We start from the raw sequence: 288358 nt of genomic DNA on the forward strand, positions 1-288358 counted from the left end.
AAGATTTTTTTCTCCATAGTATGTAGAAGACCTCTTCTCCATACTGTGGAGTAGACCTCTCGTGCATATGGTGAAGAAGACCTCTTCTCCATATTGTGAAGAACACCTCATCTCCCTATAGCGGAGAAAACATCTTCTCCATATCGGGCATTTTTCTCCAATAGAAAATTCTCCTTTCCATTTCCCGTTAAACTTTTCCCCCTAACTGTTAGTGCCATTAAGACATCAGTTAGGAAAATTGTAAGTCCTTTCATTGTTATACTTATGAATATTCACTGAAGGTGAAATTATAAAAAAAAAATAATGCAATGCAACAGACATCTAAATGTACATACACACATATATTGTGGGCATTAATATTTCAAGAAGTCGTTTTTATTATCCCCAACATTTTCTTCGTCGTTTTGGCTTTTCCTCCATGGCTCGGTGTAAAGAAAATCCCCATTCTCAAAAATGTAAAAGATTTACGCTTGAGGTGTTCGCTTGCATTAAATTATGAAACTCCTTAACTCCTTGCGCTTACACACGTCATACAATAATACAATTGGTGTATACTTATGTATGGGTGCATATGTGTGTGTGTGTGCGTGGAGAAAAACTGCATTTTAACACAATTCACTTACAGATACAATAATGCATTCAAATGACAGACTGTATGTCAGACGGCTTAACACAATATATGGATATGGGTATATGGTTATGTTGTCTGCCCAAGTAGTCGAGCTGAATGTCGTCGTTGGTCGGAAGGTACTGGGGTTTTAAACGTGGCTGCAACTGCTGCAGCTCCTTGGTGGCTCGTTTTCTTCTAAAGTTATAATTTATTTAAAATATTACAATTACTACAATGATAATGGTGATGGCTATATGTGGAGAGGATTGCAATGATTATGGTGAGAGGGGGAGGGAGAGAGAGAGGGGGTCTGGGAATATAATCACATTTTAGATGATGTAAAGTGAGCATTTCAAATTATAAATGCCGTTTTAACTTAACTGTTTCCTTGCAAATGTCTTAAGAGTTACATCCTTGGGAGTGTGACAGTGATTGGGGAGAGGATTTTTTAAATATATTTTTTTCAAGGACCAACAGACCAATAAGCGTGGATTTTTTAAAGAATATTTTTTCCAGGACCCAAAAGACCAACAAACGTTGATTTTTTAAAGAATATTTTTTGAATAAACAATTTCAAGGACCTAATGACCAATAAACGTCGATTTTTTAAATAAACATTTTCAAGGACCTTTCAAACCATAAACGTGGATTTTTTTAATAAACATTTTCAAGGACCTTTCAAACAATAAACGTGGATTTAAAAAAAAAAAACACTTTCAAGGACCTTTCAAACAATAAACGTGGATTTAAAAAAAAAACACTTTCAAGGACCTTTCAAACAATAAACGTGGATTTTTTAAATTAATATTCAAGGACCTTTTAAACAATAAACGTGGATTTAAAAAAAAAACATTTTCAAGGACCTTTCAAACCATAAACGTGGATTTTTTAAATAAACTTTTTCAAGGACCTTTCAAACCATAAACGTGGATTTTTTAAATAAACTTTTTCAAGGACCTTTCAAACAATAAACGTGGAGTTTTTAAATATTATCTTCAAGGACCTTTCGAGCAATAAACGTGGATTATTTTAAATATTATCTTCAAGGACCTATCGAGCAATAAACGTGGATTTTTTAAATATTATCTTCAAGGACGTTTCGAGCAATAAACGTGGATTTTTTAAATAAACATTTTCCAGGACCTTTCAAAAAATAAACGTGGATTTTTTAAATAAACATTTTCAAGGACATTTCGAGCACTAAACGTGGATTTTTTAAATATTATCTTCAAGGACCTTTCGAGCAATAAACGTGGATTTTTTTAAATATTATCTTCAAGGACCTTTCGAGCAATAAACGTGGATTTATTAAATATTATCTTCAAGGACCTCTCGAGCAATTAACGTGGATTTTTTAAATATTATCTTCAAGGACCTTTCGAGCAATAAACGCGGATTTATTAAATATTATCTTCAAGGACCTCTCGAGCAATTAACGTGGATTTTTTAAATATTATCTTCAAGGACCTTTCGAGCAATAAACGTGGATTTTTTAAATATTATCTTCAAGGACCTTTCGAGCAATAAACGTGGATTTTTTAAATATTATCTTCAAGGACCTTTCGAGCAATAAACGTGGATTTTTTAAATATTTTTTTTCAAAGACCTAAAGACCAATAAACTTGGATTTTTTTAAATAAAAATTTTCGAGGACCAAAAGAAAAATAAACGTGGATTTTTAAATAAGCATTTTCAAGGACCAAAAGAAAAATAAACGTGGATTTTTAAATAAGCATTTTCAAGGACCAAAAGAAAAATAAACGTGGATTTTTAAATAAGCATTTTCAAGGACCAAAAGACCAATAAACGTGGATTTTTAAATAAGCATTTTCAAGGACCAAAAGACCAATAAACGTGGATTTTTAAATAAGCATTTTCAAAAACCCAAATACCAATAAACGTGGATTTTTTAAATAATTTTTTTCAAAGACCTAAAGACCAATAAACGTGGATTTTTTAATACATTTTTTCAAAAACCTAAAGGCCAATAAACGTGGATTTTTTAATACATTTTTTCAAAAACCTAAAGGCCAATAAACGTGGATTTTTTAATAAATTTTTTTAAGGACCTCCAGACCAAATTACGAGGATTTTTTAAATAATATTTTTTCAAGGACCTCCAGACCAATTAACGTGGATTTTATAAAGAATATATTTTCAAGGACCAAAAGGCCAATAAACGTGGATTTTATAAAGAATATTTTTTCAATGACTTCCAGACCAATTAACGTGGATTTTATAAAGAATATTTTTTCAATGACCTCCAGACTAATTAACGTGGATTTTATAAAGAATATTTTTTCAATGACCTCCAGACCAATTAACGTGGATTTTATAAAGAATATATTTTCAAGGACCAAAAGGCCAATAAACGTGGATTTTATAAAGAATATTTTTTCAATGACCTCCAGACCAATTAACGTGGATTTTATAAAGAATATTTTTTCAATGACCTCCAGACTAATTAACGTGGATTTTTTAAAATAAAAATTTTCAAGTATCAGAAGACAAATAAATGTGGATTTTTTAAATAAAATTTTTCAAGGACCAAAAGACCAATAAACGTGGATTTTTTAAAGAATACTTTTTCAAGGACCTCCAGACCAATTAACATGAATTTTTTAAAGAATATTTTTTCAAGGACCTCCCGACCAATTAACGTGGATTTTTTAAATAAAGAACCAAAAGGCCAATAAACGTTGATTTTTTAAAGAAAAATTTTTCAAGGACCTCCAGACCAATTAACGTGGATTTTTTAAATAAAGAACCAAAAGGCCAATAAACGTTGATTTTTTAAAGAAAAATTTTTCAAGGACCTCCAGACCAATTAACGTGGATTTTTTAAAGAATATTTTTTCAAGGACCATAGGACCAATTAACGTGGATTTTTTAAAGAATATTTTTTCAAGGACCATAGGACCAATTAACGTGGATTTTTTAAAGAATATTTTTTCAAGGACCATAGGACCAATTAACGTGGATTTTTTAAAGAATAATTTTTTCAAGGACCTCCAGACCAATTAACGTGGATTTTTTAAAGAATAATTTTTTCAAGGACCTCCAGACCAATTAACGTGGATTTTTTAAAGAATAATTTTTTCAAGGACCTCCAGACCAATTAACGTGGATTTTTTAAAGAATAATTTTTTCAAGGACCTCCAGACCAATTAACGTGGATTTTGTAAAGAATAATTTTTTCAAGGACCTCCAGACCAATTAACGTGGATTTTTTAAAGAATAATTTTTTCAAGGACCTCCAGACCAATTAACGTGGATTTTTTAAAGAATAATTTTTTCAAGGACCTGAATACCAATTAACGTGGATTTTTTAAAGAATAATTTTTCCAAGGACCTGAAGACCAATTAACGTGGATTTTTTAAAGAATAATTTTTCCAAGGACCTGAAGACCAATTAACGTGGATTTTTTAAAGAATTTAGTTTCAAAGGACCTCCAGACCAATTAACGTGAATATTTTAAAGAATATTTTTCAAGGACCTCCAGCCCAATTAACGTGGATATTTTAAAGAATATTTTTCAAGGACAAAAGGACCATTAAACTTATACTTTTCATATTCATATTTCGCTTTCCCTGATATCTAGTCACTGTGCTACCCACTCAAATATTCATGGCGAGCTAATGGCAATAAATTAAACAAGTGTAACTGACAATGGCAAAGTCTCACACACATCGATCCTAGCTCACACACATACTCACACACACCCACACACGGACACTTGAAATGTGTTTTAATATTCGATTTAATGGTCTCTGGGTGATGTCTTTATAATCAAATTTGAAATTATTAATTCTCATGAAATGTGGTTGCATGCCTCATCAATTAAGACTGCTTCGGCTGGCTATGTGTGAGATCTATTTAACACATACAATGTGACACATCCAACTGTATGTATGTGTGTGTGTGTTTTTGAGTCTCTCCAACCCCCAGATAATGGTGTTAATCATTTTTGAGACCAACAGTTGTTGGCACGATTCCCCATTGGTATATCAACACATTGGCTGTCATAATTTTTTGGGGGGGGGCTAATATGAGAGCTTGCCAAGAATAGGTTTTTTTCTCTCTGCCTCTCTCACTCCGCTGAGAAGTTTGAAAAACTTAGAACAATGGCTGTGTTCAGAGCCACATATTAGCCAAAGTTACACACACATAGATATGTATATGTCTATGTATGTGTGTGTTGTTGTGCATCATCTTCCACTTTTTGGTTTTACAACAATTTGTCATAATTCATTTTAATTAAGTTCCCATCCATTTAAGTATGTGTAGATATATGTATGTGTTTATGTGCTCATGTATCTGTGTGTGTGTGTCTTTTTGTCTGATTAAGACCAATTTAGTGGCAAATTTCTGTAGAGAATTGGCAGTGGCCTGCATAACTCATAAGACCATATTTTAATGAATTTCAAAGTAAGGCATTAAAATTTTTCCTTGGCATGCCATCATTCAAAAGTTATTGTTGCCTTTGTTGTCGTTGCTGCTGCTGTTGTTGGCGAATCATATAACGTTATTGTCAATTACATAACTCATTGATCATTGTATTTCTGTGTCTCTTTGCAAATTATGGATTTTAATTGAATTGTTAATAAATTTTCGAAGACCAATTCAATAGATAGAGATTCGAATATTTCAATATGGTTTCTGGTTAAGATTTTAAGTTATCTCCTTTCCCAAATAATATTGTAATTTATTTGCTATGAAATTGAGAATTTCCATTTTTGACAATGTCATATAGCATAATTTAATTTGGAAATAAAATTAATGGGCGAGGTTGTATTGGAAAACCAAAATGTTATGGGATTAAGAATAAAGGTTGACAATATATCATATTAATGGTCATAAAGGCAATATTTTCCACAGCAATTAATTGATCTAAATATAGTTAATAAAAATTCAGTCTTTTGATCGGCTACCGAGAATTAATTACATCTGCGAAAAATAACACATATTTATAGGAGCCCTTCTTCAATAAATATTGGGAATATTTCTCATGCATATGTTCTAATCATTAAAAACAAAATTAAACCAGTAAAGAAAGTCTTAATGTCGGGCGGGACAGACTTTATGATACCATACACCACTTTGCTAATTTAATGGAGCTCTACATAACAATTAAAAGTTTTTAGAGAGGGAGAATTCAATCATACAAGCTATGATTATAATTATACCCTACAACACTATGTGTTGGGGGTATTATAAGTTTGATTGGGCCAGAATTTATGTAACACCTCGAAATATTGATTTCCCATATAGGAAAGTATATATGGATCTTCCTAGCTCGCCGAGCTGAGTCGATCTAGCTATGTATGTCCGTCCGTCCGTCTGTCCGTCTGTCCGTCTGTCCATGTTAATTTGTAATCACTCTACAGGTCGCAATTATGGTCCGATCTTCATGAAATTTAAAATGGAGGTGGGGCTAGGGTCAGAATAGAACCCTATTTCTTTTGGAGATGATCGCATAATATTTAGGGGTCGAAATGGACCAAATACTGAAAAAATATCGGATTTTGCAGTAGCTATACAGGTCGCAATTATAGACCAATCGACGCGGAATTTCGTATGTAGCTAGAGTTTAGGGCGGGGAAGAAGCCTACCAATTTGGGTGGTCATCGGATAATATTTAGCGGGTAAAATAGACTATATATTTTGTGTTGAAAAATTCAACATTTTTCATTAAACCGCAAATATTTTAAATCCCGGCAAAATCACCAAGCCATGACAAGGTTACTTCTGACCTTTACATTGATGTTAACATCCAACAAATCTGATATATAGCAAAATATGTGCGATATATATGTCTATCGAAGAAGATCTCTTATATGTCGAGAACGGCTGAACTGATTTCGACAGTTCTCATTAATTCAGAATGGCCTCTTGGCAGGAAACAAAAAAAGTCTAAAAAAATCGCATAAAAATATCTCTCTAAAGATGAAAATATTGATTTTGTAACATTTTCTCATATTTTTTCAATTTTGTCATATTTTTGGCATATTTTCATTTTGAATTAAACATTTGGTAATATTTCTAAAGCTAACAAAACTAAGTAGTTAGGATATCAGGATATCATATACAGATCGCATTTATGGCCCGATCTTTACGAAATTTTGCATGGGTATAAGATGAGGGTCAGAATAGAAGCCTACTCTTTTTGGAGATGATCGCAATATATTTAGGGGTTGAAATGGACCAAAAACTACAAAATTGTCAGCAGGTCGTAATTATCGCCCGATCCTCACGCACATTTGAATGGGGGTTACCGGACATTGCAAAAGCCAAGCAGTTTTGGATGGCCATCCAAAAATATTCAATGTGTGAAGGAGTTTGCCAACTTTTGTAGACAAATACGAAAATGTCCATTCCAGTGACTTTTTGGAGGATTCACAAATACAGGAAAGACGCACTTCTAACTATTTCGTTAACGCTGATTTCGTTGAAGAATATAGTCAAATGTCTGTATCTTATATAGATGCGTTTCAGTCAAAAACAAATAATAAATGTTAATCTTTTGCCACTTCTGAGAGATTATAGGTCTTTGGGAAATATTGGTTCCAGATCTAGGAAGACCATTTAAGTGCAACATCTACCAATAAATTGGAAATGAGCAAATTAGTTTAAGTTGCTATTATTCGAAAATTAGAGAACGAAACCTGATGGTTTTCTTTTATTATTTGTCATAATATCTTGTGGAATTCTTTCGAGTATCTCGCCTATATAAACAGTATCGTTTATTATAGTGTTGTAGGGTATTCAACGGTCGGCCCTGCTCGACTGTAGCCTTTGCTTACTTGTTTTAATTTAAAGTTCAAAGGACTAAATATGCCGAAGCATTTGTATCTTTTAAATTCGGACTTGTATTGCTCATTTAATATATATGGGAGCTATATCCAAATCTGAATTGACTCAATTCGGTCGTAAGTGCCAAATTCCACCCATTTGGACAAATATTAAACGTTTGGTGCGCAAAAAAAGGTAAATCGGACGAAGTTATATATGGGAGCTATAGTCAAATCTGAACCGATCTCGATAAAATTTGGCAAAGATATTTCTGAGCTGTAGTTCATATATATTTCCCTGAATATCGTCGTTACGGAGTGCATATTACGGCTGTGGGTAACAAATACTACAAATCGGATGAACAGTATAAATGGGGGCTGTAGCTGTATTTGAACCGATCTTCACCAAATTTGACATACTAGCTTCTAGACTCAAATCGGTCGGTAAGTGCCAAATTTCATCCTATTTTGACAAATATTAGACGTTTGGTGCATAATAAAAGGTAAATCGGACGAAGTTTTATATTAGGGGGCTATACCCAAATCTGAACCGATCCCGATTAAATTTAACAAATGTATTTCTAAACTGTATTTAATATATTTCCCCAAATATTGTTGTTACAGAGTGCATATTACGGCTGTGGAGGACAAAAATAACAAATCGGATGAACAAAATATATGGGAGCTATAGCTATATCTGAACCGATTTCGATCAAATTTGGCGTACTTATTTTCAGGCCTAATTTGTTGTATGTGCAACATTCCATACTATTCGGGTTGATATTACACGTTTGGTGCACAATAAAAGGCAAATCGGACGAAGATATATATGGGAGCTATATCTAATTTTTTACCGATTATCTTCAATTTCAATAGGGTTCGTCCTTGGGCAAAACAAATGATTTGTGCAAAATTTCATCTGGATGGGGCAATAAATGCGAACTGTACTTTGTTTACAAAAAAACATGGACAGACGGACATGCATAAATCGACTCAGAATGTGATTCTATGCAGATCATAAAAAGGAACCATGGGGCAATCTCGTTTCCTTTTGCCCCTTACAAACAAATGCACAAAGACATAATACCCTGACCACCTTGTGGTGTAGGGTATAACAAGTAAACAAGTTGTAAGTTCGGCCGGGCCGAACTTTGAATACCCTCCACCATTTGGTACATATTTGACAATTTTCAAAAAAATAAAATCCGTAAAAAATTCTATTAAAATCTTAAAAATACTAAATGTAGCCGTATGTTACAGTCAATACGACAGCGTGGACCTGCATAGGCACCTTTTGTCATAAGCTATTAAAATATTCAAATGCGAAACTTGAAAAAAATCTGTTCATAATGGAGCTAAAATCCTCAAAATACCGAATATAGGGTGGTACCATATGGGTTATAAAACGTGGCCCTGCACAGACAATTTTCTGTCATAGGTTGTAGTATTCATTACAAACTTCAAATACTAAATTTGAAACAATTCCGGGGAATATCGTCGCTAAAATCATCAAAATACCGAATATAGGGAGGTACCGTTATATGGGAGCTATACGAAGACGTGGACTTGCACAGACAATTTTCTGTCTTAGGCTGTAGTATCCATTTCGAACTTCAAATGCCAAATTTGAAACAATTCCGGTGAATATCGTCGCTAAAATCATCAAAATACCGAATATCGGGAGGTACCGTTGTATGAAAACGTGGACCTATATGGCCCATTTACGAACTTAACCTGCCTACTGGTAAAATAAACATGTGTGGAAAATTTTAGCCTTATATCTCAATTCGTTCGAAAGATAGCGTGATTACAACAGACAGACTGACAGACACGAAATATGGCCTTTAAACGGCCAATGAAACCATCACACGCTGACCGAATGTTGCTCTGCGGTATTTTGGCCCATTCCCTTTTGGCCCAACCTTGCTATCAGAATACTCCAGACACAAGAGTCTAACGGATTGGTGCCCAAAGACTTTGGTGGCCATTGTGCGCTGCGAAATGAAGAGAGGTACCTCATTTTGTAACCATTCCTAGGTGGCGCGTGCTGAGTGCGATGATGCTGAGTTTTGTTTGAATGTCCAAGGTCTGTGCCAAATTGTTTGCATACCTAAGGCTTTGATACACCCTCAAGAATATTTTCGCGATAATATTCAGCATTTATTCTTATTCCACGATCTATTAATACGAGCGGAGAGTGAGCATCGGCTGTTATGGTGGCCCACACGATCACCATGGCCGGCGCTTGAGTTCTTGTGGCCAACCGAAGGTGCACATGGAATTTGGCAGATACGACGAAACTGATGCTTCAATGTTAAACCAATTTTTGGTTTTTTGTGCACCAAATGCTTAATATCAGCCTAAGTGTAGTGTATTTTGGCACATACGGCCTAATTCATGGTAGAAGCAAGAATCGAAACGAAAATGGTTTAAAATATGGCTATAGCTCTCATATATATATTTCATCCGATTTGGTGTTAAATTCCCTCATACTCGTAATATGCACTCACAACAATGAGTTCAGATACAAGATACCACCTTAGAAATACCTCTGCCAAATTTTGTATAAATTGGAAGGATTGAAGATAATGGAGAAATGTAGGAGATTTTATTCCTAATTTCAAATTTAACATCCTTTGACCCACGAAGACAACAGAAATATCCTTCAAGGACCAATAGTATTACAATTTTTAAGATATATATTTTAAAGGTTTAGATATATCTTTTAAAGAATTATGTGTTTTTTTTAAATATTTTCTCAAGGATCAATTTATTTATTCAAATATGTTAAGTAAGTAGATTGTTTAAAAATTATTTTTTCAAGAACCGATAACAATAGTTTTTTTTTTAATATTTCGAGGACCATCAATTTTGGATTGCTTAAACATTTTTCAAGGACTAATAACGTTGAAACACAATTAAAAAAATTAAAAAATAAGTAAGTAATAATAAGAATAGGTAATCGTGAATTATATTTTTAATATTTCAAGATCAATTCTTTAGTCAATTTTTTTCAATATTTTAAGGACCATTATCGTAGGTTTTTAAAATATTTGACGGATTAATAATTGTGTTTTTTTTTTAATATTTAAGGGTGCAAAAAGCATGGATTTTTTAAAAATATTTCTAAGAGTCAATAATTGTTACCTTCTTATACCCTCCACCATAGTATGGAGGGTATATTAAGTATGACATTGCGTATGTATCACTTCGAAATATACGTTTTAGACAAAGTCTATGTCTATTTAGCGATGTCCGCCCGTCTGTGAAAATTACTCTAGCTTGCGAACGAAATAAATTGGTTGATAAAATTTGAAATTTTTTATATTATATCTGCTGGAATTTTGGTATTGAAAATAGGTCATGTAGGTCCACGTTTTAGTATAGCCCCCTCCTTATTTTCGGTATTTTGGTGATTTAAACGACTTTATTCACCGAAATGTTTCAAATTTGGTATTTAAAGTTCGTAATGGGACATCAGCCTGTAACAGAAAATTGTCTGTGCAGGTCCACGTCTTCGTATAGCCCCCATATAACTGTACCTCCCGATATTCGGTATTTTGGTGATTTAAGCGACATTGTTCACCGGAATTGTTTCGAATTTGGTATTTGAAGTTCGTAATGGATTCATCAGCCTAAGACAGAAAATTGCCTGTGCAGGTCCACGTCTTCGTATTACCCCCATATAGCGGTACCTCCCTATATTCGGTACTTTGATGATTTTAGTGATATTACTCACCGGAATTGTTTCATATTCGGTATTAGAAGTTCGTAATGGACGCTACAGCTTAAGAAAGAAAATTACCTGTGCAGGTTCACGTCTTCGTATATGCCCTAGATAACGGTACCTTCCGATATTTGGAATTTTGATGATTTTAGCTACATTATTCACCGGTTTTTTTTTCTAAGTTTCGGATTTGAAATTAATGGCTTATGACAAAATTTGCCTATGCAGGTCCATATCGTCGTATTGACCCTAATATAACAGCTACATTCGGTATTTCTAAGATTATTTCAGAATTTTTAACGTATTTTATTTTTTGAAAATTGTCAAAATCGAAGGGGTGAAGGGGTCCAAGAATATTTTAAGCCCCAATAATTCTGAATTAAGAAAACCCATTTCAATGTCAAATATTTGTGGTCTTTTTGAAATGTATTTTTAATTTCAAAATACAAATAATCGTGGATTTTTATTCAAAGACCAATAAATGGGAATTTTTTTCAAAACAAATATTCCAATGAAGAATAATCGGGAATTTTTTAAAAGTAAAATTTTTAGAAATTTTACAGGTCGTGGAAGGCCGTAGAAAATCCAAACTTCTGGAAATTTTTCTTTTCTAACCAAGTACCTTCTTTTAATTTTGAATTTTACACCCCCTACCTAACCAAGACACCGAAAATACTCTCCAGAATAATTGAATGGTAGTGGTAGTGACATTAACCACATTTCAAACCACAACCCCTTCCACTGATTCCCCTGAAGTCATTGCACTTTGAATAATTTTTACCACAATTAGTTATCACTGATTTTTCTCGTTGCTGTTGTTGTTGTTGTTATTCTTTCAGTTGCTGATTAAATCTAAAGAATGCTTTCTTTCATTAGCTTTAATTTGATAATAACTGATTGCCACCAGTATGCGTTTGTGTGCGTGCGTAAGTGAGTTTTTGTGTGTTAGTGCCTTGTTTTGCATCGTCGTTCTTAATGAAATTCTTTGTCATTGCCATTTTAGCACAAGATTGAATCTGTGGTTTCTCTTAGCCGCATCAAAGCAGCTTACGTCAGGACTCCTTGGTCCTTAAACAAGACATCGTCAAATAGCTGCAAATAAAATACCAACGGCTAAAATAATATTTACTGGATGTTTTGTGGTGATAGTTTGTGTCATCGATTGTCCGTCCGTCTGTTCGTCCATCTGTCCGTCTGTCTTTTCTGATTGAAAATTGTGAAGATGCAAAATTGAGAATTTGTGGGTAAAATCTATTCGAACGGAGGATTTGTTGCGAAATGGTAATTGGGTAATGGGGAGGAACGTTTGGAATTTTTTTCAAAAATAAAATGAAAAATTATTTTAAATTATTTTAGGATACAATAAAATTTAGGAAATTTAAAGGCAAATCGAATTCGGTTGAGGTCAATATCTCGATTGAATCCAAAACAAGTGAGAAAGCTGTCAGTTCGGCCTGGTCGATTTTTGAATACCCTCCACCATTTGTTAAAAATTTGGCAATTTCTAAAAAAAAACGTTACTAATTCTGTTAAAATCTTAAAAATACCGAATGCAGCCGTATATTAAGGTCTATACGACGACATGGACCTGAATAGGCACTGTTTGTCATAAGCTTTAATAGCTTCATATTCTTAATATTCAAATGCGAAACTTTAAAAAAAAATCTTTTTATAATGTAACTAAAATCATGAAAATACAGAATATAGGGAGGTACCGTGTGGGTTATAAAACTTGAACCTGCAAAAAAAATTTTTCGGCATAGGCTGTGGTATCCAATACGAACTTCAAATACCAAATTTGAAACAATTCCGGTAAATAATGTCTTAGCGACATCAAAATACCGAATATCGGGAGGTGCTGTTATATGAGGGCTATACGAAGACGTAGATCTCCATAGAAAATTTTCTGTCTTAGGCTGTAGTATCCAATACGAACTGCAAATACAAAATTTGAAACAATTCCAGTAAATAATGTCACTAAAATCATCAAAATTCCGAATATAGGGAAGTACCGTTATATGGGGGCTATACGAAGACGTGGACCTACATGGCTCATTTTCTGTCTTAGACTGTAGTATCTATTTCGAACTTCCAATACCCAATTTGATACAATTCCGGTAAATAATGTCGCGAAAATCATCAAAATACCGAAAATCGGGAGGTACCGTTATATGGGAGCTATACGAAGACGTGGACCTGCACAGACAATTTTCTGTCTTAGGCTGTAGTATATATTACGAACTTCAAATACCAAATTCGAAACAATTTTGGTAAAAAATGTCGCTAAAAATCATCAAAATTCGGAATATCAGGGGGTACATTTATATGGGGGATATACGAAGACGTGGACCCGCACAGACAATTTTCTGTATTTGGCTCTGGTATCCATTACGAACTTCAAATGCCAATTTTGAAACAATTCCCGTAAATAATGTCGCTAAAATCATCCAAATACCGAATATCGGGGGGTACCGCTGTATGGGGGCTATACGAAGACATGGACCTGCACAGACAATTTTCTGTCTTTGGCTGTAGTATCCGTTGCGAACTTCAAATACCAAATTCGAAACAATTCCGGTAAAAAAAATGTCGGTAAAATCTCGAAAATACCGCATATCGGGAGGTACCGTTACATGGGGGTTATACGAAAACGTGGACCTGCAGAGACAATTTTGTGTCTTAGGCTGTAGTATCCATTACGAACTTCAAATACCAAATTTGAAACAATTCCGGTAAATAATGTCGCTGAAATCATCAAAATACCGCATATCGGGAGGTACCGTTATGTGAGGGCTATACGAAGACGTGAACCTAGATGGCCCACTTTCAATACCAAAAGTCCTGCAGACATAATACATATTTGAGTACATTTTTATCAACTAATTTCATTTCATTCGAAAGCTAGAGTGATTTCCACAGACGGATAGACGGACACACGGACGGACATTGTTAAATCGACATAGAATTTTATGCTGATAAAGAATATGTTTACTTTGTGGGGTCTAAAATGTATATTTCGAGGTGTTACAAACGGAATGACAAACTTAATATACCCTCCATACTATGGTGGAGGATATAAAAAGGGAATTCTGTGTATATTCAATATTTCCTAAGTATTTTGTGGAAACTTTCAAGATCGTCCTTAAGTTTTTTTTCCTCTTTTTTTTTTCATTCCACCCCAATGTCTGCCGCAACATCTAAATCGACTTAACAAAAATGTGATATCATTTAATACTAAATATTGCTATCGAAATGCAAATGCTAAACACATACTTAGTTGAGGGTGGATGTGTTTAAATATCTCCAGGATTCCAATGTAGTTAACATATTGAATATTTTGTCGACATATTAATGTATGCATTTTCACTCACTCACTCACACACACCCACACACATGAGAGTACACACATATACACGTGTGTATGATAAACACACAAACGCATACATGTATCGAAATTATCAATATTTGATATTGATGATGTGTGTAGGTGTGTATGTGTGTATGTGTGTGTGTATGTGTGCAGCAAGTTGCCTCGCTTAGATTTAACTAGCAGATGTCTATGCAAATGCAGATACACTAATTTATGCACACACACACAGAGGTATACATATGCATGCAAAGAGAACTTGCAACCATGTATCCAGATACTTTGGTTGCAGTGACTCCTCTATCTGCTATCTCTTCTTCTTCTTCTTACCGAAAATAGATTGCATTTAAACGAAGATATTTTAAGAATTTAATATTAATTAAAAAGTCTTACTTAACGACAAGATTTTCAATTGATTGTGGACCGGAATTATCATCACATTTGGATTTTAAGCTCAGAGGAAAATCCGATATGAAATTTATGGAATATAAATGCAGACAGGGCATTATTAATTCTCTTAGAAGGAATGAAGGAAATAAATAATTAATTGTCAAATGGAAATAATTAATTTTAAGAAGAGAATTTTTTAAAGGATTGTAAATTTTCTACGTAATATTTTTTCAAAGACCTAAGGTCAAAAAAGCAGGATCTTTTAAAAACATTTTTCCAAGGAACCAAGAAACAATAAACGTGGATTTTTTAAATAAATTTTTTCAAGGACCATATCAACAATAAACGTGGATTTTTTAAATAAATTTTTTCAAGGACCTCTTCAACATTAAACGTGGATTTTTTAAATAAATTTTTTCAAGGACCTCTTCAACATTAAACGTGGATTTTTTAAATAAATTTTTTCAAGGACCTCTTCAACATTAAACGTGGATTTTTTAAATAAATTTTTTCAAGGACCTCTTCAACATTAAACGTGGATTTTTTAAATAAATTTTTTCAAGGACCTCTTCAACATTAAACGTGGATTTTTTAAATAAATTTTTTCAAGGACCTCTTCAACATTAAACGTGGATTTTTTAAATAAATTTTTTCAAGGACCTCTTCAACATTAAACGTGGATTTTTTAAATAAATTTTTTCGAGGACCTCTTCAACATTAAACGTGGATTTTTTAAATAAATTGTTTCAAGGACCTCTTCAACAATAAACGTGGATTTTTTAAATAAATTTTTTCAAGGACCTCTTCAACAATAAACGTGGATTTTTTAAATAAATTTTTTCGAGGACCTCTTCAACATTAAACGTGGATTTTTTAAATAAATTTTTTCAAGGACCTCTTCAACAATAAACGTGGATTTTTTAAATAAATTTTTTCAAGGACCTCTTCAACATTAAATGTGGGTTTTTTAAATAAATTTTTTCAAGGACCACATCAACAATAAACGTGGATTTTTTAAATAAATTTTTTCAAGGACCATATCAAAAATAAACGTGGATTTTTTAAATAAATTTTTTCAAGGACCATATCAACAATAAACGTGGATTTTTTAAATAAATTTTTTCAAGGACCATATCAACAATAAACGTGGATTTTTTAAATAAATTTTTTCAAGGACCATATCAAAAATAAACGTGGATTTTTTAAATAAATTTTTTCAAGGACCATATCAAAAATAAACGTGGATTTTTTAAATAAATTTTTTCAAGGACCATATCAACAATAAACGTGGATTTTTTAAATAAATTTTTTCAAGGACCTCTTCAACATTAAACGTGGATTTTTTAAATAAATTTTTTCAAGGACCATATCAACAATAAACGTGGATTTTTTAAATAAATTTTTTCAAGGACCATATCAACAATAAACGTGGATTTTTTAAATAAATTTTTTCAAGGACCTCTTCAATATTAAACGTGGATTTTTTAAATAAATTTTTTCAAGGACCTCTTCAACATTAAACGTGGATTTTTTAAATAAATTTTTTCAAGGACCTCTTCAACATTAAACGTGGATTTTTTAAATAAATTTTTTCAAGGACCTCTTCAACATTAAACGTGGATTTTTTAAATAAATTTTTTCAAGGACCTCTTCAACATTAAACGTGGATTTTTTAAATAAATTTTTTCAAGGACCTCTTCAACATTAAACGTGGATTTTTTAAATAAATTTTTTCAAGGACCTCTTCAACATTAAACGTGGATTTTTTAAATAAATTTTTTCAAGGACCTCTTCAACATTAAACGTGGATTTTTTAAATAAATTTTTTTAAGGACCATATCAAAAATAAACGTGGATTTTTTAAATAAATTTTTTCAAGGACCATATCAACAATAAACGTGGATTTTTTAAATACATTTTTTTAAGGACCATATCAAAAATAAACGTGGATTTTTTAAATACATTTTTTCAAGGACCATATCAACAATAAACGTGGATTTTTTAAATAAATTCTTCCAAGGACCCAAGGACCAAAAAACGTGGATTTTTTAAATAAATAAATTCTTCCAAAGACCAAAAAACGAAGATTTTTTAAATAAATTCTTCCAAGGACCCAAGGAACAATAAACGTGGATTTTTTAAATAATTTTTTACAAGGACCCAAGGAACAATAAACGTGGATTTTTTAAAGAATATTTTTTTCAAGGATCAAAAGGGCAATAAACGTTGATTTTTTAAAGAATATTTTTTTCAAGAACCCAGGGAACAATAAACGTGGATTTTTTAAATAATTTTTTACAAGGACCCAAGGAACAATAAACGTGGATTTTTTAAAAAATATTTTTTTCAAGGATCAAAAGGCCAATAAACGTGGATTTTTTAAAAAATATTTTTTTCAAGGATCAAAAGGCCAATAAACGTGGATTTTTTAAATAATTTTTTACAAGGACCCAAGGAACAATAAACGTGGATTTTTTAAAAAATATTTTTTTCAAGGATCAAAAGGCCAATAAACGTGGATTTTTTAAAGAATATTTTTTAAGAATCAAAAGGCCAATAAACGTAGATTTTTTAAATAATTTTTTCCAAGGACCAATAAACGTGGATTTTTTAAAGAATATTTTTTCCAAGAACCAAAAACCCAATAAACGTAGATTTTTTAAATAATTTTTTCCAAGGACCAATAAACGTGGATTTTTTAAATAATTTTTTCCAAAGACCAATAAACATGGATTTTTTAAATAATTTTTTTCCAAGGACCAAAAACCTAGTAAACGTGGATTTTTTAAAGAATATTTTTTCCAAGGACCCAATAAACGTGGATTTTTAAATAAATTTTTCTAAGGACCAAAAAACGTGAATTTGTTAAGTAAATTCTTCCAAGGACCAAAAAACGTGAATTTCTTAAGTAAATTCTTCATAGGACCAAAAAACGTGAATTTTTTAAATAAATTCTTCCAAGGACCAAAAAACGTGAATTTTTTAAATAAATTCTTCATAGGACCAAAAAACGTGAATTTTTTAAATAAATACTTCCAAGAACCAAAAAACGTGAATTTTTTAAATAATTTCTTCCAAGGACCAATAAACGTGGATTTTTTAAATAAATTTTTCCAAGTACCAATAAACGTGGATTTTTTAAATAAATTTTTCCAAGGACCAATAAACGTGGATTTTTTAAATAAATTTTTCCAAGGACCAATAAACGTGGATTTTTTAAATAAATTTTTCCAAGGACCAATAAACGTGGATTTTTTAAATAAATTTTTCCAAGGACCAATAAATGTGGATTTTTTAAATAAATTTTTCCAACGACCAATAAACGTGGATTTTTTAAATTAATTTTTCCAAGGACCAATAAACGTGGATTTTTTAAATTAATTTTTCCAACGACCAATAAACGTGGATTTTTTAAATAAATTTTTCCAAGGACCAATAAACGTGGATTTTTTAAATTAATTTTTCCAAGGACCAATAAACGTGGATTTTTTAAATAAATTTTTCCAAGGACCAATAAACGTGGATTTTTTAAATAAATTTTTCCAAGGACCAATAAACGTGGATTTTTTAAATAAATTTTTCCAAGGACCAATAAACGTGGATTTTTTAAATAAATTTTTCCAAGGACCAATAAACGTGGATTTTTTAAATAAATTTTTCCAAGGACCAATAAACGTGGATTTTTTAAATAAATTTTTCCAAGGACCAATAAACGTGGATTTTTAAAATAAATTTTTTTCAAGGACCAATAAACGTGGATTTTTTAAATAAATTTTTCCAAGGACCAATAAACGTGGATTTTTTAAATAAATTTTTCCAAGGACCAATAAACGTGGATTTTTTAAATAAATTTTTCCAAGGACCAATAAACGTGGATTTTTTAAATAAATTTTTCCAAGGACCAATAAACGTGGATTTTTTAAATAAATTTTTCCAAGGACCAATAAACGTGGATTTTTTAAATAAATTTTTCCAAGGACCAATAAAAGTGGATTTTTTAAATAAATTTTTCCAAGGACCAATAAACGTGGATTTTTAAAATAAATTTTTTTCAAGGACCAATAAACGTGGATTTTTTAAATAAATTTTTCCAAGGACCAATAAACGTGGATTTTTTAAATAAATTTTTCCAAGGACCAATAAACGTGGATTTTTTAAATAAATTTTTCCAAGGACCAATAAACGTGGATTTTTTAAATAAATTTTTCCAAGGACCAATAAACGTGGATTTTTTAAATAAATTTTTCTAAGGACCCAAGGACCAAAAAACCTGAATTTTTTAAATAAATTCTTCCAAGGACCAAAAAAACTTGAAATTTTTAAATAATTTCTTCCAAAGACCAAAAAATGTGGATTTTTTAAATAAATTTTTCCAAGGACCAAAAAACGTGAATTTTTTAAATAAATTTTTCCAAGGACCAAAAAACGTAGATTTTCTATATATACAGTTTTTTAAGGACAGGTAGATATTTAAATACTTTTTTTCAAGGACACGTGGATTTTTTAAATACATTTTTTCAAGGACACGTGGATTTTTTTAATACATTATTTCATTTGTATTTTTTGAATACAATTTTTCAAGGACGCGTGGATTTTTTGAATACATTTTTTCAAGGACACGTGGATTTTTTAAATACATTTTTCCAAGGACCTAAGGACCAATAAACGTGGATTTTTAAAATAAATTTTTTTCAAGGACCAATAAACGTGGATTTTTTAAATAAATTTTTCCAAGGACCAATAAACGTGGATTTTTTAAATAAATTTTTCCAAGGACCAATAAACGTGGATTTTTTAAATAAATTTTTCCAAGGACCAATAAACGTGGATTTTTTAAATAAATTTTTCCAAGGACCAATAAACGTGGATTTTTTAAATAAATTTTTCCAAGGACCAATAAACGTGGATTTTTAAATAAATTTTTCCAAGGACCAATAAACGTGGATTTTTTAAATAAATTTTTCCAAGGACCAATAAACGTGGATTTTTTAAATAAATTTTTCCAAGGGCCAATTAACGTGGATTTTTTAAATAAATTTTTCCAAGGACCAATAAACGTGGATTTTTTAAATAAATTTTTCCAAGGACCAATAAACGTGGATTTTTTAAATAAATTTTTCCAAGGACCAATAAACGTGGATTTTTTAAATAAATTTTTCTAAGGACCCAAGGACCAAAAAACCTGAATTTTTTAAATAAATTCTTCCAAGGACCAAAAAAACTTGAAATTTTTAAATAATTTCTTCCAAAGACCAAAAAATGTGGATTTTTTAAATAAATTTTTCCAAGGACCAAAAAACGTGAATTTTTTAAATAAATTTTTCCAAGGACCAAAAAACGTAGATTTTCTATATATACAGTTTTTTAAGGACAGGTTGATATTTAAATACTTTTTTTCAAGGACACGTGGATTTTTTTAATACATTATTTCATTTGTATTTTTTGAATACAATTTTTCAAGGACGCGTGGATTTTTTGAATACATTTTTTCAAGGACACGTGGATTTTTTAAATACATTTTTCCAAGGACCAATAAACGTGGATTTTTTAAATAAATTTTTCCAAGGACCAATTAACGTGGATTTTTTAAATAAATTTTTCCAAGGACCAATAAACGTGGATTTTTTAAATAAATTTTTCCAAGGACCAATAAACGTGGATTTTTTAAATAAATTTTTCCAAGGACCAATAAACGTGGATTTTTTAAATAAATTTTTCCAAGGACCAATTAACGTGGATTTTTTAAATAAATTTTTCCAAGGACCAATAAACGTGGATTTTTTAAATAAATTTTTCTAAGGACCCAAGGACCAAAAAACCTGAATTTTTTAAATAAATTCTTCCAAGGACCAAAATACTTGAAATTTTTAAATAATTTCTTCCAAAGACCAAAAAATGTGGATTTTTTAAATAAATTCTTCCAAGGACCAAAAATCTTATAAGGACTAAAAAACGTGAATTTTTAAATAAATTCTTCCAAGGCCCAAAAACGTGAATTTTTTACATAAACTCTTCCAAGGACCTAAAGACCAAACAACGTGGATTTAAAAAAAAATCTTCCAAGGACCAAAATACGTGGATTTTTTAAATAAATTCTTCCAAGGACCCAAAAAACGTGAATTTCTTATGTAAATTCTTCCAAGGGCCGAAGAGCATAAAACGTGGATTTTTAAAAACAGATTCTTCCAAGGACCAAAAGACGTGAATTTTTTAAATAATTTCTTCCAAAGACCAAAAAATGTGGATTTTTTATATAAATTCTTCCAAGGACACAAGGCCCAAAAGCGTGGTTTTTTAAAATAAATTCTTTAAAGGACAAAACAACGTTGACTCTTTAAATAAACTCTTCAAAGGACCAAAAAAAAACGTGGATTCTTTAAATAAATTCTTCCCAGGACCCAAGGACCAAAAAACGTGGATTTTTTAAATAAGCCCTTCCAAGGACTAATAAATGTAGATTTTTTAATTAATTTTTTTCAAAGACCAATAAAAGTAGATTTTTTAAATATTTCTTTAAAGGACCAGAAACCAATAAACGGGTATTTTTCGAATAATTTTTTTTTCAGGACCAATTAACATTTTTTTGTTTTGGAGGCTTTTTTACCTCAGAAGACCAGAAAGTCGCCTACATAGATGAGCAGAATGTTCCAAAGAAGAGCGCAAGGTGGTCTTCCATAGAAGACCAGGACGGCTTTCTACACCGAAGTATAAAAAGTTTTCCTCCACAGAAGTCCACAGGGGGGGTTCTTTTTTCATAGAAGACCAAAAGGTCTTCTTCAACAGTAGACTAGAAGGTCTTTTCCCATAGAAGACCAGAAGGTATTTTTTTCCGTAGAAGACTAGTGGGCATGTTTCCCTAGAAGACCAGAAGACCTTTTTCTATAGAATACCACAAGGTCTTTTTCCATAGCAGACCACAAGGTCTTCTTCCATAGAAAGCCAGAAGATCTACTTCCATGGCAGACAGGAAGATCTTCTTCCAAAGAAGACTAGTAGGTCTTCTTCCAAAGAAGACCAGAAGCTCTTCTGTCAAAGTAGACCTGAAAGTCTTTTGCCATAGTAGAGCTGAAGACTTCTACCACAAAAGACAAAAAACCGTTATTATATTGCATTATTCTTGTCCTGGTCCTTGCCCTGTCCCCATGGCCTTCAGCTAAATTATATTTTAAATATAATCCTTTAACTGCTGAATTTTTCTTCGAGTGTAATGCCATTTTCATGTAAATCCATACATTGTTTCAAATGCATGTGTAATTTACACTTAAGCACATTTTTACTGCATATGAAACTAGGAAAATTTATTCGTTAGTATGTGTATAGGTTTGTATGGGTGTTGCTAGCCTGTGTCCTCAGTATTTATGGAAGAAATTTAATTATTTTGTCAAAGAGTTTTTTGTTTTTTGTGTTTTTCCAAGTACTTGTTTTTCTTTGTGCTACAGAGGATTCTTTTAAAATAATGATTCACTGGAAACGTTTATTAGTTCAGATCTTAATTGACAATATCAAATACTCACACACACACAAACACAAAAATGGACAAGGATTTAAGTTTAGAATCTAATATTGGAATCGTTGCATGTGTTAGTGTGTGCGTGTGTGAGTGTTTAAGAATGTCCTTAAATAATTGCATGTTGTAGGACATGTTGTAATGAGTAAGTAATACGACGACCAACAATCATATTGCCACTGCACAACAGCAGAGTTGGTCCTCCGTCCATACACACTCCAGCTTCAGCTGCAAGAACTAATACATAGCACCATGACAACCGGGGTCTGGAGTCGGAGCCACAGAGGTGGAGAGCTTCAAATTACTAAGTATTCTTTGTTCGGTGTCCAATGTCCTATCAACGAGACAGTTGTCCGTTTCGTACCATTCTATAACTATCAATAACAGTTATTAGTTTTCTACTTTTGCAGATACCGTGTCCAGTAGTTGGACATCATAACCATACACACAGACACACGTATGCCACGTCACGGCACACCAATGTACACACACGCCGACGAAAAGTTATTGTGTCATTGGCCTAGGAGTGAAATAGTGAAGGAGCAAAGAGTTGGCGATAGTTTTATCATTGCAGGATCATACACATACATCCGTGCACATGTGTGTTTACATGTAGGTATATGGAAAACTCTACACCACATTGACAATGGCAAACAAATAAATGTGATTGTGATATTCGCCATCCAGGCATAGCCATACATAGATTTCATATAATGACCCACATGGCACAGTGGGTTTTTAAGCCTTGGAAAATTTTATTTTAAAAATTGGGAACTTGGAAAAATTTATTTAAAAAATCCAAGGTCCTTGGAAAAATTTATTTAAAAAATCCAAGGTCCTTGGAAAAATATATTTAAAAAATCCAAGGTCCTTCGGTCCTTGGAAAAATTTATTTAAAAAATCCAAGGTCCTTGGGTCCTTGGAAAAATGTATTTAAAAAATCCAAGGTCCTTGGGTCCTTGGAAAAATGTATTTAAAAAATCCAAGGTCCTTGGGTCCTTGGAAAAATGTAATTAAAAAATCCAAGGTCCTTGGGTCCTTGGAAAAATGTATTTAAAAAATCCAAGGTCCTTGGGTCCTTGGAAAAATTTATTTAATAAATCCACTATTATTGGTCCTTGGAAAATTTTTTTTAAAAAAATCCACGTTTATTGGTCCTTGGAAAAATTTATTTAAGAAAATCCACGTTTATTGGTCCTTGGAAAAATTTATTTAAGAAAATCCACGTTTATTGGTCCTTGGAAAAATTTATTTAAGAAAATCCACGTTTATTGGTCCTTGGAAAAATTTATTTAAGAAAATCCACGTTTATTGGTCCTTGGAAAAATTTATTTAAGAAAATCCACGTTTATTGGTCCTTGGAAAAATTTATTTAAGAAAATCCACGTTTATTGGTCCTTGGAAAAATTTATTTAAGAAAATCCACGTTTATTGGTCCTTGGAAAAATTTATTTAAGAAAATCCACGTTTATTGGTCCTTGGAAAAATTTATTTAAGAAATCCACGTTTATTGGTCCTTGGAAAATTTTTTTTAAAAAAATCCACGTTTATTGGTCCTTGGAAAATTTATTTAAGAAAATCCACGTTTATTGGTCCTTGGAAAAATGTATTTAAAAAATCCAAGGTCCTTGGGTCCTTGGAAAAATTTATTTAATAAAATCCACTAGGTATTGGTCCTTGGAAAATTTTTTAAAAAAATCCACGTTTATTGGTCCTTGGAAAAATTTATTTAAGAAAATCCACGTTTATTGGTCCTTGGAAAAATTTATTTAAGAAAATCCACGTTTATTGGTCCTTGGAAAAATTTATTTAAGAAAATCCACGTTTATTGGTCCTTGGAAAAATTTATTTAAGAAAATCCACGTTTATTGGTCCTTGGAAAATTTATTTAAGAAAATCCACGTTTATTGGTCCTTGGAAAAATTTATTAAGAAAATCCACGTTTATTGGTCCTTGGAAAAATTTATTTAAGAAAATCCACGTTTATTGGTCCTTGGAAAAATTTATTTAAGAAAATCCACGTTTATTGGTCCTTGGAAAAATTTATTTAAGAAAATCCACGTTTATTGGTCCTTGGAAAAATTTATTTAAGAAAATCCACGTTTATTGGTCCTTGGAAAAATTTATTTAAGAAAATCCACGTTTATTGGTCCTTGGAAAATTTATTTAAGAAAATCCACGTTTATTGGTCCTTGGAAAAATTTATTTAAAAAATCCACGTTTATTGGTCCTTGGAAAAATTTATTTAAAAAATCTACGTTTATTGTCCTTGGAAAAATTTATTTAAAAAATCCACGTTTATTGGTCCTTGGAAAAATTTATTTAAAAAATCCACGTTTATTGGTCCTTGGAAAAATTTATTTAAAAAATCCACGTTTATTGGTCCTTGGAAAAATTTATTTAAAAAATCCACGTTTATTGGTCCTTGGAAAAATTTATTTAAAAAATCCACGTTTATTGGTCCTTGGAAAAATTTATTTAAAAAATCCACGTTTATTGGTCCTTGGAAAAATTTATTTAAAAAATCCACGTTTATTGGTCCTTGGAAAAATTTATTTAAAAAATCCACGTTTATTGGTCCTTGGAAAAATTTATTTAAAAAATCCACGTTTATTGGTCCTTGGAAAAATTTATTTAAAAAATCCACGTTTATTGGTCCTTGGAAAAATTTATTTAAAAAATCCACGTTTATTGGTCCTTGGAAAAATTATTTAAAAAATCCACGTTTATTGGTCCTTGGAAAAATTTATTTAAAAAATCCACGTTTATTGGTCCTTGGAAAAATTTATTTAAAAAATCCACGTTTATTGGTCCTTGGAAAAATTTATTTAAAAAATCCACGTTTATTGGTCCTTGGAAAAATTTATTTAAAAAATCCACGTTTATTGGTCCTTGGAAAAATTTATTTAAAAAATCCACGTTTATTGGTCCTTGGAAAAATTTATTTAAAAAATCCACGTTTATTGGTCCTTGGAAAAATTATTTAAAAAATCCACGTTTATTGGTCCTTGGAAAAATTTATTTAAAAAATCCACGTTTATTGGTCCTTGGAAAAATTTATTTAAAAAATCCACGTTTATTGGTCCTTGGAAAAATTTATTTAAAAAATCCACGTTTATTGGTCCTTGGAAAAATTTATTTAAAAAATCCACGTTTATTGGTCCTTGGAAAAATTTATTTAAAAAATCCACGTTTATTGGTCCTTGGAAAAATTTATTTAAAAAATCCACGTTTATTGGTCCTTGGAAAAATTTATTTAAAAAATCCACGTTTATTGGTCCTTGGAAAAATTTATTTAAAAAATCCACGTTTATTGGTCCTTGGAAAAATTTATTTAAAAAATCCACGTTTATTGGTCCTTGGAAAAATTTATTTAAAAAATCCACGTTTATTGGTCCTTGGAAAAATTTATTTAAAAAATCCACGTTTATTGGTCCTTGGAAAAATTTATTTAAAAAATCCACGTTTATTGGTCCTTGGAAAAATTTATTTAAAAAATCCACGTTTATTGGTCCTTGGAAAATTTATTTAAAAAAATCCACGTTTATTGGTCCTTGGAAAAATTTATTTAAAAAATCCACGTTTATTGGTCCTTGGAAAAATTTATTTAAAAAATCCACGTTTATTGGTCCTTGGAAAAATTTATTTAAAAAATCCACGTTTATTGGTCCTTGGAAAAATTTATTTAAAAAATCCACGTTTATTGGTCCTTGGAAAAATTTATTTAAAAAATCCACGTTTATTGGTCCTTGGAAAAATTTATTTAAAAAATCCACGTTTATTGGTCCTTGGAAAAATTATTTAAAAAATCCACGTTTATTGGTCCTTGGAAAAATTTATTTAAAAAATCCACGTTTATTGGTCCTTGGAAAAATTTATTTAAAAATCCACGTTTATTGGTCCTTGGAAAAATTTATTTAAAAAATCCACGTTTATTGGTCCTTGGAAAATTTATTTAAAAAATCCACGTTTATTGGTCCTTGGAAAAATTTATTTAAAAAATCCACGTTTATTGGTCCTTGGAAAAATTTATTTAAAAAATCCACGTTTATTGGTCCTTGGAAAAATTTATTTAAAAAATCCACGTTTATTGGTCCTTGGAAAAATTTATTTAAAAAATCCACGTTTATTGGTCCTTGGAAAAATTTATTTAAAAAATCCACGTTTATTGGTCCTTGGAAAAATTTATTTAAAAAATCCACATTTATTGGTCCTTGAAAAAAATATTCTTTAAAAAATCCACATTTATTGGTCCTTGAAAAAAATATTCTTTAAAAAATCCACGTTTATTGGTACTTGAAAAATATTCTTTAAAAAATCCACGTTTATTGGTCCTTGGAAAAAAATAATTTAAAAAATCCACGTTTATTGGTCCTTGGAAAAAATAATTTAAAAAATCCACGTTTATTGGTCCTTGAAAAAATATTCTTTAAAAATCCACGTTTATTGGTCTTTGGAAAAAATAATTTAAAAAATCCACGTTTATTGGTCCTTGGAAAAAATATTCTTTAAAAAATCCACGTTTATTGGTCTTTGGAAAAAATAATTTAAAAAATCCACGTTAATTGGTCCTTGAAAAAAATATTCTTTAAAAAATCCACGTTTATTGGTCCTTGAAAAAATATTCTTTAAAAAATCCACGTTTATTGGTCCTTGAAAAAATATGCTTTAAAAAATCCACGTTTATTGGTCTTTGGAAAAAATAATTTAAAAAATCCACGTTTATTGGTCCTTGGAAAAAATATTCTTTAAAAAATCCATGTTTATTGGTCCTTGAAAAAATATTCTTTAAAAAATCCACGTTTATTGGTCCTTGAAAAAATATTCTTTAAAAAATCCACGTTTATTGGTCTTTGGAAAAAATAATTTAAAAAATCCACGTTTATTGGTCCTTGGAAAAAATATTCTTTAAAAAATCCACGTTTATTGGTCCTTGGAAAAAATATTCTTTAAAAAATCCACGTTTATTGGTCCTTGAAAAAATATTCTTTAAAAAATCCACGTTTATTGGTCCTTGAAAAAATATTCTTTAAAAAATCCACGTTTATTGGTCTTTGGAAAAAATAATTTAAAAAATCCACGTTTATTGGTCCTTGGAAAAAATATTCTTTAAAAAATCCATGTTTATTGGTCCTTGGAAAAAATATTCTTTAAAAAATCCACGTTTATTGGTCCTTGAAAAAATATTCTTTAAAAGTCCACGTTTATTGGTCTTTGGAAAAAATAATTTAAAAAATCCACGTTTATTGGTCCTTGGAAAAAATATTCTTTAAAAAATCCACGTTTATTGGTCTTTGGAAAAAATATTCTTTAAAAAATCCACGTTTATTGGTCTTTGGAAAAAATAATTTAAAAAATCCACGTTTATTGGTCCTTGGAAAAAATATTCTTTAAAAAAATCCACGTTTATTGGTCCTTGAAAAAATATTCTTTAAAAAATCCACGTTTATTGGTCCTTGAAAAAATATTCTTTAAAAAAACCCCGTTTATTGATCCTTGAAAAAATTTATTTAAAAAATCCACGTTTATTGGCCCTTGAAAAAATTTATTTAAAAAATCCACGTTTATTGGTCCTTGGAAAAATTTATTTAAAAAATCCACGATTATTGATCGTTGGAAAAATTAATTTAAAAAATCCACGTTTATTGGTCGTTGGAAAAATTAATTAAAAAAATCCACGTTTATTGGTCGTTGGAAAAATTAATTTAAAAAATCCACGTTTATTGGTCGTTGGAAAAATTAATTTAAAAAATCCACGTTTATTGGTCGTTGGAAAAATTAATTTAAAAAATCCACGTTTATTGGTCGTTGGAAAAATTAATTTAATAAATCCACGTTTATTGGTCCTTGAAAAAAATATTCTTTAAAAAATCCACGTTTTTTAGTCCTTGGAAAAATTAATTTAAAAAATCCACGTTTATTGGTCCTTGAAAAAATATTCTTTAAAAAATCCACGTTTATTGTTCCCTGAGTCCTTGAAAAAATTTATTTAAAAAATCCACGTTTATTGGTCCTTGGGTCCTTGGGTCCTTGGAAAAATTAATTTAAAAAATCCACAATTATTGGTCCTTGGGTCCTTTGAAAAATTAATTTAAAAAATCCACTTTTATTGGTCCTTGGGTCCTTTGAAAAATTAATTTAAAAAATCCACTTTTATTGGTCCTTGAAAAATTTTATTTAAAAAATCCACGTTTATTGGTCCTTGAAAAAATATTCTTAAAAAAATCCACGTTTATTGGTCCTTGAAAAAATATTCCTTAAAAAATCCACGTTTATTGGTCTTTTGGTCCTTGAAAAAATATTTTTTAAAAAAATCCACGTTTATTGGTCCTTGAAAAAATATTCTTTAAAAAATCCACGTTTATTGGTCTTTTGGTCCTTGAAAAAATATTTTTTAAAAAAATCCACGTTTATTGGTCCTTGAAAAAATATTCTTTAAAAAATCCACGTTTATTGGTCTTTTGGTCCTTGAAAAATATTCTTTAAAAAATCAACGTTTACTTGTCCTTAAAAAAATATTCTTTAAAAAATCCACGTTTATTGGTCCTTGAAAAAATATTATTTAAATAAAATCCACATTTATTAGTTCTTGAAAAAATATTCTTTAAAAAATCCACGTTTATTGGTCCTTGAAAAAATATTATTTAAATAAAATCCACATTTATTAGTTCTTGAAAAAATATTCTTTAAAAAATCCACGTTTATTGGTCCTTAAAAAAATATTCTTTAAAAAATCCACATTTATTGGTCCTTGAAAAAATTTTCTTTAAAAAATCCACGTTTATTGGTCCTTGAAAAAATATTCTTTAAAAAATCAACGTTTATTGGTCCTTGGAAAAATTAATTAAAAAAAAACCACGTTTATTGGTCCTTGAGCCCATGGAAAAAAATGTTTAAAAAAATCCACGTTTATTGGTCCTTGCGCCCATGGAAAAAATTGTTTAAAAAAACCACGTTTATTGGTCCTTGGGTCCTTGGAAAAATTTATTTAAAAAATCCAGGTTTTTTAGTTCTTGGGTCCTTGGTAAAATTTATTTAAGAAATCCACGTTTTTAGTCCTTGGGTCCTTGGAAATATTTATTTAAAAAATTCACGTTTTTTAGTCCTTGGGTCCTTGGAAAAATTTATTTAAAAAATCCAGGTTTTTTAGTCCTTGGGTCCTTGGAAAAATTTATTTAAGAAATCCACGTTTTTAGTCCTTGGGTCCTTGGAAAAATTTATTTAAAAAATTCACGTTTTTTAGTCCTTGGGTCCTTGGAAAAATTTATTTAAAAAATCCTAGTTTTTTAGTCCTTGGGTCCTTGGAAAAATTTATTTAAGAAATCCACGTTTTTTAGTCCTTGCAAAAATTTATTTAAAAATCCTGGTTTTTTAGTCCTTGGGTCCTTGGACAAATTTATTAAGAAATCCACGTTTTTTAGTCCTTGGAAAAATTTGTTTAAGAAATCCACGTTTTTTAGTCCTTGGAAAAATTTGTTTAAGAAATCCACGTTTTTTAGTCCTTGGAAAAATTTATTTAAAAAATCCTGGTTTTTTAGTCCTTGGGTCCTTGGAAAATTTATTTAAAAAATCCTGGTTTTTTAGTCCTTGGGTCCTTGGAAAATTTATTTAAAAAATCCACGTTTATTGGTCCTTGGAAAAATTTATTTAAAAAATCCACGTTTATTGGTCCTTGGAAAAATTTATTTAAAAAATCCACGTTTATTGGTCCTTGGAAAAATTATTTAAAAAATCCACGTTTATTGGTCCTTGGAAAAATTTATTTAAAAATCCACGTTTATTGGTCCTTGGAAAAATTTATTTAAAAAATCCACGTTTATTGGTCCTTGGAAAAATTTATTTAAAAAATCCACGTTTATTGGTCCTTGGAAAAATTTATTTAAAAAATCCACGTTTATTGGTCCTTGGAAAAATTTATTTAAAAAATCCACGTTTATTGGTCCTTGGAAAAATTTATTTAAAAAATCCACGTTTATTGGTCCTTGGAAAAATTTATTTAAAAAATCCACGTTTATTGGTCCTTGGAAAAATTTATTTAAAAAATCCACGTTTATTGGTCCTAGGAAAAATTTATTTAAAAAATCCACGTTTATTGGTCCTTGGAAAAATTTATTTAAAAAATCCACGTTTATTGGTCCTTGGAAAAATTTATTTAAAAAATCCACGTTTATTGGTCCTTGGAAAAATTTATTTAAAAATCCACGTTTATTGGTCCTTGGAAAAATTTATTTAAAAAATCTACGTTTATTGGTCCTTGGAAAAATTTATTTAAAAAATCCACGTTTATTGGTCCTTGGAAAAATTTATTTAAAAAATCCACATTTATTGGTCCTTGGAAAAATTTATTTAAAAAATCCACATTTATTGGTCCTTCAAAAAAATATTCTTTAAAAAATCCACATTTATTGGTCCTTGAAAAAAATATTCTTTAAAAAATCCACGTTTATTGGTACTTGAAAAATATTCTTTAAAAAATCCACGTTTATTGGTCCTTGGAAAAAAATAATTTAAAAAATCCACGTTTATTGGTCCTTGGAAAAAATAATTTAAAAAATCCACGTTTATTGGTCCTTGAAAAAATATTCTTTAAAAAATCCACGTTTATTGGTCTTTGGAAAAAATAATTTAAAAAATCCACGTTTATTGGTCCTTGGAAAAAATATTCTTTAAAAAATCCACGTTTATTGGTCTTTGGAAAAAATAATTTAAAAAATCCACGTTTATTGGTCCTTGAAAAAAAAAATTCTTTAAAAAATCCACGTTTATTGGTCCTTGAAAAAATATTCTTTAAAAAATCCACGTTTATTGGTCCTTGAAAAAATATGCTTTAAAAAATCCACGTTTATTGGTCTTTGGAAAAAATAATTTAAAAAATCCACGTTTATTGGTCCTTGGAAAAAATATTCTTTAAAAAATCCACGTTTATTGGTCCTTGAAAAAATATTCTTTAAAAAATCCACGTTTATTGGTCCTTGAAAAAATATTCTTTAAAAAATCCACGTTTATTGGTCCTTGAAAAAATATTCTTTAAAAAAACCCCGTTTATTGATCCTTGAAAAAATTTATTTAAAAAATCCACGTTTATTGGCCCTTGAAAAAATTTATTTAAAAAATCCACGTTTATTGGTCCTTGGAAAAATTTATTTAAAAAATCCACGATTATTGATCGTTGGAAAAATTAATTTAAAAAATCCACGTTTATTGGTCGTTGGAAAAATTAATTTAAAAAATCCACGTTTATTGGTCCTTGAAAAAATATGCTTTAAAAAATCCACGTTTATTGGTCTTTGGAAAAAATAATTTAAAAAATCCACGTTTATTGGTCCTTGGAAAAAATATTCTTTAAAAAAATCCACGTTTATTGGTCCTTGAAAAAATATTCTTTAAAAAATCCACGTTTATTGGTCCTTGAAAAAATATTCTTTAAAAAATCCACGTTTGTTGGTCCTTGAAAAAATATTCTTTAAAAAAACCCCGTTTATTGATCCTTGAAAAAATTTATTTAAAAAATCCACGTTTATTGGCCCTTGAAAAAATTTATTTAAAAAATCCACGTTTATTGGTCCTTGGAAAAATTTATTTAAAAAATCCACGATTATTGATCGTTGGAAAAATTAATTTAAAAAATCCACGTTTATTGGTCGTTGGAAAAATTAATTAAAAAAATCCACGTTTATTGGTCGTTGGAAAAATTAATTTAAAAAATCCACGTTTATTGGTCGTTGGAAAAATTAATTTAAAAAATCCACGTTTATTGGTCGTTGGAAAAATTAATTTAAAAAATCCACGTTTATTGGTCGTTGGAAAAATTAATTTAATAAATCCACGTTTATTGGTCCTTGAAAAAATATTCTTTAAAAAATCCACGTTTTTTAGTCCTTGGAAAAATTAATTTAAAAAATCCACGTTTATTGGTCCTTGAAAAAATATTCTTTAAAAAATCCACGTTTATTGGTCCTTGAAAAAATATTCTTTAAAAAATCCACGTTTATTGTTCCCTGAGTCCTTGAAAAAATTTATTTAAAAAATCCACGTTTATTGGTCCTTGGGTCCTTGGGTCCTTGGGTCCTTGGAAAAATTAATTTAAAAAATCCACAATTATTGGTCCTTGGGTCCTTTGAAAAATTAATTTAAAAAATCCACTTTTATTGGTCCTTGAAAAAATTTATTTAAAAAATCCACGTTTATTGGTCCTTGAAAAAATATTCTTTAAAAAATCCACGTTTATTGGTCCTTGAAAAAATATTCCTTAAAAAATCCACGTTTATTGGTCTTTTGGTCCTTGAAAAAATATTTTTTAAAAAAATCCACGTTTATTGGTCCTTGAAAAAATATTCTTTAAAAAATCCACGTTTATTGGTCTTTTGGTCCTTGAAAAAATATTCTTTGAAAAATCCACGTTTATTGGTCCTTGAAAAAATATTCTTTAAAAAATCCACGTTTATTGGTCTTTTGGTCCTTGAAAAATATTCTTTAAAAAATCAACGTTTACTTGTCCTTAAAAAAATATTCTTTAAAAAATCCACGTTTATTGGTCCTTGAAAAAATATTATTTAAATAAAATCCACATTTATTAGTTCTTGAAAAAATATTCTTTAAAAAATCCACGTTTATTGGTCCTTGAAAAAATATTATTTAAATAAAATCCACATTTATTAGTTCTTGAAAAAATATTCTTTAAAAAATCCACGTTTATTGGTCCTTGAAAAAATATTATTTAAATAAAATCACATTTATTAGTTCTTGAAAAAATATTCTTTAAAAAATCCACGTTTATTGGTCCTTAAAAAAATATTCTTTAAAAAATCCACATTTATTGGTCCTTGGAAAAATTAATTAAAAAAAAACTAACGTTTATTGGTCTTTGGTTTAATCCTAGCATGACCTTTGGAAAAATATTCCGGAAATCCTTATTGGGTTATTATTACCATAACGGTCATCACTGTCATTGCAGCAACATGACATTGTGTGTCATCCTCGTTGTCCTGTGCCACTCTTAATTAACTTTTTCTCCACAGCACTGAAATAGACCCACACATGCAAGTACCTGCAAGTGTGTGTGTGTGTGTGTGAGAGAGAGAGAATTCCATCCTTGAATTTTCAATGTATCTGAGCTAGGATGAGTTGTTTGTCTTGAAAATTGTTGAAATTAACTTTAAAGTGTCTCCTTTTTGTTAGAACGCAAAAGAAATCAGAAAATGGAATGAAGAACCGAAAACACAAAAACAAAGCAGAAGAAAGAAAATAATTAATGTTGAGATTGTAATGATAAAATATTGACAATAACGTTCGTAATTGTTATGACCTTATCGAGTAGCTTTCATATTTTTGTCCCCCTATCTCTCTCTCTCCCTTTCTTTCTGCACTTCTCCTTTTCTCTTGTTTCAAATCTTAGATAATATTCCGTCGAAAGCAAATGGAAAACTCCTTGTTGTAGTGACAGCAACATTGTTTTTCTTCTTCTTGTATTTTTTGGTTAGTTTTCCAAAGGTAATGAAAGGGAGGGTGAGCAGAGGCAGGTGCTATTTAATTATAGTCTGAAATTGGACGCTACCAAGAAACTCATTTCGTTTCATTAGCTTAAATTATGTGAACAATTATGTTCTAATGTTGTGTAAAATTATAACGTTGAGTAGAAAAATTAAATGTTATTACCGGGGAAAAATTGAATAATTAGAATGTGGCTGGCTGCTATTTGGATGATTAAAGAATATTAATTTTTGATGGCTAAAAATAATTAAAAATGAAGAACAAAAAATGTGACTTTTTGAAGATTGTATTGAAGACAATTACATTTTTCGAGAATATAAATTATTAAAAAAAGTGGATTTTATAAGAATATCTCTCAAGGACTATTTGACCAACAATTGTAGACCCTAAAAAATATTTCAGAAGGAGTGTGAAACCACTATTCTATTTTAAAAAAATATAAATAAAAAAAATATAAATAATTTTATAGAAAACCTTTTTTTTCCGAAAGGCATTTTCGCAAAAAAAAAAAACAATAGAGAAAGTCGGGCGGGGCCGACTTTATGATACCCTACACCACTTTGCTAATTTAGTAGAGCAATTAAAAGTTTTTTATGGGAGAATTCAATCATACAGGCCATGAATATAATTATAATTTAAAGTTCAAAGGACTAAATAAGCCGAAGCATTTTTATCTTATAAAATCGGAATTGTATTGCCCATTTGGTGCAAAATTAATATGAAATCGGATAAAGATATATATGGGAGCTATATCCAAAGCGGAACCGATCTCCATAACATTTGGCAAAGATATTTCTGAGCTGTACTCCATATATATCCCTGAATATTGTTGTTACAGAGTGCATATTACGGCTGTGGGTAACAAATATAACAAATCGGATGAAGAGTATATATGGGAGCTATAGCTATATCTGAACCGATCTTCACCACCACCTTCTAGACTCAATTCAGTCGTAAGTGCCAAATTGCATCCCATTTGGACAAATATTAGAACTTTGGTGCACAAAAAAAAGTAAATCGGACGTAGTTATATATGGGAGATATATCCAAATCCGAACCGATATCGATAAAATTTAGCTAATGTAGTTCTGAGCTGTATTTGATATATTTCCAAAAATATTGTTGTTACAGAGTGTATATTATGGCTGCAGAGGACAAAAATAACAAATCGGAAGAACAATATATAAGGGTGCTATAGCTATATCTGCACCGATTTCGATCAAATTTGGTATACTTATTTTCAGGCCTAATTTGTTTGTACGTGCAAAATTCCATACTATTCGGACTGATATTACACGTTGGTGCACAATAAAGGGCAAATCGGACGAAGATATATTTGGGAGCTATATCTAAATTTTGACCGATTATCTCCAATTTCAATAGGGTTCGTCCTTGGGCCAAACAAATGATTTGTGCAAAACTTAATCTGGATCGGGTAATAAATGTGAACTGTTCTTTATTCACAAAAATACATGGACAGTCGGACGGACGGACGGACATGCATAAATCGACTCAGAATGTGATTCTATGCAGATCATCAAAAGGAACTATGGGTCTATCTCGTTTCCTTTTGCCTGTTACAAACAAATGCACAAAAACATAATACCCTGACCATCTTGTGGTGTAGGGTATAAAATATAAATAATCGGGGACAAATAATGGTATTTTCGCAAAAAATATACAAACTGACAAAATTATTTTCTAAGAAAATTAAGGATTGTAGGTCTGGGGTATATGTCGACTTAAGAGCATTCTAAAAAATCCAAGGTGAGATGAAAAAACTGCAACCAACTTCAGACTGCTGTCATTTCTAAGTTACTCGTCCGACAGCTGTTAAAATTATTCCAGCGACAGCTCATGATATTGTTTACAAGCGTACAAAAGCATTTTGGTGAGAATTTTCCGGGAAAAAAAATTATTCGTGATGGAATTCAAGCGTGATGAGTGATTTCTTTACATTTAGTTGGAAAACCACAAGTCGCTGTCGTTAGAGCACTCCAGCATTTAAATGTGAATAAATCTTTTGTGTCTCGCAACATTGCTCTTTACCGGGATTCTGGTAGCGTAGCCCGACGTCAAGGAAGTGGACGGAAGAAAACAGCAACATCAGCAAAAATGGTTCGAAAAGTAAAGAAGCGACTTGATCGAAACCCGCGTCGCAGTGGCCGAAAAAATGGCTCGTGAGCTGACAATATCGCAATTTTCAATTCGCAAATATAAAAAAATGAGCTCGGGGTAAAGCTATGAAAGAAAATAGACTCAAAATAGCTAAAGAGTTGCTTCGCCTGGCCGAAAGTGGTGAACTACCGAGTTTGGTGTTCTCCGATGAGACAACAATCGATGTCCAGCAGTTTGTAAACAAACAAAATGATCGAGGTTGGCCACCAGAACTCAAGCGCCGGCCATGGTAATGGTGTGAGGTGCCATAACAACCGATGGTCGCTCTCCACTCGTATTAATCGACCGTGACATCAGAAAAAATGCCGAATATTATAGCGAAAATATTCTGGAGGTGTATTAAAGCCTTGGGCACACAAACATTTTGGCCGCAGACCTTGGACATTCCAACCATCGCACTCAGCACGCCACCGCCACCCAATAATGGTTACAAAACGAGATACCTCGCTTCATTTCCAGCGCCACCAATGGCCACCAAAATCTCCGGCTACCAATCCGTTAGACTATTGTGTCTGGAGTGTTTTGGAAAGCAAGGTGGGCACTAAAAAAAAGCCAAGGTGTCGATCACCTCAAGAAAGCGCTTCCCCAGGAATGGCCAAAATATCGCAGAGCAATATTCCGGCAGCGTGTGAGGGTTTCATTGACGGTTTGAAGGCCATAATTCGTGCCAAAGGTGACCAATTCGAACAAATCTAAACTTATTCTAAAATTTGATGCAATTTCCGACATTTTTTGCTTTAATTCAATAAAATTAAAAAAAATGTAAAAATTATGGAGTTTGACTTTGTTACAGTTTTTTATATTTCACCCTGTATTGGTCGACTCCATCAAGTACTCCCCCACAAAGGGTCAAAATTTTTAATGATTATAACTCTTACAAAATATGATGTAAGAATCCGATTGTCGTCAAATTTCACACATCACAATATTTTTATTAACACACTCCTTCTGGTACCTCCCCCCACAAAGGGTCAACATTTTGAATATCCATGAATATAAAATTTTTTATATTTTGAATTTTAAATATAAAATTGGATTCCATTCAGATTTGACACAACTCAGTATATCTCACAACACAAGATCTGTTAAAAAGATCGCACCATTTAACCTGGTATATCTCCCACAAAGGGTCAAAGTTTTGAATAACAAAGACTATTATAAAATCTGAAATAAGCATCCGGTTTTCTTCATATTTCAAACGTCCCATTATTTCTTCCTTCCTTCTAGTACCTCCCCCGCAATGGGTCATGATGCTCATAAAACGCGAAATTAACATTCGATTCCATTGAGACGCAATATTTCCATCAATACAGAATCTGTTATAAAAACGGTAATGATCGGACCATTCCTACCTCACCCTCCAAGGTATCAATGTTTTGAATAATCAAAACGATTATAAAATCTGAAATAAGCATATACGATAAACTGATTCTCTTTGTGAGTTAGGTACCAGAAGGGGTTCGCAAATATATATTATATATTATATATATAATATATATTTGCGAACCCCTTCTGGTACCTAACTCATAAAGAGAATCAGTTTTCAATACTTTTATCTGTCATAACTTGCAAAACATGACTGCGATTCCTAACAACTTGCTATATCAAAATATTTCTCTGAACCTGAAGACCTAAAATGAATATGGAATTGATGATTTCGCAAAAAATTTCAAATGTTTGATTTTTCTGTAATTTTACTATACCAATATTTTTATCTGTATTGGGTGAAATATAAAAAAAATTGAATTCTTCGGTCGACCCTCACGCATATATTAACATTTTCTAAGAATTATCACATATCTAATATAAAGATAACGATATAGTCCAAACCTGGTATATCACAATATTTATGTCATATTTATTTAGGTCCGATGCGAAATGCACAATTTTAGCCCATTCCTTTGGAACCAACACCATAGAGGGTTAATAATTTAAATAATCTAACAGAATTCCAAAAATATATTTAAATAATTAAGTATTGCCTGAGGGTATATATCTGTCGGCAAAACCTACAGATATTTTTTTACTTTTTAAGTAATTTGATATATTTCGACAGACAAACTATCTGTATCTGTATATTGTTAACACAAATCCCAGATTTGCAATCAATAATTCCTCAATGGAACCCTAAAATTCCATGACGATATGGAGTTTGTCCGCTAATCTCCGAATGTTGTCCAACATGAACACCTTGTTGGGTGACACAAACACACGGTGGACACTCGACTCTTCGCTTTGCCACAGCCACGGCAACAAAAGCCAAGACGAATATCAGCATCTAATGAATTGAAATACAAGACGACAATCACTTTTCTTAAACATTTAATTCAAATTACATAATTAATTTAACTTACCAAGAATTTCATCATCTTCGACTAAGGCCTTTGGTATCTTCTTCTTCGATAATGTCTCCCAGAAGACTGAGTACTTTTGTTGTTAAACTAACAAATAGCTGATGCAATGATAATGTCTGTGGCTTTTATGTAATATTTCCAAAATCATAGCTAACTATTTCGAGCTAAACAAAAAAAAAACAAAACTAATTATTTAAATATTTCTCTGTTCATATGTTTAATTATTTCATCACAACTCTGACCTCAAAAACCGCAACAATGATTATTTTAAGACATCCATGATTTTTGTTTCTTTGGAAATGTTTTACGGATGAAAGATGTTTGATAAATTAAGTAATAGATAATGTTTTGTCATAAACATTAAACAATTCGCAGAAATTTTAAATATTTATGAAATGCTATGTGACTAATACATTTGAAATCTTTAGTGATTCGAATTCATAGAAATTGAAAATGAATACTCATACAAATGTGATAGCTATGCGTTTGATACACACAAAAAGAATAGGAGAAATTATTTCTGGAAAAAGGCCTGAAATTTGTCTTCCAAAAGACTAGAAACAATTTCCTGAATTTCAAGATTCTTGAAAAAAAAATTCTTTAAAAATCCTCCTTTCTTGATCTTTTTGTCCTTGTGAAAAATGTCGTTTATTAATCTAGAGCTCAAAACATACAATTTTGGTCCTTTCGAAAAATTCTTTAAAAACTCGACGTTTGTTGATCTTTTGGTCCTTTCGAAAAATTCTTTAAAAACTCGACGTTTGTTGATCTCTTGGTCCTTTCGAAATTTTTTTTTTAAAAATCGACGTTTGTTAATCTTCTGGTCCTTTCAAAAAATTCTTTAAAAAATCCACGATTATTGACCTTTTTTGTTTTTGGAATATTTTTTTTAAAAAATTTCCGTTTATTGGCCTTTTTTGTCTTTGGAAAAATTCTTTAAAAAATCAACGTTTATTGGGCATTTGGTCCTTATTACAAATTCTTGAAATCCATGTATATTTTTTTTAATACACATCAAAAAAATACTTTAAAAAATTAATTAATTAAAAAAATTAAAAGGGATTTATTTACCTTTTATAATTGGCCCTTTGGTCCTTGTTAAAAATTCTTTAAAAACTTAATATTCATTGGCGTTTGGTTTTTGGAAAAATGTCTTTAACCAATCCACTTTCACTGACATTTTGGTTCTAGGAAAAAAAAAATCTAGAAAAAATTAAAGTTTGGTTCTTGTACAAATTCTTCAAAAATATAGGTTTATTTTTCTAGAGGTCCTTGTAAAAAATTCTTTGAAAATACAGGTTTATTCTTTTAGAGGCCTTTGTAAATAATACTTAAAAAATAACGTTTATGGTGTAGAAGTCCTTGTAAAAAATTCTTAAAAAAGTTCATGTTTATGGTTTAGATAATCTTTAAAAAATGCACTTTATTGGTCTAGAGGTCTTTGTAAATAATTCTTAACAATATCCAAGTTTATTGTTCTAGAGGACCTGTACAAATTCGTTAGAAAATACGTCTGGATCGTTGTTAAAGAAAAATTGAAAAAAATCCACGTTTATTTGTCTAAAGGTCGCTGTAACATATCCTTGGGAAAAATATTTAAAAAATTAAACTTTATTGGCCTTTTGGACCTTGAAAAAAATTCTTTAAAAAATTCACGTTTATTGGCCTTTTGTTCCTTGGAAAGATATTATTTGAAAACTCCACGTTTATTTAGAAAAAATCTTTAAATAATTAATATTTATTGTCCTTTTAGTTCTTGTTATAAATTCTTAAAAAAATCATGTTTATTTGCCTTTTGATCTTGGTTATCAATTTAAATATTCTTCACAAAATCTACGTTTACTGTCCTTTGGGTCCTAGTTACAAATTCTTTTAAAAAAATCAATGTGTATTGGCCGTTTGGTCCTTGGAAAAAAATTCTTTAAAAATCCACGTTTATTGACCTTTTGGTCCTTGTTACAAATTCTTTAAAGACTCCACATTTATTGGTCTTTTAGTCCTTGGAATAAATTCTTCAATAATAAATTGGCGCTTTGGTTCTTGGAAAAAATTCTTTTAGAAATCCACGTTTATTTGCCTTTTGATCCTTGGAAAAAGTTCCTTAAAAATCCAAGTTAATGGTGTAGAGGAGCTTTTAAATTCCTTCTTTAAAATCCACGTTTATGATGTAAAAGGACCTCTACATCCTTCTTTAAAAAAATCACGTTTATTGGCCTTTTGGTCCTTAGGAAAAAATTCTTTAAAAAGTTTATGGTGTAGAGGAGCTTTTAAAATCCTTCTTTAAAATCCACGTTTATGGTGAAGAAGGACCTCTACATGCTTCTTTAAAAAATTCAAGCTCATTGGCCTTTTGATCCTTTGGAAAAAATTCTTTAAAAATCCAAGTTTATGGTGTAGATGTGCTTTTAAAATCCTTCTTTAAAATCCTCGTTTATGGTGCAGAAGGACCTCTACATCCTTCTTTAAAAATACATGTCTATGGTGTAGAGGTTTGGAAAAAATATTTTTAAAAATCCACGTTTATGAAACCAAAAGTCCTTATAAAATCCTTCTTTAAAAAATCCACGTTTATAGGTCTAGAGGTCCTTTTTAAAAATCCACGTTTTTGAAATCAAAAGTCCTTATAAAATCCTTCTTTTAAAAATAAACGTTTATTCGTTTAGAGGTCTATTTAAAAATTCGTAAAAAAATTATGGAAAAAAATTGTTTATTGGCCTTTTGTCCTTGGAAAAAATTCTTTAAAAAATCCATTTTTATTGGAATTTTGGTCCTTGAAAAAGAATTTTCTAAAAAATCCACATATATTTTTCTTTTGGTCCTTGTTATAAATTCTTAAAAAAATTCACGTTTATTGGTCTTTTTGTCCTTGGAATAAATCCTTAAAAAAACACGGCTATTTGGTCCTTGGAAAAAATTCTTTAAAAAATTCACGTTTATTGGCCTTTTGGTCCTTAGGAAAAAATTCTTTAAAAAGTTTATGGTGTAGAGGTGCTTTTAAAATCCTTCTTTAAAATCCTCGTTTATGGTGTAGAAGAACCTCTACATCCTTCTTTAAAAATCCATGTCTATGGGGTAGATGTCTGGAAAAAAATATTTTAAAAATCCACGCTTACGAAACCAAAAGGGCTTATAAAATCCTTCTTAAATACATCCACATTTTTGAAACCAAAAGTCCTTACAAAATCCTTCTTAAAAACATCCACATTTTTGAAAACAAAAGTTCTTACGAAATCCTTCTTTAAAAAATAAAGGTCCATGTAGAAAATTCTTAAAAAAAAATTATGGAAAAAATTTCTTTAAAAAAACATATTTGTTGGTCTAGAGGTCCTTGTCAAAAATTCTTTAAAAATTTCACGTTTATGAAACCAAAGGTCCTTATAAAATACTTCTTTAATGAATCCACGTTTATTGGTCTAGTGGTCCTTGTAAAAAACTCGTGAAAAAATCAACGTTAGGTCCTGAAAAAATATTCTTAAAAAAATCACTTTTATTAGCCCTTGTAAAAATCTTTAAAAAAAACAATGTTTATTAGTCCTTGAAAAAAAATCTTTACAAAATCCATTTTTATTGGAATTTTGGTCCTTGGAAAAAAATTCTCTAAAAAATCCACATTTATTTTTCTTTTGTTCCTTGTTATAAATTCTTTTAAAAAATCACGTTTTTTGGTCTCTTAAAAAAAAATCCATTTTTATTGGAATTTTGGTCCTTGGAAAAATATCTCGAAAAATTCCACATTTATTTTTCTTTTGGTCCTTGTTATAAACTCTTAAAAAAATTCACGTTTATTGGTCTTTTGATCCTGGTGTTTAATAAATAATAAACAATTCCACAGTTATTGGTCCTTGTAACAAATTCTTAAAAATTACACGTTTCTTAGCCTTTTGGTCCTTGGAAAAAAAATCATAAAAAAAATCCACTTTTATTGGCCCTTTTTACAAATTCCTAAAAATTACAATTTCTTAGTCTTTTGGTCCTTGGAAAAAAATCTTAAAAAAATCCACTTTTATTGGTCCTTTTTACAAATTCTTAAAAATTACAAGTTTCTTAGCCTTTTGGTCCATGGAAAAAAATCTTTAAAAAAATCCACGTTTATTTGGTCATTAGGAAAAAATTCTTTAAAAAATCCCCGTTTAAAATCCACGATTATTTAAAAAAGATCCAAGTTTTCTGGTCCGTGGAAACCAAGATCGTAGCTTTTGGATTTTCGTACACAGAATTTTAAAATGTATATCTCTAATACTATGGGTGCCATATTTAGTGCCTTTAAAAACTTCATGTAGCCTTCACACCAAGATTGACCCTCACCCAGAAACTCAAATTCCAGTTTCAGTCAGTCGGTCATTCAGTTGATCAGTCAGTGAATCAGTCCATCACTCGACTCTTGTGTTAATATCATTTTTCAATTTTGAAAACGAAACGAGTAATTTCTTCAAAATCCAAAAAAAAAAAAAAAAAATAATCCTCATTCCCTAACTAATCATAATTGAATTTCGTTCACACAAACTCTTCGCTAGCACGTCATGTAAGCGCCATTGTTTGCCTACGACTACACACATGTAAGGCATTGTTAGGCGTATTACAGACATGGCCATAATTACAAGTGTTCGCCAACACCAATGGACCGGAGAGAGATATTCGAGAGTGCATCCTCGGAATGGTCGGTCGGTCGGTTGGAGGGTCGGATACACCGACAGAAGTGGAGCGCCATGCAATCAAATTTAACAAGTTATTGCATAATAATTACAACATCAACATCAGTTACATGCAGCTACTAACAATGGATGCAACAGCAGCAACAACAACAACGGCTGTAACTCCCCAACAACGGCAAAGGCAACGCCAACGACGACGATAACAAACTTGACAATTACAATAACATCTATGGCAACAACAAAACAGCCAACAACATCATGTAAAATCATTGCCTCAAATAATATACAATTAAGTAAATATTTGGTGTTGTTGTTGTTGTTGCTACTGCCGTTGTAGTTTGTTTGCTATTCCAGTTACACGTCCATTTTTGTTGTGTTTAGTAAATGCTCCAAGCGTCTGTGTGTGTGTGTGTGTGTGTATGTGATTGTGGCATGGACAACAATTGTGTTGGAGTTGCTGTTATTGTTCTTGTTTTTCGTTGTGCTGTTAGTGTTACAGCAGTACTTAGAAATTCCAAAACACACACACACACACTACCATACATGTTTGTGCATGTGTATGCATATATATGTGTGTATGTATGTCGATAGATGCACACACTTCATATTCATGCATATATGCATGTATTTGTTTTGTTGTTGTTGTTGCTGCTACCATTTTATATAATCAAATAATGGACATCATTTATAATGGACCTACATCCACCCCCCTCGCTGCCTTGCCGAACGACTTAAACACATTCAAAACTACTAAAACTAATGGCTTGAAAATATGGAGGTTATGTGGTATTTCAATTGAATGGCCAGTGAAATGCAAAATGGCTTAACTCCTGGCCATTGTTCCACATCGAACTATTGTTAATTCGAAAACCTATCCAAACTTTAATTACCCAAAAGTAAGCAAAGGATATAGTAGTGCGGGACCTGCCATGTGATACCCTACAACACCATAATACATTGGAAAACCTCCTCAGGTTAAAACTCATTTTAGTCGATTTTATAAAGTCCTAGGCAAATGTTACTTTTGATTTTTGACCGAGGCCCGATATTTACGCCCTCAGGTAAGCATTTGAAACAATTTCATACAAAAGTTGTGTTTCATTTTACCCGCTAAAAAATGCAATGTTTGTCCAAAATGCTAGACATCTGCCCTGCCATAAACCCCAAACTCATGCAAAATTCCGTGTCGATTGTTTTTTAATTGTGAGCTCTAGAGCGACTGTAAAATCAGGAAAATTGTTGGTCCATTTGAACACCTAAAAACATACATCTTTAATAACAATAGGCTTTTATTCCGACTCTACCCCCATCAAAATCTCGTGAGGATCGGACGATAATTGCGATCTGAAAATAATATCCCCAACATTTGGGTAAAGAAAACATTTTTTTGCCCTACACCACAAGGTGATCAGGGTATTATGTCTTTGTGCATTTATTTGTAACAGGCAAAAGGAAACGAGATAGAACCATAGTTATTTTTGATGATCTGCATATAATCACATTCTGAGTCGATTTATGCATGTCCGACCGTCCTTCCGTCCATGTATTTTTGTGAACAAAGTACAGTTCGCATTTATTGTCCCATCTATAAGAAATTTTGCACAAGGACGAACCCTATTGAAATTGGAGATAATCGGTAAAAAAATAGATATAGCTCCCATATATATCTTCGTCCGATTTGCTTTTTATTGTGCACCAAACCTGTAATATTAGTCCGAATAGTATGGAATTTTGCACATTCAACCAACTTAGGACTGAAAATAAGTATGCCAAAATTGATCGAAATTGGTTCAGATATAGCTATAGCTCCCATATATATTGTTCATACGATTTGTTATTTTAGTCCTCCACAGCCGTAATATGCACTCTGTAACAACAATATTTGGGGAAATGTATCGAATACAGCTCAGAAATACCTTTGCTAAATTTTATCGAGATCGGCTCAGATTTCGATATAGCTCCCATATATAACTTCGTCCGATTTACCTTTTATTGTGCACCAGACGTCTAATATTTGCTCAAATGGGATGGAATTTGGCACTTACAACCGAATTGAGTCTAGAAGCTAGTATGTCAAATTTGGTAAAGATCGGTTCAGATATAGCTATAGCTCCTATATATATTGTTCATCCGATTTGATATATTTGTTACCGACAGCCGTAATATTCACTCCGTAACAACGATATTCAGGGAAATATTTGAAATACTTATTCTTAAATTTCCGACTATTTAAAAAATTTTTTGCTTTCATTCAATAACATTTAAAAAAAATGTAAAAATTATGGCGTTTGACTTTGTTGCAGTTTTTTTATCTCACCCTGTGTATAATTTTCAAAACAGATTTTTTGTCAGCAGAAATATTTGTATGTGTGAAATTTGAAGAAAGGTGGATGCCTATTTCGTTTTCTTTGAATGTTTTTTTGAAAATCTTGAACTCTATGTGGGGGAGGTGCCAGAAGAAATGGTCCGATCTCTACTATCTTTATAAAAGATTTTGTGTTGATGGAAATATCGAGATGTACCAAGTGTCAATGGAATCGGATGTTAATTTAGCGTTTTATGAGCTTCATGGTATTCAATTGGGAAAGTGTCAGAAGGAGAGGAGTGGATATCTTCGAAGCAAATCTTGTGTTAGTAGAAATAATGGGATGTGTGAAATATGAAGAGAATGTGAAATATTTGATCCTTTGTGGAGAAGGTACAAAAAGAATGGTCCGATCTCTACAATCTTTAAAACAGATCGAGTGTTGATAGAATATTGGGTGTACTAAGTCTGAATGGAATCAGATGTTAATATCGCGTTTTATGAGCTACATGGGTATTCAAAATGTGGACCCTTTGTGGGGGAGGTACCAGAAGGAATGGACCGATATGGCATAACATAAAAACAGACTTTGGGTTAAGTAAGGTGTTGTGATGTGTATAATATGAAGACAATCCGACACTTATTTCACATTTTATATAAGTTATAATTATTCAAAATTTTGACCCTTTGTGGGGGAGGTACTTGATTGATTGAACCGATATTGTCCATTTCCACACCTGATATGCAAACATTAGGATTTGCAAAGTTGGATCATAACCGGATTATCATTGCTCTTTTTGTGCAGTAAAATGTTTGTTTTGAAAATGTCGACATTTTGTAGGAGAGGTAGCAAAAGGAGTGGATCGATATTGCTCATCTTCGATCTCGATCTAAGTTTGACAATAATATTACTATGTACCAAATCTGAAGCAAATCGGGTACTCCCTTCGAGAGTTATCGTGCGCACCAACCTGACAGACAGACAGACAGACGGATGGACTGACATCGCTAGGTCGACTCCAAATATCCTGAAACGGATTTGGTCCACAAAGACATTGGATCTAAAGCTGTTATTTCGATGAGGCATGTTTTGGCCGTATCAAATGATATACACCCTCTCTAGCCATATGGCTGAGGGTATAAAAAAGAATCATTTTATTCCTATATCTCTGAAAAGTCGTTATAAAGTAAGGGATAACAATCACTGAGTCATTAAGTGGTGGCGGACGGTCAGCAGAGCTAGGAGCGGATTACGAACAAAATGATCGAATATTAGTGACCTACGGATTGATAAGGCGAATAATTGGCTACCCTTGTTTTAGATTCTTGGCATTCTACCTTAACTGGAAGCCTAAAACAACGGGTTGTTTGACGATCGTATTAGTTTTTTAAAGGTGCAGCGCAGATATCGACCTCATTATTATTGCACAGCACCTCAGTACCGTGTTCTTGTCTTTGGCATCAAGTTATATTGGGACTCGAAATTTAATAAGGGTAAGAAGGCAAACTCAACATTGTCCTCATTGGCTTCACCGTTTTGATTTCCATAAGAAGTTCTCTTCGCAATTTCTTTCGACAATTATTCTGCCTTTCCCATCTGTCATTCTACGCTATAGTCAATCCTGTCGCACGATCAAACCCCAGCCAAGCCATGGATGGAAAAAAAATTGTCCACGAGGAACATACCCCGGAGAGAGAAAAATAAGTTTAAGTCTGAATTCATAAGAAGCGCTAAATGAGATGTTGACACATGGATCGATTTTGCCTTCAAACTAGCAACCATATCCCAATGATTCGATTAGGCTTCCCCATACCGTTTCAATACGGAATGTATTTTTTATGACACATTCTAATACTAGGGAGAGGAGCAGCCGTTATTTTCAAAATGCACCCAAATATAAATTTTAGCTCTTTCGACTTCCCATAATCTCGAGTGCGTTTCTAGCCTATACTTAATATACACTACAGAGCTTAGGAGACTCCACAATATATTTTGGAATTGGCTGATAAAACCTTGGTACCTTCCTCTTCCCCCACAGAAGTTAATTGCTCCATCCTGATCTTTTCTAATAATTGATATAAAATGTGGATTACCCTCCCATACTAAAATAGCATTTAAGTTGTTTTGCATTTTTCCTATTGAAATTTTGAAAATTTAATTATCTGAATTAACACACACAGTCTAACTCTCGAATTTCTTCCAACAGTCCTACACACTTGTGAATACAATTAAAATTCATGGAAATACCCATATCCTTAAGTAAATGAATATCTTTGATTATCTTTATATGCATAAATCCTAATTTTAGTTCATGTAAATAAAATATGTATGCGTGTATGTATGTATGTGTGTGTGTATTGTAGGTGTAAGTATGTCAGTTGCCCATTTAACTCTGCAAATGAATCGCGTGCAGGAGTAACATTTGTACTTTTCAGAGAAAATTTTAAAAAGCCAACACACTTGTAAACTTTTTAGTTTATATCAAAGAGTGTGCGTGTGTGTGTGCATGTGTGTGTGAGAGAGTATGTTTACGTCAAGATTTGTCCAAAAGATAAGACCTAATGTATGCACAACACTTTGTTGCAGTTATAAATTCCATTAATAGTCATGTTCAATGTGTTGTATGTGTCTGTGTGGATGTGTGAGTGTGTCTGTGTGGTTGCAACAACTGACAATCTTAAATACAAATTGATATTCAAACTGGACATGAACAGTAAACTATAGTTTTAATTATGAAGACATGTTGGGGAGGTAAACATGCTGATGTATGGCTGTTGGAGGGTGTGTGTGTGTAATAGAGTGGGTAGAAAAAATATCAAGGAATGTAAGTTAACTGATTAAAAGCAATTTTCGAGGACCAAAAGCCCCATAAATGAGGATCTTTAAAGAATATTTTTCTAAACATGGATTTTTTAAAGAATATTTTTTAAGGACCAATAAACGTGGATTTTTTAAAGAATATTTTTTCAAAAACCAATAAACGTGGATTTTTTAAAGAATATTTTTTCAAGGACCAATAAACGTGGATTTTTTAAAGAATATTTTTTCAAGGACCAATAAACGTGGATTTTTTAAAGAATATTTTTTCAAGGACCAATAAACGTGGATTTTTTAAAGAATATTTTTCAAGGACCAATAAACGTGGATTTTTTAAAGAATATTTTTCAAGGACCAATAAACGTGGATTTTTTAAAGAATATTTTTCAAGGACCAATAAACGTGGATTTTTTAAAGAATATTTTTCAAGGACCAATAAACGTGGATTTTTTAAAGAATATTTTTCAAGGACCAATAAACGTGGATTTTTTAAAGAATATTTTTCAAGGACCAATAAACGTGGATTTTTTAAAGAATATTTTTCAAGGACCAATAGACGTGGATTTTTTAAAGAATATTTTTCAAGGACCAATAAACGTGGATTTTTTAAAGAATATTTTCAAGGACCAATAAACGTGGATTTTTTAAAGAATATTTTTCAAGGACCAATAAACGTGGATTTTTTAAAGAATATTTTTCAAGGACCAATAAACGTGGATTTTTTAAAGAATATTTTTCAAGGACCAATAAACGTGGATTTTTTAAAGAATATTTTTCAAGGACCAATAAACGTGGATTTTTTAAAGAATATTTTTCAAGGACCAATAAACGTGGATTTTTTAAAGAATATTTTTCAAGGACCAATAAACGTGGATTTTTTAAAGAATATTTTTCAAGGACCAATAAACGTGGATTTTTTAAAGAATATTTTTCAAGGACCAATAAACGTGGATTTTTTAAAGAATATTTTTCAAGGACCAATAAACGTGGATTTTTTAAAGAATATTTTTCAAGGACCAATAAACGTGGATTTTTTAAAGAATATTTTTCAAGGACCAATAAACGTGGATTTTTTAAAGAATATTTTTCAAGGACCAATAAACGTGGATTTTTTAAAGAATATTTTTTCAAGGACCAATAAACGTGGATTTTTTAAAGAATATTTTTTCAAGGACCAATAAACGTGGATTTTTTAAAGAATATTTTTTCAAGGACCAATAAACGTGGATTTTTTAAAGAATATTTTTTCAAGGACCAATAAACGTGGATTTTTTAAAGAATATTTTTTCAAGGACCAATAAACGTGGATTTTTTAAAGAATATTTTTTCAAGGACCAATAAACGTGGATTTTTTAAAGAATATTTTTTCAAGGACCAATAAACGTGGATTTTTTAAAGAATATTTTTTCAAGGACCAATAAACGTGGATTTTTTAAAGAATATTTTTTCAAGGACCAATAAACGTGGATTTTTTAAAGAATATTTTTTCAAGGACCAATAAACGTGGATTTTTTAAAGAATATTTTTTCAAGGACCAATAAACGTGGATTTTTTAAAGAATATTTTTTCAAGGACCAATAAACGTGGATTTTTTAAAGAATATTTTTTCAAGGATGTAATAAACGTGGATTTTTTAAAGAATATTTTTTCAAGGATGTAATAAACGTGGATTTTTTAAAGAATATTTTTTCAAGGATGTAATAAACGTGGATTTTTTAAAGAATATTTTTTCAAGGACCAACAAACGTGGATTTTTTAAAGAATATTTTTTCAAGGATGTAAAAAACGTGGATTTTTTAAAGAATATTTTTTCAAGGATGTAATAAACGTGGATTTTTTAAAGAATATTTTTGCAAGGATCAATAAACGTGGATTTTTTAAAGAATATTTTTTCAAGGACCAATACAAACGTGGATTTTTTAAAGAATATTTTTTCAAGGACCAATAAACGTGGATTTTTTAAAGAATATTTTTCAAGGACCAATAAACGTGGATTTTTTAAAGAATATTTTTTCAAGGACCAATAAACGTGGATTTTTTAAAGAATATTTTTTCAAGGACCAATAAACGTGGATTTTTTAAAGAATATTTTTTCAAGGACCAATAAACGTGGATTTTTTAAAGAATATTTTTTCAAGGACCAATAAACGTGGATTTTTAAAGAATATTTTTTCAAGGACCAATAAACGTGGATTTTTTAAAGAATATTTTTTCAAGGACCAATAAACGTGGATTTTTTAAAGAATATTTTTTCAAGGACCAATAAACGTGGATTTTTTAAAGAATATTTTTCAAGGACCAATAAACGTGGATTTTTAAAGAATATTTTTTCAAGGACCAATAAACGTGGATTTTTAAAGAATATTTTTTCAAGGACCAATAAACGTGGATTTTTAAAGAATATTTTTTCAAGGACCAATAAACGTGGATTTTTAAAGAATATTTTTTCAAGGACCAATAAACGTGGATTTTTAAAGAATATTTTTTCAAGGACCAATAAACGTGGATTTTTAAAGAATATTTTTTCAAGGACCAATAAACGTGGATTTTTAAAGAATATTTTTTCAAGGACCAATAACGTGGATTTTTAAAGAATATTTTTTCAAGGACCAATAAACGTGGATTTTTAAAGAATATTTTTTCAAGGACCAATAAACGTGGATTTTTAAAGAATATTTTTTCAAGGACCAATAAACGTGGATTTTTAAAGAATATTTTTTCAAGGACCAATAAACGTGGATTTTTAAAGAATATTTTTTCAAGGACCAATAAACGTGGATTTTTAAAGAATATTTTTTCAAGGACCAATAAACGTGGATTTTTAAAGAATATTTTTTCAAGGACCAATAAACGTGGATTTTTAAAGAATATTTTTTCAAGGACCAATAAACGTGGATTTTTAAAGAATATTTTTTCAAGGACCAATAAACGTGGATTTTTAAAGAATATTTTTTCAAGGACCAATAAACGTGGATTTTTAAAGAATATTTTTTCAAGGACCAATAAACGTGGATTTTTAAAGAATATTTTTTCAAGGACCAATAAACGTGGATTTTTAAAGAATATTTTTTCAAGGACCAATAAACGTGGATTTTTAAAGAATATTTTTTCAAGGACCAATAAACGTGGATTTTTAAAGAATATTTTTTCAAGGACCAATAAACGTGGATTTTTAAAGAATATTTTTTCAAGGACCAATAAACGTGGATTTTTAAAGAATATTTTTTCAAGGACCAATAAACGTGGATTTTTAAAGAATATTTTTTCAAGGACCAATAAACGTGGATTTTTAAAGAATATTTTTTCAAGGACCAATAAACGTGGATTTTTAAAGAATATTTTTTCAAGGATCAAAGGACCAATAAACGTGGATTTTTAAAGAATGATTTTTTAAGGATCAAAGGACCAATAAACGATGTTTTTAAATATATTTTTTTACGGATCGAAGAGGCTTCTAAACTTGAAAATTTTAGGTAAATTTCTTTAAGGACCCTCTAAACATGGATTTGCAATTAACGATGTTTGTTAATTTTTTGACCTTCCAGGACCCACACGTATGTCCATCCTACGATTGTTTATTTTCCAAAAGACCAAAACAACACATTGTTACATAATTCAAAATGCTGAGTCCGCAATTGGAATTTTAAAGTGAACTCTGTTCTCTATAATTGATTAATGATATGCAGAAAATGAATCTCCGACTCAGCTTTAATAAAAACATAATTGTCATCCTTGACATGAACAGATCCCTTTGAAGGACCACTTGTAAACACAAATCTTGTCCTAGTTTAGAAACATTCTCAAAGGACACATTCGTAGAGCCTTACCGAACGGCAGCATCGTTAATAGCATATTTCAAATGAAAACGTCAATTGCATTTGAGAGGCTATCTCTCAAAAAGACCAACAGCAACAGCAAAAAAAGAGCAAACTTTGTCAAAAAAAAATACATTTTCAAATGCTCGTTAGTTATGCATTTTCCAATTTTCTCCAAACAACAGCAAAACATTTTTGAATTTTGGCCAGAAAACTGGCCAACAAAGTACTTGGTGAGGATACATTTTACGAGAGCAGTTTTGGTACGTGGCCTGAGTGGGAAATGGTGATGACGATGGTGATGCGATGGGTTTCAATTATTAAAATTTGAAAAAGAAGGCAATTCTTGGAATTTGTAACTCAAAATTTATTGGTATAGTAGCATGGATATGATTGCGTTAGTAAGGGATTGATTGATCTATTGGTCCTTATTTTCGGAGTATGGAATTTTGGGGTTTAGAAATTGACTGAGGTTGAGACGTTGACGTTGACTTTTCGAAAGGATCAAGAAATATTTTAAAGTATATTTAATGGACATCCTTAAGGTATTATGAGTGCTTTCTCCAAGGATATAAGCATATAAGCTAGGATTTTTGAAGAAACTTACTTCAATGGTAAAAAAAAAAACTTTTCTTTTTAAACTTTCTTTAGGGGCCAACAACTCTATGGAAAATTCTATCAAGACTAATTAAGCCTGACTTCCCAAGGATCATAAATGCAATCAACAGGGAATATCTAATTAAAACGTGTATTTTCTTATAAACTTTTCTCAAGGACCTATAGACCAATAAAAGAATATTTTTGCAAGGACCAATAAACGTGGATTTCTTAAAGAATTTCCTTTCAAGGTCATATAAACGTGGATTTCTTCAAGAATATTTTTGCAAGGATCAATAAACGTGGATTTCTTAAAGAATAGTTTTTTCAAGGACCAATAAACGTGGATTTCTTAAAGAATATTTTTTCACGTGTATTTTCTTAGAAACTTTTCTCAAGGACCTATAGACCAATAAAACTCGATTTTTTTATGAATATTCGGATCTTTGGACCTTTTAAGGATGTGTTTTCAGAAATAAAAATTTATTAATTTAGGATCCATTACGATTTTTTATTAGGCTGTTTTGTTTAAAATTTTTTAACTGACTTACGATTTTTTCAAGGACCTTTAGTCAAATAAAAGTGAAATTTTACCTTTTTCCAAGAACTATTTGAGAAAACATCTCAAACACATTCAGTGGATTTTTATGAACTATTTTTAAAGGTTCTAAGTGTGGATTTCTGAAAAACAATTTGTAAAGGACCAAAAATACAATTTAGAAACATTCTTTAAGGACCAAAAGTTTTCAGAAATAACAAGTAAAAGCGCTGTATGTTCAGCCGAGCCGAACTTTGAATACCCTCCACCTTTTGGGACGAATTTAGAAATTTTCAAAAACTAAAATCCTTAAAAAATTCCGTTAAAATTAAAAAAACGAATACAGCCGTTATATTGGGGTCTATACGACGTGTACCTACATAGGCATTGCTTGTCATAAGTGATTATCATATTCAAATTCGAAACTTGAAATAAACGGTGAATAATGTAGCTAAAATCATCAAAATATCGTATATAGGGAGGTTCCGTTATATCGAGCTGTACAAAAGACCTGCACCAGCATAGACAATAATCTGTCATAGGCTGAGGCATCCATTACGAACTTCAAATACGACATCTCACACAATTTCGGTGGGTATTTTACCTAAACTCGTCAAAATACCGAATATAAGGAGGTAGTGGTATATGGGGCCTATACGAAGACCTGGACCTGCATAGACAATTTTCTGTCTTAGGCTGTAGTATCCATTACGAACTTCCAATACCACATTTTCAAACAATTTCGATGAATAATGTAGCTAAAATCATCAAAATACCGAATATGGGGAGGTACTATTATATGGGGGCTACACGAAGACGTGGACCTGTACAGACAATTTCTTTGCATAGGCTGTAGTATTCATTACGAACTTCAAATGCGGAATTTAAAACAATTCCGGCAGATAATATCGCTAAAATTATCAAAAAATCGAATATCTGGGGTTACCGTTATATGGGGGCTATACGAAGAGGTGGACCTGCATGGCCCATTTTCTGTTTTTTGCTGCAGTATCTATTACGAACTTCAAATACCAAATTTGAAAGAATTCCGATAAATAATGTCGCTTAAATCATAAAAATACCGAATATCGGAGGTACCGTTATATGGGGGCTATACGAGGGGGCTTGGACCTGCACAGACAATTTTCTGTCATATACTGTAGTATTCATTACGAACTTCAAGTTCCAAATTTTGAATAGTTCCGGTGAATAATGTAGCTTTATTGGGGCTATACGAAGACACAGACAATTTTCTGTCATAGGCTGTAGTATTCAATACGAACTTCAAATACAAAATTTGAAACAATTCCGGTGAATATTGTACCTTAAATTATCAAAGTACCAAATATCGGAGGATATATGCGGGCTATACGAAGACGTGGACATTCACAGACAATGTAGCAAAATCATCAAAATACCAAATATCGGGAGGTACCGTTGTACCAAAACGTGACCCTACATGACCCATTTTCAATACCAAAAGTCCTGCAGACATAATATACATTGGAGTAAATTTTTTTCAATTTACTTCATTTCGTTCGGAAGCTACAGTGATTTCCACAGACGGACGGACATCGCTTAATCGACATAGAATTTCATGCTTTGTTGGGTTTAAAATGGATATTTCGAGGTGTTACAAACGAAATGGCAAACTTAATATACCCTCCGTACTATGGTAGAAGGTATTAAAACAGTTTAATTGTATTAGTCGGCCTTGATTTATGATTACTCTAACTGTTGACCCTTTACGGAGGAGTTTCCGAAGCAGTTGACCAATTTTGTCTAATTCGTATTTGACCTAAGTCTGATATAAATATTACAACGTGCCATATTTCGCTCACTACGGTCTCCTCCAAGAGAGTTGTAGAGGAGATGCCAGTATACTAACTAGCATCCGTGATTAACGGGGATTGGAAGTTGTGGCGGAACGTATCCAACTTAAAAATTTATAGGAAATCGAATATTAATGTCCAAATTTTTTACGAAATTATAAATTCTGAAAGAAATGTTTAGGTATAGCAAGGTACCAGAGGTATCAGAAGGGGTTGGCAGATGTCTATCATCCTCTCAACAGATTTTGCGTTTGCAAAAATGTTTGGATGTGTGAAATTTGAAGAGATATGGATGCTTATTTCGGGTTTTGTTTTTCAAAATGTTGAACCCCTTGTGGAGGAAGTACCAATAGGAGTGGGCCGATATATCCCACACAGTAGATCGTGTGTTACTAAAAAATGGCATGTGGGAAATTTGAAGAGCACCGGATACTTACTTCGTATGTTATGATCGTTTTTGTTACTCAAAATGTTGACCCTTTGTGGGGGAGGTACCAGAAGAAATGGTCCGATCTCTACCATCTTATGGGTTTTTCTGGTTCCTGCCCCACAAAGGGTCAAAGTTTTGAATATACATGAAGCCCCTAAAATGCGAAATTAACATCCCAATCCATTCATACTTGGCACATCTCAATATTTCTATCAACACAAGATCTTTTATAAATAAGGTTGAGATCGGACTATTCCTTCTTGTACCTCTCCCACAAAGTGTCAAAGTTTTGAATAATGGAATCTGAAATAAGCATAATGTCTTCTTCATATTTTACACATCCCATTATTTCTACGAACACAAGATCTGCTGTGACGATGGAATATATCCACCCCTTCTTGTACCTCGCCCCCCAAAAGGGTAAACATTTTGAATATCCATGTAGCTCATAAAACGCCAAATTAACATTAGATTCCATTCAGACATGATAAATCTCAATATTCCCATCAACCCAAGATCTGTTATAAAGATGAGAGAGATCGGACCATTTCTTCCCCCACGTAGGGTTCAAGATTTTGAAAAACAAAATGCTTGAAAAAAGCGAAATAAGCATCAACGGTCTTCAAACCGAATTCTTTCTAACACAAGATCTGCTGTATCTCTCCCACAAAGAGTCACAATTTTCAATACTTTTATCGGTCATAGCTTTCCAAGCAAGTCAGTGATTCTTTACAACTTGCTATATCTAAATATTTCTCTCAACCAGAAACCTGAGATGAATATGAAATTTAAAAAAAAAAATAAAATTGATTCGATTTTTTTGTAATTTTGGGCGTACCAATACTTTTATCTGAAATATGAAAGTGGAATACTTCGGTCGACTATATCTGGTACCTTACGCACATTTTAACATTTTCTAAAAATTATCACGTAGCTCATATATAGTTAAGGAAATGACCAATATAGTCCAAACCTGGTACGTCGCAATATTTATATCATACTTATTTGGGTTCTACACGAAATGGAGAATATTGGAACAATCGTTAGGAACCTACTCCATAGAGCGTCAACAATTTCAATAATCGTAACAGAAGTCAAAATATATTTTAATGATCTAACATTGGCTGGGTATACATCTGTAGGCAAAACCGACTGAAATTTTTTAACTTTTTAAGAAAAATGTGAAGCAACTAAAAGACCACAAAGCGTATGCGACTTAAGACTGGAAAGTAAGTTTGTTAAGTAAGTAAGAGATTATTTTAGAAATGTATACAAAGTGTGCGAACTGCACTAAATGCTAATAAATTTGAAACAGTTTGGTTTAGGTTAAACGAGTGTAGGTGGAATTTTGAAATTTTGTATTGAGGTCTTTGTTTGGTAATAGGGTGGATCGCTGTTCATGTGTAGCCTGGGCATATGGAGGTACTTTCGGAAATTTATTATATAATTTTGCGAAAAGTACTGAATTGTACCAAATTTGGCCTTGGTTGAACGGATGGATATAAAATTCTAAAATTTGATATTTAGATACCAGTTGGCATCTGATGTTGAGATTTGGATGTGGGTTTTAAAATGTCTTCTATAGCTCTTCGAATAGTACTAAATTTGGTATTGGGTAAAGAGATCCTCAAATATGATATTGAGGTTTCCGTTGGTATTTGGAATTGATATATGGAGGTGATTATACCCTACAACACTATGTGTTGGGGGTATTATAAGTTTGATTGGGCCAGAATTTATGTAACACCTCGAAATATTGGTTTCCCATATAGGAAAGTATATATGGATCTTCCTATCTCGCCGAGCTGAGTCGATCTAGCTATGTATGTCCGTCCGTCCGTCTGTCCATGTTAATTTGTAATCACTCTACAGGTCGCAATTATGGCCCGATCTTCACGAAATTTAAAATGTAGGTGGGATTAATGTCAGAATAGAACCCTATTTCTTTTGGAGATGATCGCCAAATGTTTAGGGGTTGAAATGGACCAAATACTGAAAAAATGTCTGATTTTGCAGTAGCTATACAGGTCGCAATTATAGACCAATCGACGCGGAATTTCGCATGTAGCTAGGGTTTAGGGCGGGGAAGAAGCCTACCAATTTGGGTGGTCATCGGATAATATTTAGCGGGTAAAATAGACCATATCTTTTATGTTGAAAAAATTCAAAAATTTTCATTAAACCGCAAATATTTTAAACCCCGGCGAAATCACAAAGCCATGACAAGGTTACTTCTGACCTTCACATTGATGTTAACATCCAACAAATCGGATATATAGCAAAATATGTACAATATATAAGTTTATCAAGAAGATATGCTTGAAAGATCTCTTATATGTCGAGAACGGCTGAACTGATTTCGACAGTTCTCATTAATTCAGAATGGCCTCTTGGCAGGAAAGAAAAAACGTCTAAAAAAATCGCATAAAAATGTCTCTCTAAAGATGAAAATATTGATTTTCTAAAATTTTCTCATATTTTTTTAATTTTGTCATTTTTTTTTGGCATATTTTCATTTTGAATTAAACATTTGGTAATATTTTTACAGCTAACAAAACTAAGTAGTTAGGATATCATATACAGATCGCATTTATGGCCCGATCCTTACGAAATTTTGCATGGGGATAAGATGAGGGTAAGAATAGAAGCCTACTCTGTTTGGAGATGATCGCCATATATTTCTTTCGAGTATCTTGCCTATATAAACTGTATCGTTTATTATAGTGTTGTAGGGTATTCAACGGTCGGCCCCGCTCGACTGTAGCCTTTGCTTACTTGTTTTTGAAATGTTATTGGTATTGGTACTAAATTTAATATTGGATGAAAGTATTGGGCTGGAATCTCCAAATTTTATATTGATATTTCTTTTGGTATGTGGAATTGAGATATGGATGTGGTCTTAGAAATGTGTGCTATAATTATACGAAAAGTACTAAATTTAGTATTGGGAGAAGTAGTAGAGCTAAAATCCTGAAATGTTGGTGTCTGTGGTTAAGATATGGAGGTGGGTTTGGAAATGTGTACTATAATTGTTTGAAAAGTCGTAAGTGGTTCTAAATTGGGTAATGGACTGGAATCCCCAAACTTGATACTGAGGTCGCTGTTGGTTACTGGGGATTACATATGGAGACGTCGGAAAAGTTGTGGACAGAAAAATTGGATGTAAGTCCATTGTGCAATGGTTTTACCAATAATATCGTTGATTAACCTCGAATTGAAAGATTTTTAAGACTTTTTTGGTTTAAAATAAATATTTTCCTATTAATGTGGGCCAGCAAAACTTGTTACTTTCCGATTGCAAATTTGGGTTTACAAAATCAGCCAAGTTCAAGGGGAATGAAAGGAGCTGTGAATTAAATTGAGTGCTAACATAAAAGAGTAATTAGAGCAGCGCTCGCCAACACACCGCCCATAGGAAATTCACCACAACTCGTACACAATTATAGTTTTGGGTATAAAACTCACCAACGATAAGTGAACTGACCACCAGATCTGTTGGCTTGTTTACTTAAATTAAACTTAAATTAGCCTTGGAGAGAGACAGTATCTTTTTCAGCTTTCAATGAAGTAGGAGATCAAGTCGCTAGATTTCATGATTTTCCACGTCGATAGGAATTAGCACCCACAATGTTTACCGGGGTAGGGAGAGTTACTCTCTCGATATTAACGTCTTTGAAACATACACAATTAATGCTTGTGTGTTGATAGTGGTTGGCTAGCCTTGATTTAGAGATCATCAAAAGGAAGAGCTTTAGTGGTGAATTGGCTTTTTTCAGACAAACTATGTCTCTCTCAACATTTTATCCCTCTTCAGCGACCTTCGAGATATAATCAAAGGTTTCGTTACAAATTGCATCTCCGCGGTGTAACAAAAAACGGGTAAACTAGTAAATTCTCTCTACTCGATATTAGTTGATGCGGAAGAAAACGAGTTTCACTACTTCGATATGAGTGATTTGACATTTTGAGTTCCCTTCCCTTATAAATATACCCTTTACTCGTTTTTGGATGTCTCAGCTTATTATCCTTTAGCATTCAGACACGGCTCATTATGCCCTTACAAGGATGGCTCTTTTTGGTTTCCAAACTTGATTTCTGAAACAGACATTCTGCGTTTTCTCTACAAATCAGGGAGTCAAAAATGCATCCAATGCATATCTAGCTCAATATAATATTCCGACACCCTACAACCAACAAAAATTGTCCACAATTTGCACAAAACTCCTCACCACATCGTCTCGAAATTGCTCAAAAAATCCCCCCTTCAAAATACATTTTTTTTCACACAACTAAATATGCCAAGGGTATTCCCAGCAAAGGCTACTAATCCACGAAAAGCTTTTGTCATGTCGTTCGTTCGTTTTTTATGGATTTTATCATTGCGAATAAATAAAGTTTTTGGAAACCGCGTTAACACAATAAAGTTATAAAAAAAAAACAACAGCAGCAACAACAACAACACCAAAAAATAAAAACTAAAACTCAAAACACTCGTAAATGTTTTATATATAATTTATGTATGCACAAAACAACAAAATGTGTAACGGGGAGCAGGGGCAGAGCAACAAATTTACATGCCACAAATGCAACAATAAAAATGGAATAAAAAAAGGAAAAACGACTATTCCCAGGCAAGAAGAGGAAAACAACACAACAATGGCAACGTCAATCGAGAGAAATTGCAGTGGCAGTAGCAATAGCTCCAAATCTCATAACACAGGACTACAAAAGGTAGTTGGTAGGATTACAGTCGACGTCCAGACGAAACGGAAGAGTCTAGAATATTGAAATTTTGAATGAGGGTCACTCTTGGTACGAAGGTATCAGACTAGGCTGGGTTTTTGGAAATTCGTACTAGATCGGTACGAAAAGTACTAAATGTTACTAAATATTGTACCCTTCGTATTTGATGAACCAGTAGAGCTCTTAAATTTCCAATGTGGGTAACTGATGGATGTACCAAAGGGTTTTTGGAAATTTGTACGATAAGTGTACGAAAAGTACTAAAATGTACTATATTTGGTACCATTTCGTATAATGTGAACAGTAAGAACTAAAAAATTGAAATTTGGAATTGAAACCAAGGTTGAGGAGTACTATCGGTGAAAGGTGTTAGTTTTGGAGTGTTGACTCATATATACGAAAAGTGCTAAACGGTACTAAATTTTGTACAGTATGCATTTGGAGGAACGGATGGAACTGGAATCCTGAAAATAGAAATTAACACTACTGACGGAGAGAAGGATTGCGATATAGAGATAGTTTTCGAAATGTGTACTTATGTGCACGAAAAGTACTAAATGGTACCAAATTCGGTACAATATAAATTTTGGGAGAACCGATAGAGTTGGAATACTTAAATTTGGAAAAAAGATTACTATTGCATTGTGGGATTGGGGTATGTAGGAAGTTTTGGAATTTTGTAGCTATGTGTACTAAATGGTACTAAATTCGGTATATTTGGTACAATTTGTGTTTGGGCGAACTGTGGGAGTGTAAAATTGTGGTATTTATGAAGCTTTGAAAATTTGTATTTATGTGTGCAAAATTTGGTACAATATGCAATTGTGTGCACCGATAGAGCTGCAATTCCGAAATTTGGTGTTAAGGTCACTCTTGTTGTCTGTGGTGAAGATATAGAGGTGGTTTTGTAAATGAAAAGTCTAAGTGCTACTAAATTAAGTATTGGGTGAAGAGATAGAGCTGAAATCTTGAAATTTGATATAGATTTCATTGTTGGTGTCTGTGGTCAACGGTACGGTACGAAAAGTAGTAAAAGTTACTAAATATGATATCCTTTGTATTTGACGAACTAATGGAGCTCTCAAATTTGCAATGAGGAGTATATTGTGGATATACCAAAGGGTTTTTGTAAATTCCATTTCCATTTCGTATCATGTAAGAACTAAAAACTTGAAATTCGGAATGGGAATCAAGGTTGAGGAGTACGGTCGATGAAAGAATGTAATTTTTTCATGCAAACGAAAAGTGCTAAATGATACTAAATTTGGTACAATTCGAATTTGAATGAACGGATGGAGTTAAAATCCTATAATTGATAACTGGAGTAGAATACGGAGGAGAATTGGATTGGGGTAAGAAGTTAGTTTTTTAAAATTTGTACCTGTGTGGAGGAAAATTACTAGAATGTATCAAATTTGGTACAATTTAAGTTGTGGGAGAACCGATAGTGCTGGAATCCTGAATTTAGGATATAAGATTACTATTGCATTGTTGGACTGAAGTAGGTACTTTTGGAGATTTGTACTTATGTGTACTAATTGGTACAACATTTAGTACAATTTTAATTTTGAGAGAACCCGTCGATTTTCAATCCTTAATCCTGGAAAAAAATTCTTTTGGACTGCATGATGTAGGATATTAGTACTCATGTGTACTAAATGGTACAAAATTTGGAACAGTTCGGTTTATGGCGAATGGATGAAACTGGAATTTGGAAATTTTGCATTGGAACCACAGCTGGTGGTAGGTTTGAGATAACGCGGACGTTTTGGAAATGTATACTACAAGTGCACGAAAAGTACTAAATAGTACTATATTTGGTACAATTTGGTATTGGGTAAACATATAGTGTTTTAAATATTAAATTTGATATTAGAGTCGATGTTCATTAGCAGCCAAGACATATGAAGGTGCTTTCGGTAATGTGTACTGTAATTGTACGAAAAAAGTACTGAAAGGTACTATAATTGTTATTGGGCGAAGAGATAGGGATATAATTCTGAAATTTAGTATTTGGGTAACTGTTTGTGTCTGAGATTGAGATTTAGCGGTGATTTCGAAATGTGTCTTATATTTGTACGAAAAGTACTAAAAGGTAAATTGTACTAAATATGGTATAGAGAGAAGGAGTAGAGCTGAAATCCTGAAATTTAGAGATAATATTCTGAAAATTTGGGTTTTAAAATGCGTACTATAGTTGTTCAGATTGAGATATGAAGGTGGTTTCGGAAATAAGTACTAAAATTATACAAAAAGTGTTAAATGTTATTGAATTTGGGATTGAGTGAATTTATGGAGGGTGAGATGAAAAAACTGCAACCAACTTCAGACTGCTGTCATTTTTAAACCACTCGTCCGACAGCTGTTAAAATAATTCCAGTGACAGCTCATTATATTGTTTAAAAGCGTACAAAAGCATTTTGGTGAGAATTTGTCAGAAAAAAGTCATTCGTGATGGAATTTAAGCGCGATAGTGTGATTTCCTTATATTTGACAGGAAAACCACAAGTGGCCATCGTTAGGGAACTCCAGCATTTAAATGTGAATAAATCTTTTGTGTCTCGTACCACCGCTTGTTACTCGGTTGGTGATACTGGTAGCGTAGCCCGACGTCAAGGAAGTGGACGGAAGAAAAGAGCTACATCAGCAGAAATGGTTCGAAAAGTAAAGAAGCGATTTGATCGAAGCTTGCGTCGCAGTGGCTAAAAAATGGCTCGTATATCGCAATATTCCATTCGGCGAATATTTAAAAATGAGCTCAGGGTAAAGCCATTAAAATTCCAAAAAGTGCAAGAACTTACACCGCAACAGCAAGAAAATAGGCTCAAAAGAGCTAAAGAGATGCTTCGCTTGGCCGAAAGTAGTAAAATGCCAAATTTGGTTTTCTCCGATGAGAAAGCATTCGTTGTCCAGCAAACAAAATGATAGTTTCTACTTGCCAAAGAGGTCAGCTGAAAATGTGCACCTTCGGTTGGCCACCAGAACTCAAGCGCCAGCCATGGTTTCCTTGGCCGGGAATGGGCCAAAATAACGCAGAGGAACATTCGGGCAGCGTTTGTCGGTTTCATTGGTCGTTTGAAGGCCATAATTCGTGCCAAAGGTGACCAATTCGAACAAATCTAAACATATTCTAAAATTTGATGCTATTTCCGATATTTATTGCTTTCATTTATAAAAATTTAAAGAAAAACAAGTAAAAATGCTGTAAGTTTGGCCGGGCCGAACTTTTAATACCCTCCACCATTTGGTACAAATTTGGCAATTAAAAAAAAAAAATAATAATAATAAAATTCGTTAAAAATTCTTTTAAAATATTAAAAATACCGAAGACATATACGACGACTTGGACCTGCATAGGCAACTTTTGTCATAAGTTATCACAATATTTAAATGCGAAACTTGAAGAAAAATCTCTTTTACAATTTAGCTAAAATCAAAAAAAAAGAATATAGGGGGTACCTTTCTATGGGGGCTATACGAAGACGTGGACCTGCACAGACAATTTTCTGGCATGGGCTGAAAAATCACTTACGAACTTCACATGCGAAATTTGAAACAATCCCGGTTAATAATGTCGCTAAAATCATCAAAATACCGATTATGGGGTGGGGGGTACGGTATATGGGGGCTATACGAAGACGTGGACCTACATGGCCCATTTTCTGTTTTATGCTGCAGAATCTATTACAAACTTCAAATACCAAATTTAGAACGATTCCGTTAAATAATGTCGCTAAAATCATCAAAATACCGAATATCGGGGGTACCGTTATATGGGGGCTATATGAAGACGTGGACCTGCACAGATAATTTTCTGTCTTAGGCGGTAGTATCCATTACGAACTTCAAATGCCAAATTTTAAACAATGCCGTTAAATAATGTCGCTAAAATCATCAAAATACCGAATATCGGGAGGTACCGTTATATGGGGGCTATATGATAACATGGCCCATTGACGAACTTAACCTGCCTACTGGCAAAATATACACGTCTGCAAAAATTTAGCCTTCTATCTCAATTTGTTCGAAAGATAGCGTGATTACAACAGACAGACAGACATACGGACAGACAGACAGAAACACAGACAGACAGACAGACGGGAATGGCTAAATCGTCTTAGAATTTCAGACATGAGTATTTCGAGGAGTTACAAACGGAATGACTAAATTAATATACCCTCCATAGTATGGTGGAGGGTATAAAAATAAAAATTATGGCGTTTGACTTTGTTGCAGTTTTTTTTATATCTCACCCTGTAGAGATGGAATCGCGAAATTTGATATTGAGGTCTCTGTTGGTATCTGGATTTGGTATTACTCGACAAGTACTAAATGGTTCAAATTTGAATCACTGCTGTGGTCGAGCATAGGGAGATTTGGAAATTTGGTAGTGGTTAAAGACGTAGAGCTGAAATTCTCAAATTTGATGTTGAGGTCGCTGTTGGTTTCTAGGGATCACAAATGACGATGTTGAAATAGTTGTTTGGCAACTATTTTGCTTATATCCTCCTTGTTATACTTCAAAATGAAATATTTCGAAGACTTTGAAGGATAAAATATTCTCACTATTTTTCCGAAAAAAAGGAGAAACTAAAATACTTTATAAAAGTTTTGATTTAACAAAAAAAAAAAATTGTCAAACTCAACAAATTGTGCATTTTGAGTACTTAAATGGCCTAACTTATTACTAACTGCTGGTTTTTGCTAGTTTTGCTGTAAAATGGTCAGTACCCAGGAATTTTGAAATTTGACTCACCTTATTATTTCCTCCGAACACCTTGTCATTTGCTAATTTGACTTTTCTTACTGTTTCCCACCTGTCATCTATGTTCCACCAACTCTCAAAATCTTTGCCGACCTGTGTTATCGAACCACAACAATAGTTGCCGCACTTGTATTGCCACTTCATTCTATAGAATCGACATTACCAACCAACCAAGCAAACAAGCGACCGACCAACCAACACCACCGAAAACGTGAAATATGATGTTGTCCGGAAAAAGTTTACTGCTACGTGTTGTTTTCTTCTTCTTCTTCTGCATCTGATTCTTCTTCTTCTTATCCTTCTACTCGTTATTGTGTTTAAGTGTTGTTCGTTCAGTCATTCATTCATTTCGTTTCGTTTTGTACGTTCGAACCTTTGGCAACGCTATAATATATGATACTAACGTGTTTAGATGTTGCTAACTTAGTTTTTTCGTTGTTGGTGCTGTTCGTTGCAAACTTACTTGCACACACACACACATGGATAACTCCAACACTAACAACTGTAGTGGTATATTCAAATGTTACCCAGAGTGACTAAATATTGGTAGTTGCTGTTCAGTCAGAGATAAACTTTTTAAATGAACCAAATGAAAATAAACAACGTTCATTTGTTTATAGACATGTGGGTAGAGAGAGTGTTTGGAACTATATTTTGGTTAACAGGTAGGTGTCGGGGAATGCGGAGAATTATAAATTGGTTATAAAGTTGGACATGTCAATGACAAATAGTGAAAACGAAATATTCATTTGAAGTTTAATGGGAGAATATTTTCTTTAGAAAATAAGGCCTTCATGTAAACATTCCACTGTGCGACAATATTAAATTTTTACAATAATTACAGGAAAATGTCATAGATTATGAAAGTTTGAACATGAGCAAGGATATTACTGAGGAGGATATTCGTAGAACCATTACACAATGGACCCAAACCCTTTTTTTCTGTCACAGACTATTTTAATGTCTCCATATGTAAACACCAAGAGTGACCTTAATATCAAACATTGAAATTCCTTTGTCCAATACCCAAAAAAAACAAGTAAGCAAAGGCTATAGTCGTGCGGGGCCGACCATGTGATACCCTACAACACAACAATATGTTACAAGCCCCTTATGTCCAAAACCATTTTGGAAGATTTCGCGGTGCACAGCCCAGATATTACCCTCAGCATTCTGACCAGGGATATTTGCCCAATATTTACGCACTCCGTCGTGCTGTTAGTTTTTGTGGTCCATTTTATAGCTAAATATAATTCATGGTCATCCAAAATGCTAGAATTCTTCCCTGTCCTTAACGCTCTTCTTAGGCGTGTCGAATGGCTGCAATTGTGTGATCAGGAATTTTTTTCTGCTTTTGGTTCATGTGAACCACTAATATTTTGCGATCATCTCCAAAAGCAGGAAGCCAATCTGTATCTCCAAAGACTCATCCATATGATTTTCTTGTCTACGATATTTGGGTATATTCGTCAACGAAATCGGCATAAAAAGCCAGAAGTTCGCCCTTTGTGTATTTCGGATATCGCCTGTATGTAATGTTGGTATTTTTCAGACAGAAATAGTGGTCCATTCTACCCACTGTCCTAAACTCTAACTTCATGCGAGGTATCGTGTCCTTTAGTTTCTATTTATGACCTTTATAACGGCTGGAAAATTTTTATTTGTTCGTCCATCTTTGAATCAATAGGCCTAGCCCTTCTGAGCCTAACCCTACCCTTTTCGTTCGGATCGAACGATAATTGCAATATACATTTAATATCCCCAACCTGTGTTGTAAGGTGAAAAAATATTACAAAATATTATAAGTCAAATTGAAAGAATCGGATGCGATAAAAAATATGAAAAAATAAAAAAATGTCACAAAATACTACAAAATCTATATTAACATCTTTATTGGCATATTTTTCTGCGATTTTTTTAGATTTTATACTTTTATGCCAAGAGGGCATTCAGAATTGACAAAATTTGTCAAAATCGGTCCAGCTATTCTGGAGAAATAAGCATTGTAACTAACATCCCCTTCCTCTGTATATACACATTGTATATATTTCGCTATATATAACCGATATAGAACAGTGTTTGGCTTGCTTCTTTGGGATACCATAGTATTTTGTTGTTGCAAAATTGTCAGGCAAAATCCCATTATTGTTGTTTTTATAAAAACAACGTTTGTTTATGAGTGGAGAACGATGGTAATGTTTACCAGGGGGTAAGGCAGGGAATATCTAGGTTTCGGAAAGAGCCACCAATCCTCATCAGTTCCCTTGTTTCTTGTCTGGGATATTCTCCCCAGAAGTTATTTTAAAAAATAACTTCTATGACAAAAAACATTTTTTTACCCAAGTGACGAGATCGTAAGCTCAATAGAAGAGGAACAAAAGAATTACATAAAACTAAAATTCTTTTGGAAAATCTTCTAAATCTTACAACCGCACTTATAAACATTTACATCTTTCTCCACTTGTTATGCTTTCGTTCAACCTGAACGAAGTAACATAACCATGTAAGTTTGTTTTGTCTGTTACAACAAAAACCGTGCCTGTGTCTATTAATAGTTTACTATCGGCATCTACGTAACGGTCAGAATTGACCTGTTCGTCTATTTGTGTTTTTCCGGGATTGAAAATATTCGCGTTTTAATGGAAAATTTGACCTTTATTTAACACAAATGTTATGGTCTATTACACCCACTAAATATTACCCGATGAACATCAAAATTGGAAGACTTCTAGCCACCCTAAGCTCTAGCCCCATGCTAACTTCCGCTTGGATTGGTCCATAATTGCGACCTGTAGAGCAACTGCAAAATTAGGAAATTTTTCAGCTTTTGGTCCATTTCAACCCCTAAATATCGTGCGATCATCTCCAAAAACAATCGGGTCCTATTCTGACCCTAACCCCACCTCCATTTTCAATTTCGTGAGAATCGGTTCATAATTGCGACCTGTAGATTACTAATTAACATGGACAGACGGACGGACGGGCATACATAGCTAGATCGACTCATCTCGGCGAGATAGGAAGATCCATATATACTTTCCTGTGTGGAAAACCAATATTTCGAGGTGTTACATAATTCTTGGCCCAATCAAACTTATAATAACCCCAACAAATAGTGTTGTAGAATATAAATAGCGTTTTAGTATATGTGAACTTCTTGTGTTTGGTTTGGTTGGTTGAATCGCTCGACGTTTAAAAGACCAATTTTTCGACTTGTTTGAGGGTTAAGCACTTTAACCAAAAAAAAAAAAAAAAAAAAAAAACTGCCGAAAGACCCATATATATTTTTTTCTCCAAAACTAATTAACTAACCATCAACCATGACCTCAATATCAAATTTGAAAATTTCAGCTCCATACTTTCGTCCGATATCAAATTTTTAACATTTAGAACGCTTATCCAAAACAATCTACTCCTAGACATCAACAGTGATCCAAAATTAGTACCACTTAGTAATTTTCGTACAATTATAGTACACATTTCCAAAACCACTAAATCACAGATATCAACGGAGAGCTCAGTATTAAATATGAGGACTCCAGCTCTATTCCATCATCTTCAGTATTAGATGTACCATTAGTGCTGTTCCTACAATTATAGATCACATTTCCAAAACCGCTAAATAACAGAGATATCAACAGAGAGCTCAATATTAAGTAAAAGGATTCCAGCACTATCCCCTCACCAAGTGCCATATTTGGTACCATTTAGATACCAGCAATAAGCTCAATATAGTACCACTTGGTACTTTTCAAACAGTTCTAGTAAAATATTTTCAAAACCATCGCAATATCTTAACCACAGACATCAATATAAAATTTCAGAATTGTATCTCTATATCGTCGTGGAACACCAAATTTGTTACTATGTTATACACGTTTCGTACAATTATTGTGCATATTTCTAAAACCACTTTCATATCTAAATTTCAGATACCAACAGAGGCATCAATATCCAATTTCAGTATTCCAGCTCTATCCTGTACAACGATACCTCCCGATATTCGGTATTTTGATTTTTTTTTTTTGCGACAATATTCATCGGAATTGTTTCAAATTTGGTATTTGATGTTCGTAATGGACACTACAGCCTAAATCAAAAAATTGTCTGTCCACGTCTGCGTATAACCCCCATATAACGGTACCTCTCGATATTCGGTATTTTGATGATTTTAACTACATAATTTACTGATTTTTTTAAGTTTCGTTTAAGTTTTTTTCGTTTAAGTTAATGGTAACGGCTTATGACAATGCCTATGTAGGTCCTCGTCGTATAGACCCGGTATTTTTAAGATTTTAACAGAATTTTTAACGGATTTTATTTTTTGAAAATTTTCAAATTCGTTCCAAATGGTGGAGGGTATTCAAAGTTGGATTAGGCCGAACTTACAGCTTTTTTACTTGTATTATTATCTGCAATATTGCTGAATATTTTGAAAAATGTCAAAGAGGGGGAAATTGCCCCCTCTATTTAGGTTACATTGCGATGAAAACTTCAAAACGCCGATACGAGTGTCATTTTTGGATCTACTTCTACTGGATTTCCCCCTAATTATGGAAAAAAAATGAATTTTGTCTAATATCGTAGACAAACGATCAAATATCGTCGATTTTTTAAGAGAAGTGTATGTCTCCTACTCCCAAAATCGTGAATCTTTTTAAATATTTTTCAAGATATTCCATTCCTGAATCGTGGGTTTTATAAATCGTGTTCCAAGAATCGTGGATTAATTAAAAATATTTTCCAGGCATTCCTTGAAATAATCCTGGGCTTCCTTTAAAAATATTTTTCAAGGCATTCCGGCAAAAAATCATGGACATCTTCTGAAAATATTTTTCAAGATCTTCAATCTTTAAAGCTATCGGCTTAAATCTCCCCTTCTACGTGAGATATGTACCTTCAATTGTCTATCATGCCAATGTAGGTCCCTTATGGGAATTTCCCCCCGAGGTTTATTTCTAAAAAAAAATTTTCTGGTTGCAAAAAAATGCAGCATTTTTTCTATTGAAATAACTTTGAAAAGACTAAACTAAAAACGTTTAAGACCGCAAACCCGCAAGGAGTTAAACGCATTTAAAATTCCGCAAATTTTGTATGCCACTTTTTACATTAGCATTCGAGTACTTTTTCACCGTTCTAGCAGGGATTTCCAAAAGCCCAACCTTATCTGATACCTTTGGGTTATGAGTGACCTTCAGCCAAAATTTCAAGATTGTAGCTTTCGATGTTTTGTCTGGGCATTGATGAATTCTTAAGTCAGTCAGTCAGTCAGTCAGTCAGTCAGTCAATTACTTCACTCTTTTGTTATCATCAACGCCAAGACGAAACGGCTGAAGTAAGAATCTTGAAATTTTGGGTGACGGTCACTCATAACCCGAAGGTGTCACACAAGGCTTGATTTTTCGAAATTCGTACTAAAACGGTACGCAATGTATTAAATATGGTACCGTTTTTATTTAACCTACCAGTAGAGCTAGAATTTAAATTTTGAAATGAAGGTCATTGATGGAGTTACTGAAATGTTGGCTGACGGTCACTCTTGGTCCGAAGGATGGGTTATGGCATATTTATATAGTACCTTTTTTCAAAAAAAAAAAAAAAAAAAAAACCCGCCTTCGGACGAAGAGTGACTGTCAGCCACAATTTCACTGACTCCATCGGTGACCCTCATTTCAAAATTAAAATTTTAGGTCTACTGGTAGGTCAAATACAAAGGGTACCATATTTAGTACCTTTTAGTACATTGTATACCGTTTTAGTACGAATTTCGAAAAACCTAGCCTTGTCTGACACCTATATATATATATATATAGATAATTAGTTGTCTCTACATTCGGTAAATATTCTCCATTATCTCTTCATATACCACATTGAACAATACCGTATTTTCAAACAGCTACCTGTACAATTGCTCCTCCCTATCAAAAATTAGAACAGAAATTCGCACCTCTGTTCATAATTTTTGAAAAATGAACGCCTGCAAAACATAAATATACACAATCTGGTTCCGCAAGGTGTTGGTTGACCACCATTGTCAGAAGTTATACTTCTCCTAGTTTAGCTGGGAGAAGAAAAGAAAAAACAATGGGAAAATATGAGCGAAAATACGAAATTGCAACACCCCTTAAATGGAATTGGAAGTAGTTGGAACATAATTTCGTACAAGCTGCAACAGCTCTTACGTGTGGTAAGCAATTAATGTCATCGTCACCCTCATCATCAACGGCAACATTTCCACACTCATTACCTGCCCTACCACCCACCAACTCCAACATTGTTAACGGCATCATAATCATCAACATTCTCATGTAATTTGTTCACGTTAAGCAGAGCTTCCTTAACGAGTGTAACAGGCAACTTTTGGCGGAACTTTAAGTCTTTGTTCAATGAATGCATTAGACCAGACCGAAACCAGGCAAATCGGGTGGGAGCGGGAAACGGGGGCGAAACAATATTTGGTAATTCAAAACCATCACCACCACCGTCGCTCCACCAATGACGATGATGACATAACTTTGATAATTAAAATGTAATGCGTATAAATATTTGCACCGGCATATAGGCACACGCATATACGAACACACACCTACAGATGCCCATACACATACATGATGGTAACTTGTTCCTTTGTGTGTTGCCACTTCTTTGATCAAAGAATTGGTTGCCATGTGGTTGGAATATGTCACATCCACTCACACTCTCTCTCTCTCTCACACACACACAAATACATTCGAACATAACTTGCAACTTCTCTAATTAATAATTTCGTCGTAGTGGTAGTCGTCGTCGTCGTCATCGTTGTTGTTGTTCTTGGTCGTGTAACCGTTCTTGTTACTGTTGTCTTTCATAAGCGTCAACTTTGATAATTACATTGCTTTGAGGCTGTTTTTCTGCCTTTCCCACCCCACCCCTCCAACTCCTTGCCAACAGAAGTGCATACAATCGCTGGCAAACTATGACAAAAACTTCTTCTAACGCTCAATTTTAATTTGTTGGCCAATTAGTGAGTGCATAACGACAGCGAATCTGTTCTCTATTTCCATACGAGATTTAGAAAAAAAAAAATGCAGAAGTGAAAACTTTTCCCAAAACGAATTGCCGTTTTATGTGGAAAACAAGGATATCCCTAGGAAGATAATAAAAACTTCTCGAGCGCCTTTTTGCCACAAATAAGTTGCTGTGCGGAAAAACTTGCTTCATTAATTGGAAACCACAAAATAGGAAATGTATGGTTATATGGGATGTGAAAGTGGAAGGATATAGGCAAAGTTACAAGAGGAGAGACAGAACTTCGGATTTATTGAGGAAATCCGAAAAAAATTGTAGTAAAATCCGACACGTACATATTAAAAACAAGTAAAAAAGAAGTAAGTATGGCAGGTCAAAACTTTGAATATACTCCACCATTTGGTACAAATTCGGAAATTTACAAAAAATAAAATCCCTTAAAAATTCTGTTAAAATCTTAAAAATACCAAATATTGCCATTATATTGAGGTCTTTGCAAAGACGAGGACTCGCATAGGCAACTTTTGTCATAGGCATTTACAATATTCAAATACGAAACTTGAAAAAATATCCGGTGAATAATGTAGCTAAAATAATCAAAATACCGAATATAGGGCAGTACTGCTATATAGGGGCTATACGAAGACCTGGACCTGCATAGAAAATTTTCTGTCACAGGCTGGAGCTTCAAATACGAAATTTCCAACAATTTCTACATAAAATCGTCAAATTCCGAATATAGGGAGGTACTGATATATGGGGCCTTTACGAAGACCTGGACCTGTTTAGATAATTTTCTGTAAATGAACTCTAAATACGAAATTTGAAACAATTTCGATGAATAATGTCGCTAAAATCATCAAAATACCGAATATCGGGAGGTATGGTTATATGGGGGCTATACGAAGACGTGGACTTGTACAGACAATTTTCTGTCTTAGGGTGTAGTATCCATTGCGAACTTCAAAATTCAAATTTGAAACAATTCCGGTAAAAAATGTTGCTGAAATCATTAAAATGCCGAATATTGGGAGGTATACGAAGAAGTGGACTTGCACAGGCAATTTTTTGTTATACGTTGTAGTACCCATTATGAACTTAAAATATGAAATTTGAAACAATTTCGGTTAATAATGTCGCTAAAATCATCAAAATACCGAATATCGAGAGGAATGGTTACATGGGGACTACACGAAGACGTGGACCTGAATACGCAAATTTTCGTCATAGGCACCTATTATGAACTTTAAAAACGAAATTTGAAATAATTCCGACAAAAAGAATTGCTAAAATCAACAAAATACCGAATATAGGGAGGTACCGTTGGCAATACTCTTCCAGGGGGTAAAGTACTCAGAAGAAACTCCTTTTGTGGATTTTCAGACAATTTTATTGAACAATTTAGCTACAATTATTCAAATACCGAATATCGGGGGTACCGTTATATGGGGGCTATACGATATCGTGGACCGATATAGTCCATCTTTGAACATGACCTTCCCCCAGAGGGAGGGTATATTAAGTTCGTCATTCCATTTGTAACTTATCGAAATTATAATTTTCGAACAAACTATACTTCCGGGGCAGCTTAAAATTTTAAGACGTCCGTCCGTCTCTGCGTTTGTCTGTTTTCAAAACTAATTTACATAGAAAGCTAACAGTTAGCACAGATCTGTCTTTTGTCTGTCGGCTGGTCAAGTTTGAAGATGGGCTATATCGGTCCACTATATCGTATATTCCCATATAACGGTACCTCCTGAAATTCGGTATTGTGATGATTTTTGTCAAAATTTTCAATGGAATTGTTTGAAAATCCACACAAGGAGATCTTTGTGAGTACTTTACCTCCTGGAAGAGAAATGCCTATATAGGTTCACGATATCGAATAGCACCCATAAAGCGGTACCCCCGATATTCGCTACTTTAGCGACATTTTTTAGCGGAATTTTTTTTTTATGTTTCGTATTTGAAGTTTGGTATCGGTACTATAGCCTATTCTTGGTGGCTTAGCAGCTATTAAAATATAGTTTTCCATAAATGCTCCCTAGTTGATCTTGTCCTACGATATTCTCGTTTTATATTTTTTCCATCCTTCCGACTAGATTCTTATTATACCATCACCCACATGGCTACAGAGGTAACGGTTTTTAGATCCTAGGTCTCTTTGGATCAAATTTGTTTCCGGACATTTAGAGTCGAACTAGGTATGTTCGTCTGGCTTGCTGATGCGTACATAACTCTTGAAGGGAGTATCCGATTTGGTCAAAATTTGATACATCGTAATATTATTATGAAACTTATATCAAATTCGGATATGGGCAATGCGTCCATTGGTTTTTGGTCCCTGAAAAAAGTTTTTAGAAATCAACGTCCATTGATTATTGGTGCTAAAAAAAAAAATATTTAGAAATCCAAGTTCTTTGTTTTGGTACATCATAATATTTTTGGTCCTTTAATTTTTTGTTTTTAAAATCCACGTTTTTTTGCTTTTGGTCCTTGAAAAATATACTTTAAAAAATCCGCGTTTATTTTACTTTTGGTCATTGAAAAAATGTTCTTTAAAAAATCTATGTTGCATTTTTGGTCACTAAAAATCCACGTTTATTGGATTTTTGGTCCTTGAAAGAAGTCTTCTTAAAAAAACGACGTTTATTTGTCCTTTGGTACTTGTAAAATATTCTTTAACAAATCCACGTTTATTGCTCCTTTGGTCCTTGAAAAATATTCTTTAAAAAATTCACGTTTATTGGTCTTTTGGTCCTTGTAAAATATTCTTTAAAAAATCCACGTTTATTGCTCCTTGAAAAAATATTCTTTAAAAAATCCTTGAGAAAATATTCTATAAAAAATCCACGTTGATTGAACTTTTTGTCCTTGAGAGAGGTTTTCTTTAACAAATCCAAAAAATGTTAAAAAATCTTTAAAAATCCACGTTCATGCGTTTTTGGTCCTTGAAAAAATATTCGTTTAAAATCCACGTTCTTTGGTTTGGTACATCATAATATTTTTGGTCCTTTAATTTTTTGTTTTTAAAATCCACGTTTTTTTGCTTTTGGTCCTTGAAAGAAGTCTTCTTTAAAAAATCCACGTTTTTTTGCTTTTGGTCCTTGAAAGAAGTCTTCTTTAAAAAATCCACGTTTTTTTGCTTTTGGTCCTTGAAAGAAGTCTTCTTTAAAAAATCCACGTTTATTGCTCCTTTATTCGTTAAAAGAAATCTTCTTTAAACATCCAAGTTCATTTGAAATTTGGTCCTTGAAAGAAGTCTTCTTTAAAAAATTTGTATTTTGGTATTAAAAGAAGTCTTCTTAAAAAAATCCACGTTTATTGAACTTTTGGTCCTTGAAAAAAATGTTCTTTAAAAAATCCAAGTTTATTGAACTTTTGGTCCTTGAAAAAATGTTATTTAAGAAATCCGCATTTATTTAACTTTTGGTCCTTGAATAACATATTTTTAAAAAAATCCACGTTTATTGGACTTTTTGTCCTTTTTTTAAAAATCCACGTTTATTGGACTTTTTGTCCTTTTTTAAAAAATCCACGTTTATTGGACTTTTTGTCCTTTTTTAAAAAATCCAAGTTTATTGGACTTTTTGTCCTTTTTTTAAAAATCCACGTTTATTGGACTTTTTGTCCTTTTTTAAAAAATCCACGTTTATTGGACTTTTTGTCCTTTTTTAAAAAATCCAAGTTTATTGGACTTTTTGTCCTTTTTTAAAAAATCCACGTTTATTGGACTTTTTGTCCTTTTTTTAAAAATCCACGTTTATTGGACTTTTTGTCCTTTTTTAAAAAATCCAAGTTTATTGGACTTTTTGTCCTTTTTTAAAAAATCCACGTTTATTGGACTTTTTGTCCTTTTTAAAAAAATCCAATTTTATTGGACTTTTTGTCCTTTTTTTAAAAATCCACGTTTATTGGACTTTTTGTCCTTTTTTAAAAAATCCACGTTTATTGGACTTTTTGTCCTTTTTTAAAAAATCCAAGTTTATTGGACTTTTTGTCCTTTTTTAAAAAATCCACGTTTGTTGGACATTTGGTCCTTGAAAAATATTCTTTAAAAAATCCACGTTTATGGTTTGGTGGTCCTTGAAAAAATATGCTTTAAAAAATCCACGTTTATTGGACATGTGGTCCTTGAAAAAATATTCTTTAAAAAATCCGCGTTTATTGGTCTTTTGGTCCTTGAAAATATATTCTTTAAAAAATCCGCGTTTATTGGTCTTTTGGTCCTTGAAAATATATTCTTTAAAAAATACACGTTTATTGGTCCTTAAAAAAATATTCCTTGAAAAATGCACGTTTATTGGTCCTTAAAAAATATTCTTTAAAAAATGCACGTTTATTGGTCCTTAAAAAAATATTCTTTAAAAAATCCACGTTTATTGGTCTTTTGGTCCTTGAAAAAATATTCTTTAAAAACTCCACGTTTATTGGTCCTTGAAAAAATATTCTTTAAAAAATCCACGTTTATTGGTCTTTTGGTCCTTGAAAAAATATTCTTTAAAAAATCCAAGTTTATTGAAAATTTGGTCCTTGAAAAAATATTCTTTAAAAAATCCACGTTTATTGGATATTTGGTCCTTGAAAAAATATTCTTTAAAAAATCCACGATTATTGGACTTTTGGTCCTTGAAAGAAGTCTTCTTTAAAAAAAACCCACATTTATTTATTCTTTGGTCCTTGAAAAAATATTCTTTGAAAAATCCACGTTTATTCGTCCATTGGTTCGTGAAATGTCTTTAGAAAATCCTTCTTTCTATTTTGAAGATAAATAACTACATTATGGAGCTAATTAATAATAGTTCCCCATGACAGATCTCTTTATCAGTTCAATTAAATCAAATCCTACTACAAACCGAATAACACAAAATCAGATTACAACGAGCCATGTAATGGTGTGCATATCTCATTGTATAAATGTGCATCCTTGTTGCACACACACACACACTCTTGCATTCAACACAAAATGCTATTATACAAATCACATAATGATGTCTTACATTATCCTCAGGCACAACAGAGCATCAACATTCAAATATGATGCCAATCATAATCCATGATCTACAACTCATTTATCATCCATCTGTTGGATATGGATTTTTCGAAAAATAAGCTTGCATGTTTTTTATTGTCTCGAAGACAGCAGCAACAACAACAGGAGGAGAAGTAATAATAACAACAACAACACCACCACTACTGCCAATATATAATATATTCCAAATAATTTAAGCTCTCATATCTACTCTGCTATTTGTTCCCATTTCCCTACCATCCCTCCTTGGCAAATACTCCTCGCCGGATGTGGAGCAAAGGATACCCAGCCAAAGAGGATACGTTTCTCTTGTTGGTTTTATTCTTTTCGTTTTCGTTTCTTTTTTTTCTTTTTTTTTTTTTTGTTTTCCTAGAATGCCAAGATTCACATTTTCTAAATTGCATTTGAAATAAATACGAATGCATTTATTTGTTTTAACTCAATTTTCCACTCTCGACTGGTGATACACTCGACGCACATAAAACATCTATCTACGGGTCCGTTCGTCCTCCACAACAAGCCGGGGGGCAAAACTGAAAATACAATATGCAGAGGTATAACAGCAAATGCAAATATCCAAGAGGCAGGCAGGCAGTCAGGCAGGCAGGCAGGCAGTCAGGCAGGCAGGCAGGCAAGCAAAGATGCCGGGAAAAAATCCAGGCGAAGAAGATGGAGATGCAGATGCAGAACAAATATCATGAGAACGAACATAACATAATTCCGAATAAAACATGAGTATTTAAGAATGGTACTCTAGTCAGTCCTGCACTTTATCTCGTTAGATTCGAATGTTCACACATAGGCAAACACCCCCCGCCCAAGCCCCGGTCGTTGTATGGAAGATAAGTTTGTTTGGACAACATGGAGCAACAGCAACAACAACAACAATGCTGATGACAATGATGACAACAACACGGTACTACAATTTATTTCCATATAAAAGTCACACATCTTATGGCCACATCTGATACATACCGATGTTACCAGTTCAAGTTAAGGCTGTTAGTTTTTTCTCGTTTTCTGAAGGTAACAATACACTTGAAGAAAAAATATACTTTGGGAGTATAACAAGTAAAAAAGCCCTCCACCATTTGATACAAATTTGTCGATTTTCAAAAAATAAAATCCCTTAAAAATTCTGTTAAAATCTTAAAAATTCCGAATGTAGCCGTATATTAGGGTCTATACGACGACGTGGACCTGCATAGGAAACTTTCGTCATAAGCTATTACAATATTAATATGCGAAAAAATCTGTTTATAATGAAGCTAAAATCATCAAAATACCGAATATATGGAGGTACCATGGCCGTTATAAAACGTGGACCTGCACAGACAATTTTCTGTCATAGGCTGTAGTATCCATTACGAACTACAAATACCAAATTTGAAATAGTTCCGGTAAATAATGTCGCTAAAATCATCAAAATACCGAATATCGGGAGGTAACGTTATATGGGGGCTATACAAAGACGTGGACCTACATGGCCCATTTTCAAAAAAAAAAAAAAAAAAAAAAACTATGAACAAAATAACATTGCTGTGTAGTACATAATATGATTTCGAGCAATAGATATACCGGACCGAGTTTCACTAAATGCTAAAATTCGGTTGAATATGAAAACATCTATTCAACTTGGGCTGATATTACTTATATGGTGAGCAATATTCGTAAAATCGGATGAAGTGGCATAAAAAAATCTGAAATCTGAAATCTAAAAATCTGAACAGATCTCGCTAAAATTTGGCAGAGATGTTTTCGAGGAGTATCTGATGTCCGGTATCAAATATCATTGTTGAGGAGTGCATATTGCGCATGTGAGGAACTTTAAACACCAAATCGGATGAAACATATATATGGAAGCTATAGCTATATCTAAATCGATTTTTATCAAAATCTGAAACGATTGCTTTTAGCATGAATTCCGTCGGAAGTGCCAAAATTCAGTGCATTTGGGCTAATATTAGCCATTTGGTGCACAAAAACACTGAAATCGGATAAAGGTATATATAGGAGCTTTATCGAAATCTGAACCGATCTCGAATTTTTAAACATTAATTTCTGAGCTGTATCTGATATCTGGTACCAAAGTTCATTGTTTTGGAGTGCATATTACGTTTGTGAGGAACTTTAAACCCAAAATCGGATAAAACATATATATGGGAGCTTTCTCCAAATTTGATGTACTTGCTTCTAAACTAAATTCAGGCGGATTTACCAAAATGCAGGTCATTGAACTGATATTGGCTATTTGGTGCACAATTAACCCGAAATCGGTTGAAGATATATATATGGGAGCTACATCTAAATTTGAACCGATTCTCACCAATTTTAGTAGAGTTCGTTCTTGGGCCAAACAAATATTGTTTGGAAAATTTCACCTCAAGCGGATAATAAATACGGTGTAGGGTATAACACATATATATACAGGGTGAGATAAAAAACTGCAACAAAATCAAAGGCCATAATTTTTACATATTTTTTAAATTTCATAGGAAGAAAGCAAAAAATGTCGGAAATATCATCAAATTCGAGAATAAGTTTAGATTTGTTCGAATTGGTCACCTTTGGCACGAATTATGGCCTTCAAACGGCCAATGAAACCGTCACACGCTGTCCGAATGTTCGAAACTTTGGTATTATTTAGTGCCAACCTTGCTTTCCAAAAAATACTCCAGACACAATGGTACAACGGATTGATATCCGGATATTTTGGTGGCCATTGTGCGCTGGAAATGAAGCGAGGAACATCGTTTTGTAACCACACTTGGGTGGCGGTGGCGTGCTGAGTCCCATGGAATGTCCAAGGTCTGCGGGCAAAATGTGTGCATGCTCAAGGCTTTAATACACCCTCCAGAATATTTTCGCAATAATAGTCGGCATTTATTCTGATGCCACGGTCGATTAATACAAGCAGAGAGCGACCATCGGATGTTTTGGCGGCACAAAACATCTCCGTGGCCGGCGCTAGAGTTCTGATGGCCAACCGAAGGTGCACATTTTCAGCTGACCCTGACCTCTTTGGCAAGTAAACACGACCACTTTGTTTGTTTAAAAACTGTTGGACAACGAATTTTTTTTCTCATCGGAGAAAACCAAATTCGGCAGTTCGCCACTTTTCGCCCAAGCCAAGCAACTCTTTAGCTCCTTTGAGTGTATTTTCTTTCTGTTGCGGTGTAAGTTCTTGCACTTTTTAGAATTTCAATGGCTTTACCCCGAGCTCCATTCATTTTTCAATATTTGCCGAATGAAATATTGCGATATGTTCAGCTCACGAGCCATTTTTCGGCCACTGCGACGCGGGTTTCGATCAAGCCACTTCTTTACTTTTCGAACCATTTCTGCTGATGTTTCTGTTCTCTTCCGTCCACTTCCTTGACGTCGGGCTACGCTTCCAGTATCACCGTACGAGACACAAAATATTTATTCACATTTTAATGCTGCAGTGCTCTGACGATAGCCACTTGTGGTTTTCCAGCCAAATATAAAGAAATCACACTATCACGCTTGGATTCCATCTCCATCACGAATAACTTTTTTTCTGGAAAATTCTCACCATTCTCTTGATACACACTTCTTTTGTCCAATCAAACTTATTATACCCCAACATATAGCGTTGAAGAGCCGACTTCTTTAGAAAACAGGTGTTCGAAAAAAAATCCCCGACTATAGATCTTGAACAAAAATCTTGAAAACTTCTGACCATTAAGAGGACTACGACCTTAGTGCTTATGGAGCTTCAGAAAATATATATGGTATGTCTGTAGTATATGGCTGTAGTTTGAGAGAGTTTCGTAAAGTTTTCTTCCACAATCCATGTCTATAGGCTTTGATAATATATTCTTCACAATTATAGAAAGCTTCATATACATTCTTAAAAAAATCAAGGGCCACAGATGTGTGATAGATTCTAGATTTGAAAAGAAATTCATTCAGTTTTTTTTTTTCCATTTTTTGTTAAAATTATTATTTTGCGCCTAGTTTACATTGGTGTTTACATTCTTCTTTTTGATTTCTATCCTTTGTTGCTTCCATTGTGTTATTTTGTGTTTTGACGTTTGTGGCTAGTTCCCCTTAACATCTTTGTACGTAAACAATTAGCTATTCTTAGCATACTTTTAGGCAGTTACAGTAAATTACTTACCACACCATTTCCAAAATTACACTATTTCCTTAGTTATTTTAATTAATAAAAAAATAATAATAATAATTCTTTTTTACTTGTGTTCATTACCCTATTGTTGATATTTAATACTCTCATTATGGCTTGCTCAAATAACGATTGTGCTGTTAGAGACATCAATGAGCGCTTAATATCTTGCTTTATTTGCGATAAATTTTGGCATCTTAAATGCGCTGGCTTCAACGGTAGACAGTTTGATTTTATTACAGACAAGGCTAAAGGTCTGCGTTGGTCTTGTTTTGAATGTAGAGATTTACAAGTTGATTATCATTGCCTATTTAAAGAAACTAAGGCTGAAATTGAAAAGTTAAAGAAAAGCTTTAATTTAACATTTAAAAAATTTGAAAAAATTGAAAAATTGGTCAGCAGGTTTGAATTTTCTGATGACTCTCCTAAAAGAAAAAAGACTTTAGTGGATGCAAACAATCTTGGCCCAAATACCTTGGGTCTTGATAACTTAATAAGTTTACATTCTCCAATATCGCCAATTCCCCCTCCTAATAATAATCCATCAATCGATAACGGCAAAGGCATAGACCCAACTTCTAATGCTTCCACTTCGACTGCAAGCATTAACTCTTCAAAAGGCGAAAACGCTAAACCACCTGCAGTAGTCGTGCAGGCTCCAACTATAACTCCTACAAACTCTTCCGCGGTTGTAAATGGCGTTGATCCCTCCACTTCTAACACTCTTATCGTTGTAGAACGGCGTAAAACAGTATTTGTATCTAGACTTCATCCTGATACTTCCACTGACAACATTCGCAGCTATATAAAATCAAATCTAAACGATGTAACTGATCTAGATTTAAACATCTTTAAATTTCGTTCCTCTCAACAGCGTGATATGTCGTCATTCAAAATAACTGTTCCCCCCAAATTATTTAACATTATTGTTAGTAGTTCATTCTGGCCCAAAGATACCTTGGTAAAAGAATTTTTGTTCAGAGAACGCTCTACTAGATCTGCGTCAAAAAACTAATTGATGTCTGTGGGATCCTCTACCAAAATGTTAGAGGATTAAATACTAAACTGAGAAACGTATTCCTTAAAAGCTTCTTTTGTGAATTTAAAATAATCGCTTTTACTGAAACATGGTTAAAATCGGATGTTCTTGACACTGAGGTGTTCTCTGATAATTATCAAGTTTATAGAAAGGATCGAGTAATGAAAAAAGGAGGAGGCGTTTTGATAGCAGTTCATAATTCGATTCCTTCTGAAATGATTGATGTCTCAGCTGACCCCTGTAGTGAATTTGTCTGCGCTAAACTAAATTTCACAGGTAATACCGTATTCTTAACTTGTTCTTATATTGCTCCTAATTCTTGCCTTGAAATTTATATTAACCATGCTAGTCTAATTTCTAAAGTTTCTTCTTTACTAACGGATAATTCTTCGTTAATATGTATGGGCGACTTTAACCTTCCTGGTGTTTCTTGGATCTCAGGTGAGAATATTGTAGATTATGTTCCCTCGTCATACCCAATTGGTTTTGATGCCTTTTGGGATATTATATTTGAATCCTGCTTGTACGAAGTTAATGATATTTTAAATATCAAAGGCAGATTATTGGATTTAGTCTTCTCTTCGTCGTTGAATATTTCGATTTCCAGAGTCTCTCCCTTCGTACTTCCTGAGGACAGCTATCATCCGACGCTGTTGATAAATCTCGAATTAAAGACATCTTCACCTAAATTTTTATCTACTAATGCTTTAATTAAAAGGCGTAACTTTGGAAAAACAAACTTTATTGAACTTCGCACTCTTCTATCAAACACTATATGGCGTATAAGTGACGACATTGACTCCAGTGTCTCAACATTCTACGAGCAACTTAATTCCGCTTTATCTAATTCGGTACCTACTGTTAAGCAAACTATAGACCAGGGTCCCGCTTGGTTTACGCCTGCACTGAGACGTTTGCGCAATTTAAAAAGTAGATTGTTCAAAAAATTTAAAAAATCGAATACGGCATTGAACTATTCAAAGTATTCTTCTGCAAGGCATAAATACAACTCTGAAAATTCCAAATGTTATTCTCAACATTTAATAAAAATGAGACAGAACTTGTTGCATAATCCCAAAAACTTTTTCAAATTTGTAAATTCTAAAAAGAAAGCACAAAAATTTCCAAGTCGTATGAAATTTGGTAGTATTGAATCTAGTGATAACTTAGATATTGCTAATTTATTTGCCGATTTTTTTCAATCATCTTATACGTCGAACACTTTTAACGGTGTTTATAACTACAATATCGAGAAACTAAACTATTTTCCTCGTATTATCCTAACAGAAGATGAAGTTTTTTCTGGGTTAAAAGCATTACGTTCTTCGTTCTCCCCTGGTCCTGATGGCGTTCCAACGTTTATTCTAAAATCTTGTGCTGATGTGCTTCACGTGCCGCTCACTAAAATTTTTAATTTTTCCCTAATGAAAGGTTATTTTCCATGTTACTGGAGGTCGAGCTTTGTCATTCCTCTTCATAAATCAGGAAATAGGAGTTTAGTCGATAATTATAGATGTATCGCTAAATTAAGCGCTATTCCCAAACTCTTCGAACTTTTAGTTTCGCGTAGGATATCTCACTACCTAAAATCTATAATTTCACCTTTTCAACATGGATTCATGAAAGGTAGATCTACAATAACTAATCTCTTAGAATTTGTTTGTCATGTACATAGCGGTTTTGTTAGTAAACAGCAGACTGATGTAATTTATACGGATTTTAGCAAAGCTTTTGATACGGTAGTGCACAAGTTATTGCTCCTTAAATTAGATCTAATGGGTTTCCCAACATCACTGTTAAACTGGATATCCTCCTATTTAGAATGTCGCACCCAAAAGGTTCTCTTTAATGATACATCTTCGAAAAATATTTATGTTTCATCTGGTGTACCGCAGGGAAGTCACTTGGGTCCACTACTATTTGTTCTTTACCTGAATGATCTTCCGAAAATTATTCGTTTTTCTAAAATTCTGATGTACGCTGATGATGTGAAACTGTTTCTTCACATTAACTCACTTAACGATGCAATTTCATTACAATATGATTTAGACACCTTCGTAAATTGGTGTAGTGCGAATGGTATGTCTCTTAATCTAAAAAAATGCAAAAAATTGTCGCTATTTCGAAATCAGCCATTACTATCTAACTATTATATTGGCTCTTATAAATTGGATAATGTTGAATCTTTCGTTGATTTGGGCGTAATCTTAGATCCTAAGCTACGGTTTCATTTACACATTGATTCTTGTGTTAATAAAGCTAAATCTTTACTAGGCTTTATCAAGCGTTGGTCAAAAGAGTTTAATGACCCTTACGTAACCAAAAGATTGTTTGTTAGTCTAGTTCGTCCAGTATTAGAATATGGTTGTATATTATGGAGTCCATTTTATAAATATTATTCTGATAAAATTGAATCGGTACAAATTCAGTTTTTAATTTTCGCTTTGCGTGGTTTAAATTGGAACCCCTCTGAACTTCTTCCGCCATACGAGAGTCGTTTAATGTTAATCGATCTTCCATCTCTTGAAAAAAGACGTTTTATGTTAAGAGCATTATTTATCATAAAATTATTACGTGGATTGATTGATTCCCCTTTTCTCACTGGTGAAATAAACTATAATGTTCCCTTTCGTAGAACTCGCAATTTTGAACCGTTAAAATTGTCCATAGCAAGAAGAAATTATGAACTTAATAGCCCACTGAGATCACTTTGTGTAATTTATAACAGTTTATGTAACACTATTTGCTTATATAGTCCCTTGAACACAATAAAAAATTGTATTCTGCATATGTAATTTTTGTTGTGCTATGTCTATGCTAATATTTTGTTTATTTAACCTTTTATTTATGTCTTCTTTACTCTATAAGCTCATTTTTACGGCATATTATCTACAACTCCCTCCGCGGAACCAGTAGAACTTCGCCTTTGAGCACCAGTTGTACATGTTTATAATGTTTGTTTTACTTCATCAAGCTGCTTGATCATCTGGCATCTGATCTACAATCCCTATGCGGAACAGTAGACGTGGCCAATGCGCAGTGCTTGTAGATTGTTGCTTTGTAAATTTATGTTTACTAATCTGTGTGTGACTTTTAAAATGTCTTTTGTATTTTAACCACTGGCTGATGTAGTTTCTGTAGCCGGTGTAAAACCATTGCTAACCCGCCTTGGTCCGGACTTTGGTGTGTACGCGCTCTCTACGTTATAGGGAGGTTGCCCCCTCGGTCGGCAGGGGCGGGTGTGAGAGGCGTGGGACCGAACGATAAAACAAAAAAAAAAAAAAAAAAAAAAAATATTCTTTACAATACATTACCATAGCCTTAGAATAATTTCCTAAATATCCATAAAAAACTTAGAGCGGGTCCAAAAAATTCATATACAATTCACGCCGTGAACTCTAATAGGCTTTCAAAAAATATTATTTAAACCACGATATTACAATATAAATATTTTCAAAAATGTCCAGATTTATTAGCACTTTTCAACATCCCATATCCTTAAATAATTTTCTGAGTGTTTTTTGAAATTTTATTTCCATTTGGTATGACTTTGGCAATAGTCATACATTCATTCATTTGATATTTTCCCATTACTAAAGACTCATATGCATACAAATGAAATGGAATGGATAATGTCCTAATGTGTGTGTGTGTGTGTGAGAGTGTCCGTCGATGCAGGATACTTTTTCTTATAATTATACCCTACACTACTATATGGAAAACTTTTGGTTCATAAACTCATATTGAAATTGGATCTAAGCCACTCGTCCGACAGCTGTTAAAATTATACCAGTGACAGCTCATTATATTGTTTACAAACGTACAAAAGCATTTTGGTGAGAATCTTCCAGAAAAAAAGTTATTCGTGATGGAATTCAAGCGTGATAGTGTGATTTATTTATATTTGGCTGTAAAACCACAAGTGGCTATCGTTAGAGCACTCCAGCATTTAAATGCGAATAAATCTTTTGTGTCTCGTACCATCGCTCGTTACTCGGTCGGTGATACTTGTAGCGTAGCCTGACGTCAAGTAAGTGGACGGAAGAAACCAGCAACATCAGCAGAAATGGTTCGAAAAGTAAAGAAGCGACTTGATCGAGACCCTCGTCGCAGTGGCCATAAAATGGCTCGTGAGCTGAACATATCGCAAAATTCCATTCGGCAAATATTGAAAAATGAGTTCGGGGTATAGCCATTGAAATTCCAACAAGTGCAAGAATTTACACCGCAACAGAAAGAAAATAGACTCAAAAGAGCTAAAGAGTTGCTTCGCTTGGCCGAACGTGATGAACTTCCAAATTTGGTTTTCTCCGAATTCGGATGAGAAAACATTCATTGTCCAGCCTTTTGTAGACAAACAAAATGATCGTGTTTACTTGCCAAAGAGGTCGGCTGAAAATGTGCACCTTCGGTTGGCCACCAGAACTCAAGCGACGAGCGACGGTCATGGTGATGTGTTGGCTGCTCATTTTCCGCTCATATTAATCGATCGTGGCATCAGAATAAATGCCGAATATTATCGCGAAAATATTCTGGAGGCTGTATTAAAGCCCGCACGCAAACATTTTGGCCGCGACCTTGGACATTCCAACAGGGCTCAGCACCATCGCACCAAGCACGCGCCACCCACACCCAAAAATTGTTAAAAAATGAAGTTGCTCGCTTCATTTCCAGCACACAATGGACACCAAAATCTCCGGATACCAATCCGTTGGACTATTGTGTCTGGAGTATTTGGGAAAGCAAGGTTGGCACTAAAAAATTCCAAAGTGTCGATCACCTCTGGCAAGCGCTTCGCCGGAAATCAGCCAAAATACCGCAGAGCAACATTCGGGCAGCGTGTGACGGTTTCATTGGGTGTTTGGAGGCCATAATTCGTGCCAAAGGTGACCAATCCGAACAAATCTTAACTTATTCTATAATTTGATGCTATTTCCGACATTTTTTGCTTTAATTCAATAAAATTTAAAAAAAAAATTAAAAATTATGGCCTTTGACTTGCAGTTGCAGTTTTTTTTTATCTCACCCTGTATGTACATATATTTGTTGGAAGTGTGTCTCAAAGAGGACCAATATATGCTATCTTCGCATTAGATGATGTGATTGTAGAAATTTTGAGATTTTTAAAGAAAATCAAAAAATATGTTGTTTACGTTGGGCGCCATAAAGAAATTTTTAACAGCGAAAATTTTTTAATTGTTAAGATCGGTACTTTACTTTTCAAATTACTTCCAGGAGTTGCAAATTCATTGACAAACCTAATACTCTTCCCATCTTCTTCAAGAAATCCTTGAAAAAAATTACATTTTCTCCAAAACAGAATAACTAACAAATGTTGTCGCCTTCTTGGACTGACTGGCAGCATTTGCAAATTCGGAATCTGTATTTATTTTGTGCCCGAGTGTCCATGTGTAACTTATGTTTGTTAATGCAGGCATGTGCATGCACAGCTGCATGTGTGACAATCTTCTCGTCTGTGTTTGCAAGTGTTGGTGTGTGTGTGTGTCAAATATTTATTGGACAAATACAGACCCTGATGACAACAAAACTCCCAGTAAACCATTTTTGCCGAATTCTTTCCGAATTCGTTCAGAATCTTTGAAAAAAATTTCCGATTCTGATTCCGAATTCCTTCCGATTTCGGTACGAAAATTGTATGGACATGGTCACCGAATTCGGAAAGATTTTCTGAAAAAAAATCGAAAAAAAATTAGATTTTCTCAACGAATTCGGTGAAAATTTTTGGGAAAATAGGAGAAAAAATTAGATTTTCGGAAAAAAAATCGGTCAGAATTCCGAAGGAAATTCCGCGGAATATTCAGATTTTCTAAAAGAAATCTACTATGGGAGAGAATGTGGCAAAACACCACCATCCGCTTTCATGTGGGAGAAAATATGCCAGAGCAATAAGCAGTCTATTCTCCGTCTGGATATTTTTCGAGTTTTATTTTTTTTCGCTTAAAAACGCAGGAAAATGTGCAGAAATTCTAAAAAACGTTTAAAAAAATAGGACCAATTTCTGGCAGAAAGTTCTGAAAAAAATCTATATCTAAAAATCTAAAATCAGAATTCGGTCCGGATTTAGTGAAAATTCTTGGAAAAATAGAAAAAAAAATAGATTTTCGGAAAAAAATCGGTCAGAATTCGGAAGGAAATGCCGCGGAATATTCAGATTTTCTAAAAGAATTCTACTATGGGAGAGAATGTGGCAAAGCATCACCATTCGCTTTTATGTGGGAGAGAATATGTCACAGCAATATGCAATCTACTCTCCGTCTGGTTATTTTTCGAGTTTTATTTTTTTCGCTTAAAAACGCAGGAAAATCTGCAGAGATTCTAAAAAAACGTTTAGAAAATCGGACCAATTTCTGGCAGAAAGTTCTGAAAAAAATCTAAATCTAAAATCGGAATTCGGTCCGGATTCGTTGAAAATTCTTGGAAAAGTAGGAGAAAAAATTAGATTTTCGGAAAAAAATCGGTCAGAGTTTGGAAGAAAATTCCGCTGAATATTCAGATTTTCTAAAAGAAATCTACTACGGGAGAGAATGTGGCAAAACACCACCATTCGTTTTTATGTGGGAGAGAATTTGCCAGAGCAATAAGCAGTCTACTCTCCGTTTAGATATTTTTCGAGTTTTTTTTCGCTTAAAAGCGCAGAAAAATGTGCAGAAATTCTAAAAAAACGTTTAGAAAATCGGACAAATTTCTAGCAGAAAGTTCTGAAAAAAATCTAAATCTAAAATCAGAATTCGGTCCGGATTCGGTGAAAATTCTTGGAAAAATAGGAGAAAAAATTAGATTTTCGGAAAAAAAAATCGGTCAGAGCTCAGAAGAAAATTCCGCGGAATATTCAGATTTTCTAAAAGAGATGGGAGAGAATGTGGCAAAACACCACCATTCGTTTTCATGTGGGGGAGAATATGCCAGAGCAATAGACAGTCTACTCTCCGTCTGGATATTTTTCAAGTTTTATTTTCTGTTGGCTTAAAAACGCAGGAAAATGTGCAGAAATTCTAAAAAACGTTTAGAAAATCGGACCAATTTCTAGGAGAAAGTTCTGAAAAAAATCTAAATCTAAAATCGGAATTCGGAATTCGGTCCGGATTCAGTGAAAATTCTTGGAAAAATAGGAGAAAAAATTAGATTTTCGGAAAAAATTCGGTCAGAATTCGGAAGGAAATGCTGCGGAATATTCAGATTTTCTAAAAGAAATCTACTATGGGAGAGAATGTTCATGTGGGAGAGAATATGCCAGAGCAATAGAATATGCCGTTTGGATATTTTTCGAGCTTTTTTCGCTTAAAAACGCAAGAAAATGTGCAGAAATTCTAAAATACGTTTAGAAAATCGGACCAAAATCGGAATCCTGAAATTTGACATTGAGGTCTCTATTTTTTAGTACCAGCCTTGCTTTCCAAAATACTCCAAACACAATAGTCCAACGGACTTGTATCCGTAGATTTTGGTGGCCATTGTGCGCTGGAAATTAAGTGAGGAACTTCATTTTGTATCCACTCTTGGGTGGCGCGGACTGCGCTCAAATTTTTTGCGCGCCCAAGGCTTTAATACACCCTCCAGAATATTTTCGCGATAATATTCGGCATTTATTCTGATGTCACGGTCAATTAATACGAGCGGAAAGCGACCATCGGCTGTTATGGCGGCCCACACAATCACCATGGGCTGCGCTTGAGCTCTGGTGGCCAACCAAAGGTGCACATTTTTAGCTGACCTCTTTGGCAAGTAAACACTCATTTTGTTTGTTTACAAACTGCTGGACAACGAATGTTTTCTCATCCAAAATTTAGAGAAAACTTTTTTCTTTCAGTTGCGGTGTAAGTTCTTGCACTGTTTGGAATTTCAATGGCTTTACCCCGAACTAATTTTTCAATATTTGCCGAATGGAATATTGCGATATGTTCAGCTCACGAGCCATTTTTCCGTCACTGCGACGCGGGTCTCGATCAAGTCGCTTCTTTACTTTTCGAAACATTTTAGAAAATCGGACCAATTTCTAGCAGAAAGTTTTGAAAAAAAATGCCAGAAATTTCGGAAAAAAAAATCTAAAATCAGAGCAGTCGGAAAAAATTGTTTTCTGGGTGAGAAAAAAGAAAACTTGGCCAAGAAAGTTTTCCAGTGTCTGAATGTGTGTGTGTGTGGGTGTGAATAGGAATGTGTGTTTGTATTGGTAAGTTCTTAAGATTTGTGTTGATATTCAACGAGAATTTCTAGCTACCTGCCGCATTCATGCTCTCCATCCATACATCCTTCCTTCCTTGCTTGCTTGCTTGCCGGTTTCGACCAATGCCTCATTGAATTCAGGTTTTTTACTTGCATTGTTGTTGTTTTTTTTGTTGTTGTTGTTGGCATTGTTGCATGCTTTTTACTTTACAACATTTTCTACAATTTACATTTTACACTTTTTTATTTATGTTTCCCTTTCCGCTGGTGTGAAGCGCAAAAGAGAGGAGGAGGGGAGCTGCATTGTTGTCTAGTTTTTTATGGTTTCAGTTGTTGTTGCCTTGATGATGGTGTGCAGTTTAACACATACAAATGCAAAAAACTAAGAAAAGTACTTCTCTCAAGAATTGCAACGCCTTCTTGCATGCTGCCAAACCTCCCAATTCACACACACACAAAGAAACATCCCTCCACAGAAACACTCCCACATTCACACATTTACTGCCTTGCCTTGGCAAGAAGTTTCCTAAATAAGATTTCAATAAACAATGTCCTTGCATTAAAAATGTAAATTGTATTTACACTTTTGCTCCGGTATCAAAGGTAATCTTTTGAAAATATTTAAATATGGTCTCTCGTTTTCAAGAGTCCATTGACTCCGGAGCACTTAGTCAAGTGGTGTCTGTGAATTTGCATAGCAACACTACACTACCGTGTGTTTGTGTGTGAATGTGCTTGTGGCATATCCCCAAGGGGGGCGGGTGAAGGACGATGGAATGAAATGGAATAGTGTTGTGGCAAAGGAATAAAGTAAAATTTGATTTACTTTCAAAATCTAGAATTTCCATACGAACAGCAGCAAATACGTATAACTCAATAAAGCAAAGTTGCGTAAGAAGAAAAGTCAGTTTTTTTTTGCATGGGGCAGAGCATAGAAAGAACTTGAAACTACCATAAAAATGTGTGTGGTTGCCGATGTCAAAGTGGTCAATAGTTTGGCATTTTTATTCGAAAGTATTTTCGAAGGACATTTTCATGATAAGTGATAGATTTAAATTTGGGAAAATGAAACATTTTAAGGATTATTTGATTAGAATTAAAGACAGTTAGGGAGAAAAAAAAAGGAGGATATACATAGTTTATATAATAACAAGGTCTTGAAAATTACTGCTTTTTAAAAATTTAAAAACTTTTAGTTAAAAAGTGATTAAAAAATGTTTATTAAAAATGCACATTTTTTTAACCAAAAGTACTCCAAAGAAAAATTTCTTAATAATTCAAAAAAAAAAAAAATCTCAAACTCTAAAATTTCTTGTTTAAAAATCACCTAAAAAATATTCTCTCAAAATCCAAGACAAGAATAGACATTTGGCCGATATTGTTCAATTTCGCACCTGACCAAATATTAGGAATCGCAAATCAACCAAATCATGGTTGACATGGCTAACTGTGCAAGTCTTTGACTTTTTGTTGGAGATTGGACCGAAATTGCCAATATCCAAACCCGATCGAAGTTTAATAAAAATATTACAAATTAACAAGTTTGGACCAAATCGGATATTCCCTTCGAGAGTTATCGTACGCACAGACGCCCAGATGTCGTGAAACGGATTTGGTCCAAAGAGACCTAAGGTCTAAAACAGTTATTACTTTTTGCCGTATGAAATGATATATATTATCCTCTGAGAATATATGAAGTTGATGGTGTAAAATAAGTCGCATTGTGTTTATCATTGATGTTCTCCGGAATGCGTGAACCGCATTCAATATCAAGGTTTCTTTATATTTGACTGGAAAATCACAAGTGGCTATCGTTAGGGTACTCCAACATTTAAATACGAATAAATCATTTGTGGCACGTACCATCGCTCGTTTTTCGGTCGGTGATACTGGTAGCGTAGCCCGAGGAAGTGGACTGAAGAAAACAGCAACATCAGCAGAAATGGTTCGAAAAGTAAAGAAGCGACTTGATCGAAACCCGCGTCGCAGTGGCCGAAAAATGGCTCGTGAGCTGAACATGTCGCAATATTCCATTCGGCAAATATTAAAAAATGAGCTCGGGGTAAAGCCACTGAAATTCTAAAAAGTGCAAAAACTTGCACCACTTTCGCTTGGCCGAAAGTGGTGAACTGCCGAATTTGGTTTTCTCCGACTAGAAAACATTCGTTGTCCAGCAGTTTATAAACAAACAAAATGATCGTGTTTACTTGCCAAAGAGGTTAGCTGAAAATGTTCACCTTCGGTTGGCCCGAGAACTTAAACGCGGGCCATGGTGATGGTGTGGGCCGCCATAACAGCTGATGGTCAAAATAAATGCCGAATATTATCACGAAAATATTCTGGAGGGTGTATTAAAACCTTGGGCACGCTAACATTAAGACCGCAGACCTCTGACATTCCAACAGGACTCAGCACGCCACCGCCACCCAAGAACGGTTACAAAATGAGGTTCCTCGCTTAATTTCCAGCGCACAATGGCCGCCAAAATCTCCGGATACCAATCCGTTGAACTATTGTGTCTGGAGTATTTTGAAAACCAAGGTTAGCCACCAGAACTCAAGCGCCGGCCATGGTTATGGTGTGGGCCGCCATAACAGCCGATGGTCGCTTTTCGCTCGTATTAATCGACGGTGAATAAATGTCGAATCAGAATAAATGCCGAATACTATCGCGAAAATATTCTGGAAGGTGTATTAAAGCCTTGGGCACGCAAACATTTTGGCCGCAGACCTTGGACATTCCAACAGGACTCAGCACCATCGCAATTAGCACGCGCCACCCAAGAATGGTTACAAAATGAAGATCCCCGCTTCATTTCCAATGCCCAATGGCCACCCAAAATCTCCGGATACCAATCCGTTGGATTATTGTGTCTGGAGTATTTTGAAAAGCAAGGTTGGCACTAAAAAATACCAAAGTGTCGATCACCTTAAGCAAGCGCTTCGCCGGGAAAATAGCGCAGAGCAACATTCGGACAGCGTGTGACGGTTTCATTGGCCGTTTGAAGGCCATAATTTGTGACCAAGGTGCCCAATTCTAACAAATCTAAACTTATTTTAAAATTTTATACTATTTCCGAACTTTTTTTCCTTTCATTTAAAGAAATTAAAAAAAGTAAAAATTATAGTGCTTGACATTGTTGCAGTTTTATTATGTCATCCTGAGTTTTGTCAATCTAGTTCAAAGTTTGGTACACCAGTTCCCAAACGTATGAGTGATTTAATAATTTTTATATCACTCATACGCAGAAGAGGATATTTGTGAAACAATTGCACAATGGACATCTAATTTTTGTATCCAAAGGTACTTACACGTCTCCATGTATAAACCAACAGTGACCGCAATATAATTTTTGAGGATTCCAGCCCTATCCCCTCACTCAATACCAAATATAGTAACATTTAGTACGCATATCGAAAACAATCCTAGACATCAACAGTGATCTTAGTATTTTTCAAACAATTATGCCACGCATTTCCAAAAACCACCACCATATCACCATTCGAGATACAAACAGAGACATCACTAACAAATATGAGGATTGCAACTCTTTCCTTTCAGCCAATGCAAAATTTAGTTCCATTTAGTACTTTTCGTACAAATACAGGACGCATTTCCAAAAGCACCTCCGTATCTTAACAACACACACCAACAGTTACATCCATATCACAATTCAGGATTTTAGCCCTATCCCTTTACTCAATTTATAACTATTTAGTACTTTTAGTACAATTATTGTTCGCATTTCCAAAATTACCTCCACATTTGGAATTGAGATAAGTAGATGGTTTTGGAAACCAAGAGTTATCGCAATATAAAAAAGTGGCCTTGGAAAAAATATTCTTTAAGAAATCCACATTTATTGGTCTTCAGGACCTTGGAAAAAATATTCTTTATAAAATCCACGTTTATTGGTTTTCAGGACCTTGGAAAAAATATTCTTTATAAAATCCACGTTTATTGGTCTTCCGGTCCTTGGAAAAAATATTCTTTATAAAATCCACGTTTATTGGTCTTCCGGTCCTTGGAAAAAATATTCTTTATAAAATCTACGTTTATTGGTCTTTTGGTCCTTGGAAAAAATATTCTTTACACAGTCCATGTTTATTGGTCTTCAGGTCCTTGAAAAAAATATTCTTTAAAAAATCCACGTTTATTGGTCTGTTGGTCCTTAGAAAAAATATTCTTTAAAAAATCCACGTCTATTGGTCTTTTGGTCCTTGAAAAAATATTCTTTAAAAAATCCACGTTTATTGGCTTTAGGTTCTTGGAAAAAATTCTTCAAAAAATCCACGTTTATTGGTCTTCAGGTCCTTGGGAAAAATTCTTTAAAAATCCACGTTTATTGGTTCTGGGTCCTTAAAAAAAATATTCTTTAAAAAATCCATGTTTATTGGTCTTTAGGTCCTTGGAAATAATATTCTTTAAAAAATCCACGTTTATTGGTCTTCAGATCCTTGGAAAAAATAATCTTTAAAAAATCCACGTTTATTGGTCTTCAGATCCTTGGAAAAAATATTCTTTAAAAAAATTCACGTTTATTGGTCTTCAGGTCCTTGTAAAAAATATTCTTTAAAAAATCCACGCCTATTGGTCTGTTGGTCCTTGGAAAAAATATTCTTTAAAAAATCCACGTTTATTGTTGCCATTGTCCTTAAAAAATTTTCTTTAAAAAATTAATGTTTATATTTGCTTTGGTCCTTGAAAAAAATATTCTTTAAAAAATCCATGTTTATTGTTCAAGAGGTCTTTGTAATAATATTCTTTAAAAACTCCACGTTTATTGGTCATCAGGTCCTCGGAAAAAAAAAATTCTTTAAAAAATCCACGTTTATTGGTCTTTTGGTCCTTGGAAAAAATATTCTTTAAAAAATCCACGTTTATTGGTCTTCAGGTCCTTGGAAAAAATATTCTTTAAAAAATCCACGTTTATTGGTCTTCAGGTCCTTGGAAAAAATATTCTTTAAAAAATTCATGTTTATTGGTCTTCAGGTCCTTGGAAAAAATATTCTTTAAAAAATCAATGTTATTGGTCTTCAGGTCCTTGAAAAAAGTCTTCTTTAAAAAATCCACGTTTATTGGTCTTTTGGTCCTTGAAAAAATATTCTTTAAAAAATCCACGTTTATTGGTCTTTTGGTCCTTGAAAAAATAATCTTTAAAAAATCCACGTTTATTGGTCTTCAGGTCCTTGGAAAAAATATTCTTTAAAAAATCCACGTTTATTGGTCTTCAGGTCCTTGGAAAAAATATTCTTTAAAAAATCCATGTTTATTGGTCTTTAGGTCCTTGGAAAAAATATTCTTTAAAAAAATCCACGTTTATTGGTATTTTGGTCCGTGAAAAATTATTCTCTAAAAAAATCCACGTTTATTGGTATTTTGATCCTTTGAAAAAATATTCTTTAAAAAATCCACATTTATTGGTCTGTTGGTCCTTGGAAAAAATATTCTTTAAAAAATTGGTCTTTAGGTCCTTTGAAAAAATTCTTAAAAAAATCCACGTTTATTGATCTTGAGGTCCTTGGAAAATATTCTTTAAAAATCCAAGTTTATTGATCTGTTGTTCCTTGGAAAAAATTATTATATAAAAATTCTTAAAAAAAAACAAGTTTATTGGTTTGAGGTCCTTGAAAAAAGTCTTCTTTAAAAAATCCAGGTTTATCGGTCCTTGAAAAAAGTCTTCCTTAAAAAATCCACGTTTATTGGTTCTTTTGTCCTTGAAAAAAGTCTTCTTTAAAAAATCCAGGTTTATTGGTCCTTTGGTCCTTGAAAAAAGTCTTCTTTAAAAAATCCGCGTTTATTAGTCTTCAGGTCCTTGGAAAAAATTATCTAAAAAATCCACGTTTATTGCTCCTTTGGTTCTTTGAAAACGCTTCATATAATTCTTACAAATCAAAATAAAAACCTGTCCATGGCAGTTCAGTGCATTCATCATATGTTTGCATATCGCCACACCCGAAAAAATCGCCAACAACAAAAAAAAAAACAAAAACCAGAACTGAACAGAAAATGTCAAACCACACTTAGACCAAGTAATTATTGCAATGCATCTAAATTCAAATCTCGCCAGAAAATATTTTCCCCCAATTGACAAATATTGACAAATGGAGATTCAAATAATAGACAAATAAACACAACAGTCAGCCGGTTTGGTTCGATTCGGTGCGGTGCGGTGCGGTTCGATTTCAAATCGGTGCGAAGCGGAGCGGTGAGGGGCGGTATGGTTCAGTCAGTCAATCGTCGATGCATGCGAACCAAACGACCAATTCAATCATGGGTTTGTGTTTTGCTGATTTATCTGGAAAATCTGAACAACAAAATGTGGAAGGGTTGGGATTGTGGTAGCCCTTTTATCCTTCACACACAGACACCACACACATGCACACACACACAGACACACCATCAAATTGCCACAACCACCAATTCACTCTGGCACTTGACCATCAATCCGTTCATATATTCACAGGCATACAAATACCAGCACACACACATTTGTATATGTGTGTGTTTGTGTAAAGCTACTCTGCAATGTAAAGAGTTGAACAGCAGCAACAAACAACAACTACAACAACAAGTAACTATAATTAAATAAATTGCGAATTAAAACGATATAAAAGCGTCAATAATTTACAAAACCAACTGCAGTAATACTTGCCTTGAGCGCAAAAAGCTTCGGTGGATTCGAATTTTTAAACAGCAAGAAACAAAGCAAAAAAAAAACGGACTATAACAACAGCAGCAACAAGAACAACAGCAAAACAACGTGCGAGAATCCGTTCGAATTTCAATATGCCAACAAAACATCTCAGCTCACTCAATATATGCGGAATATTATTGGGGTGGAGAATTCGAAGAATATTTTAAATACGATAATTTGGAATCCTGAAAGATCAAGGAGAATTTTTCCTATTGGAACCCTATGAGTAGATCCTTATAAATAATGTTGCCCAAGGAGATTTTTCACCAACTGAGATCCTAAAATGTGAATACGGTGAATTACGGTTATGTCCTGAAGCAATCATTTTGACCAAGAAGGTCCAAAACATGGTTTGTAACCAAAATGTGGATCTCCATTGTGGGTACTCTAAGCACAAATATTCAAAAATCACCGCATAGACGAAGAGTTTACCTGTCTCGTCGATGCTCAAAATGTGGATAACTTTGTGTTATTAACGTGAATCTTTCTAGACGAAATCTCAAATCGAGAATCCTTTACAGACAATGTTTTTCAATTAGGTATCTTTCCAGTAAGAACTTAAAACGTGGGTTTTCATAGGTTATTTTCCTAAGGTATATTTTTGTTTTAACCAAGAAGGAGATCATCTACCTTTTGATTACTCAAAAGTATATCCTTATAGACTAATATGCCAAAGGATCGTCAACTCCATGACTCTCTATGTCAAGGTAGTTATCTACCCACTGGTTGCTTGTCATCTAACACTTGTATACAATTATACAAAAGAGAGTCTTCTCCCAAAACCGAAAAATTTCTCCTCATAAAACCAAAAAGGTCTTGGACCTCGGTTTATGTGACCACAGGGTCTCTTCGAATTATTTTTTATCCTGGCAAATAAAAGATCAGAGATGTACAAAACACCTCCATTCTGTGAGAACGCCTTAGGACTTCCAGCTTTCTCAGCAGTATATTGCAGTTGATCTACCTCTCATTACGAAAGTGAGTGGAAAAGAGACATAAATTTCTTAGATTTTCGAAACCAGCTCTGGACCAGATTTTTTCACCATCTGTTTATTTGCAGAGGTTGTATTTTTCTAAGTGAGATTAGTATGTGTCTCCGTTGCACATTAGGCCTCAATTAAAGAATGCTCCACAGATGAGAGGACCACTAGCAGGGGAAAATATAAAATTCAAGAGATTCTTTTGAATTCGTAGGCCATGAATTTGTAGCTTGAAACTAAGTTCAAGGACGGGGTTCAGTTCAGCATTCAAAAATAGTTGTCGAACCCGATTGTTAGTTAATTCTCTTGCTTTATTGCCTTATATCAATTTCAAGAGCTGAGGCTTTCTGAGCCATTGAACACAAGTGACTAACTCGTTGTCGAGTGTGGCGTTGATAGTCGGACACATAGTGATGCCCATATCTTCAGAATTTAAAGTTAATTAAAATCTTCTTGAATCCCGGTCCATTCTATTCATTCAAACATTTGCCCACAAGGACCCTCTCCGTTGATATCCTCTCTGAAAATTACCAAGAAAGATGCTTCAACCAAAATTGTCCATAGGTTGACGAATTTTGCTTCGTATCTGGGAGAAAAAGAGTAAATACTCAATTAAGAGCAGATTGTTTTGAAAACTACAATCTTTAAGATCATCATGAGTGAGATTTTGTTATAATGGAAGGATTCCGAATCGTCAATATGGGGGCCATACCAAAACGTGAACCCCCATAGACAATTCTATACTTGAGGGATTGTCAACAACCAAATCTTCTTAAATATGAAATTTGAAACAATTTCGTGGATAAATGTTACTAGGATTACTAAAATACCGAGTATCGGTGGGTATCGTTACATGTGCGCTATAAGTAAACGTGGACCTAAATTGTCAATGTTTTGTTACAGGAGCTAGAGGCCATTGCGAACTACAAATACCAATTTTTAGACAAATCCGTGGCAAAAATCAACAAAATGCCGAATATCGGGAGGTATCGTTGGATCGGGGCTATACAATAACGTGCACCTATGCATACAATGTTTTGCTACCGGAGATACAATACTAATTGTTCTGCCAAATGTTTTAGCTTTATGTCAAATAATGTGGGCTGTGTCGTGAAGTCAATATACAGATGGACGGACAGACGGACGTCGTTAAATCGACTTAGATTTTTATGCTGATTATGAATATATATACTTTATGGGGTCTACGACGAATATTTAGGGATGTTTATACCTACAGGTATATTATATATAGATAATCTTTCATGGTGTTCTTATGTATATAGGAGGAGAACTTCTACTTATTGAAAGAGCTTTAAGAAGCGGAAGGGTGCAAATGAAAAGAACTATAATTCACGGATGTTATTTTTATTATATTTTTCAGGTTCTGGTTTTGAGAAATGTTTATATATAGCAAGCTGTAAAGAATCGCTGACTTGTTCCAGAAGGGATTCGCAGATATATATGATAGTAAAAATCTTTGTGGTGGTCCGATCTCTACCATCTTTATAAAGATCTTGTGTGGATGGAAATATTGAGATTTAACAAGTCTAATTGAAAGTAGATGTTAATTTCGCGTTTTATGACTTTTGACCCTTTAAAGTTCTTCTATCGGTTCTTTACACCAGATATTGTGTTGGTGGATATATTAAGATGTGCGAAATTTGAAGACCATCGGATTCTTATTTCACATTTTATAACAGTTATATTTATACCCTCAGCCATATGGCTACACAGGGTATATATCATTTGATGCGGTCAAAACGTGCCTAGTCGAAATAACAGCTTAAGACCCTAGGTCACTTTGGACCAAATCCGTTTCAGAACATTTGGAGTCGATCTAGCGATGTCCGTCCGTCTGGCTGGCTGGCTGGTGCGCACGATAACTCTCGAAAGGAGTATCCGATTTGTTCCAAACTGAGTACATCGTAATATTTTTGTTAAACTTAGATCGAGTTCGGAGATGAACAATATCGGTCCACCCCTACTGGTACCTCCCCCACAAATGTTCGAAATTTAAAAAAAATACATATTTTTTGCACAGAAAGAAAAACGATAATCCTATTTTGCTCCAACTTTGCATATCCTAATATTTGCGTCAGTGCTAGGTCTGGTGCGAAAATTGACAATATCGGTCTCTCCTTCTGGTACCTCCCTCACAAACACTCAAAATCAACATCCGTTTCCATTCCAGACATGGTACATCTAAAATACATCCATCAACATTAGATCTATTATAAAGATGGTAGAGATCGGACCATTTCGTTTGCTACCTGCTCTACAAAGGGTTAAAGATTTTGAAAAACAAAACGTTCGAAAAAGTGAAATAAGAATCCAACTCTCTTCAAACTTTACACATACAAACATGCGGATGATAAGCATATATTTGCAAACCCCTTCCGGTACCTCACCCAAAAAGGGCCACAATTATATCTGTTATAACTTGCGAAACAAGTCGGCGATTCTTTACATTTCCTTCAAATGGTGAACATATCAATATTTTTATCTGTATTAGATGAAGTATGAGAGTGGAGTACTTCGGTTCTCTATATCTGTTGTCTCACGCATATTTCCACATTTTCCAAAAATTTGCACATATCTCATATAAAGTATAGGAAGTAGTCAATATAGTCCAAATCTGGCACGTTGTAATATTTATCTCAGTCTTAGGTCATATGCGAACTGCTCAGTATTGGCCAATTGCTTCGGACCCTCCCTCATAAAGGGTCAACAGTTTGACTAAGGGTATTAGTCTGTCGTTGATTATGTGAGTATTGAAAATTATGACCCCTTTGTGGGGGAGATATCATAAGGTGTGGGCCGATATTTTTCATCGTCACACCAGATCTTGCGTTAATAAAAATATTGGCATGTATAAAATTGGAGGAGAATTTGTTATTCTATTAGTTTTTTTGGTTATTCAAAGTTTCGACCCTTTGTGGTGGAGATGCTAGAAGTTGTGGACCGATATATCTCATCTTCATTCCAGATCGTACGTTAAAAAATATTGGAATATTCCATCTTCACACAAGATCTTGTTTTAGTAGAAATATTGAGATATGTGCATTTTTAAGAAAATTATATGTTAAATTCGCATTTTATGATCGTTTTGGTCAAAATGTTAGCCCTTTCTAGGAGAGGTACCAGAAGCAGTGGGCCGATATCTACCATATTCACAACAAATCTTGTGCTGATAGAAATATTGAGATGTGTCTAGTTTGAAACGAATTAGAGGTCATTCAGTCCATTTGCAAGCTGCATGGTCTTTTAAAATTTTGACCCGTTGTGGCGGAGGCACCTTTTGAAGGAGTGGGTGTATATATCCTACTTCACAACAAAGCTTATGTTAATAAATTGAGATACATGAACTTTGAAGACATTTCACATTTTATAAGAATTAAAACCAGTAAAGAAAGTATTAAAGTCGGGCGGGGCCGACTTTATGATACCCTATACCACTTTGCTAATTTAGTAGAGCTCCACATAACAATTAAAAGTTTTTATGGGAGAATTCAATCATACGCGCTATAATTATAATTATAATTTAAAGTTCAAAGGACTAAATATGCCGAAGCATTTGTATCTTCTAAATTCGGACTTGTATTGCCCATTTGGTGCACAATTAACTTGAAATCGGAAAAGTATATATATGGGAGCTATATCCAAATCGGAACGGATCTCGATAAAATTTGGCAAATTTCTGAGCTGTATTTGAAATATTTCCCTGAATATCGTTATTACGGCTGTGGGTAACAAATATAAAAAATCGGATGAACAGTATATATGGGAGCTATAGCTATATCTGAACCGATCTTCACCAAATTTGACATATCAGCTTCTAGACTCAATTCGGTCGTAAGTGCCATATTCCATGCCATTTGGGCAAATATTAGACGTTTGGTGCACAATAAAAGGTAAATCGGACGAAGTTTTATATGGAGCTATATCCAAATCTGAACCGATATCTATAAAATTTAGCAAAGGTATTTCTGAGCTGTATTTGATATATTTCCCCAAATATTGTTGTTACATAGTGCATATTGCGGCTGCGGAGGACAAAAATAAAAAATCGGATGAACAATATATATGGGAGCTATAGCTATATCTGAACCGATTTCGATCAAATTTGGCATACTTATTTTCAGGCCTTATGTGCTTGTATGTGTAAAATTCCATACTATTCGGGCTGATATTACACGTTTGGTGCACAATAAAAGGCAAATCGGACGAAGATATATATGGGAGCTATATCTAAATTATTAGCGATTATCTGCAATTTCAGTTGGTTTCATCCTTGGGCCTAACAAATGATTTGTGCAAAATTTCATCTCACTCGGATAATAAATGCGACCTGCATTTTGTTCACAAGAATACATGGACAGACGGACGGACGGACTGACATGCATAAATTAACTCAGAAAGTGATTCTATGGAGATCCTCAGAAGTAACTATGAGTCTATCTCGCTTCATTCTCCATGTTACAAGCAAATGCACAAATACATAATACCCTTACCACTATGTGTTGTAGGGTATAAAAAGAACACAAATATTAAGAATATGGAACAGCTGATGAAAGTATGGTTAGAAGACTTTTAGAAAGATCATGGTTTTCTGTAACAAGGAAAGTTCTTATTTATAAATATAACCCCTTAAAATTTCGGTTTCTTTCCACCCTTCTGTTACCTTTTACAATTATATAGATTTCCTTATATCAACAATACACATATCGCTCGCCATACTGCCGTGCATTTCGGATGGACTCCCTCGACCGAAGTACAAATAAATACTCGAATGCAAGCGGTTGTGTTAACGGGTATTTGTTTATCTTCTCATAATATTGAATATGAGCCGGGCACGTATCTATGGACTTATTTTGTTGGATATGTGAACATATCCAAGAGAGCGAGAGGGGGAGGAAGAGCTGAGATGAGATACCACACAAACACCGACGACGACGCCGACAACGATACAACAAAAGGGCGGTTGCGATACTAGCACAAAAGCCAATAACAATATTGGCGGATAATAGATGCGAAACGGGCGGTTATGATCTCGGAATGAATGGGTAAGGTAAAAGTAGGCTAGCTAGCTGGTTGGCTGACTGGCAAACCCCTTGGGCTGGCAGCAAGTAAGTTGCGTTCTGTTCAAGTAAAAGCCATATGTTGCCAGGAAACAACATTGGAATGCATTGGAAACTGGTGGCTGGCTGACTGAATGCACTCTAAGTGCATCGCTGTCGTCCTCCCCCTGTCCCCCATTCTTCTTCACTCAAACGAATGCAATGAAGTACAAGCTGGAGGATATCGAGTACATCTGATGTTCAATGAACTTAATACAAATTGAAACAAATTGAAAATTTATTGATTTTGCGGTCTATGCAGTGTATGAGCGAAGATCCATTAAAAAAAGAATATGAACAAACAGAGGGATATACACACACACATATATAACACAGGTTCATATATGAGTGTGTGTGTGTGTTATTATAGAAAAAATAATAATAAAGTGAATATTGTATAAGGACACATATACAAACAAGCAGACAAACAGACAGACAAAATAAAATATAACTATGGACTTATTTTACGTCGTTGAGGAGTGGGTACACATAGGCTGTTGCTGTGATACAGTGGAACTCGGATTTTGGAGAACATCTTTGGAATCAATATCTCTTTTTAAAAATTTCAAATTTTCATGCACAGGAATAGGCTCACTTAGACGTGCCATAACCATAACCATAACCATATAAAACAGCTGCTCAAACCATTCTTATGGTATAATGTAATTTGTGACATACCATAACGCCATAACCATAGCTCCGTAGATATGAATTGAATTTTGGTTTACTGCCGTAACCACAACACAAGAACAGATTGTTATTTATTTATTTATCATTCTTATACCCTCAGCCACTTGTCACCAGAGGGTATGTATCATTTCATACGGCGAAAAGGTGCCTCAGGAAATAACGGTTTTAGACCCTAGTCCTCTTTGCACCAAATCCGTTTCGGACATTTGGAGCCGATCTAGCGATGTCCGTCCATCTGTCTGGCTGGCTGGAGCGCACGATTACTCTCGAAGGGAATATCCGATTTGGTCAAAACTTGGTAGATCGTAATATTATTATGAAACTTCGAAATCGGAGATGGGCTATATCGATCCACTCCTTCTGATACCGACCCACACAAAAGGTCAACATTTTCAAAGAAAATAATTTACTGCACAGAAAGAGAAAGGATAATCCGATTATGCTTCAACTTTGCAAATCCTAATATTTGCACAAGTGCTAAGTCAGTTGACCGACCTCACCTACAAAAGTCAACGTTTTCAATAATAAATAACCCATTTAAATTATGTCGTTAGAGTCCGATTATCTTCAAATTACAAATATCACAATATTTTTATAAACCCAAGGTCTGGTAGGAAGATGGAATATATCGGCCCACTCCTTCTGGTACCACCCCACAAAATTCCCATTTCAAAAAAAAAAAAAATAATTTCCTGCACAGAAAGAGAAAAGATAATCCGATCTGGCTCTACAACTTGCAAACACTTAATATCGGTCCACTCCATTAAGTATCCCCCGAGATCGGACCATTTTCTTCTCCTACCTCCCACATAGGGTTCAAGATTTTGAAAAGCAAAACGCTCAAAGAAAGCGAACTAAGTATACAACTCTCCTCAAATGTCACACACACACAAAAATTTTTCTTAACACAAGATCTGTTGTGAAGGTGATATATAGGGTGAGACAAAAAAACTGCAACCAAATTCAGACTGCTGTCATTTCTAAGCCACTCGTCCGACAGCTGTTAAAATTATTCCAGTGACAGCTCATTATATTGCTTACAAACGTACAAAAGCACTTTGGTGAGAATTTTCCAGAAGAAAAGTTATTCGTGATGGAATTCAAGCGCGATGGTGTAATTTCTTTATTTTGGCTGGAAAAACCACAAGTGGCTATCGTTAGAGCCCTCCAGCATTTAAATGTGAATAAATCTTTTGTGTCTCATACCATCGCTCGTTACTCGGTCGGTGATACTGGTAGCGTAGCCCGACGTTAAGGAAGTGGACGGAAAACAACAGCAACATCAGCAGAAATGGTTCGAAAAGTAAAGAAACGTCTTTATCGGAACCCGCGTCGCAGTGACCGAAAAAATGGCTCGTGGGCTGAACATATCGCAATATAGCATTCGGCAAATATTAACAAGTAAAAAAGCAGTAAATTCGGCCGGGCCGATCTTTGAATACCCTCCACCATTTGGAACGAATTAGAAAATATTCAAAAAAATAAAATCCATTGAAAATTCTGTTAAAATCTTTAGAATACCTAATATCGGAAGACGCCGATATATGGGGGGATATACGCTATTGTGGGCCTATATAGAGAAAATCTATGTCTGGGGGTAAAGTACTCACAAGGAACTCCTTGTGTGGTTTTTCAGATAATTCCATTGGGAAATGTGGCTAAAATCATCAAAACCCCGAATATCGGGGGTACCGTTATATGGGGGATATACGATATTGTGGACCTATATAGACAAATACCTTTCAGGGGTTAAAGTGCTCACAAAAAATCCTTGTGTGGATTTTCAGACAATTCCGATAAAAATGTGGGTAAAATCATAAAAATACCGAATATCGGGGGTACCGTTATATGGGGGATATACGATATCGTGGACCTATATAGACAATTCTACAAGGGACTCCTTTTGTGGAATTTCAGACAATTTCATTGAAAAATGTGGATAAAATAATCAAAATACCAAATATCGGGGGTACCGTTATATGAGGGCTATACGATATGGTGGACCTATATAGATAATTCTCTGCCGAGGTATAAAGTACCCACAAGGAACTCCTTGTGTGGATTGTCAGACAATTCCGTTGAAAAATGTGGATAAAATCATTAAAATACCAAATGTCAGGGGTACCGTTATATGGGGGCTATACGATATCGTGGACCGATATACCCCATCTTCGAACTTGACCTGCCTGCAGACAAACGAGAGAACTGTGCAAACGGACAGATGGACAGACGGACGGACAGGGCTAAATCGTCTTAGAATTTTACGCTGATCAAGAATATATATACTTTGTTAGGTCTGACGTGAGTATTTCGAGGAGTTACAAACGGAATGACAAAATTAATATACCCTCCATACCTTTTTTGGTGGAGGGTATAAAAAATAAGCTAGGGGCATTGAAATTCCAAAAAGTTCAATAATTTACACCGCAACGAAAGAAAATAGCGGCTTATAACCAAACAAAATGATCGTGTTTACTTACCAAAGAAGTCAGCTGAAAATGTGCACCTTCGATTGGCCACCAGAACTCAAGCGCCGGCCATAGTGATGGTGTGGGCCGCCATGACAGGAGATGGTGGCTCTCCGCTCGTATTTGTAATCGACCGTGGCATCAGAATAAATGCCGAATATTATCGCGAAAATGTTCTGGAGGGTATATTAAAGCCTTGGGCACGCAAACATTTTGGCCGCAGACCTTGGACATTCCAACACGACTCAGCACCATCGCACTCAGCACGCGCCACCCAAGCGCAAAATGGCCACCAAAATCTCCGGATACCAATCCGTTGGACTAATGTGTCTGGAGTTTTTTGGAATGCAAGGTTGGCACTAAAAAATACCAAAGCGTCGATCGCCTTAAGTAAGCGCCTCGCCGTGAATTGGCCAAAATACCGCAGAGCAACATTCGGGCGGCGTGTGACGGTTTCATTGGCCGTTTGAAGGCCATAATTCGCGCCAAAGGTGACCAATTCGAACAAATCTAAGCTTATTTTAAAATTTGATGCTAATTCCGACATTTTTTGCTTTCATTCAATAAAATTTAAAAAAAAAATTGTTATTTGATACGCTCAAAACCTGCCTCATCGAAATAACTGTTGTAGAACCTAGGTCTCTTTGGACCAAATCCGTTTCAGAACATTTGGAATTGATATAGGCGGACATCTGACTCTCTGTCTGGCTGAAGCGCACGATCACTCTCGAAGGGAGTACCGATTTGGTCCATTCTTGGTACATCGTAATATTCGAAGTTCGGAAATGGGCAATATTGGCCCACTCATTCTTATCGAAAAGGTGGAAATTTTTAAGAAAACATTTCACTGCACAGAAAGCGAAAGAATAATTCGATTTGGCTCTAACTTTGCCAATTTTAATATATAAATCAACGCTAGGTCCTCGCTAGTACCTCCCCCACAAAGGGTCAAAATTTTGAAAAATTATAACTCTTATAAAATGTGATGTAAGAGTCCGATTGTCTCAAATTTCACAAATCACAATATTTTTAGTCTGTTGCCAAGATGAAATATATCGGTGCACTCCATTTGGTTCACAACTGGTCCAAATTTTGAATATCCCTTAAACTCATAAAGAGCTAAATTAACATCCGATTTCATTCAGACCTGGCACCTCTCAATATTTCCTTCAACACAAGATATGTTCTAAAGATAGTAGAGATCGGACAATTCCTTCTGGTATCTCCCCCACAGAGGCCCAAAGTTTAGAATAACCAAAACGATTATAAAATCCGAAGTAAGCATTCAGATCTCTTCATACTTCCCAAATCCCATTGCCTTCACGGCCTAAAGATAATCTGTAAAGATGGAATATATCGGTCCACTCCTTCTGGTACCTCCCCAAACAAATGTTAAAAATTTCAAATAACCATGACGTTCATAAAACACGAAATTAACAACCGATTCCATTCAGAGTTGGTACATCTCAATATTTCCATCAACACAAGATCTATTATAAAGATGATAGAGATCAGTCTATTCCTTCTGGCAACTCCTCCACCAAAGTTTAATATTTTGAATAACCAAAATGGTCATAAAATCCGACATAAGCATGCGGTTCTCTTCATATTTCACACATCACAATATTTTTATTATATATAAGATCTGATGTAAAGATGGGATATATCGGCCCACACATTCTGGTGCCTCCCCCATAAAGGGTCAAAATTTTGAATATCCATGAAGCTCACAAAACGCGAAATTAATATCCGATTATATTCAGACTTGGCACATCTCAATATTTCTATGAACACAGAATTTGTTATAAAGATTGTAGGAATTGAGCCATTCCTTCTGGTACCAAAATTTTGAATAACGAAAACGATAAAATCCGAAATAAGCATTCGGTTCTCTCCAAACTTCACACAATCCATTATTTCTACTAACACAAGATCTGATGTGAAGTTTGGATATATCGGTGCTGTTGTCAAGATGATACATATCTGCGAACCCTCACAATTTTCAATACATTCCATCTGTCATAACTTGCGGAACAAATCAGCGAGTGTTTATAACTTGCTATATCAAAACTTTTCTCTCAACCAGAAATCTGATATGAAAATGTAATTTATCGGAATTTATGATTTTTTCATAAAATTGGATATAAATGTTCGATTTTCTTGTAATTTTGTCCATGCCAAAATTTGTATCTGTATTAGATGAAGTGTGGTCTACTAAAACTAGAACTCATGCAGATTTTAACATTTTCTAAAAATTAGCACATACCTATCTTAATAAAAAAAAACCAGTAAAGAAAGTCTTAAAGTCGTGCGGGGCCGACTTTATTAGTAGAGCTCCACATAACAATTAAAACTTTTTATGGGAGAATTCAATACAGGCTATGATTATAATTATAATTTAAAGTTCAAAGGACTAAATATGCCGAAGCATTTGTATCTTTTAAATTCGGACTTGTATTGCTCATTTGGTACAAAATTATTTTGAAATCAGATAAAGATATATATTTGGGCTATATCCAAATCGGAACCGATCTCGATAAGATTTGGCAAAGATATTTCTGAGCTGTATTTCATATATTTCCCTGAATATCGTTGTTACGGAGTGTATATTACGGCTGTGGGTAACAAATATAACAAATCGGATGAACAGTATATAGGGGAGCTGTAGCTATATCTGAACCGATCTTCACTAAATTTGACATATTAGCTTCTAGACTCAATTCGGTCGTAAGTCCAAATTCCATCACATTTTAACAAATATTAGACGTTTGGTGCACAATAAAAGGTAAATCGGAAGAAGTTATATATGGGAGCCAAATCCAAATCTGAACCGATCTCGATAAAATTTAGCAAAGATATTTCTGAGCTGTATTTGATATATTTCCCCAACTATTGTTGTTACAGAGTGCATAATACGGCTGCGGAGGACAAAAATAACAAATCGGATGAACCATATATATGGGAGCTATAGCTATATCTGAACCGATTTCGATAAAATTTGGCATACTTTTTTTCAGGCCTAATTTGGTTGTATGGACAAAATTCCATACTATTCGGGCTGATATTAAACGTTTGGTGCACAATAAAAAGCAAATCGGACGAAGATATATATGGGAGCTATATCTAAATTTTGACCGATTATCTCCAATTTCAATAGGGTTCGTCCTTGGGCCAAACAAATGATCTGTGCAAGATTTCATCTGGATAGGGCAATAAATGTGAACAGTACTTTGTTCACAAAAATACATGGACAGACGGAGAGACAGACGGACGGAGACATGAATAAATCGACTCAGAATGTGATTTTATGCAGATCATCAAAAGGAACTATGGGCCTATCTCGTTTCCTTTTGCCTGTTACAAACAAATGCACAAAGACATAATACCCTGACAACCTTATGGTGTAGGGTATAATGAAGGGATTAACCAATATACTCCAAGCCTGGCACGTCGCAATATTGATATCATATTTATTTAGGTCCGATACGAAATGGACAATATTGGCCCATTCCTTCAGAACCTACTCCATAGAGAGTCAACAATTTGAATAAACAAAACAGAAGTTAAAATATATTTAAATAATCGAACCTTGGCTGAGGATATACATCTGTCGGCAAAGCCGGCTGATACTTTTTAACTTGTTTTTCTATAATGTTTTGAAAGAACTGAAATTTATTGACAAGCTTTTATTCATAAAATTCTATGCCAATTTAGCAATGTCCGTCCGTGTGTCCGTCTGTGGAAATCACTCTAGCTTCCGAATGAAATGAAGTAGTTTGATAAAATTTTACTCAAATGTGTATTATGTCTGTAGAATTTTTGGTATTAAAAATGGGCTATGTAGGTCCATATCTTCGTATAGCCCCCATATAACGGTACCTCCCGATGTTCGGTATTTTGATGATTTTAGCGACCTTATTTACTGGAATTATTTCACATTTTCTATTTGAAGCTTGTGACAAAAGTTGCCTATGTAGGTCCACGTCGTCGGATAGACCCTAATATACGGCTACATTCGTCTTTTTAAGGTTTTAACAGAATTTTTTAACGGATTTAATTTTTTTGAAAATTGTCAAATTCGTACCAAATGGTGGAGGGTTTTCAAAGTTCGGCCTGGCCGAACTTACAGCTTTTTTACTTGTTTTTTTTTTTTTTTTGAAAATTTTTGAATCTGTACATAACAGCTGTTTTAATGTTATGTCACTGCGCCAGTGTTGTATGTCACGTCCAATTGAACCTTAAGTATGAATGATTATTTCTTTGAATAACCTTAAATATTTTCCATTAGAGCCACTAGTTGTATAGAAATATCCATTGTCCATTATAGCTATGTTTCACTGTCCAAGTCCCCAAGCTGCTGTGTGTATGTGTGTCTGTATGCGGTATGCGAGTATTTATGTGCTCTCATATTAAAAACCACAGTCAATTGCAATAAAAATAAAAAGGGCGTATCATATAATCATCGACCGACCATCGCCATCGCCATCATCATCACCAACTGACACACCAAATGTTCCATCATCGAAATCATCATCATCATCGTCGCCATCATCCACTGCTGGAGCATCATCATCGTCATCATCACCATGGCGTTGGTATGTAAAATTCTAGAGAATATTTCAATTTCATTTAACCATGAAATTAAAAGACGACATGAAAATAAAAGTTAATTCATTTATACCAAAAAAAAATTATATATATGAAATTATTTCTCAAAAAAGGGTTAGAGGTGGGGGGCAGAAGAAGATGCTTGAGGAAATCCATTCAAAAGACTTGAAATAAAAAACGACAAGAAAGGGGAGAGATTTTCATTTAAAAATTTAGAAATATCGCTTTTAAAAAATCTTTATAACACTGAGCGACACATTGAAAATCCAGCAGATTATGAAAGTGGATTTAACAAGTAAAAAAGTTGTAAGTTCGGCCGGGCCGAACTTTTAATACTCTCCATCATTTGGTACAAATTTAACAATTTTCAAAAAATTAAAATCCATTAAAAATTCTGCTAAAATCTTAAAAATACCGAATGTAGCCGCGCAGACAAATTTCTGTCATAGACTGTAGTATTTATTACAAACTTCAAATACCAATTTTGAAACAATTCCGGTAAATAATGTCGCTAAAATCATCAAAATACCGTATATCGGGGGTACCGTTATTTGGGTGCTATACGAAGACGTGGACCTGCACGGACAATTTTCTGTCACAGGCTGTAATATCCATTACGAACTTCAAATGCGAAATTTGAAACAATTCCGGTAAATAATGTCTCTACAATCATCAAAATAAACGTTATATGGGGGCTATACGAAGACGAGGACCTGCACAGCCAAATTTCTGTCATAGGCTGTAGTATTCTTTATGAAATTCAAATACCAAATTCGAAACACTTCCCGTAAATAATGTCGCTAAAATCGTAAAAATACCGAATATCGGGGGGAACCGTTGTATGGGGGCTATACGAAGATGTGGACCTACATGGCCCATTTTCAATACCAAAAGTTCTGCTGACATAATACACATTTGAGTAAATTTTTAACAACTTGCTTCATTTCGTTCGGAAGCTCAAGCGATTTCCACAGACGGAAAGACGGACATTTTTAAAATCGACACAGAATTTTATGCTGATCAATAATGTATATACTTTGTGGGGTCTAAAATGTATATTTCGAGGTGTTACAAACGGAATGACAAACCTTATATACCCTCCATACTATGGTGGAGGGTATAAAAATAGATGACACGTATATCGGTGTACAGTGGGTTGAGAACCTCAAAAATGGAGATTAATTCAGGGAAGCATTCTATAGCTTTAATATTTTGCCCAGACATATATATTATCCCCAGCATGTTTGGTATTAGAAATGAGACACATCGGTCCATGTTTCGGTATGGCCCCTAAAATAGCGTTATTTCCTTATTTTCCGTATTTTTAATCTCTTGGTCAGAATTCTAAACCAAATCATTCGCAACTTTACGTTTAGAGTTTTGAGTAGATATAATCTTTTCATACCAAAAAAAATCAGGATTGCTCCCATATTCGGTATAGGCCTCATATTACAGTAACTTCTAATATTCGGCTTTTTTGAAGATTTCGACCACAATTCTAAACTCAATCATGGGTAATTTGACATATTGAGCTCTGAGCTGAGAGAACATCTCCCTTCCACATTTTGTGAAGAGATGTCCACTAATATATATTGACCCTATATAACGGTACTTCCAAACTTTAGACATTTTGAGAATACCCCCCTGCAAAATTTTATGAAAATAAGCCCTCTCTTAATGTAGGTCTCTGTAGATTTCAATAGGGTTGGATCCCCAAAAAACAAAGATAACTACGAATGAAGCATTTCCTTTCCCCATTCATTGTTTTTTTTTATACCCTCTGTATGGTCATAGAGTGTATAGGGTGAGATAAAAAAACTGCAACAAAGTCAAATGCCATAATTTTTACATTTTTTTTTTAATTTTATTGAATGAAAGCAAAAAATGTCGGAAATAGCTTCAAATTTCAGAATAAGTTTAGATTTGTTTGAATTGGTCATCTTTGACACGCATTATGGCCTTTAAACGGCCAATGAAACTGTCACACGCTGCCCGAATGTTGCTCTGCGGTATTTTGGCCCATTCCCGGCGAAGCGCTTGCTTTAGGTGATCGACACTTTGGAATTTTTTAGTGCCAACCTTGATTTCCAAAATACTCCAGACACAATAGTCTAACGGATTGGTATCCGGAGATTTTGATGACCAGTGAGTGCGGGAAATGAAGCGAGGAACCTCATTTTGTAACCATCCTTGGGTGGCGGTGGCGTGCTGAGTGCGATGGTGCTGAGTCCTCTTGGAATTTCCATGGTCTGCGGCCAAAATATATACGTGTCAAAAGCTTTAATACACCCTCCAGAATATTTTCGCGATAATATTCAGCATTTATTCTGATGCCACGGTCTATTAATACGAGCGGAGATTGACCATCGGCTGTTATGGCGGCCCACACCATCACCATGGCCGGCGCTTGAGTTCTGGTGGCCAACCGAACACAACCGGTGCACATTTTCAGCTGACCTCTTTGACAAGTAAACATGATAATTTTATTTGTTTACAAACTTCCGAAGAAAACCAAATTCGGCAGTTCACCACTTTCGGCCAAGCGAAGCAACTCTTTAGCTCTTTTGAGTCTATTTTCTTCCCGTTGCGGTGTAAGTTCTGCACTTTTTGGAATCTCCATGGCTTTACCCCGAGCTTGGGGCATTTTTCAATATTTGCCGAATGGAATATTGCGATATGTTCAGCTCACGAGCCATTTTTTCGGCCACTGCGACACGGGTTTCGATCAAGTCGCTTTTTTACTTTTCGAACCATTTCTGCTGATGTTACTGTTTTCTTCCGTCCACTTCCACCACCTTGACATCGGGCTAAGCTACCAGTATCACCGACCGTGTAACGAGCGATGGTACGAGATTTATTCAAATTAAAATGCTGGAGTGCTCTAACGATAGCCACTTGTGGTTTTCCAGCCAAATATAAAGAAATCACATTATTACGCTTGAATCCCGTCACGAATAACTTTTTTTCTGGAAAATTCTCACCAAAATGCTTTTGTACTCCTGTAAACAATATAATGAGCTGTCAGTGGAATAATTTTAACAGCTGTCGGACGAGTGACTTAAAAATAATAACAGTCTGAAGTTGGTTGCAGTTTTTTCATCTCACCCTGTATGTATAGTGAAATTCCCCTTCTTCTTCCCGAAACAAGTAGTGAGTAGTACAGTTGTCTGAATTGTCAATTATTATTTCTATGGGACCTCGTCAAATCCTTTAACCGCGCATAAGGAGAATACGCCTTCCATATGCTATGGACTCGTCATGGCTGATTTTACGTATTTTGAAAAATTTTAAAAAGAGTTGCATACACTTGGGTACTGCAGGTTCCTTATGAGTTAAAATCGATCTTTAAATAGCGGTAGAAAACCCAGTTCTGATATATCCCCCCATATTAATGCGTCAGCCGAGTTTTTGTAATTTCATATCCAATTTGAAATTTGGTCTACGGTTATATCCAAACTCCAATCAAACTCCATTGGTGTTTTTGACATAACTTTGACTTACCTAAAATTTAGCCCCAAACATGAAATTATGCATCTTCCACTTGGACTACAGTTTATTTAAAAAAAATCCCCAGTATTTTTACCGAACGATTTTTTCCACCCGACTCTGATTCTAAACACATTGAATAACATACCAGAGTTGGAATAATCTGTAATTCCATACCCAAGTTGAATACTCCGCCGAAAGGCGTATATCATATTCACGCACATCACGCATAAACATTGACATATTTTCATGGCACAACAAACACATCTCCCGGCTGTTGTTGTCATTGATATTTTTAAACTCTTGTTTTTGCTTTGCAAACTCTTTGTTGCTCTTTGTCGATAATGGCGATATTGACGTTGATGTTGAGAGGCTGCCTTTGACAACACCGCTGCAGCGGCAGTTGCTGATGATGACGATGATCATGACTATGCCGTTGTCCATGTCAATGTAGAAAAATAAAAAAAGAGAAATAAAAAAATAAACAATCTCATGGCATTTGCAGGATACTTCAAAAAGGTGTGTTCGTCCACCTGCAGGCTGGCACATCAACAAAAATAACAAAGAAATGAAATCCAATGCTGGGAGCGATGGTCTTTTTTGACCCAACATGCAATTCCGTAGAGGGTTGCCATACGTTGGAAAGTTTTGTTATAAAGGTAAAAACTCAATTTCAGACTGCTGTCATTTCTAAGCCACTCGTCCGACATCTGTTAAAATTATAGCAGTGACAGCACATTATATTGTTTACAAGCGTACGAAAGCATATTAGTGAGAATTTTCCAGAAAAAAAGTTATTCGTGATGGAATTCAAGCGTGATAGTGTGATTCCTATATATTTGGCTGGAAAACCACAAGTGAATAAATAAATAATAAATGTGAATAAATCTTTTGTGTATCGTACCATCGCTCGTTATTCGGTCGGTGATACTGGTAGCGTAGCCCGACGTAAAGGAAGTGGACAGAAATGGTTCGAAAAGTAAAGAAGCGACTTGATCGAAACCCGCGTCGCAGTAGCCGAAAAATGACTCGTTAGCTGAACATATCGCAATACTCTATTCGACAAATATTGAAAAATGAGCTCGGGGTAAAGCTATTGAAATTCCAAAAAGTGCAAGAACTTACACCGCAATAGAAAGAAAATAGACTCAAAAAATATTGATCTTTGAAAATATATTCTTTAAAAATCCCCGTTTGTATTGGTCCTTGAAAAAAGTATTCTTTAAAAAAATCCACGTTTGTATGGGTCCTTGAAAAAATATTCTTTAAAAAATCAACGTTTATTGGTTCTTGAAAAAATATTCTTTAAACAATTAAAGTTCATTGGGTCCTTGAAAAAATATTCTTTAAAAAATCTACGTTTATTTGACCGTTGAAAAAATATTCTTTAAGAATCTCAAGTCTATTGGCCCTTGAAAAAATATTCTTTAAATAATCCACGTTTATTGGTCCTTGAACATATCGCAATACTCTATTCGGCAAATATTGAAAAATGAGCTCGGGGTAAAGCCATTGATATCCAAAAAGTGCAAGAACTTACACCGCAACAGGAAGAAAATAGACTCAAAAGAGCTAAAGAGTTGCTTCGCTTGGCCGAAAGTGGTGAAGTGCCGAATTTGGTTTTCTCCGCTCCGATGAGAAAACATTAGTTGTCCAGCATTTTGTAAACAAACAAAATGTTCGTGTTTACTTGCCAAAGAGGTCAGCTGAAAATCTGGACCTTCGGTTGGCCAACAGAACACAAGCGCCGGCCATGGCGATGGTGTGGACCGCCATAACAGCCGATGGTCGCTCTCCGCTCGTATTAATCGATCGTGGCATCAAAATAAACGCCGAATATTATCGCGAAAATATTCTGGAGGGTGTTTTAAAGCCTTGGACATGCAAACATTTTTTCCGCAGATCTAGGCCACCTTCCAACAGGACTCAGCACCATCGCACTCAGCACTTAGCACCGTCATCCAAGAATGGTTACAAAATGAGGTTCCTCGCTTCATTTTCAGCGCACAATGGCCACCAAAATTTCCGGATACCAAACCGTTGGGCTATTGTATCAGGAGTATTTTGGAAAGGAAGGTTGGCACTAAAAAATACCAAAGTTTCGATTACATTAAGCTAACACTTCGCCGGGAATGGGCCAAAATACCGCAGAGCAACATTCGGGCAGCGTGTGACGGTTTCGTTGGCCGTTTATAGGCCATAATTCATGGCAAATGTGACCAATTCAAACAAATCGAAACTTATTCTAAAATTTGATGCTATTTCCGAACAATTTTTTGCTTTCATTTAATAAAATTTAAACAAGTTAAAAAGTATCAGTCGGTATTGCCGCCAGAGATATACCCTCAGCCTATGTTCGATTATCTAAATATATTTTGACTAGTGTTAAGGTTATTCAAACGTTTGACCCTCTATGGAGCAGATCCCGAAGGAATGGGCCAATATTGCCCACTTCCTATCGGACCCAAAATATGATATAAATATTTCGACAGATGTGCCAAGTCTAAATGGAATCGGATGTTAATTTGGCGATTTATGAGCTTCATGAGTACTCAAAATTTCAATATTTTGTGGGGGAGGTACTTGATGGAGTGGACCGATATTGTCCATTTTCACACCTGTCCTAGCACTGACGCAAATATTAGAATTCGCAAAGTCGGAGCAAATTCGGATTAGCCATTCTCTTTCTGTTCAAAAAATTTGTTTTTTTTTTTTGAAAATTTTGACCTTTTGTGGGGGAGGTACCAGAAGGAGTGGGCCGATATTGTTCATCTTAACACCAGACCTTGGGTTAATATAAATATTGGGATGTGTGAAATTTGAAGACAGTCGGACTCTTACATAACATTTTATGAGAGTTGTAATTATTCAAAATTTTGACCATTTGTGGGGGAGGTACTTGATGGAGTGGACCGATATTGCCCATTTTCACACCTGACCTAGCACTGACGCAAATATTAGGATTTGCAAAGTTGGAGCAAATTCGGATTATCCTTTCTATTCCTGTGCAAAATATATATTTTTTGAAAATTTCGACCTTTTGTAGGGGAGGTACCAGAAGGAGTGAACCGATATTGCCCATATCCGAACTCGATCTAAGTTTGACAAAAATATTACGTTGTAGCCAATTTGGACCAAATCGAGAGTTATCGTGCGCACCAGCCAGACAGACAGACAGACAGACGGACATCGCTAGATCGACTCCAAATGTGATGAAACGAATTTGGTCCCAAGAGATCTAGGGTCTAAAATCGTTATTTTGGTAAGGCACGTTATGGCAGTATCAAATTATATATACCCTCTCTAGCCATTTGGCTGAGGGTATAATAGGAGGACCTGTGCAAGAATTTTAGTCTTTGAAAGACCAGTAATTAAAATTATGATTTGTGCGTATTATATGGAAAACCTTCTACAGATCCGCTACCAGCTGAAGACCCAAGTCAAAGTCTTCCAATCTCTCCATCGAGGACCGGAAGTCTTCCAATCTCTCCATCGAGGACCCCTGAAAATTCTGAATTTTCAAATATTTCTTTTTTCATTTCCAGGACTGCAATTCTACCAAATTGTTTACTCGATCTGGCAACTGCCAAGTACCTGGAAGCTCTCGAGCCTTCTGATGCATGTGATTGTGTGCAATTGACGTTGCAACAAAAAAATGTTGATTACGGTCGGCTACAGTAGCCTGAGTGGCGGTGTGAGAGTGATTGTGCGTGCGTCGATGTGTATGTGTGCGAGTGTCTGCGTGCATGCCCGTTCATGCCGTATGAAGCTTGTACTCCGATATGAAAGTAATTATAAAACAAATAATTGTATTAATTTATTATGTTGATAAGAATTTTCCTTCATTCTTTATCCATGGCGTTGTTCATATCCATGCCACAATGCCTGGAAACCCTTTCGTTCGTTTGTCTGTTTGTCGATGATTCAATCGCTCGCTCGCTCGTTCGTTGGTAAAACAACACCATCAACAACATCACTTGATTTAATGAAATACCAGCCTGAATTGGCTGCAAAAAGGACTGAACATTCAATAAAGCGGGCAACAAAGCGATGATGGAAAATAATGAAAACAAGGCGATACAACAACAACAACAGCAGGCTGGGCGAGTGAGAAAAAAACTGCAGCTTCAGTGATAAAAAGATTAACAACAAGGCAAGAAAAGACGCAGAAAAAAAGAAAAAAAAAAAAAAAAACGTTTTCAGTGTCACATAACGAAGAAAGAAAGTTTCATGCGAACATGAAAGGAGAATTAAAAAACAGCAGCAAACAACAACAACATTACAAAGACGACAGAAAGACATTCAACGGAATCGGAGAAAAGGCGTTAAGCCGCTTTGAAGCTTATGGCACTCTATAGTGCAGCAACACAATTTAAATAAAAACACTGTTAGCAACTGGAGATAAATGGAATGTTGGATAAAAATGCTTGGAGCTAGGCAGGATAAAGAGATATCCTAAAAAAGTTCTTGAAAAAGTCTTCTTTAAAAAATCCATGTTAATTGGTCTTTTGGTCCTTGAAAAAATATATTTTCTTTTAAAATCCAAGTTTATTTAGTTCTTGAAAAAATACCTTTTTTTTTAAATCATTGAAAAAATATTCTTTAAAAAATCCACGTTTATTTGACTTTTGGTCCTTGAAAAAATATTCTTTAAAAAATCCACGTTTATTTGACTTTTGGTCCTTGAAAAAATATTCTTTATAAAATCCACGTTTATTGGTCCTTGAAAAAATATTCTTTAAAAAATCCACGTTTATTTGGTCCTTGAAAAAAAATATTCTTTAAAAAATCCACGTTTATTTGGTCCTTGAAAAAATATTCTTTAAAAAATCCACGTTTACTTGGTCCTTGAAAAAATATTATTTAAAAAATCCACGTTTATTGGCCTTTTGGTCCTTGAAAAAATATTCTTTAAAAAATCCACTTTTATTGGTCCTTGAAAAAAAAATATTCTTTAAAAAATCCACGTTTATTTGGTCCTTGAAAAAAAATATTCTTTAAAAAATCCACGTTTATTTGGTCCTTGAAAAAAAATATTCTTTAAAAAATCCACGTTTATTTGGTCCTTGAAAAAAATATTCTTTAAAAAATCCACGTTTATTTGGTCCTTGAAAAAAAATATTCTTTAAAAAATCCACGTTTATTTGGTCCTTGAAAAAAAATATTCTTTAAAAAATCCACGTTTATTTGGTCCTTGAAAAAAAATATTCTTTAAAAAATCCACGTTTATTTGGTCCTTGAAAAAAATATTCTTTAAAAAATCCACGTTTATTTGGTCCTTGGAAAAAATATTCTTTAAAAAATCCACGTTTATTGGTCCTTGAAAAAATATTCTTTAAAAAATCCACGTTTATTTGGTCCTTGAAAAATCCACGTTTATTGGTCCTTGAAAAAATATTCTTTAAAAAATCCACGTTTATTGGTCCTTGAAAAAATATTCTTTAAAAAATCCACGTTTATTGGTCCTTGAAAAAATATTCTTTAAAAAATCCACGTTTATTGGTCCTTGAAAAAATATTCTTTAAAAAATCCACGTTTATTGGTCCTTGAAAAAATATTCTTTAAAAAATCCACGTTTATTGGTCCTTGAAAAAATATTCTTTAAAAAATCCACGTTTATTGATCCTTGAAAAAATATTCTTTAAAAAATCCACATTTATTTGGTCCTTGAAAAACTATTCTTTAAAAAATCCACGTCTCTTGGTCCTTGAAAAAATAATCTTTAAAAAATCCAAGTTTATTGGTCTTGGTCCTTGAAAAAATATTCGTTAAAAATCCACGTTTATTGGGTTGAATGTCCTTGAAAAATATTCTTTAAAAAATCCACGTTTATTGGTCCTTGAAAAAATATTCTTTAAAAAATCCACGTTTATTTGGTCCTTGAAAAAATATTCTTTAAAAAATCCACGTTTATTGGTCCTTGAAAAAATATTCTTTAAAAAATCCACGTTTATTGAAAGATCCACGTCCTTGAAAAAATATTCTTTAAAAAATCCACGTTTATTTGGTCCTTGAAAAAATATTCTTTAAAAAATCCACGTTTATTTGGTCCTTGAAAAAATATTCTTTAAAAAATCCACGTTTATTTGGTCCTTGAAAAAATATTCTTTAAAAAATCCACGTTTATTTGGTCCTTGAAAAAATATTCTTTAAAAAATCCACGTTTATTTGGTCCTTGAAAAAATATTCTTTAAAAAATCCACGTTTATTTGGTCCTTGAAAAAATATTCTTTAAAAAATCCACGTTTATTTGGTCCTTGAAAAAATATTCTTTAAAAAATCCACGTTTATTTGGTCCTTGAAAAAATATTCTTTAAAAAATCCACGTTTATTTGGTCCTTGAAAAAATATTCTTTAAAAAATCCACGTTTATTTGGTCCTTGAAAAAATATTCTTTAAAAAATCCACGTTTATTTGGTCCTTGAAAAAATATTCTTTAAAAAATCCACGTTTATTTGGTCCTTGAAAAAATATTCTTTAAAAAATCCACGTTTATTTGGTCCTTGAAAAAATATTCTTTAAAAAATCCACGTTTATTTGGTCCTTGAAAAAGTCTTCTTTAAAAAATCCACGTTTATTTGGTCCTTGAAAAAATATTCTTTAAAAAATCCACGTTTATTTGGTCCTTGAAAAAGTCTTCTTTAAAAAATCCACGTTTATTTGGTCCTTGAAAAAATATTCTTTAAAAAATCCACGTTTATTTGGTCCTTGAAAAATATTCTTTAAAAAATCCACGTTTATTTGGTCCTTGAAAAAATATTCTTTAAAAAATCCACGTTTATTTGGTCCTTGAAAAAATATTCTTTAAAAAATCCACGTTTATTTGGTCCTTGAAAAAATATTCTTTAAAAAATCCACGTTTATTTGGTCCTTGAAAAAGTCTTCTTTAAAAAATCCACGTTTATTTGGTCCTTGAAAAAATATTCTTTAAAAAATCCACGTTTATTTGGTCCTTGAAAAAGTCTTCTTTAAAAAATCCACGTTTATTGATCTTTTGGTCTTTGAAAAAATATTCTTTTAAAAAAATCCACGTTTATTGATCTTTTGGTCCTTGAAAAAAGTCTTCTTTAAAAAATCCACGTTTATTGATCTGTTGGTCCTTGAAAAAAGTCTTCTTTAAAAAATCCACGTTTATTGGTCTTTTGGTCCTTTAAAAAATATTCTACAAGTTTTTGATCCGACTGTGCTTAAAAAAAAATTATGATTGTCTCCCTCTCTTTCTCTCTCAGTCCATACACTTTCTCTCTATCTCTCTCTCTTATCGATGTCTTGTAATCCTCAAACTTCCTTTTTACGTTGTAGGGTACCCTACCACACACATAAACGCACATCCGAGACTACAGATTGTTTGTTTAACATTAACCTTTAAGAAGAGAGCAAAGCAAACGAATTATCTGGAGTGCATTTAAAGATTTCTTTATTAACGCCGAAAAAAAAAATTTTTTGTAACCAATGAACAAAATAATACCAGCCAAATAAATGTCAAAGAGATGCGAAATAAACCAATCACGGTGCAAATGTTCAAACAAGTCAAATAATAATTTCATATGTGTGCCAGTAGCCTGGAGAAGCAATGAAAGTCAATGCATACAAGGATAAAGGATACCCAAGGACGAAGATAATTACGAAAAGAAAAATTATATCAAATTAAAAGTGGTTAAGTTTGCCATGCATATATGGTTGTTTGTGATAAATTATTCATGGCGAATGGTGAAAAGGATAATCACAGCAAAAATGTAAATGAGTTGCAGGGTCAATAGGCAAATGATTGTGGATTTTCCAAAGAATATTTTTTCGAGGAACAAAATCTCAATAATTGAGGATTTTATATATTTGAATTATTCAAGGACCTTCTAACCATTAAACGTGGATCTTCTGAAGCTCATAGTTCAACGAGAAATACATATGGATTTATTTTAAGAATATTTTTTCATGAACTATCCGCCCAATACACGTGGGCATTTTAAGAATATATTTTCAAGGACTGAAATCCGTGAAAAATTAAAACCAGATTAAAGTTATATTCTCAGGGACTAAAAAATGTTTGAAGAATATTTTTTTAATACATCAAGAAAAATGGATTTATTTCCGAAGGCTTTTAGGATATTAAATTTTGATTTTTAAAAAACAAAAATTTTCAAGGATCAAGAGAAAAAAAAACTCAGCACACAATTTCTTTAACATTTTTGAAGGATCATCGAAACTATTAATATTGATTTATCAAAAATATTTTTTCAAAGACAATAAAAAAAGTCTTCATTGGCCTTTGAAAAAAAAAACTCATTAGAATATTTTTTTAAGGCTATTGGATCAGTAAAAGAGGGAGGAATTAACAAGAACATTTTCCAAAGACCAATCCAATTTGACTTTTTAATTAATATTTTCTTTAAAGACCATGAGACCAACAAAATATGGATTTTTAAAGCACTTAAATCGCAATAATTTTATATTTTCAATAAATTTGTTGAAAACCTAAAATCCTGCAAAATATGAATTTTGAAAAAATAAATCCCAAGGACTTTATGATAATTTTTTTTTCAAGTGCTTAGATTCTTGGGAATATTTTTCAATTACTAAAATTTAAAAAAAAAAACATAGATTTTCCACCCTTTAAGGACTAACGAACCAATAACCATGGAACTTGATGTTATTTCTTTTCAAAGTCTTAAAGGTCCATGAGACTCAGATTTTTTAGAATATTTTTCAAGATCTATCAAAGATCTACTTTTTAACTTAACTCTGATTTTTTAAATATTTTGTATGGAATATATTCGTGGTTCTTTTATATATATATTTTTTTTTTTTTTAGGTATATAATCGGGAAATTATTAAAGGATAGTTTTTTCTAGATTTTTGGAGACAGTAGACAATATCGGCCTACTCTATCAAGTACAGAAAATATTTTCCCATTATATTTTTTACGAATTTTAAAGGAATATTTTTTCAAATAAAAATTTTGGTGGAATTTTTAAAAATATTTTTTAAAATATAAATATCTTAGGATTTTTTTTTTTTCAGAAAAAATATTTTTCCGTCCTCCTGGGCCCACCTAGCTTTGTGTGTCAGTCCGTCTGTTTTTGGTGATGATACCTAAATATTTAGGTCATGAAATCGATCATAAACAGAAAAAATTACTTATTTTGCAGTTGCTCTACATGTCGGCTGGACTGATTTTGAAAATTCTCACCATTTCAGAATGACCTCTTGGCAGGGAAGGATAAAATCTAAGAAAATCGCATAAAAATGCCAATAAAATGTGAATATTTATAAACTCAGCCATATGGCTAGAGAGGGTATATATATTTTAATACCGATAAAACGTGTCTCTTCGAAATAACGGTTTTAGACCCTAGGTCTCTTTGGACCAAAACCGTTTCAGGACATTTGGAGTCGATCTAGCGATGTCCGTCCGTCCGTCTATTTGTCTGCCTGTCTGGCTAGGTGGTGCACACGATAACTGTCGAAGGGAGTATTCGATTTAGTCCAAACATGGTACATCGTAATGTTATTATCCAAATTAGATCGAATTGAGAGATGGATAATATTGGTCGACTCCTTCTGGTACCTCCCCCCACAAAAGATCGAAATTCTCAAAAAAAAAATTTATATTCTGCACATAAAGAGAAAGGATAATCCGATTTTGCTCCACCTTTGCAAATCCTAATATTTCCATCAGTGCTACATCAGGTACGAAAATGGACAATATCGGTCCACTCCATCAAGTAGCACCCCCACCCCACAAAGGGTCATAATTTTGAATAATTATAACTCTTATAAAAAAGTGATGAAAAAGTTCGATTGTCTTCAAATTAAACACATCATAATATTTTTACTAACCCAAGATCTGGTGTGAAAATAGGGTATACCGGTTCACTCCTTCCGGTAGCTCCCCTACAAGAGGTCAAAATTTGGAAGTTCATAAAACGTGAAATTAACCTCCGATTCAATTCAGACTTAGCACATCTCAATATTTCTAGCAGCACTAGATCTGCTGCTAAGATGATAGAGATCGGTCCATTCCTTCTGGTACCTACCCCACAAAAGGCTCAAAATTTTGAATATTCATGAAACTCATAAAACGCGAAATTAACATCCGATTCCATTCAGACTTGGCACATCTTAATATTTCTAGCAACACTAGATATGTTATTAAGATGGTATGGATCGGACTATTCTTTCTGGTACCTCCCCCACAAAGGGTCAAAACTTTGAATAACCAAAACAATTTTAATATCCGAAATAAACATCCGGTTCTCTTCATATTTCATATATCCGATTATTCCTAATACTACAAAATATGTTGTTAAGATGGAATATATCACTCCACTACATTTGGTACCTCCCCCACAAGGGGTCAAAATTTTGAATATTCATGAAGCTCATAAAACGCGAAATTAACATCCGATTCCATTCAGACTTGGTGCATCTCAATATTTCCATCAATACAAGATCTGCTATAAAGTGGGTAGAGTTCGGACAATTTTTTCTGGTACATCCCCAGTCGTTATAGTCCAAACTTGGCCCGTCGAAATATTTATATCATATTTATTTAGATCCGACTATATTGGCCCAATGGACATTATTGGCCCATTCCTTCGAAATGTACTCCATAGAGGGTCAAACAATTGAATGATCATAACAGAAGTAAAAAAATATTAAAATTATGCAATATTGGCCGAGGATATGCAGCTGTCAGCAAAACCGACTGGTTCCTTTTTATACCCTACAACACTATGTGTTGGGGGTATTATAAGTTTGATTGGCCTAAAAATTATGTAACACCTCGAAATATTGGTTTCCCACATGGGAAAGTATATATGGATCTTCCTAGCTTGCCAAGCTGAGTCGATCTAGCTATGTATATCCGTCCGTCTATCCGTCTGTCCATGTTGATTTGTAATCACTCTACAGGTCGCAATTATGGCCCGATCTTCACGAAATGGGAATAGAATGGAGGTGGGGCTAGGGTCAGAATAGAAGCCTATGGAGATGATCGCCAAATGTTTAGGGGTTGAAATATACCAAATATTGAAAAAATGTCGGATTTTGCAGTAGCTATACAGGTTGCAATTATAGACCAATCAACGCAGAATTTCGCATGTAGCTAGAGTTTAGGACGGGGAAGAAGCCTGCCAATTTGGGTGGTAATCGGATAATATTTTGCGGGTAAAATAGACCATATCTTTTTTGTTGAAAAAATTCAAAATTTTTCATTAAACCGCGAATATTTTAAATCCCGGCGAACTCACAAAGCCATGACAAGGTTACTTCTGACCTTTACATTGATGTTAACATCCAACGAATCGGATATATAGCAAAATATGTGCGATATATATGTCTATCAAAGAAGATATGCTTGAAAGATCTCTTATATGTCGAGAACGGCTGAACTGATTTCGACAGTTCTCATTAATTCAGAATGGCCTCTTGGCAGGAAAGAAAAAACCTCTAAAAAATCGCATAAAATATCTCTCTAAAGATGAAAATATTGATTTTGTAAAATTTTCTCACATTTTTTTCAATTTTGTCACATTTTTGGCATATTTTCATTTTGAATTAAACATTTGGTAATATTTCTACAGCTAACAAAACTAAGTAGTTAGGATATCCTGATATATGATATACAGATCGCTTTTATGGCCCGATCCTTACGAAATTTTGCATGAGGATAAGATGAGGGTCAGAATAGAAGCCTACTCTTTTTGGAGATGATCGCCATATATTTAGGGGTTGAAATGGACCAAAAAACTGCAAAATTGTCGGCAGGTCGTAATTATCGCCCGATCCTCACGCACATTTGAATGGGGATTACCGCACATTGCAAAAGCCAAGCAGTTTCGGATGGCCATCCAAAAATATTCAATGTGTGAAATAGTTTGCCAACTTTTGTAGACAAAATACGAAAATGTCCATTCCAGTGACTTTTTGGAGAATTTACAAATACAGGAAAGACGCACTTCTGACTATTTCGTTGAAGAATATAGTCGAATGTCTGTATCTCATATAGATGCGTTTCAGTCAAAAACCAATAATAAATGTTAATCTTTTGCCACTTCTGAGAGATTATAGGTCTTTGGGAAATATTGGTTCCAGATCTAGGAAGACCATTTAAGTGCAACATCTACCAATAAATTGGAAATGAGCAAATTAGTTTAAGTTGCTATTATTCGAAAATTAGAGAACGAAACCTGATGGGTTTCTTTTATTGTTTGTCACAATATCTTGTGGAATTCTTTCGAGTATCTAGCCTATATAAACTGTATGGTTTATTATAGTGTTGTAGGGTATTCAACGGTCGGCCCCGCTCGACTGTAGCCTTTGCTTACTTGTTTAACTTTGATTTTAAACTTCGTTTTTTAATATCTTTGACCAATATTTTCAGGCTATCATCGGAAAAGCTTGGATTTTTTTTAAAAAATTATTTTTAAGGACGATCAATACTGAGGACCATCCATTTCAATAATCGTCCTTTTTTAGTCCTTCTCATGAATTATTTTCATTGAAAATGTTGTATAACCAAATACTTGAGTATTTCAATAATCCCATTAGTCAAACCCTTTTTGCCAAAAGCATCAATTTACTGCCAGCTAAACTTTTACAATATCCTTGGACGGGATATTAGTCATAACTAATTCAGGTATAAATTTACCTCGTTTTCTTATCAATTGCATCTGCCAGAAAAAAAAATTCACTGCAAAAAGAAAAACGATAAAAAAAGGAAAACTCGTCTTCCATACCATATAGAAAGTGTCCATTTCGGAAAAAAAGGAAATCTCCACATTTCAGCACCCACAAGCCAATTTTTTCTCTCGTTCTCCTTCTCCCACCCTTCCCTGTGCACATATGAAAGATAAATACAAGAAAAATATAAAATTTATGACAAGTGGTTGGTTGCATCCGACCATAGCTATCTGGTCTGCTCTGGTCTGGCCGTGTCTCTGTGCTCTTTTGGCATCTTAAGTATGATATAAATGATATCTTAAATTGTTTTCCCCCCATCCCCATCACCATTACCTGTCAGCATCACCTGACATCGTCTACATTATTATTTTTTTGTGTTGGTATTTGTGGGGTTACCCTTTTAACAAATTCAGCTCGTTATCGTTCGTACAAACGAACATGAGTGCCATTTAGATGTGATTTCAAATCGTTTTCTGTTTTTTTTTTCGCTTCTTCTCCCATCCTTCAGAGGAATTACCCAGCCACGTACTATTTCATTGGTAATTCGGATGACTTAAGTATTTCTTACAAGTACCCATCTCGAAGCGGCAATCGTGTGAGTGAGAATGTGTCCGTCCCCCTAAATATCTGTCCACCAGCCACAAAGTCTACAAAGTGCCTTTTATCTTCTGTGGCGTTAGGTGATGGGGGGACTAGATTCCAAGTGCTCTTGGTGCGGTCTAATGTTGCATGAATTATTTGACATTTATATTAACTTGGCAAAGATGCAAATATTAAATATGAGAGATAGCACTTTGCCGCACGCCACACGCAGACGAAGGATAGATGTTACCTTACGATAAGTATGTGAAAATGCAATCGTGTTCGTGTCGGAATATCTGTGAAAAATTGCGGCTCCTTGTAAATTGTGATTGCGATCATAAATTTCATATTTGTTATGTCACAACACATTGCCGAATGGGAAAATGGAGCGAAACAAATGGGAACATTTGCCAATAAAAATATTTTCAATTTTTTTTTCTAAAAAGGGGAAGGGGAAGTATGATATATAAAATAGATTTAAATGCGAAGGGTTGAAACATGAATAGCACTATTTTGTTGCAGCATAAATGAATATCAGGGCCATTATGGGATTTCTAAAAATTTTCGAAAAATTATTTGTGAGAGGTTTTCGTAATCTCGGATTTCTGAAATAACTCTTAAAAATAATCTTCTACAAAGCTTGATTTTTAACAAAAGAAGTACTTGGCACTTCCAATTATCAAGGAGTTATTAAAAATATTTTCTCAGATTCCCCGATTCCACTTCATAACATTTTTTTTTAATTTTCAGGACTAATACTCCTTGCAATTCTCGCATTCGGGTATAAAAACCTACCAATTGGGTCTGTTTGATCCTTCTTCACAATATAATTACAAACTCTCTTTAAACGGGATCTTAGCAAAGCAAAATATTATAAAACAAGTAAGCAAAGGCTATAGTCGTACGGGGACGACCATGTGATACCCTACAACACTACAATATGTTAGAAGCCCCCTCTGTCCAAATCCATTTTGGAAGATTTCGCTTTTCAAATTATGTCACAGAGCACTACCCAGATATTACCCTTAGCATTTTGACCAGGGACATTTGCCCAATATTTACGCACTCCGTCGTGCTGTTAGTTGTTGGGGTCCATTTTACGTCTTAATATAATCCAATGGTCATCCAAAATGCCAGTACTCTTCCCTGTGCTTAGCTATCTTCTCAGGCGTGTCGATTGGCTTCAATTGTGTGATCAGGAAATTTTTTCTGTTTTTGGTTCATTTGAACGACCATCTCCAAAAGCAAGACGCCCCTCTGTATCCCCAAATTCGGATTCATCTATATGATTTGCTTATCTACGATATTTGGCAATATTTGTCAACGAAATCAGCATAAAAAAGCCAGAAGTTCGCCTTTTTGTGTATTTTGGATATCGCCTGTAAATTATTTTCAGCGTTTCGGTAGAATTTAAATTTTTATGTTTTTTTTTACACGGAAGTAGTGGTCCATTCTACCCGCTGTCCTAAATATTACCCGATGACCATCAAAATTGAAAGACTTCTGCCCAGCCCTAAGCTCTAACCCCATGCTAACTTCCGCGTCGATTGGTCAATAATTGTGACCTGTAGAGTAATTTCAAAATTGGAAAATTTTTCAGTTTTTGGTCCATTTCAACCCCTAGATATTATCCGATCATCTCCATAGGGTCCTATTCTGGCCCTATCCACACCTTCATTCTAAATTTCGTGAAGATCGGGCCATAATTGCGACCTGTAGAGTGATTACAAATTAACATGGACAGACGGACAGACGGACGGACGGACATACATAGCTAGATCGACTCAGCTCGGCGAGATAGGAAGATCCATATATACTTTCCTATGTGGGAAACCAATATTTCGAGGTGTTACATAATTTTTTTATAGTGTTGTAGGGTATAAAAATGATTTGCCATAAAATTCTATAACAGGCCCTAGAAGACATCTAATGATTAAATCGCCTTTAAAAACCAGGAATTCATATATATCAAAGAGGCATTATAGGGTTAAGCCATACTTTGTGTAAATTTGTCCACAAATTTCCTATAAATCATAACTTTAGAAGGATGACGTCGAAGACAAAAAATGTTCTTTATCAAATTTTAATATAAGTCACAAAAGAAAAGGAAATCTCTATTTCCATTGTATGACAAAATATTTTTGCATTAATTTTGCATTAATGAAAAGAAAACCCGAAAATATGCCTTATGACTAGAGAGGTTTTAGACCTTCTCTGTGGACCAAATTCGTTTCAGGACACTTGGAGTCGATTTAGCGATGTCCACTCCATCAAGTACCTCCTCCACAATCGGTCAGACTTTGGAATAACTATAACTCTTATAAAATAAGATGTAAGATTCCGATTAAGCTCAAATTACACACATCACATTATTTTTATTAGTTCAAAACCTGGTGAGAAGATGGAATATATCGGTTCACTCCTACTGGTATCTACCCCCCCCCCCCTCAACGTCGAAATTTATATATTTTAGTGCAGCAACCTACTCTATAGAGGGCCAACAATTTGAATAATCATACGAGAAATTTTAAAATCTTCCTCCATATCCCAATCCTACAATCCGCCAGTAATGTTAATTTCAAATTTCAGGATTCCAGCTCCATCCGTTCCTTCAAATTCAAATTGTACTTAATTTAGAACCGTTTAGTACTTTTCGTATACATGAGTACACACTTCCAAAACGAGCTCCTTACATCGACTCTACTCCTTAACATTTATTCCCATTCCAAATTTCCAGTTTTTAGCTCTAACTGTTCACATAATGAAATGGTACCCACACACATTTGAGTCCCATTCGTACACTTATAGTGCGAATTTCCAAACAACTTCGGTACATCTGTCATACACTCCATTAGTGACCCTCATTCCAAATTTAAGAGTTCTTGCTCTAATGCCTTCTCAAATACAAAAGGATACCGTATTTAGTGCACAGGAAATTAAATTTTGTTTGCGACATGAAAGTATAAGCATTTTTCAATACTCATATGCCTTTGTGTAGGCGTTTACATAGCCAACGTATATATTAATCATACGTAATACAATCCCAAACGAATATAATAATAGGTCACCTTATGGGGAACACATGTAGTTTGAGCAACATTCCTTTACCCTTAGGGCGTATACATAACATCAATGAAATCTATGCCAACATAACTCATACGCCACAATCACCGTGTGTTTCTTTCTTACAGAGGAAGAACTATTAAATCAAACATGAACTTTTGTAAATTAAATATTGCTGCACTCCAAAAGAAGAGAGGAAAGCTTCTATCCATAATCTTAATTACATATTTTCCCGAAAGAATTATTTTTATTTTTAATGAAAATCCTGAAAAAAGTATAAAATTAATAAAAAATTGGAAATATGGAAATTCCAATATTCCTCAGAGATCAATTAAACGACTTTGATAACAATTAGTTTGAAGGAAAAAATGTAACTAACAAATTATATGGAATACCCTTTGATCGGGGAAATGAATCTGGAGAACTGTAACAGGTTTAAATTATATTCTTAATAAAATTTTCGAATTCAAACTATTTTCGGGATTAATCGAATTATTGATATAAAATTTTTCGTATGGGCGGTCTAACCTTTCAGAAGAATTTAATAATTTACAAATAACTGTCAAAATTCCTTTCAATAATTAGTCACAACATTTAATAGCCGCAGAAAATTGAATTTTGTTTGGGGCATGAATATACAAGTATTTTCGATACCTATATGATTTTGTGTAACTACATATATCACCCATACGTAGTTCAATCCAAAATAGGACAAATAATGAGGCGAACAAATGTAATTCGAGCAACACCTCCTTACCTTTGGGGCGTATACATAACATCGCTGTAATGCATGCGAATATAACTCATACGCCACAATCACTGTGTGTATGTTTCTTTTCGGTAAGGGAAAGTGAACAGTCGACCTGGCCGACTATATGATACCTTACACCACTATGTATATTTAGCAGAGCTCCCGTTACAAAAGAATTTATTTGAAGTAGATTATACCACCTATCAACATTTAGCTTAAGATCAGTTATAGCTTTGTTTCAGAGGGAACTAATGTATGGGAGGCATATCCAATTCTGAATCGATTTTCACTAAATTTGTCGAGAGACATCCTTCTCAAAATTATATCATGCACTCTATAAAAATGTGATTTGATATAAAATAGTATTGATATAGATCATTGCATGATGTCACTTTAAAAAGGATTATATGAAAAAAATATATATGTCGCAGCCGAATTAGACAAAATGAAAACGTACGTCCCGAAATTCGCTCCATTAGGGATGATATTAGTCATTACTTGCACAATAAATCTGAATCTCATATATATCCTAAGAGAGCTATATCCAAATCTTAGCCGTTCTCGATAAAATTTGGCAATAGTATTTCCGAGCTCTATAAGATATCTTGTATCAAATATCATTGTTGTCCAATGCATATTACGAATGTATGGGACTTAAACACCAAATCGGATGAAACATATACATAACAGCTATAGCTAAATCTGAACCGATCTTATCCAAATTTGATGTACTTACTTACAGACTGAATTCGGTGGGATGTACAAAAATACAGGACTTTTTAACATATATTGGTCATTTGGTGCACAATTAAACCGAAATCGATTGACGGTATATATGGGAGATATATCCAAATCTGAACCGATCTTAACAAAATTTGATGCACTTATTTCAGAGGTGTATCTGGTACCTGGTATCAAAGATCATTGTTGTCGATTGCATGTTACGCGTGCGAGGGACTTTAAACCCCAAATCGGATAAACCATATACATATATATGGGAGCTATAGCTATATCTGAACGAATTTTCAACAAATTTTATTTATACTTGCTTCTGGATTGTATTCCGTCGGAAGTGCCAAATTTCAGGTGACTTGGCCACCAGAACTTAAGCGCCGAGCGCCGGCCATGGTGATGGTGTCGCCGCCATAACAGCCGATGGTCGTTCTCCGCTCGTATTAATCGAACGTGGTATCGGAATAAATGCCGAATATTATAGCGAAAAAAATATTCTGGAGGGTGTATTAAAGCCTTGGGCATGCAAACATTTTGGCCGCAGACCTTGGACATTCCAACAGGGCTCAGCACCATCGCACTCAGGACGCCACCGCTACACAAGAATGGTTACAAAATGAGGTTCCTAGCTTCATTTCCAGCGAACCAAGGCCACCAAAATCTCCGGATACCAATCCGTTGGTCTATTGTGTCTGGAGTATTTTGGAATGCAAGGTTGGCACTAAAAATACCAAAGTGTAGCAACAGAGGTTCATTGGGTTTCATTGGCCGTTTGAAGGCCATAATTCATGCCAAAGGTGACCAATTCGAACAAATCTAAACTTATTCTAATTTTTTTTTTTTTTTTTTTTTTTTTGATTTCATTGAATAAAATTTAAAAAAAATTATAAAAATTATGGTGTTTTACATTGTTTCATTTTTTTTATCTCACCCTGTGTATGGAAGGTATATCTAAATTTGAAACGATTCTCACAAATTTCAAAAGGATCCGTCCTTTATCTAAACAAATATTGTTTGGAAAATGTCATCTAAATTGGATAATAAATGCGATCTGCTTTTTGTTTACAAGAATACATGGACAGACGGACGAACAGACGGACTCACATGCATAAATCGACTTAGAAAGTGAATCTATGAAGAACCTCAAAAGTAACTATGGGCCTATCTCGCTTCCTTCTCCCTGTTACAAACAAATGTACAAAGACATAATAAACTCTCCCCCCCCAAAAAAAAAAAAAAAAAAAAAAGTGTAGTGTAGGTTAAAAAAAATAAAATTAAATTAAATATGAATTTTGTAAATTAAATATTACTGCACTCCAAAAAAAAAAGAGAGGAAAACTCCTATCCATAATCTTAATTACATGTTTTCCCGAAAGAGTTGTTTTTTTTTATTTTTAATGAAAAACCTGAAAAAAGTATAAAATTAATTAAAAAATTGGAAATAGGACTTTGACCTAGAATTCCTTTGATAACAATTAGATTGAAGAAAAAAAAATGTACCATCAAATCATATGAGATTCCCTTTGACCTACATCTACTTTCATCGGGAAAACGAATATGGAGAACTGTAATAGGTTCAACTATATTCTCAATATAATGTTCTATTTAAAACTTTGTTTTCGGGACTAAGCGAATTATTGGTCAAACCTAACAATATAATTTTCTAATTTTACAAATAATTGTCAAAATTCCTTGCAATAATTAGGCACAGCATTTAATATCCTCAGGAAATTGAATTTTGTTTGCGGCATGAAAGTATAAGTATTTTCAATACTTATGTGCCTTTGTGTAGGCGTATACATAACAAACGTGTATATTTCCCATACGTAATACAATCCAAAACGAGCATAATAACAGGACGACTTATAAGGGCGAACAAATGTAGTTTGAGAAACTCTTTGGCCCTTAGGGCGTATACATAACATCGCTGTAATACATTCCAACATAACTCATACGCTACACTCAACATGTCTTTCCTTCTTTTCGAAGGAAAAAGTACAAAATTAAATTAAATATGAATTTTGTAAATTAAATATTGCTGCACTCCAAAAAAAAACAGAGAGGAAAACTCCTCTCCATAATCTTAATTACATATTTTCCCGAAATAATTGTTTTTCGTTTTTTTCCCTCCAGTTCACATCATTGTCATTTGTTTTTTTTTTTCGCATTGCTTTATCGCCACTATTTTTGATAGCCATCTAGTTAGTACTGGACTGGCCAAATAGGCACACAAAAGATAAATATCCATTTATATGTAAATTAACAGAACATTCGATAAATGTGATATGTGTGAATGAAATACATGGAGGAAATTGAACGAAGAGAGAAAAAAAAGCGAACTCAAATGCAATGGAATTTCCAAATGTTGGTTGGTGTGTGTTTGTGTGTGTGCAACTCACTATTTGCCACGCTGTCTGTATTTGTGAATGTAATTCAATTATTATAAACATTATTTTTTTTTTTTTTTGTTTTTTGCTTTTTTTTTTTCTTTTTTTTTTTGCTATTGCTAACTAAAAACTGAATGAATTGACAGATTTTATTTATTTTTCGTTGGCAATTTTCGCTATTTGTCACACATCTCTAAATGTTCACCGCAATGTCCGTTAATAATGCAACAGCAACGGCAACAGCAACAAAAACAAAGGCAAACAAAATAGGAAACAAAAATTTCAATTGAAAAGTTGGCATCTGGGGACAAAAAAAAATTGGACGAACCTCAACTACCATCAATAAAGTCAATTAAATATAGTATGTGTCTATATTGGTATGTGTGTGTTTGTGTGCATATCCAGCTTTGCTTGATAATAAACCGAACATAAACAAATAATCAAATAATGGAAATTGGTGCTGTGGTCGACTTTGTTAGACCGGGTCAATGATTCAAAGGAAATATATTTTTCGGAATGCCAAAAATGGGATAAGCTAACATGTGCCTAATAAAGAAAATTTGAAAATTTTGAAAGTCTGCTAATTTAGGCAATAGCTTCTAAAATAATATAAAAACAAGTTAAAAAGTATCAGTCGGTATTGCCGACAGATATATACCCTCAGCCTGTGTTCGATTATTTAAATATAATTTGACTAGTGTTACAATTATTCAAACCTTTGACCCTTTATGGAGCAGGTTCCGAAAGAATGGGCCAATATTGTATATTTAGTATCGGTTCCAAAAATATGATATAAATATTCCGACGTTCCTGGTATGGATTATATCGGCAAACTCCTTCACTTTATATGAGATTTGTAATAATTTTTAGAAAATGTTAAAATGTGCGTGATGTACAAGAAGAATCTAACGAAATATTCCACTGTTACTTCATCTGATACAAATAAAAAATATTGAGCGAAATATTGGGCAACATTACAAGAAAGGATATTTATGTCCAATTTTATGCGAAATCGCAAATTCCGATAAATTTCATATTCATATCAGGCTTCTTATTGGGAGAAATATTTGATCATAGCAAGTAGTAAAGAATTGCTAAATGGTTTCGAAAGTTATGACAGATAAAATTATTGAAAATTGTGACCCCAGAAGAGGTTGGCAGATATATATCAACTTCACAACAGATCTTGTTTTAGCAATAATATTTGAAATTTGAAGAGAGTTGAATGTTTATTTCGCTTTATTTGAGCGTTTTGTTTTTCAAAATCTTGAACTCTATGTTTGGGGGAGAAGAAATGGTTCGATCTATACCACCTTTATAGCAGATCTTGTGTTGATAGAAATATAGAGGGTCTAAATGGAATCAGATGTTAATTTGGCGTTCTATGAGCTTTATGGGTATACAAAATTTCGACACTTTGTGGGGGAGGTACCAGAAGGAGTGGACCGATATTGTCCATTTTCGCACCTGACCTAGCACTGATGCAAATATTAGTATTTGTAAAGTTAGAGCAAAATCAGATTATCATTTCTCTTTTTGTGCAAAAAAAAATATTTTTTTAAAATTCGACCTTTTGTTGGGGAGGTACCAGAAGGAGTGGACCGATACATTCCATTTTCACACCAGACCTTGGGCTAATAGAATTATTGGGATGTGTGAAATTTGAAGACTATCGGAATCTTACATCACATTTTATAAGAGTTTTAATTATTCAAAATTTTGACCCTTTGTGGGGGAGGTACTTGATGGAGTGGACCGATATTGTCCATTTTCGCACACGACCTAGCACTGATGAAAATATTAGGATTCGCAAATTTCGAGCAAAATCGGATTATTCTTTCTCTTGCTATGCAATAAATTATTTTCTTTGAAAATTTTGACATTTTGTGTGGGAGGTACCAGAAGGAGTGGACCGATATTGCCCATCTCCGAACTCGATCTAAGTTTGACAAAAATATTACGATGTACCAAGTTTGGATCAAATCGGATACTCCCTTCGAGAGTTATCGTGCGCACCAGCCAGCCAGACAGACAGACAGACGGACGGACGGACGGACGGACGGACATCGGTAGATCGACTCCAAATGTTCTGAAACGGATTTGGTCCAAAGAGACCTAGGGTCTAAAACCGTTATTTCGACTAGGCACGTTTTGACCGTATCAAATGATATATACCCTCTGTAGCCATATGGCTGAGGGTATAACAAGTAAGCAAAAGCTATAGTAGTGCGGGGCCGACCATGTCATACCCTACAACACTACAATATGTTAGAAACCCCTTTATGTCCAAATCTATTTTGGAAGATTTCGCTTTTGAAATATGTCACGGAACACTGCCGAGATATTACCCTTAGCATTTTGACCAATGACATTTGCCCAATATTTACGCACTCCGCCGTGCTGTTAGTTATTGCGGTCCATTTTACAGCTAAATATAATTCAATGGTCATCGAAAATGAATTCTTCTCTGTCTTTAACTCTCTTCTTAGGCGTGTCGATTGGCTTCAATTGTGTGATCAGGACATTTTCTCGGTTTTTGGTTCATTTGAAACTAAATATTTTGCTATCATTTCCTAATGCAAGAGGCCCGTCTATATCTCCAAATTTAGACTCATATACAGGGTTGCCAATATTCGACGGACCCATGACTCTTTGGGCCCATTCCAATCGACAAGGCTTGTCCGCAGGCAACATTTTTTGCGTCAATTGAATTTTCATAAATCAATGCGAATAATCCGTTGTAAAGTGGACCGAGCCATGCCCAACTGCTGAGAACGGCGTTTTTGGGATGTTCTTGGGGACCTCTCAACACTGGCCTTGGTCGACTTTTATATGGCCTCTTCGGATTAGAAAGAGCCTTAACAGTCGAACATTTTTCGTATAAACGCTTAATGGTGTTCTTAGAAGGCGCACTTCTCACACTTTTCACAGTGGACTTCTTGTAAATTTCAACTATTTCAGAGCGCTCGAGTGGCGTGTATTGGTTCATGGTAAAAATCTGCTTGGACTGACGCTTCAAACGCGGTATGTCATTAAGCGATGTGACATCTCTGTCAAAAGTTATGGCGTTGCCAGATGGGTCCGTCGAATATGGGCAACCCTGTAGTGGTCCATTCTACCCGCTGTCCTAAACTCTAACTTTATGCGAGATTTCGTGTCCTTTGGATTTTATTTGTGACCTTTATAACGGCTGGAACATTGTTAGTTGTTGGTTCGTTTCAAAATATATTGCGGACATCTTTCAAACCAATAGTCCTAACCGTACCCTTATGAAAATTTTTGTGAGGATTGGACGATAATTGCAATCTGTAAATAATAACCTCAACCTTTGTTGTAAGGTGAAAAAATATTACAAAATCTACACTTCAATATTATAAGCCAAATTGAAAAAAAAAAATCGCATGCTATAAAAAAATATGAAAAAAAAATCAGTTTTCAGATTTTGGTCTATTTCAATCCCTAAATATTATGCGAACATCTCCAAAAGCAATATGCCTGTATTCTATCACTAGCCCCACATCAGTCCTAAATTTCGTGAAGATCGCGCCATTTGAACATTTGCTCTGCCACTATCCAGCACTCATTAGTGTGAGGCACAGGTGGGTTTAGATTTGTTCGAATTGGTCACCTTTGGCACGAATTATGGCCTTCAAACGGCCAATGAAACCGTAACACGCTGCACGAATATTGCTCTGCGGTATTTTGGCCCATTCCCGACGAAGCGCTTGCTTGAGGTCATCGACAGTTCGCTATTTTTTAGTAACAACCTTGCTTTTCAAAATATTCCAGACACAATTGGGCCAACGGATTGGTATCCGGAGATTTTGTTGACCATTGTGCGCTGAAAATGAAGCGAGGAACTTCATTTTATAACCATTCTTGGGTGGCGGTGGCGTGCTGAGTGCTATGGTGCTGAGTCCTGTTGGAATGTGCAAGGTCTGCGGCCAAAATGTTTTCATGCCCAAGGCTTTAATACACCCTCCATAATATTTTCGTGATAATATTCGGCATTTATTCTGATGCCACGGTCGATTGATACGGCCCACACCACCACCATGGCCGGGGTTTGAGTTCTGGTGGCCAACCTAAAGTGGTCAATAAAATTAAAAAAAAAATAGTGGAAATCACTCTAACTTCCGAACGAAATGAAGTAGGTATATAAAATTCTACTCAAATAGTATTGGTAATGGGTTCACGTTTTGGCATAGCCCCCATATAATAAGTGATTAAACTTCGTAATGGATACTACAGCCTATGACAGAAAATTCTCTGTGAAGGTCCATGACCTCGTATAGCCTCCATATAACGGCACCTTCCGATATTCGGTTTTTAATGATTAGCGAAATTACTAACCAATTTTTTTCAAGTTTGCATTATAATATTGTAAAAGTTGCCTATGCAGGTAAAATTTGCAAAGATATTAACAGAATTGTTAACGGATTTTATTTTTTGAATATGGCCTTCCAAATGGTGGAGGGTATTCAAGGTTCGGCCCGGCCGAACTTACATCTTTTTTTCTTGCTATAACAGATCTAGTGTTGATGGAAATATTGACATGTATCAAGTCTGAATAGAATCGAAGTGTAATTTTTATGAGCTTCATGGATATTTTGACTCTTTGTGGTTGAGGTATCAAGAGGAGTGCGCCGATGTATTACATCAAATCTTGTGTCAGTAGGAATAATGGCAAGTGTGAAATTTGAAGAGAACAGGATGCTTATTTCGGATTTTATGATTGCTTTTGTTATTCAAAATGTTGTCCCTTTGGGGGTAGGTGCCAGAAAAAAATGGTCCGATCTTTACCATCTTTATAACTGATCCTGTGTTGATAAAAGTATTGAGATTTACCAAGTGTGAATGCAATCGGATGTTAATTTAGTGTTGTATGAGTTTCATGGATATTCAAAATTGTGACCCTTTGTGGGGGAGGTAACAGAAGGAGGGGCTGGTATACTCCATCTTCACAGCAGAGGTACCGGAAGGAATGGTATGATCTCTACCATCTTTATAAAAGATCTTGTGTTGATATAAATATTGAGATGTACCAAGTCTGAATGGAATCGGAAGTTAATTTCGCGTTTTATGATCTTCATGGATATTAAAAATGTTGACCCATTGTGGGGTAGGCACCAGAAGGAGTGGACCGATATATCCCATATTCACACCATACCTCAGGTTAATAAAAATATTATGATATGTGTAATTTGAAGACAATCGGACACTTACATCACATCATTAAAAGAGTTATAATTATCCTTTTTGTGGGAAGTACTTGATGGAGTAAAGCAATATTGTCCATTTTCGAACTTGACCTAGCACTGATGCAAATATTAGGGTTTCCAAAGTTGAAGCAAAATCGGATTATCCTTTCTCTTTCTCTGCAGTAAATTATTTTCTTTGAAAATGTTGCCATTTTGTGGGGAATGTATCAGAAGCAGTGGACCGACATTGTTCATCTCCGAAGTCGATCTAAGTTTAATAATAATATAACGATGTACCAAATTTGGATCAAATCGGATACTCGCTTCGAGAATTATCGTGCACACCAGCCAGACAGACAGACGGACATCGCTAGATCGACTCCAAATGTCCTGAAACGGATTTGGTCCAAAGAGACCTGGGGTCGAAACCCCTTATTTCGACTAGGCACGTTTTGGTCGTATCAAATTATATATAACCTCTCTAGCCATATGGCCGAGGATATACGGGGTTGCCCATATTCGACGGACCCATCTGGCAACGCCATAACTTTTGATAGAGATGTCACATCGCTTAATGACAAACCGCGTTTGAAGCGTCAGTCCAAACAGATTTTTACCATGAACCAATACACACCACGCGAGCGCTCTGAAATAGTTGAAATTTACAAGAAGTCAATTGTGAAAAGTGTGAGAAGTGCGCCTTCTAAGAACACCATTAAGCGTTTATACGAAAAATTTTCGACTGGTAAGGCTCTTTCTAATCCGAAGAGGCCATATAAAAGTCGACCAATGCGATCGGCCGAGAATATCGCTGCCGTACGAGCCAGTGTTGAGAGGCCCCCAAGCACATCCCAAAAACGCCGTTCTCAGCTGTTGGGCATGGCTCGGTCCACTTTACAACGGATTATTCGCATTGATTTGCATTTGTTCCCTGTGTCGGTGCTGGTATCGGATTCTCACAATTACAGGTTGCGTATTGATTCGGTATGCTCCAAAGGACCTTCCCTAGGCACATTTCCCAAGTCAAGTATAATTTTTATAATAAAGGGTAAATATGATTCGGTCCTTCCGAACTTTCCATCCATTTTCAGTCTCACTTTTTTCAAATGCCAATTTTTTCCCCTCTGATAGCTATCATATTTTTTTTTTTTTTGAAACAATTTCCAAATGAAAAACTTAATTTACTCGAATAATTTTAATTTTTACTAAAAATAGAGAAAAATTTAAACAAAAACATTAAAATCAATTTGGAAAACAATAATTAAGCGTAAATAATATGAATACATTATTAGAGTAAAAATAATACAACAATAAAAACAGCAAAGCAGCAAAGCAGCAGAAGCAGCAACAGCAGCAACAGCAAAAAAAGCCTGTCATTATTAAACAATAGAAACTGCAGCAATGACAAATAAACCGGCAAACAAACAAAACAAAGCAAAAAAAACCCGAACTTATTTTTCCTATAATTATTATAATTAATTGCTTTTTGTCAATTAACATTAAGCGTTGCGAATTATTAATACGCCATTGAAGACGGTTGGACGAGGCGGAGGCAGGGAGGGAGGTCAGGCTTTGAGGGAATGCGGATATTTTCTATGCCGCATTAAATTTCTATTATGAAAATATCTATTTATAATTCAATCACTCAGCTATGTTTTTCCTCCAACCTCCTCTCTCTCATTCTCTCTCTTTCTCTTTCAAATTATGTAGGAAATCATAATTAACAGAGTTTTAATTGTAATTGATACGATGACACGTTTATGCGATTAATCATACCCATAATCATTTATACACGCTTCAGCTATTTACACACACATACATAGTCATTTACATACATACACATGCATTTATGTGCATTATGTATCCCACCCATCCTCCAATACGGCCCTTTCCCTCCCTCACTAAAAATACATGACCAAGCAAATGTAAAACTAAAACCCAAAAGGGATCAAAGGTGATAATAAATAATGATGTGTGATTTTGCAAGCCGAGTTGAGCAGGCGCGTCAATTGGGCGAGGAAGGAAGCAAGCCGACGATGACGCCCTATTAACATCAATAAGACAATATTTCAATCATGATAATATATTATTAAGAACATTAAATAGCATTTCCACGTCAAAGAGTTTTGCTCAATAAAATTTATGGAAAACTCATGCCGTTCCCATTGTTGTTGTTGTTGTTGTTGTTGGCATTGTTGTTGTTGATGATGCTGCCATGTTTATTGTTGTTATTGTTTACATAGTTCAATACATCATCATTTTAGGGGTTTAAGAGATAAGCGCATAAGCTCACACTTCATTAAAGACACCAGGCAACAGATAATTTTACCCAGACCAGTTTACTGAGATTGGAAAATCAGATTTACTACTCCGTGTATAGCCTTCAGATCAAAGGAGTTAGGGAGTTTTGGAAATAACAAGCTACCTTCAGCAAAATATATCAATATCAGGCAGACATAGGGAGAGTATCATACTCTCAGCCATATGGCTAGAGAGGGTATATATACCCTCGGTAGCCATATGGCTGAGGGTATAAAAGGTGTCACCCCGGAAACAAGGGATTTGGAAACCATTCGTATTTAAACGAAATCTGCTTCAAAATATGTGGAGTCATTCTAAGTGGATATGACTCTTTAACTGACTGACTAGTTTCTTTAAGCTTTTCGACCTCCATAAAAGAAAAGATATTTCACATTTGTAATGCCGTTGGAAAAATCCGAAATTCTCTTGAAAAAAAAACTTCAGTATGGGTCCATGGGTTCATTCAGGATTATCGTAATCGATAGTTGGTATCGAATAGAAAGTTGTTCGGTCATATTTTCATATAGCCCCCATATAACGGTACATTCCCATGTTCGGTATTTTGACAATTTTAAGGACAATTTTTTGTGATTTTGCAGTTCGTACTGGCATATTCTACATTCAGGGTGAAATGAAAAAAACTGCAACCAAATTCAGACTGCTGTCATTTCTAAGCCATCGGATATCGTTAGAACACTCCAACATTTAAATGTGAATAAATTATTTGTGTCTCGTACCATCGCTCGATACTTGGTCGGTGATACTGGTAGCCTGACGTCACGGAACTGGACGGAAGAAAACAGCAACATCAGCAGAAATGGTTCGAAAAGTAAAGAAGCGACTTGATCGAAACCCGAGTCTCAGTGGCCGAAAAATGGCTCGTGAGCTGAACATATCGCTATATTTCATTCGGTAAATATTGAAAAATGAGCTCGGGGTGAAGCCATTGAAATTCCAAAAAGAACTTACACCGCAAAAGAAAGAAAATAGACTCAAAAGAGCTAAAGAGTTGCTTCGCTTGGGCGAAAGTGGTGAACTGCCGGATTTGGTTCTCTCCGATGAGAAAACATTCGTTGTCCAGCAGTTTGTAATCAAACAAAATGATCGTGTTTACTTGAAAAAGAGGTCAGCTGAAAATGTGCACCTTCGGTTGGCCACCAGAACTCAAGCGCTGAGCGCGGCCATAGTGATGGAGTGGGCCGTCATAACAGCCGACGGTCACTCTCCGCTCCTATTAATCGACCGTGACATCAGAATAAATGCCGAATATTATCGCGAAAATATTCTGGAGGATGTATTAAAGCCTTGGACACGCAAATATTTTGGTCGCAGACCTTAGACATTCCATCTGCACCATCGCACTCAGCACGCCACCGCCTCCCAAGAATGGTTTAAAAATGAGGTTTCCCGCTTCATTTCCAGCGCACAATGGCCACCAAAATTTCCGGATACCAATTCGTTGGATTATTGTGTCTGGAGAATTTTGGAAAGCAAGGTTGGCACTAAAAAATACCAAAGTTCCGATCACCTCAAACAAGCGCTTCGCCGGGAATGGGCTATAATGCCGCAGAGCAACATTCGGGCAGCCTGTGACGGTTTCATTGGCCGATTCGAACAAATCTAAACTTATTCTAAAATTTGATGCTATTTCCGACATTTTTTGCTTTCATTCAAAAAAATTTTTTAAGAATGTAAAAATTATGGCGTTTGACTTTGTTTCAGTTTTTCTATCTCACCCTGTATAATTTCATACGCCCAAAACGTGTCTCACATAAATAACTATTCGGTTTGGCCACAGATGTATACCCATAGTCAATGTTCGATTTTGACGTCTGTTATTATTATTCAAATTGTTAAACCTAAGAGTAGGTCCCAGAAGGAATTGTCCGATCTCTATTATCTATCATGTTGGTAGAAATATTGAGATGTGCCAAATCTGAATGGAATCGTATGTTAATATCGCGTTTTATGAGCTTCATGGATATTTAAAATGTTAGCCCTTTATGGCTGACTAGTTGCCATAAATCCATAAAAACGTGAAGATATTTCACATTTATTAATGTGACTAGGACTATTAAAGTACCGAAAATCGGCGGGTAAAGTTATATGTGCGCAATAGGAAAACCAAAATACTCAATGTTCTCCCACCGGAGCTAAAACACATTATGAGCTACAAATACCAATTTTTAGACAAATCCGTGGAAAAATGTGGCAAAAATCATCAATATACTGAATATTGGGAGGTACCGTTATATGGGGTTATGCTAAACCGTGGACCTATATATACAAAGTTCCGTCACAGGAGCTAGAATCCATTATGAACTACAAATACCAATTTTTAGACAAATTCGTGAAAAAAAAGTGGCGAAAATGATCAAAATACCGAATATCGGGAGGTACTGTTACATGGGGGCCATACCGAAACGTGGATCGACATGGCCCATTTACGAACTTACTACTGGAAAACTATTCACGCTATTTTACTATTTTACGCTACGCCAGAATATATGTACTTTGTAGGGTCTATTATGAATATTTCGAGGAGTTACAAACGGAATGACAAAGTTAATATACCCTCCATAGAATGGTGGAGGGTATAAAAATCTACGATCTGTTTGTCGTTGAAAAAAATATTCTTGAAAAATCCACGTACAATTTGTCTTTAAAAAAATTCATAAACCCATGAACTGCTGATTCTTGAAAATCCTGTTTTAAAAAAAATATTGGAAATAAAATATTCTCTGATAAAATCTACGTTTTTTTTTTTTTGATCCATGAAGAAAAACTTTTAAAGGGCATATTCTGTAGGTTTTGGATAAACATCGGAAAAATCCCTATTCTGTAGGTTTTGGATAAATATCGGATTAAACTCTAGTTTAGTAAAAACTTTATTTATTTATTTTTTTTTTTTTTTTTGAAATTTGTTCTTGATATAGTTATTTTTACCCTGATTCCAGGAAAGTGTTCCGGAACCAAATACCTGGATATTTAACTCGATGTGATGATAAGGTAATCTAAAACGGTTCCGACGTTGTATCAAAATAATTGATTTTTTGACCCGAATTGAAAAAAAATTCCCAAAAGTCCATATTGGTTTACCCCAAGAAAAAATATTTTCCCGAAATCAAGGGAAAAATAACAACCTCTGGGAAAAAATCCAAAAAAAAATCCGAGAATTTTTGCTAATCTAGAGCAGTTACAAAAATCTTTAAAAATATCCATACTATAAAAATTTTAAATTTTTTTTCCCAAAAAAAAAAAATAAGTTCATTGATCCTTGAAAAAAATCCTGATAAAAGACACATTTTATTTGTCCTGACAACATATTTTTCCATAAAAATAAAAGTGTGCTTATCCTAATACTACTTACTTGGTTGGTTAGTACTAACCTGTAAAATATTCACGTTTGTTAGTACTTAAAAAAATATTCTTATAAAATCCAAGTCTATGGCTCTGTTGGTCCTCAAAATAATTTTTTCAAAAAATCAGTTTGAAAATCAAGTTTTAAAAAATATTTTTTAAAACATCAACGTCCTGTGGGTCTCGGAAAAAATATTTCTGACACTATTCCCGCTCTTTAAAAAATCCACCTTTGATGATCCTTGAAAATAAATATTCTTATAATAAATATACGTCTATGGGCTCGATATAAAATATTCGTTTAATAACCCACGTTTGTTTTTCTTCTTGAGAAAATGTCCTACTCATATTTGTTACTCCTTGAAAAAATATTCTTTTAAAATCCACGTCTGTGGCTACGGGTCCTTAAAAAAATATTTTCGAAAAAAGTATTTGATTTAAAATCAGGTTTTAAAAAATATATTTTAAAGCATCAACGCACCTGGTGGTCTTGAGGAAAAATATTCCTAACCCTATCCCCGCTCTTTAAAAATTCCACCATTGGTGATCCTTGAAAATAAATATTCTTCAATTAAAAATACGTCTATGGGTTCGAGATAAAATATTCGTTTAATAGCCCACTTTTATTTTGCTTCTTGAGGAAATATCCTATTCACATTTTTTAGTCCTTGAAAAAATATTCTTATAAAATCCACATTTGTGGCTCTGCTGGTGCTTAAAAAAATTAAAATCAAAAAAAAATTCCTCCATTGGTGATCCTTAAAAAAATATTCTTAAAATAAATATACATTTATGGGCTCTAGATAAAATATTCGTTTAATAGACCACGTTTATTTTGGTTCTTGAGGAAATATCCTATTCACGTTCGTTAGTCCTTAAAAAATATTCTGTTAAAAATAAAATCCAAGTCTGTGGCTACGAGTTCTTGAAAAATTATTTTCGAAAAAAGTATCAGGTTTAAAATCAGGTTTTAAAAATATTTTTTATAACATCGGCGCTCTGTGGGTCTTGGGAAATAATATTCCTGACACTATCGCCGTTCTCTAAAAAATCCACCATTGGTGATCCTTGAAAATAAATGTTCTTAAAATAAATATACGCTTATGGGCTCTAGATAAAATATTCGTTTAATAGTCCTCGTTTATTTGGTTCTTGATAAAATATCCTATTCATATTTGTTAGTCCTTGAAAAAATATTCTTATAAAATCCAAGTCTGTGGCTATAGGTCCTTGATAAAATATGTTCGAAAAAAGGATAAGATCTAAAATCAGGTTTAAAAAAATATTTTTTAATGCATCAAGGCACCTGTGGGCCTTGAGAAAAAATATTCCTGACCCTATTCCCGCTCTTTAAAAAAATCCAACTTTGGTGATCCTTGAAAAAATATTCTTCTTATATGACTGTAAAAAAAAAATCTTTTGAAAACCCCAATTTGTTTGGTCCTTTTAGTTCTTATAAAACCCAAGTCTGTGGCTACGGGTCCTTGAAAAAATATAGGTATCAGATTTAATTTCAGTATTTTAAAAAATATATTTTAAAGCATCAACGCACCTTTGGGTCTTGGGACAAATATTCCTGACACTACTCCACCATTGATGATCCTTGAAAAAAAATCCTTAAAATAAATATTCAACTGCAGGCTCCTGATAAGAAATTCTTTTGAAAAACCAAATTTTTTTGCTCCTTGAAAAAATCGTTATTTTTTGATCCCTGAGAAAAATATTCTTAAAAATATTTGTTGCCCTGTGCAATCCCACGACACGGGTGCTACACTTCAATTAGCCTCTTCTCCCTAATTATAATATGCATTTTAATATTAATATACATATTTTATCCTTAACTAATTCACACAAATATTGATTAATCAACTGAACTCGGAGGCAATTATGAGAATTAATTTATCGATATTTTAATTTTGGAATATTCCAAGGATATTCAATTAATTGAGCGTTGTAAGGTCTTTTGTGAATTCGAAATCAAAGTGTGTGGGAAGGATAATTGTAAAGCTTTTGTTTTGTGGGGCAACGGCTGTAAATCAAATTACGGATCAAAACATGAGGTGTGGTCTGGTGTGGTCTATCAAACATATGTATGTGTGGGAAATTAGAAGTTACCAAGGATAACAATTAGTTAAGGTTTCCAGCCTTTTGAGTAATCGAAATCTTAAGAGATTTTCATTTGAAATTTGACTAAGTCTGTCGAAGTAATATCCTTCTGATGTGGCTTCCTTATGGCTTGGCTTTTGAGAATTGGTTTCCTTTTTGTCGTTTGGCAAAATGTAATCTCTTGAACAGATTTTTCACTTCACACACAAGTTTGACATTTAAGAGCGTACTTCGTCCTTACCAAGGGACCCCTTTTGGCAATTCTCCTTTTTTTTCTCCCCAACCTCAAATCCCATGTATTTGTCATTAATCTCTTAGCTAACCAAATCTCAATAAAACGGCACAAAGGAATTGTTTGTGGCTATTTTGAATGCATCTCCTGACTCGATTGTCGAGAATTTCAACATTTTTCGAACAAATACCAGTTGCACATACCGACCGACCGACCGCTCCCCGCACCTCCATCTCGAGCTGAACAATGGCCGAGAATGGCATAGAATGACATGCATTCATTCAACTAACACCAGTGCCCCCTCTCTCCCCGTTACTCAGCAGTTTATTCGGTAACCACATTATTGCCAGGAGAACAAAATTGCAGGAGAGGGAGGAAGGGTAGGGGGTGGGGAAAAATGGAAAAGGCAATGTATAATTGAAATTTCTAACACGACAATTTCAATTGACACTTGAAACGTGCTTCAGTTTTCTTCGAATTCGGCAACAATGGCTGTTGTTCGTGCAGGACAACAAAAGCAACAACAAATGGAGAACATGAACAATAACAGTGACAGCAACACCATACATACAAGCACCAACAGCAACAACAACAACAAACAATCTGTCTCAGTTTTAATATTTTTTGGAAGCAAAATGGTTCCGTTCCTTGCATCACCAGCAGCTAGGGTAGAATGCAAAAGGGACACTGAAGATCTCCAGCAAAAAAATTAAGAAAAATTTGTGCTGCATCAGATGTTATCGGGCACGTGTAAAATTTGCAACAAACCGACCACTACATGGCAAGCATATGGAGCAAATAATTTTCCATCTCTGGACTTGGATTGGCTTGGTTGCTGTGGCTTGCCGGGGAGAGGGAAAAGGCACTATGGGACACATTCGGACACTCTGGAGCACTCTGGGCATCCTCTTACTTGATGAATGTATTTCGACAATTTTAAATGTCATTTTGGGGGGAGAGGGGGCGATGGAGGGTACTCCATGACCCCCACGAGGAAACTTAGAAATTGTATTCCATTTAAATATGCACAAATTTCGCCCTGCCATGCTACTTATATGCCAATCCAAACATTTCGAAGGATATTTGAATATTTTCATTTTTTTCCCATCCGGCAAATATCTTCGCCGTCCAAAAAAATGGAAAAGAATGAGGCAAATATGCAACAAACGACAATGAAATTTGTCACAGGACTTTTTTTTTTTTTTTTTGCAACACTGGAATGTGAAATGGCAGAAAAATATAATGTGATGCAAATGGCAAAGGACGAAGCAACAAGGAGCTATTTGAAGACAGCGATGTTTTTAAGAAATCCATGAAAATGTTCAAATAATAAAAAAAACAAAGCCCTTAAAAATTATGTAAAAATGAGTTAAAAATAAGTTAAAAAGCATTAAGTTCGGCCGAACCGAAAATTGAATCCCTCTCTCATTTGGAAAATATTTGGAAATTTTCAAAAAAAAAAGAAATGTCTATTTAGGTTCAGGTCTTAGTATAGCCCCCATATATCGATACCTTGCAATATTCTTTTTTTACAATTTTTTTTTTAATTTTAGGTACAATATTCTCCGGAATTGTTTCAAATATCGTATTTGCAGTAAGAAACGGCTATTACAGCCTGTGACAGAAATTACTGGAATAGGCTGTAGTACCCATTAGGAACTTCAAATATGTTGCTAAAATCATAAAAATACCATATATAGGGAGGTACCGTATGGGGACCTGCATAGGCAATTTTCTGAGACAGGCTGTAATACCCGTTAAAAATGCAAATACGAAATTTGAAACAATTCTGAAGAATACTGTACCTAAAATCATCAAAATACCGAATAAAGGGAGGTATTGTTATATGGGGCCTATACGAAGACCTGGACTTGAATAAGAAATTTTCTGTCACAGGCCGCAGTACCCGTTACAAACTGCAAATACGAAATTTGCAACAATTCCGATGAATAATGTCGCTAAAATCCTCAAAATACCGAATAAAGGAAGGTATCGCCACATGGGGGCTATACGAAGACCTGGACTTTAATAGAACATTTTCTGCCACAGGCTGCAGTACCAGTTACGGACTGCACATACGAAATTTGAAACAATTCCGATGAATAATGTCGCTGAAATAGTCGAAATGCCAAATATCGGGAGATATCTACATATGAGGCCTTACGAAGACCTGGCCCTACATTTCTGTCAAAGGCTGTGGTACCCGTTAAGAACTGCAAATACGAAACCGAATATCGGGAAATATCGATATACGGGAGCGATACGAAGACCAGGACCTGCATAGCCAATTTACCGAAACAGGCTGTAATATCCGTTACGAACTGCAAATACTAAACTTGAAACAATTCCGGTGAATAATGTACCTTAAATCGTCAAAATACCGAATATAAGGAGGTATCGATATATGGGGCAATGCGAAGACCTGGACCTGCAACTGGTTGTAATACCCGTTACGGACTGTAAATACGACATTTGAAACAATTCTGGTGATTATTGTACCTTAAATCGTCAAAATACCGAATATCAGGAGGTACCTTTATATGGGGCCTATACGAAGACGTGGACCTGTACAGACAATTTTCTGTCACAAGATGTAGTACCCGATAAGAACTTCAAATACGAAATTTGAAACAAATCCGGTTAACAATGTCGCTGAAAGCATAAAAATACCGAACATACGGAGGTACAGTTTTATGGGGGCTATACCTAAACGTGGACAAATATATCCCATTTTCAATACCAAAAGTCTTGCAGACCAACGACACATCTGAGTAAAATTTTATCAACCTACTTCAGTCCGTTCGGAACAGTCAGACGGACAAACGGAAAAACATTTCTCAAACTCAAAAATATTTTTGAGAACTTTAAACCTTAAAAAAATCGTGAAATATTGCATGAGGATCAGCCTTGTTAGGTAGGCAAGTGATAAGGTTTGGGTTTAGGAAATTTGTACTAAAAGGTTACGAAAAGTACTAAAATGCACTAAAAAATGTAATACTTTGTTTAGGACAAACGGATAAAATTCTAAAATTTTGAATTGGAGTCACTGATGGAGAGCAGGACATTTTTTATACTAAGCGGATAGAGATAAAATTTTGAAAATTCGTATGATAATCAAGGTTGGTTGAAAATGTGTACTAAGTGAGCTAACTATTCTAAATGGTAGTACATTTGAAATAGTGTGGTGTAGGGTGAAGGGTTGAAGCTGAAATTTTGAAATTGTGTATTGGGGTCCCTGTTGACTGTAGGTTTGAGAATAACAGTCTGTTTTTTTTTTTTTTTTTGGTCAAAATAGGTACAAATGTTACCAATTGGTACTAAATTTGGTAAAGGAATTGAACGGCAATTTGATATAGATGTCATCGTTGGTGTTTGTTGCTAAAATACAAAGATGGTTTAGAAAATGTGTACTACAATTGGACAAAAAGTACTAAATAGTACAATATGTGGTACAATTTTGTATTGGGTGAACAGATAATGCTTGAAATCTGAAATTAGGTATTAGGGCGTGTATTTATGTAACCTGGACTTACGGAGGTGATTTCAGAAATGTGTACTATAATTCTACGAAAATTCAGTAATTGGTACTATATTTGGTATTGGGTGAGAGATAGACATAAAATTCTGAAATTTGATATTTAGATTATTGAGATTTGGGGGTGGTGTTGGAAACGTGTACTATAGTTTTTCGAAAAGTCCTAAGTGACACTAAATTGAAAAAAAAAATATTAGGTGACGGGATAGAACTGGAATACCGAAATTTGATACTGAGGTCTCTATTAGTATCTGGGATTGAGATTGTTTTTATAATGTGTACCTCAACAGCACGAAAAGTACTCAATATTACTAAATTTTGTATTAGGTAATTTGGTATTATCTGTAGTTGTGAGAAGGAGGTTGTTTTAGGAAAAGTGCAATAATCAACTAAATTTTGAACTGGGTAAAGGTATTGAGATGGAATTCTAAAATTTTATATAGAGGTCACTCTTGGTGTCTAGGGTAGAAGGACAAATGTGGTATCGGACTTGTGTAAAAGTTATTGGTTCTAAAAATGTATTCTGATGATTATTAATTCTTGAATCCTCGAAATTATTGTTTAATTGATCTTCGAAAAAGTATTCTTGAAAAATTGGCATTTACTAATCCTTAAAAATATTGAAACAATCGTAGGAAACGACTTGTTAAAAATTCCATTACTTCATGTCTTTAACTAATTTAACCATTTCACAATTGTTAGTCCTTGGATAAACATTCTAAAGTACGGTATATGTTTTGATTAATTGTAAACCCTAAATATTCCAAAACAATAGGCTTCTGATTCTAATCATAACCCTACGCCATGCAGAATTTCGTGAGGATCGAGCCAATCTGAAGCGTGATTACAAATTAATATGGAAAAATGGACGTACCGAGGGACACAAGCGACTTAGCTCGGCAAGATAGGAACATCTATATATAACATCTTGGGTCTTTTTGAGATTATTTTTGAAATCTAACAAATTAAAATAATCCAATTTCATTCTCTTATAGTCATTTTTATTTAATATTTTTGGTGTAAATAATCTAGATTTCCTGACATCCACATTAATGGGTTCATATTTAAAAGTCCTTGAAAAATATTTTAATCAAGGTCTTAATAAAAATGTAATGGTCTTTTATAAAAAATATTATATTAATAAAATGCATCCATCTATTTTCTTTCCCTTCTATGATATGGAAAACCAAACTTACCATCACAACCATGTAGTGTCATGTATCGTTCCCCCCATTCCACCAACATAAAACTTGCTGGACAATGTGTGTGTGTCCAGCTGGCCAAGTATCTGCTGCTGCTGTCAAGGAACTAAAAAAATGAAACACCAAAACTATTTCAATTTCGTTAAGATGTTAAAAAATGTTTAAATATTCCTGATGACTGAACAAGGAATAATTTTCCGAAATGTACCTTATTTACATGCATACATATTCGTGCATACATACAAATTGCATTGCATTCTTCAATTGCAGTATTTTGGCTTGAGGAAAAAATGTAAAACGCAAATACTGAATAAAGAAGGGCGACAGGAGAACCCTTGGGGTGGAGGAAGGGAAAATGTGAAAGATTATTTTTTCTTTTTAAGGACCTTAAGGAAACGTGGATTTTTTAAAAAATATTTTTCAAGGATCAAAAGGCCAATAAAGGTGGATTTTTTTAAAGAATATTTTTTCAAGGATCAAAAGGCCAAAAAACGTGGATTTTTTAAAAAATATTTTTCAAGGATCAAAAGGCAAAAGGTCAATATATGAGGATTTTTTAAAAAGGATCAAAAGGTTAATATATGATGATTTTTCAAGAATATTTTTCAAGGATCAAAAGGTCAATATATGAGGATTTACAAGAACCTTTAGACCTATAAACGTGGATTTTTTAAAGAATTTGTTACAAGGACCTTTAGACCTACAAACGTGGATTTTTTAAAGAATATTTTTCAAGGACCTTTCAAACAATAAACGTGGATTTTTTAAAGAATTTGTTACAACGACCTCTAGACCCATAAACGTGGATTTTTTAAAGAATATTTTTCAATGATCAAAAGTCCAATAAACGTGGATTTTTTAAAGAATTTGTTACAAGGACCTTTCAAACAATAAACGTGGATTTTTTAAAGAATTTTTTACAAGGACCTCTAGACCTATAAACTTGGATTTTTTAAAGAATTTATTACAAGGACCTCTAGACCTATAAATGTGGATTTTTTAAAGAATCTGTTACAAGGACCTCTAGACTTATAAACGTGGATTTTTTTAATGAATTTGTTACAAAGACCTATGAACGTGGATTTTTTTAAAGAATCTGTTACAAGGACCTAAAAACGTGGATTTTTTAAAGAATTTGTTATAAGGACCTCTTGACCTATAAACGAGGATTTTTTAAAGAATGTTTTACAAGGACCTCTTGACCTATAAACGAGGATTTTTTAAAGAATGTTTTACAAGGACCTCTAGACCTATAAACGTGGATTGTTTTAAACAATTTGTTACAAGGACCTCTAGACCTAGAAACGTGGATTTTTTAAAGATTGTTTTCCAAGGACCAATAGATCTATAAACATGGATTTTTTATAGAATTTGTTACTAGGACCTCTAGGCCTTTAAACTTGGATTTTTTAAAGAATTTGTTACAAGGACCTCTAGATCTATAAACATGGATTTTTTATAGAATTTGTTACTAGGACCTCTAGGCCTATAAACGTGGATTTTTTAAAGAATTTGTTACAAGGACCTCTAGATCTATAAACGTAGATTTTTTGAAGAATATTTTTCAAGGACATCTAGTCCTATAAACGTGGATTTTTTAAAGAATTTGTTACAAGGACCTCTAGATCTATAAACGTGGATTTTTTAAAGAATTTGTTACAAGGACCTCTAGATCTATAAACGTGGATTTTTTAAAGAATTTGTTACAAGGACCTCTAGATCTATAAACGTGGATTTTTTAAAGAATTTGTTACAAGGACCTCTAGATCTATAAACGTGGATTTTTTAAAGATTATTTTTCAAGGACCTTTCAAACAATAAACGTGGATTTTTTAAAGAATTTGTTACAAGGACCTCTAGTCCTATAAACGTGGATTAAAAAATTACAACGATTTTTCATTTATGTGCATTTTTTAAAGAATTTGTTACAATGACCTCTAGACCTATAAACGTGGATTTTTTAAAGAATTTGTTTCAAGGGCTTCTAGACCTATAAACGTGGATTAAAAAATTACAAGAACTTCTAGACCTATAAACGTGGATTAATAAATTACAAGGACCTCTAGACCAATAAACGCGGATTTTTAAACAATATTTCTCAAGATCCGACACACACAATTAACGTCGATTTTTTAAAGAATATTTTTCATTCTCTTTTCTGTCTTAGTTTTTTCTTCCCTCCTCCACAATTCACTCATTAATTCAACGACAATTTGCGCATTAGTAATATTACTTCCATTTAGCTGGGTTTTGTGTGCCCGCTCTGCCGCTTCGGTTGCCATCGTCATTGCCCTTGTCGAACAATTCGTTAATTAGGTCTAATTTTTTTTAATATTTTAAATTAGCTTTCATAACTTCTTTCTCTCCTCCACCCCCAGTGCAGTTCTTTGAATATCAAAGTATGTGCCTCCTTGTGTGTGTGTGTTCCACTAACTCAATATATACATGGCCAATGACGATTAGACGCAGTAAGACTTCTGCGGGAGGGTCGGTGGAGGCAGGTAGATGAAATTAAAATTGTAACTTGTGTTAACTGTAGCATGAAATAAACTTAATTTACGAATGGCAAATGTTACGCTCATGGTTCGCTGCAATTCGCCGGAATGCCATACAGTGACATCGTCAGGTAATAACTACGTCGTCATAACCAGCGTTTGAAGCCAGCCGTGAATGGCAACGCGATAATGAATATCTATCTGCCAATCTATGTGTGTGCATGTGTGTGTTGCTTGATGATGAAGATGGCAATGATGAGAGGATCCAACAAGTGTTTGTGTGGGTGCGTACGTGTGTGTGTGTTCATGTTTGAATCTAATACTTTCCGACAAACGTATTTGTATTTTTGTTGCAGTTTCCATTTCAAGTGTCATTATCCTTTCTACATTTGTTTGTTACATACGTACACATGTAAGTATTCTAGAGCCAATTAAAAAACTTTGATTGCTCGTTCTCTCACTCGAATTGCTGGTCATGTGTAGAGCTGGCATTATGGAGGGCAGTGGTGGGAGGGGAAAGGAGTGGAGGTGAATGGCTACAAATGGTTATTCCAATAAAAGTGTATCTCGAGCTAGAGAAGCCCGTATCGAGAGCATGGCAGGTTACAACAGTGGCTTCCGAAATAGTGAACAAAGACCTGCCGAAGTACAAATGGGGATTTTTAAGGAAAATAAAACAAAAACATGGATTTTTAAAATACACCTCTTTAAATTGCAATCCAAAGTCATGGATTTCTCCAAAAGAGATTTTCAGAGAATTGTTAAAAGCAATGTTGACTTTTTAATAAAATATTACCTCAAAGACCATCCAAAACAAAGAACACGAAAATTTTTGGAATTCTTACCCTACAACACCATGCTATGGGGTTTTATAAGTTTTATTCGACCACAAAAGTTTATAACACTTCCTAGAGCCTATACCCACGACATTTTATATCGATATTTTGCATGAAATAAGCGATAGGGTCAGAATAGAAGCTTATTATTGTTGGGGATGGTCGCAAATATTTAGGGGTTGACATGGACCAAAAATTAAACAAAAAGGAGGTCATAATTATAGAGCAATCGATTCGGAAATTTGCATGGGGTGAGAATATTAGGGATGATTATTGGATGGTTATAGGATAATACTTAGAGGGTATAATTTTCTATAATTTCCATATCTCAATCCCAGATACCTATAGAGACCTTAACACACAATTTCAGAATTCCATCTCTCCCCCTACACCCAATGCCAAAGATAGTACCATTTAGTACTTTTCCTATAATTACAGTACACGTTTTCAAAACCTACTCCGTATCTCAATTCTGGATGTCAACAGAGACCTCAATATCAAATTTAAGGACACAAGGCCTCCTTCTTCACCCAATACGAAATTTAGTACTATTTAGTACTTTTCTTATAATTACAGTACAATTACAGATACCAACAGAGACCTCAATATCAAATTTCGGGATTCCAGCTCTATCCTTTCACCCAATGCCAAATTTAGAACCATTTATTACTTTTTGTACAAATATAGGACGCATTCCCAACAGATATAGCAAAAACAAATTTAAGAACACAAGCACTATTCCTTTATCCGATACCAAAATTTAGTAACATTAAGTACTTTTCGTACAATTATAGTACACATTTCAAAAATCACCTCCATATCTTAATTCCAGATATCAGGGGATACCTCAATATCGGTATTTCGGGAATCCAGCTCTATCCTTTCACCTAATTCAAATTTAGTACCATTTAGTACTTTTCGAACATTTATAGTACACATTTCCAAAGCAACCTTCATATCTTAATCGCAGAGACCGAAAGTGACATCTATATCAAATTTCAGCTTTTCAACTCTATTCCTTCACCCTATGCTAAATTTAGTACTATTTAGTGCTATTTATCGTACAAATATAGGATGCATTTAAAAACTACCGCCAAACCACAAACACAGATACCATTAGTAATCTATATACCAAATATCTAAAGTGTATCTCAATTCCGGATGTCAACAGAGACCTCAATATCAAATTTAAGGACACAAGGCCTCCTTCTTCACTCAATATGAAATTTAGTACTATTTAGTACTTTTCGTACAATTAAGGAACATATTTCAAAAACCACCTCCGTATCTCAATTACTGATACCAACAGAGACCTCAATATCAAATTTCGGGATTCCAGCTCTATCCTTCACCCAATACCAAAGTAAGTACCATTTAGTACTTTTCGTACAAATTTCAAAAAAAAAAAAAACACCTCCATATCTTCACCACAGACACCAAGAGTGACTTCTATATCAAATTTAAGGATTTCAGCTCTATTTACTCGCTAAAAACCTAATATAGTAATATTAAGTACTTTTTGTACAAATATAGGACGCATTTTTGACACCAACTCCTTTTCGTACAATTACAGTACAAATTTCCGATTCCACCTTCATATGTCCAAGCTACACAAGTCACTGCGAAATTTCTGATTTCAACTACCTATCTGGTTACCCAATTTCAAATTGTACCAATATAGTACTATTTCGTACCTATCAAAATGTGTACACATTTCCAAAACCACTACTTTATCACATACCACATTTCAAAATACCAGTCTCATCCCTTCATTCCAAAACCAAACTTCTTCCAAATTTAATACCTTCATTGCCTCCATATCCCAATTCTATACTCCGCCAGTAATGTAAATTTCACATTTAAGGGTTGCAGCTCCATTCGTTCCTCTAAATTCTAATTGTACTAAATTTAGTACCGTTTCGTACTTTTCGCATACATAAAACAACCTCCTTACATCGACTCTAATCATCAATCTTGATTCTCATTCCAAATTTCAAGTTTTTAACTTTAACCGTTCGCATGACACCGCCACCACCAAATGTAGTACATTTAAGTACTTTTCGTACACTTATAGTACAAATTTCCAATCCAAATCCTTTTGGAACGTCTATCACACACTCCATCAGTGATTTTTATTCTAAATTTAAAAGTTCTAGCTCTACTGCTTCCCAAAATACAAAGGGTTCCATATTTAGTACCTTTCAATACTCATACCGTTTTGTACCGTTCTAGTATGTATTTCCAAAAACCCAGCCTTATTTGACTCTATCGGACAAAGAATGAACCTTGTGCAAAACTTCAGGAATCTAGCTACAGCGGTTTATACAGGGTAAGATGAAAGAACTGCAAGAAACTACTGTCATTTGTAAGTCACTCGTCCGACAGCTGTTAAAATTATTCCAGTGACAGCTCATAATATTGTCTACAAGCGTTCAAAAGCATTTTGGTGAGAATTTTCCAGAAAAAAAGTTATTCGTGATGGAATTCAAGCGTGATAGTGTGATTTCTTTATATTTCTTTATAACCACATGTGGTTATCCTGCATTTAAATGTGAATAAATTTTTGTGTCCTCTACCATCACTCATTACCGTGATACTAGTAGCGTAGCCCGACGTCAAGGAAGTGGACGGAAGAAAACAGCAACATCAGCAAAAATGGTTCGAAAAGTAAAGAAGCGACTTGATCGAAAAAAATGGCTCGTGAGCTGAACATATCGCAATATTCCATTCGGCAAATATTGAAAAATGAGCTCGGGGTAAAGCCATTGAAATTCCAAAAAGTGCAAGAACTTACACCGCAACAGAAAGAAAATAGACTCAACAGAGCTAAAGAGTTGCTTTGCTTGGCCGAAAGTGGTGAACTGCCGAATTTGGTTTTCTCCGGATGGATGAGAAAACATTCGTTGTCCAGCAGTTTGTGAACAAACAAAATGATCGTGTTTTCCAGCCAAAGAGGTCAGCTAAAAATATGCACCTTCGGTTGGCCACCAGAACTCAAGCGCCGAGCGCCGGCCATGGTCAGGATGTGGGCCGCCATAAGAACCAGTGATCGCTCTCCGCTCGTATTAATCGCCCATGGCATCAGAATAAATGCCGAATATTAGCGCGAAAATATTCTGGAGGGTGTATTAAAGCCTTGGGCACGCAAACATTTTGGCCGCACACCTTGAACATTCCAAGAGGACTCAGCACCATCGCACTCAGCACGCCACCGCCACCCAAGAATGGTTACAAAATTGAGGTTCCTCGCTTCCTTTCCAGCCACCAAAATCTCCGGATACCAATCCGTTGGACTATTGTGTCTGCAGAATTTTGGAAAGCTAGAAAGGTTGCACTAAAAAATACCAAAGTGTCGATCACCTCAAGCAAGCGCTTCGCCGGGAATGGGCCAAAATACTGCAGAGCAACATTCGAGCAGCGTGTGACGGTTTCATTGGCCGTTTGAAGGCCATAATTCGTGCCAAAGGTGACCAATTCGGACAAATCTAAACTTATTCTAAAATTTTATGATTTCCGACATTTTTTGCTTTCATTCAATAAAATTAAAATAAGGAAAAAAGCTGTAAGTTCGGCCGGACAGAACTTTGAATACCCTCCACCATTTGCAACGAATTTAGCAATTCTCAAAAACAATAAAATCCGTAGCTGTTACATTAGTGTCTATACGACGACATGGACCTGCATAGGTAAGTTTTGTCATAAGGCATTACAATATTCAAATGCGAATCTTAAAAAAAAAATCGGTGAATAATGTAACTAAAATTACCAAAATGCCGAATATCGGGAGGTACAGTTATATGGGGCTATGCGCAGACGTGGACCTGCACAGACAAGTTTCTGTCATAGGCTGTAGTATCCACTACGAACATCAAATACCAAATTTGAAAGAATTCCGATGAATAATGTCGCCAAAATCAACAAAGAACCGAATACCTGGAGGTACCGTTATATGGGAGCTATACGAAGGCGTGGACCTGCACAAACATATTTCTGACTCAGGCTGTAGCATACATTTCGAAAACGTGGACCTACATTGCCCATTTTCAATGTTTCCCATTTTTATTTTTCATTTATTTCAAGGGCCATTGGACCCAAAAAAATAGTTTTAATCCTAAACCTTTCCAAAACTCCCACCCACTGTGCCGCCAACTAAAAGTTGTTATGCCATAATGAAATTCGCTAAACTCAACTTAATAAATTGGTATCATATCAAGGATTACATATTCCGCACAACTTGTATTCATATTTATAAGTTGCCCCACTATGTGTGGGTGTGTACATGTGTGTGTGTGTCTGTGGATGTAGTTGTGTGTTCACATGCATATGTTTTTGGCTGATGTACTTCTAAGCACGACTGCTGCTGGCCTGATGCATATGCATGGTGTTTGAAGATACTTACAGATGTACAAGTCACTCATGCATGCATAAGAACTTGTCGGCGAACATGATGCACTTTCCAAGTGGTGGTGGTGGGTGTAAATGTGATTACCAAAAGCAGCAGCGGAGCCACTGAAGAAGAGCGAAAAGAAGAAGAAACATCAGTGTCGCTGTGATGCGGATGATGACTGTGACTGTGACTCTCGAGTCGAACTATTACTGCAAGGCTTTGATGATGAATGTTAGGTTCTTCCCATCTCTCTCCACCACTTCGCCTGAGATGCCTCTAAAATTCAAAAATGGTGCGGCAGGGACCTATGAAGATGTCTAAGCTAGCTCTGCTTGCTCCTGGCGTTAGCTATATTGAGGAGCTAGCTGTTCGGTTGCCGCTTTTGTGGTTCAACATAAATTAATCATTTTTGGTGTTTGCGGAGTTTCGTATGCAAATGCAACCTTAACATCAACATCAACAGCGAGTCCTAATGCGAGATGCCACTAAATGCTAATGTAATACAATTATTATGCTTCAGAGGATTTAGCAAAAATCTGCCGGCACACATGCATAGCAAATGCATGCAGAATGAAGAAGTAGCTGGATATAAAGTGCTCTTCTACACACACATACACCCACATATAACCCTTTACAGGATGTACGACAACTTTCATATGTTCGACAAGGGGAACAGTAAGGCAAAAGAGAGTGAGAGAGAGAGGGAGCGAGTGGGAGTAGCATCCTCATGATTGAATGCCATGGAAATTGGAAATGGCACAACGAATGATGGTTTCTTGTTATGTTTTATTTTTTTTTTTTTCGATATTTTTTCAGTTTTTTTATTTCATTCCCTCCCATGGCAGCTCTCCATTATTTATAAATAAACCAAAATCGATTGATTGGAATATAGAAATAACCCGAACCGAACCGGAATATCCACACAGAGCATAGGATATTTTTGTATAAAGAGAATATTGAATTTGTTGTTTTGGTGACATCGCAAAACTAATGTCCACCTAGACTCGTGGCAGCAAATGACTTTGGTGCTAGGAATGCAAACAGGAAAAAATTGAAATTATGCAGAATTTTCAAAAAGGGTAGCTGGACTGAACGGTAATTGGTTTTAATTTTAGCAAATATTTTTTTTGTAAAAAAAAGTAACCGCTAGTTTTTGTTTAGAAAAGCCCATAATAGTTGGAGCGTATACGTTACGGCAACACTCATACGCAGGGGAGGACCAAATAATAATTAATAGGCGGATGTGTATGGTAAATGGGATTAAGGAAATTAGAATTGTTTTTCGATTTCTTCTTCTCTTCTTTTTATACCCTCCACCATAGTACGGAGGGTATATTAAGGTTGTTATTCTGTTTGTAACACCTCGAAATATCCATTTTAGACCCCACAAAGTATATATATATTCTTGATCAGCATAAAATTCTATGTCGATTTAGCGATGTCCGTCCGTCCGTCTGTGGAAATCACTCTAGCTTCCGAACGAATTGAAGTAGATTAATAAAATTTTACTTAGATGTACATTGTGTCCGTAGGCCTTATGGTATTGAAAAAGGGCCATGTAGATCCACGTTTTGATATAGCCCCCATGAAGGGTACCTCCCGATATTCAGTATTTTGATAATTTTAGCGACATTTTTCACCCGAAATTGTTTCAAATTTGGTATTTGTAGTTCGAAATGGATACTTCAGCCTAAGACAGAAAACTGTCTGTGCAGGTCCACGTCTTCGCATAGGGACCATAAAAAACTACCTCCCTCTATTCGGTGCTTTAACGATTTAAGGTATTCTATTCACCGAAATGTTTAAAATTTCGTAGTTGAAGTTCATTATAGGTACTACAATGTGTGACAGGTGCGCATGCGGGTCCAGGTTTTCATATAGCCAACATACCACGGTACCTCCCGATATTCGGTATTTTGATAATTTTAGCGACATTATTCACCGGAATTGTTTCAAATTTGGTATTTATAGTTCGAAATGGAAACTACAGTCTATGACCGAAAATTGTCTTTGCAGGTCCAGGTATTCGTATAGGGCCCATATACCAGTGCCTCCCTATATTCGGTATTTTGACGATTTTAGGCACACCATTTACCGAAATTGTTTGAAAGTTCTGATTTGAAGTTCCCAATAGGTACTACAGTTTGTGACAGTAAATTACGGATCCAGGTTTTCATATAGCCTCCATATAACGGTACCTTCTGATATTCAGTATTTTATTGATTTAAGCGACATTTTTCACCCGAAATTGTTTCAAATTTGGTATTTGATGTTCGTAATGGGAACTACAATCTATGCCAGATAATTGTCTATGCAAGTCCAGGTCTTCGTATAGGCCCCATATATAAGTACCCCCCCTATATTCCGAACTTTAACGATTTTAGGTACAATATTCAACAAAAATTTTTAAAAATTCGTATTTGGAGTTCCTAATAGTTACTACAGACTGGTCACCTTTGGCACGAATTGTGGCCTTCAAACGGGCAATGAAACCATCACACGCTGCCCGAATGTTGCTCTGCGGTATTTTGGCCCATTCCCGGCAAAGCGCTTGCTTGAGGTAATCAACACTTTGGTATCTTTAAGTGCCAACCTTGCTTTCTAAAATACTACAGACACAATACTCCAACGGATTGGTATCCGGAGATTTTGGTGGCCATTGTGCGAGTGGCCAATGAAGCGAGTAACCTCATTTTGTAATCATTCATGGGTGGCGGTGGCGTGCTGAGTGCGATGGTGCTGAGTCCTGTTGGAACGTCCAAGTTCTGCGGCCAAAATGTTTGCTTGCCCAAGGCTTTAATACACCCTCCAGAATATTTTCGTGATAATATTCGGCATTTATTCTAATGCCACGGTCGATTAATACAAGCCGAGAGCGACCATTGGCTGTTATGGCCGCCCACACCATCACCATGACCGGCACTTGAGTTCTGGTGGCCAACGGAAAGTGCACATTTTCAGCTGACCTCTATGGCAAGTAAACATGATAATTTTCTTTGTTCACAAACTGCTGGAGAACGAATGTTTTCTCATCCAAATTCGGAGAAAACCAAATTCGGCACTTCACCACTTTCGGCCAAGCGAAGCAATTCTTTCGCTCTTTTGAGTCTATTTTCTTTCTGTTGCAGTGTAAGTTCTTACACTTTTTGGAATTTCAATGGCTTTAGCCCGAGCTCATTTTTCAATATTTGCCGAATGGAATATTGCGATATGTTCAGCTCACGAGCCATTTTTCGGCCACTGCGACACGGTTGCGGTTTTGATCAAGTCGCTTCTTTACTTTTCGAATCATTTCTACTGATGTTGCTGTTTTCTTCCGTCCACTTCCTTGACGTCGGGCTACGCTACCAGTATCATCGACCGAGTAACGAGCGATGGTACGAGACACAAGAGATTTATTCACATTTAAATGCTGGAGTGCTCTAACGATAGCCATTTGTGGTTTTCCAGCCAAATGTTAAGAAATCACACTATCACGATTGAATTCCAACGCGAATAACTTTTTTTCTGGAAAATTCTCACCAAAATGTTTTTGTAGGCTTGTAACCAATATAATGAGCTGTCACTGGAATAATTTTAACAGCTGTCGGACGAGTGGTTTAGAAACGACAGCAGTCTGAAGTTGATTGCAGTTTTTTCATCTCACCCTGTATACCCTCTGTAGTCATATCTCAAGGGCTACCAGAAAATTAAACATGGACTTTCCACCCATACTACTATACGAGTATGTTCCATATTTCCTAAAATTAAAATTGACCGCTTCATTAACAAAAGTTCAACCTCTCCATGTAGCTACCCCCTCCATCACACATCCATGCGTCCAACCATATGTACTCCTCAAAAGAGAGGACATCTGTCGTTTTGTGGTTGTAATTAAAAATATTTAGAAATCAACACACAGCCAACCACATTTTTTCGAACTCTTTTAAAGTTTTTGTTGTAGTTTTTTTATTTATTTTTTTTTTTTGGAGAAAAATGTTGCCAAAGTTCAAACATTCATTTGAAGTTTGGTTTTATTCTCATCCGTTGTTTTGTTTACGTTTTGTTAACTTTCGGTTTTTTAATTGTAAATATCTTTGAGTTTTTTCCCCTATTTTCTTATTGTTGCTGTTGCATGCTATTTGTTGTTTGTTATTCTTATTTAATAGTTTTCCCGTGCTTGCCTCCCCTTCCCCTCTCCGCCAAGCCGCAGTAATTATTTGGGGCCAAAAAGATGCAGAGTGCAAATAGCTGAAAGCGAAATCTGCATCAATGGAATATTGAGCAGAATGAATAATGGGGATTTTTTTTGGTGTGGTGCAAATGATTTGTGAGGTGGAGAAATAGAACCGCAGAACCGAATATCAAGAGGTCAAATTTTAAAATTTAAAAAAAAAAATCTATAGAAAATAAAAAAAGTTTTTTGACCCACATATATTGGCCTTACATATCATGAAAAATATCCTTTATACTCCAGTTTTATTGGTCACAGATTTCTTGGAAAATATCTTGTGAAACCCCTTCAAAATCAACGTTTATTGAACTGTTTTGCATTATTTCAACATCATATAAGACCATAGTGGCTTGTGAAATGTACCTTAAGAATACACCACACTCCATGGTCCGGTAAAAAAATCCTTAAAAATGCAAGTTCATTGGACTTATGATCCTTGGAAAGATATTTCATAAAATTCATGATTTTTTATTTGCTGGCCCTTAAGAAAGTTTTCTTTAAAAATAACATTTGATCCTTCATAAAACCATTCTCTTAAATTCTAGAAAAAAAAATCTTGAAAAATCCACGTTTGATCCTTGAGAAGAATATTATTTTAAAAAATATTTTTATTTTAAACAAGTAAGCAAAGGCTACAGTCGAGCGGGGCCGACCGTTGAATACCCTACAACACTATAATAAACGATACAGTTTATATAGGCGAGATATTCGAAAGAATTGCACAAGATATTGTGACAAATAATAGAAGAAAACCATCAGGTTTTGTTCTCTAATCTTCAAATAATGGCAACTGAAACTAATTTGCTCATTTCCAATTTATTGGTAGATGTTGCACGTAAATGGTCTTCCTAGATCTGGAACCAATATTTCCCAAAGACCTATAATCTCTCAGAAGTGGGAAAAGATTAACATTTATTATTGGTTTTTGACTGAAACGCATCTATATGAGATACAGACATTTGACTACATTCTTCAACGAAATCAGTGTTAACGAAATTGTCAGAAGTGCGTCTTTCCTGTATTTGTGAATTCTCCAAAAAGTCGCTGGAATGGACATTTTCGTATTTTGTCTACAAAAGTTGGCAAACTCCTTTACACATTTAATATTTTTGGATGGCCATTTAAAACTGCTTGACTTTTGTAATGTCCGGTAACCCCCATTCAAATGTGCGTGAAGATCGGGCGATAAATACGACCTGCTGACAATTTTGCAGTTTTTTGGTCCATTTCAACCCCTAAATATATAGCGATCATCTCCAAAAAGAGTAGGCTTCTATTCTGACCCTCATCTTATCCCCATGCAAAATTTCGTAAGGATCGGGCCATAATTACGATCTGTATATGATATCCTGATATTCTAACTACTTTGTTTTGTTAGCTGTAGAAATATTACCAAATGTTTAATTCAAAATGAAAATATGCCAAAAATATGATAAAATGGAAAAAATATTAGAAAATATTACAAAATCAATATTTTCATCTTTAGAGAGATATTTGTATGCGTTTTTTAGACGTTTTTCCTTTCCTGCCAAGAGGCCATTCTGAATTAATGAGAACTGTTGAAATCAGTTCAGCCGTTCTCAACATATGTGAGATCTTTCAAGCATATCTTCTTTGATAGACATATATATCGCATATATTTGCTATATATTCGATTTTTTGGATCTTAACATCAATGTAAAGATCAGAAGTAACCTTGTCATGGCTTTGTGATTTCGCCGGGATTTAAAATATTCGCGTTTTATGAAAAATTTTGAATTTTTTCAACAAAAAAGATATGGCCTATTTTACCCGCTAAATATTATCCGATGACCACCTTAATTGGTAGGCTTCTTCCCCGCCCTAAACTCTAGCTACATGCGAAATTCCGTGTCGATTGGTCTATAATTGCGACCTGTATAGCTACTGCAAAATCCGACATTTTTTCAGTATTTGGTCCATTTCAACCCCTAAACATTTGGCGATCATCTCCAAAAGAAATAGGGTTCTATTCTGACCCTAGCCCCACCTCCATTCTAAATTTCGTGAAGATCGGGCCATAATTGCGACCTGTAGAGTGATTACAAATTAACATGGACAGACGGACAGACGGACAGACGGACGGACGGACATACATAGCTAGATCAACTCAGCTCGGCGAGCTAGGAAGATCCATATATACTTTCCTATGTGGGAAATCAATATTTCGTGGTGTTACATAATTTTTGGCCCAATCAAACTTATAATACCCCCAACACATAGTGTTGTAGGGTATAAAAACATGTTTGATCTTTGAAGTGCTTTACAAATCCAGGTTTGATACTTGAAATTTTAAGCTTGAAAAGAATATTTCAAAAGTCAAGGTTTGTTCCTAGAAATTTTAAGCTTGAAAAAATGTATTTCAAAAAAACAAGTATTGATCCCCGAAATACTCTACAAATTTAGGTTAGATCCTTGAAATTCTTCACAAATCCAGGTTTGATCCTTGAAAAAGATCTTTAAATTTCAAGGTAAGATCATTGTAATCTCCACGTTGGATCCTTGAAATAAAATTCTTCAAAAAATCCACGTTTGATCCTTGAAATAAAATTCATTAAAATATCCTTAAAAAAATTCTTTAAAATCGACTTTAATCCTTTCAATCCTTCTTTGGAAAAAATCTATCATTATAGATCTCTAAGTCGTTGCAAAAATCCTTTCCTCTAGGTCCTGAAAAAAAAATCGTTAATAAGTCTAAAGTCCTTGAAAAAAAAGTTGTTAAAGATCCACGTTTATAAGACTAAGGAAATCAGAGGCTCTTGTAAAATCCTTCTTTTAAAAATACACGATTATGAAACCAAAGCTGCCTGTAAAATCCTTATTTAAAAAATCAACGTTCTTGAGAATGAAGGTCCTTGTATAATCTTTCTTTTAAAAATCCATGTTTATGAAAAAAGAGATCCTTGTACAATCCTACTTTAAAAATTCATATTTATGAAAAAAGAGGTCCTTAAAAAATCCATCTTTTAAAAATTCATGTTTATGAAACCAAAGGTCCTTGCAAAATACTTATCTAAAAAATCCATGTTCTTGAAAACAGAGGTCCTTGTACAATCCTTATTTTAAAAATTCATGTTAATGAAACCAAAGGTCCCTTTAAAGCCTTCTTTTAAAAATCCATGTTTTTGAAAAGGTCCTTCTAAAAAACCATTAAAAAATCCACGTTTATGGTTCTGAAAGTCCTTGAAAGAAATACTTTAAGAGATCCACGTATGCGGTTCTGAAAATCCTTGGAAGGAGTCCTTTAAAAAACAACGTTTGTTTGTCTAGAAATCCTTGCAATAAATCCTTAAAAAATCCACATTTATTGCTCTGACGGTCCTTGTAAAAATTCTTTAACAAAAAACACGTTTGTAGGCATTTTGGTCTTTGGAAACAAAATCTTTAAAATATCAAGGATTATTGGCTTTTTGGTCCTTCCAAAAATTCTTTGAAAAAAATTCAGGATTATTAATCTTTTGGTCCTTGAAAAATACTCTATAAAAAATCCAGGATTATTGGTCTTTGGTCCTTGAAAAATACTCTCTAAAAAAACCACGTTCATTGAATTTTTGGTCCTTGAAAATATTCAAGTTTATTGGCCCTTTCGTCCTTGGAAAAAATGCTTTAAAAATCCACGTTTATTGGCTTAAGGTCCTTTTGAAAAATTATTTAAAAAATCCACGTTCGTAGGCCTTTAGATACTTAAAAAAAAACTTAAAAAGTCCACGTTCGTAGGCCTTTAGATACTTGGAAAAAAATACTTAAAAAAATCCAAGATTAATTGCTTTTTGGTCGTTGCAAAAATTCTTTAAAAAATCCATGTTTATTGATCCAAATCATTGTCAAAAATATTTAAAAAATCTACGTTTATGGTTCTCAAGATCATTTCGAAAAAATCCTTGAAAAATCCACGTTTATGAGCCTCAAGATCCTTTCAAAAAAAATTTAAAAAATCCAAGTTTATGGGGCTCAAGGCCTTGAAGAAAATCCTTTCTAATAATCCACGTTTATTGGACTTTTGGTCCTTGAAGAAAATCCTTTCTAATAATCCACGTTTATTGGACTTTTGGTCCTTGAAAAATATACTTTAAAAATTCCACGTTTATGGGGCTCAAGGTCCTTGGAGAAAATCCTTTCAAATACTTCACGTTTATTGAACTTTTGGTCCTTGAAAAATATACTTTAAAAATTCCTCGTTTATAGGGCTCAAGGTCCTTGAAAAATATACTTTAAAAATTCCACGTTTATAGGGCTCAAGGTCCTTGAAAAATATACTTTAAAAATTCCACGTTTATTGGTCTTCAGGTCCTTGAAAAAATATTCTTTAAAAAATCCACGTCTATTGGTCCTTTGATCCTTGAAAAAATATTCAATAAAAAATCCACGTTTATTAGTCCTTTGGTCCTTGAAAAAATATTCTTTAAAAAATCCACGTTTATTCGTCCTTCGGTCCTTGAAAAAATATTCTTTAAAAAATCCACGTTTATTCGTCCTTTGGTCCTTGAAAAAATATTCTTTAAAAAATCCACGTTTATTAGTCCTTTGGTCCTTGAAAAAATATTCATTGAAAAATCCACCTTTATAGGCTCCTTGGTCCTCGGGATTTTGTTTTTTGAAACAATTCCTTGTAAAAATCTCTTTAAAAGTAAACGTCCTGATGAAATACTCTGATCCGGTTTTCTAAAACTCACCCCCAAACTTCCCTTATTTCCGTTTTTAATTATCCCAATAGAAAAAAGGAATCCATTTGTTGATGCGGTCTAAACCCCCACCTCCAGAACAATAAACTAAACTTTTAAAATTAAGTTGTCTAATCAAATTACAATTGGTGCAGTGCTGACTTCTGAACGCAGAAAACTGCAGAAACTTTTGTTCCAATCTTGTGTTCCGGTACACTGGCAGGGGATTGACTAACTGACTGACTGGCTGTCTGTCTGCCTGCTTGACTCACTATTCAAAGTAATGCTGCTGGCATCAATTACGGTTGGCACGTCTCTGGGGAGGCAGGGGGGCTCTGAACACTCCGCATTGGCGTCATTCATTGATAGTTCGAAAAGTTTTGGCTGAACGGGAAGCTGATGTTCGCCGTTGATGCTGATGAAGCTGATGCTGAAACTGCTGTTAATGTTGATCTGCTAATTTTTTTGTTGTTGTTATTTTTGTTGTTGTTTTCATTACCCATTTGTTTTTCTGTTTTGTTTGCTAACTGCCAACAAATTGTGTTGCTGCTTCTGCTGCAGCAACTCTCGTTTTTCGGGGAAAAGTTATGCCTTCATTATAAACTCATTTCTCGTACTTCGAAAGAGCAACGAAGAGTGAAGGAGGTGTGGGGAGAGAGCCATCAAACGGCTTAAGCTTCTCTCTCTCTCTCTCTTTGGCTTATTGGCAAAAGGCGAGGCAACAAAAACCACAACAGCATTGAACTAATTAAAGAATAACCAAAATAATCGTAAATATCAGCAGTCAAAGTAGTTTTGTGTACAACAATTGCAATAAAGGCAACAATAAGAACAACAACAACAACAAGAGCAACAAGAACAACAACTTTTCGCAGCACAAGATTTCCAAGAAAATTTACGGGAAATGCAAACAACGTCATGAACTCTACGCAACTTTTCTCAACTGCTGACGGACAAGCAGCAACAATGCTTAATTTCTGGCTGCCCTCCTGCCCCGACTCTCTTCGGCACTTACCTTGTTGTGCCGCGTTTTCCTTCTGGGCTATTACCTTTGCTGTATGGAAAACTTTCCCATTGAACTATAAATAAAAATATTTGTCTATTGAGAACGAAGTAGAAGACCACCACCGCCATCATCAGCATCAGCAGAATCGGGGAAAGCATTTCGATGGAAAATTATTTTTCGCAAAACTTGGCATTTTCTTTGTTTTTCATTGATGCCGGATAGCGGCTTCATCGAAAACGTGTTGTTGTTTTGCTTCTGGCATATGGTTTGATAGGTAAACAATGGCCAATAAATTAGTTTAATTACAACAAAAGGATCTAATGATTTAAAATCACAATATTTAAGGCAAAATACTGGGAAAAATTACTTTTGGTATTTGGAAAAAAATCTTTAAAAAATCCACGTTTACTGGTCTATAGATCCTCGGAAAAAAATTCTTTAAAAAATCCACATTTATTTGCCTTTTGGTCCTTGTTAGAAATTCTTTAAAAAATCCACATGTATTTGCCTTTTGGTCCTTGTTAGAAACTCTTTAAAAAAATCCACGTTTATTGGCCTTTTGGTCCTTGTTAGAAATTCTTTAAAAAATCCACATTTATTTGCCTTTTGGTCCTTGTTAGAAATTCTTTAAAAAAAATCCACGTTTATTGGCCTTTTGGTCCTTGTTAGAAATTCTTTAAAAAATCCACGTTAATTGGTCTAAAGATCATCGAAAAAAAATCTTTAAAAAATCCACGTTTATTGGTCTAAAGGTCATCGGAAAAAAAAATCTTTAAAAAATCCACGTTTATTTGCCTTTTGGTATTTGGAAAAAAATCTTTAAAAAATCCACGTTTATTGGCCTTGTGGTATTTGGAAAAAAATCTTTAAAAAAAATCCACGTTTATTGGTCTACAGGTCATCGGAAAAAATTCTTTAAAAAATCCACGTTTATTGGTCTAAAGGTCCTCGGAAAAAATTCTTTAAAAAATCCACGTTTATTGGTCCAAACGTCCTTGGAAAAAAAATCTTTTAAAAATCCACGTTTATTGGTCTAAAGGTCCTCGGAAAAAAATGTTTAAAAATCCAGGTTTATTGGTCTATAGGTCCTCGGAAAAAATTGTTTAAAAAATCCAGGTTTATTGGTCTATAGGTCCTCGGAAAAAATTGTTTAAAAAAACCACGTCTATTGGTTTAAAGGTCCTCGGAATAAAATCTTTAAAAAATCCACGTTTATTGGTCTAAAGGCCCTTGGAAACACTTTTTTTAAAAAATCCACGTTTATTGGTCTAAAGGCCCTTGGAAACACTTCTTTAAAAAATCTACGTTTATTGGTCTAATGGCGCTTGGAAACACTTCTTTAAAAAATCCACGTTTATTGGGCTTTTGGTCCTTGTTAGAAATTCTTTAAAAAATCCACGTTTATTGGGCTTTTGGTCCTTGTTAGAAATTCTTTAAAAAATCCACGTTTATTGGGCATTTTGTCCCTGTTAGAAATTCTTTAAAAATCCACGTTTATTGGGCTTTGGTCCTTGTTAGAAATTCTTTAAAAAATCCACGTTTATTGGTCTAAAGGTCCTTGAAATTTATTCTTTAAAAAATCCACGTTTATTGTCTAAAGGTCCTCGGAAAAAAATTTTTAAAAAATCCACGTTTATTGGTCTAAAGGTCCTCGGAAAAAATTCTTTAAAAAATCCACGTTTATTGCTCTAAAGGTCCTTGTTAGAAATTCTTTAAAAAATCCACGTTTATTGGACTTTTGGTCCTTGTTATTAGTTCTCTAAAAAATCCACGTTTATTGGCCTTTTGGTCCTTGGAAAAAATTCTTTAAAAAATCCACGTCCTTTCCCCCTCACACTGCCAAATACCATTTCCTTTTCCAATTCTAAACATGTACCGTTGAAACAAAATACAAACATAACTATGGCTAAAAACCACGATTTTACAACCCATTTTACCACTTAATCTTCTGACAGAGAACTGGACGTTGTTAAAATGCTTCCTCGGTAAGTACTCGAAACGGGGGGGAGTGTGAAAAGGGGGAACTCATAAAGGAAAAGCCACAGATAAGCAGAAAAACAACTTTATATTCACAACTAATTACAAGTTCCAGCAGTTTCTTGTGGAAGTGTTGCATTCGGTTACTCAGCAAATAAGCAGAGGAAAAATTACAGTCAGTCAGTCGGTGGTGGCAGTAAAAGTGGCAACAACAACAACAAAAGCAACAACATTGCAACGTATTTCTCTAAGAAGTTTCTCAAGTTTCAGAACATCCTTCAACATTCACCACTGACAGTCCACGTCAGCGGAAAAAAAACTTCCTGGTATTGGACATTGGGCGGAAAGTGAGATGGTGGAGACTTTTTCAAGGACCAAAAGAACAACAAATTTTAAACATTACTTTATTCTTTAAAAATATGCATTCAATTAACCGACCAATAAAGAAGGATTTTTAAAGAATATTTTTTCAAGGACCAACAGACCAATAAACCTAATTTCTTTCTTCAAGGACCAACAAACCCATAATTTTGGATTTTAAAAGGACCGTTTTGAGGTCCTTCAAGTCAAACAATTTGGGTTTTAGGTATCTGTTCAGGGACCAACTTCCCAAATAAACTTGATTTTGTTTAGAAAATATCCTTTCAATGACTTTCAGCACCCAAAATATTGACTTTTCAAGGTTTACGTTTCAAGAGAATACGTTTCAAGAATAGATAGACCAAAAAGGTTTTTTTAATATTTTGTTATGGACTTTCAAAGGACAAAGCGTGGATTATTTACAAATACTTTTTCAAGAACTACGAGACAAAGAAAATAGAATGATTAAGAATATATCGCCAGGACTGCTAAAGGACAAAATATTGATTTCTAATTTTTGAAGGATCATCACTTTTATTAGTACAGTTTATTTTGAGGTCTTTTTAGAGATTTAAAGGTGAGTTTTTAAAAATAATTTTCAAGGACCTTTTAAAACACTAAACTTATTTAAGCATGGTCGAAGCCTGTCAAAATATTCTGCAACATCTAGAATCTTCGTTTCTCCATTCTAGACACCATCAGTAAACCAAAAATCGTTCCATTTGGTATTTGTCGTACAATTATAGTGCACATTTCCAAAACCACCTCAAACCTGAATTCCAGATACCAACAGAGTACTCAATATAAAATTTCAGGATTCCAGCCATCCCTTCACCCAATACCAAAATTAGTACCATACAGTACTTTTCGTACAAATATACAATGTTTTCTGTATACCTTTAACCAATACTACATACAGGGTGAGATAAAAAAAACTGCAAAAAAAGTCAAAGGCCATAATTTTTACATTTTTTTTTTAATTTTATTGAATGAAAGCAAACAATGTCGGAAATAGCATCAAATTTTAGAATAAGTTTAGATTTGTTTGAATTGGTCACCTATGGCCTTCAAACGGCTAATGAAATCGTCACACGCTGCCCGAATGTTGCTTTGCGGTATTTTGGCTCATTCCCGGCGAAGCGCTTGCTTGTGGTGATCGACACTTTGGTAGTTTTTAGTGCCAACCTTGCTTTCCAAAATACTCCAGATAAAAATAGTCCAACGGATTGGTATCCGGAGGTTTTTGGTGGCCATTTTGCGCTGGAAATGAAGCGAGGAACCTCATTTTGTAACCATTCTTGGGTGGCGGTAACGTGCTAAGTGCGATGGTGCTGAGTCCTGTTGGAATGGGTCAAAATGATTGCGTGCCCAAGGCTTTAATATACCCTCCAGAATACTTTCGAGATAATATTCGGCATTATTTCTGATGCCACGGTCGATTAATACAAGCGGAGAGCGATCATCGGCTGTTATGGCGGCCCACACCATCACCATGGCCGACGCTTGAGTTCTGGTGGCCAACAGAAGTTGCTTTTTTTCTGCTGACCTCTTTGGCAAGGAAACTCGATCATTTTGTTTGTTTACAAACTGCGGGACAACGAATGTTTTCCCATCGGAGACTCTTTTGAGCCTATTTTTTTCCGTTGTGGTGGAAGTTCTTGCTCTTTTTGGAATTTCAATGGCTTTACCCCGAGCTCATTTTTCAATATTTGAATATTGCGATATGTTCAGCTCACGAGCCATTTTCCGGCCACTGCGACGCGGCTTTCGATCAAGTCGTTTTTTTACTTTTCGAACTATTTCTGCTGATGTTGCTGTTTTCTTCCGTCCACCTCCTTGACGTCGGGCTACGCTACCAGTATCGCGGTAACGAGTGATGGTACGAGACACAAAAGATTTATTCACATTTAAATGCTGGAGTGCTCTAACGATAGCCACTTGTGGTTCTCCAGCCAAATATAAAGAAGTCACGATTGAATTCCATCACGAATAATTTTTTTCTCGAAAATTCTCACTAAAATACTTTTGTGTGCTTGTAAACAATTTAATGAGCTGTAACTGGAATAATTTTAACAGCTGTCGGACGAGTGGCTTAGAAATAGTCTGAAGTTGGTTGCAGTTTTTTCATCTCACCCCGTACACACATCACAATATTTTTATTCAACCAAGGTCTGGTGTGAAGATGGAATATATCGGTTCATTCCTTCTGGTGCCTCCCTCACAAAGGGTCAAAATGTTGAATGTTCATGAAGCTCATAAAACACGAAATTAACATCTGATTTCAGACTTGGTACATCTTAATACATCCATCAACACAAGATGTGTTACAAAGATGGTAGAGATCGGACCATTCCTTCAAGTACCTCCCCCACAAATGGTCAACGATTTGAATAACCAAAACGATCATAAAATCCGAAATAAGCATCCGGTTCTCTTCATATTTCACACTTTCCAATATTTCTACTAACACAAGATCTGATGTAAAGATGGTTTATATCGGTCCACTCCTTCTGGTACCTCGACCCCCTCAAAGGTGCAGAATTTGGTATAGCCAAGAAGCTCATAAAACGCGAATTTAATATCCAATTCCATTCAGACTTGGCACATCTCAATGTTCCTATCAACACATGATCTGTTATAAAAATGGTAGAGATCGGACCGGTACCTTACCCACAAAGGGTCAACGATTTGAATAAATAAAAATTATTTAAAAAAAACCGGAATAAGCATCCGGTTCTTTTCATATCTCACACATCCCAATTTTTCTAGTAACACAAGATCTGCTGTGAAGATGGAATATATCGGTTCACCCCTTCTCGTATATCATATTTATTAAGGTCCAATATGAAATGAACAATATTGCCCTATCATCGGAACCTACTCCATAAAGGGTCAACAATTTGAGTAATCATAACAGAAGTCAAAATATATTTTAATCATCGCACATTGGCTGAGGGTATACATCTGTCAGCAAGACCGACTTATACTTTTTAACCCGTTTTTTTATCCCCTCCACGATAGTATGGAGGGTATATTAAGTTAACATTAATTTCGTATTTGAATTTGGTAATGGGTACTACAGCCTATGATAAAAGTTTTTTATACCGGTCCACGTCTTCGTATAGACCCCATATGACGGCACCTCGCGATATTCGGCATTTTGATGATAGCGAAATTTGGTATTTGAAGTTTGTAATGAATACTACAGCCTAAGACAGAAAATTGTCTGTGCAGGTTCAAGTCTTCGTATAGCCATTACAATATTCAAATGCGAAACTTGAAAAAGAATTCGGTGAATAAAGTAGCTAAGATAATCAAAATACCGAATACAGGGAGTTTCCGTTATGGCTTGTAACGGTACCTCCCTGTATTCGGTATTTTGATTATCTTAGCTACTTTATTCACCGAATTCTTTTTCAAATTTCGCATTTGAATATTGTAATGGCTTATGACCTACCTATGGAGGTCCACGATGTCGTATAGATCCTTATAACAGAATTTTAGCAGAATTTTTAACGGATTTTATTATTTTTTGATAATAGCCAAATTAGTTCCAAATAGTGAAGGATATTCAAAGTTCGGCCCGGCTTTCAGCTCTTTCCTTTTCTTACTTTTCCATTCGTTTTGTACGAATTTCCAAAAACCCAGCCTTTTCTCAGCAAGACTGATCTCGTGCAAAATTCCAAGATTTTAGTTTCAGCCATTTCGTCCGAAGTTCGTTGTATATATTATATTCTGAAAGGTCTCTAAAAAACAAAAACCCTCTAAAGGTGTTCTATAGAAGACCCTTTGAAGGTCCTCTATATATGAAATACCTCTTTGAAGAAGACCTTTCTTGATTCCTCCACTACGAAATATTTAGTTTATTCCTCGACTCCCCCCACTGTTGCGACTTCATAAACAAATACTGACACGTATCCTTTCATTTCAAAGATGTTAAGTTGTTGGTTTGGCAAAAGGAAGCGAGTAGAGGTTGTTTTGGTTGGTTGAGTAGTTAGTTGAGTCACAATCTTCTGTCTTTTTTTTTTTTTTCTCTCTCTCTCTCTCATCTTTTTTTGGTTGTTGCCTTGCATGTGGCAATCATATTGCGGCCGTATATCCCACTGAGCGAATGAGAGCAACAGCAAAACATAAAGGCAAAGCAAGGCAAAGAAGAAGAAAAAAAGAAACGGTATCTGACACATCTTGACAACGTGACAAGATGTGAATATGAGAATGGTATTTATCTAAAACTATATGACAGTTTATCAGCCACTTGAAGGAGACAAAGAGGCTGCCAAGAGGCGACAACACACAAACGCACACACAAAGGAAGTGTGCGAGACAAGGAGACAAGAAATTAAGACAAGGGAAAAAGTTGTTGGTTTTATTTTTAATAGGTAAAGAGTTTCTGTGATTCTTTTTTATCGTTGAGAATCCTTTCTAAGGATTCATATTCGTCATTCTCATAAAACAAAATGATGTCGTGCATTTTATTTTGCCAGCAATAGCTACAAGTGCAGGAGTGTGCGTGCGTGCATTTCAGAACAAAAAAAAAACAAGTTTTCAAGTTGCCACTAAACCATGCATGAATTTACTTCTAAAAATATTTAAACTTTCGTGGCACTTGTCTGCCGCTCTCTCTCTCTCCTTCTCTCCTCCTCTGACATGACATTTCGTTATCCTTGGGTGCATTTGACAAATGTTGCACAACTAAAAACGGTCTCCAGCAGAACCCCCATTTTCTAAGACAAGTTCTAGCATGCACAACAACTACAGAAACCAACAAAAAAAAACTACTGGCATAGGACAAAGTCTAATTAGAAAATTCTACAGAACAGCAGCAGCAGCGCCAGCTACAAAACATAAGTTTTTGCCAAGAACTTGTTCTTGTTTTTTCTTTCCTCCTTTAACGTTACATCTTTATCTTCTTTTTATTTTGCCATAAAGAAGATGTGGATTTATGATTTACGAGCGTGCCGTAAAAATGATACGAAACATGTTCAAGAAACCAACTGAGATAATTATGTGTTGAACTTTTTTCCGCTACCCCACCCCCACCAGAAAGGATCCTGGTATCTGGCTATTATCACAGGTTAGAAGGCAGAAACTTTGTTGCAACCCACACACACACACACACAGATGTAATGGAAATATGAAAATAATTTCCGAAAAGCCTTGAAGGCATTACATCTAAAAATAGTTGAGAACGAGAGATGGCATATGGAAATGCCAAGCCAATCAATTTAACCAATTGAAACATATACATATCCTTTTTAATGATTATTAAAGACAAAAGACTTTGTAACAAGGAGCCTTCGAACAATAAACGTGGATTTTTTAAAGAATTTTTTACAAGGAGCCTTCGAACAATAAACGTGGATTTTTTAAAGAATTTTTTACAAGGAGCCTTCGAACAATAAACGTGGATTTTTTAAAGAATTTTTTACAAGGAGCCTTCGAACATTAAACGTGGATTTTTTAAAGAATTTTTTACAAGGAGCCTTCGAACATTAAACGTGGATTTTTTAAAGAATTTTTTACAAGGAGCCTTCGAACATTAAACGTGGATTTTTTAAAGAATTTTTACAAGGAGCCTTCGAACAATAAACGTGGATTTTTTAAAGAATTTTTACAAGGAGCCTTCGAACAATAAACGTGGATGTTTTAAAGAATTTTTTACAAGGAGCCTTCGAACAATAAACGTGGATTTTTTAAAGAATTTTTTACAAGGAGCCTTCGAACAATAAACGTGGATTTTTTAAAGAATTTTTTACAAGGAGCCTTCGAACAATAAACGTGGATTTTTTAAAGAATTTTTTACAAGGAGCCTTCGAACATTAAACGTGGATTTTTTAAAGAATTTTTTACAAGGAGCCTTCGAACATTAAACGTGGATTTTTTAAAGAATTTTTTACAAGGAGCCTTCGAACAATAAACGTGGATTTTTTAAAGAATTTTTTACAAGGAGCCTTCGAACATTAAACGTGGATTTTTTAAAGAATTTTTTACAAGGAGCCTTCGAACATTAAACGTGGATTTTTTAAAGAATTTTTTACAAGGAGCCTTCGAACATTAAACGTGGATTTTTTAAAGAATTTTTTACAAGGAGCCTTCGAACAATAAACGTGGATTTTTTAAAGAATTTTTACAAGGAGCCTTCGAACAATAAACGTGGATGTTTTAAAGAATTTTTTACAAGGAGCCTTCGAACAATAAACGTGGATTTTTTAAAGAATTTTTTACAAGGAGCCTTCGAACAATAAACGTGGATGTTTTAAAGAATTTTTTACAAGGAGCCTTCGAACATTAAACGTGGATTTTTTAAAGAATTTTTTACAAGGAGCCTTCGAACATTAAACGTGGATTTTTTAAAGAATTTTTACAAGGAGCCTTCGAACATTAAACGTGGATTTTTTAAAGAATTTTTTACAAGGAGCCTTCGAACAATAAACGTGGATTTTTTAAAGAATTTTTTACAAGGAGCCTTCGAACATTAAACGTGGATTTTTTAAAGAATTTTTTACAAGGAGCCTTCGAACATTAAACGTGGATTTTTTAAAGAATTTTTTACAAGGAGCCTTCGAACAATAAACGTGGATTTTTTAAAGAATTTTTTACAAGGAGCCTTCGAACATTAAACGTGGATTTTTTAAAGAATTTTTTACAAGGAGCCTTCGAACATTAAACGTGGATTTTTTAAAGAATTTTTTACAAGGAGCCTTCGAACATTAAACGTGGATTTTTTAAAGAATTTTTTACAAGGAGCCTTCGAACAATAAACGTGGATTTTTTAAAGAATTTTTACAAGGAGCCTTCGAACAATAAACGTGGATGTTTTAAAGAATTTTTTACAAGGAGCCTTCGAACAATAAACGTGGATTTTTTAAAGAATTTTTTACAAGGAGCCTTCGAACAATAAACGTGGATTTTTTAAAGAATTTTTTACAAGGAGCCTTCGAACAATAAACGTGGATTTTTTAAAGAATTTTTACAAGGAGCCTTCGAACAATAAACGTGGATTTTTTAAAGAATTTTTTACAAGGAGCCTTCGAACAATAAACGTGGATTTTTTAAAGAATTTTTTACAAGGAGCCTTCGAACAATAAACGTGGATTTTTTAAAGAATTTTTTACAAGGAGCCTTCGAACAATAAACGTGGATTTTTTAAAGAATTTTTTACAAGGAGCCTTCGAACAATAAACGTGGATTTTTTAAAGAATTTTTTACAAGGAGCCTTCGAACAATAAACGTGGATTTTTTAAAGATTATTTTTCAAGGACCTTCAAACAAATAAACGTAGATTTTTTAAAGATTATTTTTCAAGGACCTTCAAACAAATAAACGTAGATTTTTTAAAGATTATTTTTCAAGGACCTTCAAACAAATAAACGTAGATTTTTTAAAGATTATTTTTCAAGGACCTATAGACTAATAAACGTCGATTTTTAAAGATTTTTTCCAAGGACCCTTGGATCTATAAACGTGGATTTTTTAAAGAATTTTTTCCAAGGACCCTTGGACCTATATACGTGGATTTTTTAAAGAATTTTTTCCAAGGACCCTTGGACCTATAAACGTGGATTTTTTAAAGAATTTTTTCCAAGGACCCTTGGACCTATAAACATGGATTTTTTAAAGAATTTTTTCCAAGGACCCTTGGACCTATAAACGTGGATTTTTTAAATAATTTTTTCCAAGGACCCTTGGACCCATAAACGTGGATTTTTTAAAGATTTTTTTCCAAGGACCCTTGGACCTATAAACGTGGATTTTTTAAAGATTTTTTCCAAAACCTTTGGACCTATAAACGTGGATTTTTTAAAGAATTTTTTCCAAAGACCCTTGGACCTACAAACGTGGATTTTTTAACGATTTTTTTCCAAGGACCTATAGACCAATAAACGTGGATTTTTTAACGATTTTTTTCCAAGGACTCGAAGATCAATAAACGTGGATTTTTTAAAGAATTTTTTCCAAGGACTCGAAGATCAATAAACGTGGATTTTTTAAAGATTTTTTTCCAAGGACTCGAAGATCAATAAACGTGGATTTTTTAAAGAATTTTTTCCAAGGACTCGAAGATCAATAAACGTGGATTTTTTAAAGAATTTTTTCCAAGGACTCGAAGATCAATAAACGTGGATTTTTTAAAGAATTTTTTCCAAGGACTCGAAGATCAATAAACGTGGATTTTTTAAAGAATTTTTTGGAAGGACCTCTGAAACAACCAATGAACGTGGATTTTTTAAAGATATTTTTCCAAGGACCTATAGACCAATAAACGTAGATTTTTTAAAGATTTTTTTCCAAGGACCTATAGACCAATAAACGTGGATTTTTTAATGAATTTTTTTCCAAGGACCCTTGGACCTATAAACGTGGATTTTTTAAAGAATTTTTTCCAAGGACCCTTGGACCTATAAACGTGGATTTTTTAAAGAGTTTTTTCCAAGGACCCTTGGACCTATAAACGTGGATTTTTTAAAGAATTTTTTCCAAGGACCCTTGGACCTATAAACGTGGATTTTTTAAAGAATTTTTTCCAAGGACCCTTGGACCTATAAACGTGGATTTTTTAAAGAATTTTTGAAGTGGCCCAAGGACAAGGAATTGATCAAGGAAATACCAATAATTGAAATTGTCATACCACAAAACAAGAGTCAGGCTTAATATCCTGAATTGTATTTTAATTACAATAGCATGTATTGAAATGACTAAATAATGTAAACATAATTTCAAAATCTTTTTTTGCATAACAATTTCCAAATGAATTCTCGAAACAAAAACCGGTCACATCCACAAAAGCAAACTCATTAAAAATAATAATGAAACTCGACTCGTATTATTTACCGGCTATAAATAAAATTTCAGCGGAAACCTCATTATGGTTTATGACAATACTTCTCCAAAAACGTCCCCCTTTCCCCCCTCCCCCTCAACAAAATGTTACATGGTCAGTTGAACTAAGTCTCCAGGTATTTACGTGGTTGGCAGGATAACGCGTTTATTATTGCTCCGCAGATTTTTTTTTTTTTTTTGCTTTTTTTGCCTCTCCTTGCTATGTCCTTTCTTATTTACTGTTCCAGTGTGTTGCTGTTACCTTTTGTGGAGTATTAAAACTGCCGCATTATCTCTGCATTCCATCATGGCATTCGTGAGCTCTCGGTGTGTGTGTGAGAGTGTGTGTGAGCAATGGAATTCCATGGTTACATTTTTACCGTTACCTTCCTATTTTACTGCATAAATTGTTTTGTGAATAACATTTACGGATGGTAATGAGCTTAAGTGGTTCGGTTTAGAACATCCTTTTGAAATGCGAGCGGTCGAATGGCAACGCCACATCGACAATGACAAACGGTAGGGGGAGAGAGAGAAAGAGGGTGAGAGAGGGAGAGAAAAAAATACTGAACGTATCCTTTTGCTTCCTCTCTATCCCCTCGGCTGCAGCAAAGAGCAGTAATGCAACAAGGCAAATATCATCAACAAAACAGCCAACCATCCAGCAACAACAACAACAATACAAAATAACAACAATGTTTCTAATATTACTCGTTTAAAAGATTGCAACAATAATTACCATAACGACAACAATTGTGGCAGGAGCAACAGCAACAACAACATCAACATTTCTAACAGCGCTACAATTTTAAATGATTTGAAAAAAAAATCGGAGAAAAAAAACGAAATACCTGGAAATGAATCTCTGTGTGGCACACAAACGATGAGCCGCAGGAAATGAAAGGACGAACGAATAAATAAACGAATCACTGAATGAATGGATGAATGAATGAGGCAACCATCCAGTCAGGCAGACAGCGAATGAATACCGGATGATGGTGATATTTAATCGGAGGTAACATCCTCTAACTGCAACCATTTGCCAATGGTTTTGTAAATCTCCCCAAACCGCCCTCCATCCCCCCGTGCATATCGAGATGCCTGAACACTGGCCAGGACACTGTTGCTTCTTTTCTATGGTCATGATAATTCCACCAGCAACCATTGATATCCTCCCATGTCCTTGTGTGTGTGTGTGTACGAGTGTTTGTTGGAATTTTAATGTTGTTTGTGTGTGTTTTTGTAATTCTGACTGCATTAATGAATGTGTTCTTTGTTGTCATTGTTTTCTCGATTCTGTTTTTTTTTGCAACATTTGTGAAATGCCATTATCCTCTAAGGCCAAATAAATAATCTCGGCAAAGACAAAAAATAACACAAAATGATAAGATAAGACTAAAACGCATTATCAAGGGACCAAAGATATCTTTTGAAAATAGTTTTAGAAGCTTGGATGGTATGGGACAACCAAGAACCCTACAATTTAGGATTAGAAACTATAAACTGGACATGAGTTATCTATCCAAAAAAAAACGTAAATTAAACAAATCACAAAACTATCGAAAGAAAAATAGGACTCAACGTGGATTTTTTAAACAATTTTTGAAGGAGTACAGATTTTTAGTTTAATAAGGACTATGGAAGCCGAACTCGTGGATTTTTTAACAATTTTTGAAGGAGTAAAGATTTTTAGTTTAAAAACAACTTTTTTTTAACAACTTTTATGAAACGATTTTTCGGAGGACTATCAAGGGTCAATATATACATTTTTCAAATTCCAATTCTTTTTTTTTTTTAAATAAATTTTTTGTAAATATTTTTTAAGAACTATTTATAAAACTATAACATTCGGGATTTTTTAAAAATTTTCAAGAATTATCAGAGGCCAAAACATCGACTTTAAAAATTTATTTTATTATCAGAACAGGCTATGAGAGCATTGTTTTTAGCATTTTTTTTTTCGATAGACTAATATTGGCCAGAACGTGGATTTTATACGATTATTGAAAAGACCCTCAGAGCCATGAACGTGGATTTTTTAAAACTAATTATTGGAAAGATCCTCAGAGCCAAGAACGTGGATTTTTAAAGAGTTATTGGAAAAGCCCTCAGAGCCAAGAACATGGATTTTTTTAAACAATTATTGGAAAGGCCCTCAGAGCCAAGAACGTGTTTTTTTTAAACAATTACTGGAAAGGCCCTAAGAGCCATGAACGTGGATTTTTTAAAAAAAATATATTGGAAAGGCCTTTAGAGATAAGGACGTAAATTAAAAAAAAAATATTGGAAAGGCCTTTAGAACCAAGGACGTGGATTTAAAAAAAAAAATATTGATAAGGCCCTCAGAGCCAAGAACGTGGATTAAAAAAAAAAAATATTGAAAAGGCCCTCAGAGCCAAGAAAGTGGATTTTTAAAACAATTATTGATAAGGTCATCAGTGCCAAGAATATGGATTTAAAAAAAAAATATTGGAAAGGCCCTCAGAGCCATGAACGTGGATTTTTTAAACAATTTTTGGAAAGGCCCTCAGAGCCATGAACGTGGATTTTTTAAACAATTATTGGAAAGGCCCTCAGAGCCATGAACGTGGATTTTTTTAAACAATTATTGGAAAAGCCCTCAGAGCCATGAACGTGGATTTTTTTAAACAATTATTGGAAAGGCCCTCAGAGCCATGAACGTGGATTTTTTAAACAATTTTTGGAAAGGCCCTCAGAGCCATGAACGTGGATTTTTTCAAACAATTATTGGAAAGGACCTTAGAGCCATGAACGTGGATTTTTTAAAAAAATTATTGGTAAAACCCTCAGAGCCAAGAACGTGGATTTTTAAACAATTATTGGTAAAACCCTCAGAGCCAAGAACGTGGATTTTTAAACAATTATTGGAAAAACCCTCAGAGCCAAGAACGTGGATCTCTAAAAAATGATTGGTAAAACTCTCAGAGCCAAGGACGTGGATCTTTAAAAAATTAGTGATAAGACACTCAGAGCCAAGAACGTGGATTTGTTAAAAGAAATTATTGGAAAGGCCCTCAGAGCCATGAACGTGGATTTTTTTAAACAATTATTGGAAAGGCCCTCAGAGCCATGAACGTGGATTTTTTTAAACAATTATTGGAAAGGCCCTCAGAGCCATGAACGTGGATTTTTTTAAACAATTATTGGAAAGGCCCTCAGAGCCATGAACGTGGATTTTTTTAAACAATTATTGGAAAGGCCCTCAGAGCCATGAACGTGGATTTTTTTAAACAATTATTGGAAAGGCCCTCAGAGCCATGAACGTGGATTTTTTTAAACAATTATTGGAAAGGCCCTCAGAGCCATGAACGTGGATTTTTTTAAACAATTATTGGAAAGGCCCTCAGAGCCATGAACGTGGATTTTTTTAAACAATTATTGGAAAGGCCCTCAGAGCCATGAACGTGGATTTTTTTAAACAATTATTGGAAAGGCCCTCAGAGCCATGAACGTGGATTTTTTTAAACAATTATTCGAAGGGCCCTCAGAGCCAAGAACGTGGATTTAAAAAAAAAACATTTTAAAGGCCTTTAGAGCCAAGAACGTGGATTTAAAAAAAATATTAGAAAGGCCTTCAAGGCCAATAATGTGGATTTTTCAAAAAAATATTGGAAAGGCCTTCAGAGCCAAGAACGTGAATTTAATAAATAAATATTGGAAAGACCAAGAACGTGGATTTTTAAAAAATTATTGATAAGGCCTTCAGAGCCAAGAACGTGGATTTTTTTAAAAAATTATTGATAAGACCCTCAGAGCCAAGAACGTGGATTTAAAAAAAATGATTGGTAAAACCCTCAGAGCCAAGAACGTGGATCTTTAAAAAAATACTGATAAGACACTCAGAGCCAAGAACGCGGATTTTTAAAAAATTATTGGAAAGACACTCAGAGCCAAGAACGTGGATTTAAAAAAAATTGTCAAAGAAGTGAATTCCAAAAAACATGAATTCTTAAACAATTTTTTGGCGAACCACCAAAGCTTAAAAATGCGTTTTTGAAGAAATTTTTAGTGGATTGTTAGAGGACTTTTTAAACATTTTTTTGTAGAAATGTCAAAGACCAAATACTTAGATTTTTTAAAAAAATTCAAAGGATTATCAGAGCCCAAAACGTGGACTTTTAAAAACTGTTTCGAAGGATTATCAAAGATCCAAAGACGATCACTTTTTTAAACAAATTTTTGGATGACTAACAGAAACCAAAAACTTAGATTTTTCAAAAATATAAAAAAATCAAGGGACTGAAGGGTCCCAAAACAAGGACTTTTTAAAAAAATTTAAGGACTATCAAAAATCCAAAGAAGAACACATTTTTAAACGGTTTTTTGTAGGACTCTTAGGACGCAAAACGTGGATATTTTAAACAATTTTTCAAAGAACTCTTTTTAAACTACTATCAGAAAATTTTTTAAAGAACTATTAGTTTCCGAAAAGGGTCTACGAAGTACTATCAGAGTCCAAAACGTTGGCTTTTTAAATAATTTTTTGGAGGATTTTAAAAGCATATACCTTGGACCTTTAAAAAATATGGACCACTAAGAGCCCAATCGATTTAAAAAGATTTTGCAGGAATATCACAACCTAAAAGGTAGACTTTTTAAAAAAATTTTCGAAGGACAAGAAGATACAAAAATGTGGATTTTACAAAGATTATATTTAGGGACTGTAAGACCCATAAAAATATATTTTCAGGACTAACCATATTTTCAACAATATTTCCAAAGGACTAAACATGGAGTTTTTTCAACAATTTTTTTAAAGGACAAAATTATTTCAAAGGATCAAACGTTAATTTTTTAACCATTTTTACCTCTCACTCTTGGAGCTGAAGGTCCAAACGCGGATTTTTAAACGCATTTTTTGAATAGTCAAACGTTAGACCCTAAGGCGTAGATTTTTAAAGACCTTTTTTAGGGACGTGGATTTTTAAAGGGTCTTATCTAGAGATGTGTATTTTGCAAGGACCCCAGGAATGTATTGAACCGATATCAGGAATATATGGTTTAACCATTTTTACCTCTCACTCTTGGAGCTGAAGGTCCAAACGAGGATTTTTAAACGCATTTTTTGAATAGTCAAACGTTAGACCCTAAGGCGTAGATTTTTAAAGACCTTTTTTAGGGACGTGGATTTTTAAAGGGTCTTATCAAGAGATGTGTATTTTGCAAGGACCCCAGGAATGTATTGAACCGATATCAGGAATATATGGTTAAAGAGACTTTTTGCACGGATGTGAATTTTTAAAAAACCCCTTTCAAAGATTCTTTCAAGATCGTGGGTTTTCAAAGAATTGTTTTAAGGACGTGGATTTCTAATGACTTTATCAAGGGCTTGGATTTAAGATTTAGGGATGATCCTCTACAAATTTGTGGTTTTGTATAAGATACTTTCAAGGATGTAATTGTTAAAAGGAATTGTTTCATGGCGCGTGGTTTTTAGATCCTTTTTTAAAATATATGGATTTTTCTTAGACATCCTTTTTAAGAATGTCATATTTGTACTTTTTTTAGAGCGTGGGTTTTTGAAGAACTTCTTCAGGGACAAGAACATTTTCTAAAGTAAGGAATTATAACTGTTCAGAGACGTGGGACGTGGGTATCCTAAGCATAGAATACCCTTTTAGGAACCTTTCACAAACAAAGAAGATCTATCAGAGGGGCTTCAATAAACATATTAGAGTTTTATGAGTTGTCTCATAAACATAGACGATTTTTATGAGGTCTGCCTTGTATATATTATATTCTTTGTGAACCTAGAAACAAATTAAAAGATTTTCAGTAAACATAGAAGACATTCTGTGATTTTTTAAAGACATAGAAATTGATCAAGATATTTTCAATAATCATAGAAGAAGTTCAGAGTCTCCCATAAACATAGAATATTATTAGTGGGTACCGTAAAATCATAGAAGAGTTCTCCCATGAATATATGAAGTCTAAAGAAGAAAATGTGCAAGATTTTATGTGGTTAATAAAAACATAGAATAAGATTATATGTAAAAGAGGTATTTTGTAAAGGTGGAAAGCTTTTCTGAGGTCTTTTACAGGCCTTGAAGTCTTTTAAAGGATCTTCAAAAAAACGTAAAATATATTCTGTTTACATAGAAGGCTGCCCTGTGGTCTCCAACATAACATAGAATTCTATAAAGATATTTTCTATAAACATAGAAGAAGTTTTAAGTCTCTCAAAAACATAGAAGGGTCCACAATACCCTTATAAACATAGAAATGGTCTCCTATAAACATAGACAAGGCTTTACGAAATCAATAAAAACATAGAATAATCGTGTATATGTAAGAGGTATTTCCTGTTTCAGAAAAACTTTTATGAATTTTATGAGATTTTCCATAAACATAGAAGGTTTATATGAGGTCCACCGTAAATATATAGATCTATAGGTCTCGAAGTTCTTTAAAGAATCTTCAATAAATGTAGAAAATGTTCTGTTAACAAGATTTAATGTTATGTGATCTCCAATATAAGAAATACCTCTTTTATATATAATAATATTCTATGTTTTTTTTTTCGACCCACACATTTTTCTATATTTATAGAGGGTATCGTCTATGTTTATAATCTTAAAATCGTCTATGATTGTAAAAGATTTTGTACTTCTTCTATGTTTTTAGAAAATATGTTAGATTAACGATTTTAAGATTATAAACATAGACCATACCCTCTATAAATATAGAAAAAGGTGTGGGTCGAAAAAAAAACATAGAATATTATTATATATAAAAGAGGTATTTCTTAAACATAGCACACATTTCAGGGCATTTTCACAAAGCCTTATATAAACATAGAATATATTCTGTTGATGTAGGAGACAGCTATGGATCCCTATAAATGTAGAATTCCATTAGCATATCTTCTTAGAAGTTCGAAGTCTCCCGAAAAACATAGACAATTTTTAGGGGGTCCCGTAGGAACATAGAAGATGTATTACATGAACATATATCGGGTTAATAAAAACATAGAATACTCTTATATTCATAATATATGTTCTATAAACATAAAAGACTGGTAAGGGGACATCCGCAAACAGAGGAGCTGTTTCTGGGTACATTTAGTAGACATTCTCCTAAAATGGAGGATTGCTTTAGGGACATGGAATGTCATTAATATATCTTCTATAAAAATAAAACGTTTTCGAATTCTCCTACAAAAAAGATGGTTATTAGGGGGTCCCGTATAAACATAGAACAAGTATCTTACGAATCTAGAGAAGACTCTCTCAGAAACATGAAATGTAGAATGTGGAAGAGCTTCGAGCGGGGCCGACTTTATGATACCTTACACCACTTTTCTAATTTAGTAGAGCTCCGCATAACAAAAAAAAATATAATTATAATTTAAAGTTCAAAGGACTAAACATCTTGAAGCATTTGTATCTTTTAGATTCGGACTTGTATGCCCATTTGGTGCACAATTAATTTGATATCGGATAAAGATATATATATGGGAGCTATATCCAAATCGGAACCGATCTCGATAAAATTTGGCAAAGATATTTCTGAGCAGTATTTGATATATTTTCCTGAATATCGTTGTTACGGAGTGCATATTACGGTTGTGGGTAACAAATATAACAAATCGGATGAACAGTATATATGGGAGCTATAGCTATATCTGAACCGATCTTCACCAAATTTGATATACTAACTTCTAGACTCAATTTCATCCCATTTGGACAAATATTAGACGTTTGGTGCACAATAAAAGGTAAATCGGACGAAGTTATATATGGGAGCTATATTCAAATCAGAACCGATCTCGATAAAATTTAGCAAATGTATTTCTGAGCTGTATTTGCTATATTTCCCCAAATATTGTTGTTGCAGAGTGCATATTACGGCTGCGGAGGACAAAAATAACAAATCGGCTGAACAATATATATGGGAGCTATATCTGAAACGATTTCGATTAAATTTGGTATACTTAATTTCAGGCCTAATTTGTTTGTATGTGCAAAATTCCATACAATTCGGGCTGATATTACACGTTTGATGCACAATAAAATGCAAATCGGACGAAGATATACATGGGAGCTATATCTTAATTTTGACCGATTATCTCCAATTTCAATAGGGTTCGTCCTTGGGCCAAATAAATGATCTGTGTAAAATTTCATCTGGATAGGGCAATAACTGCGAACTGTACTTTATTTACATAAATGCATGGACAGACGGACGGACGGACGGACGGACGAACGGACATGCGTAAATCGACTCAGAATGTGATTCTATGCAGATCATCAAAAGGAACTATGGGTCTATCTCGTTTCCTTTTGCCTTTTACAAACAAATGCACAAAGACATAATACCCTGACCTCCTTGTGGTGTAGAGTGGTTTTTTAAAAGGTCTTAAAAAAATATATAAGACCATAATAAGGTCTCCAGTAAGCTGAGAAGACCTGTAACCTAAATTCTTCAAACTCAGAAGGCCTTTAGGAATTTCCTAAAACATATATTTTTTCAAATGTATTTTTCCGTACATCTCCCTTATGTCCTCTTTAGCATACTCCGGTGCCTATGAAGGACCTCTTAAAAATTTATTTTAAATTTTCTCTTATTAAAAACCCATTTATTGCAAATCTCCACTTTGAAACGTAATGACCAACAACATTTCCGTATGCCGACCCAATTACTGCAAAGCCTAAAGACCAATAGTCTGACTTCGAAAACAAAACCACACAGAAATTCTATGAAATTTTTTATCTGATAGAACAGCATCCCCAGAGATGTGAAATGCAATTTTACTATGTAAGGATTATTTATATGCCTCCAATGGTTTATTTCTCTTTGTATCCCTCTCCCGCTCTCTAGCTCTTCATCTTTGCCCACACACACAAAACGTATTCAAAACGTACAATTTATGGAATATTACAATGAATTAGTATTTTGTTGCTGTTGTTGTCTTTATCATTTCTACTTTTTTTTGTAATTTCATTTTATGATTTCTTTTAATTTCATTTTCTCTTGTTTTTGCCATTTCATTCCTTGTCAATTGCTATGGGCCATTTCTCCCTATCCTCCTCTACGACCGGTGCACAATCGACTTCATTATCAGTTTTATTTTTTTTTTTCGGTTTTTTTTTTTTTTTTCTTTGGAAAGTCCATGAAAAAACATTAAACTTTTGCATTTCATTTTGTAATAAATCAGATTATCTGCTGGCAAAAGAAAATAGTCTTTAAATGAGTTATTATCCGTTGTGGAGTTTCCTGTGAATGTGTGCGTGCGTGTGTGCTTGTGTGCAAGTGTGTGTGTGAGAGTGAATTGGTGTACAAATGGATTTTAGGCAATTTAGATATTGTATATTACATGAAGATTATGTGATGGGAAAGGGTGTGTGGGAAATGGGAAGATAGGAATCGGTCCATAAATGGATGGTTAATTAGGTAGAAAGACAGGTTGATATATAAATGTATAGATAGATAGACTTGCTTTATGCGAACAAAAGTTGTGGTATGTATTACAATTTACAAAAGGTCGCCAATATTCCTAAATATCAACGACATCTTGTTGTGAAGCTCTTAAAAAAATCTCCAAAAATTCAATCTCTTTTGGCCAAATATTCCTAAAAAATCAACGATTTCTTGTTGTAAAATGTTTAAAAAAAAATCTACAAAAATGCAACCCTTTTTGGACAAGAAATAACATTTTCTAACAAAATTCACGATATCCGTAGACTATATCTTTAGGGTCTACTATGAAAACAGAAGAAGTTTTAGAGACTCTCCACAAAACATAGAATATATTTGGGGCACCTTCCATAAACAGAGAATGGATATTTAGATTCTCCTATAAGCCTGGAAAATTTTGAAGAGACCTTACATAAACATAGAATATATTTATGTCTCCTATTCTCATAAAGGAATCCTAGGCGATCTTCCATGTACATAGAATAGATTTCGGGAAGCTTCCATTAACATAGAATATTTTTTAAAATCTACTCTGAACATAGCAAAATGTTACCATAACCATATTTGGCTGATCTTCCAAAAACATTGAGTATTTTCCTCTATAAACATAGAATTTATTTTGAAAATCTTCCATAAATATGAAAAATATTTGAAAAACCTATATATATATATATATATATATATACCATCTTTTAAAAAATCCACTACATCCATAGAATATATCTTTAGGGTCCATAAACATAGACTATATTAGGGATGCCTTCCATAAACACGGAATATATTTTTAGGCTCCCCTATAAGACTAGAAAATGTTGAAAATACCTTAAGTAACCCATAGAATATATTTATGGGATTTTCCATAAGCATAGCATATTTTTAGATCTCCTTTTCTCATAAAAGAATCCTAGGCGATCATCCATCTCTTTAGGGTCCATAAATATAGAATATATTAGGGATACCTTCCATAAACACGGAATATATTTTTAGGCTCTCCTATAAGCCTAGAAAATGTTGAAAATACCTTACGTCACCCATAGAATATATTTATGGGATTTTCCATAAACATAGAATATTTTTAAATCTCCCTTTCTCATAAAAGAAGTCTAGGCGATCTTACATGTACATAGAATGGATTTCGGGAAGATTCCATTAACATAGAATATTTTATAAAGTCTCCTCTGAATATAGAAAAATGTTAAAAGATCATCCGTAAACATAAAATATATTTGGCTGATCTTCCAAAAACATAGAATATCTTCTTCTATAAACATAGAATCTATTTAGAAAATCTTCCATAAACATGAACATGAATAATCGTTATAAAGCTTCCTATGAGCCTAGAAAAATAACAAGAGACCTTCCATAAACATAGAATATCTCTTTAGGTTCTCCTAAGAACATAGAAGACAATTTAGAGATCTACCATAGAATATAATTGGAAGATCTCAGTATAAAGTCTTCGATTTTTTTTTATTTATTTATTTATTTTATTTTATTTTTTTTTTTTTTTTTGAAAATCCACAATTTTTGCCGGAAATCCTTGCAGACATATTCTTATACCAACTTCAGACTGCTGTCATTTCTAAGCCACTCGTCCGACAGCTGTTAAAATTATTCCAGTGACAGCTCATTATATTGTTTACAAGCCTGCAAAAGCATTTTGGTGAGAATTTTCCAGAAAAAAAGTTATTCGTGATGGAATTCAAGCGTCATAGTGTGATTTCTTTATATTTGGCTGGAAAACCACAAATGGCTATCGTTAGAGCACTCCAGCTTTTAAATGTGAATAAATCTTTAGTGTCTCATACCATCGCTCGTTACTCGGTCGGTGATACTGGTAGCGTAGCCCGACGTCAAGGTGTTGGAAGTGGACGGAAGAAAACAGCAACATCAGCAGAAATGGTTCGAAAAGTAAAGGAGCGACTTGTTCGAAGCCCTAGTCGCAGTGGCCGAAAAATGGCTCGTGAGCTGTACATATCGCAATATTCCATTCGGCAAATATTGAAAAATGCCCAGAGCTTGGTGTAAAGCCATTGAAATTCCAAAATATGCACGAAACTTACACCGCAACAGAAAGAAAATAGACTTAAAAGAGCTAAAGAGTTGCTTCGCTAAACCGAAAGTGAACTGCCGAATTTGGTTTTCTTCGATGAGAAAACATTCGTTTTATACTTGACATACTTGACAAAGAGGTCAGCTGAAAATGTACACCTTCGGTTGGCCACCAGAACTCAAGCGCCGGCCATGGTGATATTGTGGGCCGCCATAACAGCCGATGGTCGCTCTCCGCTCGTATAAATCTACCGTGGCATAAGAATAAATGCCGAATATTTGGAGAGTGTATTAAAGCCGAAAATATTCTGGAGAGTGTATTAAAGCCTTGGGCACGCAAACATTTTGGTCGCAGACCTTGGACATTCCAACAGGACTCAGCACCATAGCACTCAGCACGCCACTGCCATCCAAGAATGGTTACATTTCAGCGCACAATGGCCACCAAAATCTCCGGATGACAATTCGTTGGACTACTGTGTCTGGAGTATTATGGAAAGCAAGGTTGGCACTAAAAAATACCAATGTGTCGATCACCTCAAGCAAGCGCTTCGCCGGGAATGGGCCAAAATACCGCAGAGCAAAATTCGGGCAGCGTGTGACGGTTTCATTGGCCGTTTGAGGGCCATAATTCGTGCCAAAGGTGACCAATTCGAACAAATCTAATCTTATTCTAAGATTTAATAGCATTTCCGATATTTTTTGCTTTCATTCAATAAAATTTAAAAAAAATGTAAAAATTATGGCGTTTGACTTTGTTGCAGTTTTTTATCTCACCCTGTATTTCCACGTTTTGGAATATTTCGATGATTTTAGCGATATTGTTCACCGGAAATTTTTCAAATTTGGTTTTTTATGTTCATAATGTATACTACAGCCTATGACAGAAAATTGTCCGTGCAGGTCCACGTTTTGGTATAGCCCCCATGAAATGGTACCTCCCTATTTTCGGTATTTTGATGATTTTAGTTACGTTATTCACCGATTTTTTTTCAAGTTTCGCATTTCAATATTTGTAAGATTTTAAGGGAATTTTTTACTTGTTCATCTTTACACCTGACCTACTTCAATAGAAGATCATTGGAAAAAATTAAGAAATAAGTCACAATTCAAAATATATTCCAATTTCCTGCCTAAAGACCCCATTGTCATCGATTACTTTAACCGGCTTTAATAAATATCCTCTTCTTCAATGTTTCAAGCATCCATATTTTTAGCCTAAGAATCCAATTGTTTCCTCCAGACTTCACAAAAATATCTTCGTAAAATTATGATTTTTTTTTCCTTTCTCGATTTCAAAAATCATTTTTCGCTTTCCCATAAACACCCTATTTTTTAATCTGCATTTTTGTGTATGTGTGTGTGTAAAAAGGTCTTGCAGTTGCAGCCGAAATAAAAATTCAATGAATATTTTAATATTCATCTATAACTGCAATGAACTGCTCGAACTTGGATGTCTATAAAATGGTTATAAATATTAAATCATGAATGGAGAACCAATGATAAAAAACCAGAAGATTTGTGCGATTTGCATTCTATGGGTACAAGGATACATACATACATATTGTACATATTATTTTGCATACTTACATACAAATGGATGTTATCTAATACATCCAATGGTAAAGAGTTTTTATAATTTTTTATAGAATATTTTTCAAGGACCTTTCAAACTATAAACGTGGATTTTTTAAAGAATATTTTTCAAGGACTTTTCAAACAATAAACGTGGATTTTTTATAGAATATTTTTCAAGAATCAAAAGACAAATAAACGTGGATTTTTTAAAGAATATTTTTCAAGGACTAAAAGCCCAATAAACGTGGATTTTTTAAAGAATATTTTTGTCAAGAACCAAAAGACGTGAATTTTTTTAAGAATATTTTTCAAGGACCCAAAGACCAATAAACGTGGATTTTTTAAAGAATATTTTTCAAGGACCAAAAGACCAATAAACGTGGATTTTTTAAAGAATATTTTTCAAGGACCAAAAGACCAATAAACGTGGATTTTTTAAAGAATATTTTTCAAGGACCAAAAGCTCAATAAAAGTGGATTTTTAAAAAATATTTTTAAAGGACCCTTCGAACAATAAACGTGGATTTTTTAAAGAGTATTTTCAAGAACCAAACGTCAAATAAGCGTGGATTTTTTAAAGAATATTTTTCAAGAACCAGAAGTCAAATAAACGTGGATTTCTTTAAAGAATATTTTTCAAGAACCAAAAGTCAAATAAACGTTAATTTTTTAAAGAATATTTTTCAAGGACCAATAAACGTGGATTTTTTAAAGAATATTTTTCAAGAACCAAAAGTCAAATAAACGTTAATTTTTTAAAGAATATTTTTCAAGGACCAATAAACGTGGATTTTTTAAAGAATATTTTTCAAGGACCAAAAGTCCAATAAACGTGGATTTTTTAAAGAATATTTTTTCAAGGACCTTTCAAACAATAAACGTGGATTTTTTAAAGAATATTTTTTCAAGGACCAAAAGGCCAATAAACGTGGATTTTTTAAAGAATATTTTTTCAAGGACCTTTCAAACAATAAACGTGGATTTTTAAAGAATATTTTTTCAAGGACCTTTCAAACAATAAACGTGGATTTTTTAAAGAATATTTTTTCAAGGACCTTTCAAACAATAAACGTGGATTTTTAAAGAATATTTTTTCAAGGACCTTTCAAACAATAAACGTGGATTTTTTAAAGAATATTTTTTCAAGGACCTTTCAAACAATAAACGTGGATTTTTAAAGAATATTTTTTCAAGGACCTTTCAAACAATAAACGTGGATTTTTTAAAGAATATTTTTTCAAGGACCAAAAGGCCAATAAACGTGGATTTTTTAAAGAATATTTTTCAAGGACCTTTCAAACAATAAACGTGGATTTTTTAAAGAATATTTTTCAAGGACCTTTCAAACAATAAACGTGGATTTTTTAAAGAATATTTTTCAAGGACCTTTCAAACAATAAACGTGGATTTTTTAAAGAATATTTTTCAAGGACCTTTCAAACAATAAACGTGGATTTTTTAAAGAATATTTTTCAAGGACCTTTCAAACAATAAACGTGGATTTTTTAAAGAATATTTTTCAAGGACCTTTCAAACAATAAACGTGGATTTTTTAAAGAATATTTTTCAAGGACCAAAAGACAAATAAACGTGGATTTTTTTAAGAATATTTTTCAAGGACCAAAAGACAAATAAACTTGGATTTTTTTAAGAATATTTTTTAAGGACCAAAAGACAAATAAACGTGGATTTTTTTAAGATTATTTTCAAGTACCACAAGACAAATAAACGTGGATTTTTTAAAGAATATTTTTCAAGGACCAAAAGACAAATAAACGTGGATTTTTAAAGAATATTTTTCAAGGACCAAAAGTCCAATAAACGTGGATTTTTTAAAGAATATTTTTCAAGGACCAAAAGTCAAATAAACGTGGATTTATTAAAGAATATTTTTCAAGAACCGAAGGTCAAATAAACGCGGATTTTTTAAAGAACATTTTTCAAAGATTTTTTAAAGAATATTTTTCAAGAACCAAAAGTCCAATAAACGTGGATTTTTTAAAGAATATTTTTCAAGGATTTTTTTGAAGAATATTTTTCAAGAACCAAAAGTCCAATAAACGTGGATTTTTTAAAGAATATTTTTCAAGGATTTTTTTGAAGAATATTTTTCAAGACCTTTCAAACAATAAACGTGGATTTTTTAAAGAATATTTCAAGGACCAAAAGACCAATAAATGAGGATTTTTTGAAAATATTTTCAAGGACATTTAGAACAATCGGACCAACAAACTTGTATTTATGACGTCTCCCAACCATTTTTCTCCTTTATTATATATTTTTATATATTAAACAGCAAAGAGTTTTTTCAGATCTTTTTAAGTGGTTGTTGTTGTTTTTTGTATTGAAATTTTCAACAGCCTTTTGTTGAAAACACTGGACTGCCATGAATGTAATGATGTGTTCACGGTCGTATATAAAAATAAGTATTCAAAACATTTTCTTTATTCATATTTTCCCATGCGATTCTTTTTTTTCTGCTTCTATGAGGTACGATTTTGTTTTGTAGTTTATTTCGCACAGCAAAAAAGGATGTACCCGTATTCTTGGAGCACAAAAAAAAGAACATGGAAAAAACCTTAAGTTTTTATCCCAGCATCCGTTTCCGGCTGAAAAACTTTGTTAGCAAAACCAAGCGAGCAAGGAACTAAACAACCATCGAAGCAGTCAGCCAGCCATTCAGCCAAGTTGAATGGAAACGGCAAGGCAAAGATGTTGATAGCTCTGCTTTGTGTTGCATTCAAGGCTTGATGCTGGTAGTGGTGGTGGTGTTAGTGTCCTTGGCTTTTAGTGGTGATGTTTTGTCTTCCATGGATACCGGAATAGCAGCATCAATACTTAAACACTCACACCAACACACACACAATCTCTCTCACCTCTAAAGCCTTGTTGTCTATTGTAGTTCGATTTCTTTGCCGACTGGTTCGGTAATGCAACGAACAACATAGACAACATGGACTTAAAAAAAAAAAATAATGACAGCATGTCAAAGTTCAAGTACATTTTTAAATAGTCTTAAATCGATAGTAAACAACAACAAGAACAAGAACAACAACAATAGAACTACAACAAGAAACCAGGACACTTAGAGTCAGCAGAGATAAAGGGAAAATAAACCATCTGTGGAAATGCCAAGGTGTGTGCTTTTGGGTTGGATGATTCCAGGAACTGCTGTGGCTGCAATAATGGAATGGATGTGTTCTGGAAGATGTTATCTGCTGTTGTTGTTGTATTTTTTGTATTCTTCCTCTTAATGTCAAAACACCTCTCGAATGGGAATGCATGAATGAATAAAGTCATGTTAAATATGTGAAGTGTTGCAAATGTAAAATGAACAGCATGACTTCTTTGGCCGTCTCTCTTCTTTCACCCTGCGGTAGTTTCTTCGAAGAAATGCCAGAAATAATTACAAAACCTAAAACACTGACATCCGACACGTACAAAAGGTGACAGACGGACAGACAGGTAGGTAAGCCGGATTACACATGTTGCTTTTTGAATTTTTTATGAATATGTATTTGTGTACGAGTGTGTGTGTGTGTGCGGCTGAAACAATTGCCGAAATTATGACAGGAAGGAAGATGCTGTAAGCGAAATTGAGAAATTGATTTTTAATAAGGACATGACCCATTTTAAGAGATAAGAAAAAAGTGGAGGGACATTTTATTTGTCTTTTGATCCTTGAAAAATATTCTTTAAAAAGTCCACGTTTATTAGTCTTTTGGTCCTTGAAAAATATTCTTTAAAAAATCCACGTTTATTGGTCTTTTGGTCCTTGAAAAATATTCTTTAAAAAGTCCACGTTTATTAGTCTTTTGGTCCTTGAAAAATATTCTTTAAAAAATCCACGTTTATTGGTCTTTTGGTCCTTGAAAAATATTCTTTAAAAAGTCCACGTTTATTAGTCTTTTGGTCCTTGAAAAATATTCTTTAAAAAATCCACGTTTATTGGTCTTTTGGTCCTTGAAAAATATTCTTTAAAAAGTCCACGTTTATTGGTCTTTTGGTCCTTGAAAAATATTCTTTAAAAAATCCACGTTTATTGGTCTTTTGGTCCTTGAAAAATATTCTTTAAAAAGTCCACCTTTATTGGTCATTTGGTCCTTGAAAAATATTCTTTAAAAAATCCACGTTTATTGGTCTTTTGGTCCTTGAAAAATATTCTTTAAAAAATCCACGTTTATTGGAGCTTTGGTCCTTGAAAAATATTCTTTAAAAGATCCACGTTTATTGGTGTTTTGATCCTTGAAAAATATTCTTTAAAAGATCCACGTTTATTGGTGTTTTGATCCTTGAAAAATATTCTTTAAAAGATCCACGTTTATTGGTGTTTTGATCCTTGTTACAATTTTTGTAAAAATCCACGTTTATTGGCCTTTTAGTCCTTCTTAGAAATTCTGTAACAAACCCACGTTTATTGGTCTTTTGGTCCTTGTTAGAAATTCTTTAAAAAAAATCCTCATTTATTATCCTTTTAGTCCTTGTTAGAAATTCTTTAAAAAATTCATGTTTATTGGCCTTTTGGTCCTTGTTAGAAATTCCTTAAAAAATCCAAGTTTATTTGTCTTTTGATCCTTGAAAAAATATTAAAATTTCCCATATCCCTTTTTCTTGTTGTTGTTGTTGTTGTAGCAGTAGTGCATGTGTGTGTTTGTGTTCTGCTAATCTGGTTCTAGCTCCAGGTTTAGAAATTCGGCTACTTTAACGGGCTGTAGCCAGAGATCCTCTGGAGAGAGTTGGGTAGGTTTGGCTGAGCAATTAAAAAGGTGTAGCGTATTGTGCGGGCCTGTATCGCACGCCGGGCAGGCGTCACGCACATCTTCATCAATTCGTGCCCAATACGAATTGAGGCGACTACACCATCCTGAACGTAATTGCGCCAAAACTACCCTGGTTTGTCTAGGCAGCTGACGTTCTTCGGCTGCAATGGATGGGGGGTGGACTCCGAGGACGGCATTCACTTTATAACTGCTCATAGCATCCGCGACTGCATCGGTGTGAATGCCACTCAGACCTGCCTGATAGGCTTCTTGATCTAGAGGCTCTCTCTTGTAGCGCTGGACCTCCCTCTCTAGATCATGTATGTCCTTCCTGACACGCCTGGGTGGGGGAGAGTTATCCACCATATGATGGTTGGGATGACTCTCACGGTAACACCCAAGCAGGTACTGCAACGAAAGCATATGATTATGCTGACGTAAGGGAAGGACTTTCGCCTCCTCATGTAGATGGTCCACTGGTGTCATGAGGAGGCACCCTGTCGCAGTTCTCAGGGCAGCGTTCTGGCAGGTCTGGATATTCTTCCACTGCGTAGCACTAGTATTCGCAGACCACACTGGAGCCGCATAGTTGACCACAGACCGACCTATCGCGTTATAAGAGGTCAACAAGTTTTCTTTGTCCGCACCCCAAGAGCTGCCGGCTAGCGCCTTGAGGACCTTGTTCCTACTTTTCATCTTGTCGCAGATAGCTGTAGCTTGCGCGGACGACTTGAACATGCTGTCGAACGTTACCCCAAGAATCTTGGGGTAGTTCGTGGTCGGTATTAGATTCCCCTCGACCTGAACATTCAGCTGTGTTCTCATCTCCGCAGACCATGTGGTAAAGAGTGTGGCCGTTGATTTCGTGGCGGATATTTTCATATTCCTCGCGTGGAAGTATGCGGCAAGCTCCGCGAGATAGGGGTTCAACCTTTCGCATATGTCATCGACCACTGGACCCGACGCCATGATCGTACAATCATCCGCATACGTTACGATCTCAATGCCGTCTGGAGGGCGAGGAATTCCGGAAAGGTAGAGGTTAAACAGTTCCGGAGATATCACCCCGCCTTGGGGAACTCCCTGTTTCACTCTACGGGCTTTGGACTTCTTGTTCCGGAATTCCACGTACGACTGGCGTCCACACATATAGTTGATTATCCAACGTTTCAAACTTGGCCGGAGGGTAGTTCTCTGTACATCCTCAAACAGTGTGGTATGATTGACCGTATCAAATGCCTTTGATAGGTCAAGGGCTACCAACACTGTTCTGTCACACGGCCTGTTCTGGTTCAGTCCTCTACTAATATGTGTGGAAATGGCGTGTAATGCTGTTGTGGTACTATGTTGTGGACGGAATCCATGCTGGTGGTTGGCAACTGTATAGCTTCCTCTAATGCTGGGGAGGAGTAAAGCCTCAAGAGTCTTTGCTACTGGCGACAAAAGCGAAATCGGCCTGTACGATTCGCCTTTACTGGCATCCTTGCCTGGCTTCAGTAGCGGGACCACCCGGCCCATTTTCCAGGTTTCGGGCACTATGTGGGTGGCTAGCGACAAATTGAGAACTTTCGTTAAGTACTCGACTCCCGGCGTATCCAGCTGCTTCAACATTACCATTGAGATTCCGTCCGGGCCCAACGCTTTGGATGACTTAGCGTTACAGATGACATTTGCAACATCACCCATCGTAAACTGTGGTGGTTCCTCCTCGGCGGGAAGAGATCTGATACGACGTAGTACTCTTCGCTTCGCCCTATCGCTCTCGGGGTGCTCGACAAATTGTCGGTTAAAATATTCCGCGCACCTCTTGGGATCAGTCACCGTTACGTCGTTAAAAGTGACTGAGGTCCTATCATCCTTTTTTCCAGGGTTCGAGAGCGACTTAACCGTTACCCACAGCTTACTCATATCGGTTCCAATGTTGCAGCACTTCAGATGGTCTAGCCACTTTTTCCTCTTATGCTCCTGTACCAACCGGTTGACTTCAACTGTCAAATCACTGATTCTAGGATCAGTAGGGTTGGTACGACGGAGATCATCACGCTCGTTTGCTAATCCCGCTGCCTCTGCTGGGAAGTTTGGTCTTATCTCGGGTATTCGACCAGCAGGTATATAGCGAGCGGCTGCAGCTCTGATGATGTTTCGGAAAATCCTTTCTGCTACCCGAACATCAGAAGGGTTGGGCAGTTCTCTGAAGCGGCGGTTGGTGAATTCTCTGAACTCTGGCCAGTGAGCTTTCCCATGGTTAAGGAAAGTGCGGCGTCCAGAGGTTATGAAATCGGGCGACCTGCTTATGGAGACGATTATCGGGAGATGGTCTGAGCCAAGAGAAATTACGGGTTGCCAAGTCACGTCATTTATCAGACCGGGTGACACTATGGTTAAGTCTGGCGAACTGTGACACTCTCCTCTTATTCGGGTGGGGGCATCCTCGTTAACCGTGCAAAATGTGGAGCAGTCAATCTGCTCTGCCAGCGCTGATCCCCTCTGGTCATTACCTAGGACGGAATGCCACAACTCATGGTGGGCATTAAAATCCCCTAGTACCAGGCGGTTATTGCCTACCAATAATGGGCTAATATCGGGCAAATAACGCGGTTCACAGCTATTAATCGGCGGGATATACACATTAAGCACCTCTACCTCGGCAGTTCCACACTTGACTGCTACCCCCATACATTCCATGTATGGGTCACTAGAGACTAGCTCAAGCGAGATAGGTCTGTACTGAACAGAATGGTGTACCAGGAACGCTAATCCCCCACCTCCACTTCTGGTGCGATCCTTCCTTAGTACGTTGTAACCATAACAACGTTGTAGGCTGCAATTTTCATTCAGCTTGGTTTCCTGCACCGCTGCGATCTTAATATTCCTCCGACTCATAAATTCCACTATCTCATCTATTTTGCCTCGAAGTCCGTTGCAATTGAATTGCAAGAATGATGCACAATCCGGAGTTGGAACAGCAACATGTGGCGTTAGGTGCTGCGGTGTTGGTTGCTGTTCTGGAGACTGCGGTGGAGTGCCATACTCCGACGACGTCTCTGACGAGGACGACGAAGAAGAGGACTCGCTGGGGACTACGTTACTGCAGCAAGTCGCAACATAATCCCTTTCGCTGTAGTCTCGCAAACGCCTTAATCCGGAACAGTTCTTGAAGTGCACCCACTCTCTGCATCCATTACATCGCACCGAGACAGATCTGTGGTGGATGACGTTCTGACAAACCGAGCAGAACCAAGGTCCGGGGTTTTCCTCAATCCCGGCACGGACCAATAAAATCCGGAGCAAGCATTCCGGGATATGCTGCTCCCAATGCAGAAAAATAAACAAACACAAACATGTACATACTGGGTTGGCAGCCGCTGGCCGAAACTGGAATCTTGTTGTTTCGGGTCAATCCGGTATCGTAGAACCCGCTGCCGTGGGATTGATCCCTTTTTCTTGAATTTCCCTGGTTCAAATCCTTGCCACAAAGGGAGTAATTAATCACCTCCTTCAAATCCCCCAGTCAGATTAAAATGATCTGAAATTTAATTTTAAAATCGCTTTTCGCAATTGCCCAAACGTAAAGTGCCATTCACTCGAAATTAAGACACAGCAGCATAGATTGCTTAAAATTCACTTGCACTCTTCGCCACATCACCATGTGAATCTGCCATGACACCTGTCACCTGGGAGAACATCGGCTGTTCAGAATTCCGTATGAATGCGTACTCAAGGCTTGGGGCTAAAATAAACTTCAAATTCCACTTAATAAAATCCAATTACGAGCAGCATAGATACCGACATTTAAATTGATCTAACCGCCATTTCACCTTTCGACTGACACAAGCCATCCCTGCCCCCTCCTAGCGGCATCATTCTCATCATCGACAAAATGTCGATTTAATGAACAATTATAGATACTTTTACCCAACGGATTTTAAATTATTCAATAATTACTGACATCATTCCATTTCCTGGAAAATATGAAGGAGTATGCCGCCCAACCACACGCACCCACTTGTGAACATTCCAACCACTTCCCACGCTGAGAAGGCCTTAATACTTTTATTCAGATTGAAATTCCTATTCATGTATGTTTGTGTGTATGTATGTGTTTGTGGGTAGAGCACTTCACGCATAGATACTCCCCAAAAGCCCGCCATCCATAATAGTTGGAAATATTTTTACACTTAAATACAACAAATATAAGTGTTGTGTGGTCGCATAATTCATAACGAATGGATGCACACACTCATACATACGCAACATATATTTTGGGAAACTTTGAGGTGGCTCGAAGAGGGAGAATATTTTTTTCAAGGACCAAAAGGCCAATAAACATGGATTTTTTAAATAATTTCTAAGAAGGACCAAAAGCCCGGTAAACCTGTATTTTTTAAAGAATTTTTTTCAAGGACCTATAGACCAATAAACGTGGATTTTTTAAAGATTTTTTTCCAAGGACCTATAGACCAATAAACGTGGATTTTTTAAAGATTTTTTTCCAAGGACCTATGCACCAATAAACGTGGATTTTTTAAAGATTTTTTTCCAAGGACCTATAGACCAATAAACGTGGATTTTTTAAAGATTTTTTTCCAAGGACCTATAGACCAATAAACGTGAATTTTTTTAAAGATTTTTTCCAAGGACATATAGACCAATAAACGTGGATTTTTTAAAGATTTTTTTCCAAGGACCTATAGAGCAATAAACGTGGATTTTTTAAAGATTTTTTTCCAAGGAACTATAGACCAATAAACGTGGATTTTTTAAAGATTTGTTTCCAAGAACCTATAGACCAATAAACGTGGATTTTTTAAAGATTTTTTTCCAAGGACCTATAGACCAATAATCGTGGATTTTTTAAAGATTTTTTTCCAAGGACCTATAGACCAATAAACGTGGATTTTTAAAAGATTTTTTTCCAAGGACCTATAGACCAATAAACGTGTATTTTTTAAAGATTTTTTTCCAAGGACCTATAGACCAATAAATGTGGATTTTTTAAGGATTTTTTTCCAAGGACCTATAGACCAATAAACGTGGATTTTTAAAGAATATTTTTCAAGGACCTATAGACCAATAAACGTGGATTTTTAAAGAATATTTTTCAAGGACCTATATACCAATAAACGTGGATTTTTTAAAGACTTTTTTCCAACGACCTATAGACCAATAAACGTGGATTTTTTAAAGATTTTTTTTCCAAGGACCTATGGATCAATAAACGTGGATTTTTTAAAGATTTTTTTTCCAAGGACCTATGGATCAATAAACGTGGATTTTTTAAAGATTTTTTTCCAAGGACCTATGGACCAATAAACGTGGATTTTTTAAAGATTTTTTGCCACGGACCTATGGATCAATAAACGTGGATTTTTTTAAGATTTTTTGCCAAGGACCTATGGATCAATAAACGTGGAGTTTTTTAAGATTTTTTTCCAAGGACCTATAGACCAATAAACGTGGATTTTTTTAAGATTTTTTTCCAAGGACCTATAGACCAATAAACGTGGATTTTTTAAAGATTTTTTTCCAAGGACCTATAAACCAATAAACGTGGATTTTTTTAAGATTTTTTTCCAAGGACCTATAGACCAATAAACGTGGATTTTTTAAAGATTTTTTTCCAAGGACCTATGGATCAATAAACGTGGATTTTTTAAAGATTTTTTTCCAATTACCTTTAGACCAATAAACGTGGATTTTTTAAAGATTTTTTTCCAAGGACATATAGATCAATAAACGTGGATTTTTTAAAGATTTTTCTCCAAGGACCTATAGACCAATAAACGTGGATTTTTTAAAGAATTTCTAACAAGGACCTATAGACCAATAAACGTGCATTTTTAAAGAATTTTTTTCCAAGGACCTATAGACCAATAAACGTGGATTTTTTAAAGATTTTGTAACAAGGACCTATAGACCAATAAACGTGGATTTTTTAAAGATTTTGTAACAAGGACCTATAGACCAATAAACGTGGATTTTTTAAAGATTTTTTTCCAAGGACCTATAGACCAATAAACGTGGATTTTTTAAAGATTTTGTAACAAGGACCTATAGACCAATAAACGTGGATTTTTTAAAGATTTTTTTCCAAGGACCTATAGACCAATAAACGTGGATTTTTTAAAGATTTTGTAACAAGGACCCATAGACCAATAAACGTGGATTTTTTAAAGATTTTTTCCAAGGACCTATGGGTCAGTAAACGTGGAGTTTTAAACAATTTTTTTCCAAGGACCTATAGACCAATAAACGTGGATTTTTTAAAGATTTTTTTTCCATGGACCTATAGACCAATAAACGTGGATTTTTTAAGATTTTGTAACAAGGACCTAAAGACCAATAAACGTGGATTTTTTAAAGATTTTGTAACAAGGACCTATAGACCAATAAACGTGGATTTTTTAAAGATTTTTTTTACATGGACCTATAGACCAATAAACGTGGATTTTTTAAAGATTTTTTTCCAAGGACCTATAGACCAATAAACGTGGATTTTTTCAAAGATTTTTTCCAAGGACCTATAGACCAATAAACGTGGATTTTTTAAAGATTTTTTTTCCAAGGACCGATAGACCGATAAACGTGGATTTTTTAAAGATTTTTTTCCAAGGACCTATAGACCAATAAACGTGGATTTTTTCAAAGATTTTTTCCAAGGACCTATAGACCAATAAACGTGGATTTTTTAAAGATTTTTTTTCCAAGGACCGATAGACCGATAAACGTGGATTTTTTAAAGATTTTTTCCAAGAACCTATAGACCAATAAACGTGGATTTTTTAAAGATTTTTTTCCAAGGACCCATAGACCAATAAACGTGGATTTTTTTCCAAGGACCTATAGACCAATGAACGTGTATTTTTTTCCAAGGACCTGTAGACCAATAAACGTGGATTTTTTTCCAAGGACCTATAGACCAATAAACGTGGATTTTTCCAAGGACCTATAGACCAATAAACGTGGATTTTTTAAAGATTTTCTTCCAGGACCTATATACCAATAAACGTGGATTTTTTAAAGATTTGTAACAAAGGACCTATACCAATAAACGTGGATTTTTAAAGATTTTGTAACAAGGACCTATATACCAATAAACGTGGATTTTTTAAAGATTTTGTAACAAGGACCTATAGACCAATAAACTTGGATTTTTTAAAGTTTTTTTTCCAAGGACCTATAGACCAATAGCCTTGGATTTTCTAAAGATTTTTTCCAAGGGCCAATAGACCAATAAACGTGGATTTTTTAAAGATTTTTTTCCAAGGACCTATAGACCAATAAACGTGGATTTTTTAAAGATTTTTTTTCCAAGGACCTATAGACCAATAAACGTGGATTTTTTAAAGATTTTTTTCCAAGGACCTTTAGACCAATAAACGTGGATTTTTTAAAGATTTTTTTCCAAGGACCTATAGACCAATAAATGTGGATTTTTTAAAGATTTTTTTCCAAGGACTTATAGACCAATAAACGTGGATTTTTTAAAAAAATTTTTCCAAGGACCTATATACCAATAAACGTGGATTTTTTAAAGATTTTTTCCAAGGACCTATAGAGCAATAAACGTGGATTTTTTAAAGATTTTTTTCCAAGGAACTATAGGCCAATAAACGTGGATTTTTTAAAGATTTGTTTCCAAGAACCTATAGACCAATAAACGTGGATTTTTTAAAGATTTTTTTCCAAGGACCTATAGACCAATAATCGTGGATTTTTTAAAGATTTTTTTCCAAGGACCTATAGACCAACAAACGTGGATTTTTAAAAGATTTTTTTCCAAGGACCTATAGACCAACAAACGTGGATTTTTAAAAGATTTTTTTCCAAGGACCTATAGACCAATAAACGTGTATTTTTTAAAGATTTTTTTCCAAGGACCTATAGACCAATAAATGTGGATTTTTTAAGGATTTTTTTCCAAGGACCTATAGACCAATAAACGTGGATTTTTAAAGAATATTTTTCAAGGACCTATAGACCAATAAACGTGGATTTTTAAAGAATATTTTTCAAGGACCTATATACCAATAAACGTGGATTTTTTAAAGACTTTTTCCAACGACCTATAGACCAATAAACGTGGATTTTTTAAAGATTTTTTTTCCAAGGACCTATGGATCAATAAACGTGGATTTTTTAAAGATTTTTTTTCCAAGGACCTATGGATCAATAAACGTGGATTTTTTAAAGATTTTTTTCCAAGGACCTATGGACCAATAAACGTGGATTTTTTAAAGATTTTTTGCCACGGACCTATGGATCAATAAACGTGGATTTTTTTAAGATTTTTTGCCAAGGACCTATGGATCAATAAACGTGGAGTTTTTTAAGATTTTTTTCCAAGGACCTATAGACCAATAAACGTGGATTTTTTTAAGATTTTTTTCCAAGGACCTATAGACCAATAAACGTGGATTTTTTAAAGATTTTTTTCCAAGGACCTATAAACCAATAAACGTGAATTTTTTTAAGATTTTTTTCCAAGGACCTATAGACCAATAAACGTGGATTTTTTAAAGATTTTTTTCCAAGGACCTATGGATCAATAAACGTGGATTTTTTAAAGATTTTTTTCCAATTACCTTTAGACCAATAAACGTGGATTTTTTAAAGATTTTTTTCCAAGGACATATAGACCAATAAACGTGGATTTTTTGAAGATTTTTCTCCAAGGACCTATAGACCAATAAACGTGGATTTTTTAAAGAATTCTCTCCAAGGATCTATAGACCAATAAACGTGGATTTTTTAAAGAATTCTCTCCAAGGATCTATAGACCAATAAACGTGGATTTTTTAAAGATTTTGTAACAAGGACCTATAGACCAATAAACGTGGATTTTTTAAAGATTTTGTAACAAGGACCTATAGACCAATAAACGTGGATTTTTTAAAGATTTTTTTCCAAGGACCTATAGACCAATAAACGTGGATTTTTTAAAGATTTTGTAACAAGGACCCATAGACCAATAAACGTGGATTTTTTAAAGATTTTTTTCCAAGGACCTATGGGTCAGTAAACGTGGAGTTTTAAACAATTTTTTTCCAAGGACCTATAGACCAATAAACGTGGATTTTTTAAAGATTTTTTTTCCATGGACCTATAGACCAATAAACGTGGATTTTTTAAAGATTTTGTAACAAGGACCTAAAGACCAATAAACGTGGATTTTTTAAAGATTTTGTAACAAGGACTTATAGTCCAATAAACGTGGATTTTTTAAAAAAATTTTTTCCAAGGACCTATAGACCAATAAACGTGGATTTTTTAATGATTTTTTTCCAAGGACCTATAGACCAATAAACGTGGATTTTTTAAAGATTTTTTTTCCAAGGACCTATAGACCAATAAACGTGGATTTTTTAAAGATTTTTTTCAAGGACCTATAGACCAATAAACGTGGATTTTTTAAAGATTTTTTTCCAAGGACCTATAGACCAATAAACGTGGATTTTTTAAAGATTTTTTTCCAAGGACCTATAGACCAATAAACGTGGATTTTTTAAAGATTTTTTCCAAGGACTTATAGACCAATAAACGTGGATTTTTTAAAGATTTTTTTCCAAGGACCTATAGACCAATAAACGTGGATTTTTTAAAGATTTTTTTCCAAGGACTTATAGACCAATAACGTGGATTTTTTAAAAAATTTTTTCCAAGGACCTATAGACCAATAACGTGGATTTTTTAAAGATTTTTTTCCAAGGACCTATAGACCAATAAACGTGGATTTTTTAAAGATTTTTTTTCCAAGGACCTATAGACCAATAAACGTGGATTTTTTAAAGATTTTTTTCCAAGGACCTATAGACCAATAACGTGGATTTTTTAAAGATTTTTTCCAAGGACCTATAGACAAATAAACGTGGATTTTTAAAGATTTTTTTCCAAGGACCCATAGACCAATAAACGTGGATTTTTTTCCAAGGACCTATAGACCAATAAACGTGTATTTTTTTCCAAGGACCTATAGACCAATAAACGTGGATTTTTTCCAAGGACCTATAGACCAATAAACGTGGATTTTTTTCCAAGGACCTATAGACCAATAAACGTGGATTTTTTTCCAAGGACCTATAGACCAATAAACGTGGATTTTTTAAAGATTTTCTTCCAGGACCTATATACCAATAAACGTGGATTTTTTAAAGATTTTGTAACAAAGGACCTATATACCAATAAACGTGGATTTTTTAAAGATTTTGTAACAAGGACCTATAGACCAATAAACTTGGATTTTTTAAAGTTTTTTTTCCAAGGACCTATAGACCAATAGCCTTGGATTTTTTAATGATTTTTTCCAAGGGCCAATAGACCAATAAACGTGGATTTTTTAAAGATTTTTTCCAAGGACCTATAGACCAATAAACGTGGATTTTTTAAAGATTTTTTTTCCAAGGACCTATAGACCAATAAACGTGGATTTTTTAAAGATTTTTTTCCAAGGACATTTAGACCAATAAACGTGGATTTTTTAAAGATTTTTTTCCAAGGACCTATAGACCAATAAACGTGGATTTTTTAAAGATTTTTTTCCAAGGACTTATAGACCAATAAACGTGGATTTTTTAAAAAAAATTTTCCAAGGACCTATAGACCAATAAACGTGGATTTTTTAAAGATTTTTTTCCAAGGACCTATAGACCAATAAACGTGGATTTTTTAAAGATTTTTTTTTCAAGGACCTATAGACCAATAAACGTGGATTTTTTAAAGATTTTTTCCAGGACCTATAGACCAATAACGTGGATTTTTTAAAGATTTTTTTCCAAGGACCTATAGACCAATAAACGTGGATTTTTTAAAGATTTTTTTCCAAGGACCTATAGACCAATAACCGTGGATTTTTTAAAGATTTTTTTCCAAGGACTTATAGACCAATAAACGTGGATTTTTTTAAAGATTTTTTCCAAGGACCTATAGACCAATAAACGTGGATTTTTTAAAGATTTTTTTCCAAGGACTTATAGACCAATAAACGTGGATTTTTTAAAAAATTTTTTTCCAAGGACCTATAGACCAATAAACTTGGATTTTTTAAAGATTTTTTTCCAAGGACCTATAGACCAATAAACGTGGATTTTTTAAAGATTTTTTTTTCCAAGGACCTATAGACCAATAAACGTGGATTTTTTAAAGATTTTTTCCAAGGACCTATAGACCAATAAACGTGGATTTTTTAAAGATTTTTTTCCAAGGACCTATAGACCAATAAACGTGGATTTTTTAAAGATTTTTTTCCAAGGACCTATAGACCAATAAACGTGGATTTTTTAAAGATTTTTTTCCAAGGACCTAAGGGTCAGTAAACGTGGATTTTTTAAACATTTTTTTCCAAGGACCTATAGACCAATAAACGTGGATTTTTTTAAAGATTTTTTTCAAGGACCTATAGACCAATAACGTGCATTTTTAAAGAATTTTTTTCCAAGGACCTATAGACCAATAAACGTGGATTTTTTAAAGATTTTTTTTCCAAGGTCCTATAGACCAATAAACTTGGATTTTTTAAACATTTTTTTCCAAGGACCTATAGACCAATAAACGTGGATTTTTTTAAACATTTTTTTCCAAGGACCTATAGACCAATAAACGTGGATTTTTTTAAAGATTTTTTTCCAAGGACCTATAGACCAATAAACGTGGATTTTTGAAAGATTTTTTCCCAAGGACCTATGGGTCAGTAAATGTAGATTTTTTAAAGATTTTTTTCCAAGGACCTATAGACCAATAAACGTGGATTTTTTTAATGATTTTTTCCAAGGACGTGGATTTTTTAAAGATTTTTTCCAAGGACGTGGATTTTTTAAAGATTTTTTTCCAAGGATCTATAGACCAATAAACGTGGATTTTTTAAAGATTTTTTCCCAAGGACCTATAGACCAATAAACGCGGATTTTTTAAAAATTTTTTTTTAAGGACCTATAGACCAATAAACGCGGATTTTTTTAAAGATTTTTTTCCAAGGACCTATAGAGCTATAAACGTGGATTTTTTAAAGATTTTTTTTCCAAGGATCTATAGACCAATAAACGTGGATTTTTTAAAGATTTTTTTCCAAGGACCTATAGACCAATAAACGTGGATTTTTTAAAGATTTTTTTTTCAGGTACCTATGGCCCTATGAACGTGGATTTTTTAAAGATTTTTTTCCAAGGACCTAAGGGTCAGTAAACGTGGATTTTTTAAAGATTTTTTTCCAAGGACTTAGAGACCAATAAACGCGGATTTTTTAAAGATTTTTTTCCAAGGACTTAGAGACCAATAAACGTGGATTTTTTAAATAATTTTTTTCCAAGGACCTGAAGACCAATAAACGTGGATTTGTTGTATCGACCCCCTCCAATATACCACTTCATCCAACCGAATCAAATGATGTCTATTGTTATTTAGCTATGTAGTGGTGAATCCTGCAAATGTGTGTGTGCGTGCCTTCGTTGTTTTTGACATGTATGACAATTATAAGGAGAAGCTGAACATTTGCGATGATAATAATAAAATGCGTTAGTGGAATTCCTACCATACCCCTTCCTCCCCCTCACCTCTTCCCCACATTCCCTTCCTCTACAAAATATAAAAATCCATTGTCAAAGCAATTATGCTCTGGTTAAAATGAAGAGCGAGCGAGTGAGCGGTTTGAAGCTAAAGGAAAAACGCTAAAAGCGTTACGAGCTGCAAAATGCGGCAAAAGGAAATGCAACGGATGTGGGTGAAAATGCAACATAATGTAAATTGCATTTACATCTAAATAACAATACTAGCAACAACAACAACAACTATAATGTTAGGCAACAACATTTCTGCATTTGGAATACGACATTGTCTACCCGCCAGCCTAACACCCTCGACTTGGAATGGAATAAAACTTCAATTTCAGGACGAGGAAGGAAGCTAGGAAATTACAACGACTTTGCCTTGGAGGCATAGCATGCAGGGAGTGGTGGAGAGGGGAGGGGAGGTGTATGGGAATAAATAAAACTACTTCAAGTACAATTCAGGTCCTTTTGTTGTCAGCCCAGTCGCACAATGCTCAACCGCAATGTGAGTGCCGGGTTTCTTTTTTTTTTGGCAAAAACTTTTCCAAATGTCCTTGTTTTGCATTTTCGAGCTATGCTTCCCCCCAGCGCTCTCTCTCCGTTTTTTGTTGTAACAATAAAATGGGGAAAATTTTTGTGACACAACAATAAAATCTACTTAAAAAGTGTTTAGTGATGTTGTTTTGGTGTTGCATTTCTTGGTGTTGGAGCTTTGCTGGGGCGAACGTGACACAGTGGGGTACAAGGGGTCACTTCTACATAATGAAAGGATATCGGGGATAATCTAAGATTTAAAGAGCCTTTTTATGCCCCATTCTCATTTGACAAACAATTTTAGCTTCACAGCCTCATGTGCAGTTTCCACGCAAGGATATTTTCATAAACTAAACACTTCAAGGATATCAGCGTTTTTTGTTAAGATTGTCCTTAAGAGGATTTCTCAGAATTCCAGGTTGTACATTTATGAATAGATTTTGAAATTTCAATTGAAATTCCAATAGATATTCCACTGTCCGCACAACCATTCAATACTCACTTTGTGCTGCCTCTTTAGCAAATTTGTCCTTTTGATATTTTGTTATTGTTATTGTGCTACGAGTGGCACAATAATACCACCAACATCCTTGCCACTCAGCACCAAGGGACAAACAAAATTTCATTTGAATTCAAGGCAATTGTTTTCTACGCTTTGGATAGAGGAATATTTCTTCAAGGACTATTAGAGGATTTTTAAGGATACGTTTTTCAAAGGACCAAAAAACGTGGAATTTTTAAAGAATATTTTTCAAGGAACATAAGGCCAATAAGCGTCGATTTATTCAAAATGTCAAGGATCTTCTGAGCAATAAGCGTGGATTTTTTAAAGAATATTTTTCAAGGACCAAAAGACAAATAAACGTGGATTTTTTAAAGAATATTTTTCAAGGACCAAAAGACAAATAAACGTGGATTTTTTAAAGAATATTTTTCAAGGACCAAAGACAAATAAACGTGGATTTTTTAAAGAATATTTTTCAAGGACCAAAAGACAATAAACGTGGATTTTTTAAAGAATATTTTTCAAGGACCAAAAGACAAATAAACGTGGATTTTTTAAAGAATATTTTTCAAGGACCAAAAGACAAATAAACGTGGATTTTTTAAAGAATATTTTTCAAGGATCAAAAGACAGATAAACGTGGATTTTTTAAAGAATATTTTTCAAGGACCAAAAGACAATAAACGTGGATTTTTTAAAGAATATTTTTCAAGGACCAAAAGACAAATAAACGTGGATTTTTTAAAGAATATTTTTCAAGGACCAAAAGACAAATAAACGTGGATTTTTTAAAGAATATTTTTCAAGGACCAAAAGACAATAAACGTGGATTTTTTAAAGAATATTTTTCAAGGACCAAAAGACAAATAAACGTGGATTTTTTAAAGAATATTTTTCAAGGACCAAAAGACAAATAAACGTGGATTTTTTAAAGAATATTTTTCAAGGACCAAAAGACAAATAAACGTGGATTTTTTAAAGAATATTTTCCAAGGATCAAAAGACAAATAGACGTGGATTTTTTAAAGAATATTTTTCAAGGACCAAAAGACAAATAAACGTGGATTTTTTAAAGAATATTTTTCAAGGACCAAAAGACAAATAAACGTGGATTTTTTAAGGAATATTTTTAAAGGACCAAAAGACAAATAAATGTAGATTTTTTAAATAATATTTTTCAAGGACCAAAAGACAAATAATCGTGGATTTTTTAAAGAAGACTTTTTCCAAGGACCAAAAGACCAATAAACGTGATTTTTTAAAAGAAGACTTTTGTAATGACCAAAAAACGAATATTCTCGCTGCCCTCAGTTCACTAATGAAGAAGGGACATCAAGCCTTCCCTAGTCTTAACTCCGATATGTAACAGACTCTCCCTGCCTTCATATCGCCTATGAAGAAGATTCTTCCTGTCTTCAGCACTCCCATGAAGATCCGGCAATAAACAAACCCTGTCTCAGGAACTTTGGAAATCGACCTTCTTCTGTTTTTCTATAAAAAAAGGAGATTTTCTTAAGAAGAGTACTTATGCTACTGTACGAGAATATATGTTCTTCTAATCTTTTGTTAGAACAGCTCCTCTGCGAAAATAACCATGTTTTTTAAGAAAAATATGTCGACACCATTACCATGCCCGGCGCTTGAGTTCTGGTGGCCAACCGATGGTGCACATTTTCAGCTGACCTCTTTGGCAAGTAAACGCGATCATTTGTTTGTTTGCAAACTGCTGGACAACGAATGTTTTCTCATAGGAGAAAACCAAATTCGGCAGTTCACCAAGCGAGGCAACTCTTTAGCACTTTTTGGAATTTTTATGGCCTTACCCCGAGCTCATTTTTCAATATTTGCCGGGTTTTCGAACGATTTCTGCTGATTTTGCAGTTCACTTCCTTGACGTCGAGCTACGCTACCAGTATCATGGTAACGAGCGATGGTAGAAGACACAAAATATTTATTCACATTTAAATGCTGGAGTGCTCTAACGATAGCCACTTGAGTTTTTCCAGCCAAATATTAGGAAACCAAATTATCATCTCACCCTTATTCTATTCCCGTAGAAAAAAGCGAGAGAAAATTATCTCCTTTTTTATGAGTGGAGAACCCCTTCCTTTCGTCTTCGAAAAAATGCCTTCTTTTGTTTTTCCGTAATAACAGACCATCTTCTGCCTTTCTATGAGAGAATGAGCCTTTTAGCGATTTTGTAAGAAGATGCCCTTTGATTATCTAAGAGAAGAAGAGGCCTTCAGTTTTTCTACGAGAAGAATATTTTCTATTCTTTCGAAAGGACAAGTTTCTGTCAGAAGAAGTGGCCACCGTCTTTTCGACTTGATATCCTCCTCTTTAGTAGAGCGAGACCTTCTTCTTTTCTGTTAGAACGACCTTCTACGCTCCTGTTCATATGGAAGCAGTAGGTTTATTGTTTTAGAGTAGCAAAAAGCCTCGCCGAATAGCACGAATTACCTTCATCACTTTATATAGAAAATTCAGAGGTTTGCTTCCCTTATAGTAGAGCAGAGGGAGCCTTATATCTAAAAGGGAAGCATAGCTTCCTATTCCCACAGAAGCACAGTAGGTTTTTTCTCACAAGAAAGCAGGTCTACTTCTCTCATCGATGGGCAGAGGACCTCTTCTCCTAATAGAGAAGCAAAACTTTCTTTTCTTTCTCGCAGGAAACGAGCTTTTGCGTTTCTGTGTGAATACCAAGCTTGGCTCCATTTTTAGGAAAAGAGGCCCTCTGCTCTTTTATGATAAAAAGAGACTTCTGTCTATGAGACTTCCTGTACTTTTGCTCCTATCTGATTGCTATTGTCTTTGTTATGTCTCACATAGGTTCCTCTGAGCCTACATTCGTGGAATATTTGACAGCCAAACATATATGTGACATTAAATAAATAAAAATGTCACTCATCATTTACATTTATATCGCTGTTATTGTTTTTATTATTTAATCAAAAACAAAAAAACTAAACAAAAACAAAGGCAAACACTCCTCAAAGATTTCTCAATTCCTGGTGGTACTTAAAACTCCCATTACAACTTGGTGGCCCAAAATCAGAACACCCACCCAAAATGGAAAATGGGGCCGCCCTGGTGCGGTGAGGGTGCGAAGTTATCAAAAAGTTTCCTGTTTTGTTGGAGCTGTGATTTTTATGAGAGTTCACCAAAAAAAAAAATATTTTTTATTTTCAAACAAAAGTTGCAAAACTTCAAGTTGGATGGCGATGATGTTGCTGTTACTGTTGTTATTGGTGGTGGTGGCGGTGTTGGCAATAGTTGTTGTTGCTGTTGCCGCTGCCGTTTTGACTGTTTTACCTTGTTATCGAGCAATAAAGAAGTGTTTGTTGCACTTCATGTACATTGTTGCCAAAGTGTAGGTGTAGATTGTGTAACAATAACAAGAAGGAGAACAACAATGCCAGCAACACCAACAACATCATGAACAGCAATAATAAGAGGAATCCATGTACTTGCAGCAAGCAACAACAACAAGAACAACATACAAACAACATTTGCATGCCACACAATTAATGTCCTCATAAAATTTGTTACACAATAACGAAAACATTACAACTGTTTTTCAAAAAAGGAAAAAAAAAGAAGAAACTTTTTTTATTTTTGGTTACCTTTGGGCGCCATGGAACAATTACTGAGGAGGTGGAAATTTACAGTGGGCAAATTTGGAAAATATTCTTTAAAAAATGCACGTTTATTGGGCTTTTGGTTCTTGAAAAATATTCTTTAAAAAATGCACGTCTATTGGTCTTTTAGTCCTTGAAAAATATTCTTTAAAAAATCCAAATTTATTGGTCTTTTGGTCCTTGAAAAATATTCTTTAAAAAATCCAAATTTATTGGTCTTTTGGTCCTTGGAAAAAATCTTTAAAAAATCCACGTTTATTGGTCTATAGGTCCTTTGGGCGCCATGGAACAATTACTGAGGAGGTGGAAATTTACAGTGGGCAAATTTGGAAAATATTCTTTAAAAAATGCACGTTTATTGGGCTTTTGGTTCTTGAAAAATATTCTTTAAAAAATGCACGTCTATTGGTCTTTTAGTCCTTGAAAAATATTCTTTAAAAAATCCAAATTTATTGGTCTTTTGGCCTTGAAAAATATTCTTTAAAAAATCCAAATTTATTGGTCTTTTGGTCCTTGGAAAAAATCTTTAAAAAATCCACGTTTATTGGTCTATAGGTCCTTGGGAAAAAATCTTTAAAAAATCCACGTTTATTGGTCTATAGGTCCTTGGGAAAAAATCTTTAAAAAATCCACGTTTATTGGTCTATAGGTCCTTGGGAAAAAATCTTTAAAAAATCCACGTTTATTGGTCTATAGGTCCTTGGGAAAAAATCTTTAAAAAATCCACGTTTATTGGTCTATAGGTCCTTGGGAAAAAATCTTTAAAAAATCCACGTTTATTGGTCTATAGGTCCTTGGGAAAAAATCTTTAAAAAATCCACGTTTATTGGTCTATAGGTCCTTGGGAAAAAATCTTTAAAAAATCCACGTTTATTGGTCTATAGTTCCTTGGGAAAAAATCTTTAAAAAATCCACGTTTGTTGGTCTATAGTTCCTTGGGAAAAAATCTTTAAAAAATCCACGTTTGTTGGTCTATAGTTCCTTGGGAAAACATCTTTAAAATATCCACGTTTATTGGTCGTTTGGTCCTTGAAAAATATTCTTTAAAAAATCCACGTTTATTTGTCTTTTGGTCCTTGAAAAATATTCTTTAAAAAATCCACGTTTATTTGTCTTTTGGTCCTTGAAAAATATTCTTTAAAAAATCCACGTTTATTTGTCTTTTGGTCCTTGAAAAATATTCTTTAAAAAATCCAGGTTTATTTGTCTTTTGGTCCTTGAAAAATATTCTTTAAAAAATCCACGTTTATTTGTCTTTTGGTCCTTGAAAAATATTCTTTAAAAAATCCACGTTATTTGTCTTTTGGTCCTTGAAAAATATTCTTTAAAAATCCACGTTTATTTGTCTTTTGGTCCTTGAAAAATATTCTTTAAAAAATCCACGTTTATTTGTCTTTTGGTCCTTGAAAAATATTCTTTAAAAAATCCACGTTATTTGTCTTTTGGTCCTTGAAAAATATTCTTTAAAAAATCCACGTTTATTTGTCTTTTGGTCCTTGAAAAATATTCTTTAAAAAATCCACGTTTATTTGTCTTTTGGTCCTTGAAAAATATTCTTTAAAAAATCCACGTTTATTTGTCTTTTGGTCCTTGAAAAATATTCTTTAAAAAATCCACGTTTATTTGTCTTTTGGTCCTTGAAAATATTCTTTAAAAAATCCACGTTTATTTGTCTTTTGGTCCTTGAAAAATATTCTTTAAAAAATCCACGTTTATTTGTCTTTTGGTCCTTGAAAAATATTCTTTAAAAAATCCACGTTTATTTGTCTTTTGGTCCTTGAAAAATATTCTTTAAAAAATCCACGTTTATTTGTCTTTTGGTCCTTGAAAAATATTCTTTAAAAAATCCACGTTTATTTGTCTTTTGGTCCTTGAAAAATATTCTTTAAAAAATCCACGTTTATTTGTCTTTTGGTCCTTGAAAAATATTCTTTAAAAAATCCACGTTTATTTGTCTTTTGGTCCTTGAAAAATATTCTTTAAAAAATCCACGTTTATTTGTCTTTTGGTCCTTGAAAAATATTCTTTAAAAAATCCACGTTTATTTGTCTTTTGGTCCTTGAAAAATATTCTTTAAAAAATCCACGTTTATTTGTCTTTTGGTCCTTGAAAAATATTCTTTAAAAAATCCACGTTTATTTGTCTTTTGGTCCTTGAAAAATATTCTTTAAAAAATCCACGTTTATTTGTCTTTTGGTCCTTGAAAAATATTCTTTAAAAAATCCACGTTTATTTGTCTTTTGGTCCTTGAAAAATATTCTTTAAAAAATCCACGTTTATTTGTCTTTTGGTCCTTGAAAAATATTCTTTAAAAAACCACGTTTATTTGTCTTTTGGTCCTTGAAAAATATTCTTTAAAAAATCCACGTTTATTTGTCTTTTGGTCCTTGAAAAATATTCTTTAAAAAAACCACGTTTATTTGTCTTTTGGTCCTTGAAAAATATTCTTTAAAAAATCCACGTTTATTTGTCTTATGGTCCTTGAAAAATATTCTTTAAAAAATCCACGTTTATTTGTCTTTTGGTCCTTGAAAAATATTCTTTAAAAAATCCACGTTTATTTGTCTTTTGGTCCTTGAAAATATTCTTTAAAAAATCCACGTTTATTTGTCTTTTGGTCCTTGAAAAATATTCTTAAAAAATCCACGTTTATTTGTCTTTTGGTCCTTGAAAAATTTTCTTTAAAAAATCCACGTTTATTTGTCTTTTGGTCCTTGAAAAATATTCTTTAAAAAATCCACGTTTATTTGTCTTTTGGTCCTTGAAAAATATTCTTTAAAAAATCCACGTTTATTTGTCTTTTGGTCCTTGAAAAATATTCTTTAAAAAATCCACGTTTATTTGTCTTTTGGTCCTTGAAAAATATTCTTTAAAAAATCCACGTTTATTTGTCTTTTGGTCCTTGAAAAATATTCTTTAAAAAATCCACGTTTATTGTCTTTTGGTCCTTGAAAATATTCTTTAAAAAATCCACGTTTATTTGTCTTTTGGTCCTTGAAAAATATTCTTTAAAAAATCCACGTTTATTTGTCTTTTGGTCCTTGAAAAATATTCTTTAAAAAATCCACGTTTATTTGTCTTTTGGTCCTTGAAAAATATTCTTTAAAAAATCCACGTTTATTTGTCTTTTGGTCCTTGAAAAATATTCTTTAAAAAATCCACGTTTATTTGTCTTTTGGTCCTTGAAAAATATTCTTTAAAAAATACACGTTTATCTGTCTTTTGGTCCTTGAAAAATATTCTTTAAAAAATCCTCGTTTATTTGTCTTTTGGTCCTTGAAAAATATTCTTTAAAAAATCCACGTTTATTTGTCTTTTGGTCCTTGAAAAATATTCTTTAAAAAATCCACGTTTATTTGTCTTTTGGTCCTTGAAAAATATTCTTTAAAAAATCCACGTTTATTTGTCTTTTGGTCCTTGAAAAATATTCTTTAAAAAATCCACGTTTATTTGTCTTTTGGTCCTTGAAAAATATTCTTTAAAAAATCCACGTTTATTTGTCTTTTGGTCCTTGAAAAATATTCTTTAAAAAATCCACGTTTATTTGTCTTTTGGTCCTTGAAAAATATTCTTTAAAAAACCACGTTTATTTGTCTTTTGGTCCTTGAAAAATATTCTTTAAAAAATCCACGTTTATTTGTCTTTTGGTCCTTGAAAAATATTCTTTAAAAAATCCACGTTTATTTGTCTTTTGGTCCTTGAAAAATATTCTTTAAAAAATCCACGTTTATTTGTCTTTTGGTCCTTGAAAAATATTCTTTAAAAAATCCACGTTTATTTGTCTTTTGGTCCTTGAAAAATATTCTTTAAAAAATCCACGTTTATTTGTCTTTTGGTCCTTGAAAAATTTTCTTTAAAAAATCCACGTTTATTTGTCTTTTGGTCCTTGAAAAATATTCTTTAAAAAATCCACGTTTATTTGTCTTTTGGTCCTTGAAAAATATTCTTTAAAAAATCCACGTTTATTTGTCTTTTGGTCCTTGAAAAATATTCTTTAAAAAATCCACGTTTATTTGTCTTTTGGTCCTTGAAAAATATTCTTTAAAAAATCCACGTTTATTTGTCTTTTGGTCCTTGAAAAATATTCTTTAAAAAATCCACGTTTATTTGTCTTTTGGTCCTTGAAAAATATTCTTTAAAAAATCCACGTTTATTTGTCTTTTGGTCCTTGAAAAATATTCTTTAAAAAATCCACGTTTATTTGTCTTTTGGTTCTTGAAGAATATTCTTTAAAAAATCCACGTTTATTTGTCTTTTGGTCCTTGAAAAATATTCTTTAAAAAATCCACGTTTATTTGTCTATAGCTCCTTGAAAAATATTCTTTAAAAAATCCACGTTTATTGGTCTATAGCTCCTTGGGAAAAAATCTTTAAAAAATCCACGTTTATTGGTCTATAGGTCCTTGGGAAAAAAATTTTAAAAAATCCACGTTTATTGGTCTATAGGTCCTTGGGAAAAAATCTTTAAAAAATCCACGTTTATTGGTCTATAGGTCCTTGGGAACAAAATTTTAAAAAATCCACGTTTATTGGTCTATAGGTTCTTGGGAAAAAATCTTTAAAAAATCCACGTTTATTGGTCTTTAGTCCTTGGGAACAAAATTTTAAAAAATCCACGTTTATTGGTCTATAGGTCCTTGGGAAAAAATCTTTAAAAAATCCACGTTTATTGGTCTATAGCTCCTTGGGAAAAAATCTTTAAAAAATCCACGTTTATTGGTCTATAGGTCCTTGGGAAAAAATCTCTAAAAATCCACGTTTATTGGTCTATAGGTTCTTGGGAACAAAATTTTAAAAAATCCACGTTTATTGGTCTATAGGTCCTTGGGAAAAAATCTTTAAAAAATCCACGTTTATTGGTCTATAGCTCCTTGGGAAAAATCTTTAAAAAATCCACGTTTATTGGTCTATAGCTCCTTGGGAAAAAATCTTTAAAAAATCCACGTTTATTGGGCTTTTGGTTATTGAAAATTATTCTTTAAAAAAATCCACGTTTATTGTTTGAAAGGTCCTTGAAAAATATTCTTTAAAAAAATCCACGTTTATTGTTTGAAAGGTCCTTGAAATTATTTTTTAAAAAATCCACGTTTATTGGGCTTTTGGTTCTTGAAAAATATTCTTCAAAAATCCACGTTTATTTGTCTCTTGGTCCTTGAAAAATATTCTTTAAAAAATCCACGTTTATTTGTCTTTTGGTCCTTGAAAAATATTCTTTAAAGAATCCACGTTTATTGTTTGAAAGGTCCTTTAAAAATATTCTTCAAAAATCCACGTTTATTGTTCGTTTGGTCCTTTAAAAATATTCTTTAAAAAATCCACGTTTATTGTTCGTTTGGTCCTTTAAAAATATTCTTTAAAAATCCACGTTTATTGTTCGTTTGGTCCTTTAAAAATATTCTTTAAAAAGTCCACGTTTATTGTTCGTTTGGTCCTTTAAAAATATTCTTTAAAAAATCCACGTTTATTGGTATTTTGGTCCTTGAAAAATAGTCCACGTTTATTGTTCGTTTGGTCCTTTAAAAATATTCTTTAAAAAATCCACGTTTATTTGTCTTTTGGTCCTTGAAAAATAGTCCACGTTTATTGTTCGTTTGGTCCTTTAAAAATATTCTTTAAAAAATCCACGTTTATTGGTATTTTGGTCCTTGAAAAATAGTCCACGTTTATTGTTCGTTTGGTCCTTTAAAAATATTCTTTAAAAAATCCACGTTTATTGTTCGTTTGGTCCTTTAAAAATATTCTTTAAAAAATCCACGTTTATTGGTATTTTGGTCCTTGAAAAATAGTCCACGTTTATTGTTCGTTTGGTCCTTTAAAAATATTCTTTAAAAAATCCACGTTTATTGGTATTTTGGTCCTTGAAAAATTGTCCACGTTTATTGTTGCTTTGGTCCTTGAAAAATATTATTTAAAAAATCCACGTTTATTGTTTCAAAGGTCCTTGAAAAATATTATTTAAAAAATCCACGTTTATTGTTTCAAAGGTCCTTGAAAAATATTCTTTAAAAAAATCCACGTTTATTGTTTCAAAGGTCCTTGAAAAATATTCTTTAAAAAATCCACGTTTATTGTTTCAAAGGTCCTTGAAAAATATTCTTTAAAAAATCCACGTTTATTGGTTTTTTAGTCCTTGAAAAATATTCTTTAAAAAATCCACGTTTATTTGTCTTTTATTGGCCTTTTGATCTTCGAAAAATATTCTTTAAAAAATCCACGTTTATTGTTTGAAAGGTCCTTGAAATTATTTTTTAAAAAATCCACGTTTCTTGTTTGAAAGGTCCTTGAAAAATATTCTTTAAAAAATCCACGTTTATTGTTTGAAAGGTCCTTGAAATTATTTTTTAAAAAATCCACGTTTCTTGTTTGAAAGGTCCTTAAAAATATTCTTTAAAAAATCCACGTTTATTGTTTGAAGGGTCCTTGAAAAATATTCTTTAAAAAATCCACGTTTATTGTTTGAAGGGTCCTTGAAAAATATTTTTTAAAAAATCCACGTTTATCGGAGCTTTGGTCCTTGAAAAATATTCTTTAAAAAATCCACGTTTATTGGCCTTTTGATCCTTGAAAAATATTCTTTAAAAAATCTACGTTTATTGGCCTTTTGATCCTTGAAAAAATACTCTTTAAAAACTCTCCGTTTATTTGTCTTTTGGTCCTTGAAAAATATTCTTTAAAAAATCCACGTTTATTGATCTCTTAGTCCTTGGAAAAGTGTTCTCCCATTATTAATACTTGTCCACGGTCTTCTTCCCTACCTGCCATTTTGGGTCACCTCCACTTACCGTGGAAGCTTTATGACATGACTGAAAATCGTTTGTTTGCCATGTGAAGTGCATTCGGCTACATGAAACAGCAATCATTTAATACTTCACAACCGATAACATAACTTTAGCCATCAGCGGTACAAAGGAGTTTCTCATTCATTCACCGAGGCAAGCAGCGAGACATCCAGCCAGCAGGCAAGCTATCCAACCATGTTCTTGTCACTCATTGCTGGGTGTCGGGGGGAGAAAGTGTTTCAGGTAGCTGGAGCTGGAGCGAGCCAAAGCAAAGCGATTTTCAAAACGAATGGAGCCACTTGTAAAAGTGACACCAGTTTCCGTTTCCTATTTGTTACATGGAATTCGAAATAACAGCCATTCATTCAGACAGTCCAAAAGGCATTGCCGTTCAAGTTGCAACACCAAGGCATTCACACACACACACACACGCACACATACATACGTACACCGTTCTCTTTTGGTGGCAATGCCAGTTGTTTCTTTTGATGATTGTTTTGCCCATAAATTAGTGACGAAAAGTTTGTTTCGTTTTTGGGGGGCACAACAACGACAAATAATTTATTTCGATTTCTACGTTTCTTATTTTCCTTTGACTGCATTTCAGTTCTGCTTCGAGTTGTTCTCCTTCGTCTTGATGGTGTTCTGGTTTCAAATGTGTTGCAAAACATTGACATAAATAAAATAAGAGCCAGAGGGCCAAGGTGAATTTTGGAACACCCTTCAGAAATTAAAAAAAAAAAAACAGACACTAGCAAATGCCCCCTACGTCGTCAGCGAAAAGTACGCCTTAAAATTGTTGATTTGTTGCAACACTTCGTGCCAGGCCTTTTAAGTTCTCAAAACACACAATTTATAAAATTTAATGAAAACTTCAAACATCGTACTAAATTTTCAATTCTTCAAGGTTTTCCTTTTTCGGAACGAAAACTAGTAAAATCTTTAATGACAAAAAGTCCTCAAAATCATTTATTTTGTAGTCCTCCGGGGGAGGATATTAGTAAAACCATAGCATCATGGACCGACATTCAATTTTTCTAACGAAAACTATTTTAACGTCTCCATATGTAAACCCTAGGCACCAACATAGACGCCAATATCAAATATCGGAATTCCAACTCTATCACTTCACCAAATACCCAATTTAGCACCACTTAGTAATTTTCGTACCTTCATAGTACGAATTTCCAAAACCACCTATATCTCAACCTTAGATACCAGCAAAGACCTCAATATTATACCAAAAACCCCAACCAATACTAAATTTAGTACCATTTAGTACTTTTTCTAACAATTATAGTACACAATTCCAAAACCAACAGAGACCTCAATATTAAATTTAAGGATTTCAATTCGACTCCTCCACCCAATACCCAATTTAGTACCATTTAGTATTTTTCGTACAATTTTAGTATGCATTTTCAAAGCAATCTACATATCTCCACCTTAAATACCAACAGTGGCCAACCACCATCATGGACACCAATACGAAATTTACAAATTCCAGCTCCATCCGTTCACTCCAGAACCAAACTGTTCCGAATTTAGTAAATTTAGGACATATAAGTACACATTTTCAAAACTACCTCCATATCTGCATATGTGCACGAAAAGTGTTAAATAGTACAAAATTTGATACAATTTTGATTTGGGTGAAACAATACAGGGTGCGATAAAAAATGCAACAAAGTCAAAAGCAATAATTTTTAGATTTTTTCTTTTTTTTTTTTGTAAATTTTATTGAATGAATGCAAAAAATGTCGGAAATAGCATCAAAATTTAGAATAAGTTTAGATTTGTTCGAATTGGTCATCTTTGGTACGAATTATGGCCTTCAAACGGCCAATGAAACCTTCACACGCTACCCAAATGTTGCTCTGCGGTATTTTGGCCCGTTCCCGGCGTAGCGCTTGCTTGAGTTGATCGACACTTTTGTATTTGTTAGTGCCAACCTTGCTTTCCAAAATACTCCAGACACAATAGTCCAACGGATTGGTATCCGAAGATTTTGGTGGCCATTGTGCGCTGGAAATGAAGCGAGGAACCTCAATTTGTAACCATTTTTGGGTTGCGGTGGCGTGCTGAGTGCGATGGTGCTGAGTCCTGTTGGAATGTCCAAGGTATGCGGCCAAAATGTTTGCCTGCCCAAGGCTTTAATACACCCTCCGGAATATTTTCGCGATAATATTCGGCATTTAATCTGATGCCACGAGCGACCATGGGCTGTTATGGCGGCCCACACAATCGCCCTACACCTTGGCCGGCACTCGGCGCTTGAGTTCTGGTGGCCCACTGAAGGTCCACATTTTCAGCTGACCTCTTTGGCAAGTAAACACGATAATTTTGTTTGTTTACAAACTGCTTGGCAACGAATGTTTTCTCATCGGAGCGGAGAAAACCAAATTCGGCAGTTCACCACTTTCGGCCAAGCGAAGCAACTCTTTAGCTCTTTTGAGTCTATTTTCTTTTTGTTGCGGTGTAAGTTTTTGCACGTTTTGGAATGTCAATGGCTTTACCCCGAGGTAATTTTTCAATATTTTCCGAATGGAATATTGTGATATATTCAGCTCACGAGCCATTTTTCGGCCACTGCGACGCGGGTTTCGATCAAGTCGCTTCTTTACTTTTCGAACCATTTCTGCTGATGTTGCTGTTTTCTTCCGTTCACTTCCTTGACGTTGGACTACGCTACCAGTATCACCGACCGAGGAACGAGACACAAAAGATTTATTCACATTTAAATGCTGGAGTGCTCTACCGATAGCCACTTGTGGCTTTCCAGCCAAATATAAAGAAATCACACTATCACGCCTAAATTCCATCACGAATAACTTTGTAAACCATATAATTAGCTGTCACTTGAATAATTTTAACAGCTGTCGGACGAGTGGTTTAGAAATGACAGCAGTCTAAATTTGGTTGCAGTTTTTTCATCTCACCTTATACAATGGTGATCCTCTTCCCAAATTTCAGTATTCCAGGTCTATCGGTTCACCCAAATCGAAATTGTACCAAATTTAGTACAGTTTAGTACTTTTCGTACATATGGGTTCACCCACCCAAAACTGTCTCCATACAACGACCCTATTCCTCAACCTTGATTCCCATTGCTCTAACCATCACCATGATAGGAAATGGAATTAAACGTAGGTATTTTTCGTACACTTATAGTGTGAATTTCCAAAAACCCTTTATTACATTCATCATACACTCCATCTGTGACCCTCATTCCAAAGTTAAGAGTTCTATCTCTAAGGCTTCCTCAAATACAAAGGGTACAATATTCAGTACCCTTTAATACTTTTTGTACCGTTCAAGTACGAATTTCGAAAAACCTAGCATTATTTGACCTTCAGCCCAAGAGCTTCCCTCACCCGAAAGGTCAAGATTCTAGCTTCAGCTGTTTCGTCAGGGCGTTGATGAGTTCTTAAGTCAGTCAGTTACCTTTCTCTCTTAGTAATATATATATATATATATATATATATCCTAAGGGCGCTTGGATCCAAACCCATACAAAAATTTTACCCTTGGTTTTTGACCGGTGGAGTTTGCACTATATCTACACCTTCTGTGGTTCTGATAGCTATTCAAAAAAAAAAATGCAACAAATCTTGTGGTCCATTATTATCCGATACCATCCAAGATAACGGGATTCCACCTTGTCCTAAACTCATGCGAAATTTCGCCAGATTGGTCTATTATTGTGACCCGTAGAGCCGGTCACAGGAAATTTATCTGTTTTTGGTCCATTTCAACACCGACCGATGACCGATAACCATCCAAGATGCCAGGATTCCGCCTTGTCCTAAACTCATGCGAAATTCCCCCCTACTGATCTATAATTGTGACCCGTAGAGCCGGTCACAGGAAATTTATCTGTTTTTGGTCCATTCCAACACCGACCGATGACCGATGACCGATGACCATCCAAGATGACAGGATTCCGCCTTGTCCTAAACTCATGCGAAATTCCCCCCGATTGATCTATAATTGTGACCCGTAGAGCCAATCACAGGAAATTTATCTGTTTTTGGTCCATTTCAACACCGACCGATGACCATCCAAGATGCCAGGATTCCGCTTTGTCCTAAACTCATGCGAAATTCCCCCCGATTGATTTATAATTGTGACCCGTATTGCCTGTCACAAGAAATTTATCTGTTTTTGGTCCATTTCAACCCCTAAATATTTTGCAAACGTCTCCAAAACCTATAAGCTTTTATCCTCACCTTAACTCTAATCCCCTGCAAAATTTCGCGAGGATCGGACCATTATTGCTACTTGCAGTGTGATCACAAATACACATGGACAGGTGTACGGACGGATGAACACATTTAGTTAGATCTACTCAATTCGACGAGATAAGTTCTATGTATAACATCGTGGGTCTTGAACCAATATTTAGCGGAGTTGCAAACTTTTTGGACCCATCAAACTTATAATACCCCCGACATATCGTGTGGTGGGCTATAAAAATCTACATTTCCAAAAAAAATTCCCTCTGAAGGTCCTTTCTCGAAATTCCATGAATATCCTAATATCTTTGTGTTACAAACGTAATTTCCGATTTTCTATGCCATTGTAGTGTAATGCTCCTAAAAGTGGTTAATGGAAGCGGTTTGCACAACAAAATGCTGCAGCAATAGAAATCTTTGTAAGTCTGCCCCCTTTTCTTCGTCGTCCTTTTCTCCTTCTTCATCTGTTTCGAAGTACTTTTCAAATACTTTTCTGCATCATTTGCCATGGAAAACATTTAAAAGTTGCCGAAGTAAAACTTTCAAATGTCAAATGTTGTTGAGTAGCAGTGGTAGGTAGGTATTGATAAAAACAAAAAAAAAAAAATAAAACAATAAAATAAAGAGTTACGACGAAGTTGCAGGTGTCACTGGCGAGGGAAATTTACAATGCAAGGACCACCACAGGCAACAAATGGAGTTGGAAATAATTATTAAATAATAATGATGATGGCAACTTGTTTTTTGTCACAGATTTCTTAAAAACTCTTTTTGAATTGAAATATTTTTTTTCAGAAAAACTTCAATATTGTTTGGTCTTTTAAAAGTAAACATAAATATTTATTTCAATTGTGGAGTTAATAATTTCGAAAAAAAAGTTTGGGAAAATTATTAAAAAGCTCTTTTCCATATAATTAAAAACCTTTGATGGAAACATTATAAACTTCCTTTGCAAAAATAAAAAAAATAAAAATGCAAACCACCAGCAATGACTTTAACTGGAATGTTTCCCCTTACACATGCCTTGCATGGACTGAGGCGTTTTTCATCTCTCTTTTACTGTCTGTCCGTCCTCCCCATTGCCGCTGAGCAACAAAATATCATAAGCCGAAAATATCCATATTAATATTCTTTGCATTTATTCCAAATTCCCTGCAAGGATTTTTATGATTACAAAACTTTTGTGTTTTTATTTATTTTTTTGTTTTTTTTTCTGCAACAGCAGCTACGTTTGTAAAGCTTTGCATTTTACTCAGGGTTTTCGAATCGGATAGAAATAAAACAACCAACAAACAAAGTCACAAGGTAATTTTCTAAAACATATATTTTTTTTAAATTTCCAAATATTATTTGGAATTTTATACCCTACAGGGTGAGATGAAAAAACTGCAACCAACTTCGGACTGCTCATTCATTTCTAAGCCACTCATCCGACAGCTATTAAAATTATTCCAGTGACAGCTCATTATATTGTTTACAAGCGTACAAAAGCATTTTGGTACGAATTTTTCAGAAAAAAGTTATACGTGATGGAATTCAAGCGTGATAGTGTGATTTCTTTATATTTGGCTGGAAAACCACAAGTGGCTATCGTTAGAGCACTCCAGCATTTAAATGTGAATAAATCTTTTGTGTCTCGTACCATCGCTCGTTACTCGATCCGTAATACTGGTAACGTAGCCCGACGTCAAGAAAGTGGACGGAAGAAAACAGCAACATCAGCAGAAATGGTTCGAAAAGTAAAAAAGCGACTTGATCGAAACCCGCGTCGCAGTGGGCGAAAAATGGCTCGTGAGTGCAACGTATCGGAATATTCCATTCGGCAAATATTGAAAAATGAGCTCGGGGTAAAGCCATTGAAATTCCAGAAAGTGCTAGAACTTACACCGCAACGCAATAGACTCAAAAGAGCTAAAGAGTTGCTTCGCTCGGCCGAAAGTGGTGATCTGCCGAATTTGGTTTCCTCCGCTCCGATGAGAAAACATTTGTTGTCCATCAGTTTGTAAACAAACAAGATGATCGTGTTTATTTGCCAAACATATCAGCCGAAAATTTGCACCTTCGGTTGACCGATAATCACTCTCCGCTCGTATTAATCGACCGTAGAATCAGGATAAATGCCGAATATTATCGCGAAAATATTCTGGAGGATGTATTAAAGCCTTGGACACGCAAACATTTTGACCGCAGACCTTGGACATTCCAACAGGACTTAGCACCATCGCACTCATCACGCCACCGCCACCCAAGAATGGTTACAAAAAGAGATTCCTCGATTCATTTCCAGCACACAAATCTCTGGATGCCAATACGTTGGACTATTGTGTCTGGAGTATTTTAGAAAGCAAGGTTGGCACTAAAAAATACCAAAGTGTCGATCACCTCAAGCAAGCGCTTCGCCGGGAATGGGCCAAAATACCGCAGAACAACATTCGATCAGCGTGTGACGGTTTCATTGGCAGCTTGAAGGCCATTATTCATGCCAAATGTGACCAATTCGAACAAATGTAAACTTATTCTAAAATTTGATACTATTTCCGAAATTTTTTGCTTTCATTCAATAAAGTTTAAAAAAATGTAAAAATTATGGCGTTTGACTTTGTTGCAGTTTTTTTTATCTCACCCTGGATATGGAGGTGGTTTTGAAAGTGTGGTAGTTACGGAAATGTGTAGTATAAGTACCAAATGGTATTAATTTGGTATTGGGCGAAGTGATAGGGCTGGAATCCCTAAATGGTACTAAATTTGGTATTGGTTAAAGGGATAGGGCTGGAATCCTCAAAATTTGATGTTGAGGTCTTTGAGGGAATAGAGGTAAGATTCTAAAATTTAATATTGATATCACTGTTGGTTTCTGGGGCTTACTTATTTTGACGTTGAAATAGTTTTGACATCCACAAATGTGGATTGTGTGTCTATTGTGCAATGGTTTTACTAATATCCTTCTCGGTAAATCTCAAAATGAAAGATTTGTAAGACTTCTTTAAATATTTTTTTAATTTGCGTCATAATTATTTAAATTGTTGACCAGTTATGCTCTAAAAGTGTGGCCCAATACTGTCCATTTCGTATCTAACTTATTTGGTATAAATTGTTAAAAATTGTCAGCCAGACGGAAGAACATCACTAGATCAACTTCAAATATCGTGAAACGGATTTTGTCCAAAGAAACCTACTTCTAAAACTGTTATCTCGATGAGGCATGTTTTGGCCGTATCAAATTATATATACCTTCTGTAGCCATGTGGCTGAGGATATAAAGTTAGGGGCTAAAATACCTTTCCGATCGTTTACGTTTTATTAGTTTAAAATATTTCTCAATCTGCACCAAATGGAGAATTTTTTTAAAACATTTTTTAAGGACCTTACATTCGTGGATTAATTTTCAAATATTTGTTTTTGAAATGCGTAGTCGCGAATTTATTTAGAAGTATTATTTCAAAATCTATCCAATATTATATATTAATATTTTCAAATTTTTTATTCATTTTTTTGTGGATTCATTTTAAAATATTTCTTAAGAATATTGCAATCGTGGACAAACTGTTTTTAAAATCTTCTTTCAATATTTTTTCATTTTTCTTGAATTTATTTCAAAATATTTTTCAAGGATCTTCCAATTGTGTATTAATTTTAAAATAGTGTTTTAAGGACCTTCATATAGTGAATTTTATTTAAAATATTTTATTTTAAAGTAAAAAAAATTATATATTCAATAAAAAATATTTTAAGGAACATATTATAATGGATTTTTTTCAAAAAAATCTTCCAGGATATTCCGATTTGTAAATACATTTATAAAACCAGTAAAGAAAGTCTTAAAGTCGGGCGGGGCCGACTTTATTATACCCTACACCACTTTGATAATTCAGTAGAGCTCCGCATAACAATTGAAAGTTTTTAAGAGAGAATTTAATCAGACTCGCTATGATTATAATTATAATTTAAAGTTCAAAGGACTAAATATACTGAAGCATTCGTATCTTTTAAAATTCGGACTTGTATTGCCCATTTGGTGCACAATTAATTTGAAATCGGATGAACAATATATATGGGAGCTATATCTAAATCGGAACCGATCTCGATAAAATTTAGCAAATGTATTTCTAAACTTTATTTGATATATTTCCCTGAATATCGTTGTTACGGAGTGCAAATTACGGCTGTGGCTAACAAATATAACAAATCGGATGAACAGTATATATGGGAGCTACAGCTATATCTGAACCGATTTCGATAAAATTTGGCATACTACCTTCTAGACTCAATTTGGTCGCATGTGCCAAATTCCATCCCATTTGGGCAAATATTTGACGTTTGGTGCACAATAAAAGGTAAATCGGACGAAGTTATATATGATCTGAACCGATCTCGATAAAATTTAGCAAATGCATTTCTGAGATGTATTTGATATATTTCCCCAAATATTATTGTTACAGAGTGCATATTACGGCTGTGGGTAAGAAATATAACAAATCGGATGAAGTGCCAAATGTCACACCATTTGGACTGATATCAGCCATTTGGTGCACAAGAAACCTAAAATCGGACGAAGAATTAAGTCCCTTAAACACCAAAATCGGATGAAACATATATATGGGAGCTATAGTTATATCTGAAGCGATTTCCACCAAATTTAAAGCACATGCTTGTAGACTGAATTTGGTCGGATGTAGCAAAACTCACACCATTTGGACTGATATTAGCCATTTAGTGCACACGAAACCTAAAATCGGATGAAGATATGTATGGGAGCTATAGCTATATCTGAACCGATTTCGATCAAATTTAGCATACTTATTTTCAGGCCTAATCTGGTTGTATGTGCAAAATTCCGTACCATTGGGCTTGATATTACACGTTTGGTGCACAATAAAAGGCAAATCGGAAGAACTTATATATGGGAGCTATATCCAAATCTGAACCGATCTCGATAAAATTTAGCAAATGTATTTCTGAGCTGTATTTGATATATTTTCCCAAATATTGTTGTTACAGAGTGCATATTACGGCTGCGGAGGACAAAAAGTAGCAAATTGGATGAACAATATATATGGCAGCTAAAGCTATATCCGAACCGATTTCAATCAAATTTGGCATACTTATTTTCAGGTCCAATCTGATCGTACGTACGAAATTTCCTACTATTCGGACAGATATTACACGTTTGGTGCACAATAAAAGGCAAATCGGACGAAGATATATGTGGGAGCTATATCTAAATTTTTACCGATTATCTCCAATTTCAATAGGGTTCGTCCTTGGGTCAAACAAATGATTTGTGCTTTGTTTACAAAAATTCATGTACAGACGGACGGGCGGACAGACGGACGTATATGCATAAATCGACTCTGAATGAGATTCTATGCAGATCATCAAAAGGAACTATGGGTCTATATCGTTTCCTTTTGCCTGTTACAAACAAATGCACAAACATAATACCCTGACCACCTTTTGGTGTAGGGTATAATTTTTTTTAGTTTTTATTCATTTTCATCAAAATCAAATTCCGCATTCCCTATTTTTACCGAAAAAAAAAATATTCTCAACAAAAAAAATCAACAGAACTTATATTATGATCTGGCTCATCTGCCTGCTGATTGCCTCTGGCTGTGGGTTTGTGTGTCGTTCGCTGGCTGGCTTGCAACGTAACTCATATTCAGCTGATTTCTGATGGCGTTGTTGATGATGATGATGTTGTTGTTGTTGCTGCTGATGTTGTTGTTGTTGTTACTTTTGTTGCTTATTTTTCTGTTTGTTTCAACTTTATAAATCAGCTTTATTACAAAATAAACAATTCTTTGTATATTACACGCTGGCTTAATCACATACACACACACACACGGGCACACACAGCGATAGATATGAGAACAACTAAATGCCAAGCAGGCAGGCAGTCAGCCAGCCATCCAGCCAACATTCGGATCCAGAACCAGAGTTATAGCTTCAGAAATATCAACAGCCAAAGAAGCAAACAAATGCTTAAAGTCACACACAGTCACACAGTCACATGAACACATACACCCATACACATGCACCTATTCAAAGGAACGAATTGCAGCCACAATACATAACAAGAACAATAGCAACAACACGAACAACAACCAAGGACAACATATTGTTGGCAATATCATTATCTCTTTACAAGTTCTCTTGTGATATCCTTGTGAGTGTGCATGTTCGTGTGTGTGTGTGTGTGTGCGTACGTATGTAGGTGTCTTGTCTCTTCCTCCTTCTCGTATGTTTTTTTTTTATTTCTTGATTTCTGTTTCTTCTTCGCTACATTGCCTTTCTTGTTCTCTGTGAAATTCAGTTGTTGCTTTTTTTTCTTGTTTTTGTTTTTCCTATTCGGTTGTGTTCTGTCGGCTTCGGTACGGTTCTGTTGTGTTTCATTTCATTTTTCCATATCTATTAAAGTCACATCCTTACATCGTGATAACATCACGACTTTATGGTAGAAACCGACAAGAACAACGCCACTTGGTGAATATTTCATTTCAATTCGTCCTTTTTTACCCATTTTTTTTTTTTTTTGAGGAGATGAGAAAGCAATGAAATTCCTTCGTTCGCAGTTATTCCTGCTGCTGAATCTGATGTTGCTGTTGCAGTTGTTGTTGTTGCTATTCTTGGTGACATCCATGTCTGTGACTGAGTTGAATGCAACATGGTAATATTGGTTTTATGCACGTTCTTCTATTCTTGGAACAGTTGGACAGTTGTGGGCAAAATAATAGCAGATCTTGCCATTCTAACAGTCGGCTATAGATAGCCACGAATGTGGAGTTATTAGCAACGACCTGTGGGTCAATGCAGGTGTGTAGATGTGAGATAAGGTTAGGTTTTTTGGATATTCGAACTATAAATGTACCAAAAGTACCAAAAATGTCCTAAAAATTGAAACAATAAGTGCTAACAAGTAAAAAAGCGGGCCGAACTTTTAATATCCTCTACTATTTGAAAGGAACTTGAAATATTTCAAAAAACTTCCGGCAACTACCACTTAAATGAAAACTGTTATATGGAGATTATACAAAGGCGTGGTCCTGCGCAGACAATTTTCTGTCATAGGCTGCAGTATTCACTACGAACTTCAAATATTAATTTTAAAACAATTCCGGTGCATAATGTCGCTAAAATCGTCAAAATACCGAATATCGGGAGGATTCGTTATATCAGGGCTATACGAAGACGTGGACCTACATGGCTCATTTTCTGTCTTAGGCTGTAGTGTCCATTACGAACTTCAAATACCAAATTTGAAATAATTCCGGTGAATAATGTCGCTAAAATCATCAAAATACCGAAAATCGGAAGGTACCATTATATAGAGGCTATACAAAAACGTGGCCTGCTTACGATATTTTTTTGTCATAGGCTGTAGTACCCATTACGAACTTCAAATACCAATTTTGAAACATTTCCGGTGAATAATGTCGCTAAAATTATTAAAATACCGAATATTGGGAGGTGGGGCTATGGGGGCTATAAGAAGACGTGGACCTGCAAAGACTACTTTCTGTCATAGGCTGTAGCATCCATTACGAACTTCAAATACCAATTTTGGAACAATTCCGGTGAATAATGTCGCTAAAATTATTAAAATACCGAAGATCTGGAAGTGGCCTTATATGGGGGCTATACCAAAACGTGGACCTGCACAGACAATTTTCTGTTTAAGGCTCCAGTATTAATTTTGAACTTCAAATACCGAGTTTAAAACATTTCCGGTGAATAATGTCGCTAAAATAATCAAAATACCGAATAACGGGAGGTGGCGTTATATGGGGGCAATACCAAAATCTGGACCTGCACAGACAGTTTCTGTCATAGGCGGTAGTATCCATTACGAACTTCAAATACCGAATTTGAAACATTTCCGGTGAATAATGTCGCTAGAATCGTCAAAATACCGAATATCGAGAGGTGGTGTTATATGGGGGCTATACAAAAACCTGGACCTGCATAGACAATTTTCTGTCACAGACTGTAGTTCCCATAACGAACTCTAAATACGTAATTTGAAACAATCACCGGTGAATAATGTCGCTAAAATCATCAAAATACCGAAAATCGGGAAGTGGCGTAATATGGGGCATATACGAAGGTGTGGACCGGCACAGACAATTTTTTGTCCAAGGCTGTATTATTTATTTCGAACTTCAAATACCAAATTTGAAACATTTCCGATGATTAATGTAGCTAGATTCGTCAAAATACCGAATATCGGGAGGTGTCGTAATATGGGGACAATACGAAGGCGTGGGCCTTTAAAGATAATTTTCTGTCATAGGCTGTAGTATCCATTACCAACTTTAAATACGAACCTTGAAACAATTCCGGTGAATAATGTCGCTAAAATCATCAAAGTACCGAATATTGAGAGGTACCGTTATATGGGGGCTAAAATCATCAAAATACCGAAAATCGGAAGGTACCGTTATATGGAAGCTATACAAAGACCTGGAGCTGCATAGACAATTTTCTGTCATAGGCTGTAGTATCCATTACGAACTTCAAATATCGAATTTGAAACATTTCCGGTGAATAATGTCGCTAGAATCGTCAAAATACCGAGTAACGGAAGGTACCATTATGTAGGGGCTATACCAAAATGTGGACCTACATAGCCCATTTTCTATACCAAACGTCCTACAGACATAATATACATTTGCGTAAAATTTTATCGACCTACTTCAATTCGTTCGGAAGCTAGAGTGATTTCGCCAGACGGACGGACATCACTAAATCGACATAGAATTTTATGCTGATCAAGAATATACAGGGTGAGGCAAAAAAATTGCAGCAAAGTCAAGCGCCAAAATTTTTCCATTTTTTTTTTTAATTTTATTGAATGAATGCGCTCGATATGAAGCGAGGAACCTCATTTTGTAACCATTCTTGGGTGACGGTGGCGTACTGAGTGCGATGGTGCTGAGTCCTGTTGGAAGGTGGCCAAGATATGCGGCCAAAATGTTTGCGTGCTCAAGGCTTTAATACATCCTCCAGAATATTTTCGCGATAATATTCGGCATTTATTCTGATGCCACGGTCGATTAATACGAGCGGAGGGCGACCATCGGCTGTTATGGCGGTCCACACCATCACCATGGCCTGCGCTCGGCGCTTGAGTTGTGGTGGCCAACCGAACACAACCGGTGTACTTTTTCAGCTGACCTCTTTGGCAAGTAAACACGATCATTTTGTTTGTTTACAAACTGTTGGACAACGAATGTTTTCTCATCGGAGCGGAGAAAACCAAATTCGGCAGTTCACAACTTTTGACCAAGAGAAGCAACTCTTTAGCTCTTTTGACACTATTTTCTTTCAGATGCGGTGTAAGTTCTTGCACTTTTTGGAATTTCAAAGGCTCTACCCCGAACTCATTTTTTAATATTTGCCGAATGGAATATTGTGATATGTTCCGCTCACGAGAATTGGTATTTGTAGGTGATAATGGGTCCTAGTTCGTGTGGCGAAACATTGTATGTATAGGCTCACGCTTTGGTATAGCCCCCATATAACGGTACCTCCCGATATTCGGTATTTTGTTGATTTTTGCCACATTTTCCCACGAATATGTCTAAAAATTGGTATTTGTGGGGCATAATTGGTTCTAACGTTTCCATTACCCTAAGGTGGAGGGTATTAAAAGTTCGGCCCGGCCGAACTTAATGTTTTTTATACCCTACAACACTATGTGTTGGGGGTATTATAACTTTGATTGGGCCAAAAATTATGTGACACCTCGAAATATTGGTTTCCCACATAGGAAAGTATATATGGGTCTTCCTAGCTCGCCGAGCTGAGTCGATCTAGTTATGTATGTCCGTCCGTCCGTCTGTCCATGTTAATTTGTAATCACGCTACAGGTCGCAATTATGGCCCGATCCTAACAAAATTTTGTACGAAGTGGCCTATTTCTTTTGGAAATTAAGCTTATTTCTTTTGGATATGATCGCCAAATGTTTAGGGGTTGAAATGGACCAAATACTGAAAAAATGTAGCTATACAGGTCGCAATTATAGACCAATCGACGCGGAATTTCGAATGTAGCTAGAGTTTAGGGCGGGGAAGAAGCCTACCAATTTGGGTGGTCATCGAATAATATTTAGCGGGTAAAATAGACCATATCTTTTGTGTTGAAAAAATTCAAAATTTTATATTAAACCGCGAATAGTTTAAATCCCGGCGAAATCACAAAGCCATGACAAGGTGGTGTTAACATCCAACAAAACGGATATTTTGCAAAATATGTGCGATATATATGTCTATCAAAGAAGATATGCTTGAAAGATCTCATATATGTCGAGAACGGCTGAACTGATTTCGACAGTTCTCATTAATTCAGAATGGCCTCTTGGCAGGAAAGAAAAAACCTCTAAAAAATCTCATAAAATATCTCTCTAAAGATGAAAATATTGATTTTGTAACATTTTCTCATATTTTTTCAATTTTGTCATTTTTTTGACATATTTTCATTTTGAATTAAACATTTGGTAATATTTCTACAGCTAACAAAACTAAGTAGTTAGGATATCAGGATATCATATACAGATCGCATTCATGGCCCGATCCTTACGAAATTTTGCATGGGGATAAGATGAGGGTCAGAATAGAAGCCTACTCTTTTTGGAGATGATCGCCATATATTTAGGGGTTGAAATGGACCAAAAAACTGCAAAATTGTCGGCAGGTCGTAATTATCGCCCGATCCTCACGCACATTTGAATGGGGGTTACCGGATATTGCAAAAGCCAAGCAGTTTTGAATGGCCATACAAAAATATTCAATGTGTGAAGGAGTTTGCCAACTTTTGTAGACAAAATATGAAAATGTCCATTCCAGTGACTTTTTGGAGAATTCACAAATACAGGAAAGACGCACTTCTGACTCTTTCGTTAAAGCTGATTTCGTTGAAGAATATAGTCAAATATCTGTATCTCATATAGATGCGTTTCAGTCAAAAACCAATAATAAATGTTAATCTTTTGCCACTTCTGAGAGATTATAGGTCTTTGTGAAATATTGGTTCCAGATCTTGCAAGACCGTTTACGTGTAAAATCTACCAATAAATTGGAAATGAGCAAATTAGTTTAAGTTGCTATTATTGGAAAATTAGACAACGAAACTGATGGTTTTCTTTTATTATTTGTCACAACATCTTGTGGAATCCTTTCGAGTATCTCGCCTATATAAACTGTATCGTTTATTATAGTGTTGTAGGGTATTCAACGGTCGGCCCCGCTCAACTGTAGCCTTTGCTTACTTGTTTTTTTTTTTTTTTTTTTGAGTTAAAAATGTCTTCGTAAAATTTAGTGAAAATCGATTCCGAATTGAACATGCCTCCCATGTGTATAAGTTCCCTTTGAAACCAAATTATAACTGCCCTAAAGCCAAAGGTTGATAGGTGGTATAATCTACTGCAAATAAATTCTTTTGTTACGGTAGTTCTCCTAAATATACATATTGGTGTGGGGTGGTATATAGTCCGGCCAACCTTTAAGTTTTCCTTACTGGGTTTTATACTAATTTAGAAACCCTTTTTCAAAAACCACTGGAGTAGAACCTCTGCTATTTTTGTCTCCACAACTGTCCATCCATTGAAGATATTACGTACGCTTGTTCTTTGGTGTTGTGTTCAGTTGAGTGTGACTGTTCTTTGTTTTTGTGTTGCATTGAGTTTTTTCTCTGTTCTCCTCACAAAGGATTGGTTTGGAAATGACATTGGGTTGGGTTGGGGCGGCATGCCAACAATTCTAGCCTTGACTAGAGGAATTGTTAAACCGACGAGGAATGGTTGGTTGGTTGTTGTTTGCCAAACGAAGCTCATGCCAACCTGCCTGGCATGCATTACTCTTCGCTTCGTAGTTAATTCCAATGCGCTCCTTTGCATAATTTATAAGTTGTTTACATTTTTATTTATGAATGCAACTCATTTTGTGCCTGAATACTATGCTGCGGTGTTGTTGTTGTTAATATGGGTTACCCTCTGCTACACCCTACAGTGGTAGGGTGAAGGAGAAGGGGGTTTTAAAAAGAAAATTATGCCGAGAAGCTTGTTGGGAAATACTAAACTATGTGACTTGGTTTTGAAATAGAATTTAAGATTTTCGTCGTGGGAAATTTGAAAGCGAAAATAGGGTGGGGAATGGGGGAGAGGAATGGGCCATAGGCAATGTGGGAGGATCTGGAATTTATATGGCTCTCGCCACTCTGAGTTTCGGGGTATTTTGTCTTTGTATATGTCATTTAATTTGGGTCAATGAGAGATCAATTCAGTTACTGTCCTGTAGGGTAGGCCTAGTATCGGCTATTACCAATTTTCGTAATTTTTTCACATTTTTTCATACATTTATTTATTTTTTTACTTATTTACTTTCCTCTCCCCTCTCCCTTCCTCTCTCTCTCTCTCTCTACCTACCCCTCTCCCTCTCCTTCCCTCTCTTGCCGACTATATTTTATGTTTGATATTAGTTTTCGTGACAAAAGAAAAATATTACATTTATACATGCCGAGAGCTGGTCCTCCGCTTGGTTTGACTTTCTTCTGGATTGCGTTGCTTTTTTTTTTGTTTTTTTGCTCTCTCCACATTTGTTGTCCTTGTTATGTATAGCGTCTTGCACTACAGCCCTTGTTGCGGTATCTGAATGTGACAATGTTTTGTTGTTGCTGCCATAAAAACATGCATTTACCTCTCATGTATCTGAGACTGAAGCTGTAGCTGGAACTTGGTACTGCAACTGGATGCACACACAACATATGGGGTTTCGTTTTGCGATAATTTGCCAAGCTATTAGGGTTTCACTTGACTCGCAAGGCTGTTGACAGTTTTGCGCTAAAATATTTATTATTCAGCAACGGGAAAATATAAATTAACTTTCTTCAATGGCAAATTTACATGCCATGGTTGTTGCTGTTGTTTTTTTTTTTTTTTTTTTTTTTTGCAGAATTTGCTAATTATGAGATTCGAGTTTGAAATGAAAAAATTGAGAATTTAAGAGAAATACGTTCGAAAGTATCAGTCGGTTTTGCCAGGCAGATATGTACTCTCAACCTTCTTCTGCTTATTAAAGTATAATTTGACTTGTTGACCACTTGTGAGGGAGGTACCAGAAGAAGTGGTCCGAAGCGGTCTATCTTCGCACCAGATTTTATGTTAGTGGAAATTTTGGGGGTATGTGAAATCTGAAGACAATCGGATGCTTATTTCGCATTTTATGGCAGATATGATTATTCAACATTTTGACCATTTGTGGGGAAGGTACCAGAAGGAGTGCCCCGATATATCCCATCTTTCCAGCAGATATTATGATTAGAACAAGTTAAAAGGTATCAGTCGGGATATTGCCGACAGATGTATAACCTCAACCTATTTCTGTTTAATAAATTATATTTTGACTTGTTGACCACTTGTGAGGGAGGTACCCGAAGAAGTGGTCCGAAGCGGCCTATCTTCGCACCCGATTTTATGTTGGTGGAAATTTTGGGGGTATGTGAATTCTGAAGACAATTGGATGCTTATTTCGCATTTTATGGCAGATATTATTGTTCAAAACTTTTACCATTTTTAGGGGAGGTACCAGAAGGAGTGGGTCGATATATCCCACCTTTCCAGCAGATATTATGATTATAACAAGTTAAAAGGTATCAGTCGGCTTTACTGACAGATTTATAACCTCAAGCTATTTCTGTTTATTAAAGTATACTTTGACTTGTTGACCACTTGTGAGGGGGGTGCCAGAAGAAGTGGTCCGATATATTCCTTCTGAATATGATGGAAATTTTGGCGGTATGTGAAATCTGAAGACAATCGGATGCTTATTTCGCATTTTATGGCAGATATGATTATTCAACATTTTGACAATTTGTGGGGAAGGTACCAGAAGGAGTGCACCGATATATCCCATCTTATAACAAGTTAAAAGGTATCAGTCGGGGTTTTTCCGACAGATGTATAACCTCAACCTATTTCTATTTATCAAAGTACTGTGACTTGTTGACCCCTTGTGAGGGAGATACCAAGAGGAGTGGTCCGATATATTCCTTCTTCGCATCAGATTTTATGTTAGTGGAAATTTTGGAATGTGTGCTCAACAGATTTTGAGTTGGCCAAAATGTTTGGATGTCGGAAATTTGAAGAGAGTTGAATGCTTATATTGCGATTTATAAGCGTTTTTTTTTTTTTTCTAATTTGAACCCTTTGTGCGGGAAGTACCCGAAGGAGTGCACCGATATATCCCATTTTCACAGAAGATCTTATGTTATTAAATATAATAACATGTCTGAAATTTGAAGAGTACCCGATGTTTATTTCGGATTTTATGATCGTTTTGGTTATTAAAAATTGTGACCTTTTGTTTTGGAGGTACCAGATGAAATGGTCCGATCTCTATCATCTTTATAACAGATCTTGTGTTGATGGAAATATTGAGATGTGTCAAGTCTGAATGGAATCGAATTTAAATTTCGTGTTTTATTAGCTTCATGAATATTCAAATATTTGACCCTTTTTGGGGGAGGTACCAGAAGGAGTGGATCGATATATTTCATCTTCACACCAGATCTTGGACTTATAAAATTATCGTAATGTGTTTAAATTGAAGATAATCGGACTCTTAAATCACATATTATAACAGCTATAATTATTCAAAATTTTGACCATTTTTGTGGGGGAGCGACTTGAGGGAGTAGCAGCAAAATCAGACTATCCTTTCATTTTTATACCCATCACCATACTATGGAGGGTATATTCATTTTGTCATTCCGTTTCCGAATTTGAATATGGTAATGGCTTGTGACAAACAATGCCTATGTAGGTGCACGTCGTACAGGCCCTAATATAACGGCTATATTCGGCATTTTTAAAATTAATTTTTGGCGAATGTTATCTTTTTCGAAAATTTTCAAATTTGTTCTAAATGGTGGAGGGTATTCAAAGTTCGGCACGGCCAAACTTACTGCTTTTTTACTTGTTATATGGTGAATTATTTTCTTTGAAAATGTTGCCTTTTGTGGCGAAGGTGCCAGAAGTCGTGAACCGATAATGCCCATCTCCGAATTCCGAAATTTAACAATAATATTACAACGTACCAAGTTTGGACCAAACTTCAAATGTTCTAAAACGGATTTGGTCTAAAGAGACCTAGGGTCTAAAATCGTTATTCCGATTAAGCACTTTTGGGCGGTATTAAATGATATACAGACTGCTGTCATTTCTATGCCACTCATCCGACAGCTCTTTTTCCAGTGACAGCTACTTATATTGTTTACAAGTGTGTACACTTGTAAGCATTTTGCTGAGAATTTTACAGAAAAAAAGTTATTCCTGATGGAATTCAAGTGTGATAGTGTGATTTCTTTATATTTGGCTGGAAAACCACAAGTGGCTTTCGTTAGAGCACTCCAGCATTTAAATGTGAATAAATCTTTTGTGTCTCGTACCATCGCTCATTACTCGGTCGGTGATACTGGCAGCGTAGCCCGACGTCAAGGAAGAAGACGGAAGAAAACAGCAATATCAGCAGAAATGGTTCGAAAAGTAAAGAAGCGATTTGATCGAAATCCACCTCGCAGTGGCCGAAAAATGGCTCGTGAGCTGAACATATCGCAATATTCCTTTCGGCAAATATTAAAAAATGAGCTCGGGATAAAGCCATTGAAATTCCAAAAAGTGCAAGAACTTACACCGCAACAGAAAGAAAATCGACTCAAAAGAGCTAAAGAGTTGCTTCACTTTGCCGAAAGTGTTGAATTACCGAATTTCTCCGATGAGAAAACATTCGTTGTCCAGCAGTTTGTAAACAAACAAAATGATCGTGTGTATTTACCAAAGAGGTCAGCTGAAAATGTGCATCTTCGGTTGGCCACCAGAACTCAAGCGCCTGCCATGGTGATGGTGTGGGCCGCCATAACAGCCGATGGTCGCTCTCCATTTGTAATCGACCGTGGCATCAGAATTAATGCCGAATATTATCGCGAAAATATTCTGGAGGGTGTATTAAAGCCTTGGGCACGCAAACATTTTAACCGCAGACCTTGGACATTAAACCATCGCACTCAGCACTCCACCACCACTCAAGAATGGTTACAAAATAAGATTCCTCGTTTCATTTCCAACGCACAATGGCCTCTAACATCTTCGGATACCAATCCGTTGGACTATTGGGTCTGGAGTAGGTTTGCTTTGTTAGGTTTGCACTAAAAAATACCAAAGTGTCGGTCACCTCAAGCAAGCGCTTCGCCGGGAATGGGCCAAAATACCGCAGAGCAATATTCGGGCAGCGTGTAACGGTTTCATTGGTCGGTTTCATTGGTCGCCATAATTCGTGCCAAAGGTGACCAATTCGAACAAATCTAAACTTATTCTAAAATTTGATGCTATTTCCGACCTTTTTTGCTTTTATTCAATAAAATTTGAAAAAAAAAATAAAAATTATGGCGTCTGACTTTGTTGCAGTCTTTTTTATCTCACCCTGTATATATGGAAGCTATAGCTATATGTAGACCAAAAATTCAATTCTTTTGGGCTGATAAAGATATATATAGGAACTATATCCAAATCTGAGCTGATCTTGATAAAATTTGACAGACGTATTTTCGAGCAGGATCTGTCGGCCTATACCAAATATTATTGTTGTGGGTTGAATATTACGCATGTGATGGACTTTAAGCCCCAAATCGGATGAAACATATGTATGGAAGCTATAGCTATACCTGAAGCGATTTTCACCAAATTCAATGTACTTGCTTCGAGACAGAATTCGGTTGGATGTGCCAAATTTTAGGTCATTTATACAGATATTGGTCATTTGGTGCACAGAAAATCTGAAATCGAATAAAGAGATATATGGGAGCTATATTCACATCTGAACCTATCTTGATAAAAGTTGCCAGAGGTATTTTCGATCAGTATCTGATGCCCGGTACTAAATATCATTGTTGGGGGGGGCATATTTCGTATGTGAGGGACAAATCGGATGAAACATATATATGGTAGCTATAGCTATATCTGAACCGATTTTCACCAAATTTGACGTTCATTCTTCTAAACTGAATGCGGTCGGATGTGCCAAAATTCAGATCATTTGGACAGATATTAACCACTTGGTGCACAAAAAATTTGAAATCGTATAAAGAGATATTTGGGAGCTATACACTAATCTGATCTGACCTCCATAAAATTTGGCAAAGGTATTTTTGAGCTCTATAAGCTATCAGGTACCAAATATCATTCTTGGGGAGTGCATATTTCGCATGTGAGGGACTTTGAGCCCTCAAAGTCCATGAAACATAGATATGGGAGCTATAGCTATATCTGAAACGATTTTCACCAAATTTGATGCACTTGCTTCTAGACAGAATTCGGTCGGATGTGCCAAAATTCAGGCCATTTGGACTGATATTGGCCATTTGGTGCACAAAAAATCTGAATTCGGATAAAGAGATATATGGGAGCTATATCTAAATTTGAACCGATTCTCACCAATTTCATTAGGGTTCGTCCTTGGGCCAAACAAATATTGTTTGGAAAATTTCATCTCAATCGAATAATAAATGTGACCTGCATTTTGTTTTTAAAAAATACAATGAACAGACGACGGTCTGACATGTATAAATCGACTCAGAAAGTGATTCTATGAATATCCTCAAAAGTAACTATGGGTCTATCTCGCTTCCTTCTCCCTGTTACAAGCACATGCACAAAGACATAATACCCCATGTGGTGTAGGGTATAAAAATGGTACTGTATGTTGGACCTAACATTCTCTATTTAGAGCTAGAGAGAGAGAGCCACTCTCTTCAATTTGAGATCCCAACTCTAGGCTACTTATTTTTGCATTATTCCATATAAACTCCCATCAGATACACCAATATCCTTTATCTTCATAACTTTTATTTCATCCTTCGAGTTTTTTTTTTCTGTAAATCCTTAAAATACTTGACAACTATTCCTGTTCCTGTCCCAAAAGTCAGAGCAACACATTTAAATCTTCTAATCGGTAAAAAAAAAAATACAATATCGCTTTTGGGCTACAAATGCCAAAAAAAAGCGAGAAAAAAACTAACACCCATGGATGACAACTCGAATTGGAAGTAAACACCAAAATATGAACCCACCAAACAAATCTGACATTATTTAGCACCACTACCATCCTCTCTGAAACTCTGAAAAAAATAACAAAAAATTTTTGGTTTGGAAAAAAAACTTTTCCTATGCCACCGATCTTTGATGGCAAACAAACAAATTCCCCTTTCCCAAACCCTCCCTTACCCTCCTATTTTCAAATACCATACCATTTTAATCTATCAAATGTTTTATGGTCTGCGAATGTTATATCCGCAGGGTGGCAGCGCAAAAAAAAACAAATAACAACTCCAAATTCGATTCCGTTTTGTTTTTCCTCGCCCCCCTGCATGTCACATGGAGGAAGGAAAGGCATTTCGAGAGAATAAAAAGATAACTGGACGTATAAACACAGTTCCAACATATTTCAAGTTTATTGGGGGGGAGAGAGAGCATGTGTTGGCTCAGTGGAGTTAACGCCTTTTTGGCCAGCCAGTGAATCTTCCATTCCATGCCATTCCAAGTAAGTACCCAACCAACCAAGCAACATCATCATCACGCTCTTCATCAGGCTAGCTAGCGATGTGAGAAATTGGGCATTCTTTGGAAAGCCCCTCTAGGAGAAGATGGAGTAGAAGCACTCACACACACACACACACTTGCATATGCACATTCGTATGGGTGGATGTGCTTTCAAAAACCAAACCATTTTCATTTGTCAAATTGGAACACAAAACTGTTCCACTACTCGCCATGCATGCATTGCAGGCAGCACCGCATGTGAAATGGATTGTTGCCGACACAATAAAATCCACAAAAATGAAGGAAATGCACAAGGAAGGAGTCCAATGGCAAAAACCAAAAATATCACTACTACCAACATATTCATTGAACAACAACAACATCACCACCTCACGCACACACACACACTAAAGTGTACAACTGCTCCTGCTACTATCACACAATTTCAATTCATCCTGGCAATTGTCATGAATTTTAAAGTTGGCAAATCACAAAAATTAACAACAAAACAGACACATCCAAACACACACACACATAGACAGATGCAGTGGAAAAAAAACTTAGACACCCATTCGGGCACCAATACACAGCACCATCCTCCTATCTCCTCTTATTCTTTCTCTCCCTCTCCCCCCTCTCTTTGGCCATACATAACAAATTCCATACAAATCTCTGTCCAACCAACGGCTTGACTGACTGACTGACAATGTTTTTGTTTCATGATTTCTGTTGCTGGTGTTGTTGTTGTTGTTGTTTTTGTTGCTTTTATACGCCTCAGTGATGTGATCCACATCATTTGGTCTGGAACTATGATTGTGATGGACACCCCGAATTCCATGGAGGAAATCTGTGAAATTTCCTCCAGAAAAAATGAGCGAAAAAAAAAACAACAACAATAACAAAACTCAATTTTGAAATTTAGCTTTTAATTCGAATGATTGTTGTACTCTTTTCAAGCTTAATATTCATGGCAATTGGTGGGCAATCGAGGATTAGTTTCCCATATGGAGGCATGAAATTGCTTTTTTATAGTTCAAAAACTTTTAGGAGGAACCTTGGACGATAGAAGACCTGCAAGGAACCTCAAAAAGAACTTTATCTAAAGGCCTCACATCTTCAGAAAACCATGAGCCATTTAAAACGATTTTTGGAGTCCTTTGGTACATTGAAGATATTTTTCAGAGAGAGGGAGAGATGAAATGAGAGAGAAAAAAATCAATAAATCGTTATTTTGTATCCACAAAAGTGTTGCCCCACGTTGGACGCCACTTTATAGCAATAAAAAACAAAACTAAATTTTGAAATTTAGCTTTCACTTTTTTTTCTTTTCATGCTTAGTTATCCCAGGCAACCAGCAAGGCAACCGAACAAAAGTTTCACAAATGGAGGTATGATCGAAACCCTTAGAAAGAGCCTTGGACGATATTCCAGTTATAGAAGACTTTTAAAATATCTTTCTTCCATAAAATAACATTAAGACATTCTTTATTTTCAAATGGTTTTTAGAAAGTCTCCTGTCCGTAGAAGACCTACAGGAAACCTCAAGACGAACTGTTACCCAAGGTCCTTACATCTTCAGAAAACCATGACGCATCTAAAAATACCTTTAGAGTTCTTTGGTACATTGAAGATCTTCTACAGAGAGAGAGAGAGAGAGAGAGAGAGTGAGAGACGGACAGAGAGAAAGGGAAAAAATCAATAAATCGCAATTTTGTATCCATGGAAAGCGTTACCCCACGTTGGGCGCCATTTTGTAGAAACAGAAAAAAATAACTAGATTTCGAAATTTAGTTTTTAGTTTGAATAATAAACGGTCTACCACACTTTAAAATTTGTTCCTTCCATAGGGGAACTTCAAGGGATACCTCAAACATGGAAGACCCTCAGAAAGCCTTCTGTAGGTAGCCTTCTGCGATAAATCGCAATTTTCTGTCCGTTGAAAGCGTTGCCTCATGTTGGGCGCCATTTTTATTGCAACAAAAAACAAAATTCGATTTCGAATTATTGTTGTTTCTTTCCATCCACAGCAATTATTGGCCGGCAAGGCAATCGAAAATTAGTTTCACAGATAGAGCCATGAGATTCCTCTTTCATAGATCGAAAACCCTTAGGAGGAGTCTTTGACGATATTCCAGTTATAGAAGACATTTAAAATGTCTTCCTTCCATAGAATAACTTCAAGAGACTTCTTTATCTACAGAAGGCCTCTGGAATGTCTTCTGTTCATAAAAGACCTACAAGAAACCTCAAGAGGAACTTTCACCCAAGAGCCTTACATCTTCAGAAGACCTCGAGGCATCTAAATATATCTTCGGAGTTCTTTGGTACATTGAAGATCTTATACAAAGAGAGAGAGAGAGAGAGAGAGAGAGAGAGAAAATCAACAAATCGCAATTTTGTATCCATGGAAAGCTTTGCCCCACGTTGGGCGCCATTTTGTAGAAACAGAAAGATATAACTAGATTTGGAAATTTAGTTTTTAGTTCGAATAATAAACGGTCTACCAGACCATTACAATTTGTTCCTTCCTTGGATGAACTTCAAGAGATCTTCAGAAGACCTCGACGCATCTAAAAATACCTTTGGAGTTCTTTGGTACATTGAAAATCTTCTACAAAGGGAGAGAGAGAGAGAGGAAAAAATCAATAAATCGTAATTTTGTATCCATGGAAAGCATTGCCTCGCGTTGGGCGCCATTTTGTAGAAACCGAAAAACATAACTAACTTTGGAAATTTAGTTTTTAGTTCGAATAATAAATGGTCTACCAGACTGTTACAATTAGTTACTTCCATAGATGAACATCAAGAGATACCTCAAACATTGAAGACCATCAGAAAGCCTTCTGTCCATAGAAATCCTATAGAAAATCACAAGAAGAACTCTGAATTGTATCATTGAGCCCCAACCAATCATTGCAGCAAACGATTGGCGCCATTTTGTAGCAACCGACGTTCTTCGATAAATCGCATTTTTGTTTACGTTGAAAGCGTTGCCTCACGTTGGGCGCCATTTTGTAGCACCAAAAAAAAAAAACCATTCTTTGAAATTTAGCTTTTACTTCGAATGATTGTTGTTCCTTTTTAATTCTTAGCTATTCCTAGCAATTGTTGGCCGGCAAGGCAATCGAAAATTAGTTTCTCAGATGGAGCAATGAGCTTCCTCTTTCATAGATCGAAAACCTTTAGGAGGAGTCTTTGGCGATATTCCAGTTATAGAGGACTTTTAAAATGTCTTATTCCATAGAAGAACTTCAAGAGATTTCTTTATCTACAAAAGGCCTTTTGAATGTCTTCTGTCCATAGAAGACTTACAAGAAACCTCAAGGAGAACTTTGACCTAGAGACCTTACACCTTCAAAAGACGTAGACCCATCTAAAAAGATTTTAGTCCTTTGGTACTTTTAAAATCATCTAGAGAGAGAGATAGAGAAAAAAGAGAGAGAGCAAATGAGGTTTTGAATAATCAATAAATCGTAATTTTGTATTTTTGGGAAGCGTTGCACCTCGTTGAGCACCAACGTGTACGAAGACGTACATAGAGAAGCCTTGAACGGTCTTCCATTTATAGAAGACTCTTACAATTTGTTATTTTTATAGAAGAACTTCAAAAGGTTCCCTTTTCTAAATAAGCTCCATAGAAAGCCTTCTGTATATAAAAGACCTACAAAAAACCTCAAGAAGAACTTTCACCCAAGGGCCTTACATATTCGAAAAAACCTAGAGGCATCTAGATAGACCTTTCGAATCCTTTGGTACATTGAAAATCTTCTACAGAGCGAGAGAGAGAGAGGGAGCATGAAAGAGCGCAATTTTGTATCCGTGGAAAGCGTTGGTCACGCCAAAACTAGATTTAAGATTTTATTTCGAATGGTTTTCTTCCAGCTTAGTATTCATGACAAATATTTGGTCAGCAAGACGATAGAAGATTAGTTTCGCAGATATAAGAGTATGAAATTAAAGACGAAGACCTTTTGGGAAACACACCTTGAACGGTGTTGCAGTTGTAAAAGACCCTTAAAGTTTGTTCCTTCCATAGAAGAACATTCTTCAGAAAGTCTTATGTTCGTAGAAATCCTACAGAAAATCACAAGAAGAACTTATGTTCTAAATTGTCGGGCAATCGGAATGTCTATAAAAAGTTTTGCTAATATAGTGTCGTGGCTTTGGCTCGTCGGATGAAGGATGGTACCAGTAAGGAAATGTTAAAAGTCGGACTGGGCCGACTATATGACACCCTACACCACAATGCGTATTTAGTAGAGCTATCGTAACAAATAATATTCAGCATTTATTCTGATGCCAGGGTCGATTAATCGGCTGTTATGGCGCCCTACACCACCGGCCGGTGCTCGAGTTCTGGTGGTCAGATGAAGGTGCACATTTTCAGCCGAACTCTTTGGCAAGTAAACACTACCATTTTGTTTCTTTACAAACTGCTGGACAACGAATGTTTTCTCATCGGAGACAACCAAATTCGGCAGTTCACCACTTTCTGTCAAGCGAAGCAACTCTTTAGCTCTTTTGAGTCTATTTTCTTTCTGTTGCGGTTTAAGTTCTTGCACTTTTTGGAATTTCAATGGCTTTATCCCGAGCTCATTTTTTAATATTTGCCGAAAGGAATATTGCGATATGTTCAGCTCACGAGCCATTTTTCGGCCACTGCGACGCGGGTTTCGATCAAGTCGCTTCTTTATTTTTCGAACCATTTCTGCTGATGTTGCTGTTTTCTTCCGTCCACTTCCTTGACGTCGGGCTACGCTACCAGAATCACCGAACGAGTAACGAGCGATGGTACGAGACACAAAAGATTTATTCACAGTTAAATGCTGGAGTGCTCTATCGATTCCAGCCAAAAATAAAGAAATCGAAAACGAATAACTTTTCTTCTAGAAAATTCTGACCAAAATGCTTTTGTACGCTTATAAACAATATAATGAGCTGTCACTGGAATAATTTTAAAAGCTGTCGGAAGAGTGTCTTAGAAATGACAGCAGTCTGAAGTTGGTTGCAGTTTCTCCATCTCACCCTATATATGGGAGCTATAGCTATATCTGAAGCGATTTTCACCAAAATTTGATGTACTTGCTTATAGACAGAATTTGGTCGGATGTGCCAAAATTCAAGTCACTTGGACTGATATTGGCCATATGGTGCACAATTAACCTGAAATCGGTTAAAGATTTCGGTTATATGGGAGCTATATCTAAATTTGAACCGATTCTCACCAATTTCAATAGGCTTCGTCCTTAGGTCAAATTAATATTGTTTAGAAAATTTCTTCTCAATCGGATAATAAATCCGATCAGTATTTTCTTCACAGAAAAAATGGACAGATGGACGGACGAACGACTCAGAATGTGATGCTATGAAGATCCTCAAAAGTAACTATGGGTCTATCTCGCTTCCTTGTCCATGTTAAATTTGGCAGTTCCATTGTATCGAGGATTGTTGGCTCTTGATGGTATTTTGGTAAGTAACTTCTGCTTAAACATATCCACGGTAAAGGCAAGGGGATAGTAGGCATGCCCACGGTAGTAGTTACGGGTACCGAAATGTGCTTAACAAACTCATTTCTAGTCGTTAAAGGCTAACTTAATGGACCTTCGGCATTCTCAAGCAGATTAACCTCAAGCCCTAACGGTTGGCTAAAAACCAATTATGAATATTTTCTAAAAATTTTACTATTTGTAAAAGAGGTACTAATTTGAAATCTTCAAAAAATTGTAATCATTTTTTTCAATCCCGAAAACGGGTTGATTTGTAAGCTTCAGAATAATTTTTATTTCCCACCTTCTTGATTGTGGATGGTTGTCTACTTACTTCACAGGATATTTGAAGAGAAGTCTTCAATCAGAAACGTATTTAAAATATCGACATCTATTGTCAATGGGATAAATGAGAGAATTCCACACAGTTTTAGTGTCTCAAAAAATAAATAACAGTTTTATAGCCAGGTTTGAAATCAGAAATTTCCAGAATAGCTATCAAATTTGAATTTATCTCCTGAGACACCTAAACTGTGGTATTATATCATTTTTCCATTATAGCTACAACATACAGCCATAAAATAAATGTTATCTGCTATCGATTTAGATGCAGATTTATAGCACATGCGCTGTATATTATCTGCTCTAATATAAATGAGATACATTTTTATGGCATAGAAAGATGATAGATAAATGCATGGTGGATTATCTCACAGATACCAAACTTCCAATCTCCAAAATGTTTTGCATTATAGGTAATTAACCACTAGGGGTGTGTAGTTACCAAGGACATACCATAGGAAAGATATAGAGGTTTATGTACAAGCTTATTACAAGTTAAGGGTACGTTTACACAGAAGCCCTTTAAAGTAATAACGTACTTAAAATTTATCGGTTTATCGATAGGTTCCAAAAGGTGTTTGTCATAGAAAACATTTCTTAACACCCCTTAAACGCATAAATATGGCAATGAGCTGAATAAATGTGACAGAATAATAGCGCATTTGTGCCAAACATTTGTAGTAGAACCCGAGAAAAAAGTGGTTACATGATTGTAAGCTTTGGCATTTTAGTAGTGAGGAACTTTCTGGTTAAATTAAAGTGAGTTTCATAATTTCCTATTTGCCTGTTTTACCATTAAAAAGAAATAAACATTTAAATTCGACCGGGACAACCTTTTTATAACCTCCGCTATTTGAAAAATTCTCATGTAAAACAGTTCCATTAATAGACAAGGCACAGTCGACGAAGAGGTTTTTGTTGTAACAAACAAAACCAACTTAAATGGTTTTTAAGTGCGGTGGTAAGATTCAGAAGATTTTCCAAAAAAAAATTAGTTTTATTTAATTCTTTGGTTCCTCTTCTATTGAGCTTACGATCTCATCATTGGGTAAAAAATGATTTTTTGTCATAGAAGTTATTTTTAAAATAACCTCTGGGAAGAATATGCCAGACAAAAAACAAGGGGACTGATGATGATTGGTGGCTCTTTCCGAAACCTAGGTATTCTCTGCCTTACCCCCTGGTAAACATTACCATCGTTCTTCACTAATAAACAAACGTTGTTTTTATAAAAACAACAATAAAAGGGATTAAGACTGACGATTTTGCAACAACAAAATAATATTTTTAATATTTTTAGCATAATTTGTGATCACTTTTTCAAGCTTGAATAATTTAATATTTTAAAATGGCTAAAAACGCTGAAAACTCAATATTTAAGGAGTTATAGCCATTTTAAAGTTCTGAGGAATTCATGCTTAAAAAAGTGATCACAAATTATAGCTAAAAACGCTTAAAACTCAATATTTAAGGAGTTATGGCCATTTTAAAATTCTGACGAATTCATGCTTAAAAAAGTGATCACAAATTATAGCTAAAAACGCTGAAAACTCAATATTTAAGGAGTTATGGCCATTTTAAAATTCTGAGGAATTCATGCTTAAAAAAGTGATCACAAATTATAGCTAAGAACGCTGAAAACTCAATATTTAAGGAGTTATGGCCATTTTAAAATTCTGAGGAATTCATGCTTAAAAAAGTGATCACAAATTATAGCTAAGAACGCTGAAAACTCAATATTTAAGGAGTTATGGCCATTTTAAAATATTAAAGAATTCATGCTTAAAAAAGTGATCACAAATTATAGCTAAAAACGCCGAAAACTCAATATTTAAGGAGTTATAGCCATTTTAAAATATTAAAGAATTCATGTTAAAAAAAGTGTTATGGCCATTTTAAAATATTAAAGAATTCATGCTTAAAAAAGTGATCACAAATTATAGCTAAAAACGCTGAAAACTCAATATTTAAGGAGTTATGGCCATTTTAAAATTCTGAGGAATTCATGTTAAAAAAAGTGATCACAAATTATAGCTAAAAACGCTGAAAACTCAATATTTAAGGAGTTATGGCCATTTTAAAATTCTGAGGAATTCATGCTTAAAAAAGTGATCACAAATTATAACTAAAACGCTGAAAACTCAATATTTAAGGAGTTATGGCCATTTTAAAATATTAAAGATTTCATGCTTAAAAAAGTGATCACAAATTATAGCTAAAAACGCTGAAAACTCAATATTTAAGGAGTTATGGCCATTTTAAAATTCTGAGGAATTCATGCTTAAAAAAGTGATCTCAAATTATAACTAAAACGCTGAAAACTCAATATTTAAGGAGTTATGGCCATTTTAAAATATTAAAGATTTCATGCTTAAAAAAGTGATCACAAATTATAGCTAAAAACGCTGAAAACTCAATATTTAAGGAGTTATGGCCATTTTAAAATTCTGAGGAATTCATGCTTAAAAAAGTGATCACAAATTATAGCTAAAAACGCTGAAAACTCAATATTTAAGGAGTTATGGCCATTTTAAAATTCTGAGGAATTCATGCTTAAAAAAGTGATCACAAATTATAGCTAAAAACGCCGAAAACTCAATATTAAAGGAGTTATGGCCATTTTAAAATTCTGAGGAATTCATGCTTAAAATAGTGATCACAAATTTATAGCTAAAACGTTGAAAACTCAATATTTAAGGAGTTATGGCCATTTTAAAATTCTGAGGAATTCATGCTTAAAAAAGTGATCACAAATTATAACTAAAACGCTGAAAACTCAATATTTAAGGAGTTATGGCCATTTAAAAATATTAAAGATTTCATGCTTAAAAAAGTGATCACAAATTATAGCTAAAAACGCTGAAAACTCAATATTTAAGGAGTTATGGCCATTTTAAAATTCTGAGGAATTCATGCTTAAAAAAAGTGATCTCAAATTATAACTAAAACGCTGAAAACTCAATATTTAAGGAGTTATGGCCATTTTAAAATATTAAAGATTTCATGCTTAAAAAAGTGATCACAAATTATAGCTAAAAACGCTGAAAACTCAATATTTAAGGAGTTATGGCCATTTTAAAATTCTGAGGAATTCATGCTTAAAAAAGTGATCTCAAATTATAGCTAAAAACGCTGAAAACTCAATATTTAAGGAGTTATGGCCATTTTAAAATTCTGAGGAATTCATGTTAAAAAAAGTGATCTCAAATTATAGCTAAAAACGCTGAAAACTCAATATTTAAGGAGTTATGGCCATTTTAAAATATTAAAGAATTCATGTTAAAAAAAGTGATCACAAATTATAGCTAAAAACGCTGAAAACTCAATATTTAAGGAGTTATGGCCATTTTAAAATTCTGAGGAATTCATGCTTAAAAAAGTGATCACAAATTATAACTAAAACGCTGAAAACTCAATATTTAAGGAGTTATGGCCATTTTAAAATATTAAAGATTTCATGCTTAAAAAAGTGATCACAAATTATAGCTAAAAACGCTGAAAACTCAATATTTAAGGAGTTATGGCCATTTTAAAATTCTGAGGAATTCATGCTTAAAAAAGTGATCTCAAATTATAACTAAAACGCTGAAAACTCAATATTTAAGGAGTTATGGCCATTTTAAAATATTAAAGATTTCATGCTTAAAAAAGTGATCACAAATTATAGCTAAAAACGCTGAAAACTCAATATTTAAGGAGTTATGGCCATTTTAAAATTCTGAGGAATTCATGCTTAAAAAAGTGATCACAAATTATAGCTAAAAACGCTGAAAACTCAATATTTAAGGAGTTATGGCCATTTTAAAATTCTGAGGAATTCATGCTTAAAAAAGTGATCACAAATTATAGCTAAAAACGCCGAAAACTCAATATTAAAGGAGTTATGGCCATTTTAAAATTCTGAGGAATTCATGCTTAAAATAGTGATCACAAATTTATAGCTAAAACGTTGAAAACTCAATATTTAAGGAGTTATGGCCATTTTAAAATTCTGAGGAATTCATGCTTAAAAAAGTGATCACAAATTATAACTAAAACGCTGAAAACTCAATATTTAAGGAGTTATGGCCATTTAAAAATATTAAAGATTTCATGCTTAAAAAAGTGATCACAAATTATAGCTAAAAACGCTGAAAACTCAATATTTAAGGAGTTATGGCCATTTTAAAATTCTGAGGAATTCATGCTTAAAAAAAGTGATCTCAAATTATAACTAAAACGCTGAAAACTCAATATTTAAGGAGTTATGGCCATTTTAAAATATTAAAGATTTCATGCTTAAAAAAGTGATCACAAATTATAGCTAAAAACGCTGAAAACTCAATATTTAAGGAGTTATGGCCATTTTAAAATTCTGAGGAATTCATGCTTAAAAAAGTGATCACAAATTATAGCTAAAAACGCTGAAAACTCAATATTTAAGGAGTTATGGCCATTTTAAAATTCTGAGGAATTCATGCTTAAAAAAGTGATCACAAATTATAGCTAAAAACGCTGAAAACTCAATATTTAAGGAGTTATGGCCATTTTAAAATTCTGAGGAATTCATGCTTAAAAAAGTGATCTCAAATTATAGCTAAAAACGCTGAAAACTCAATATTTAAGGAGTTATGGCCATTTTAAAATTCTGAGGAATTCATGTTAAAAAAAGTGATCTCAAATTATAGCTAAAAACGCTGAAAACTCAATATTTAAGGAGTTATGGCCATTTTAAAATATTAAAGAATTCATGCTTAAAAAAGTGATCACAAATTATAGCTAAAAACGCCGAAAACTCAATATTTAAGGAGTTATAGCCATTTTAAAATTCTAGGGAATTCATGCTTAAAAAAGTGATCACAAATTATAGCTAAAAACGCTGAAAACTCAATACTTAAGGAGTTATGGCCATTTTAAAATTCTGAGGAATTCATGCTTAAAATAGTGATCACAAATTATAGCTAAAAACGCTGAAAACTCAATATTTAAGGAGTTATGGCCATTTTAAAATTCTGAGGAATTCATGTTAAAAAAAGTGATCTCAAATTATAGCTAAAAACGCTGAAAACTCAATATTTAAGGAGTTATGGCCATTTTAAAATATTAAAGAATTCATGCTTAAAAAAGTGATCACAAATTATAGCTAAAAACGCCGAAAACTCAATATTTAAGGAGTTATAGCCATTTTAAAATTCTAGGGAATTCATGCTTAAAAAAGTGATCACAAATTATAGCTAAAAACGCTGAAAACTCAATATTTAAGGAGTTATGGCCATTTAAAAATTCTGAGGAATTCATGCTTAAAAAAGTGATCACAAATTATAGCTAAAAACGCTGAAAACTCAATATTTAAGGAGTTATGGCCATTTTAAAATTCTGAGGAATTCATGCTTAAAAAGTGATCACAAATTATAGCTAAAAACGCTGAAAACTCAATATTTAAGGAGTTATGGCCATTTTAAAATTCTGAGGAATTCATGCTTAAAAAAGTGATCACAAATTATAGCTAAAAACGCTGAAAACTCAATATTTAAGGAGTTATGGCCATTTTAAAATTCTGAGGAATTCATGTTAAAAAAAGTGATCTCAAATTATAGCTAAAAACGCTGAAAACTCAATATTTAAGGAGTTATGGCCATTTTAAAATATTAAAGAATTCATGCTTAAAAAAGTGATCTCAAATTATAGCTAAAAACGCTGAAAACTCAATATTTAAGGAGTTATGGCCATTTTAAAATTCTGAGGAATTCATGCTTAAAAAAGTGATCACAAATTATAGCTAAAAACGCTGAAAACTCAATATTTAAGGAGTTATGGCCATTTTAAAATTCTGAGGAATTCATGCTTAAAAAAGTGATCACAAATTATAACTAAAACGCTGAAAACTCAATACTTAAGGAGTTATGGCCATTTAAAAATATTAAAGATTTCATGCTTAAAAAAGTGATCACAAATTATAGCTAAAAACGCTGAAAACTCAATATTTAAGGAGTTATGGCCATTTTAAAATTCTGAGGAATTCATGCTTAAAAAAGTGATCTCAAATTATAACTAAAACGCTGAAAACTCAATATTTAAGGAGTTATGGCCATTTTAAAATATTAAAGATTTCATGCTTAAAAAAGTGATCACAAATTATAGCTAAAAACGCTGAAAACTCAATATTTAAGGAGTTATGGCCATTTTAAAATTCTGAGGAATTCATGCTTAAAAAAGTGATCACAAATTATAGCTAAAAACGCTGAAAACTCAATATTTAAGGAGTTATGGCCATTTTAAAATTCTGAGGAATTCATGCTTAAAAAAGTGATCACAAATTATAGCTAAAAACGCTGAAAACTCAATATTTAAGGAGTTATGGCCATTTTAAAATTCTGAGGAATTCATGCTTAAAAAAGTGATCACAAATTATAGCTAAAAACGCTGAAAACTCAATATTTAAGGAGTTATGGCCATTTTAAAATTCTGAGGAATTCATGTTAAAAAAGTGATCACAAATTATAGCTAAAAACGCTGAAAACTCAATATTTAAGGAGTTATGGCCATTTTAAAATTCTGAGGAATTCATGTTAAAAAAATTGATCTCAAATTATAGCTAAAAACGCTGAAAACTCAATATTTAAGGAGTTATGGCCATTTTAAAATATTAAAGATTTCATGCTTAAAAAAGTGATCACAAATTATAGCTAAAAACGCTGAAAACTCAATATTTAAGGAGTTATGGCCATTTTAAAATTCTGAGGAATTCATGTTAAAAAAGTGATCACAAATTATAGCTAAAAACGCTGAAAACTCAATATTTAAGGAGTTATGGCCATTTTAAAATTCTGAGGAATTCATGCTTAAAAAAGTGATCACAAATTATAACTAAAACGCTGAAAACTCAATATTTAAGGAGTTATGGCCATTTTAAAATATTAAAGAATTCATACTTAAAAAAGTGATCACAAATTATAGCTAAAAACGCCGAAAACTCAATATTAAAGGAGTTATAGCCATTTTAAAATTATAGGGAATTCATGCTTAAAAAAGTGATCACAAATTATAGCTAAAAACGCTGAAAACTCAATATTTAAGGAGTTATGGCCATTTTAAAATTCTGAGGAATTCATGCTTAAAAAAGTGATCACAAATTATAGCTAAAAACGCTGAAAACTCAATATTTAAGGAGTTATGGCCATTTTAAAATTCTGAGGAATTCATGCTTAAAAAAGTGATCACAAATTATAGCTAAAAACGCTGAAAACTCAATATTTAAGGAGTTATGGCCATTTTAAAATATTAAAGAATTCATACTTAAAAAAGTGATCACAAATTATAGCTAAAAACGCCGAAAACTCAATATTAAAGGAGTTATAGCCATTTTAAAATTATAGGGAATTCATGCTTAAAAAAGTGATCACAAATTATAGCTAAAAACGCTGAAAACTCAATATTTAAGGAGTTATGGCCATTTTAAAATTCTGAGGAATTCATGCTTAAAAAAGTGATCACAAATTATAGCTAAAAACGCTGAAAACTCAATATTTAAGGAGTTATGGCCATTTTAAAATTCTGAGGAATTCATGTTAAAAAAAGTGATCTCAAATTATAGCTAAAAACGCTGAAAACTCAATATTTAAGGAGTTATGGCCATTTTAAAATATTAAAGAATTCATGCTTAAAAAAGTGATCTCAAATTATAGCTAAAAACGCTGAAAACTCAATATTTAAGGAGTTATAGCCATTTTAAAATTATAGGGAATTCATGCTTAAAAAAGTGATCACAAATTATAGCTAAAAACGCTGAAAACTCAATATTTAAGGAGTTATGGCCATTTTAAAATTCTGAGGAATTCATGCTTAAAAAAGTGATCACAAATTATAGCTAAAAACGCTGAAAACTCAATATTTAAGGAGTTATGGCCATTTTAAAATTCTGAGGAATTCATGCTTAAAAAAGTGATCACAAATTATAGCTAAAAACGCTGAAAACTCAATATTTAAGGATTTATGGCCATTTTAAAATTCTGAGGAATTCATGCTTAAAAAGGTGATCACAAATTATAGCTAAAAACGCTGAAAACTCAATATTTAAGGAGTTATGGCCATTTTAAAATTCTGAGGAATTCATGCTTAAAAAAGTGATCACAAATTATAGCTAAAAACGCTGAAAACTCAATATTTAAGGAGTTATGGCCATTTTAAAATTCTGAGGAATTCATGCTTAAAAAAGTGATCACAAATTATAGCTAAAAACGCTGAAAACTCAATATTTAAGGAGTTATGGCCATTTTAAAATTCTGAGGAATTCATGTTAAAAAAAGTGATCTCAAATTATAGCTAAAAACGCTGAAAACTCAATATTCAAGGAGTTATGGCCATTTTAAAATATTAAAGAATTCATGCTTAAAAAAGTGATCTCAAATTATAGCTAAAAACGCTGAAAACTCAATATTTAAGGAGTTATGGCCATTTTAAAATTCTGAGGAATTCATGCTTAAAAAAGTGATCACAAATTATAGCTAAAAACGCTGAAAACTCAATATTTAAGGAGTTATGGCCATTTTAAAATATTAAAGAATTCATGCTTAAAAAAGTGATCACAAATTATAGCTAAAAACGCTGAAACTCAATATTTAAGGAGTTATGGCCATTTTAAAATTCTGAGGAATTCATGCTTAAAAAAGTGATCACAAATTATAGCTAAAAACGCTGAAAACTCAATATTTAAGGAGTTATGGCCATTTTAAAATTCTGAGGAATTCATGCTTAAAAAAGTGATCACAAATTATAGCTAAAAACGCTGAAAACTCAATATTTAAGGAGTTATGGCCATTTTAAAATTCTGAGGAATTCATGCTTAAAAAAGTGATCACAAATTATAGCTAAAAACGCTGAAAACTCAATATTTAGGAGTTATGGCCATTTTAAAATATTAAAGAATTCATGCTTAAAATAGTGATCACAAATTATAGCTAAAAACGCTGAAAACTCAATATTTAAGGATTTATGGCTATTTTAAAATTCTGAGGAATTCATGCTTAAAAGGTGATCACAAATTATAGCTAAAAACGCTGAAAACTCAATATTTAAGGAGTTATGGCCATTTTAAAATTCTGAGGAATTCATGCTTAAAAGGTGATCACAAATTATAGCTAAAAACGCTGAAAACTCAATATTTAAGGAGTTATGGCCATTTTAAAATTCTGAGGAATTCATGCTTAAAAAAGTGATCACAAATTATAGCTAAAAACGCTGAAAACTCAATATTTAAGGAGTTATGGCCATTTTAAAATTCTGAGGAATTCATGCTTAAAAAAGTGATCACAAATTATAGCTAAAAACGCTGAAAACTCAATATTTAAGGAGTTATGGCCATTTTAAAATATTAAAGAATTCATGCTTAAAAAAGTGATCACAAATTATAGCTAAAAACGCTGAAAACTCAATATTTAAGGAGTTATGGCCATTTTAAAATTCTGAGGAATTCATGCTTAAAAAAGTGATCACAAATTATAGCTAAAAACGCTGAAAACTCAATATTTAAGGAGTTATGGCCATTTTAAAATATTAAAGAATTCATGCTTAAAATAGTGATCACAAATTATAGCTAAAAACGCTGAAAACTCAATATTTAAGGAGTTATGGCCATTTTAAAATTCTGAGGAATTCATGCTTAAAAAAGTGATCACAAATTATAGCTAAAAACGCTGAAAACTCAATATTTAAGGAGTTATGGCCATTTTAAAATTCTGAGGAATTCATGCTTAAAAAAGTGATTACAAATTATAGCTAAAAACGCTGAAAACTCAATATTTAAGGAGTTATGGCCATTTTAAAATATTAAAGAATTCATGCTTAAAAAAGTGATCACAAATTATAGCTAAAAACGCTGAAAACTCAATATTTAAGGAGTTATGGCCATTTTAAAATTCTGAGGAATTCATGCTTAAAAGGTGATCACAAATTATAGCTAAAAACGCTGAAAACTCAATATTTAAGGAGTTATGGCCATTTTAAAATATTAAAGAATTCATGCTTAAAAAAGTGATCACAAATTATAGCTAAAAAAGCTGAAAACTCAATATTTAAGGAGTTATGGCCATTTTAAAATTCTGAGGAATTCACGCTTAAAAGGTGATCACAAATTATAGCTAAAAAGGCTGAAAACTCAATATTTAAGGAGTTATGACCATTTTAAAATTCTGAGGAATTCATGCTTAAAAAAGTGATCTCAAATTATAGCTAAAAACGCTGAAAACTCAATATTTAAGGAGTTTTAAAATATTAAAGAATTCATGCTTAAAAAAGAGTTATGGCCATTTTAAGGAGTTATGGCCATTTTAAAATTCTGAGGAATTCATGCTTAAAAAAGTGATCACAAATTATAGCTAAAAACGCTGAAAACTCAATATTTAAGGAGTTATGGCCATTTTAAAATTCTGAGGAATTCATGCTTAAAAAAGTGATCACAAATTATAGCTAAAAACGCTGAAAACTCAATATTTAAGGAGTTATAGCCATTTTAAAATATTAAAGAATTCATGCTTAAAAAAGTGATCACAAATTATAGCTAAAAACGCTGAAAACTCAATATTTAAGGAGTTATGGCCATTTTAAAATTCTGAGGAATTCATTCTTAAAAAAGTGATCACAAATTATAGCTAAAAACGCTGAAAACTCAATATTTAAGGAGTTATGGCCATTTTAAAATATTAAAGAATTCATGCTTAAAATAGTGATCACAAATTATAGCTAAAAACACTGAAAACTCAATATTTAAGGAGTTATGGCCATTTTAAAATTCTGAGGAATTCATGCTTAAAAAAGTGATCACAAATTATAGCTAAAAACGCTGAAAACTCAATATTTAAGGAGTTATGGCCATTTTAAAATTCTGAGGAATTCATGCTTAAAAAAGTGATCACAAATTATAGCTAAAAACGCTGAAAACTCAATATTTAAGGAGTTATGGCCATTTTAAAATATTAAAGAATTCATGCTTAAAAAAGTGATCACAAATTATAGCTAAAAACGCTGAAAACTCAATATTTAAGGAGTTATGGCCATTTTAAAATTCTGAGGAATTCATGCTTAAAAGGTGATCACAAATTATAGCTAAAAACGCTGAAAACTCAATATTTAAGGAGTTATGGCCATTTTAAAATTCATGCTTAAAAAAGTGATCACAAATTATAGCTAAAAAAGCTGAAAACTCAATATTTAAGGAGTTATGGCCATTTTAAAATATTAAAGAATTCATGCTTAAAAAAGTGATCACAAATTATAGCTAAAAAGGCTGAAAACTCAATATTTAAGGAGTTATGACCATTTTAAAATTCTGAGGAATTCATGCTTAAAAAAGTGATCTCAAATTATAGCTAAAAACGCTGAAAACTCAATATTTAAGGAGTTTTAAAATATTAAAGAATTCATGCTTAAAAAAGGAGTTATGGCCATTTTAAGGAGTTATGGCCATTTTAAAATTCTGAGGAATTCATGCTTAAAAAAGTGATCACAAATTATAGCTAAAAACGCTGAAAACTCAATATTTAAGGAGTTATGGCCATTTTAAAATTCTGAGGAATTCATGCTTAAAAAAGTGATCACAAATTATAGCTAAAAACGCTGAAAACTCAATATTTAAGGAGTTATGGCCATTTTAAAATATTAAAGAATTCATGCTTAAAAAAGTGATCACAAATTATAGCTAAAAACGCTGAAAACTCAATATTTAAGGAGTTATGGCCATTTTAAAATTCTGAGGAATTCATTCTTAAAAAAGTGATCACAAATTATAGCTAAAAACGCTGAAAACTCAATATTTAAGGAGTTATGGCCATTTTAAAATTCTGAGGAATTCATGCTTAAAAAAGTGATCACAAATTATAGCTAAAAACGCTGAAAACTCAATATTTAAGGAGTTATGGCCATTTTAAAATTCTGAGGAATTTATGCTTAAAAAAGTGATCACAAATTATAGCTAAAAACGCTGAAAACTCAATATTTAAGGAGTTATGGCCATTTTAAAATATTAAAGAAAACTCATATTTAAGGAGTTATGGCCATTTTAAAATATTAAAGAATTCATGCTTAAAAAAGTGATCACAAATTATAGCTAAAAACGCTGAAAACTCAATATTTAAGGAGTTATGGCCATTTTAAAATTCTGAGGAATTCATGCTTAAAAAAGTGATCTCAAATTATAGCTAAGAACGCTGAAAACTCAATATTTAAGGAGTTATGGCCATTTTAAAATTCTAAGGAATTCATGCTTAAAAAAGTGATCACAAATTATAGCTAAAAACGCTGAAAACTCAATATTTAAGGAGTTATGGCCATTTTAAAATTCTGAGGAATTCATGCTTAAAAAAGTGATCACAAATTATAGCTAAAAACGCTGAAAACTCAATATTTAAGGAGTTATGGCCATTTTAAAATATTAAAGAATTCATGCTTAAAAAAGTGATCACAAATTATAGCTAAAAACGCTGAAAACTCAATATTTAAGGAGTTATGGCCATTTTAAAATTCTGAGGAATTCATTCTTAAAAAAGTGATCACAAATTATAGCTAAAAACGCTGAAAACTCAATATTTAAGGAGTTATGGCCATTTTAAAATTCTGAGGAATTCATGCTTAAAAAAGTGATCACAAATTATAGCTAAAAACGCTGAAAACTCAATATTTAAGGAGTTATGGCCATTTTAAAATTCTGAGGAATTTATGCTTAAAAAAGTGATCACAAATTATAGCTAAAAACGCTGAAAACTCAATATTTAAGGAGTTATGGCCATTTTAAAATATTAAAGAAAACTCATATTTAAGGAGTTATGGCCATTTTAAAATATTAAAGAATTCATGCTTAAAAAAGTGATCACAAATTATAGCTAAAAACGCTGAAAACTCAATATTTAAGGAGTTATGGCCATTTTAAAATTCTGAGGAATTCATGCTTAAAAAAGTGATCTCAAATTATAGCTAAGAACGCTGAAAACTCAATATTTAAGGAGTTATGGCCATTTTAAAATTCTAAGGAATTCATGCTTAAAAAAGTGATCACAAATTATAGCTAAAAACGCTGAAAACTCAATATTTAAGGAGTTATGGCCATTTTAAAATTCTGAGGAATTCATGCTTAAAAAAGTGATCACAAATTATAGCTAAAAACGCTGAAAACTCAATATTTAAGGAGTTATGGCCATTTTAAAATATTAAAGAATTCATGCTTAAAAAAGTGATCACAAATCATAGCTAAAAACGCTGAAAACTCAATATTTAAGGAGTTATGGCCATTTTAAAATTCTGAGGAATTCATGCTTAAAAAAGTGATCTCAAATTATAGCTAAAAACGCTGAAAACTCAATATTTAAGGAGTTATGGCCATTTTAAAATTCTGAGGAATTCATGCTTAAAAGGTGATCACAAATTATAGCTAAAAACGCTGAAAACTCAATATTTAAGGAGTTATGGCCATTTTAAAATTCTGAGGAATTCATGCTTAAAAAAGTGATCACAAATTATAGCTAAAAACGCTGAAAACTCATATTTAAGGAGTTATGGCCATTTTAAAATATTAAAGAATTCATGCTTAAAAAAGTGATCACAAATCGTAGCTAAAAACGCTGAAAACTCAATATTTAAGGAGTTATGGCCATTTTAAAATTCTGAGGAATTCATGCTTAAAAAAGTGATCTCAAATTATAGCTAAAAACGCTGAAAACTCAATATTTAAGGAGTTATGGCCATTTTAAAATTCTGAGGAATTCATGCTTAAAAAAGTGATCACAAATTATAGCTAAAAACGCTGAAAACTCAATATTTAAGGAGTTATGGCCATTTTAAAATTCTGAGGAATTCATGCTTAAAAAAGTGATCACAAATTATAGCTAAAAACGCTGAAAACTCAATATTTAAGGAGTTATGGCCATTTTTAAATATTAAAGAATTCATGCTTAAAAAAGTGATCACAAATTATAGCTAAAAACGCTGAAAACTCAATATTTAAGGAGTTATGGCCATTTTAAAATTCTGAGGAATTCATGCTTAAAAAAGTGATCAAAATTATAACTAAAAACGCTGAAAACTCAATATTTAAGGAGTTATGGCCATTTTAAAATATTAAAGAATTCATGCTTAAAAAAGTGATCACAAATTATAGCTAAAAACGCTGAAAACTCAATATTTAAGGAGTTATGGCCATTTTAAAATATTAAAGAATTCATGCTTAAAAAAGTGATCTCAAATTATAGCTAAAAACGCTGAAAACTCAATATTTAAGGAGTTATGGCCATTTTAAAATTCTGAGGAATTCATGCCTAAAAAAGTGATCTCAAATTATAGCTAAAAACGCTGAAAACTCAATATTTAAGGAGTTATGGCCATTTTAAAATATTAAAGAATTCATGCTTAAAAAAGTGATCACAAATTATAGCTAAAAACGCTGAAAACTCAATATTTAAGGAGTTATATCCATTTTAAAATATTAAAGAATTCATGCTTAAAAAAGTGATCTCAAATTATAGCTAAAAACGCTGAAAACTCAATATTTAAGGAGTTATGGCCATTTTAAAATTCTGAGGAATTCATGCTTAAAAAAGTGATCACAAATTATAGCTAAAAACGCTGAAAACTCAATATTTAAGGAGTTATGGCCATTTTAAAATATTAAAGAATTCATGCTTAAAAAAGTGATCACAAATTATAGCTAAAAACGCTGAAAACTCAATATTTAAGGAGTTATGGCCATTTTAAAATTCTGAGGAATTCATGCTTAAAAAAGTGATCACAAATTATAGCTAAAAACGCTGAAAACTCAATATTTAAGGAGTTATGGCCATTTTAAAATATTAAAGAATTCATGCTTAAAAAAGTGATCACAAATTATAGCTAAAAACCCTGAAAACTCAATATTTAAGGAGTTATATCCATTTTAAAATATTAAAGAATTCATGCTTAAAAAAGTGATCTCAAATTATAGCTAAAAACGCTGAAAACTCAATATTTAAGGAGTTATGGCCATTTTAAAATTCTGAGGAATTCATGCTTAAAAAAGTGATCACAAATTATAGCTAAAAACGCTGAAAACTCAATATTTAAGGAGTTATGGCCATTTTAAAATATTAAAGAATTCATGCTTAAAAAAGTGATCACAAATTATAGCTAAAAACGCTGAAAACTCAATATTTAAGGAGTTATGGCCATTTTAAAATTCTGAGGAATTCATGCTTAAAAAAGTGATCACAAATTATAGCTAAAAACGCTGAAAACTCAATATTTAAGGAGTTATGGCCATTTTAAAATATTAAAGAATTCATGCTTAAAAAAGTGATCACAAATCATAGCTAAAAACGCTGAAAACTCAATATTTAAGGAGTTATGGCCATTTTAAAATTCTGAGGAATTCATGCTTAAAAAAGTGATCTCAAATTATAGCTAAAAACGCTGAAAACTCAATATTTAAGGAGTTATGGCCATTTTAAAATTCTGAGGAATTCATGCTTAAAAGGTGATCACAAATTATAGCTAAAAACGCTGAAAACTCAATATTTAAGGAGTTATGGCCATTTTAAAATTCTGAGGAATTCATGCTTAAAAAAGTGATCACAAATTATAGCTAAAAACGCTGAAAACTCAATATTTAAGGAGTTATGGCCATTTTAAAATATTAAAGAATTCATGCTTAAAAAAGTGATCACAAATCATAGCTAAAAACGCTGAAAACTCAATATTTAAGGAGTTATGGCCATTTTAAAATTCTGAGGAATTCATGCTTAAAAAAGTGATCTCAAATTATAGCTAAAAACGCTGAAAACTCAATATTTAAAGAGTTATGGCCATTTTAAAATTCTGAGGAATTCATGCTTAAAAAAGTGATCACAAATTATAGCTAAAAACGCTGAAAACTCAATATTTAAGGAGTTATGGCCATTTTAAAATATTAAAGAATTCATGCTTAAAAAAGTGATCTCAAATTATAGCTAAAAACGCTAAAAACTCAATATTTAAGGAGTTATGGCCATTTTAAAATATTAAAGAATTCATGCTTAAAAAAGTGATCACAAATTATAGCTAAAAACGCTGAAAACTCAATATTTAAGGAGTTATGGCCATTTTAAAATTCTGAGGAATTCATGCTTAAAAAAGTGATCTCAAATTATAGCTAAAAACGCTGAAAACTCAATATTTAAGGAGTTATGGCCATTTTAAAATTCTGAGGAATTCATGCTAAAAAAAGTGATCTCAAATTATAGCTAAAAACGCTGAAAACTCAATATTTAAGGAGTTATGGCCATTTTAAAATTCTGAGGAATTCATGCTTAAAAAAGTGATCACAAATTATAACTAAAAACGCTGAAAACTCAATATTTAAGGAGTTATGGCCATTTTAAAATATTAAAGAATTCATGCTTAAAAAAGTGATCTCAAATTATAGCTAAAAACGCTAAAAACTCAATATTTAAGGAGTTATGGCCATTTTAAAATATTAAAGAATTCATGCTTAAAAAAGTGATCACAAATTATAGCTAAAAACGCTGAAAACTCAATATTTAAGGAGTTATGGCCATTTTAAAATTCTGAGGAATTCATGCTTAAAAAAGTGATCACAAATTATAGCTAAAAACGCTGAAAACTCAATATTTAAGGAGTTATGGCCATTTTAAAATTCTGAGGAATTCATGCTTAAAAAAGTGATCACAAATTATAGCTAAAAACGCTGAAAACTCAATATTTAAGGAGTTATGGCCATTTTAAAATATTAAAGAATTCATGCTTAAAAAAGTGATCACAAATTATAGCTAAAAACGCTGAAAACTCAATATTTAAGGAGTTATGGCCATTTTAAAATTCTGAGGAATTCATGCTTAAAAAAGTGATCACAAATTATAGCTAAAAACGCTGAAAACTCAATATTTAAGGAGTTATGGCCATTTTAAAATTCTGAGGAATTCATGCTTAAAAAAGTGATCACAAATTATAGCTAAAAACGCTGAAAACTCAATATTTAAGGAGTTATGGCCATTTTAAAATATTAAAGAATTCATGCTTAAAAAAGTGATCACAAATTATAGCTAAAAACGCTGAAAACTCAATATTTAAGGAGTTATGGCCATTTTAAAATATTAAAGAATTCATGCTTAAAAAAGTGATCTCAAATTATAGCTAAAAACGCTGAAAACTCAATATTTAAGGAGTTATGGCCATTTTAAAATATTAAAGAATTCATGCTTAAAAAAGTGATCACAAATTATAGCTAAAAACGCTGAAAACTCAATATTTAAGGAGTTATGGCCATTTTAAAATTCTGAGGAATTCATGCTTAAAAAAGTGATCACAAATTATAGCTAAAAACGCTGAAAACTCAATATTTAAGGAGTTATGGCCATTTTAAAGTTCTGAGGAATTCATGCTTAAAAAAGTGATCACAAATTATAGCTAAAAACGCTGAAAACTCAATATTTAAGGAGTTATGGCCATTTTAAAATATTAAAGAATTCATGCTTAAAAAAGTGATCTCAAATTATAGCTAAAAACGCTGAAAACTCAATACTTAAGGAGTTATGGCCATTTTAAAATTCTGAGGAATTCATGCTTAAAAAAGTGATCACAAATTATAACTAAAAACGCTGAAAACTCAATATTTAAGGAGTTATGGCCATTTTAAAATATTAAAGAATTCATGCTTAAAAAAGTGATCACAAATTATAGCTAAAAACGCTGAAAACTCAATATTTAAGGAGTTATGGCCATTTTAAAATTCTGAGGAATTCATGCTAAAAAAAGTGATCTCAAATTATAGCTAAAAACGCTGAAAACTCAATATTTAAGGAGTTATGGCCATTTTAAAATATTAAAGAATTCATGCTTAAAAAAGTGATCACAAATTATAGCTAAAAACGCTGAAAACTCAATATTTAAGGAGTTATGGCCATTTTAAAATTCTGAGGAATTCATGCTTAAAAAAGTGATCACAAATTATAGCTAAAAACGCTGAAAACTCAATATTTAAGGAGTTATGGCCATTTTAAAATATTAAAGAATTCATGCTTAAAAAAGTGATCTCAAATTATAGCTAAAAACGCTGAAAACTCAATATTTAAGGAGTTATGGCCATTTTAAAATTCTGAGGAATTCATGCTTAAAAAAGTGATCACAAATTATAGCTAAAAACGCTGAAAACTCAATATTTAAGGAGTTATGGCCATTTTAAAATATTAAAGGATTCATGCTTAAAAAAGTGATCACAAATTATAGCTAAAAACGCTGAAAACTCAATATTTAAGGAGTTATGGCCATTTTAAAATATTAAAGAATTCATGCTTAAAAAAGTGATCACAAATTATAGCTAAAAATGCTGAAAACTCAATATTTAAGGAGTTATGGCCATTTTAAAATTCTGAGGAATTCATACTTAAAAGGTGATCACAAATTATAGCTAAAAACGCTGAAAACTCAATATTTAAGGAGTTATGGCCATTTTAAAATTCTGAGGAATTCATGCTTAAAAAAGTGATCACAAATTATAGCTAAAAACGCTGAAAACTCAATATTTAAGGAGTTATGGCCATTTTAAAATATTAAAGAATTCATGCTTAAAAAAGTGATCACAAATTATAGCTAAAAACGCTGAAAACTCAATATTTAAGGAGTTATGGCCATTTTAAAATATTAAAGAATTCATGCTTAAAAAAGTGATCACAAATTATAGCTAAAAACGCTGAAAACTCAATATTTAAGGAGTTATGGCCATTTTAAAATTCTGAAGAATTCATGCTTAAAAAAGTGATCACAAATTATAGCTTAAAACGCTGAAAACTCAATATTTAAGGAGTTATGGCCATTTTAAAATTCTGAGGAATTCATGCTTAAAAAAGTGATCACAAATTATAGCTAAAAACGCTGAAAACTCAATATTTAAGAAGTTATGGCCATTTTAAAATTCTGAGGAATTCATGCTTAAAAAAGTGATCACAAATTATAGCTTAAAACGCTGAAAACTCAATATTTAAGGAGTTATGGCCATTTTAAAATTCTGAGGAATTCATGCTTAAAAAAGTGATCACAAATTATAGCTAAAAACGCTGAAAACTCAATATTTAAGGAGTTATGGCCATTTTAAAATATTAAAGAATCCATGCTTAAAAAAGTGATCACAAATTATAGCTAAAAAACGCTGAAAACTCAATATTTAAGGAGTTATGGCCATTTTAAAATATTAAAGAATTCATGCAAATTATAGCTAAAAACGCTGAAAACTCAATATTTAAGGAGTTATGGCCATTTTAAAATATTAAAGAATCCATGCTTAAAAAAGTGATCACAAATTATAACTAAAAACGCTGAAAACTCAATATTTAAGGAGTTATGGCCATTTTAAAATATTAAAGAATTCATGCAAATTATAGCTAAAAACGCTGAAAACTCAATATTTAAGGAGTTATGGCCATTTTAAAATTCTGAGGAATTCATGCTAAAAAAAGTGATCTCAAATTATAGCTAAAACGCTGAAAACTCAATATTTAAGGAGTTATGGCCATTTTAAAATATTAAAGAATTCATGCTTAAAAAAGTGATCACAAATTATAGCTAAAAACGCTGAAAACTCAATATTTAAGGAGTTATGGCAATTTTAAAATATTAAAGAATTCATGCTAAAAAAAGTGATCTCAAATTATAGCTAAAAACGCTGAAAACTCAATATTTAAGGAGTTATGGCCATTTTAAAATATTAAAGAATTCATGCTTAAAAAAGTGATCACAAATTATAGCTAAAAACGCTGAAAACTCGATATTTAAGGAGTTATGGCCATTTTAAAATATTAAAGAATTCATGCTTAAAAAAGTGATCACAAATTATAGCTAAAAACGCTGAAAACTCAATATTTAAGGAGTTATGGCCATTTTAAAATTCTAAGGAATTCATGCTTAAAAAAGTGATCTCAAATTATAGCTAAAAACGCTGAAAACTCAATATTTAAGGAGTTATGGCCATTTTAAAATATTAAAGAATTCATGCTTAAAAAAGTGATCACAAATTATAGCTAAAAATGCTGAAAACTCAATATTTAAGGAGTTATGGCCATTTTAAAATTCTGAGGAATTCATACTTAAAAGGTGATCACAAATTATAGCTAAAAACGCTGAAAACTCAATATTTAAGGAGTTATGGCCATTTTAAAAATCTGAGGAATTCATGCTTAAAAAAGTGATCACAAATTATAGCTAAAAACGCTGAAAACTCAATATTTAAGGAGTTATGGCCATTTTAAAATTCTAAGGAATTCATGCTTAAAAAAGTGATCACAAATTATAGCTAAAAACGCTGAAAACTCAATATTTAAGGAGTTATGGCCATTTTAAAATATTAAAGAATTCATGCTTAAAAAAGTGATCACAAATTATAGCTAAAAATGCTGAAAACTCAATATTTAAGGAGTTATGGCCATTTTAAAATTCTGAGGAATTCATACTTAAAAGGTGATCACAAATTATAGCTAAAAACGCTGAAAACTCAATATTTAAGGAGTTATGGCCATTTTAAAATTCTGAGGAATTCATCCTTAAAAAAGTGATCACAAATTATAGCTAAAAACGCTGAAAACTCAATATTTAAGGAGTTATGGCCATTTTAAAATATTAAAGAATTCATGCTTAAAAAAGTGATCTCAAATTATAGCTAAAAACGCTGAAAACTCAATATTTAAGGAGTTATGGCCATTTTAAAATTCTGAGGAATTCATACTTAAAAGGTGATCACAAATTATAGCTAAAAACGCTGAAAACTCAATATTTAAGGAGTTATGGCCATTTTAAAATTCTGAGGAATTCATGCTTAAAAAAGTGATCTCAAATTATAGCTAAAAACGCTGAAACTCAATATTTAAGGAGTTATGGCCATTTTAAAATATTAAAGAATTCATGCTTAAAAAAGTGATCTCAAATTATAGCTAAAAACGCTGAAAACTCAATATTTAAGGAGTTATGGCCATTTTAAAATTCTGAGGAATTCATGCTAAAAAATGTGATCACAAATTATAGCTAAAAACGCTGAAAACTCAATATTTAAGGAGTTATGGCCATTTTAAAATATTAAAGAATTCATGCTTAAAAAAGTGATCACAAATTATAGCTAAAAACGCTGAAAACTCAATATTTAAGGAGTTATGGCCATTTTAAAATATTAAAGAATTCATGCTTAAAAAAGTGATCTCAAATTATAGCTAAAAAACGCTGAAAACTCAATATTTAAGGAGTTATGGCCATTTTAAAATTCTGAGGAATTCATGCTTAAAAAAGTGATCACAAATTATAGCTTAAAACGCTGAAAACTCAATATTTAAGGAGTTATGGCCATTTTAAAATTCTGAGGAATTCATGCTAAAAAAAAGTGATCACAAATTATAGCTAAAAACGCTGAAAACTCAATATTTAAGGAGTTATGGCCATTTAAAATTCTGAGGAATTCATGCTTAAAAAAGTGATCACAAATTATAGCTAAAAACGCTGAAAACTCAATATTTAAGGAGTTATGGCCATTTTAAAATATTAAAGAATTCATGCTTTAAAAAGTGATCACAAATTATAGCTAAAAACGCTGAAAACTCAATATTTAAGGAGTTATGGCCATTTTAAAATATTAAAGAATCCATGCTTAAAAAAGTGATCACAAATTATAGCTAAAAACGCTGAAAACTCAATATTTAAGGAGTTATGGCCATTTTAAAATATTAAAGAATTCATGCTTAAAAAAGTGATCACAAATTATAGCTAAAAACGCTGAAAACTCAATATTTAAGGAGTTATGGCCATTTTAAAATATTAAAGAATTCATGCTTAAAAAAGTGATCACAAATTATAGCTAAAAATGCTGAAAACTCAATATTTAAGGAGTTATGGCCATTTTAAAATTCTGAGGAATTCATACTTAAAAGGTGATCACAAATTATAGCTAAAAACGCTGAAAACTCAATATTTAAGGAGTTATGGCCATTTTAAAATTCTGAGGAATTCATGCTTAAAAAAGTGATCACAATTATAGCTAAAAACGCTGAAAACTCAATATTTAAGGAGTTATGGCCATTTTAAAATATTAAAGAATTCATGCTTAAAAAAGTGATCACAAATTATAGCTAAAAACGCTGAAAACTCAATATTTAAGGAGTTATGGCCATTTTAAAATTCTGAGGAATTCATGCTTAAAAAAGTGATCACAAATTATAGCTTAAAACGCTGAAAACTCAATATTTAAGGAGTTATGGCCATTTTAAAATTCTGAGGAATTCATGCTAAAAAAAAAGTGATCACAAATTATAGCTAAAAACGCTGAAAACTCAATATTTAAGGAGTTATGGCCATTTTAAAATTCTGAGGAATTCATGCTTAAAAAAGTGATCACAAATTATAGCTTAAAACGCTGAAAACTCAATATTTAAGGAGTTATGGCCATTTTAAATTCTGAGGAATTCATGCTTAAAAAAGTGATCACAAATTATAGCTAAAAACGCTGAAAACTCAATATTTAAGGAGTTATGGCCATTTTAAAATATTAAAGAATCCATGCTTAAAAAAGTGATCACAAATTATAGCTAAAAACGCTGAAAACTCAATATTTAAGGAGTTATGGCCATTTTAAAATTCTGAGGAATTCATGCTTAAAAAAGTGATCTCAAATTATAGCTAAAAACGCTAAAACTCAATATTTAAGGAGTTATGGCCATTTTAAAATATTAAAGAATTCATGCTTAAAAAAGTGATCACAAATTATAGCTAAAAACGCTGAAAACTCAATATTTAAGGAGTTATGGCCATTTTAAAATTCTGAGGAATTCATGCTAAAAAAAGTGATCTCAAATTATAGCTAAAAACGCTGAAAACTCAATATTTAAGGAGTTATGGCCATTTTAAAATATTAAAGAATTCATGCTTAAAAAAGTGATCACAAATTATAGCTAAAAACGCTGAAAACTCAATATTTAAGGAGTTATGGCCATTTTAAAATTCTGAGAATTCATGCTTAAAAAAGTGATCTCAAATTATAGCTAAAAACGCTGAAAACTCAATATTTAAGGAGTTATGGCCATTTTAAAATATTAAAGAATTCATGCTTAAAAAAGTGATCACAAATTATAGCTAAAAACGCTGAAAACTCAATATTTAAGGAGTTATGGCCATTTTAAAATATTAAAGAATTCATGCTTAAAAAAGTGATCACAAATTATAGCTAAAAACGCTGAAAACTCAATATTTAAGGAGTTATGGCCATTTTAAAATATTAAAGAATTCATGCTTAAAAAAGTGATCACAAATTATAGCTAAAAATGCTGAAAACTCAATATTTAAGGAGTTATGGCCATTTTAAAATTCTGAGGAATTCATACTTAAAAGGTGATCACAAATTATAGCTAAAAACGCTGAAAACTCAATATTTAAGGAGTTATGGCCATTTTAAAATTCTGAGGAATTCATGCTTAAAAAAGTGATCACAAATTATAGCTAAAAACGCTGAAAACTCAATATTTAAGGAGTTATGGCCATTTTAAAATATTAAAGAATTCATGCTTAAAAAAGTGATCACAAATTATAGCTAAAAACGCTGAAAACTCAATATTTAAGGAGTTATGGCCATTTTAAAATTCTGAGGAATTCATGCTTAAAAAAGTGATCACAAATTATAGCTTAAACGCTGAAAACTCATATTTAAGGAGTTATGGCCATTTTAAAATTCTGAGGAATTCATGCTAAAAAAAAGTGATCACAAATTATAGCTAAAAACGCTGAAAACTCAATATTTAAGGAGTTATGGCCATTTTAAAATTCTGAGGAATTCATGCTTAAAAAAGTGATCACAAATTATAGCTTAAAACGCTGAAAACTCAATATTTAAGGAGTTATGGCCATTTTAAAATTCTGAGGAATTCATGCTTAAAAAAGTGATCACAAATTATAGCTAAAAACGCTGAAAACTCAATATTTAAGGAGTTATGGCCATTTTAAAATATTAAAGAATCCATGCTTAAAAAGTGATCACAAATTATAGCTAAAAACGCTGAAAACTCAATATTTAAGGAGTTATGGCCATTTTAAAATTCTGAGGAATTCATGCTTAAAAAGTGATCTCAAATTATAGCTAAAAACGCTAAAACTCAATATTTAAGGAGTTATGGCCATTTTAAAATATTAAAGAATTCATGCTTAAAAAAGTGATCACAAATTATAGCTAAAAACGCTGAAACTCAATATTTAAGGGTTATGGCCATTTTAAAATTCTGAAGGAATTCATGCTAAAAAAGTGATCTCAATTATAGCTAAAAACGCTGAAAACTCAATATTTAAGGAGTTATGGCCATTTTAAATATTAAGAATTCATGCTTAAAAAAGTGATCACAAATTATAGCTAAAAACGCTGAAAACTCAATATTTAAGGAGTTATGGCCATTTTAAAATTCTGAGGAATTCATGCTTAAAAAGTGATCACAAATTATAGCTAAAAACGCTGAAAACTCAATATTTAAGGAGTTATGGCCATTTTAAAAATATTAAGAATTCATGCTTAAAAAGTGATCACAAATTATAGCTAAAAACGCTGAAAACTCAATATTTAAGGAGTTATGGCCATTTTAAAATATTAAAGAATTCATGCTTAAAAAAGTGATCACAAATTATAGCTAAAAACGCTGAAAACTCAATATTTAAGGAGTTATGGCCATTTTAAAATTCTAAGGAATTCATGCTTAAAAAGTGATCACAAATTATAGCTAAAAATGCTGAAAACTCAATATTTAAGGAGTTATGGCCATTTTAAAATTCTGAGGAATTCATACTTAAAAGGTGATCACAAATTATAGCTAAAAACGCTGAAAACTCAATATTTAAGGAGTTATGGCCATTTTAAAAATCTGAGGAATTCATGCTTAAAAAAGTGATCACAAATTATAGCTAAAAACGCTGAAAACTCAATATTTAAGGAGTTATGGCCATTTTAAAATTCTAAGGAATTCATGCTTAAAAAAGTGATCACAAATTATAGCTAAAAAACGCTGAAAACTCAATATTTAAGGAGTTATGGCCATTTTAAAATTCTAAGGAATTCATGCTTAAAAAAGTGATCTCAAATTATAGCTAAAAAACGCTGAATACTCAATATTTAAGGAGTTATGGCCATTTTAAAATATTAAAGAATTCATGCTTAAAAAAGTGATCACAAATTATAGCTAAAATGCTGAAAACTCAATATTTAAGGAGTTATGGCCATTTTAAAATTCTGAGGAATTCATACTTAAAAGGTGATCACAAATTATAGCTAAAAACGCTGAAAACTCAATATTTAAGGAGTTATGGCCATTTTAAAAATCTGAGGAATTCATGCTTAAAAAAGTGATCACAATTATAGCTAAAAACGCTGAAAACTCATATTTAAGGAGTTATGGCCATTTTAAAATTCTAAGGAATTCATGCTTAAAAAAGTGATCACAAATTATAGCTAAAAACGCTGAAAACTCAATATTTAAGGAGTTATGGCCATTTTAAAATTCTAAGGAATTCATGCTTAAAAAAGTGATCTCAAATTATAGCTAAAAAACGCTGAATACTCAATATTTAAGGAGTTATGGCCATTTAAAATATTAAAGAATTCATGCTTAAAAAGTGATCACAAATTATAGCTAAAAACTGCTGAAAACTCAATATTAAGGAGTTATGGCCATTTTAAAATTCTGAGGAATTCATACTTAAAAAAGGTGATCACAAATTATAGCTAAAAACGCTGAAAACTCATATTTAAGGAGTTATGGCCATTTTAAAATATGAGGAATTCATGCTTAAAAAGTGATCACAAATTATAGCTAAAAACGCTGAAAACTCAATATTTAAGGAGTTATGGCCATTTAAAATATTAAAGAATTCATGCTTAAAAAGTGATCTCAAATTATAGCTAAAAACGCTGAAAACTCAATATTTAAGGAGTTATGGCCATTTTAAAATTCTGAGGAATTCATACTTAAAAAGTGATCACAAATTATAGCTAAAAACGCTGAAAACTCAATATTTAAGGAGTTATGGCCATTTTAAAATTCTGAGGAATTCATGCTTAAAAAAAAGTGATCTCAAATTATAGCTAAAAACGCTGAAAACTCAATATTAAGGAGTTATGGCCATTTTAAAATACTAAAGAATTCATGCTTAAAAAAGTGATCTCAAATTATAGCTAAAACGCTGATGAAAACTCAATATTTCAGGAGTTATGGACCCATTTTAAAATTCTGAGGAATTCATGCTAAAATGTGATCCAAAATTATGCTAAAAACGCTGAAACTCAATATTTAAGGAGTTACTGGCCATTTTAAATATTAAAGAAATTCATAGCTAAAAAAGTGATCAACAAATTATAGCTAAAAACGCTGAAAACTCAATATTTAAGGCGTTAGGGCCAATTTTAAATATTAACAGATATTCATGCTTACAAAGTGATTCTCAAATTATAGCTAAAAACGCTGAAGGAAACTCAATATTAAAGGAGTATGGGCCATTTAAAATTCTGAGGAATTTCATGCTAAAAAAGTGATCACACATTATAGCTTAAACGCTGAAAACTCAATATTAGGAGTTATGCCATTTAAAATTCTGAGGAATTCATGCTTAAAAAAAAGTGATCACAAAGTATAGCTAAAAACGCTGAAAACTCAATATTTAAGGAGTTATGGCCATTTTAAAATTCTAAGGAATTCATGCTTAAAAAAGTGATCACAAATTATAGCTTAAAAACGCTGAAAACTCAATATTTAAGGAGTTATGACCATTTTAAAATATTAAGGATTCATGCTTAAAAAAAGTGATCACAAATTATAGCTAAAAACGCTGAAAACTCAATATTTAAGGAGTTATGGCCATTTTAAAATTCTGAGGATTCATGCTTAAAAAAGTGATCACAAATTATAGCTAAAAACGCTGAAACTCATATTTAAGGAGTTATGGCCATTTTAAAATTCTGAGGAATTCATGCTTAAAGGTGATCACAAATTATAGCTAAAAACGCTGAAAACTCAATATTTAAGGAGTTATGGCCATTTTAAAATTCTGAGGAATTCATGCTTAAAAAAGTGATCACAAATTATAGCTAAAAATGCTGAAAACGCAATATTTAAGGAGTTATGGTCATTTTAAAATATTAAGAATTCATGCTTAAAAAAGTGATCACAAATTATATCTAAAAACGCTGAAAACTCAATATTTAAAGAGTTATGGCCATTTTAAAATTCTGAGGAATTCATGCTTAAAAAGTGATCACAAATTATAGCTAAAAACGCTGAAAACTCAATATTAAGGAGTTAGGGCCATTTTAAAATTCTGAGGAATTCATGCTTAAAAAAGTGATCACAAATTATAGCTAAAAACGCTGAAAACTCAATATTAAGAGTTATGGCCATTTTAAAATATTAAAGAATTCATGCTTAAAAAAGTGATCACAAATTATAGCTAAAAACGCTGAAAACTCAATATTTAAGGAGTTATGGCCATTTTAAAATTCTGAGGAATTCATGCTTAAAAAAGTGATCACAAATTATAGCTAAAAACGCTGAAACTCAATATTTAAGGAGTTACGACCATTTTAAAATATTAAAGAATTCATGCTTAAAAAAGTGATCACAAATTATAGCTAAAAACGCTGAAAACTCAATATTTAAGGAGTTATGGCCATTTTAAAATTCTGAGGAATTCATGCTTAAAAAAGTGATCACAAATTATAGCTAAAAACGCTGAAAACTCAATATTTAAGGAGTTATGGCCATTTTAAAATTCTGAGGAATTCATGCTTAAAAAAGTGATCACAAATTATAGCTAAAAACGCTGAAAACTCAATATTTAAGGAGTTATGGCCATTTTAAAATTCTGAGGAATTCATGCTTAAAAAAGTGATCACAAATTATAGCTAAAAACGCTGAAAACTCAATATTTAAGGAGTTATGGCCATTTTAAAATTCTGAGGAATTCATACTTAAAAAGGTGATCACAAATTATAGCTAAAAACGCTGAAAACTCAATATTTAAGGAGTTATGGCCATTTTAAAATTCTGAGGAATTCATGCTTAAAAAAGTGATCACAAATTATAGCTAAAAACGCTGAAAAACTCAATATTTAAGGAGTTATGGCCATTTTAAAATATTAAAGAATTCATGCTTAAAAAAGTGATCACAAATTATAGCTAAAAACGCTGAAAACTCAATATTTAAGGAGTTATGGCCATTTTAAAATATGAAAGAATTCATGCTTAAAAAGTGATCACAAATTATAGCTAAAAACGCTGAAAACTCAATATTTAAGGAGTTATGGCCATTTAAAATTCTGAGGAATTCATGCTTAAAAAAAGGTGATCACAAATTCTAGCTAAAACGCTGAAAACTCATATTAAGGAGTTGGCCATTTTAAAATATTAAGGAATTCATGCTTAAAAAAGTGATCACAAATTATAGCTAAAACGCTGAAAACTCAATATTTAAGGAGTTATGGCCATTTTAAAATATTAGAGAATTCATGCTTAAAAAAGTGATCACAATTATAGCTAAAAACGCTGAAAACTCAATATTTAAGGAGTTATGGCCATTTTAAAAATTCTGAGGAATTCATGCTTAAAAAAGTGATCATCAAATTATAGCTAAAAAACGCTGAAACTCAATATTTAAGGAGTTATGGCCATTTTAAAATATTAAAGAATTCATGCTTAAAAAAGTGATCACAAATTATAGCTAAAAACGCTGAAAACTCAATATTTAAGGAGTTATGGCCATTTAAAATTCTGAGGAATTCATGCTTAAAAAAGTGATCACAAATTATAGCTAAAAACGCTGAAACTCATATTTAAGGAGTTATGGCCATTTTAAAATTCTGAAGGAATTCATGCTTAAAAAGTGATCACAAATTATAGCTAAAAAACGCTGAACTCAATATTTAAGGAGTTATGGCCATTTTAAAATATTAAAGATTCATGCTAAAAAAGTGATCCAAATTATAGCTAAAAACGCTGAAAACTCAATATTTAAGGAGTTATGGCCATTTTAAAATTCTGAGGAATTCATGCTTAAAAAAAGTGATCACAAATTATAGCTAAAAACGCTGAAAACTCAATATTTAAGGAGTTATGGCCATTTTAAAATATCTAAGGAATCATGCTTAAAAAAGTGATCACAAATTATAGCTAAAAAACGCTGAAAACTCAATATTTAAGGAGTTATGGCCATTTTAAAATATCTAAGGAATTCATGCTTAAAAAAGTGATCTCAAATTATAGCTAAAAACGCTGAAACTCAATATTTAAGGAGTTATGGCCATTTTAAAATATTAAAGGAATTCATGCTTAAAAAAGTGATCACAAATTATAGCTAAAAACGCTGAAAACTCAATATTTAAGGAGTTATGGCCATTTTAAAATATTAAAGAATTCATGCTTAAAAAGTGATCACAAATTATAGCTAAAAACGCTGAAACTCATATTTAAGGAGTTATGGCCATTTTAAAATTCTAAGGAATTCATGCTTAAAAAGTGATCACAAATTATAGCTAAAAACGCTGAAACTCAATATTTAAGGAGTTATGGCCATTTTAAAATTCTAAGGAATTCATGCTTAAAAAAGTGATCACAAATTATAGCTAAAAACGCTGAAAACTCAATATTTAAGGAGTTATGGCCATTTTAAAATTCTGAAGGAATTCCATACTTAAAAGTGATCACAAAGTATAGCTAAAAACGCTGAAACTCAATATTTAAGGAGTTATGGCCATTTTAAAAATCTGAGGAATTCATGCTTAAAAAAGTGATCACAAATTATAGCTAAAAACGCTGAAAACTCAATATTTAAGGAGTTATGGCCATTTAAAAATTCTGAGGAATTCATGCTTAAAAAAGTGATCACAAATTATAGCTAAAAACGCTGAAAACCTCAATATTTAAGGAGTTATGGGCCATTTTAAAATTCTGAAGGAATTCATGCTTAAAAAAGTGATCTCAAATTATAGCTAAAAACGCTGAATACTCCAATATTTAAGGAGTTATGGCCATTTTAAAATATTAAAGAATTCATGCTTAAAAAAGTGATCACAAATTATAGCTAAAAAAATGCTGAAAACTCAATATTTAAGGAGTTTATGGCCATTTTAAAATTCTGAGGAATTCATACTTAAAAGGTGATCACAAATTATAGCTAAAAACGCTGAAAACTCAATATTTAAGGAGTTATGGTCCATTTTAAAAATTCTGAGGAATCATGCTTAAAAAGTGATCAGCAAATTATAGCTAAAAACGCTGAAAACTCAATATTTAAGGAGTTATGGCCATTTTAAAATTCTGAGGAATTCATGCTTAAAAAAAGTGATCACAAATTATAGCTAAAAACGCGAAAACTCATATTTAAGGAGTTATGGCCATTTTAAAATTCTAAGGAATTCATGCTTAAAAAGTGATCACAAATTATGCTAAAAACGCTGAAACTCAATATTTAAGGAGTTATGGCCTAATTTAAAATATTAAAGAATTCATGCTTAAAAAAGTGATCACAAATTATAGCTAAAAACGCTGAAAACTCAATATTTAAGGAGTTATGGCCATTTTAAAATATTAAGAATTCATGCTTAAAAAAGGTGATCACAAATTATAGCTAAAAACGCTGAAAACTCAAATTTAAGGAGTTATGGCCATTTTAAAATTCTGAGAATTCATGCTTAAAAAGTGATCACAAATTATAGCTAAAAACGCTGAAAACTCAATATTTAAGGAGTTATGGCCATTTTAAAATTTAAGAATTCATGCTTAAAAAGTTATCTCAAATTATAGGCTATAAAAAACGCTGAAAAACTCAATATTTAAGAGTTATGGCCATTTTAAAATTCTGAGGAATTCATACTTAAAAGGTGATCACAAATTTAGCTAAAAAACGCTGAAAACTCAATATTTAAGGAGTTATGGCCCATTTTCAAATTCTGAGGAATTCATGCTTAAAAAGTGGTCTCAAATATAGCTAAAACGCTGAAAACTCAATATTTAAGGAGTTATGGCCATTTTAAAATTAAAGAATTCTGCTTAAAAAGTGATCTCATATTATAGCTAAAAACGCTGAAAACTCAATATTTAAGGAGTTATGGCCATTTTTAAAATTCTGAGGAATTCATGTCAAAAATGTGATCACAAATTATAGCTAAAAAACGCTGAAAACTCAATATTTAAGGAGTTATGGCCATTTAAAATCTGAAAGAATCATGCTTAAAAAGTGATCACAAATTATAGCTAAAAACGCTGAAACTCAATATTTAAGGAGTTATGGCCATTTTAAAATTCTGAGGATTCATGCTTAAAAAGTGATCACAAATTATAGCTAAAAACGCTGAAACTCAATATTTAAGGAGTTATGGCCATTTTAAAATTCTGAGGAATTCATGCTAAAAAAAGTGATCACAATTATAGCTAAAAACGCTGAAAACTCAATATTTAAGGAGTTATGGCCATTTTAAAATTCTGGGAATTCATGCTTAAAAAGTGATCACAAATTATAGCTAAAAACGCTGAAAACTCAATATTTAAGGAGTTATGGCCATTTAAAATATTAAAGAATTCATGCTTAAAAAAGTGATCACAAATTATAGCTAAAAACGCTGAAAACTCAATATTTAAGGAGTTATGGCCATTTTAAAATTCTGAGGAATTCATGCTTAAAAAAGTGATCACAAATTATAGCTAAAACGCTGAAACTCAATATTTAAGGAGTTATGGCCATTTAAAATATAAAGAATTCATGCTTAAAAAGTGATCACAAATTATAGCTAAAAACGCTGAAAACTCAATATTTAAGAGTTATGGCCATTTTAAAATTCTGAGGAATTCATGCTTAAAAGGTGATCACAAATTATAGCTAAAAACGCTGAAAACTCAATATTTAAGGAGTTATGGCCATTTTAAAATTCTGAGGAATTCATGCTTAAAAAAGTGATCACAAATGATAGCTAAAAATGCTTGAAAACTCATATTTAAGGAGTTATGGCCATTTTAAAAATATTAAGAATTCATGCTTAAAAAAGTGATCACAAATTATAGCTAAAAACGCTGAAAACTCAATATTTAAGGAGTTATGGCCATTTTATAAATTCTGAGGATTCATGCTTAAAAAAGTGATCACAAATTATAGCTAAAAACGCTGAAAACTCAATATTTAGGAGTTATGGCCATTTTAAATTCTGAGGATTCATGCTTAAAAAGTGATCACAAATTATAGCTAAAAACGCTGAAAACTCATATTTAAGGAGTTATGGCCATTTTAAAATTTGAAGAATTCATGCTTAAAAAAGTGATCACAAATTATAGCTAAAACGCTGAAAACTCAATATTTAAGGAGTTATGGCCATTTTAAAATTCTGAGGAATTCATGCTTAAAAAGTGATCACAAATTATAGCTAAAAACGCTGAAAACTCAATATTTAAGGAGTTATGGCCATTTTAAAATCTGAGGAATTCATGCTTAAAAAGTGATCACAAATTATAGCTAAAAACGCTGAAAACTCAATATTTAAGGAGTTATGGCCATTTTAAAATTCTGAGGAATTCATGCTTAAAAAAGTGATCACAATTATAGCTAAAAACGCTGAAAACTCAATATTTAAGGAGTTATGGCCATTTTAAAATTCTGAGGAATTCATGCTTAAAAAAGTGATCACAAATTATAGCTAAAAACGCTGAAAACTCAATATTTAGGAGTTATGGCCATTTTAAATATTAAAGAATTCATGCTTAAAAAGTGATCACAATTATAGCTAAAAACGCTGAAAACTAATATATTTAGGAGTTATGGCCATTTTAAAATTTAAAGAATTCATGCTTAAAAAAGTGATCACAAATTATAGCTAAACCGCTGAAACAATATTTAAGAGTTGGCCATTTTAAAATTCTGAAGAATTCATGCTTAAAAAGTGATCACAATTATAGCTAAAACGCTGAAAACTCAATATTTAAGGAGTTATGGCCATTTTAAAATTCTGAGGAATTCATGCTTAAAAATGATCACAAATTATAGCTAAAACCGCTGAAACTCAATATTTAAGGAGTTATGGCCATTTTAAATTCTAAGAATTCATGCTTAAAAAGTGATCACAAATTATAGCTAAAAACGCTGAAAACTCAATATTTAAGGAGTTATGGCCATTTTAAATATTCTGAGAATTCATGCTAAAAAAGTGATCACAAATTATAGCTAAAAACGCTGAAAACTCAATATTTAAGGAGTTATGGCCATTTTAAAATTCTGAGGAATTCATGCTTAAAAAAGTGATCACAAATTATAGCTAAAAACGCTGAAAACTCAATATTTAAGGAGTTATGGCCATTTTAAAATTCTGAGGAATTCATGCTTAAAAAGTGATCACAAATTATAGCTAAAAACGCTGAAAACTCAATATTTAAGGAGTTATGGCCATTTTAAAATTCGAGGAATTCATGCTTAAAAAATGATCACAAATTATAGCTAAAAACGCTGAAAACTCAATATTTAAGGAGTTATGGCCATTTTAAATATTAAAGAATTCATGCTTAAAAAAGTGATCACAAATTATAGCTAAAACGCTGAAAACTCAATATTTAAGGAGTTATGGCCATTTTAAATTCTGAGGAATTCATGCTTAAAAAGTGATCACAAATTATAGCTAAAAACGCTGAAACTCAATATTTAAGGAGTTATGGCCATTTTAAAATTCTGAGGATTCATGCTTAAAAAAGTGATCACAAATTATAGCTAAAACGCTGAAAACTCAATATTTAAGGAGTTATGGCCATTTTAAAATTCTGAGGATTCATGCTTAAAAAAGTGATCACAAATTATAGCTAAAAACCTGAAACTCAATATTTAAGGAGTTATGGCCATTTTAAAATTCTGAGAATTCATGCTTAAAAAGTGATCACAATTATAGCTAAAAACGCTGAAAACTCAATATTTAAGGAGTTATGGCCATTTTAAAATCTGAGGATTCATGCTTAAAAAAGTGATCACAAATTATAGCTAAAAACGCTGAAAACTCAATATTTAAGGAGTTATGGCCATTTTAAAATTTAAAGAATTCATGCTTAAAAAAGTGATCACAAATTATAGCTAAAAACGCTGAAAACTCAATATTTAAGGAGTTATGGCCATTTTAAATTCTGAGGAATTCATGCTTAAAAAGTGATCACAAATTATAGCTAAAAACGCTGAAAACTCAATATTTAAGGAGTTATGGCCATTTAAAATTCTGAGGAATTCATGCTTAAAAAAGTGATCACAAATTATAGCTAAAACGCTGAAAACTCAATATTTAAGGAGTTATGGCCATTTTAAAATTCTGAGGAATTCATGCTTAAAAAAGTGATCACAAATTATAGCTAAAACGCTGAAAACTCAATATTTAAGGAGTTATGGCCATTTAAAATTCTGAGGATTCATGCTTAAAAAGTGATCACAAATTATAGCTAAAAACGCTGAAAACTCAATATTTAAGGAGTTATGGCCATTTTCAAATTTCTGAGAATTCATGCTTAAAAAGTGATCACAAATTATAGCTAAAAACGCTGAAAACTCAATTTTAAGAGTTATGGCCATTTTAAAATTCTGAGGAATTCATGCTTAAAAAGTGATCACAAATTATAGCTAAAACGCTGAAAACTCAATATTTAAGGAGTTATGGCCATTTTAAAATTTAAGAATTCATGCTTAAAAAAGTGATCACAATTATAGCTAAAAACGCTGAAAACTCAATATTTAAGGAGTTATGGCCATTTTAAAATTTAAAGAATTCATGCTTAAAAGTGATCACAAATTATAGCTAAAAACGCTGAAAACTCATATTTAAGGAGTTATGGCCATTTTAAAATTCGAGGAATTCATGCTTAAAAAGTGATCACAAATTATAGCTAAAAACGCTGAAAACTCAATATTTAAGGAGTTATGGCCATTTTAAAATTCTGAGGAATTCATGCTTAAAAAAGTGATCACAAATTATAGCTAAAAACGCTGAAAACTCAATATTTAAGGAGTTATGGCCATTTTAAAATTCTGAGGAATTCATGCTTAAAAAGTGATCACAAATTATAGCTAAAAACGCTGAAAACTCAATATTTAGGAGTTATGGCCATTTTAAATATTAAAGAATTCATGCTTAAAAAGTGATCACAAATTATAGCTAAAAACGCTGAAAACTCAATATTTAAGGAGTTATGGCCATTTTAAAATTAAAGAATTCATGCTTAAAAGTGATCACAAATTATAGCTAAAAACGCTGAAAACTCATATTTAGGAGTTATGGCCATTTTAAAATTCTGAGGAATTCATGCTTAAAAGTGATCACAATTATAGCTAAAACGCTGAAAACTCATATTTAAGGAGTTATGGCCATTTTAAAATTCTGAGGATTCATGCTTAAAAAAGTGATCAAAATTATAGCTAAAAACGCTGAAAACTCAATATTTAAGGAGTTATGGCCATTTAAAATTCTGAGGAATTCATGCTTAAAAAAGTGATCACAAATTATAGCTAAAAACGCTGAAAACTCAATATTTAAGGAGTTATGGCCATTTTAAAATATTAAGAATTCATGCTTAAAAAAGTGATCACAAATTAGCTAAAACGCTGAAAACTCAATATTTAAGGAGTTATGGCCTTTTAAAATTTGAAAGAATTCATGCTTAAAAAGTGATCACAAATTATAGCTAAAAACGCTGAAAACTCAATATTAAGGAGTTATGGCCATTTTAAAATTCTGAGGAATTCATGCTTAAAAAGTGATCAAAATTATAGCTAAAAAACTGAAAACTCAATATTTAAGGTTTATGCCATTTTAAAATTCAGAATTCATGCTTAAAAAAGTGATCACAAATTATAGCTAAAAACGCTGAAAACTCAATATTAAGGAGTTATGGCCATTTTAAAATTCTGAGGAATTCATGCTTAAAAAGTGATCACAAATTATAGCTAAAAACGCTGAAACTCAATATTTAAGAGTTATGGCCATTTTAAAATTCTGAAGATTCATGCTAAAAAGTGATCACAAATATAGCTAAAACAGCTGAAAACTCAATATTTAAGGAGTTATGGCCATTTTAAAATTCTGAGGAATTCATGCTAAAAAAGTGATCACAAATTATAGCTAAAAACGCTGAAACTCAATATTTAAGAGTTATGGCCATTTTAAAATTCTGAGATTCATGCTTAAAAAGTGATCACAATTATAGCTAAAAACGCTGAAACTCAATATTTAAGGAGTTATGGCCATTTTAAAATATGAAGAATTCATGCTTAAAAAAGTGATCACAAATTATAGCTAAAACGCTGAAAACTCAATATTTAAGGAGTTATGGCCATTTAAAATTCTGGGAATTCATGCTTAAAAGTGATCACAAATTATAGCTAAAAACGCTGAAAACTCAATATTTAAGGAGTTATGGCCATTTTAAAATTTGAAGAATTCATGCTTAAAAGTGATCACAAATTATAGCTAAAAACGCTGAAAACTCAATATTTAAGAGTTATGGCCATTTTAAAATTCTGAGGAATTCATGCTTAAAAAGTGATCACAAATTATAGCTAAAACGCTGAAACTCAATATTTAAGGAGTTATGGCCATTTTAAATATTAAAGAATTCATGCTTAA

The sequence above is a fragment of the Musca domestica genome, unplaced genomic scaffold (genome assembly GCF_030504385.1).
Source record: "Musca domestica strain aabys unplaced genomic scaffold, Musca_domestica.polishedcontigs.V.1.1 3, whole genome shotgun sequence".
Classification (NCBI taxonomy): Eukaryota; Metazoa; Arthropoda; class Insecta; order Diptera; family Muscidae; genus Musca; species Musca domestica.